Source organism: Lissotriton helveticus, chromosome 3_1, assembly GCF_964261635.1.
Source record: "Lissotriton helveticus chromosome 3_1, aLisHel1.1, whole genome shotgun sequence".
Taxonomy (NCBI): domain Eukaryota; kingdom Metazoa; phylum Chordata; class Amphibia; order Caudata; family Salamandridae; genus Lissotriton; species Lissotriton helveticus.
Genome location: NC_136061.1, coordinates 763,506,393 through 763,794,750, shown reverse-complemented (window position 1 = coordinate 763,794,750; position 288,358 = coordinate 763,506,393). Strand labels below are relative to the sequence as shown.

General features: G+C 46.0%; 3 protein-coding genes and 1 long non-coding RNA gene across 4 annotated transcripts; 1 reads left to right on the top strand and 3 right to left on the bottom strand.

Annotated features, from left to right (window-relative positions):
• Positions 1 to 35,228: 35,228 nt before the first annotated feature.
• On the bottom strand, positions 35,229 to 40,807 carry LOC144824740 (uncharacterized). The gene is made up of 2 exons (XM_078683750.1): positions 39,581 to 40,807; positions 35,229 to 36,081 (listed from the first exon to the last, which is right to left on the bottom strand). Exons 1-2 carry the CDS (start codon positions 40,590 to 40,592, stop codon positions 35,480 to 35,482), a joined length of 1,614 nt encoding a protein of 537 aa, XP_078539876.1. The 5' UTR covers positions 40,593 to 40,807; the 3' UTR covers positions 35,229 to 35,479.
• A 37,358-nt stretch (positions 40,808 to 78,165) lies between these two features.
• Positions 78,166 to 87,160, bottom strand: LOC144822929 (uncharacterized). The gene is made up of 2 exons (XM_078680966.1): positions 83,359 to 87,160; positions 78,166 to 83,308 (listed from the first exon to the last, which is right to left on the bottom strand). The coding sequence occupies exon 2, from the start codon at positions 82,641 to 82,643 to the stop codon at positions 81,639 to 81,641; it is 1,005 nt and encodes a 334-aa protein (XP_078537092.1). The 5' UTR covers positions 82,644 to 83,308; positions 83,359 to 87,160; the 3' UTR covers positions 78,166 to 81,638.
• A 4,299-nt stretch (positions 87,161 to 91,459) lies between these two features.
• Positions 91,460 to 233,286, bottom strand: TMEM41B (transmembrane protein 41B). The gene is made up of 7 exons (XM_078680965.1): positions 233,077 to 233,286; positions 209,605 to 209,722; positions 205,035 to 205,163; positions 183,648 to 183,741; positions 142,237 to 142,341; positions 98,608 to 98,746; positions 91,460 to 93,473 (listed from the first exon to the last, which is right to left on the bottom strand). Exons 1-7 carry the CDS (start codon positions 233,150 to 233,152, stop codon positions 93,304 to 93,306), a joined length of 831 nt encoding a protein of 276 aa, XP_078537091.1. The 5' UTR covers positions 233,153 to 233,286; the 3' UTR covers positions 91,460 to 93,303.
• A 91-nt stretch (positions 233,287 to 233,377) lies between these two features.
• On the top strand, positions 233,378 to 267,806 carry LOC144824739 (uncharacterized). Its single transcript, XR_013609090.1, has 3 exons — positions 233,378 to 233,427; positions 259,935 to 260,115; positions 267,496 to 267,806. It is a non-coding gene; the product is annotated as an uncharacterized LOC144824739 (long non-coding RNA).
• Positions 267,807 to 288,358: the final 20,552 nt, after the last annotated feature.

Here is a 288,358-nt window from a genome sequence, read left to right as displayed (position 1 = left end):
GTGATCGAGAACATCCGAACACCTCCTATCCTTTTAAAGGGCACACTTAGCCCACAGATGTTCACTTGCCAATTCATATCCAAACAGTACACTAACAATGATACCTGAAAGGAGAATGAAAGCAAGGCACTATTCAAAGTAGTCAAACACTCAGCAAACTCTCACCTGACACTTGATATCCCTCATTCAACCACAAAAGCTCTGTGCATCAGCAAATTCTTCATTAACAATAATTAAACGAACTGTAAACTCACTCTATTGTACCACCCACGCACCCAACATTCCCTCTCTGGTCATCCCTAAAGGTACATTAACCCATCAACAACATCTGGATCAACATTATTTAATTTCTAAAAGTAACTCCCTATGTAGTGTTGCTATGAAGTTACCATTGGCCCTAATGGAGGCAAAGAAAATTAGCATCCTTCCCCTATATTGGTGATAAAAGACACCCCTAAAGAAGCAGGTGTTACCATGAGCCTCTCACACCACAAAGCCTCAGTACCATAGTACCTGCTGCTCCAATGATGGGCTATGCTCTTGATCCAATGAAGAAGACTTACTTTCCTCGCTCACCATAAAGTCTTCCTCCCATTTCATTGTCTACACCTCCCTCCATCCACATCATTTTGCCCTGAAAATTGGCCAAAGACTCACCTTGCTCATAACACCCAATCTACACACCAAACGACTGCCCAATTATCTACCTCTCCTTCCTAAGCAAGGTCCTTGAAATAGCTGTAGGCCTACATCTACAAAAGCATGCAAATCAACACTACCCAAGCAGTTTGTAAAAAACCTGGGCATACTCATCGACAATGCATTAACCATGCAAGACAAAGTACAAACGCTGAGCTGAAAAAGCTTTACCATGCTAAAGCTACTAAGAAGACTCTTCTCATGGAGCCCCTTAAACTGCAGAAAGACTATTACCCAGGCACTACTTTCTAGTAAACTAGAATAAGGGAATGCGCTCTATGTGGGCCTACCAGAGTATCTTTTTCCCAACTGCAGGTGATCCAGAACACTGCAATAAAAGCAAATACAGCTCGGCATCTGAATGTCTGAGGGAGCTCCATTGGCTGCCTGTGTGCCAAAGAGCCAAGTTCAAGCTCCTGTGTTATGCACACAGAGCGCTACTCAAGCGTGGCCCCCAAATTTTGCAAGACAAAATTGAATTCTATGCCCCTACTTGAAAACTGAGGTCTTGCTATCACGTGTTGGCCAAATTCAAGCGCATCAAGAAAGTTAGAGCAGGGGGCCGCTCTGTCTCTAATCTGGCAGCTGTTCATTGGAATGAACTTCTCTTAGATCTTCGCATTACGGACGATTATATGTCATTTAGGAAGAAGCTGAAAACTTTTTTGCTCCCTAAGATGTAACAGCTGACACTTGCAGCCTTTTAGCCTAGGTCCCCCTCTTCTCAGATGTCCGGGTATTCTCCACTCTCCTTTCAGGATACAACTTTCTTAGCGCTGTCATATGCCTCGGGATGACTGTCTTGATTAATAAATACAAATACATCCAGTAAACAGGATTCTGCCCATGATGCAACAACTTGATCGTAACCCTACATGTTGTAGACAATGCCTCCGAACGATAAAGTTCACCCATGCCTCCTCATCTTCCTCAACCTTTTTTAAGGCCTCCAGCACAATGGACTATAATGAACTGGGCATCTTTGACACCACCCTTAGTTTGCCTCATTCTGCCAAAAAAAGACAACTATATCAAAATGGATTTATCCAAACTTCTCTTGCTCTTATTCAAATATCTTTCAACTAGAGCTCCCCACCTAGAGCTGCCCATCTCATTGCTGGAAAATGAAAATGCAACCACACCACCCTCGCACCCTGAGACCTACACTGGCCCCTCATCCCAGCTTGCAACAAATTAAAGTCCTTATGAATAATCTATAACAGTCACTAACACAAAAAACGGACTACCTACCCCTGACAAGAAAGTAATTTGTCTTAGGTCTAGTCCTGATGACGGAGCCAAATAAAACCCAAAGGGTTGAACCATGTTAACACAAAGGGCAGGGCCTCCTTGAAGAAACCCAAAAAATAATAAAAAATGTACGGACTTCCACTGAAAGACGTTTCAGTATGATGCCAATAATATAAGGGTTATGCTCACATATTATAGGATCCTGTTTTTCTTTTAATACAGAGGGCACCAGTCTGCCAGCGGTGTATTACAACATTCCAGATGTCAGAGGCTATTCTGCGTTGGGGCTCCTCACACTGCTGGAGTTGCTGGCAATGGTAGTAGCAATGGTGCAGGTTTCATATTACTCTCCAGTTACTGCTGTACGAAGGTCTGGCTTCCACCTGAACAATAAAGGTATGCTTCGGAGGACATATTCTTGTGCATCATAGGAGACTGAAAAGTCACATCACCAAACCAGTAATGGAAATAGCCAATAATATGTAAAGTTATCATACCGTTATTACGCATTGGTTCCACCATGAAAAGCACCTCCACAATGCGATGAAATCAGATAGGATCAAGCACATACACCATCAGGGCCGGAGCTTGGTTAGTAAGACTAGGGGAGGTGTGAGCTTCAGAGTTTCCGACAATCACGCTGGCATACCATGCTGATCATTATATGGAAAGCAGTGCGTGAGGGGGAGCTCAAGGGCCAGTGGAAAGATAAAGGAGTGGTGTTTGTGAGGGGTACTAAAAACACAGCATTTTGAAAAATAACCATGCTTTTTAAGACCTTCCAATCAGAGCCGAGTGTGTGTTTGTCAGAGTGAGTATTTAAAAATCCCAGGTGAAATCGAACAGCTATCCTACCATGCTCAACAGAAAGCTCCTGTACCCAACTCTTGATTAAATCATACATTTATTAGGGGGTGTAACACCCCAAACATCCCCTGAAGCAACGCCCCTGTTCACCATGACAATAATGAAAATAGCACCACTGCAGGGAAAGCACAAATCTCATACCAGCCAGTGGCATTGCCAGGGTGCCATGGGCCCCAATACAAGCAAGAAAAATATTCCCTCTGATACTGTGGTAAAAGAAAGCTATAATTGGGAAGAAATGAGACACTCACACTCTCTGGCCCTGGTGCCACTGTACCTGCTGTACTATTCATAGCTACGTCCCTGATATCAGTAAAAACACAAAACCCCTCCAGCAGGTAAAGCGCTGTCACCATGCACGTAATCCTCTTAGCCTTCAATGATGTCAAGCACAACCACCATGCAAGTAAACCACAACATCCTTCCGCATGCAGAGCACCGCTGCAATGAACGTGATTCACAACTGTTATGACAAACACATTGTCCAAGTAGTATGGCTGAGTGTTCACAATAGTAGAAGGCCTGGGCTATGCCCCCTAAAACAGTGGGTCTTAACCTGGCATTCTAGGAGGGGGATAAGGGGTGTACATTTACTCGGCGTTTGCAACCACTTAGTAACTTAAATAATGTTAGTTAGTTAAGTAATTAATTAAGTACATATACATTAAAAAGCAAAACTGAAAATGCTCGGTAAATGTACAGGACTTTGAAATTGGAGGTTAAAAATTAAGTTGGTATACTATCTTGATTCCTGGGAGCAGCACAATTATAGCAAACAGAACACTTTCGGATGATTGTTGGCCTCAACTGAAGTAGTGGTATGCACGGAAAACAAGACAGCATGCATTAGAGCAAAAAGACATAGCGATATGCAAAATTGAAAACTTTGAAATGCTGGGTAAATGTAAAGTAGTTTGAAATTGAAGTTAGTATCTAGTTTGGATGTTTGTGTACCCAATTAAACTACTAGTATGTACCAGCAAGACAAAGAAAATCGCATAATCCTACAGAAATAAAAAGAAATTAGGAACATTACAGCTTTCCCATTAAAATGTAGATTTGTACTTATATTTTTGTTAGCAAAATGATTAAATAAGAATTTTCAGCATTTATGTATTTGATATATACTTGTTTCTGTATTTTTGTGTTTTGTTTTAAGGTTTAATTCATACAAATTGTTTAGGTGGAGGTCTGCAGCTTTCAGTGGTGATAGTGGGGTCAGCAAAATACAAAATGTCAAGAACTGTTGCCATTAGCCATGACAAGAAAACTGTGAACCTCGTAGACGGGTCTGATGAGGCATGAGGCATTAAGACTTGTAAATGGTTAAGGATTGAGCAAAATGTGGACTCCTGACCCACAAGGAAACAGATGGAATAATGTACTTCTACCATGAACTCTTCACGCTCTGATGAAACACCAGGGAGGTGAAAGCGGTGACAAAATTCAGAAGGGTGCAGCCATTAAAAAAATTTTTTTAGTGGTTAGACAGCACAAAAACTGAACATAAAATGTGCAGCGTCAGCAGCTCTGCAGCAGCCTAGCGGTCCCTATCTGCTGAGTTTGTAGGTTTCCATATTACTGTGAGAGGTTTCTGGTAATAGAAGAAGTTCAAACCTGAGTGCTTAGTGGTTTGTGACTGTCAGACTGGTCAACCACAGGAAATGCTGTGCATTTCACAGAGGAAGAGAGCTTGATAAAAAGGGAAGGGAAGTTGATAGCAATATATTTGCGCGGGCTCTGAGGGATGCAACATAAACACATTTTTCAGTGATAAGCTTGCCTAAAAAGTAACTGCCCAAGCATGATTTATTCGTTTTGTTAAGAGTGGGTGTTTGTGTGTATACGTATCACTGCTTAAAGACCACAAACTCATTAGGGCAGGGACATACAGCCAGATTCATCAAAGTAAAATCGTCCCGCAAAGGGCCAGATTCTGAGAATCTGTCCCTTTGCGAGCGCTATTTTTGCATTTGGGATTCATCATCCCAAATGCAAAAATCGCAATTCTAGAAATCGCTAAATTGCGATTAATTGTGGTCTCAAATTGAGATTCCTTAAATGCAATTCATGAACCTTTTAAAAATTGCGAATTCGCAATCTGGGGCCGCTATTTACCGCGAAGTCTAACTACGTGGTAAATAGCAAAAACTTTGAAAAATGCACTAAAGTGCATTTTTCAAAGTTTCATATTGCTCACACACAAGCCCTAAGGGCATGTGTGTGCGCAACATATGTGAACACATCAATTTCAGGGGTGCAACAGGGTGTCCTTTGGAAACCCCTGCACCCTTGAAATCGCAATCTCAATTTGCGAATCGCTAATTGCGATTAGCAAATTGAGATTGTCTTCCCATTCATTCCTATGGGCATCTAGGCCCATAGGAATGAATGGGGAGAAATTCCTTAATTGCGACTCGCAATTTGCGAGTCGCAATTAAGGAATTAGTAGAAATCGCTATTTTTTTGGTGATTTCTTGATGAATAGCATTTTGCTATTCCTTAATAGCGAATCGGTATTTTTCGCTATTAAGGAATCGCAAATTGCTTTGTTGATGAATCTGGGGGATAGACCAGTGGTGTGAGGGACCAACTTCACACCAATTAATGGAAGTTTTTAGCTACCAAACCAGCGAATGGGGGGGTCAATTTCCTTGCTAAGATTAGGGCTCATGATGCCCTTGCTACACTACGCTATTAGGCAGTCATTTGGGGTACCCCTTTGATACAGGATATCCATATATTCAGATCTTATCGCAGTACTATACTTAAAGATAAATCTACATAATGGGTGTAACTGTTAAAGTGTTACTTTGCTCCAAAATGAACATGGTACAGAAAATATTTATTTGACTCCTGGAAAAGTGTGCCTTTCAATCTGCATCATGTAACATTTGCCCACCAAAAGGTAACTTATACAGGCAAAAAAGCAACTGAGCCCAAGAAGGTGTGAAAACAGAGGTGGGCCACCCCAATGTGTTCAGTGGAAGGGTGCAAGAGTGAATTAGACCTGTTCCATAACAAGCAATTCAACGAGGATGCATTAAGTGCTAATGAAGGAAATAATGAAGAAATCTAAAATGACTCAAACATTATGATGCAAAGTGGATAAAATTAGTTTATTTAAAAATATAAACAACTTATTTTTTCCTTTTTTATGATTTAGTGAGTGTAGGATTTGGGTAAGGAATGGCATTAGGGATAGTAGTAGTGGTTATTTGAAAGCTTAACGTTTACTGTTACACAACGTCGCTCTGTAGTTATTTATCAAATAAGTGTGGCTCTATGCCAATGGATTGTTAAGATTTGTAGCTTGTTTCAATTTAGCTTGCCAATTTTGAAGAGGTTTTTTTGTATACTTTATATTTCATTTGAATTGACAATTATCACCATGACATTTTTTGGAAAAAGTGTACAAATGAAGCTGAATTTGTGAGTAAGTTGTACTCATTAAGCCTTGGTCCAGTAGAAGCCCTCAGTAGCCACATAAGGGCCAAAGCGTAAGTCTGATAAAAGAAAATAAACATTCCTTAACTGGCCAGTCGTGGAACAAGCTGGGCCACCTCTGTGTCCTGAGCTCACTATGCAGCTCCCTAAGGAGAACTATATCAAGGAAACCCAGGTGGAAGCCGGCAGGACCGGCCTTTGGTATAGGCGCCATGGGCCTACGCCTAAGGCGCCGATGCTCATAAGGGCGCAAAGTCCTGTCTGTATACAGGCCACACAGCAGTCACCCTCCCATCTGACTTCAGAAAACGGCCCTCAAATCATCCTTTTTCCAGCTGCTCGAACCTTGCTTGAACACCCTAATCTCCTCACTCACTGCGCTCCTTTTAACACCATCCCTTTTCCCCCTTAGCCCTTTGTCCCATATTTTGCTGGTATGAAAAAGATAGATAAGGAGGTTCAGGTAAAGTGAGGGAGGAGCGGGGAGTCGTGTGCTCACATCAAGCAGGATCCTGCTCCCAGTGAATCACCAGTGACTGACCTGTGCACACCAGGAGCACTCCAAGAAGATCCCAGCAGCAGGGCAGGCAGGAGGGAGCAGTAAAACCACCAGGGAGGTAGGGGAGGTTTTGGGGAGCAGAGAACTCTTCATTCTCAGCCAGCAGTTTGTGTGTTGGGAAAGGGGGAGACTGGGCCCAGCATGAGGTGGCAGCTCTAAAGTGACTCCATGTTCATTGTGGTTATTTATTAAGTTTGGTGTTTTCTCTTTCTAGCCTGGTACTTGCAATATTTTTTCGTTTTGTTTCAATTTTGTTTTGTTTCTAATAAAAAATGCACTGTCAACTCACGCAGGGCTACCCCGTGTCGCACAACAGGTAACATTAGGGTATTTGTTAATCCCTTATTGCGGGGAAAATGTCATCAGAAGTGTGGGGGGACACGCCCCTGTCCTCACACTGTCCTCAATGGGACCAATCTCATTCCACACCTATTATATTCCCCTTTCTCTTCTTGTCTCTACCCATGGGACTTGAGCCAGCCCACACTGGTTTATAGGCACCAGTGTGAGACGCGATGATAAAGCATACCACAAACAGGGATGGCGAGGGTTTAACATAACAACCTACAAGGGTCCTGTGTTGTGTCTCTCAATAGGACTCACTTAAACTGTCCAACAGTGCTCAAACAAACAGGGTTTACAATACCTTTGGTGTAGAAGATTAATCTTGGGAGATAGTACCCTGTGTCCAACTGAAATGTTTTCTCCCCTCCCTGGTTATAAAGCCTCAAGTTCTGTTCTAGGTCTAGGTATAAGTTAAGACAAAAGACAGCCTCCTCGTCTTAATTCTTTGTTTACTGCAACCATAAATTAAATGTGCTTTATCACTTTAGAAACAACTCTAAACAAATCAGGATGGCTAATCCTCAAGGGGGTTATGTCTGCAAGTCTGTGATTCTTGATTTAATTCTTTAAAATCTTCAAATATACAAACACTTTTTCTTTGGTATGTGTGTTCAGCAATTCTAAGAGACACTGTTACATGGATTTAGGCTGGCTTTACAATGGCTGGGATGGTACTTTCTCTGAGCTTGAAAATAGCCCGGAAGCAGCATTTGGAATGCAGCATTTCCAGCTGGAATTTAAGACCTCAAGAGACGTGTTAGAATGGGTCTCCCCCCCCCCTCTCTCTCTCCCCCTCTTTCTCTTCCTTCCCTCCTCGTAACTGAGGGAAAACAAACGAAAAGAGCGCGCATCCACAAATGGACTGTAGATATAGAAAAAGCCGCTAATGTACACTCCACCTATATATATATTTTTGTATGTTTTTTGTATATTCGTGCTGATGCCAATAAAAGTTTTTTAAATAAAAAAAAAAGAATGGGAATGTCACCTGTATGGTAAATCGGTGTGTAACCCTGACATAAGTACTCAAATTGATGTGAAACTTGTATCCTGACTTAATGTCTGACCCTGCAACTACGCTAATCTAACTTGTTTGGAAAGGCAGCATAGACTTGTCATGGTATTGTGAGGTCCAGAACTAGTTCTGTCACCTGGAGGAGAGCATCAACCATGCCCTCATAGCAGGTTGACTACTATCCATGTCTTAGGTAGTCACATAAAGTGGTAGTGGCAACATACTGAGTTTTTTTGATCATTAGTAATAACCAAAAACGCTTTGCGTCACAGTAGACAGTGGTCTATTAAGCCCACTTGTATAAAGACGCACTTTTGTGAGTCCCAGGCCCTCGCGCTGGCATACAACAATGTCCAGTGGATCTGTAGCACATATGTATGTGATAGTAAAACTCAGTGTATGGTGAGAGTCTGAGTACTGGGACCATTGAGATCCATTGTGGATAGCTCTTGGTTTAGCATTGCACATGATGGAGGGTGGCTACAGCTTTCCCAGACAGTGGACGTTTATTGAAGGAAGCAGACCCAGACACTGAAGTGATGGTGAAAGTAGGCAGGACCAACTCCAACTATAAAAATTCAATGAGGTTCTTGTTAGGAAAATGCTGCAGATCAGTACTTCCTGAGCACTGGCATTTAGTAGATTGAGGGGTGGGGGGGGGGGGGTTCAGGACAACAGATTCTGTTGTTGGAGGTAGGAAATTTCTAGGCATGGCCAGCCTTTTATTTGATCCTGATTACTGCTTCAGGAAGCCTGATGATGACCGGGAGCGGAGGTCTCACACTTCATTGTGCCCTTGTTTTGAATACTGCAGCTTGGAGCCAGCATCTATGCTACCTGCTGTGAGAGTCATCACCTAGCACAAAGGCCGAGTCTGAGATACAGCCAGAAAGCGACATTTGAAGGGGAACTCCCCCAAACTGGGTCCAAAGACTTAGATAATGAATCCACATCCCCTGGCTGGTCTGGAAAAAGTGTTTTAAAGTGGGATCCAAACCACCCATTTAGTTCTAGTTCGAAGTTATTCTTGACCGAGGACGGGAGTGCTCCATTGTGTACTTGAAGGACTTCTGTGTGACCAGGGCTGGTGCCTGCACGCCAGCCAGTCTCCCAGTGAGGGACACTTCTTGCTGCAGGCGATGAGAGTCTGCCTAGCTCCTAGGAGCCTTCCTGCTGCTGAGAGAGAGGCACTGCATGAGAAGAGACTGTCTAGTGGTAGAAGCAGAGCATGTTCGTGGCATCAGGAACACCCAGAAGAAGCTGACTGCCAGTGGAAGTAAAAGCACGAGCTACCCATGCTGTGTGGGTCTCAAGGTCTCCTTAAGGGGGTCACATAGTGAACGGTGCCAAGTCATTCAAGTAAGAGGCAACAATGTGTCATCTGGTGCACTGTTGTATGCCTCATAGACTAGTGCTGCCGCTCCGTGAGGTCAAAACTGCTCCAACAAGAAGCATCATCACCGACACAGAAGCCTTTATCCGGCCCAAGAGTCGCAACTGCCCAAAATAAACACCCGCTGAACACCTGACCCAGAAGCTGCAACTGCCACGATTCACTACCTATCTGCAGCCGGCCTGGGAGGCTGCCGCTCCCGATCCCTGACGTTACTGCTACAGGAGCAGGATCACTGGGCATGCCAGGCAGCGCCGTCAGAGCTGCACCTAGCAGGTAAGTGGAACCCAAGGATGAACAAATAGGAAGACTGAGCCGCGGAGAGAGTAGCCTGTCATGTGAACAGTAGACGCTTTGTCTATGTGAACTCTCTGTGGCAAAAGCCACTTAAATGATCTATGCATTAGCAAGTCAAGTAGTCCAAAGGAAGCTACACCTGTGCTTGGTTAATGCGTATGTCCACCAAACATACCGGGGACCACAGACGTAAGAACTGCTAGCGTGGGCGGAGCACCAGTGGGGGTGTAGGGCCTTATTAGGGGTTATAGATGGTCTAGCAACCTTATAAATGTACCTGAATTGTATGGTATCTTGTTTTTCTCTGGGTTTAAGGCATTTTCTTTTAAACTAAAAAGATAAGCACTGGTCTGGACATCACATTATTGGACCTGTTGTTTGACTGTTAAGTTCTGAGCTCTTGCCCTTGAAACTTCCTCGCCGAGAAACTTTGACTGCTCTCCATCACTACCCTGAGTAAAGTGTTAAAGAAGTTGTACTTGGCCCAGTTTGCAAATCCACAGCAGGGTGGACACCAAAACACCAGAGACAAACGACAATACTGTCCCACCATGAGAACTAAGCTGGGCTTGACCACTAAAAATATCTGAAAGATGCTAGCATGACTAAGATTCAACAGAGGGTCAATATTCATGCAAGCCAGAAAGAGGCTAACCCATCCTCCATTCCCCGACCCTGGGAATCCTAGAAAAATGTGTACCTCTTTCAGGTGGCCTTCATTGATTGGTGGCTGGAATAGAGGCCTCTGCGGACTGCTATGCTATGGGGCTTGACAGAATCTTATTGCAGGATCCACCGCCCCTCGCTGAAGCGGCTGACATCCGGTAGATTATTTAGAGCGCCCGTTCTTGAGAACCCGCTGACCTCCGCATGCACCTGCTTCAGACCCACAACACTGCTCCAAAAGATCTGAAGTCACCTGGCCTGCTCAGAGCGGACCTCACTTCAACTGAGACATGAATGAGCCTGTCCCCGCAGCAACAAGACTGCCGAGCGGACCAAGAGAGACGAGATAGTTGTGCCATATCTGCCCTTAACCGAGGTGGGTGTGCGTTTAGGCTTACTTCAATTGTTCTTCTTAGACTGCCGGCTGGGTATGCGGAGCACCACTGCCACCACCTCAGACATGATTTGGGATGGCCCAACCAGCGGTGAGGAAAATGAAAGAACGGGAAACATTTCTCACCAGGGCAGCGAACATTAGCCGCCACTAAGTGGCGCCATTTAATAAGAGAAAGTCCCCGCGTCGCCTTTCTCAACTGAGTCTCACAAAAATTATGACGAGCTGATTCGGTTTGTCTTAGCTCTTCTACGAGATGTTTCAAGTTTATTTTTATTATGCATCAATCAATCAATCAATGACACTTGTAAAGCGCGCTACATACCCGTAGGGTCTCAAGGCGCTGGGGGGGGGGGGGGTGCCGCTACTGCTCGAACAGCCAGGTCTTCAGCTTCCTCCTGAAGGAGAGGTGGTCTTGGGTCAGGCGCAGGTCGGTCGGGAGGGAGTTCCAGGTCTTGGCAGCCAGGTAGGAGAAGGACCTTCCTCCTGTAGTCGCTCTTCGGATGCGGGGGACGGCGGCGAGGGCGTGGTTGGCTGATCGAAGGTGGCGTTTGGGAGCGTAGAAGTTGACTCGGCTGTTGAGGTAGCTCGGGCCTTGGTCGTGTAGGGCTTTGTGTGCGTGGGTGAGGAGGCGGAAGGTGATTCTTTTGCTGACGGGGAGCCAGTGAAGGTCTCTGAGATGTCCGGAGATGTGACTGGTTCGTGGGATGTCGAGGATGAGTCTGGCTGAGGCGTTCTGGATCCGCTGGAGTCTCTTCTGGAGCTTGGCGGTGGTACCGGCGTAGAGGGCGTTGCCGTAGTCCAGTCGGCTGGTGACGAGGGCCTGGGTGACGGTCCTCCTGGTCTCGGTGGGGATCCACCAGAAGATCTTCCGTAGCATGCGTAGGGTGTTGAAGCACGCCGAGGAGACATTGTTGACTTGCCTGGTCATGGAGAGGGAGGCGTCCAGGATGAAGCCCAGGTTGCGTGCATGGTCTGTTGGTTTGGGTGCGGAGCCCAGGGCGGGAGGCCACCAGGAGTCGTCCCAGGCGGAGGGTGAGGGTCCCAGGATGAGGACCTCCGTCTTGTCCGAGTTCAGTTTTAGGCGGCTGGTCGTCATCCACTCGGCTACCTCCTTCATCCCTTCGTGCAGGTTGGCTCTGGCGGCGGCGGGGTTGTTGGTCAGGGAGAGGATCAGCTGGGTGTCGTCGGCGTAGGAGATTATGCTGAGGTTGTGTTTGCGTACGATGGCCGCGAGGGGGCTCATGTAGACGTTGAAGAGGGTGGGGCTCAGAGATGATCCTTGAGGGACGCCGCAGATGACTTCGGAGGCCTCTGACTTGTACGGTGGTAGGTGGACTCTCTGTGTTCTTCCGTCGAGGAAGGAGATGATCCATTCCAGCGCCTTGTCCTGGATTCCGATGTTGCTGAGGCGCCGTACTAGGGTGCGGTGGCAGACCGTGTCGAATGCCGCGGAGAGGTCTAGGAGGATGAGGGCCGCTGTTTCTCCATTGTCCATCAGGGCTCGGATGTCATCGGTGGCGGCGATGAGGGCGGTCTCGGTGCTGTGGTTGGCTCGGAAGCCGGACTGTGAGGGGTCGAGGGATCCGTTCGTCTCGAGGAAGGCGGGCATCTGCTTGTTGACGGTCTTCTCGATGACTTTGGCTGGAAACGGGAGGAGCGAGATGGGGCGGTAGTTCTTGAGGTCGGTGGGGTCCGCTGTTGGTTTCTTGAGTAGAGCGCTGAGTTCGGCGTGTTTCCAGCTCTCAGGGAAGATGGTGGTGTCGAAGGATGTGTTGATGATGTCTCGCAGATGGGGTGCGATGACAGCGTCGGCCTTGTTGAAGACGTGGTGAGGGCAGGGGTCGGTCGGAGATCCGGAGTGGATGGAGTTCATCGTGCGGATGGTGTCTTCGGTGCTGATCGGGGTCCAGGCGTGGAGGGTGGTGGTGGGGGGTGGTTGTTTGGTCCTGGTGTGCGTTGGTTGGTTGTTGAAGCTGTTGTGTATGTCCGCGATCTTGTTGTGGAAGTATGAGGCGAGGGAGTTGCAGAGGTCTTGCGATGGGGTGATGTCGTTGTTTCCTGCGCTGGGGTTGGATAGCTCTTTCACGATGTTGAAGAGTTCCTTGCTGTTGTGTGCGTTGTTGTCCAGCCTGTCCTTGAATGCTGTTTTCTTGGCGGCGCGGATCAGCTGGTGGTGTTTCCGGGTGGCAAGCTTGAAGGAGGTCCTGTTGTCCGGTGTCGGATCCCTTCTCCAGACTTTCTCGAGGGCTCGGCAGTTCTTCTTGGAGCTCTTGAGTTCGTCGGTGAACCAAGGGGCCTTCTTGCTGCCGGGTCTGCTGGGCGGGGTCCTCAGTGGGGCGAGTTCGTCCGCGCAGTTGCTGATCCACTTCGATAGGTAGTCGGCGGCCTGGCTGGGGTTCGCTGAGCTGGCAGGAGGGTGCTGGCTCAGGGAGGTGGCGAGCTGGTCTGCTGTGATCGTGTTCCAGCTTCTGCGGGCGGCCTGTTGTTGGTGGTGGTGGGTCGTCGTTCTCTTGAAGGTGAAGTGGACGCAGCTGTGGTCCGTCCATTGAAGCTCTGTGGCGTGGCTGAAGTCGATGTCTGTGCTGGAGGAGAAGACGGCGTCGAGTGTGTGTCCGGCGAGGTGGGTGGGGGTGGACACCAGTTGCTTGAGTCCCAGGTTGGCGAGGTTGTCGAGCAGGGTGCTGGTGTTGCGGTCGTTGTTGTTCTCCAGATGGAAGTTGAGGTCTCCCAGGAGGATGTAGTCAGCGGAGGGGAGGGCATGCGGGCTGACGAAGTCGGCGATGTCCTCGCTGAATTGTGTGCGTGGTCCAGGGGGTCGGTAGATCAGGGTGCCTCTGAGGGTGGTGTTTGGGTTGGTGTGGATCTGGAAATGCAGGTGTTCGGCGCTGGTCAGGGTGTTATCGGTGCTGGTCGTGAGACGGATGGTGTTCCTGTGGATGATGGCGATGCCTCCTCCCATCTGGTTGGCGTTTCGGTCCCTCCGGACGATCTTGTAGCCCTCTGGGATAGCGATGGCGATGTCGGGAGCTGAGGAGGCGTTCATCCAGGTCTCCGTGAGGAAGGCAACGTCAGGGGCTGTGGTGTCGAGGAGGTTCCAGAGTTCGATGGCGTGTCTGTGGACGGAGCGGGTGTTGAGCAGGATGCACTTGAGGTGGGTACTGCTGGTGTTCGACTTGGCGGGTGCTGGTGTGAGGCTGGTCCGGATGCAGGAGAACTTGCAGGCGTGGCAGCTGAAAGGTCCGTGGGTACGTCGTGGAGTGGCTTGATTGCAATCTGGGAGTCGGTCGGTGTTGAGAGCGGTGAGGGTGGCGGCGGAGTACGTCAGGCGGGTCGGTCGGGCTCCTCGGGGGCCAGGGGTCCTGGCGCTGGTCGCGGTCCGGTCGCGGACGGGCGCAGACGGGCTTACCTTTGGCGCGCCTTCGGCGCACAATCGGCGCACCCGCTGCGCGTGACCGCTGCGCGTTCGCACGGTCGCCATTTAAGGCGAAGTGCGCGGGTGGGCGGAGCAGCTGGGAGGCGGGAGCGGGGAGGGAAACAGAAGAGAAAAAGGGGCGGGGCTGAAGGCGGTGGCGGGAAGCGGGAGCGGGGGGCGGCGAGGTGGGCAAAACACGACGAGAAACGGCAAATACAAAAAACAAGCACAAATTTTAGTACAAACGGGGGAAAAAGACAGTGACACACGATCTGGGGCACAGGAAGAAAAACAAGCACAAATTCAGGAAAAAAACGGGGGAAAACGACAGTGACACACGATCTGGGGCACAGGAAGAAAAACAAGCACAAATTCAGGAAAAAACGGGGGAAAACCAAAGGAGAGCGCTCAGGGCGGCAGCGAGGCCGGCGCTGAGGCAGAGGCAGGCACTGGGGGCACACGCAGCAGCTGGTGGCCGTGCGGCGCGGGGGTGTCCCACAAGTAACTAAAAAAACATTGCACCGTTTTGCGCTGTCAGTAAACGCATTGATACACATGATAAAAGTGCTGTACAGTGCTTACTTACAAATATACAAAAAAGCTGCTAAACCCAATCGATGAGTGCCATTAAAATGTACAGTTTATGTGTCTTATAAAGCGCGTAGCTTCCCGCGGGCTTCCCAGCGCTATGGAGCAGGAGTGAGCTCTTAAGCCGAGCCTCAGCCGGGGAATAGCCAGGTTTTTAGTTTCTTTCTGAAGGCCAGTTCCTCGATGGTTAGTCTTAGATCTACTGGCATCGAATTCCATAGTTTAGGCACCAGGTGCGTAAAAGATCTTCCTCCCCATCTAGATCTCCTGATCCTGGTGGTTTTGGCCAGTAAAAGTTGAGCCATAAAAATGATGCCCTGCAGTACTGCTTGGCTGTGATGATAATGCTGTGACCTGCAAAGTGCATCTATCATATGAAACGACAGTGCCAGACAGCCACAGTGCGGAGAGTGTGTACTTATCAGGAGATAGTTCCTGATGGCTAGGGGCAGGACAGAGTTTCCCATCATTGGCGGGCTTTTTTTTTTTGGAGTTGTTAGAATTGAGTTTTAGGAAGCCGCTTCGCATTGATGTGTCAAGTTCTTCAATGTCCACCTAATGCTGGAGGGGTTTGTACGCTCCTATGATGTTGAGTCCGATTTTTCTGTTACGCCAGTTCGAGGAATTTGACCACACTGCTATTTGACATCTCTTCTATGAGATGTCGTGAACCAGCACCGATCTATTTATTTGATTCCATTTAATTAAGGATGTCCGTAAAAAAACACATCCTAGATTAGTAGTACCTCAGACATCACTGACAAACTAATCAGGAAACCGTTTCACGCAGTCCAGTACATGATTGGACAATATTTCTATGTACTTTTATAGTCTATTCCTAATCGAACCGAATAAAGATATTGTTGATTTATTAGGCAGTATTAATAGTGTAAGAGCGCACACTCCCATCCAATGTTCAAGAATGATTTCAGTGTGTCAGGCAGACACTTCCACCGGTGCTTTGGGCACATGGTGTCAACATGAGTTATTAGTGCAGGTTTTCAACCTCGGAATCTTGGTTGAGGGATCACAGAAATAATGGGGGACACTTGAAATTGTGCAAATCATCCTAATAACTGCAACAGACTTCCGCTTAACCCCACTCCTTCACTAGAGGCATTACAGGGCCCGGTCTAGTGTGACCCGATTTTTAGAACAAAAAACCGGGACGGGCACTTACAAAGAAATGGTACTAAATGTCCTATTAGGTCTCAGGGCATCAAATATATTAATCTGGATTTTTAGCCAAGTAGAATTAACAGTGTTATAATCCTAGTATTTAATGAACATATGCACTCTAGCAGCATAAATGCATTTAGCATTTATTAATGAAAGCAATGAATTGTTTTCTATGTCCATTGCTGCTATACTTGCACAGTCACTTTAAAAGGGGAACCTCCACCCCCAGGCGCTGTCGTGTGATCAAGGCCGTTGATCGGCCGAAACACGTCATGGCGGTGGCGGCATGATGTTTTCTGAATAAAGAATTATCAGCACAAGAGTCAGGTCTGTTCTCGTCCTTTCAAAACATACGAAACGGCGGACAAGTTTTTCTGAATATATATATATATATATATATATATATATATATATATATATATATATATATATATATATATATATATATATATATATATATATATATATATATATATATATATATATATATATATATATATATATATATATGTTCTCACCAAATGCCCTTCAGCTCGGAGAGAGCACACAGAGCAGTCCCTACCATCCGGTCTGCACCTCGAGGCTGCTTGCAGTTTTTTGGATCCATTTCACAAATCCTTATTGCCGACGCGTTTCGAGGCAAACGCCTCTTCTTCATGGGCTACTGCACAGGATCAATGACGGCTCACCAGTGTTGTCTTGATTTTAATCTTTATTTTGTTGACAACTCCGCCCACAGTGGGCGTGGCACACCAGAAAATGCCTGATGGCATGCTGGTACTTGTGGTTCCGATGGTGACCATTTCTTAAAATACCTATAGTAGGCTCATTGTATCTGTGTCTTTTAAGAGCATTGTTCATCCTATAGTAGGTAGGATCAAGAGACTGGAAGCTGTTTGATCCATGGGACTGCACGTCCGATTTTTCTGTTACGCCAGTGTGAGGAATTTGACCACACTGCTATTTGACATCTCTTCTATGAGATGTCGTGAACCAGCACCGATCTATTTATTTGATTCCATTTAATTAAGGCTGTCAGTAAAAAAAAAACACATCCTAGATTAGTAGTACCTCAGACATCACTGACAAACTAATCAGGAAACCGTTTCACGCAGTCCCGTACATGATTGGACAATATTTCTATGTACTTTTATAGTCTATTCCTAATCCAACCGAATAAAGATATTGTTGATTTATTAGGCAGTATTAATAGTGTAAGAGCGCACACTCCCATTCAACCAATGTTCAAGAATGATTTCAGTGTGTCAGGCAGACACTTCCACCGGTGTTTTGGGCACATGGTGTCAACATGAGTTATTAGTGCAGGTTTTTAACCTCGGAATCTTGGTTGAGGGATCACAGAAATAATGGTGGACACTTGACATTGTGCAAATCATCCTAATAACTGCAACAGACTTCCGCTTAACCCCACTCCTTCACTAGAGGCATTACAGGGCCCGGTCTAGTGTGACCCGATTTTTAGAACAAAAAACCGGGACGGGCACTTACAAAGAAATGGTACTAAATGTCCTATTAGGTCTCAGGGCATCAAATATATTAATCTGGATTTTTAGCCATGTAGAATTAACAGTGTTCTAATCCTAGTATTTAATGAACATATGCACTCTATCAGCATAAATGCCTTTAAGCATTTATTAATGAAAGCAATGAATTGTTTTTTATGTCTATTGCTGCTATACTTGCACAGTCACTTTAAAAGGGGAACCTCCACCCCCAGGCGCTGTCGTGTGATCAAGGCCGTTGATCGGCCGAAACACGTCATGGCGGCATGGTGTTTTCTGAATAAAGAATTATCAGCACAAGAGTCAGGTCTGCTCTCGTCCTTTCAAAACATACGAAACGGCGGACACGTTTTTCTGAATATATATATATATATGTATATATCATTCAAAGTTGCTCCATATATATGTGTTCTCACCAAATGCCCTTCAGCTCGGACAATTGGGAACTGTGAGCAAAAAGAGACACAACTCGACCAGGGGGGCATTTGAAAAAGGAAAAACCCCCGAAACGCGTCATGCCCATGGTCTGATGAGAAAATAAAAGGTGGATGTTTCACAAGCCCCGTGTGCTGCCTGTTTCTTTCTGCTGGAGGAGACGTCTTGGGCAATATTCAGCGTGTTGCAAGTGTTTAGCACTCGTGCTGAACCACACGCAAGGTGTGCACCCCCCGCAAGTGTCTAATGGGGGTCGCAAAAAGGAAGACCCTCTGACTACCTCGCATCAAGCCTGTAATGGACAATGCTGTGAATACAGTCCATACTTACATGGAGTTACGCCCCTACTTCATTGGCGTTTCCTTATCCAGGACAGACGGAAGTGCGAGGAAGGGGGAGAGGAGTGTGAAAGTCATCACCTGAACCCTGAACAAACGCCACGGCTCCCACCAGACGACATGGCACACCGGCTGCGGACTGAACAAATAAATTGAGCCGGTAATTGGTATCGCCGCCGGCATGCACATAATACTGCATGCTGGGAAATGCAGTTTACTACCCAAGGCAGAGGCGACTCCATGCCGTGTTTGCCAGGCAACCCACACTACTTTAGAAGGTGGGACGGACAATTGGGAACTGTGAGCAAAAAGAGACACAACTCGACCAGGGGGGCATTTGAAAAAGGAAAAACCCCCGAAACGCGTCATGCCCATGGTCTGATGAGAAAATAAAAGGTGGATGTTTCACAAGCCCCGTGTGCTGCCTGTTTCTTTCTGCTGGAGGAGACGTCTTGGGCAATATTCAGCATGTTGCAAGTGTTTAGCACTCGTGCTGAACCACACGCAAGGTGTGCACCCCCCGCAAGTGTCTAATGGGGGTCGCAAAAAGGAAGACCCTCTGACTACCTCACATCAAGCCTGTAATGGACAATGCTGTGAATACAGTCCATACTTACATGGAGTTACGCCCCTACTTCATTGGCGTTTCCTTATCCAGGACAGACGGAAGTGCGAGGAAGGGGGAGAGGAGTGTGAAAGTCATCACCTGAACCCTGAACAAACGCCACGGCTCCCACCAGACGACATGGCACACCGGCTGCGGACTGAACAAATAAATTGAGCCGGTAATTGGTATCGCCGCCGGCATGCACATAATACTGCATGCTGGGAAATGCAGTTTACTACCCAAGGCAGAGGCGACTCCATGCCGTGTTTGCCAGGCAACCCACACTACTTTAGAAGGTGGGACGGACAATTGGGAACTGTGAGCAAAAAGAGACAACTCGACCAGAGGGGCATTTGAAAAAGGAAAAACCCCCGAAACGCGTCATGCCCATGGTCTGATGAGAAAATAAAAGGTGGATGTTTCACAAGCCCCGTGTGCTGCCTGTTTCTTTCTGCTGGAGGAGACGTCTTGGGCAATATATATATATATATATATATATATCTACACATACATATTATTCATTTAATTTTTTATCACATTCCCTCCCTGTCCTGTGAAGAGCTCCAGCGTCCGGCTGTTGGTGGGCCCGGTGTTGAGCTATGGGCTCTGCACCCCCGATTCACACCTCATTAAATCCTGCAGTGCTGCTTGAATGAGGCAAAGCAGCACAGCTGAAGTGTTTAAAGAAGTGAACTTCTGTCCCTGTTTCTAAGAGGGCCTGTTGAAATGTGAGCCTGCCCAACACTGATTAATGTGCAGGTTCTCCGACCCTCCCTTAAAAACCGGTACGTTTGGGGGCGTGGCCAAGATGGTGGTGGAGTAGCAGCGTTCCCTGTGAGCTCCGCTCGCCGAGGCCGGTATATTAGCATCCAACAGCGATCCTGGGACACTGCACACAGCTGAATCAGCCCTATGCCCACCGGGGCACATACAGATTAAATACAGCGACCTGTGAGTAGCGGCGGGCCATTTCTGCTCTGGAGACACCTTGCACCATCAGCCCGACAGACGAAACGTGTGTTGTGGGTGACTCCCTGGGGCTATGTCGCCTAGCGCGCGGGCAAGGACGCGCAGATACTGGGATAGGAAGTGACGTCCACGAGCGGCCACCCTTCATTTATTGGCTCCCCGGCGCAGGCCACACCTGGCCTGCGGATGTCAGGGGTGCGTGTAGGCAGAACAAGGAGACCCCTCACCGTTACAACTTGGAGCAGGGGGAGGCCGACCTCCGGGCCCTGGTCGTAGAGATCAGTGCTGAGACTACGGTGCGGAGTCCCACACAGAACCGGGCAGGGTGCCCAGAGCAGAGGAGGTTGCGTGGCGTAGTCCGGGTCAAGTAGCGGAGGAGGAGGCCTACCAAACCGAGAACCGATGAGGAGTTACGGCTCAATGTGTGCCCCCCCAAGATGAGCCATGCAGCAGCCGACCTACGACAGCGTTGTGTCCCCGAGAAACGTCGCCCTGATTCCACCCAGCAATGGAACGGCGTAGGGGAGAGACACTGTGCCCGAGTGCGGCGTTAAGGAGGTGAGAGCCGAGGGACCAGCGGGCCTGCTGAGAGAGGCCAGGGTTGGAAATGGGCCCTGCCTAGACCCGAGACTGTAGCCTAGGCCTCACCACAAGGAGCTGAAGGGACCCCCGGGACCCTTTGAAGCACCATCCGGGACCAAACACCAATAAATGCTGTAGACCCCAACCAGTGGCGGGCCGGAATCTATTCCCGAACAATAAAATAGACGCTGCGGCCTGTGAGGGGAGAGCAGATAGGATCCTGGGGCCATCGATTTTATAACGGAAAGAGAGAATGGCCCCAAGTCTCGAGACAGCTCACAAGAAGAGATTTGAGGCCCGGAAGCCGAGTTGAAAGGCTGGTGTGGGCCTATGAAAGTTTTGCTGCCTGCCAGATGAAACGCACTAGCTGGCCCCGGGACTGAGATGCCCCCAAATATACTTGCCCTACAGAAGTGCGTCAGGCAACCCAAGTGCAGAGAAGGCAAAAGCTGGGGCTAAGACAACGCCACACACATATCAGGTAGCCGGTGAACCTGAATGTGAAAGGGGACCCAAACGACCCACCAAGATCCCCCAGGGGGCCTGTGACCTTAGCCGAAACGGGTCTGAACGACTGTGCTGCCGGTGTACGAGCGACGGTGCACTGTAGAGATGACCACACACTGTACAAAGAAGGATCCAATTGTAGTGATGCCCGCACATGGCAGTCACTAGGACCTGCCCGAGGTGGGACGAGGGTGGGCGGAAAGGGAGGAGTCGGGGACCAGGGACGGCAGTTAGCCGTTAGCCCACGACAAGGAAGCACCACAATAAAGAAGGTCTGACCTACAACCCAGTGTCTGCGTGTTCTATGAAGCCAGACACTATAACTGGCGACGAAGGTGACTCGACCCCAGGCGTGAGGACGGCTACCGCAGCAACCCGGAGGCAACTGACCGGCCCGGAGCTCGCCCCACGTGTGGGGGCTGGAGCGCACTGCATAAAAGCACCCACCGGGAGCCCACCCCGGCGGCGGAAAGAGCGAAGCTCGCCCCACGTGTGGGGGCTGGAGCGCGTCGCCCAAAAGTGCCCACCGGGAGCCTACCCCGGCGGCAAAAGGCAAGGAAAGCAGCCCTACCTGCAGCGGTGACTCTGGCAGTGCATCCAGGCTGTAACCGGCAAGCGGTGAGTCTGAGTGGAAGTGCCGAGCAATTGAGTGACTCCGGTGGAAGAAACTAAAAAAAAAACGGCCGAAATCTCGCCGAAAACGAGATTTCCGCGCGGCCATCTTGGAGTCAGGCAGCATTGTCCAATCCCCTGCGAGGGACCATTGGCGGCCATTTTGAAGTTAGGCATAAGACCTGGAACAGTAAACAAGCACTGGCGAGTGCAATAGACCTAATAAACAAGCACTGGTGTGTGCAACAAAGACAGTAAACAAGCACTGGCGAGTGCAACGGAGACCGTAAACAAGCACTGGCAAGTGCAACAACAATAGTAAACAAGCACTGGCGAGTGCAACGAAGATAGCAAACAAGCACTGGCGAGTGCAAGACCTAATAAACAAACACTGGCGAGTGCAACGAAAACAGCTAACAAGCACTGGCAAGTGCAACGAAGAGCGAGAAAGAGCCCGCAAGAGCAGTCAAGAACAACGAAAGTGAACAATGGTTGAACCAACTCCCATGGGGACGTACGGGGCCTCGGTTTGCGCCGCCCAGAGCCTCTAGCTCTTGAATAGGCCGGGGGCATGGGCCTACGATGGTAAGAATGGATGGAGGACTTCACGGACTTTATGAAAGCGTCGAAAGTAACGGACAAAAAAGAGCGACTGCTGGCTCTCAAGAACATAGTTGGGAAAGAAGTTGGTCAAATAATAAAGGAATTGCCCACGGAGTCTGCGGATTCGTATGATAAAGTATGTGAAGCACTCGATCGCAAGTTTGCACACAAGAAGAACGTAGACTATGAGCGGTACACATTCAATCTCGCCAGCCGTCTCAGGCGTGTGACGAATACGCTTATTTGTTCCCCTCGCTCTTGCGTGGCTCTTACTGTGACTTTGATAAGTTCTCCACTGAAGATGCCCTTCGACTGCAAATCATAGAAGGCTGTACCTCAGAGACACAGACGCAAGCTGCTCAAGAAGAGCTACTCGCTGGAAGACATTGAAGAAATGACGAGAGCCTTCGAGCAAGCTGATGAACATGCAAAGAAAATGGAAGCTGGGAGAGGAGAGAAATGAGAACAAGCATTCAGGATGCAATCTCGACCAGCGCATGGACGATCGCCGCCTCAAGGGCGGTCTCACAGATCGAAGAAACACTACTCACAATCATCCAAGAGACACACCAGCAAGAGCCACAACAAGAAACACTCAGACAAACAACTCAAATGCTATAGATGCGGTTACGACTTCCCGCATGCGGACGCCTGCGCAGCACTAGGACACCGATGCCGGAAGTGTGGCCGAGATGATCATTTTGAAAGTATGTGTGGAACAGGGCACAAGAGAGACCAGCGAGGACCACCCCGACAACACCATCACTCAAGCAGTCGTCATCACGTCAGAGCAGTTCAGGATAGACAAGACTCATCCACTGGGTCGTCACAATCCAGCGGCCACTCCTGCCGGACATATCAATCACGACGGTCATCATCCAGGGAGTCCAGATCTGTCTCTCCCGTCCCAAGAGTCCGAAATGAGCACATCTAATATGTGGCGGACTCTGGCCGGCTGAAGGAATATCAGAGGTTAGACATCAGAGTCAGTTCTCATCCTGCCAAGTTCGTGTCTAGTCGACGCTCACGTACGAGTCTATAGATGGATGTCCAAGAAAACACTAACGTGTCTGGGGAAGTTTGCAACTGACCTGTCATACCAAGATCGCACCATACAGGCCTACATCCACGTCATCGAAGGGCCCGAGGCAGACTGCCTCCTAAGTCTGGCCACTGCCGAGTGACTGAGATTGGTTGATGTCTTGTTCAAAGTGGATGACAAACCAATCGTCACCCAACAGTTCCCCAAGCTGTTCCAAGCCATCGGAAAAATGAAGAACTGCCAAATAAGACTGCATATCAATGAACAAACCCCACCGGTGGCCCAGCACCACCGGAAGAACCCTTTTCACCTGCAAGAAGCCGTTGAGAAAGAGCTACACGAACTTCTAGAAGCTGACATCATAGAAAGGACGGATGGACCGACACCATGGGTCTCGCCAGTGGTGGTAGTCCCAAAGAAAGGAGACACCAGCCGAGTCCGTCTATGTGTGGACATGAGAGCCCCCAACACAGCAATAGAGAGGGAGAGACATCCAGGCCCTCACATCAGTGACATGATCATGTCACTCAATGGAGCAAAAGTATTTTCAAAACTAGATCTCAACAAAGGATATCACCAGCTTGAGCTTCACCAGCGGTCAAGATATATCACAACTTTCTCGACGCATCTGGGGCTATTCAGATATAAAAGACTAAGCTTTGGAGTGTCCTCAGCAGCGGAAATATTCCAAGAAGCCATCAGAAGAACAATCCATCACATCCCTCATGTATTAAACTATAGTGACGACATCCTAGTCTACGGAGCAACCACTCACGAACACGACAGAGCACTGGATCAGGTCTGTCATGCCCTAATGGAAGCCAACTTCACACTAAACCAGGCAAAATGTGAGTTTCACAAGCCAACGTTGAAATTTTTTGGTCACATATTCTCTGGAAATGGCATGAAACCAGACCCTGAAAAGGTAGCAGCGCTGAACGACACGCCGAGCCCAGATGACGTTGGTGACGTCTGCTCATTCCTAGGCATGGCCAGCTACTGCTCCCGCTACATACCTGACTACGCCACAATAAGTCACCCACTGAGAACACTTACCAAACAAGGACAGCCATTTCAGTGGTCCACCGAAATGTGTAGAAGCGTTCAGAGAGATCAAGAGAACGGTAGAGTCAGCCAAAAATCTGGCTTAATTCAACCCGAAGAAGAAAACGGAAATAACAGTGGATGCTAGCCCCGTAGGACTAGGAGCCATTCTGGCACAATACGACAGAGAAGAAGACCAACGACACATAGTGGCATACGCCAGCAGGAGTCTAACAGACACATAGAGAGCATACTCCCAGCCGGAATAAGAAAGCCTGGCTGTGGTATGGGCGTGCGAACACTTCCACATATTTATCTTTGGAAAACACTTCACCTTAGTAACAGACCATCAAGCACTAATCACGATTTTTGGAAACCCTCGAGCGAAAATGCCACCAAGGATAGAGCGATGGGGCCTCAGGCTACAAGAGTATACTTATACCATTATACACAAGCCGGGAAAAGCTGCAAATCCTGCAGACTACATGTCCAGACACCCCAACAAATACAGCCAATCAGAGCAATCGATCGCAGACGAATACATTCACTTTGTCGTAGATCAAGCAAAACCCCCAGCCGCCCCGCTGGAGGCCATCTGCGAAGCGACTGAAGCTGATGTCACACTACAAGAAGTAAAACGTCGGATCCAAAGGAACAGTTGGGGACACCCACAAGCCAGTGAACCACATGAGCAAGACATAACAGCATTCAAGCACGTCCATGACGAACTATCAATAGCACCAAATGGACTCATCCTACGAGACACCAGAATTGTAGTCCCACGAGAACTCAGACAAGGAGTCATAAACCTGGCACACGAAGGACATCGGGGCATAGTAGCCACTAAAAGAGCACTGCGCAAAAGAGTCTGGTTCCCAACGCTGGACTTGATGGTCGAAACAACACTAAAAGACTGCCCACAATGCCAACTGGTAAGCCGTCCAGATCCAATTTCTCCGCTACAAATGTCTCCACTACCGGAGGGCGTCTGGCAACAAATCGCCCTCGACTTCTATGGGCCAGTCAAATCAGGCCAATATATTTTGGTCCTCATGGACGAATACTCCAGATTCCCCATCGCACATCTGTGCACGTCCACGAAAACATCCAGCACCATACCAATCCTAGAGGAGGTATTCGCCGCATGGGGCATCCCCCAAGTGGTGAAGTCCGACAACGGGCCCCCATTCAACAGTCATGACTTCGCCGAGTTCGCCCGACACCTCAATTTCAAACACCGGAAGATCACACCACTATGGCCCCAGGCGAATGGAATGATCGAACGTTTCATGACCACAATCAAGAAAGTCATTCAGCAAGCGGAGCTCACCCGAAAGGACATCCAGACAGCACTAAACGAAGTACTAAGGGCCTATTGAAACACGCCCCACTCCACCACAGGCAAATGCCCAGCCACCCTCATGCTGAAGCGACCAGTGCGCACGAGGCTACCAATGATGAACACCGCAGAGAGTGAACGGTATCCCGACTCGGACCACGAAGAGATAGTGGCCACGGACAAAATAAAGAAAGAGAAAATGAAGGACTATGCGGACGAACGACGACATGCCGTCCCCACCAAAATCCGCGAAGGTAACTGGGTACTGGCGCGGCACGAACAACGCCGAAAGACGGACTGCAGATATCACGAGATAAAACTGAAGGTGATACAACAAAAGGGAACAATGATCACGGCGGAAAACGATGGAAAACGCATGACCAGGAATGCGACGTACTTTAAAAGATGCAGTCCTGAGGTCAAAGAACTATTGACGGAACATAAAGCGGAGAGAAGAGAACCAGAGACATTGACCAGTCACAGTCAGGCACTCAGGGGGACCCCTGACGAGCACGAACTGGACAGTCCTGAACCCGAGTCACGCCCCAGACGGGTCATCACAAAACCGTCTCGCCTGATTGAAGAATTGTAAACAGTTGTTTTGTGTGAATATAATGCCGTGTTCCTTTTTTCTTTTTTTCTTTTACAGAGGTGGGAGATGTAGTGATGCCCGCACATGGCAGTCACTAGGACCTGCCCGAGGTGGGACGAGGGTGGGCGGAAAGGGAGGAGTCGGGGACAAGGGACGGCAGTTAGCCGTTAGCCCATGACGAGGAAGCACCACAATAAAGAAGGTCTGACCTACAACCCAGTGTCTGCGTGTTCTATGAAGCCAGACACTACACCAATGATCAAAGATCTCCTGCAGAAACCAGGCACCAAAAAGCCGGACCAGCCAGCGGCCAACAACAGCATAAAGATATGGACTCTCTTAGAGAGCAGCCGAAGGAGCCAATCACCTGCGGCTTTCTGGAGCAGCTGTTTGGGACACTTAGTGAAGATTTCACAGGCCTGAGACAAGATGTCACCTCCGATATCAAGCAGATCAGGGCAGAGGAACAGGAAATTGGTGACCGAGTTGACTCTCTGGAAAGGAACGGCAACCAATGGAAGGAGGAGATTACTGAACAGGCCAGTGAGTTGCTGGAGCTCAGGGACCAGAATGAGGAACTCTACCTCCACCTCGAGAATCACTCTCGGAGATCCAACATACACATTAAAGGTGTACCTCTCATGGCGGATGGGGGCAAGCTGGAGGAAAGGGTGATCCACTTTCGACATGTGGCACCGGCACTCAGAGACAAAGAAGTCATCCTGAATCGCACTCACTGTGCCTGCCGGCTGGCCAGCCAAGGATCGGGGACAACAGCTGGACATCCTCACATGTCTCCACTCTTTCCAGCAGAAGGAGATCATAATGGCCGCCACCAGAGATAAAGCGACCCATGCGTTTGAGGGGCTTCAAGTTGGAATTTACCAAGACCGGTCACCACTCACCCATCAAAGACGTAAAGCCCTGAAACCAGCCACAGCCTATCTACTTGATAAAGGAATCCGATACCGCTGGGGACAACCGTTTAGGCTCTCATTTGTTTGGGACAAAGAAGTGCACTCACTTCGGTCAGTGAAGGAGGCACTGGAGGTGCTTGGGCTCGACTTGGAGGAAGGGGATACCCCAGGGGTGTCTACAGATCACAACAGCACACGCGACTCGCAAAAGCCCGGAAGAAGACGAGGGGCCAGATGTGAGAAACCTTCCAAACTCACAGCTACAGACAGCCAGAAAGAAAGAGAGGCGCTACTCCGACAGATACAGAACCGAGGCGATGCCGGGGACAATCTGATCGCCTGAGTACAGGTTCTACGGCTTTCCTCCACCGCTGCATTGCACAAAATATAGATACGTTCAGGAACGAAGAAACCCAGTCTTGGCAGAGAGGGCTCACTCTTGTCGACGAGATGACCAACCACCGGACACATGGACCCATGCACGGTAGTGCGCTACATGCCAAGCTGATGGCATTCTCTTATTATTTGTTCACTTATTCGTTTTCCACACTTCTCTTCTCTTCTTTTTACTCTTTCTCTAGAGACAGGGCCTACTCTTACCGATGTCTTAGCGGGGGAGGACTTGCAAGAAGTTGGCCAGGGGTCACATGAAAACAGGGAGGGAATTACAGCACACACGGGGGAGGTATTTGGCAGGTACCGGGGGAACGCCCATACCCCAAATGGCTCACTGCTCAAACCCTTCAGTTACTATGTCTTGTCCTCCACATACGGGGGACAAAGGAAGGAAGCCGTGGCGAGAACCACTGCGTCGGGGGGTTGAGAGGAATACATGGAGCGGCATCCCTGTCTGTGCGTCACACCAACACATAAGGCTCGAGATAGGTTGGGTGCGGCGGGGGAGAATCCCTATTCCCACCCGACCCCAGAAGAGGATCCATACACACCACCCTAAATACTCATATGTCCACCATTAAGGTTAAGATCCTGAGCCTCAATGTTCGAGGACTCAATGCACCCTTTAAGCGACGTGCGCTTCTCACAATGCTTAGAGAGGCAGGTTGCAATATCTGCTTATTGCAGGGGACCCACTTGGTGCGTGCTAATTGAAAACGTCTCAGCTCCAAGTGGTAGGATAGACAAGATTTCTCCTCGACCATGGGGAAGAAGGCTGGTGTGGCTATTCTCATAGCTTCACATTTTCCGGGAATTGTAACAGGGGTACACACAGAAATACCGGGCAGGATGTTGGCATTGCGAGTCCTAGTGGATCCCAAACATACACCATAGCCTCCATATACAGCCCTAATGAACACCAGGAGGCTTTCCTCCGAGACAAGCTAATCGTTATTGTGGATTCTCAGGATGAGGACTTAGTGTTAGGGGGGAGACTTTAACATAGTACCGGACACACAGCTAGACAGGTCAATAGCGCAGATGGGTCATTCAGGGTCTCTCAGAACCTATGCTCTAGAGACTTGGGGAGGTGGGGCTGACAGACGCTTGGAGGTTGCACAACCCCACGTCTCGGGAATACACCTTTTTCTCAGTGTGGCACCAAACATATGCACAGATTGACTTGTTCTGGACCTCCCAATGGGTTGAGGGCTACATCCAAGATGTAACGATAAGGGCAGCAGCCTTGTCGGAACACACTCCGATTTCACTGGTGCTATGCTTACTGGGAGGACCACCGTGCCAGAGGTCGTGGAGGCTCAACCATAAATTACTCACATACGATTCTAATAGAGTAGACATACGAGTCGCGATCCGTGATTATCTGGAAATTAATGACGGATCGGTTCTGCTTCCCCAGGTCTGGGACGCCCTGAAGGCGGTCATACAGGGCAGTTTTTTATTTATCGCAGCAGGGCTCAATAAAGATAGGAGGGACAAACTGGAGCTGCTCGAGTCGCAGACCAGGGAGCTAGAGGGGGTTCACCGCTGCACAGGTGGAGTTCAGACTGGATGACAACTTAATAACGCATGAAAGCAACTTAAGGCTCTAGACTGTGACCAAGCGGAATATGCACTCCTGCATACTAAGCAGCGCAACTATAAAGGGGGAAACAAAACTGGGAAACTCCTAGCACACTTGCTGAGGTTCCAGACGAATGCATGCCAAATTGCTGGCATAAAGACCGTGTACATTAGCCGTACCTGAGACATGTCCAGGGCAGGTTTGGGAACACTATCAAAGATGGGTGAGTCGCATATCCTTTTTTTTTTTTTTTTTTTTTATTGAGAGTTCATACCAGTAAATTACAAATTCACAAATACATACATACATACATAGAAATATACCATCAATAAAAAGGATAATAGACACGTTAAATAGCTACAATACCAATGAGTCATTCATTTTACACTCTTGCTGCCCTCCAGGCAGCTACTGGGGCCCAAAGTCGCATACCCATTTCCCTTATCTTTGCTCCCTTTAATTCATATAGTGCTTCCTCAATATTATGGATACCCAACATTCTACACATCCACATTTGAAACGTAGGTGCTTCTATATCCTTCCAAGCTGCACTAATTAAAATCCTAAGGATTGCTACAGAGATAAAAACTAAAGCTTCGGCCTCAGTACACATATTTAGTTTTACATCGCATCCAGTTATTATCAGGGTTGGGGATAGATTAATTTTGACATCAAGCAGCCCCTCTAAAAACCGCTCTATTTCAGTTTTAATGCTTTTTAGTTTTTCGCAGCCATAGAACATGTGTATGATATCAGCTGGGCCATTTCCACATCTGGGACAATTGCTATCTGCCGCTTTCCCCCAAGAGAATAATTTTTCCGGCGTATAGTATAGATTGAATAAAGTTTTATAGTGTTTCGCATATCCAATGCACCAGTAGCGGGATTCAGAGTGAATGGGATATCTTCCCAGCCGGTTGTGATAGGGAGAGGGACTCCCCAGTGGTGCCCGCTCTCCCCCTTGCTTTTCGTGCACTATATGGAGTCATTTGCCAACAGGGTCCGACAACTCCAGACAATCACTGGGATTCAAATGGGTGACAGCGAGCACAAAATATCACTGTATGCGGACGATGTAGTGGTATTCCTCAAACAACAGGCACTCTCCCTTTCCCCCTTATTAGAAGAATTCGCAACATTTAGTGGGGTCGTAGGCTTCAAAATCAACCTACAAAAAACACTGGTTCTCGGCCTTACACTTCCCCGAGCTTAGCAGGAGCAACTGAGGCAGAAATTCCCAGTCACGTGGACACAAGGGGGTGTTTCATATTTAGGACTGTATACATTTCCCACGACGGGAAAGACAGTCAAGGCCAACTATTCAGCCTTGCTGGATGCAACCTAGCGTGAGTTACTTATTTGGAAGAAGCACACCATCTCATGGTTGGGCAGGCTGTCAGTCGTTAAAATGACTCTTCTGCCTCGCATACTTCATGTGATGCAGACGCTACCCCTATGCCATCTACTCTGAATATTGGCGCAATTGCAACACCTAATTGGACACTTTATATGGGAAGGGAAAAGGGCCCGGATGGCACGACATGAAACATTTCTGATTCAGACAGGTGGGGGACTTGGAGTTCCACACTTAGAGAAATATTTTCAAGCAGCGCACCTACGGTATATAAACTAGAGTCTGAAAAGCATTGTTGTTTCATTGATCGCGCAATTGCACGGATGCACATATGGAAGGTCCCCTTGCTTCCTAAACGGCATAGGCCAGCTGGAGCTTATATATCGCCGGTACGGAAGGCGACCTTTGGGGCGAGGGACAGAGTATAGGAGACCAGTGGCCTTTCAAGCCCCATTTCCCAGCAGACCCCTTTCATTGGCAACCCGGACAGCCCACCCAGCGATGGAAGGGAACAGGTATCTGAAATGGCAAGGAGCCAACTGTAAAAGGATAGGTGACTTATTGGATGAGATGGGGATTATGGATTTTCCCGAACTGGTATCAGGTTTCGGAATTCCCCATGACACCTATTGGCAATGTTTAGCAATCGGACACTGGGTAACACTACCTCAGTTGCAACCCCATGCTAGCCGCTCCGTCACAAAATTTGAACTATGGTACATCACAGCACATCAGATAAGCGCCTGCTTTCAGATATCTACTCTTTTTTTAATAAGCCCAAACATAGCGTTAAGACCCCAGTGCAGCGTAGGTGGGAATCGGAGTTGGAACGTGAATTTTCCCTTAAAGAATGGCAGGATAGAATTCACAGGGCCAGAGCCTCTTCCTGTAGCACTGCGGGAAAAGCACATTTTTTAAAGATAGCACACTACTGGTACTATACTCCGGATAGAATTGCAAAATGGAAACCCAGTAGAATCGATTTATGCTGGCGTAACTGTGGGCAGGCGGGCACACTCACCCATATTCCCTGGCAGTGCCAGAAAATACAGGCTTATTGGAACACAGTCCTCCAGGACATCGACTCCATCCATCACACCGAAATACCCAAATTTCCCAGTTACACCCTGCTGGTACTGCCAAATCCCCTTACCTACCCTCGTAAGTCACGTAGGGGAAGAGCCATCACTTTAACATTGGGAGCTGCTAAACAGGTGCTATTGTCTCGTTGGGAACTGAAGAGGTACCGACTAAATTAGACTGGCTGTACAAGGTTTGGGAGAATGTGGGCATGGAACAGAGTACAGCTTGTCTGGCCTGCGCACTACCCAGGTTCGATAAAACATGAGGTACCACTTTCGAATTTCTTTCCTCCGAATTTATGGAACTCACTTGCCCAAGATACCTCAGAGTTCTCCGACTCCCCACCACAAAATCCCAACCAAGCGACCTACCCCAGACATGGGAATAACACCCCTGTGGTTACCAGTTAGCAAGGTGTACTCAGCAACCCTTTTTAGACACCGGAATTCTCAACTTGTCTTCTCTTATATATGCGTTTCTTGCTCCTTTTCCTTAATTATCCCTTGAATAACTCTTCTTTATTGCTCCCCACCGGCCATGGGATGTAGGTGGCGGCTAATGTTAACCTATGCATCTTCAAAATCAATAAAAAGATGTAAACCATAAAATCCGGGACATTTCTTTCTTTTAGATGAGTGTCGGGATGAGTTGCCGGGACAGTCCTTCAAAAACCGAGACAGTCCAGGCAACCCCGGGATGTCTGGTCACCCTACCAGTCTCACATCTACAGCAATCCCCAAACCTTCGCCTTCAACCCGGGCTGCTTACATTCACTACAATATCAAAAGTATGCAAACAGTTTCATTTTTACTAAGGCTGCACATCGAAGCGTTTTTAATCATCGGATGCTTTAGCATCAGAGAATTTGATTTTAATTACCACTTCTGAGAGGCCCAGACAGCCTGAGCCAGCCGGCCGGTACAAGGTTTCTGCAACCCTCCTGGACCCTGCCCCGCACCTTTTATTTTCTTTGAGTCGGGCTGGCATCGAGGTGATATCCTCACCTGAAGGCAGGGATTTCACCTAAGCATGTGGGATGTGCTGTGCAGCTTGGGGTGGGACAGCGAGGGGATACGACGCCAGCAGGTATTCCTTTACAAAAGAAAAGTGTCACCTGCACAGGCGATCCCTTTCCCCGGCTGTGCACATCTTCCCACTCCCTGCGCCAAGAGTCCTGTAGTGTGAGCTTGGGTTTCTTGACTCACCTCTCAAGTGAGGGCCTTCCGGCCCTGGGCAGTTTGGACACGGCTTTTCAAGGACCACTTCAACCGAATTTTTCTCAGGAGCCGTTGTTACTTGTATCCAGTTTGTACTTGAGAATGAGAGACGGCTTCGGGAATCGAACTTGCACACGCGACCTGTGTGTACTGCAGAGGAACTCTTCATGTGCACCGCCACTGTGCGCACAGTACATCTCAGGTTTGCACGCAAGATCAGCTCCTGACTGAACACAGTGAATGGGGGCGCACGAATGAGTGCTGCTCATGGGGTCCTATGGCCCCTTCATTGATTGGAAGTGGTTGTTGGGGTGGAGAGGGGCTATGATTATGCGTAAGCACGGATATAGCGCCTAGTGGGTTTTCACATTGGTGACAGTGCTTGTGCTGGCCATGAAAGTGGCACATTGAGGAAGGGAACATGGAAGCGCCTACAGTTGGTGTCTGGAGTGGCACTGTCGCCAGAAGCAGGCAAAAGTGGCCCAACTTTTTATAGGAAGGCGCTAGCAGCCATGCATAAACCAACTCTTCAATTTAATGCCAGACTAGTCCTTTCTATGATCAATACGTTTTTTATAATTTTTAACAAATCTTGCCACTGAAGGGCCTTACTTGGTTGGAAATTGTTAGGCTCTGGTACCCCATGATGCTAGTGCATCTATGGATGTAGGTGTTTGGTTCGGTTTCTGCACTCCTGGGCTGTAGGGTCACATGGTGAAGTGAGAGCAGAGATCCTGCGTTGAGGATGATGGCTGTGAAGTTGTGACACACCTGGTGTGTCCTAACCATACACCAGCTCATCTTCCCTTTAAACACCAAGGACTCAGTGGCAGAATTCCAAAACACCATGTCCCACATCCTGAGTTGGATGAACTGCAATCATCTGAAGCTTAACCCAGGCAAGACCGAACTGGTCTTGCCTGGACAGAGTGCACTTAGTTGGAACCCCAGCTTTTGGCCTTCTAGCATGGGAGCCCCTCCTTCTAAGTCATCCTCAGTTAAGAGCCTGGGAATCTTTATCAGTGAGGACCTCTCCTTAAAAAAACAGGTAGGAGCAGTTGTGTCATCTAGCTTTTTCCAGCTGAAGAAAATTAAGAAAATTGCCTGCTTGGGAGGGAGGGCGAGGGGTGAGAGAAACTTAGACCAGAATTGTTTTGAGTGTGGAAAAGGCCGCTTTATTAGGAAACAGGTGCACATTACAATTATAAAACCTTGGCAACGCCTTACAAAACTAACTCTCACTAAATAAATAATTAACTACAAACCCCGCCCCCCACCCCCTCCCCTAAAATTCTTTGACCCCTCCCCCACCCAACAATACAGCATAACAACATTACAATAACATTATAACATAACATCATCAATAAACATTACGTCATTAATTCAATCATTACGTCATCATTTAACCCCTTCTTCATCAAAACCCCAATCACATATTGAAAGCCAGGCCCTCTTTAACCATAAACCCTGCCTGACCCTTCACTCCTGCCAATACCCCCAAAACCTGAACGATCAAACAATGACCAGCTTCCCCTGAACCTGTCAATCAAATAATCAATCCAATACTCATCAAACAATCTACCATAAACAGCACCGGGGCAACCAAAAACCCCGCCAGCACCTGTTCCTAGCGACAATACAAAGTACAAGAAAAAACCCCCTGCACACCTATATCCAAGAAAAAACAGCCTTTAACAAATTAGCAATAAGGAGAGAAAAAATTCAAAAAGACAAAAATCCGGGAGAAGAAAAAACCCAAGATGAAAGATAATAATAATAAAAAGGGAGGGAGGGCGGGACAAAAAGCTACAGCCCTCCTAGCCACCAGGTCACCAAACCTAAAATGGTGGCTAGGGGGCGGGAACAGGGAGGTTTATAATTGGGCTGGCCAGTCCTACTAGGCCAGCCCAAATCCAGAACCTTCTGGTGCTTTCCTACGTAGTAACCCCTCGTGACCCTCCCAAACAGCCCGGGGGAGGAGACCTCCCCCCTGCGGTCAGCTCCCTCCCCCAAGCCCCCCTTGGGAGGGAGGGCGAGGGGTGAGAGAAACTTAGACCAGAATTGTTTTGAGTGTGGAAAAGGCCGCTTTATTAGGAAACAGGTGCACATTACAATTATAAAACCTTGGCAACGCCTTACAAAACTAACTCTCACTAAATAAATAATTAACTACAAACCCCGCCCCCCACCCCCTCCCTTAAAATTCTTTGACCCCTCCCCCACCCAACAATACAGCATAACAACATTACAATAACATTATAACATAACATCATCAATAAACATTACGTCATTAATTCAATCATTACGTCATCATTTAACCCCTTCTTCATCAAAACCCCAATCACATATTGAAAGCCAGGCCCTCTTTAACCATAAACCCTGCCTGAGCCTTCACTCCTGCCAATACCCCCCAAAACCTGAACGATCAAACAATGACCAGCTTCCCCTGAACCTGTCAATCAAATAATCAATCCAATACTCATCAAACAATCTACCATAAACAGCACCGGGGCAACCAAAAACCCAGCCACCCAGAAAGGTAGGAGGGGGAGAGAAACTACACCACCTCCCTTTCTGCCCCCCCCCACCGGAAAACGAAAAACAGAAACCGAACCAACCTTAACGGTGCATAGCTAGCGAACGCGCCAAAACCTCGCGTAATTCCAACAAGTATAGGTCCATACCCACTCTGGACAGGTGAACACCATCATCTCTGAAGAATTCCACAGTCTCAAACTTAATTTCCCTATGCGAAATCCTGCTAAAACCAAGACCACGGCAGCAGCGCGAAACCTCTGAGTTCACTTTCTTCCGAGCCCTGTCAACCGCCTTGGGGTTGACCGCTCCTCTCCAAATCCTACGTGGTATTAATTCAGTCCAATAGACATGGCACCCAGCCCAAAGTTCTTTGATAAGGCCCAAATCCTTCTTAATAGCTCGAAGTAACACCAAACCTTTGGTAGCACAAAGATCATTTTCCCCCAGATGGATGACCAGAATATCAGGACACAGCCCACCCACCATATTGTTGTTAAGACAAGGGATTAACTCTCTCCAGAGCATCCCACCTTTCCCCTTCCAAACCACATTGAACATACTAGCGTTAAAACCTAGAAGTTCTCCAAAATAACTCTGTGCTGCCTGGACTCGGGCCCACTTCACGAAGGAATGCCCAACTATCCAGACCGTCACCACCGGAGAACGAGGCCCAGCAACAGAACCTATAAAAGAAAACAGAGTTAGAGCTCCTGGGAAGGAAGATGACGCATGCGCCTCCTCCGCCTGACTTCTCACGTAGCGCTGAAAGCAGTTTGAAGACCAACGCCCCAGCCTCATGATATCCCTTTGAGTCCAACCTCTGTTAAAAGCCTCAGTTGCAGCCCCAATCCGGAAGGAATGTGTCCCATATAAGCTCCCATCTAAACCCAGGTGTTCCAAAGCTTTGCGCATAACCATGCGTAATTGGTATGCTGTAACCAGGGTGCCATCAATATGTTGAAAGACTAGAGCATCATCACCACCCCCGCACAAAGAACGCCAGCGCCGCGCCAGCAGCAAACGGCAAGTAATCCTGGGAGCACGCGCTTGCAACCACACACCCTTTCCCTTCTTAGTCTGATCAGTTTTAGAGCTGGCTAACCAGATGTGCACCCCCTCATCAGAACAGAAAACATCCCGCCAAAATAGGCCGCACTTGCATTTCGAACCCAACAACTCTGAAACCCTAAAAGCTCCAAAAAACATGAAGGCCATTAACATGGAAAATACGCATGACTCAAAGTCATCTGAACAAACCCCAGGGAGAACAGTTATTAATCGAGCCAGGATCTGCCAAGATAAAGGAGCCCTAAGTCTACTGGTGTGCCCCTGTTCTCTGGCCCAACCCTCGAGCATTCTCCTGCCAATCTCCCCTGCCGACGGAGGATAACCCCATAACAACTTGCCCATAAATGCTATCCCCGCTAATTTACCGGCAATAGTCACCTTAGTAAGCCCTTTGTCCATGAGGTCCAAAATGAAATTCACTACATCCTCTGAACGACGCCAAACCTCCTCACGCCTACAGGCGCCAGACTCCAGAAATTCCCTCCAGGCCAGAGAATAAGCAGAACGCGTAGACACAGACAAAGAACCTACCACCAGTTGTAAGACCCGACGTTGCCTACGTGCCACAGATGAATCGGCATCGGTGTCGGTGCTGGGTCTGCCTCCCTCGCCAGTCCACGGAATCTGCCCCACTGTGAACGAGACAGAGCATCCGCAATGTCATTGTCCACCCCAGGAATGTGCAAAGCACGAAAGTGAATGTCGTATTTCAAACAACCCAGCACAAACACTCTCATGAGCTTCAAGACCTGTTCGTCCCAGGCAGACTGTCGGTTAACAATTTCCACCACAGCCATGTTGTCCACACGAAAAAGCACTTTCTTATGTGCCAAGACCTCTCCCCACAGTGTCAAAGCCACCAGCAAAGGAAAAAGCTCTAAAAAGGTAATGCTGCGACCACCATTCAACCACTCATCCGGCCAACGTTCCGCACACCATCTTCCATTCCAGTACAGACCAAAACCATCACTGCCAGCTGCATCCGAAAACATTTGCACATCCCATTGAAAGTCAACGTCCCTGAGCAAAGGAACACCATTAAAGGAAGAAAGAAAAAATCTCCACATTCTCAAATCCTCCTTAACTCCAGCAGACAATCGAACCCTATGGTGAGGCAAATGTTGACCAGCAAGAGCCCTGCCTAATCTACGACAAAAAGGCCTTCCTGCTCTCACGACCCTACAAGCAAAGTTGAGATGGCCTAGTAACACCTGAACATCTTTCACCAACACTTTCCGTTTTGCTAACATATCGTCCAGCAAATCCAGCATCTTCACTTTCTTGTCCTCAGGCAAGCGAGCCCGCATTGCCACCGAATCAAGTTCAATCCCCAAAAAGGACAAGACTGTGTCAGGACCCATAGTTTTCTCGGGAGCCAAAGGAACTCCCAGATCCTCCATGAGCCCTAGGAAAGTGTCCAGAGCAGACTGGCACTCCGCGGAGCCCGGGGACCCGACAAAGAAAAAGTCATCGAGGTAGTGCGTTACCAGTGAGTGACCAGACTGATGAATAAAGTACCATTGTAGAAAAGTACTGAAGCACTCGAAAAGAGAACAAGATATGGAGCAGCCCATCGGCAAAGCCTTGTCCACATACCATTTTCCTGAAAAATGGATACCCAGGAGACACCAGTCTTCCGGATGGACAGGCAGCAGCCGGAAAGCAGACTTTATATCACACTTGGCCATCTCAGCAGCTGCGCCCGCGGTCACAACAAGTGACATGGCGACGTCAACTGAAGAGTAAGAGACCGAAACAGCATCTGGATCAATAAAATCATTGACCGACGACCCTTCCGGCCACGATAAGTGTTGTATAAGCCTGAACTGTCCTGGATCTTTCTTCGGGACCACTCCAATAGGTGATATTATTAAATTAAGGATCGGCCAATCGTGAAAAGGGCCAGCCATCCTCCCTTCCTGCACTTCCTTATTCAACTTGTCTTGTACCACTGTGCCATGCTCAGATGCAGATTTCAGATTAGCAGACCATCTTCTATGTCTAGGACCCGTGTAACCTAACTTGAAACCAAATTCAAAACCATCCAACAATGTTTGTTTCGCAGCTGCATTAACATAGTCATGAAGGGCAAGGCGCAACTTCTCCAACCTAACCGGTGTATGAGCCCTTGGACCCAGAACCCCGATTACCTCTGAATCCCCTACCTCCTGCAGAATGTTGGGACGTCCCCGAACCCCCTGCACCTGACTGAGTCCCCTGATGATCCCCCGCTGGCTTGTTCTCCCAGCATTTAGACAAGGGGTGTCGCTTACCACAACCTGAGCACTCATGCCTGAATTTACAGTATTCCCTAGTACAGAAACCCTTATTAAACTCCCAGCACGTGCCGACTGCAGGCTGTGTGGTTGAGCCACTGCCCACCCCCCCCCTGGTGGGCTTGCCCTGAAAGGGCCGGTATATTATGGGGAGACCACTTGCAGTAAAAATCGTCTTACCTCCCGAAGCCGACCCCATAGTATGTTGCCATAAATCAGTGTCCAGTTCCCCCCACTTAGCCTCTGGATCCCAAGCCATTCTAGCCCTGAACTCCTCATCATATTGAGACCAAGCAAACCCCCCCCCCAGTAAGCTGCGCCTTGCGAATTACATCCATGTATTTAAAAAGGGACACGCTGCGCTCTGGGAATTTCTCACAATATACACTTGCATATATTAGGAAGGCAGCTGTCCAATTCTCAATGGTTAGGGGAACTCTAGGTCGTTTTGCCAACTCAAATTCTTCTTCCTTGGACCCTTCTTTGGACCGTACTTCTCTGTGTAGTAACTTAAGTATTTCCACATATTCACCCTTCCAAATTCTTTCCTTTGTACTCAACATCAAATGTGCCCCCAAAGGCTTTGTGACTCCCATATAGGGCAATTTTTTGATTTTCAACTCTTTACTTGCCACTGGCTCTTTAGCAATACCTGAGGCCTCTGTAGCAGTACTATTGTCAACTTTACCTGCAGTGTCCAGCACTTCATCCGTGCCCACAGCGGTGTCTTTCACATAACGTCCCTTTACCAACCGCCCCTCACCCACCCCCACAGTCTCAGTCCCACCTGTGCCCACAGACACCATACGTGGTTTGGCCTGTGTAGCTATCTTCTCACCTGGCAACAAAGAGACCACTCTCTCCGGCTCCGCCTGTGATGCTGAAACCACTGTGTCACGTCTTGGAGGCGCCCTAGCTGATGGGCCGCGTTCTCGTCTCTCCTTGACTTGCTTTCGCACCACTGGAGCCTGAAAAATACTTTGAACAACATGAGAGGGCACCCCCCTTTCCACGTCCCTCAATTCTCCCTCTTCGGGACTATCGTCATCGTAATCCAGAACCACTGAATCAGGTTCATCTGGAAACATTACACCACGGGTCTTACCGAACCCAGCATCAGCAATATTACATGTTAAACTTTTTGTAGCAATTCCATGAGGGGGAGCAGACTGTACACGCCCGTACCTCCCCTGGCGCTGACTCTGCGGCTCCATAGCCGCCGGTAAGGTCGGACACCTATACCTGCTACTCGGTGGGGCCAGCGGGGTCACGCCGGACCCTCGTGTGCTGGCCGCGGCGGGCTCCCTCGGTGGAACAGAGAGGGCCGCGCTAGGCATTCTCCTTGCTTCCCCTTGGCGAAAGTGGACTGGACCGCGCCCTGCCAAGTCTGGACCTCCGCACCTATCCCTGTCCTGAAAAGAAAAGGTTTGGACTGGTGTGCTAGTGTTCCTACAAACTACATTCAAACCAGGCTCTGTCCCCCTCCAAGTACTATCCACACTCAACATCTGACCCCTCTCCAAAGAACGTCCTCGAACACTAGATCTCAAAGGCACCTCCCTAACCGGAGAGCCACCTACCACCTCTTCATCCTCACTGTAATCTAAATTATCCATCGCTACTGCAGAACAAGAAGGCTGAATAGGAGCTCTAGAACGCCACTCGTGGCCCGCACCATCCTTCCGACAACTCCGCTGCGCGAGACCTGCCGCACCAAAATGCTCCCACCCTGGGGAACCACACATAAAATATGGGCCTCTGGTATCACCAGTCAATAGTGGAACTGCACCCCTGGGCCCTTGTACCACCCCACCACTCACAGGGCCAAAACCCCTACCATGTTCCAACATCGTGCCCTGAGAGCCCACACCCCCCACGTTCAGTGCACCAGGTGTGCAAGGCCCTCCAGTGTTAAATACCACAGAAGAACTAAGAACTGTTGACCCTGTACCAACAGCATATCGTGGGACACTATGGTCAGGATGAAAGGATACGCGGCCCCCCCATTGCTACACTCCTGCCTTCCCTCTGAAGACTGTCATCCGCTCCCAGAAAAGCAGAAGACCCAAAATCCCCTGAACGTGGAGCCTCCTGCCCCAAAGCCACTCCAGAAAGCGAACCTCCTTCGCCCATTTGGGCCCATTCCCCCTCACCCTTAGAACCCCCCCCCAACAGACAGAACATCACCCACTGAAGAACCAGGCGTGGAAAATAATAAGGGGCTACCAACATTACCCCCAACATCCACCATACCAATATCTGCACCCTGCCCAGAAACCACCTGCCCAGAAGAAGTTGCCAGACCCACTGAGCCCCTCCCAACATGAGGTAACACCATGCTCGACTCCCCCTGCTCTCCAGCCTGTCTCACAGAAACCAACTGCCTAGAAGGGGTTAAAAACATTCCAGGTGCCGCCTCATTCAAAAACTGTGACTCCTCGACAACCCACTGAGCGTCACGTGCACCAATTTGAACTCGCTCCTGATCCGCACCTTGCAATATAAACTGAACGGAGCCTCTGCGCGCACCACGCGCAGAAACTACCTCTGCAGACTGAAAGCGCCGCTCGACCAGAGGGTCCGAAGCGGAGCGCTTCTTGCTCCGTCCCCGGCCCCCTCTTCCCCGCCTTCCTGACGATGAAGGGACAGAACCCAACGGTTTATTGAAAGACAGTGCTCCCGCCCGCACCACTGAGGAGGGAAGCAGCGCGCCTCCCGACACCTGCGTCTGCCCCACCATAACGCCAGACATGCCCGGGACTCCCCCCGCCTCCACCGCCACACACACATGAAGAGCCGGAGCAAAAGACGCCTCCCTCCCGCCCTCCACAGAAGCGCCGCGCGATGCCGGAGCTCCCACCTCCCCCGCAGACACACGCGTCAGCTGCTGAGGGGCCGGCTTCCTAGTACGGGACCGGCCCCTATCGCTTACCTGGCTCGGGCGTCTCTTCTTCGGCGACGAGCACGCCAATACCGCAGCGACCACGCCAGCCGAAGCCTGGCGCTGGGGACGCGCCGGCCCACCTCCTGTCACCAAATCCATGCGACCTGCTTCAGCAAGCAGGCGCATCGCCTCGATCACACGGGCATCCTCCATTGCCAAAGATAATAAGATAATAAACCGAACAAAAGGCCTAAGGAAATAACTCACAACAACCAAACCCTGACAAAAAGCTACAGCCCTCCTAGCCACCAGGTCACCAAACCTAAAATGGTGGCTAGGGGGCGGGAACAGGGAGGTTTATAATTGGGCTGGCCAGTCCTACTAGGCCAGCCCAAATCCAGAACCTTCTGGTGCTTTCCTACGTAGTAACCCCTCGTGACCCTCCCAAACAGCCCGGGGGAGGAGACCTCCCTGCGGTCAGCTCCCTCCCCCAAGCCCCCCTTCTTCTCTCCGGCTGCCCTCACACAGATCGTCATCTCCCTGGTCCTGTCCAGATTAGATTTTTCCAACAGTCTCTATTTTGGGCTTCAAACTGGAGAGCTAAAGCGCCTCCAGTTGATTCAGAATCAGGCAGCCAGGCTTCTCTTGAACCTCTCTAAGAGGCAGTCTGTTAGACTCGGCCTGAAACAGCTTCACTGGCTGCCTGTTGAACAGCGTGTAGCTTTCAAAACCAAGTGCATTATATTCAAGTCTCTGCACGACTCTGGCCCTCTATTCATTAGAGACTTATTCAAGAGATACAACCCTTCCCGTAATCTCCGGTCCACCCACAAATCCCTTCTGACTGTCCCGTCCTACAAGAGGAAACGCCTCGGTGGCAGCTGTTTTGACCATCTTGCAGCTGTCTTCTGGAACTCTCTCCCCCTTCAACTAAAACTGAGTGACAATATCCTCAGCTTTAGACACTCTCTGAAAACTTGGCTCTTCTCTCAGGCGCACTGCTGAGCTGCCTCATTTCTACTGTGACCGACGCGCTACGTTCCTTCCTACAGCGCCATGAGGCCCCCGGGCGTACGAGCGCTTAACAAATCCATATTAACATTAACATTAACGAGTGTGATGGAGCTGATGGTCAGGGGCATGTGCTAGGCCCCAGTTCAGCTGAGTGGCTTGGGGCAGTGATGCCACGGGAACCTGGCCCCCTTGTCTGCTGAGTGGGACGGACAGTGGTGCCATGGACGGGTGGTACTTGCAAGTGATGCTGTTGCGAAGCAGATCATGGCCTAATTTCCAGCGAGTGGCCTTGAGGCAGTGGTGCCCAACATATCGTTGCAAGAGATGCTGATGTGAAGCAGAACAAGGCCCCCTTATCTGCTGAGTGCCCCGGCCCGTGGTGCCACGGGTGGCGCTGGGGGCTCCCTGCCTGTGATGTCAATCGAAGCAGATTAGGCCCATTTCTAATATGTCCAGATAAATCTGGATCAGTAGTATGTCTATTGCAGACAGGTTCCTACACGTATTTGTGGATTTTTAGATTATTTACGCGTTTTTCTTTAATTCATCACCAATCTCAATAAAGACCGATAAAACCTGGAGATATTAAACATTCACTGTGCTGAAATTCATTTGTTACACCCTCATAATACACATTATAAGATGCCGCTTGCAAGTAACCAGCAGTTCTTTAAGAATTCCAACCATCTGAAGCCAAGCCCCAGTGCGTTAAGCTGAGTTATCAATCAACCAATCACTGCATTTATAAAGCTCGCTACATACCTGTGAGGGTCTCAAGGCAGGGGGGGGGGGGGCGCCGCTACTGATCGAAGAGCCAGGTCTTGAGGAGTCTTCTGAAGGCCAGCAGGTCCTGTGTCTGTCGTAGGCTGGTGGGGAGAGCGTTCCAGGTCCTGGCGGCGAGGTAGGAGAAGTATCTGCCGCCAGCGGTGGTGGTTTTCCGGATACGGGGTACTGTGGCGAGGTTGGCTGAGCGGAGGTTTCGGGTGGGGGTGTGGAAGCTGAGACGGTTGTTTAGGTATGTGGGTCCGGCGTTGTGTAGGGCTTTGTGTGCGTGGATGAGGAGTTTGAAGGTGAACTTCTTGTTGACGGGGAGCCAGTGCAGGCCTCTCAGGTGGGGTGTGATGTGGCTTCGTCGGGGGATGGCGAGGATCAGTCGTGCCGAGGCGTTTTGGATTCGTTGGAGTCGTCTTAGGAGCTTGGTTGTTGTTCCTGAGTAGAGGGCGTTCCCGTAGTCGAGTCTGCTGGTTATGAGGGCCTGGGTGACGGTTTTCCTTGTGTCGGGAGGGATCCATTTGAAGATCCTGCGGAGTATGCGGAGGGTGTTGAAGCAGGATGCAGAGACGGCGTTGACTTGCCTGGTCATGGAGAGGGTGGAGTCGAGGATGACCCCCAGGTTGCGTGCGTGGTCTGTGGGTTCCAGGGGTGTGTCTACCGATGTGGGCCACCAAGAGTCGTCCCAGGCTGATGGGGTTGGTCCGAGAATGAGGACCTCAGTCTTGTCTGAGTTCAGCTTCAGTCTGCTGTCCCTCATCCAGTCGGCTACGGCCTTAATTCCTCTGTGAAGGTTGGCTTTGGCGGTGTGGGGGTCTTCGGTGAGGGATATGATCAGCTGGGTGTCGTCGGCGTAGGAGATGATGTTGAGGTTATGTTGACGTGGGCGAGCAGTGCCATGTAGATATTAAACAGTGTCGGGCTGAGGGAGGATCCCTGTGGGACGCCGCAGATGATATAGGTGGGTTTCGAGTGGAAGGGAGGGAGGCGGACCCTCTGGATTCTGCCGGAGAGGAAGGATGTGGTCCAGGCCAGGGCCTTCTCTTGAATTCCAGCGTCATGGAGGCGTGCTGATAGGGTGCGGTGGCAGACTGTGTCAAAGGCTGCTGATAGGTCCAGGAGAATGATGGCGGCTGTTTCTCCCTTGTCCATCAGGATCCTGATGTCGTCAGTGGCGGCAATGAGGGTGGTCTCGGTGCTGTGGAAACCGGATTGGGAGGGGTCCAGGATGTTGTTGTCTTTGAGGTAGCGGGTTAACTGTTTGTTGACAATCTTCTCTGTCACTTTTGCCGGGAACGGGAGCAGTGAGATGGGCCGGAAGTTCTTGAGGTCCTTGGGGTCCGCTTTGGGCTTCTTCAGAAGGGCGCTGACCTCGGCGTGCTTCCAGCTTTCCGGGAAAGATGCTGTCTCAAAGGAACTGTTGATTGTTTTTCGTAGGTGGGGCGCGATGGTTGTGCTGGCTTTGTTGAAGACGTGGTGAGGGCAGGGGTCAGATGGGGATCCGGAGTGGATGGAGTTCATGATTTTGATGGTGCCTTCGTCGTTGACGTTGGACCAGGCGGTCAGGCGGCTGGTGCGGGTGGTGGAGCTGTCGTGGATGTCGGTGATCTTGCGGTGAAAGAAGGCGGCCAGGGAGTCGCACAGGTCTTGTGATAGTGGGATGTCGTTGGTGTTGGTGCTGGGGTTGGAGAGTTCTTTCACGATGCTGAAGAGCTCTTTGGTGTTATGTGCGTTGTTGTCTAAGCGGTCCTCTTGGGGGTCCTGATGAGTTGGTGGTGTCTGTGGGTGGCGTTCTTGTGGGATGTGTGGCTGTCTGGTGTTCGGTCGTGAAGCCATTTCTTCTCCAGCTTCCGACATGTGCGCTTGGATATCCGGAGTTCTTCGGTGAACCAGGCGGCTTTCTTGTTGGTGTGGTTGGTTGTGGAGGTCTCGAGAGGGGCGAGGATGTCGGCGCAGTCGTTGATCCACTGTTTGTGGTTGGTCGCGGAGGTGTCTGGCTCGGTGGGGTCGGCGGGTGGTCTCAGGACGAAGGTGGTGGTCAGTTGGTCCTTGGTGATCTTGCCCCAGCAGCGGCGTGGCAGCTGTTGGGTGCGGTGGTGAGTGGTGGGTTTCCTGAAGGTGAAGTGGACGCATCTGTGGTCGGTCCAGAGGGGTTTGGTGGTGTGGTTGAAGGAGACGTGGGGGCTGGTGGAGAAGATGGGGTCCAGCGTGTGTCCGGCGGCGTGGGTGGGTGCCGTCACGAGTTGCTTGAGTCCGAGGTTGTCGAGGTTGTCGATCAGGGCGCTGGAGTTGGTGTCGTTGTTCTCGAGGTGGAAGTTCAAGTCCCCGAGGAGGATGTAGTCCGTGGAGTCGAGGGCGTGGGTGCTGACGAGGTCGGCGATGGTGTCTCTGAACTGTGGTCGAGGTCCGGGAGGTCTGTAGATGAGTGTTCCTCTGAGGGTGGTGTTGGGGTCGGTGTGGATCTGGAAGTGCATGTGCTCGGCGGAGGTGAGGGTGTCGTCGGTGTTGGTCGAGATTCTGATGATGTCTTTGTGGATGATGGCGATTTCCCCTCCTATCCCGTTGGTGCGGTCTCTGCGGGAGATCTTGTAGCCCAGTGGGATAGCTATGGCGATGTCTGGTGCTGAGGTGGCGGTCAGCCAGGTCTCCGTCAGGAAGGCGACGTCGGGGGCGGTAGAGTCTAGGAGGTCCCAGCGTTCGATGGCGTATTTGCGAGCGGAGCGAGTGTTGAGGAGGATGCAGCGGAGGTGGTTGGGTTCTCTGGTTGGTGGTTTGGCGGCTGGATGCTGGTGAATCTGCAGTTCCGGTAGGTGAAGGGTCCTTGGGTGCGCTTCGGGTTGGCTCGGTAGCAGGGGTGGTCTCGTTCGGTGTTGAGTGCGTGGAGGGTGCTGGAGTCGTAGTGCAGTCTGGCGTTGCGAGGGGCGCGGGGTCCAGGGGTTCTGGCGCTGGGCGCGGTCCAGGCGTAGACGGGTGCAGACGGGCTTGCCTTCTGCGCTTCCGCGCGGTGTTCTCCATAAATGGCGAAGTGGGAGGGAGGAGTAGCTGGGAGGTGGGAGCGGGGCGGCCAATGGGTGGGAAACCAGAAGCAAGGGGGCGGGGCCGCAGGGGAGCAGCGGTGGGAAGCGATAATCGGGGGCACAGAAGCGGGGGGAGCAAATACAGGCATAGGGGGAACAATAGGTCTGGAAATGAAACGCACGAAATAATACTGAAGAAAAAAGTCAGAACACAGATCAGGCAGCACAGGGCTCACCAGTGGTGAACTCGCGGCAGCAGGGGTGAGGGGCGGAAAACACAGGAGCACACGAGGAGCCGTGCGGCGTGTGGAGCGACCGGCCCTGCGAGCAGGGTTAAGGGTCACAGCTCACCGCCGCGCGGTGTCCTCCATAAATGGCCAAGTGGGAGGGAGGAGCAGCTGGGAGGTGGGAGCTGGGCGCCCAATGGGTGGGAAACCAGAAGCAAGGGGGTTGGGCCGCAGGGGAGCAACGGCGGGAAGCAAGAATCGGGGGGGCACAGAAGCGGGGGGAGCAAATACAGGCACAGGGGGAACAATAGGGCTGGAAAAGAAACGCACTAAATAATACTGAAGAAAAAAGTCAGAACACAGATCAGGCAGCACAGGGCTCACCAGCGGTGAACTCGCGGCAGCAGCGGTGAGGGGCGTGCGGCGTGTGGAGCGACCGGCCCTGCGAGCAGGGTCAAGGGTCACAGCTCACCGCCGCGCAGTGTCCTAAATAAATGGCCAAGTGGGAGGGAGGAGCAGCTGGGAGGCGGGAGCGGGACAGCCAATGGGCGGGAAACCAGAAGCAAGGGGGCGGGGCCACAGGGGAGCAGCGGCGGGAAGCGAGAATCGGGGGGCACAGAAGCGGGGGAGCAAATACAGGCACAGGGGGAACAATAGGGCTGGAAAAGAAAAGCACTAAATAATACTGAAGAAAAAAGTGAGGGGCGGAAAACACAGGCGCACACGAGGAGCCGTGCAGCGTGTGGAGCGACCGGCCCTGTTCCCAGTGCATGGGGCTAGCTTAGGATAACTACTTTTTCTTAGTTTCATTTCATTATTTGTTTACTATGCAAATTGGCTTGTGTGTGGTCGCTATAGATATGAAACTGATAACAGATTCAGCTTGGTGGAAAGAATTAGTGTGAAAATACAGGTTTTTAGCTCTTCCCGTTATTTCAGGTGGGATAGTGGTCTACGGTCTGTAAGGGTACGGAAAGATCTAACAGCTAATACAAACTAACAAGTACAAAAATCACTTGAAAATCTGAGTTTTATTAAATGCAACTTTATTCTACATATATTACCTTCCTAATGCATATCTATACTTTCCATGTACTTATGTATCTTTATAACTGTTTTTGTGTTGGATTATTTTTATTGATTTTCAGTAAAAAGAAAAAAGTACAATGTCATACCACTGCTCTTGCCACTGCGTGGGGTTAATAAGTGGAGGGAGTCTTGCTGCATTGGATGTCTGGTTCAATTGTTCAGGTATCAGCGCCCTACTGAGGTCTAAAAGCCATACCTGTTTGCTCGGGCCCCTGGGTGACTTCCAAGACATAGCAAGTCGTCACTTGGCCAGACCCAGTGTCAGGTCTAGAAATTTGTTAAGGCCCTTCCGGCGAGCATTGCGTTTCGTGACACCACTCACAAACTGCAGAGCCTGAGGTGTCACCAAGACTCCTGATGCTTCCGTCAGGATCTCAGCTATACCATCCCAATATACTCCTAGTTGAGGGCACGACCAGACCATGTGAGAGAATGTAGCATCTGCAGCCATGCACCTAGGGCATATATCCGAGGAAGTAGGGTACATACCAGCTAGTCTGTGCGGGGTGAGGTAAGTGTAGTTGAGATAGTTAAATTGTGTGTATTTCAGTCTAGCATTACTTGATATACACTTGGAATAACCTATGCACTGCGCCCACTGCTTGTCTGTCATACTAACTGTTAAGGCGGTGTCCCAGTATTTCCGCAGAGGTGTGAGCAGGGCTGTAGGGTCAGGCCTAAGAGAGTTATATAATACAGTGACAGTCTTTCTGCTTCGTCCGTGAGACAGGAGTGTTTGCAATATCTGGGATATAGTAGGTTCAGTACATGTATTACTCCATGCCCGGTGGAGCTATTGCGTTAACGTTGCCAGGAGCAGAAAAGTGCCCGGCGGTACTCCACAGTCACGTATCAGGTGGTCGAACTAGCATAAGTTCGAATCTACGAACAAGTCTAGCCCAACAGTGCACCACACCTCCAACTCCGCACTCCTGAGGCAGGTGTAGGTAATAGGTAACAACTCGAGGGGGAGGTCCGGGGCATATGACGAGGGCTGTCAGGTAGGCAAAACATGCCTCCTCCAGTTTTGTCAAACTACTAGCATAGCAGATTGCCCTGCATCCGCTGTAGTGTTGTTTAGCACTATATAGCCATTCTAGTAGAGCAGGTCTACGAAGTCGCACCGCCCAGGGATCTAGCTCCACAAGGTTACCCCCCGACAGCCATCTCATTGGCCACTGGAGTTGTGCCGCGGCGTAATAATGTTCGGAGTTAGGCGCACCCAGTCCTCCCTCTGAAAGGGGGAGATATAATTTCTGAAGGGCTACCCTGGCCCTGGAGCCACCCCAGATCAGTGATACCAGGAGCGATTCAAGCTCTCTAAAAAAATCTGCGTGGGGGCTTTGATGGGATGGCAATAAAGTGATAGAGAAGTCTGGGGAGCAGTAACATTTTGGCAATAGCCACATGTCCCATAGGAGATAACGGAAGTCCAATCCAGAAAGGGAGCTTTTGCAATTACTTTACCCACATTGCCGCCCATCATATCTATCTGAGAGGGGTAAATTAGAACCCCCAGGTATTTGAAGGAGTCGAAAATCCACGTGAGGGGTGTGGGGGGGGTAGATCCTGTCTCTGCAACACAGAGGGGCTTCATTGGGAAGATCACCGACTTGAACCAATTCACCTTCAGGTTAGCCACAAGGGCATGATCGTCCAGCACCCGTACTAGACCCTGCAAAACCTCCCCTCTGCCTTGTAAATATAGCAATGCATCATCCGCATTAAGGGAGACGATATGCCATCGTGCGGATGCCTCAATACAGAATGTGGCTACGGAGCACACACGTTAAGGGCTCCATGGTGAGTGCGAAAATAATGAGAGATAAACGAGCACTCGTGTGTCGTGCCATGTTCGATAGTGAAAGAAGGGGAGATGATGTGCCCGGTCTTAACTCTGGCCTGCAGGTTCGCATACTGCACCTCTGTCCAGCAGAGAACATTAGGGCAGAAGTTCGTTAGAACTGCCAATATGTACACCCCGCCCAAAGTATTGAACGGCTTTGCAATATCGAGGAAGGCGATCCAACGTGTCACAAACTCACAGCATGCCCACTCCAGTAAATTACAAGCATTTGCAATGCAATAGGTCTCGCATTTACGCAAGTTTGAGCTATTAGCATTGTAAATGACAATGCCTTTTATCTATGTTTTGGTTTTTAAAACCTGCATAAAACGCAGTGTCATTTACAATGCCAATAGCTTAAATTCTCATAAATACGAGACCAATTGCATTGCAAATACACCAGCAGTTGCCACACCTTTTGCCATGGGTGGTGCACCTGCGTATTCCTTGGGGACTATGGTGGCATTCTTGAAAGGAGGGCGAGCCCCTTCCTACCCACACAACTGTTGCTGCCGCCGGTATACCTGGATCCGAGGCTGAGCGCGCTCTCGCCACTCTTCTGAGGGACGGCTCTCAAAACCACAGGCCGCTCTGATTCACGCTCGCCAGGCAGACAGAATACAGAATCCATAGTATCGACATGCCTGTCAGGGCGCAGAGCGCAGTCCTTCCGTGATGGGTTCAATGGCGAGGGGAAAGGAAATACCATTGCTGTTATGGGGGGTTGAAAACATGAATTTGCCCGATCAGATATGCGCCTGCCCGAGGCCACGCAGTGGCCATAAGGAGGGCGGGCCACTAGTCACGGAGGGCTGTCCCGCCCCCGCATGACGCAGTTGTTGCCTCACCTGAGGCAGTCTTCCCTGGTTGGGGGAGACTGGTGAGTGATGCACGTCCGGGACGGCGGGGAGGAGCCGTCTGGAGTACAACAGACCTCTGCCCCGCTGGGGAGGCCTCTTTGCCGCTCCGGACGTCGCAGTTCCATGTTGGGACACTCTTTTCGATCGCTCGTCCCGGTCCTGTGTTCGGCCTCCGTTTGCAGGCTGCGCCGTCCGCCCTCTCCCCCCGCTGTGCTGCTGTGCGTTCATGGCGGGTCGATGTGGTGTATCTTCACCCGACAGGTACGTGTGCCCCTCTCCTGCCTCCCCCCCCCCGCCCCGTTGCAGGTATTACTCCAGGTCGATCGGCGCCCTGTGGTGGATACCACGGGGGGGGTTTGAGATGGCCACCGACGAGAATATCGAGTTTGTTTTAGTGATTGGCGGCCTGCGTTACAGGGGTCTCGGGCGAGGGGTGGTGCAGCCTGCTTCGGGGTCGCGGTAGTGTGCAACGTGGCCTGGCAGACGGAGATCGTTGGATATGATTGCCACGTGGCAGGGCGGGCGGAGGCCATTTGGCTTGTAGTTGTCCACTTAGGGTGTCCGTCGGTTAAAAGGATCTGCCGGCTACTCTCCCGCAGTGGTTGTGTCGTCCTTGTTAGCTGGCTTAGATGGTTGTGCCGAGGAGCGGCTTCGGTATTAATTGATCGATCCTGTTGGGTGCGTGGCGGGGCATTCACAGCCTCTTCCTGTCGTCCCCTTACCTTGAGTGACATGGGCTTAGTGGCCCGGTTTGTCTTGGCCTGGCCGCATTCCTCGTGCATGTTCCTCTGCCTTGGCGATGTGGGCAGTGGGTTTCCGGGTCCATCGTGGAAGGACAGATTAGTTCATTTGGTTAGAGCGTAGTGCTAATAACCCCAAGGTCATGGGTTCGAATCCTATACTGACAAATATTTCGGTGTGCAATAGGGTGCATAAATAATCCCGGCCTTGTGATGGCAGAGACACAAGCGATGCTCTTGAGTTCATTTTCAAAGGGTAGTTGGTTTTCAGGTGCCAATTTTGAGAGTAGTCCTGAGAAATGTCTAGACCCTTACGGGTAATTGTTCGTGCCTTGTGCTTCAGCCGGTAGTGGCGGAGTACGCAGTCTAGTGCTTGTACCTCCCCCCCCCCCCCACCTCAATTTTCCTATTGTGACTCCGCTTGGGAGTTGGGTCGTCTGGTGGTGGGGCAGGGGTTGTGGCTATGGAGGTTCGTGCCCCCCCCCCCCCTCATTGGCTGTGGTTCGTGTTGTGCGGCAGATGCATCCGTGGCCTTGTGCTCGGGTGACTGGGTCTCTTTAGCCCGGCTTGAAGCTTGATGTGCAGTTCTACCACCAGGCCTCGATGCTGGCCTGCTTCTTGCCGCTCGGTACCCGTACGGTCCAGGTTGGAGTATGTGCAGGAGCTTGCTTGTGTTCACGTGCGCATTCGTTGCGCCTCGAGGGTCGCGGTGTGTGAATCGCAGCGCTTTACCAGTGGTGATCAGGTAACACCGTTCCATGCCTTGCTGGCGGCAACACGTGGTGGAGTTTGCGCTATCTATGGACATGCCTGTGAGCATGAGCAGGACCCGGCAGCGGTTGAGCGGCGACCGAGTGCATGTGGGAGCGTTCGGCAGGTGGACCTTTCTCCCAGCTAGGGCTGATCGGGTGCGATCTGCTATATAGGGGGGGGGGGGGAGTGCTGCGAGTTGGTATAGTGTCAGACCCCCCCCCCCCCCTGTTTTGGGGAACTGCTAGGATAATTGCGAGTGACTAGGTTGATGGAGGAATGAATGGGGGTAAATTTTATATGATGTTTTGCCGGGGGTTATGCTCTGCCGGGGTTTTGGTGGTGCATAGCGCTTTACTTTTGTTGATTAGGATGTCTCCCCCGTGAAGATGTAATGGGGCGGGGTGGCCATCTGGTCGCTGGTGTTCCCTACCAACATGTAGGGGCTGTTGTTCACAAGGAGTGATATACCATATTCCGCGGCAGCCTTTACTCATTTACGGCATGTAAAAGATGGCGTTTTTGAAATGCGAGGATTTCGTGTGGTCTTTGCGCTGGTTCAATCGGTTGAAGGTGGATCTTGTCTACACAATTTTTCTATGTATGCCTTATCGAATTGTCGGTCGTTAAATAATATATTGTTTAAGTCTATTTTGAAGCAGAAATTATGTATACATGGCTCAACTCAGCCGCCCTTCTGGGCACGGTACCCGGAGCCGGGGTTCTGGGACGTGCCTTTGGGCAGGGCAACAACGGGAACAGAGAGACGTTTTGCTGGAGTTCCTGGCTGGCCTTGTCTATGGGGGTTTTGGTTCTCGTGCCGCTTACAGCAACACCGCATCTTGGCAATTGTCGGGGTATATATTGGTCAAGGATGTGTTAGCAATTGTCTCGCTCGGGTTTTTACTCAGGCAGTAGGGGGTGTTGGCCACCAGGGGGAACGGTCTCTCGGTGTCAGTTTCTCCGCATACGCCGGAATTTTGTATATCCATGCCATGTTGTCTCATAGAATTTCATTGCATAGCACGGTAGGATACTATTGTCCTTGCCCTCAAGTGGTGTTTTGCAAAGGGCATGTTCAACTTCACGGACTGTCGTACACCTGCTTGTTCAAAAATGTATTAATACTACACAGCAGGTACCTTTACTGTTTTAATACGGGGTTCGCACTCTAGAATATATTTGCTTAAGTTGTAGATTACCCATAAAATCTTTTAGGGTATTTATCGGCAGAAACTGTGGCTAGACTTCTGGACAATTAATGCTATGATTCCCCAAGTTACTGCATTTAGTGTCAATTAAGTTTGCCGAGTAACAATGGTGGCAATATTAAGATGCCACCTCACCGGCATTATGCAGATACACTGGTTCGTGTGACATATTCACACGTGAATATCATAACACACTTCCCTGTTTCAGGGAGACTCTACAAGGCATTCATAAGCGTAGTGTTGGCATCCCCAGTCGCCCTACTGTTTCCTGGTAGCTTCGGTCGGTACATCAGGGCGTCCACGTATATTAGGCGGGCAGTATTTGAGACTGCTATGGGCGCAATAGAAGTCGAGGCATGTGCGAGGTCATCGGGGCGCTTACTACACCTCGCTGTGGATGCCGCTGGTCACATAGGCCGTTACTTTGGCGTACTTCCAATTCTGTCTACTATATTATCCAGCCTCTCTTATTTGCCGATGAAGGGGGTAAGAATACGATTTTGAGTGAGGGGCGACGGAGCGCTGCTGAGGCTTATTGGGAGGGTCTGCTGTGACAGTGCCAACCTTATTACCTGTCACTCCTTTCAAGTCTCCAGGAACTGGCGTGGGTGCACGAGCCTTCAAACGTTATCAATTTAGCAGACGGGTACACTGTCTGCGATGGGGGGTGTGCGAGTGTCATTATATACTTATACATGAAAGCGATCTCTTTTCATCTGATCTCCTGCTTCTAGTTCGAATAATTTAATACTTTCAGTCTCTATGACCTATCCTGTACACGGAATATTTTGTATACCCCCAGCTATCAGATTATTAGTTGAGCCCGTTATTACGAGCCCTCGTGTTAAGGAGCGCACTAAAGCACGGCTCACTGGCATACCATTGATATACTCTTCCAATGTGTACCACATATTGGTTTGTCGATGGCATCATAATTTTCGGCAAATATTGCGCATCTGTAGCAGTGTCAATTTAGAAATGGGTAATATAATCTTGGTTGGTATCCTCATCTTGTGATGTTACACCAGTATTTCCGATTTTAAAGTGTGTTTGAGGTCGTGGAAGTATGATAGGCCCAGCGCTCCTGTATGGAAAGAACATTTTTGGTGACCATCAGTAAACGTGGCGGATTACAGCCCCTGCAAGAGAATTGCACCCGAGTGCTCTGGACGGCTGTGAATTACTTCGGAGCAAATTTGTTTGTCATTCTTTTAGGGGATCTACTTCATCTGGTATGTTTCTTGGCTGTCCAGACTCAGGCTGAGGTTGCTGATCTTACGAATGTGCAGGGTACTGCACCACTAGTGCATAGTTCACACGTACTCTAGTTAATATATACTCACAGGTACAGGGCACCTGGGTTGCCGGCAGATATGAGATGTTTTCGCTATATGTACACAGGCCTGAGTACTTGCTTGAGGGGGGTGTGGTACACCAGAACTTCTGCCAGTGTACTCTGCTTGGTACCAGCCATGTGTACAGGTAACTGTGTGCCCCGGTGCAAGAGAGGTATGGGACATCAGGCAAGCACCAAGTTAGATCTGCAGGATGTGGCTAATGTGTACATACATCGGTGTGCCGGGACTAAGCTTTGTGTGATTCAGACTAAGCGAATATGCTATCCTGCATGAGGTGACCTGTACGTACACGTGATTCGGTATTCATTCCTAGGACAGGTGCGATAATCGGGCAAACAAATGCTACTGCATAGTGTGGACATTATGTACACACAACCGTTTGCTGGCACAGAGGGGCGTGCAGTTAGTTCAGGCCACCAGTGTACACATAATGTATGATATGGCTGTCTCAGGTATGCCTGCTCGTTCCTTGATAGGCCGTAGTTGCGCGCTCAATGTACACGCAGGCATAGGGAATCTCTTGCGCATTTTAAGGCCATTTGGAGCTTTAGTAGTGTAATGCATCTAACCTTTCCCTCTTAATCATGATAGTGCGGCATCCGCCATCACGGAAGGCACTAGGCCACACCAGCGTGGAGGCAGGTGACAAAGGTGTTAATTTTGGTGTAGGGCAGGCAATCCCAGGGAACTACACTCTACAGTATATTGTTTCTTTGGAGGCCTGTTGTGGGGTGTGCGGACCTATCATTTTCCTAAATATCCTACTTTAGCACGGCCTAGATGTAGCTCTATACAGCTTGTGCATTAACATTTGATAGGTATCGAACACATCTTATGGATGAGCCCGAGTGAGAACAGCCTGTGGCTGGTTTTCACGTGTTTTTGGCCAGGAATGTGGGCCACCTCTTCAAGAGGTTCTGGGGCCACAGGTGGTCCCAACCTACCTGCTGGTAGACAGGCCTATCCAGGAGCGAATGGTGTCGCAGGCGCTAGTGCCACCGTGTGTTTCAGGCAAGCCGATTGTTGCTTTGTAGCACTTAGCGGGTGCTTGAGGTTATCAATAAGCGTATGTCACTTCGAGTTATGACATTGGTAGAAGATCACTTCGAGTTATTACACTGGTAGGAGACCACTTGACAAGTTGTTAGAATCTCTCTCACAAGATCTCACTGGGAAGACCCTTCCACACCCGTTACTAGAATGTAAGTATGGGGAGATCTTGTTGGTTAGTGACGTAGGCCTACGCCTCAATTTACGTATGCAGCAGGCGTTTAGGCACGCAAGCCCTTGCCACAGTATACCTGAAAAGTGGGCACATAGAAACTCTCTATTGTATTGTGCAAGAAGTGAAGTGGCAGCTGTTTTGGAAAATCAGAATGTCTACCTGGTACTCCAACCCCCCCCCTTGTTTGTTCGTCTTCTCCCCTAGCTTGCATTGGGACAGCTTCGTGATGCACCTGTGTATTCTTTAGTTCCCTGATGCACCTCCCAAGGTGAGAAGTTGACCGCGGTTTCTTATCTCCAATAAGGGGAGCTCCTTGTTCCAGCTTATTTTCCTATATGCGCGAAGGGTTAGGCACCTTTCATAGATAAGCTATTCTTGAAGTAACATGGTCAAGCGGCCCCTGGTTCCTGGGGGCACGTGCTACCAGCTGCTTACCTTTGCATTCCTGTATTTTAAATGGAAGTGCACCACGCAAGTTACTAAATTAGCTTCGTGCACTGTAATAGCCATCAGGTACTTTGCTTGTATTAGTAGCTCTAGCGTACACTAAATTAAGCTACGTGCACTGTAATAGCCATCAGTACTTTGCTTGTACTAGTAGCGCTAGCGTACACTAAGCACAGTAGTCAGTTGAAGTTGGAGCATTGCACCTCTGCAGAAGTTGTACGTTTCTGGGTGCAGTCTGCGGATGCTTTGCGTAAAGATGAGTGTTGGGTCTCAGTGGCATGCGCTGGTTCTCCTAGGGTATAGATTAGGGTGCTGCACAAATTCTTAGACAGAGGGATAGCTCTCCCCTTCAGTCTCATGTAAATACAGTGCGCACGGCGTAGGATCCACTCAGTCCTATGTCAGCTTGAGTGGCCTTGGCCGGCTAGAAGATTTTGGGCTACTGCCTCGGCCTCTGGGCAGGGATACGTTCTCTGCCCTCCTCCTTCACGCACTTGGGATAGTTTTCACTTGCTGTAGAGGGATTCTGCCCGGGGGTATATGCTGATTAGTTCACAGATGGAACTCCTGGGTTCAGCTTTATCCCTTGGCGGGGGTAACCGATGGTCTTGTCAGCGGGCGTGTCATGTTGCAGCTCTGGATCTTACCGGGGCACTTGGTTTCTGTCCCAGCAATCCCTGGTGGTGGTCTTAAGTCATTCTTACAGACATGCTTTCTACTGGTAGCGTGGCCTAAGCTGCTTCCAGATTAATCCCGAGAGGGCAGGTGATGCCTGCTGTTAATACCTGTTCAATCCGGTATGGGCATATGCAGTTATAGCCCAAGTTATATAGTATAATAGGTATTTATCCCTTCAATGCCCCCTGTGCTCTTTCAAGTATAGCTGCACGAGCGTCATTGTAAGCACACTTTCTCCATGTTATGCGGAGAACGGCGTACAGCAGGAGTTGTAACTTGTTGGGTATAGCCTGCTGACGCGTGTGGTGTAAGGGTGTGGTTGAGTGGCTGGGCATGTGCTGGAACGCCTATTCGATTCGAAGCACCTTCAGTTGCCGGGGCCCCTCCTCATCACTTTGTCAGTCACCTGGTAGTATGACTTCAGGTAATGTCGTGTATTTCTATAGGTTCTGATTCGATCCCCCTATTCCTGACCCTATTCTGGTTAAACTTACTAGCTAGTTAACTAACAGTCAGCCCATGAGGCAAGAAATTCCCCATGATGCAGATACCGTTATCTGACGCAGTCACACTACGGCACAGGAACGTGTTATCTGATTAGGTCATAACGCTTGAGATCTAATTAGACAAGCGATATTCCTCCAGCCCCTGATAAGGCATACGACGTTCTCATAACAAATCAAACCTATGACAACCTGGATAATCCGTGCGGCCATTGTTTTGATTTCACAGAGAACTTTAGTAAAGAATGTGCTAACGAGCAAGTCGTATGACATCTTTATTGACGTACCTATGTCCATCCTTACGTCAATCCCGGCACCTTTAAGGTATAAATATTGCCGACCTTGCCCTATGCAAACACACGCGTGGTGACAAGACGGAGCAGCCATACTTGCCGAAGCCGAGAGCAGAAGCAGACCCCGCAGGCAGCAGCCCCGCCTTCCTGACGCGCTGAGAGACGCGCTGCTATCTCAAGCCGAGAGACCCAGCACCGGCGCTTCTGGGCAGCCCTCGCAGGCAGCCTGGAATATCGAGAGCAGAGAAAGAGATACCATTCCTCATTCATCCTAAATTCCAGGTACAGAACTGAATAACCCCTCCTAGAGAATTCTTTAGTTATTCACTTGGCAAAAACAAACTTAACTTAAACTGTAACTTTCTATTCCCGCCCACGCATTAGACTTAGGTCAGGTACACGGGGTAGGCGTATTTAGAAACACCAGTTGAGTACGTTTAGTCAAATGTATATGTGTATGTAAATATATTTTAATCATTTTAAACATCATATGGCTCAGAAACCATATCAATGTTTTTACAGTATTATTTTATACTATTGCTTCTAATGTATGCACTTTACTTAACAATAAGTATTGCAATAATATCGATCCATTTCTCTTGTACGAGAAAAGAGACTGATCAATAAATAACATCTTTTATTGAACACGCCCGTCTCTTCCTTTTCTCTACATTCTGATGAGACTAAGAATGCACGTACTGACTGAGTAAAATAATTGCCTTGTGCTCACACGACTCTCGAGATTGACTCTTGATTAGGGGAGAGCAAAGTTGTCATGTTCTATGGTTGTCAGAAACTAAATCCCTTCTTGTCTAATCAGGGGAGTTAATCCTTCCTTGAACATTCGAGAAAGTTTCTAGCGAACTCTGAGCTTAGCTGGCAAACCCAAAAATTAAGTCTAGTATCGACAGTAGTAGACCTAGTTAACGTCTGGCCTAGGCCTTTACTGCTGTAGGCACTATTCCAATGCGCAGAGCCTATTGGGAAAATAGGAGCTACACTACATGGCGCCCAACGCGTTTGGAAAGGGCGATAAAACTAACGTAAGACATTTAGAGTAACTCAGTCGTGCTTTCTCACTCAGACCCCTTTTCCTAAATACTCCAAAGACGTCTGGAGTGGGTGAAAGGTTATAATATCCTCCAAAACCTCGCAGGAGGGAACTCCTATGTATGGTTCTTGGTCTAGTCAACGTTGAAGGATAAAACAGTTCCAAAATATTGTGCACCTAATCTTTGTTCCATAAAGAAACCTGATCTGCAAACAAAAGACATAAGCCTCCTGTCGGTAAAATGACAGAGAGTGATGAAGAAAGAGAGGCAATTAGATTAGCTACTGAAATAGCAGCAGCTGATACTACAGCACTCGATGCAGACCCGGATATAATACTCATCCAGGTCGCCAAAAGGAGAGCTATAACTCTAAAACTTATAGAAAATGGACTGACACCTAGAGGTGGCACAGTCATATTCGTAATCGAGGCACACGAATATCGGCAGACAGAGGTATACTATACATGGATAAATTTTCCAGCAGCAAATGCTGTAACAAAGTACTTCCACTATTACAAAGTAGAGGAACCTCCTAATGAGTACACTCCTTTCGAGGAGGTGGAAGTACCACTCAAATTCCAAGAGCATTTGCTCTTATTTGATGGCGCCCTAATACATAACAATCACATTACAAGGCTCGGTCCTTTAGGAAGACCAGGAGCAACGTGGCCGGTCCTAGCCGGATACACACCACATCCAGACATCGATAGGATGCCTGCAGCTGAATTATTAACACAGCTGAAACAATTACTAAAAATTCATAGACAATTAGTTCAGTATGTAATGCGGACTTCAACAATTCAGCCAGCGATTAAACTTCCACAGCTGACCCCTCACCAGGGGAACACAAATAAAATTACACCACAGAACATCCAATCCTGCCTAGGTAAAGTTCCAGCTAAACGGGAACAGATACCATTCTGGTTGGCACAGAAAATTACCCAAATAGAGGCGGTGTTTCCTGACACCACCCCATTAGAAAAACACAGGATTCTGACTATATGTCTCCCAATGGGAATCGCACCACACATTGAGGACTGTGACACTTGGGGTACAGTCTTTGCTTCCATCTACACAAAAACGCACGGTGTTCCATCCATTTCGGTAATACCAGATGTGCTAAAACAAATTCAAGATGAATACGGTCCAGAACCAGCTTTAACTCTTGGTATGAAATTACTAAAAGACTTCAAGCAGGTCTCGGCTATATTACTAGCCAACATAAAGGGTGAAGCAGCAAACGTGGCGATCCGCCAGAGGTTAAAAGAGACAGATATAGCAGACCAACCAGCTGAAATTGCCAGAATCATAGAAAAATCCTATGAAGAACTAGGCAGAGATAGTCTAGGTGGAATACCAGTAAAACCGCAACTGACTACAAGTCCAGAAAAAATATTTTTTAATAATAATTCACCAAAAAAGAACTGGGATGGAAATAAACAATCCAATCCTAAAGAAAAGAAATTCCAGTCCAGAGGAAGGTCTCCTAGGCGAAGAGCGAAATCTCCAAACCCGAGACAAAGGTCACCTCAGAGTGAACCCTCTGGGAATAGATATAACCTTAGAAATAGGGATAATATTAAAAAACCTGATAGATATCAAGACATTGATACACGTCCCTCTCAATCTTTTCAGAATTCCTCGCAGAAATCGGAAAGAAGAGGACGATCAGAAGAGCACGCCAAGTCCAAAGACAAGGAACCTGCTCAACTGAAAAAGAAATCACAATTTCCAAAAAAGAAGGTAGCCAGTATCAAGGTAGTTAACAATGCCGAGAATACTGAGGACACAACTGAAAAACGGAGAATGGGCTCAGACAATGCTAGACAGCGCAGCAGAGGTGAGCATAGCTCGCAAAGTCCTTATGAATCATCTGGAGACAGTGGACACGAATGAATACCTTCAAGTGGAAACTGCAGATACCAGAGTTAGCAAGCCCCACAAAATATACGAGATAACATTACGTATAGAGGGAGATAAGACTAGGAAAATAAGGGGACTATTTTGGGATAACCTATCCAAGGGCTATGACATCCTTCTAGCTGAAAAAGACTGGCCACCAGAGTTTGTCAGGGAGTGCCCTCATGGCGAAGAAGTAATTATGCCTGCCTTCTCGAATCAAATACCGATTCATAAAAAATATACACTTGCTAGAAAGTGGGCAGTGGCCTTAGCACCTGCTTTATATAAAAATCATGTAGGATGGGATGAGGATTCTCCTCCTCACAAAATCCAGTTAAAATCACAACCTACTGCACAAAGGCAGTACCCAGTTAAGCAAGAAGCTAAAAAACAAGTAAATGAAATACTAGACCAGCTAGAATACCAAGGGGTGATTGAAACTTGCACCTCACAAATGAACAATCCTTTATTTCCGGTCTCCAAACCAGACAATTCGTACCGTCTAGTTTTGGATTACCGACACCTTAACACATGTTGCAAAACTTTTGCAGTGCAAAACTCACACAGTGCTGCACTAATGAATAACATAGTGCGCAAAAAATACAAAACAACCTTGGACATCTCCAACGGTTTCTTTTGTCAAAACATAGCACCAGAGAGCAGATATTTAACTGCATTCTCAGTAAAAGGCACTCAAAAACAATTCTGTCGGTTAGCCCAGGGGTACAAGAACAGCCCGGGGGTATTCTCAGCGAGAGTAACAGAATTACTACAACTATATGATGATGAAGCATTATCTTATGTCGATGACATTTACTTAACAGATGATGACTTGGAAACTCACTTGAAAAGAGTGAACACCATAATACTTGGTTTCGCTGCAGAGGGTTACAAATTCAACTTCAAAAAGTCCAGAATTGCCCATCTGACGGTCCTATTCTTAGGATATGAGTTATCAAGTGAAGGCAAAAGCCTGGCAGACAATTTCCTAGAGAAATGTGCCGTAATCCAAGCTCCTAAAACACTAAAAAACCTACAGTCAATTCTAGGCTTCCTAAATTTCGGAAGAACATATATTGCAAATTACGCAGAAAGGGTCAAACCCCTTTATGATCTAATTAAACCAGACTTTAAAAGATCCAGTTGGACTCAAGCACACACAGAAATTTTGAGATCCTTACAAACAGACATGCTAATTAAAACAAAATTAGAAACCCGTGATAATACACGCAACCTTGTGATCCGAGTCATCCCAGGGAGATGCGGATTCACATACCTGACTTCTAATGAAGGAGATAAGGTACCAATTGCATTCAAATCACATTTGTACACAAAAGCTGAACAGAGATTCAACAACAAAGGAAAAATTGTTCAAGCAGTTCAAACCGCAATAGCTAGAGAAAAAGACATAGCTGACGGTAGACATATCACAGTCAGAACAGCAGAATCAGCTTTTGAGGCATTAACAACACCGTGTAATTTACCAACAACAACATTGGATCCAGAATGGTTACAATGGGTAAATTCAATCACAACGGACAAAGTATATTACTTCTTTGATCCGGAACTAGAAGAATTAAAAAATCTAAAATATGAAAAAACGTATCCTCTGCCAATCGACATTCTGCCTCTACGACATTACGCCTGTGTAATCTATACAGACGGACATGCTCAACCCTCCGTTTGGGGAGAACATGCATACAATCCCACATGTGAGATTACAAAAGAAGTGTGGCACGGAGGTAAACTAAGACCTCTATTAACAAAAACACACTCAGTAGAAACTAATTCAGAACTACAAACTGAAATATTAGCTTTGAAAATGGCGCTAGATAATGCGGATCGCGAATTCCCGACACTTATAGTGTCAGATTCATATTTCTGCGTCAAAGCATATAACAAGGATTTGCAGACCTGGATTCAGAACGATTACAAAGATGACACGGATGCACCAATAAAGCAGAGACTGCTCTGGGAACAGGTAGCTCTTTTGAAAAAAGAACTACCAAAGACTCACGTGACACACTCACTGAGTCACCAGCGTGATGGCGTTCACGTTGTAGGGAATTCATTGGCTGAAACAGCCGCAGCGGCAGCCAGTAAACCGGCTCCCGTAGATCGGAAAAAGCGTACATTAAAATACATTGACGGCGAAACATTGCTGGCAGTAAAAACGTCATCAAAAGGCGACTGCTCGGCGTTACCGATCAACTATCCACTCAATTACACATACATCATAGATGCAAACTCCATTCCTTTTGCTCGAATCCCTGGAGTGGGGGATAGAGTGATTCCAAACATGGACAGGAGAAACTTGTTAATCGCAGACGCACACATGGGCGAGGGTCTCAGACACCTTAAATTAAAAGATTCTCTGGAAGAATTACAATCACGGTACTGGTGGCCAGGCATGAGCCTGCACTACACCATGTTTGTAAAAAACTGCCCAAACTGCAACAGAGATCGCAGTGGGGAGAGAAGCAGTTTAATACCTCGTCGTATCAAGGCAGATAACATCATCACTAAAAAGAATGGCTTGCGATTAACATATACAGGCTAGTTCCCACTTATAATGTAGATCCACAGCACTCGGCTGACGTCCGGACTGTTATACAAGATTTGCGAGTCTAAATGGCATATACGCTAAGAGCATGCTACGTTCGACCATTGTTTTCACTCAGGCAATCCAGCCTGGGGGGGAAAGAATGGCCAAATGAGCACAGCCCAGCGGGAATCTTCTCACTTCCTTCCTGAGGGTATGGGATGGTGTAAAGAAAAAACCAAGACAGAAAGCAATCTATAATAGAAAGGATATTAGGTTCGGGAGCTGGGTGGGTCAAACATCTAATAAGTGTCCAACGTAGTCTTAATAACTTGCCAAGAAATTCTCTGAAGGGATTCAGTCCGTACGAATTATTATTCGGAACTAGGATGTTGATCTCTGACCTTGATAGTCAGACTTCAGTGGTAACAGAAAAAAGCTTTGATGTCAAAGACCGTTTGGCTATTTTGCAGGACTTAAACAAAACAAGAAAAGACCTGAGCAACATACAGTTGAAACAACAGCCAACGACCACTGAAGAATCACCACCTGTCCCAGCAAGACCTGTCTGGATTCCAAAAGTCGGGGATCTAGTCAGGGAGAAGATCGCGGTAAAGAAGGAATTTGGGCCTTCTTACAGAAAAGCAGTTCCTGTATTGTCTGTCAACGGGACAAGATCAGTTGTACTACCGCCACTTGCTGGAAAAAAGGAGAACCGAGTTGTATCCATCGACCTGGTAAAACCACAACATGTGGCCGATAACAAACAGTAGGCCAAGTGGACTCCCAATAAGTAGCAGAACACCAAGGTTTGCTACCAGTACAGAGGTCCTATCAAAGAGGCTCATCACATTCGAAACGCCTACGGAAGAACAACAAGGACTATGCAACAATGCAATAGAACTTAGACCTCTGAAAACCCAAATAAAGACATTTAGCAGAGACACACCAATCTATACAGAAGTACCAAGTGAAAATGCAAGAAACAAAAATCCTGAACCAATTGGAACAATTGACAGAACTGCATCCGGTTACTTCATCAACTTCGATGATTCCTCTGAAGGCTTCAGCGAACAAAAGACACAGCCATCATCAAAATCCTTTAAAGACAAAGCGAAGGAACTTTTAAAACAACTGAAAGAAACATATCTAGTTTCTCCATGGATTGAATTTTGGGTGGGTTTTGGTGCATTTATCCTCATACTTTGGCTCATCATGGTATTTACTTTGGGACGCTTCATTGAGGGAAAATATGCTAAAATGGACACAGCAAGTCAGAACATCAACTTGGTCCTCAAACCACACACATCTTCACACGTCAAGAAACGAGAACTTTCTTCAGAACTTTCTTAAGCCAACTTCACAGCAATTCCAATACCTGGTGGGGTAGCCTGGGACAACACTGACTATGAAATTTATGGTCCGGTCGAGATCCTGAAATATCCACACCAAATCAAGATCTCCTTGAGTGATTTTGCAAAACCAAACTCTTTTGCTGATGATTGGGACTTTGAAAGTATAAACAATATGATGTCTGACTTAGTAATGTCTGCTAAATTTACAAAACATGATTATTTGCAGGGTTCTACAAATTATGACAGCATGTACTGCTATAACCATTATGGTAACCATTTCTTGCATAAATCTGCACAACCTAGAAATGTTTTAAATTTTAATCAATGGGAACATTGTGCTACACCTCCAAAAGGGAGCTCTAGAACCGTATATGGCAAATATTCATATTTTTCAGGTTTTAACATAACTAATGCTGAAACATTTTATTACAAATTGTCAAACAAGACAGGGATGAAAACCATGATAACCAACACAAAATTGATATATTCAGATTCTTTCTTTGAAAAAATGAATACTTTTGGATTTGATTATTGGGACAAACATGTTGATTTGAAAAGTGTTTGGGGTACAAAAGAATGGCAAGTACAGGGTTTAGAAGCTTTGTTTAGAGCCTGCATGATCCCAGAACAAATGATATTTTTAAATGACACCGTTCAACAAACCACCTGTCTTGGCTTAGCCAAAATCAAAGATTTAAATAACCTGTCTATTCCAAAGCCAACAATGTTTAGCAATAACTCTGAAACAGATGAAGAAATAGACATAAACCATATACTTAACCAAAACAGAACACATCCTGATTGGAAACAATGGTTGATCTGGCCCACAGATACAAATAACTGTCAAGATAGATTCCTGAATAAAACACAGGGTTTCAAAATGACCAGGCCAGACCCTAGATATCCCCAAAGACATCACCCAGGGATAATAACAACCTACAGTGTGGGCAAATTATGCCTTCAATGGCTACAAACTTCCACACTGCCTGAAATTAAGCAACACCTAACTTTACTTACTGATGGTGCTGACTTGCGTGATTTCATACTGGGACCACGCAAACAGCGTCATAAGCGTTTCATAGCAGCCTCTGTATATGCAGCATACAATGAGGCCTGGAAGGTTACTCAAATTGAGACAGCAGAAAGAATACGGGAAATTGACCGTATTAATTTGGAAAAATCACTTTCTGTAGTGGACAATGGGTTAATGACTCTGTCCTCCAGAATTTTTTCATTGGACAGCATTGTGTCGTCAGCAATCGATATATTATCGCAAGACTTACTGTTATTACAACATGGTCAGTCACAATTGCGTTCTATTGTACAGCTTGGCTGGACGTTACAAAATCTGCGTTCAGGCTATGTGCCTTGGCGTTTAATCAACACAACGTCACTATTCCAAATCTTTAACCTTACTGATAGACAGATCGGTATGGCGCAGAAGGGTGCTGATTATACAATCTTGAGCATTGAAAAACTAGAAAGATTACCGTTGACAATGTCAGAACGACCTGTCAGTGAATGGATAATCCACGGAATCATAAATATTCCAATCTCAACCTTCAGGTTTCAATACTGCCAAAAATATATACAGGCTGGCATGTACGAGAAATTGGGAAAGGGGTACCTTAAAACAACTTGGGACCTGCCCTATTCACATGCATGTGTCAGTAACAAAGGACAGAAAGTGTTTCTTAGTGGCAACAATTGTGCTATGTCACTAAGCGGCACGCTTCTGTGTAACGGTATTAGTTTGCACGGAGCCTGTGAAGGGAATTCATACAACCTTTCATGTCACCAGCAAGGCGCACCTGCAACTGAAATAGAACCATTCTTTCAAAGACTCTATAATGGGAGTTACATTCTTATTGTAGACCGCAGATGCTGTAGTCTTATGCCCGGGACTCCTTATCTCGTCACTACGACGGCGAAGGTCAAGTGCTGTGGACGTTCTTTGTTTCCCAGCTCCTTTCCAGACAGGGAGGCAAGGGCATGGCCCGGTCTGAAAATTACTTCTATTCGAATAGACACTTTAAGCAGAATGAAAACAGTGCTTCTTCAGACGCCTACAAGGCTCACGTCATCTAAAGAAACGTATGATCTACAAGTCGCAAGGACGACTGCAGAGATACATACATTATTATCAACTAATTCTCCCGTACATTTCGCGGAAATTCTGAGCGAAATCTTAAATATTTCTGATACCACTGGGGTCTCAAAGGTATTTAAGACAGTATTTTCGATGGCATTAACACCATTCAAAGCCATACTGGGTATTTTTCCAGACTTCGTCCATTCGATTTTTGGCGGACTTCCCCTGATCCTAGGACTAATTGCAGGAATCCTATTCCTAGTCCTTATTTTTCGTTATGGCAACCCATGTCACAGAACAAAATCTCACGACAATGGAAGATACGATCCTAGCCATTGGATACCGGGACCGGATATCAAAAATCCTGGGACTATCCCGGCTTAGAGACCTAAACATGACTTGGTTTCTATCATTTCGACCAATGTGGCAAAGGTGTGTTTTACCTGTACTAAGGTGTCTGCTATGCGGAGAAGAATGCGTGTTAGACACCTGTCTGACGCTACAATCGGATGCGCCAGTGGATGCAGATACACTGTTGGTTCCTACCAAGGTTCACGCACTGTGCTGCCCTCAAAGGCTGCCAATTCTGATGACGGCATTCCTGGAATCTTCACCACTGCGATTGAAGAGTAGTGAAGTTCGAGATGAAAGCAGCATCGAACAGGTACGACCTTCTGTCAGCAATGCAAATCAAAATGTCAATGGAGACAATCATGCGCATGAATGCATGGTTACCCCTATTTCCGACTTAGAGGAACTTTCCCATGAAGCTGTTGACAGTTTTTTCGAAAGCCTGAATGATATGATGTTCTCTCCGGAACAGAAATAGAGACTTTTGAGTTAACTCGCACACGGCGTTCCCTGAATTCGGCCTTCAACTTTAAAAATAAAGTCACATGAACAATTACAATCCAGTTCACGGACAGCAACTTTTTTCAGCAAGCCCCTAAAATATTTTTCTATATATTTTTTCCCGGGACACTGATTTTCTGCTTAAAGTAAGAGACTATTCCTAGAGAACTAAGATTTCTATTTTAGATACTTTATAGACTTTATAGACTTTAGCTGCCCGCTGGTATGTTCGCAATAGATTTTATGTGATGAAATGGTTTCGACTTTTTTCTGTATAGCCATATTAAGAGCCATTTCATGTGTATTTCTCATATACCAACAAGCAATAATGCATAACAATGCGTGTTTACTTTTGCATTTAATTCATAGCTTAAGTACATACAATATATATGACTGCAATTTTTCAGTATATTTGAAAATTTCGAAATGCATTTTGTGTATTTTGGGGTGGTAAGGTATACACTATACTCTATAGTATGTTGTACTATGTTATACTATGCATAGATTAGTAGATATGACCATAGTTAGCGTGGAGTGGGTGTCGTGTATTTCTATAGGTTCTGATTCGATCCCCCTATTCCTGACCCTATTCTGGTTAAACTTACTAGCTAGTTAACTAACAGTCAGCCCATGAGGCAAGAAATTCCCCATGATGCAGATACCGTTATCTGACGCAGTCACACTACGGCACAGGAACGTGTTATCTGATTAGGTCATAACGCTTGAGATCTAATTAGACAAGCGATATTCCTCCAGCCCCTGATAAGGCATACGACGTTCTCATAACAAATCAAACCTATGACAACCTGGATAATCCGTGCGGCCATTGTTTTGATTTCACAGAGAACTTTAGTAAAGAATGTGCTAACGAGCAAGTCGTATGACATCTTTATTGACGTACCTATGTCCATCCTTACGTCAATCCCGGCACCTTTAAGGTATAAATATTGCCGACCTTGCCCTATGCAAACACACGCGTGGTGACAAGACGGAGCAGCCATACTTGCCGAAGCCGAGAGCAGAAGCAGACCCCGCAGGCAGCAGCCCCGCCTTCCTGACGCGCTGAGAGACGCGCTGCTATCTCAAGCCGAGAGACCCAGCACCGGCGCTTCTGGGCAGCCCTCGCAGGCAGCCTGGAATATCGAGAGCAGAGAAAGAGATACCATTCCTCATTCATCCTAAATTCCAGGTACAGAACTGAATAACCCCTCCTAGAGAATTCTTTAGTTATTCACTTGGCAAAAACAAACTTAACTTAAACTGTAACTTTCTATTCCCGCCCACGCATTAGACTTAGGTCAGGTACACGGGGTAGGCGTATTTAGAAACACCAGTTGAGTACGTTTAGTCAAATGTATATGTGTATGTAAATATATTTTAATCATTTTAAACATCATATGGCTCAGAAACCATATCAATGTTTTTACAGTATTATTTTATACTATTGCTTCTAATGTATGCACTTTACTTAACAATAAGTATTGCAATAATATCGATCCATTTCTCTTGTACGAGAAAAGAGACTGATCAATAAATAACATCTTTTATTGAACACGCCCGTCTCTTCCTTTTCTCTACATTCTGATGAGACTAAGAATGCACGTACTGACTGAGTAAAATAATTGCCTTGTGCTCACACGACTCTCGAGATTGACTCTTGATTAGGGGAGAGCAAAGTTGTCATGTTCTATGGTTGTCAGAAACTAAATCCCTTCTTGTCTAATCAGGGGAGTTAATCCTTCCTTGAACATTCGAGAAAGTTTCTAGCGAACTCTGAGCTTAGCTGGCAAACCCAAAAATTAAGTCTAGTATCGACAGTAGTAGACCTAGTTAACGTCTGGCCTAGGCCTTTACTGCTGTAGGCACTATTCCAATGCGCAGAGCCTATTGGGAAAATAGGAGCTACACTACAGTAACAGGGCTTGGTATACTATGGTATGGTTGCAAAGCATTAAGACCCGGGGTATCTGCAGATTAGGGGCAGAGGGGCCGGGGTTTCTTCAGGCATGTAATCCTCATGTCTGGATCAGGTTGCTCTAGGTGGAACGGGTCCACCGCTCACCTGTCATTTTGTCTTGTTCCTTGGACCGTCAAAATGCTCTGCAGAGCAAGAGTTGCAGGTTTCCCAATAAGGCTAAGGGGTAGGGGGCCGTGTAAGGATTCACTTAGCGGAGGGGCCTGGGTTCCATCAACCACGAGTTGATCTAGGACAAGGTCAAGGGTTACTTTGAGGAGGATGGTGTTCATCTCACGCTGTGGGCCTGGACCTGTTCCTCCTAGACCTTAAAGAAGCATTGATGAGCAAGGTTGCAGGTAATGAGGAGTAGGAATGGTGGGGGGCCCGTGCGGCAGCGGGTACCACCGCACGGGCTGTGGCGGAGTTACTGGGCGATCCGGAAGAAGAGAGGTGCAAACGCTGGACGTCAGCGGGCACATTGGGGTGCCAGAGCATAACCTCAGAGCCTAACCTGTAACCTCATGGGAGGTGCAGGAATTCGTGTCGGCGCCCCAGTAGTCCTTCGGGCGGTTGTGGGCCTGTGCAACCGGGGGTTTGCCTAGTCACGCCCAGCAATGGGCGTGTCAGTATAATTATGGTAATTGTGCAACAGTTGGGTGGTTCGCCACTGTGTTGTTTGGCTCAACAGGCGGGCAGGTGGCGAGAATGCGGCCTGCCCTAGGATCGCCCGTAAGTTAACCCACCGTCATTACATATGTTGTATGTAATAAACCTACATAAACAAAGAAAATCCAACTTTGGGGGGGAAAGGGAAGAGTGATCAAAAGGATGTTGAAGCACTCAGTGTTTGATAAAATACCCCTCACACACCAAAAGGCCCCTTGGTGTCATGCTTCATCATTGGGGTCTTCGCACCCCTCTATCGGGATGCGGCGTGCTGCGACCTACGGATACGCGGGAGCACTTTCAAGTTGGCTATGTGTAGTGTACAGTGTGTGGAGTATGTGAATAAAGTGAGTAGGGAACGTAGTGAAGATTTTAAAAAGTACCTGGCACTTGAGAGAAAAAAGATTTTTATTCCGAACTCTGGCTGGTACTATTAAAAATAAGTGCAGGGCGAGATCAGCCTGTTGTGTTAATGAACAGGATCTCTGGTGTGCTATGTTGTCGACATGTTTCGGAGACTGGCTCCTTCTTCAGGACAGGGGCACAAACTCCCTTCCCTACTCACGTCTTCTTCTACAAAAAAAGTGTGATTTTTACAGAAAAGTGAAATTTTTGTAGGAATAGGCTAAGTGTGCCTACAGCGGTCTGCTACAAGTACAATGACCTGCAGAAAGACAAAAACCAAAAGACTAATGGTTACCCATGTAGCGGGTAGTTGCAAGACGCAGTCGCCTTGAACCACACCATTTGCTTGATAATAAGCTAGTAAAAACGGATTCACACCACATACAACATAAAACACATAAAACTAGGATTTTACTGCCAGTTGTACTCATACTTGTGAAGCCTGGTTGGTGGGCTTCATGAACAGCGTGTAGGGGTGTTGCTCCAATGGCTATCTGTAGTAGAGAATGATGTAGCTGTAATTTTACAATTCAATCTCACTTACTTTGGAGGAAAAAGAGGATCTCTTGTAGGATGTTCTTTTCTAGATGATATACTCACAAGGTCTGGACACTCTGATCGCCGCCTACCCCTCGCGCTACTCCGCTGGTGTGGAGTCATGCGAAGGACATGGGTATTTATACTCTGTTTCGTTAATTGGGCGGAAACGGGAGTGACACCATGTATGGGTGTTCCGCATGTCAGCCATACAGGGCGATCGTATGTTACTGCTGCGTGAGCACAGGATCAGTGTCTGTCTGGTATGGTTAGTTTCCCTTTGTGCGGCTATGTCTTCGCGCATGCGTAGTGCGAGTTCAGGTTGTCTAATCACTCGCGCATGCGCGGTAAGCCCCAAGCGCCAAGCGCACTGGGTTCTTTTATCGGAGGAGCGCGATTACGGTCCACGTGTCTGCTAGATGCACCAGTTATTTGTTGAATGGTGCTGAGTGAGGATAGCGACCTTATACATCCGAAGTGATTAGTAACCCCTTGCTAAGGTTGAGAATAAATGACAGTGGATCATGGCAGGGGAACCTTTTGACAGATGGGAATTACTCTATCAAGTACAGTACTGATGTTTTAGTGGTACTTATGCTGATAGTTGGCTCCAGGGCACATCATCATTAAGCCCAATGATATGGGTGCCCAGACGGAACACCCATCTTTGTTCCTTTTGGAAAAGACCAGCATCAGTGGGCAACTGTTCGATTATTGTCCATTTCAAATCGTTGACGCAGTGCTGCATAGTGAGGAAATGTGTGGCCATTTTCGTCGTACTTTTCTTACATCTCACATTGCTTTTGTGTTCATTCAATCGTGTTTTGACGGCTCGTGTTGTCATTCCCACATATTCAAGATTGCATGGGCACTTGATGAGGTAGATAACGTTTTTAGAGTTACAGTTCGTAAATCTCCGCTGCTCCCATGTCGATCCATTACGGAATGTGAGTTTTTTGCTTTTTTCGGTTAAATGGCAGCTGCTACAATTACCGCATGGGAAATGACCTTGAATCCCTATGGATGGTTGAGGGGATGTTGTTGTAGGTTTCGGTCTGGTGTGTACCAAAATATCTCTGAGGTTGCGTCCTCTGCGGTGGGCAAACATTGGTTTGTCTAGATCCAGATCACCGCTCGTCAGTATTCTCCAATGTTTGTTCACAATCTTGGATACTGCATTGGACATTGTGTTGAAAGTGGTCACACAGATTGGTCTTTTGTTTTGAGTGGGTTCCTTGGTTCGTTCCTCCAGTAATGATTCCCTGTTATTGTTTCTAGCTCTTTTTAGTGCTTTGTTGATGATCCTGTCTGGATACTCTCTTTGTCTGAGTTTGTCTTTAAGGTCGGTCGCCTGTTCCTTGAAAGCAGACACGTCAGTGCAATTTCGCCTGAGCCGTAGGAACTGCCCGTAGGGCAGGTTTTCTCGTAGGTGGCGAGGGTGAAAGCTATCGTACCTTAGTAGGCAGTTCCTGGAAGTAGGTTTAAAATGGGTGGTTGTTACAGCTACATCATTCTCTACTACAGATAGCCATTGGAGCAACACCCCTACACGCTGTTCATGAAGCCCACCAACCAGGCTTCACAAGTATGAGTACAACTGGCAGTAAAATCCTAGTTTTATGTGTTTTATGTTGTATGTGGTGTGAGTCCGTTTTTACTAGCTTATTATCAAGCAAATGGTGTGGTTCAAGGCGACTGCGTCTTGCAACTACCCGCTACATGGGTAACCATTAGTCTTTTGGTTTTTGTCTTTCTGCAGGTCATTGTACTTGTAGCAGACCGCTGTAGGCACACTTAGCCTATTCCTACAAAAATTTCACTTTTCTGTAAAAATCACACTTTTTTTGTAGAAGAAGACGTGAGTAGGGAAGGGAGTTTGTGCCCCTGTCCTGAAGAAGGAGCCAGTCTCCGAAACATGTCGACAACATAGCACACCAGAGATCCTGTTCATTAACACAACAGGTTGATCTCGCCCTGCACTTATTTTTAATAGTACCAGCCAGAGTTCGGAATAAAAATCTTTTTTCTCTCAAGTGCCAGGTACTTTTTAAAATCTTCACTACGTTCCCTACTCACTTTATTCACATACTCCACACACTGTACACTACACATAGCCAACTTGAAAGTGCTCCCGCGTATCCGTAGGTCGCAGCACGCCGCATCCCGATAGAGGGGTGCGAAGACCCCAATGATGAAGCATGACACCAAGGGGCCTTTTGGTGTGTGAGGGGTATTTTATCAAACACTGAGTGCTTCAACATCCTTTTGATCACTCTTCCCTTTCCCCCCCAAAGTTGGATTTTCTTTGTTTATGTAAGTATCAGAGTGGAGCACAAATCCGACGAATAGCTCTACCTCCCTTTTTTTGGTTTAAACTGTATGTAATAAACCTGCAGCAAATTTTTCCCAAACCTAACACTTGTGTCTGTGTTATTTGCGGGTTTGGGCATTTGTGGGGCGGGGGTTCTTGTGGCCCTGATGTGACTATGCGCCTGCCCGAGGCCACGCAGTGGCCATAAGGAGGGCGGGCCACTAGTCACGGAGGGCTGTCCCGCCCCCGCATGACGCAGTTGTTGCCTCACCTGAGGCAGTCTTCCCTGGTTGGGGGAGACTGGTGAGTGATGCACGTCCGGGGCGGCGGGGAGGAGCCGTCTGGAGTACAACAGACCTCTGCCCCGCTGGGGAGGCCTCTTTGCCGCTCCGGACGTCGCAGTTCCATGTTGGGACACTCTTTTCCCGCCCTTCCTCTAACCCAGAGTGTCTGTTTGAGGGGGCTCCGGGGGGAGCTTTTAATGTGTTCCTTTTTTCGTTGCAGGCGGAGTTACTGGGCGATCCGGAAGAAGAGAGGTGCAAACGCTGGACGTCAGCGGGCACATTGGGGTGCCAGAGCATAACCTCAGAGCCTAACCTGTAACCTCATGGGAGGTGCAGAAATTCGTGTCGGCGCCCCAGTAGTCCTTCGGGCGGTTGTGGGCCTGTGCAACCGGGGGTTTGCCTAGTCACGCCCAGCAATGGGCGTGTCAGTATAATTATGGTAATTGTGCAACAGTTGGGTGGTTCGCCACTGTGTTGTTTGGCTCAACAGGCGGGCAGGTGGCGAGAATGCGGCCTGCCCTAGGATCGCCCGTAAGTTAACCCACCGTCATTACATATGTTGTATGTAATAAACCTGCAGCAAATTTTTCCCAAACCTAACACTTGTGTCTTTGTGTTATTTGCGGGTTTGGGCATTTGTGGGGCGGGGGTTCTTGTGGCCCTGATGTGACTATTGCCCTTACCAATGCTTGCAAAGTAAGCAGTAGTAACATTTAACAGCAGCCGCTTTCGTTTAGGATAAATAAACCTGTTCGTCTCTCGGCATGATACGTGTTTACACTGGATTCTTCTCACCAGGCTTCGCGTGCTTTCCATGACCCGACTCTGAACAATAGTAACTTTTTTGGAGAAAACTGCGAGGCGTGGCAGCACTCCATTCACCTAATGTTCGATATTCTCATTAGCTGCATCCCTGACACTCTAACCCCGGAGGGTTCTGCTGGTAGCTTTCTCTGGGTTTTTTTTCTCGCTTTCTTCCGCACATTCCTGTGACGTGGAGCTCGTTTTACAGGCGCGAGAGAGGAGGGGAGGGGAACGGCGGGACAGGACGAGAGAAGTATAACAGACCCGGTGAGGGGGGGCGTCGGGGCACATTGACGGTGCCCCCCCCAGTGATGGAAGCCCTGCGTGTGCCCGGTGAGTGGGGTTGAGAGGGTGTGTGTGTGCGCATTTGTGTGTGTATGTAAGCCCTGCGTGTGCCGGGGGGAGGAGGGAGGGTGAGTGTGTGCGACTGGGAATGTGTGCGCGCATACGTGAGTGTGGCTGTGTGTGCGCCGCCAACTTTCAGACCATCACGCTCTTTAACAGCACTTTCAGTTCACGCTGTTTTAAAGCGTCTTGCAAACTTCCCCCCCTTTGGTGACTGTCCTCACTCGTACCAAGTAAAAAAATAAAAATAATTCCACAGCTTTTGCATGTCGCCACCTTTTACAAGATCTGCCTGCCTAAACACTAACATTACGCTGTGTAAAAACAGATTGCAAATGACTGTTCACACTTGCTGTAAATAACTAAAAAAGCCTTTTACAAGACCGGTCTGCTTAAAGAGCGCGTTAACAGAAAGTGAAAGCGCGCCCACACAGCAAGCAGCCAGCAGCCAAAGCGTGCTCACAAGGACAAATCCGAGGCAGAAAAAGCGCGTGGCCGACTCGTGTCTCACATTCCCAGAAGTCAGTAACATTAGTTTTCGAGCTTGGACAGCATGCTTCGCATGCTTATTCCAGCTCGACCTAAAAAAGCAGACGCAAGTTTAAGCCAGTACTACTCCCCGGTATGAACCCGTTTTAATCGCTATGAACTAGCATCTGCACAGTGTCAAACAACCGATCAGCTAGTATCTTGCCCAGAATCTTATAATCGGCGTTCAGTAACGACAAAGGGCGGTAAGAGCCCATTAATAGCGGGTCTCTACCCGGTTTAGGCAATACCACTAATATTGCTTCTCGCAGCGATGGTGGGAGCCCACCACGATCAAATGCCTCACGATATACACTACACACGCAAGATGCGAGCAGATCTGTGTTCATCGCATAAAACTCTGATGGCCAAATATCCGCCCCAGTGCTTTATTCCTTGCTAACAATTTTATTGTATTGCAAACTCCGCCACGGTTATGGGAGGCTTGAAGGACTCGTATTGGGGCTGGATAATCTGTGGCAAGGTGATACGTGACAGGAATTACAGGATGTCTCGTGTCGTTTTAGGCACAGGGACTTTATAGAAGGAGGCGTAGTAATTGTAAAATGAAACATTGATCTGCTCTTATGTGTTTACCAAGTGCCCTTCTAATGTATATATGGCTGTGATTGGAGGCTGTGTTAAATCAGTATTGAGCAACCATGCCAGTGTTCTACCTGCCTTATCGCCATCGGCATGTTGCCGGGCGAGATGTTATTTGTAGTCTAAGGCGCACAGCTTATCTTGGGTCTCTTTATAGGCCACGGGCACCTTGGCCATCACTGGTGCAACATGCAGGTCAGTGGGGACAAGGAGTTTGCACCACTTTATTTCGGACTCTTGGTACTGAAGTGCATTCAAAAGCGCCATGCGAGAACCATATACTGCTTTGATCATCAGGCCACGGAATATGACCTTGAATGCATCCCATTCTATACCCTCATGTGTGGCTGAGTCTGCATTGGTTTGAAAGTATGTAGTGATGGATTGGGATATAGAGATGCGCAGTGGTGCATCCTGGAGCGCCTCCAAGGGCAAACGCCACATTGGGATATTAGCTCTGTATGTACCCCAGGCCAGGTGTATTTGTAGGGGACTGTGATCTGACAGCATGCGGGCCAAATATTCTGCTTGGGTTACTCTGGAAAGGGCAGACACCGAGCAAATAATGGCGTCAATTCTGGTGTAGAAGTCATGCAATGGCGAGTAATGAGAATAAACACATGCTGTGAGATGCGTACTGCGCCAGGCTTCACGCAAGTGCATGTCTCTGGCCCAGTTCTCAATGTGTGCTGTCAGGCCAATGCATTAAGCCCCTGGAGTGGCAGACGTGATCCAACTAAGTTCAGCTCTTGTACACAATTGTAGTCACCACTCCCCCCCCCCCAGTAAGTCGGAGCCGTTGGGTCACTTAGCAAAGACAGGGTCATAGCTTGTAGAAAATTAGCCTGTACGGAATTCGCTGCGTATAATGAGATGAGTGCAATCGGGGAGCCATATAAAAGTCCCTCTAGGGTCACAAATTGACCTTGTGGGTCTGCCCGGGTGTATATTAATTGCAGTGGAGTCCCGAGTGCCACCCATATCAAAGTGCCCCATGCGTACCCAGAGTATGTGGTCCCTACCGACGTGCCCCTCCAGCATTTGTGCAGAGACGGAAGGGTTTGCGGAGTGAGGTGTGTCTCTTGAAGCAGAGCCACTTAGATCTTGTGTCTACGCAAGTATTGATATCCCTTGTGCCGCTTGGCACAGCCAGCTAATCCCCGGACATTCCTTATATTTATTACTTTGCTTCTAATTCAGCATATCCAATGTACTACGCTAGAGCTCACCCTATTTCTCTCGCAATATATCCTCTACCTCCACTCTGACTCATCTTAAACCTCACTCTACTACTCTCTCCAATGCACTACCCTATTTCTAACCCTATACCTCTATCAATATATCCTCTAACTCCACGCTTTCATTCATCCTAAGCCCCATACTCTTCGCTCCTCTACCCCTCCTTTCATCTCATACCTCTTTTACTATTCAATCTCCCAAACAAGCCCTTCACTCTGACTCTTCCCCCTCCACCTCCCCTTTACTCATCCCAAATTCCTACTACTGCTATGAACCCCCCCCAAAAGAAATTCTAGACCCTTCCTTCTTCTATCCCTCCATTATTCCTTTTCAATACAAAATAACAGACCAAAATCTCCACCACTCAAATTAATTTCATATTTCCCTATATACGAATTCCCTACTTATCCGGTTTGAGTTTAGGAGTAGAGTGCTACCCACCAAAAAACGTTTCAACGCCTCAACAAGCGCTATATAAATGCAAAACCTTCCCTTTTCCATCCCTCCGCTATCCTTTTCGATCCAAATAACAGAACAACATGTCCACCACTCAAATTATTTTAATATTTCCCTAGACTAATTAATCACAAATCCTTTTTTGCTTTTGGGTAGCTAGCTACTTGCCTAAAAGTGCTTCAACACTTCAAATGGGGTAGCAAGTGCTATGTAAATGCAAACCTTTTCCTTCTTCTATCCCTCCACTATCCTTCTCAATCCACATAACAACCTAACATATCCACCGCTCAAATTAATTTCATATTTCACTGTACTAATTCACCACTAAATCTTTATGGGTTCCAGAGTAGCGTGCTACTCACCAAAAAAGCATTTTGACGCCTCACCAGGGTTAGTAAGTGCTTTATAAATGCAATTACATTAGGAACTGCACCAGCTGAAGAGGTGAGGATTGGAACTTTGTGACAGGGATATAAGTACCAAGTTTTTTGTTTGTTGCAGTATGCATAGCCTGGTATTTGACCTGTCTTTTGAAGAACAGAAAATGTAACACTGTATTATCAAAATAAAAATGCTTTATTATTTCTCATACACCCTCTGAATTCCAGCATGATTATTTTGGGGGTGCTGCTGCATAGCACCCCCCCCACCACCCCTACTTCCACTGTCTATACATGAAATCCCCATGCTTTAATGGCTTTACTGCCAATAAATGAATGTTTGTTAGGGTTATAGTTTGTAACAACACTGCAAATGGGCACATTACAAAATCTGAAATTCCTCCTGTTTCTTTGGGGGGTGGACAAGTACATGACACATGTGTCCAGAGTCCCCTTTTTGTGTGAATTATACCTTTGACCAGTCTTGGTTGTTCAGAGAGCAGCATATTGTTCTGGGCTCTTTTGAACCAGTTTCATCAGCATTTCATTACAAAAAAGGGTGTAATTTTAACCATTTACATAATATCGTTGTGTGACAATATAATGCGTTTGAGTGACACTTTATTGCAAGATGAACAAATCACTTATGTCTGTTATTAAATAAATGGTTGACCTTATCCTCTGTTCTCCAATTTAATTATGGTCCAGTATCGAATGCAGAATTTGACAATTTTTTCTCAGCGTGGCCTGAGCATTACCCGATCTTGATGGTCTGCCATTTTAGCCCTGCCCCATTGATTAACAGGTTAGTCACATTAGTTTGCTATTTTAGCCCCTCCGAGGTAAGACCTAGTTGCGCCCCTGACTTGGCTGATAAACCCAAACGTAAACTTCAATTTAAAAAGAAGAAGGTAGCTGGCCTTAAAATAAGAAATGACGCAAATGTTGTCAGTGTGCACTCTAGTTAATCAGTGTCAAAAAATTAAACTTGATTTTTTAATCCGTGTGAGTCCTTGCCAAGGCGCCATGTCCTAAGGCGTCGAATGAACTAGTGAACACAAGAATGCTGCAGGGGCCACCCTTTGTGCTGGCAGGAGCACATTTAAAAAACAATTAAATGGTTATCAACTTGTTATCAATGTCTCAAAAAGATAATACTCTTTGGATAAAGTTTGATGTATTACGTTATATTTTAATTCTCTTGTCCTTCGTTGTCAACATGCTTGAACATGAAACAGATGCTACTGTACCCATACACAGTTCAGCTTTGTCAGGATACCCAATGATTAGTGCTTAGTCCCTCTTTGACAACTGATGTAGCTTATGGCCACAGTGGTCTCTGTTTCAAGAGAGTAAGCTGCATTCATAGGTTACCACAGTCATTGAGCTTTCGTCACCGTTAGTGTGGCACCCCAACTGTTCAGGTGGGCATCTGTGATAAATAGTGTGAATATCACCCATGACTGAGACACGCATGTTCTGCTGAACCTTTAGAAGCCCAAACCACAAACTGAACCCAAGAATTTGAAGTTCTCTGATTTTGAAGACCAGTGATGCAGGAAGGTAACTACCAATAGCTTCAGATGAAAACCAATAACACTCTCTGCTCGGAAGAGACGCAACAGAGCGTCAAGCAGAGCAGAGAGTTTTATCTATTATCCCCTTACGAAGGGCTATACCAGCCCGATATGGATTGGGATGGGATGGGAAACAAATACTTCGGGTTGAGATGAGACAAATTGCTTCTATTTTTGAAAAATATGATATAAACAAGTATGACTACTAATTTGGTGGGATGAAGAATATGGAATACCACCAATGAAAAAGAAACACATTCAATTGAACTTTGATTGATGATTTTTTTTGATCTACATTTATGAACCATATACAACTCTTCGATATAGGGACATAGCCAGTGCTAAATAGGACCCATTGGAGACATGGGTGAATTTATTTATTTAGAGGTTTTATATAGCACTGGCTGGACCCAGGGGTATCAGAGCGCTTTACATTTTTGAGACAAGAAGGTCAGTAAGACATGGGTCATACATAGCATAAATGAGTATAAACAACATACAAGTCTCCGCCAGACATATTTCAAAATGATAAATATGGGAAATAAGAACACCGAAAAGTGGGAGATGTGATAATCAAAAATAACCAGGCATACATTGAAAATTGCAGAGGAGGATAGGGAGGTTGATGGTCAGAATTGGTTTTGTAAGGACGAGAGCAGGAGGGGCAGAAATGAGGGCAGATGGGGGACACGGGAAGGGGGGGTGCAGGGAGGAGTGAAGGTGGTAAACAGGGAGGTGGAAGTGACGAGGAGGAAGGGCGAAGTAAGGCTGAAAAAAAGGGAGGCAGATGTATCTGAGGTCAGACAGAAGTGGCCAGTGGAAGATAGCAGATATGGATTATGGTCCCCAATATTTATTGAGGAGATGTAGTTTGAGTTCTTTTTTGAAGAAAGGGTAGGAAGGGTTGCAACGAAGGTCAGTTGGAAGGGCATTCCAAATGCATGGAGCGTTGCCGGAAAAGGACCGAGACTGGGTGGTTTACTTTTTTTGAAGGGGGGGGGATAAGAAGGAAGGTGTTTGTGCTTCTCAAGTAACGGGAGCAACCGGCTTTTGTGAGTTTGTTAGCGAGGTAGGTCGGTGTATTCTGATGGAGAATTTTGTGTGTAATGCAGGCTGTTTTGTACGTGGATCTACCTTCAATGGGGAGCCATTTAAGGATTTTAAGGGTAGGGGAGATGTGGTCGAATCGCTTGCAGTCAGAGGTAAGCCTAGCTGCAAGGTACAGCACAGATGTAAGCGGTGCGAGGTGGATCTTGGGAATTCCGGTGAGAATGGCATTGCCATAGTCGATGCGAGAAAGAACAAGGGATTGGACTGCTAGTTTGAAATCATCGATAGGGATGAAGCGCTTGATTTTCTTAAGGTGGCGGAGAGTGAAGAGGGCTCCTTTGGCAGATTTATTGATGTGTGTCTTGAGGGTTAGGAGGTCGTCAAGTGAGATACCTAGTGATTTGACTGAGGAGGACAAAGATAAGGAGCAGTTGAGGGCATTAAGGTCAGAGATCCAATTCTGAATAGGGAGCTGGTTGTTTTTAGGGGAAAAAAGAATTATTTCAGTTTTTTTAGGGTTGAGTTTGAGGTGGTTAGTGTGGAACCAGGCTTGAATCTTGATGAGTGTTGTTGAGGTGAAGGATGTCAGCATGGGTTTTAATCTTATAATAGAGTTGGGTGTCATCGGCATAGAGATGGTAGTTGATCCCGGCTTGTTTAAGAAGGAGTATGAGGGGTTCCATGAAAAGGTTAAAGAGAGAGGGAGAGAGGATGGATCCTTGCGGAACTCCTAAGGAGATGGAGGTAGGGTTAGATAGGCAATTTTGGATTTTGATTTGTTGAGAACGGTGTTGTAGGTATGAGACGAACCATTTATGTGTCATACCATTTAGGCCAAATCGATCTCTAAGAACATTGAGTAGAGTAGAGTGGTTAACAGTATCAAACGCTGCAGAGAGATCAAGGAGGATCAGAAGGCTAGATTCACCATTGTCGAGTGAGTGGTGGATGTCATCAACAATGTTTAGCATGGCGGTTTCAGTGCTGCATCCTTTCCTAAAGCCAGATTGCAAGGGGTCTAGTAAGTTAAAGTGTTCAATGTGTCTCTATAGTTGGAGAAGAACACATTTTTCCAGGGCTTTAGAAAGAAGGGGAAGGTTGGAGATGGGACGAAGGTTATTGAGGTCGTTTGGGTCTGCCAAAGGATTTTTGATAATGGGGGTGATTTGGCCTAGTTGCAATGAGTTGGGGACACAACCGGTGGCAAGGGAGCTGTTGATAATAGAGGTCCAGGTAGGGGTGATGATATGTTTGAGGTTTTGGACAAGTTTGGATGGAAGAGGGTCTTTGGTGTGGGAGGAAGGCTTGAGTTTGGAAATGATGTTAAAGACGTCTCTTTCCGTGACTGGCTGGAAGTTAAGCCAAGCGGCATTATTTTTAGTAAGAGAGTTAGGATGATTGGAGTCCTGGAAATTGGGGGGCAAGGAGGGGTAAGGGAGATCAGAGTTATGATGGGCCGTAGAGGGTGTAGGGGGAGTTCTGATGGAGGGTGGGATATTAAGAGAGGTGTTCGGATTGGTGGTAGGGATCGCAGTAGAGAGGAAGTATTGCTCAATTAGTCTAATTTTGTCTGAAAAAAAGAGGGCTATTTCTTCACATCTAGTCTTCGAGGCCAGTGGGACAGGGGGAGCGGAAGCAGTTTGATTGCGCACAATGTTGAATAGTTCTCTTGGCCTATTCTGAGCTCGATCTAGTTGTGATCTGAGGAAGGAAGTTTTTTGTCTAAAGATGTGTTTTTTGGAGGACGATCTAGCAAGTCTGAGGTTGGCCAGGTTAGAAGGAGAGGGGTGCTGTCTCCATAATCTTTCAGTCAGTCTGAGTCTACGTCTTTCAATGTTTAGGTCTGTGTTAAACCATGATTTGGAGGGGATATTTCTTTGTTTTTTGAGTTTGAGTGGTGCTAGAAGGTCAAGGGTAGCAGCGACAGCTCTGTTATATTGTTCGGTTAGTTCGTTCGTGTTGAGGGAAGGAGGGATAGCGAGAGGCTGGGCGTGAAGTTTGGATTCAAGTAAGTCAGGAGGGATATGACTGAGATTTCTGATCAGTTTCATGGGTTTAATAGTTTTGGACGGAGGGGTGGAGGCAGAGTTGTTTATGGAGAACAGGATAAGGTGATGGTCGGACCAGTCAATTGGAATGATGTTAGATAGGAGGGCTAGATCTTTGCTGGTAATGATAGCGTCAAGGGTGGCTCCTTTGGAATGGGTTGGTGACTGACAGATTTGTTTGAGGTCATTAATTTCGAGAAGGTCATACAGGAGGGAGATTGAGGGATCTTTAGTATCATTCCAATGGAGGTTAAAGTCTCCCAGGAAGATGTTTTTAGATTTGGAAATTGAGGATTGCGTAAGAAGGTTAGATAGCTCGCCGATGAATGGGTAGTGATTTCCAGGCGGATTATATATATTGTGAAGGCGGATAGGGGGGGGGGGAATCCTGTATTTTGAGTTCGGCTACAAGGTATTTAAAGGAGGCATATTCTGTGTTATTGATAAGGGATAGCTGTAGTTCGTCTTTGAAGATGATAGCTACACCACCGCCTTTTCGGATGGGTCTATCTTTCCTAATGATGGAGTAGCCCGGGGTGAGAGTAGGTGAATTGCTGAGTAGACAGACTGCTCCACAGCTCTTTACAATTAACAACAATGTGTAGTCTGCCCCATTAACAGGTATGTTATTATGCCCACCCCTGACCTGGAATTTGTCTTTTCTGTTGCTGAAGGACAGGCACCTCTCTGGCACAGAGAGGTGCCTGTCCTTCAGCACTCGAAGTCTAGCTAATTCCGTCTCCTTGCAATCATTTCCAGTGTGGTTGCGTCTCTCTCTGCCCTTCCCAGACAACCTGATAAAAACATTATGCATGAACACACAAAAGCTCACTCTTCTTGTGAGATCTTCTCCTCCTGGTAATAGTGCATAGACAGAGGTCAGTCACCAACGACGCTGTACTATTTTTTGTACACTATGCTTGTTTCCCAACTAGGCCCTTAGAGAGGAGGGACGAACACAGCCGAATCGATGCTGGCTGATGGCCTGTGAGCCAATTCGGTCCATGCTTCCACGAGATGCTCTGGATAAGCTCAATTATGTCAGGAGATGCTTTCCAAGTTTAATTATCTTCCTGCTTTACTTTTCCCTGGGAGCTGTTTTTGCATGAAGATGTTACCCAGTCTGAGCCCAGTGACTGTTTTCACTCCTGTGTGTCATGGAAGTACGTCTCCTTCAAGGCACAGGATGATGGATCTTCGAAGAAGATGACCTCCACCGCTTGACCTCTACCAACTGCATCTCTCGGGCGCCTTGCTCTCTCAGACTCGCTCACTTCCAAACCAATCACAAACTCCCTGTACCCTTAAACATTTCACCCACATCTTTCACTTCAAACTCTTGTCTTCCTCTCCTCTAGCCACATGATGCCTCCCTTATAACCTTTCTGACTGTTTCAACCACCACCTCCTAAGTTGCTTTTGTCAGATGTCCTCCATCAGAGCCACCCCACTCGCCTGTTGTGGGTGTTATTTCTCTTTATTCCACAAGACTCTTGTTATGCTTCTTACAAAGGAAAAATACAATTTAGGAATCAAGTAAAATTATTAAATTTAATAAATAGTTATCGTAACTATAAAATTAAACTTTTATAGGATAGTATATCAACTAAACCTGTAGTTATTTTTTCTGATATTGTAAAGATTATTTGTACATTAACACAATCAATGTTGTGTGTTGTTATAAAAGAAAACCTTGAGAAAATAGAATGATAATTTAAAATTCTCTGCATATTTACATTAAACGGTTTGTAAATACTATATTGAAAGAGAACTGAAGCGTTGATCTAAATTTACATGAGCCCATAAAACTAACAAGCAAAATACGCTATGCAACAAATAGTAAAGGAGACTTGAAATACAGAATTAGCATTAATTTCAGAACTCATTTGTTTTGTATTGCTAATGAACTTAACCTTAGTAAAGAACCATTCACAAATTAAAGGACTACTTGCCAGAATTAACAATTAAAATTATTTCATTTTTAGGTTATGTACAAAATCTTACAAGTAGGCATGTGTTTCTTTGACTGCAAACATGTAGAATGAGATTTACCAATTAGCACCACTCACGTCCCTGATCATTGCAGAAATATAAGTATAGCTATAGTTGAGAGCTATATACCCTACTTTGTTGCCCTCAGTAAGTCAGGCAATTTGCACAGTACACACAGATACTCATTTAACAAAATTATAATTGCTGGATAACAGGAAGCTCAAGGAGGGGAAGTTCACAAATTAACAGTGCATCTCTTTCACACACATATAAATGCAAACGCATGGTTTAACTTGTGCATTTTCGGTTTATCTCCCAGCTATACAGGGCATTTGCCTTCGCACACAGAACTGAAAGGTTTCATTGGGCACACATAGAAAAACATGTACTTACAAGTTACAGACAGTCAATTTGCAGTAGGCAGTTTCTTAGAAACAACAACTTTGCAAAGATAAATTTAAGCAGTAATCGCCTCAGACGCCTGGAAATGGCTTCCTCCAGGTAGCAAGCATGGGGGAAAAAAAAATGTTCTCATTAGTGACCAAGACTTTAGTCAGAGGTTTCTGGCCAATGAAAACACCATAATGTGTATTTCACTGCAGTATTCTACAAACTGTCGCCTCTTCACGTATCAATACAAAACTTCACAATATGGGATCTCAAAAGCTCGAGGAGATCAGGGTTTCAGTCACAATACAACAGTGATGAGGATTTTCTTGTGCTAGCTCACGAAACAGAGCTATTTTTAGGACAGCTTAGGACTACAGTCTAGAACAGCATTCATTGTCTAATGGAAAGAAGGAAAGACAGCTAGCTACACGTGCTTACTTTTAACTGTCGTAATTTAAACCATAATCTATCAACGCTGGAAGGCAAAAAATCTGTAACAAAATCTTCAGGGTTTTTATTGCACAGGTGGTTTTTTTCACCTTTTGTAAGAACTAGGATAAAAACATTGTTGGTGTTTCAAAATATATCATGCAAACGATAGTACCTAAGAAGTCTTCTATGAGGCTTCTGATTTGTAATACCTGATTCTTGCTTAAGCAAAAAATAGATGAGTCAAAGTCGTTTCTATCAACCAAAGAAGTAGCTGACAGAATTTAGAAAAGCCATTTTGGAAAAGCAGCAGAACCCTCAAGCCAGAAAATGTCTGGTGGCTTTCTTCAACCAAATCAGAAGGGCATTTCACAACGTGAAGTCATGTCAGACAACATACGACTGAACACATACCCCAGTAATGCTTCAGTCTTCAGTGCTCTTGGTATGGTATGCATGAAAATGTAACAAGGTCAGGACTAAACATATTTTCATAGAGAAATGTCAGAAACTCATGATCTGTTTTTAACTGTACAGCATTTGGCTCGCTGTTCCACAGTACTGTAAATAAAAGGTGCAGGTATATACAGAAGTCAAATGCAAGTAGTTAAAATACACCAAGTCAGTTCACTAATGTTGCACGAAAAGCTAATTCAACAAAGCACATTAACCAATGCTGAAAAGCGACCATGCTTCGAGTGTTGTCTTCCAGAATTACACACAGTTGAAAGCTAGAACATGCACTAGAAAAGTGCATGTTTTTGTCCAGCACTACCATAAATCTACACACAGGACTCTACTTTTGCTAGCGATAGCCAAGTTTCAATTTTGTTTTATATTTCACCTTTTTAATGCATACTTCATTGCCTCCAGCAGATTTCGCTTTCACCGACATTCCTCCTAGAGCTTGCTCTATGGCCAATCAAGTCCAAAGTAAGTGGTTCAAGCAACCCACATAGCCAAACAAATTAAACTTTGGGTATACAACGTTCTCTACAATAGGAACAACTACATACATTATTAGAGCACCTGGAGACAAAGAGGCAAGTAAAAGTAGAAAGAATAACAGTACAACATAAAAGGAACAAAAAGGAATGACAAAAACGTTATCCTAAAAAAGGCACCAGATCCATTCTAGCCACGCTGTCAAATTACTACTGAGCAGGCATTGACCGCACTTTTAGATGTTCAATGAAAGGTAGATGCAAAGTAATCCACACCTCGTTATAACTGCACAGCAACATAATCGATCTCGCGGTACAGAACTGGAACACCACCCATATAAATATTGGGGGATACATCAATAAAATGAAATGAGACTCACAACCATGAACCAATATAAAAAAACAATGTCACCTGGTGTATAAATGACTTGTAAGGCTTGTGAATTGACCATTTAAAAAGAGCATGGATTAAAGGTCAGGCAACCCAAATCTTGGGACAGTGACACATTTTACAACCAAAGCATGTGCACTTTTTACGTCTGTGAACTCGACGCAGAACAATTTATTCATGTGGGAGTCAGGAGATTCTGGATGCAGTAATGGATACATGTGTCCAAAACACGGCATAATTGAAATTTAGGGATATCATTTAGGAGTTTCATGCTATTGAAAATAATCTTATTTACAACAAGGGGTGGTGATGGACAGAGTCTCTGAATTAAGCAGAGTACTCTCACCCAGTCAAGAGATCAGGGCTAGATCCAACACCGTTTTTTAGCTCATTGCACCATCCCAGTTTCAGAACCTGGCTGTATGCAAATTAGTCTGTCCCTGGCCCAGTGCATCATGGGAACAGGGCAGACCAGACTACAAAAGCCAATTCTTACACTGGGAAGGAAACAAGCTTCCGGGGACCGGTTTCTGGCATTACAGCCGTCTTCGGCCCGGCTTGCTTGAATCCTGATGGTGCAATGAGCAAGGGACTCACATCTGAGTATACCCTTCCACGCTTAGGGTGGACAAAATTATTTACAACAAGGGGTGGTGATGGACAGAGTCTCTGAATAAAGCAGAGTACTCTCACCCAGTCAAGAGATCAGGGCTAGATCCAACACCGTTTTTTAGCTCATTGCACCATCCCAGTTTCAGAACCTGGCTGTATGCAAATTAGTCTGTCCCTGGCCCAGTGCATCATGGGAACAGGGCAGACCAGACTACAAAAGCCAATTCTTACACTGGGAAGGAAACAAGCTTCCGGGGACCGGTTTCTGGCATTACAGCCGTCTTCGGCCCGGCTTGCTTGAATCCTGATGGTGCAATGAGCAAGGGACTCACATCTGAGTATACCCTTCCACGCTTAGGGTGGACAAAATTATTTACAACAAGGGGTGGTGATGGACAGAGTGGAAGGAAATACTCAGACTTGAGTCCCTTGCTCATTGCAGCAGCTTTTGTAGTTTGGTTTGCCCTGTTCCCATCATGCACTGGGACAGGAACAGACTAATTTGCATACAGCCAGGTTCTGAAACTGGGATGGTGCAATGAGCTAAAAAACGGTGTTGGATCTAGCCCTGATCTTTTGACTGGGTGAGAGTATTCTGCTTAATTCAGAGACTCTGTCCCTCACCACCCCTTGCTGTAAATATTTTTGTCCACCCTAGCGTGGAAGGGTATACTCAGACATGAGTCCCTTGCTCATTGCACCATCAGGATTCAAGCAAGCCGGGCCGAAGACGGCTGCAATGCCAGAAACCGGTCCCCGGAAGCTGGTTTCCTTCCCAGTGTAAGAATTGGCTTTTGTAGTTTGGTTTGCCCTGTTCCCATCATGCACTGGGACAGGAACAGACTAATTTGCATACAGCCAGGTTCTGAAACTGGGATGGTGCAATGAGCTAAAAAACGGTGTTGGATCTAGCCCTGATCTTTTGACTGGGTGAGAGTATTCTGCTTAATTCAGAGACTCTGTCCCTCACCACCCCTTGTTGTAAATATTGAAAATAATCTGGCATCAGGTGAAAGCTAAAACAGTTTGACTGGACTTTGCCCCTTTAGTGTTGAAACAAGTTAAACATGAATTATCAGATGCCATCAATTCTTCACAATCCCTTGTGCCCTACATCTATCTTGGTTTTCTTTTTGCAGCAAACAAATTAGCTATTATTAGAAGTTAGCAACAGTTCCCATCTCTAATGTGGGTCTTAGTCCAAAGTGACACATTCACAATTCAGAAGCAGTCGTAGTAAACGAAATTCTGATTTATAAGACCAGGTGGCCACATAGGATTGAAATTAAATCTATGGCACATGCACATTTTCTCATCCTATCCACCATAGCTGCAAGCGATGTGGAGCAAGTGGGCTAAAACACAAGAGTTCTCAGAAAGCCTTCCCTCTACCGCTGTCAAAGAAAAGAGGATACGATTAGAATATGGCATATTTGAAGCGGTCCACCACTGAACGTCACCTTATTTGAAAATGATTGGTACAGTAAATTTAGAAACCACATGCCATTTCTTAGTCACATTTTCAGCCACATGCACAGATTTAATAGGCGCCCACAAAAGCTATACACTAAAAGCTGTACACCAAAAACTAAAATGAGAACTCTATAGAACCTCCTTTCTGAGACCACATGCCTGTAGAACTTACAGAATTAGTTTATTCTGCTTTAAAAAAATAAAAAAGGACCTAGAAGCGTGTTTTCCTAATCAAGACAAAATACATTCAACAATAATAATAATAGTGGCATTTATAGAGTGCAACAGCTACCCCGTACAGAGGTGTCCCGGCGCTAAGTGGAAAATACAGATGAGAATCAGGTCCAACAGATAAGCTAGCCTTGACTAAAGAGCCAGGTCTTCAGGATCTTCCTGAACGCAGGCTCGGATTCAACCAAGCGCATGTGAGAGGGTAAGGAGTTCCAAAGCCTGGCGGTCAATGAAGTTGTCTGATACGAGGGGAAATGTGATGGCGGAACGGCACCCATCTAATTAATCTTGCTGCCGCATTTTGTACCATCTGAAGTCTGTTGATCAGATAGGAAGGTACAAAATGTTTGCATAGTCCAGCTGAGATGTCACAGTAGCATGGACTATGACCCTACGACTTTCCTCTGGCAATAGGTGGAGGAATTTCCTTAAACTTCTTAGCTTCCCGAAGCAAGACAAAGATGTGTGTCGAACTTGGGCCGAAAAGGAAAGGTCCGTATCCCATTTGATGCCAAGGTTCCTTGCTGTATTATCTGGAGTTGGTGGTGAGCCTAACTCTGCTGGCCACCACAGCCCTCAGGATGGGAGAAGGGGAGCCTGTCCAAAGAACAGGATCTCCGTCTTCTCTGCATTTAATTTTAGGTTGTTGTTGTTCATCCAGCTTGCAATGTCCTTCAAGCAACCCTTGTATCTGGCAAATGAATCAACTGAGTGATCCTTGAAAGGAAAACACCAACTGGGTGTCATCCGCATAGGAGACTGCCCTCACTTCCCAGAAAGCAATAAGAGTGAAAAGTGGCACTAGATAGGTGTTAAAGAGCAGAGGGCTTAGGGCAGATCCCTGGGGCACACCACACCACAGGGCTTGGGTTCGGATCGATGCAGTTGGAGAAAGACCCTTGGAGAACAGTCTGTGAGGTAGGACTGTAGCCAAGAGAGTACTGTTCTCAGCAAGCACAGCTGTTTGAGTCTGCCAGTAGAACTGGGTGCACAACTGTGTCGAACGCAGCCGACAAATCTAAAAGGACCAGCATCACTGATGCCCCCGAATCTACAGCCATTCTCACAGATTCCGCCACCTCTATCAATGCGGTCTCAGTGCTGTATCCCAACCAAAAACCGGACTGAGTGTCATGCAGGATGTCATGCGCATCTATGAAATTGGCGAGTTTTCGTTGTACTAGTTTTCCCAGCATTTTGGCAGGTGCTGGCAAGCAGTGTGATCAGGCAGTAGTTACCAAGTTCCGTAGGATAAGCATTTGGTTTTTTTAAACAGGGGTTTTGGGAAAGCATGTTTCCAAATACCTGGAAAAATGTCAGTGGATATCAAGGTGTTCCAAATGTGATTTAATACTGGGTTAATCATGTGAGCCAGAGACCTGAAAAGCTTAGGTGGGCAAGGGTCCACAGTGGAGCCAGACTTGCATCCTAGGATTTCGGACAGGGATTCCTGCAACGTTATAGGGAGAAAGTCTGAAAAGGTGCCAATTGGATTAGGAATTACAGATGGTTGTGGCTCCACCGTCGCCTCTCCAATTGTGAAAGAGCGTACACTTTCTGAATTTTCCCCTAGAAGAAGTCAGATAAGTTTGTGCACAAGGAAGGAGAGGGCAGAATATTTCCCATGATTGCGGTTGGATTGGTAAAGGATCTGACAATCCTGAAAATGTCCTTTCCAGAGTTCTCTGCACTTGCTATACACTTTACGAAGTATTCCCTTCTAGCAGCCAATTTGCAAAGATTCTTTAAGGTTTCCTTACAGGCTAGCTTGGCCTCTGGGCTATAATCTGTCCTCCAAAGCTGCTCAAGCCTCTTACACCTATTTTTTTTTTTTTGCTCAGAGGTCAACAATCTGCTGCTTAAGCTAGGGAGTTTGCAGGTCTCTCTGATGAGATTGGTCCTGTTCCCCTGGAGGGTCTTAGTAAAGAACGTGGCCAGCATATGGTAGCATCACTAAACTAGATTACTTAAGCAGCAGGCATGGCATTGAAATCTCCTGTTATTTTAGGTTTTGTCTGGTAGTGGTGCAACCAAACAAGATCAAGACACTTTCCTTCCTCCTATACTTTAAGAGAGAAAGGATACTTTACTTTAGGACGGAAAGTCTAAATGTCCATTTAACCCCAATACCATTCAGTGCCTGTGTAACTGAACAGGGCTGACCCAATAAAATGTGGCAAGAATGAGATTTTGACACTTGACTAAAGTTTGCAGATCTAAGCAATTTTTTGACAATTGTAATGGTCACAGCTGTTACATCAAACAAATTGATGTAAGTAGACACCATATCAGATGTCATTTAGCATTATGCTTTGTATACGTGAAAGCCTCTATAACAATGAAACTTTCCTCCTGTACACTTGGTTTTGTAGGTTTATTTTCATTCATAAATACAGGTGGTCAGAGTTCAGTCAGTGCAAACTAGCGCCCAAAGTATTTTTAAAGTATCTAAATAGGTTGTCAAGGTGCTAGAACAAGAAAAGGAGCAGCCAAACTAATACTGCCGAGTACATATAAAACCCAGAACAATGTCATAAATCCTTACAACCACGTAATAGGACAGAACAAGAGTTCTTCCAGCAAATGTTTTTTTTAAATTTTCCTTCTTTCTAGCTTTGATCCAACTTTTAGACATTTGAATGCTCACTGGGCCTAGATGCTGTAATGGCTGGATAACTCAGGACAGGCCCGGGATAAACTAAGGGCTCAACTACACAGTCTATTTACACTTGTCTACATGAAGCTTATTTGAGAGGATTATATAATAGCTACTAAATTAATTTCAAAATTTGATAGCCCCAACCAGAATTGCATGAGTTACTGGTTTGATTATTATACTTTGACACTGTATTGGAATTGTTCTATGTATGCTAAATTGATTGAGGAACCTATGAATTTCTATTAAATTATCCCTGAAGTTGTCGAGGCAATTATGCTGGATGAAATAAGTGTTGGCAAGAAGCTCTTAAAGGAAGGAAAATAAAGAGCATTTGCTGGAAGAAATATTACAAGAATTTGCTATGTCCCATTGCGTGCTTGCCAACATTTATCACAATAATTCTCATTGATTATGGTCTTCTTCTTCCACTCATAAAACTACCTCCAAGAATATGGATAACAGTACGATAACCGTTTATATGAGGACTATTCTTAAGGCTTCTTGCTTTGGCTCCTTTCACCTACAAGGACTATATCTGCCAGTCTCTTCCTTACCTATAATATAGCTGCTGAAGAAACAATTTTTTAAAACAAATCATGTACCAGAAATACAAAATCTACAAAGCTATATTCTTTTTGCAATAGTGTCTGGAAACAATATTTTACAACAGTACAACTTGTGACAAATGCTGTCTTTTTACAAGGTCCGGACAAAGCCCCTTGCCTCATAACAGAGGCGTGTGAACTGATGTAGAGTAACTGTAATTTTGTAGGTTCCAAACACCACAGCAGAGACAGACTTAATAACTCGTTTTGAGCAACAAACCCACTGTGACTGAATCATACCAGGAAGCTATATGAACTGAAAAGAAGACATCTGCGCATGTAAAACCCACAATGAAATTATGCAGTTATTTTTAGAGCATGTAGACAAGGTGAAAAATAACTAGCAAGGCAAAGGTACAATGGGAGGAAGCACACATAGGATAAGCACTTGGGCACCATTTTCCTTTTTCTATCTTAAAGCAGTGTTTGTTTATCCTTAGTTTGTGGTAAGTACTGCTATTGACTGAGGAATTATTCTAAAACAAAGTTGAACCACAGACACAGTAAACGCATCCAAGTCACAGTTATTCGTTCGAAGGTCTGGGGTTACGCTTAGAAGAGTTATCCGGACAGGATTACCAGACAAGCAGACTACTAACTCCTTTTAGCACAATAACTTGACATTTCTGCAGAAAATGGTACAGCCTTCCTTCTTTCTTTCAAATATTCACATCTGATGTGTTTTCAATCCTCCATATTTAAATAGCAAACTATATAATAGTTTGACGTCTATGCAACTAAATATAATACTTAATTAAAATATATTTGTCTAATGAATAGGCAGTGAACAGTTCCTTCAAATAAATACAAACATTACCAATTAGCAGGTACAAATTTACAGTATCGTCAGTATCTTTTAAACTGTTGAAGACGGAGAGGATGAAGGGATATCAGAAAACAGAACTGATCCATGGAAATACACAGAAAATGGAGTGCGTTATTCAAATTTCTGCTTCAGTTTCTTCTGGAAGACAGCTGGTAAAACAGAGAGCACCGCTAAAATAACAAGAACAATGACTGAGTTCCACGAAACTGCTTCTCCAGCTGTTGTGAGTTGGTATAGCGTTGTTCCCGCTTTAATTGCTATAAAAGATGGAGGTGCAACACCTACAAGGTGGAAAAAGAAACATCAGCATGTTCATCAAAATATCCTCAAACGTATTAAATAAACGAAAATTACACATCAAACTGGTGAACATTCTTGAACTTGAGTTCTGTGGACCTCCACCTATTCATTACTGGAACCCCGGTCCACCCCCACTGTATCATTTTTGACATACATGAACCCCCAATGAGTCATTACACGAAGCCTGGTTCCCCAGTCGAAACATTGTCGGTGATTTGAACCACAATACACTAAAAATACAGAAACAAGCATCCATCAAACAAACACATAAATGATTAAATATTCACAAACAAATATAAAAAAATTTAAAAATTCATTTTAATGGGAAGGTTGGAGCTTTTCCAAATTCAATTGAGGGCAATCTTGCGCATACCATATTCTGTTCGATACACTTGCACTGCTCCCACTAATCAATCTCAGGATACTAACTTTATTTCTAGCCTTCAATTTCAAATTCCTTCACATTTACAGGAAGTTTTAATTTTTTCAGTTTTGCATTTTACTTCTTTATTTATATACATTTTTTTTATCTATCAATATTATTTAATTTTCTAAGTAGTCACAGACCCAGAGTACGTACCGCGGATCCTAGGGTTCCCGAACCACGGGTTAAGAACCACTGTTCTAGAATATACTGGAATGTGATATCCACAAGAACAAGGAAGCAAATTACCCAGATGAGAATTTCTAGTAGCAACTTCAACTAGAGAATTTCATGCTGTAGCAGTTGGCTATCTAATCTTCCCTCCTACCCCCAATGACTAATATCTCCTTGAATTTCATGCTGATTAAGATCACCATACCAGTGTAACAAAACATCCTGGGAAGTATCAGTAATTTGTCGAGTAGTACATTTTGTACCACCTCTATGTCGCTCACTAGTCAAAACAAACCTTACAGACAGTCAGTAGATCCCTTTCAGGCCTCGAAAAATGTACTCACCCACTCACGATGGCAATTATTTATTTTCAGGGCGAGCCAGTTTTCAGGCCTACTTACCCAGTCTGGTGAGGAAGCCCAAGCCTGAGCAGCTGCACTAATTCATAGCTTCCTTAGTGCAGACTCGTTAAATGTATGTAAGCCACCCACCACACATCTAGCCAAATCTTCAAAAATGTTTAATGCGGATACAAAACAGGTGTTCGGATTGCAGAGCTGACTGACTGCAGAGCCGCGTTGCAATCAACCAATCAGACAGCAGCCCACACTTGTGATTTCAAAGCACCATCTGTCAGTGACTGGTGTGTTTCCAGTCCGTGTTGGCTGCTTTGCACAGGCTGACTTACCATCAGCCAAGGCGGCATATACAGTCTTGAATGTGCATACACTGCCTCTGCCAGCCCCTGCGTACAGTGACTCTATGCCCGCTGCACTTGAAATAATGTAGGTTTGCTAATGCGGCGCCCATGGATTTGAACCTTTTTCCAGAACTCTAGGTGTATCAGAAGATGGCTGAGCCCCCATTCCACCAACTCATTCTCTGAAAATAATGTTGCTTGGCACGCCTGCAGCCCCTCCGCGTGTTGCTCATCGTTGAATCCAGGTAAATTAAAAGTATAATGTAAACATTAATACACTTTAAAACAGCCCTTTCGCGTGCATGTATGAGCTACTGAGTTTACATTAGTGCAGTGTGCCATTCTCTTCAGAGTCAAGTGACATGATGGGTGGTTTATTTTCAGCACCCTGATCTTCTATGCACTAGGCAAAATGAATAGTCAGCAACAGCCCCCGTTCTCTAATAGCTTTTATATTAGATGGCACTTGCACAACCATGTAGCCAGGTCCAGTTGCCACCTCTGAAACAATGGTGCGTCAGTTTCACAATTCAGTTGTGCAATATAATTATACTGTTATCTCAGGAGAGGCCTACTTAGAAACCTGCCCTTTTTGCAGGGCTGCCAGCAGGATGAACGGTGGGCGAGGGGTTGGTGCATGTTCACAACTCTGTGCCCAGAGATAACTGGAAAAGTGAGTATACAGTGTTGTTTAGGGTGCTTGTATACCATCCTTCTCACAAGATCCCATCTCAGAAACACCCATGCACAGGGCTGCGGCATGTGTGTGTTGCTGATTTCACTCTCGAAACCTATTTTACACAAAAAGCACTTGCCCATGGCTAGCGTTTCTGCACCAATAGGCTAACGAGAAAAAAATATTACGCGTTTCTTTACACAGTGAGATGGTGATTAGGAGGGGTCACTGAGGTATTTCACAACTGTACCAACCCCCACTACTTCCCCCCAGAAGAGCATGCTAACAGCAAACTCCTGCAGGTGCTTTGACAGAACTTGTATGGTGGTAATAGCTTCAGCCACCAGAGTCGATGATGGGTATTATGCAAGCAAACAGTTTTAAAAGGTTGGTTTTCAGAACCCAGGAGGATTTTGTCACTGGTATAAAAAGGTATTTCCTTATAAATGGGACGGTAATAATTCCTAGATTTGCCTTATAGAATGCATCCGGGGTAGTGATTTTTGCACAAGATATCACAGTGTGCTGGGAAAACTGGATTGGAACTCTTGCTAATTAAAAAGCTTGAAAACTAGACAGCGGCGTGTAGTGGCACCAAAAAATAAGCTACCCAAGTGCAGAATGTAAACTTTTGTATATTGAAAAGCGCATGTTGGTCACTTCTCTGCCTTTCGGTTTAAATAGTTATTTGTGCATGTTCAATCTTACATCCACTAACTCCTGCTGTAGATCCAGCCTAGAGTGTCCTTCTTATGCTACCTTCAGACGCAGCCTTTGTGTAGACCTATGCTTATCACAGGAGAGAACACTGAAGTTGCCACCAGTCAGGAGCACCTAGATCATCAGTACAACAATAAGTGAAATCTCGACACCTCGTCCTTCCTGAACCCCCAATTAGTGGTCTACATGAGAACAGGCCTGGCCAGAAAGTTTCTCATCTTCAACAACATAACTACAGCCCCTTCCTCATCCATCAAATGGCAAAGCTCAGAAATAATTAATAGGCAGCCCCTGGCTAACAAAGCTCCTGGAATTTCTAAAGTTAGTACCGTCCCCACCCCTTCATTTAACTGTTTGGATCTCCACTTTCCGCTCAGAGAAAAGATGTCTGGTGGAGGCTATCCTCTTCCCCCAACCTGTGCTATGTTAAACCAGGGGCGCAGCAAAAAGTTTTATGGTTCATGGGTCAAGTGCATTTCATGTAGATAGAGCATAGTATTCAAGTCCTGCCTTTTATGATTTTACAGATCAGCGTGGAAACAAATATCATTGCCCATACAAATGAACTAAAGTGCAAGTGGCAACTCTGAAGATATGCACAGGTGCATTCTGTCTGATGAAAGCAGTGTAAGACATATTGGGAAAGTGCACCTTGCCATGCATTAGGTAAGGAACCTCACCTTATTCAGCTGCATTGACATGCACATCTCTAGCCGCAGCTTCTCGGGAAATCTCCCTACCCCAATCCCTGGGCCATCCTGGTCTGACATCCTGCACTCGAGGGTGAGCTAGAGGAGTAATTTCAAAACTTCCGCCAAGCGAGAGCAAACACAAACTCCGCTCCCACCTGGCAGGTGGCTCTAAAAAGGCTCCCGCCAGCTGGGAGCGGACTTCAGATCTGTTTCCCTGCCTGCAGGGAAACAGATCAGCTCCCTGCGTGTAGGAGCAATGCCAGCTCCTGCTGGTGCAGGGAGCCAGCTCGGGCTTTGGGGCTCCCCAGCGGCCCCTATCCAGGATATAGTGAGTGGCCCCTTTGTTGGCCTGGGGGATTGTGTCCCAGAGGCCGAAATCAGCCCAGGGAGGGGGGGGGGGGCTGCGTGGCCTCCTCCCCCATTAAGAAAGTGGTGGGCCCGAGGGGAAGAAGTCCCTGAAGCCAAAGATGGGCAGGGGGGCCACATACCCTCCTCCACTAAAAGATGTGCAATCCTCCGAGCGACAGCGGCTAAATTAATGTATGGTGATTAAATATTACCTTATGTTACAAAAACAAAAAAACTGGAAATTCACTGAAAAAAAACCTAAAGGTTACATGGACGTTATAGTGAGGAAATAGTATTAAAAAACATACAAGTTCTCTGGAAAAAAACAAAGGTTACAGGGATGTTTTAGTTGGGTTCAGATTTTACACACACACAAACACACTGGGATTCAGTACTTCGAGTTCTCTCAACTAACAACTATAAATCGAGCCCTAAGGAAACTAAAGTTTTCACCCTCGCCATGCACTGCTAATTAACCTACATATTACATCACTCATGACTTCTAGGACATCATTGATAATACCACTGCAACATTTTATGCAAAATCATTGATGAGAAAACTGTGCATGGTGAGGGCACGGGTTATTTGCCTTATGGCATGATATTATAAAACTTACAAGAGATATACTCAACAAATTTGCTCAACAAAAATTTCATTTTCTCTTGGATTCATGAGAACTCAAGTATTTTTATTAGGTTACCTTTCTAAATGATTTTTTCAAAATTCTTACATTTATGAACGGGTATTTGATGTAGTAATGCAATCTTATGCTTATACTGAATTATTACCAAATGTAAACACTATTTTTAAAATTTCAAAGCTCCGCTCTCTGCAGTCTACAGCACAAACCACACGATGGGTCATTAGATTGCAGGACCATCGAAAGTCCACTCGTCTTTCCTTATGAATTTTGTGGCTTGCCCACCTCTAGGCGAAATGTAAGTTCACCCCTCTCCCTCGTGGAAACCGGCTCTACTGAAGTATAGGTGGCACGCATAGTTACTACGAGTAGAAGGAGTATGGTTTAAACTTTTGGAACACCATCAATCTTCAATACAATCCTAAGAGAAAATATGGACTTGAAATCAGCGGCGAGCCACTGAGATAAAAGTCCTACATGAAATTCATTCTAACATGAGACTCTCAATAGAGTGATGGATGATGTAAATAAAACACATTTACTAGGCTAGTATGACCGATCCCTCAAAACAAACTAGTATTGTTACCATCCAACTAGTCAACTAAAGTTCAAAGACTCTCTGCTGTGCCTCGAAAATGTCCAGTATCATTTTGTTTGAAAAAATATGCATAATTTGGCCGTAAGGTGCCATCTCCCTTTAATTTGAAACCCGTGGAAATTATTGTATTAAGATGTCTTACCTAGAAAAGTGCCCCAGAAAAACACTTTCAATGGAACATTTATTACAGGCGATGTTATATTGATAAACCAGTTCGGAAGGAAAGGCGTTATCCTCAAAAATATGATGTAGTTAATAAGATGGTCTCTGTGTCTATCAACCTGCAAAAATCAAAAACACAGAAAATTAGCCATACTCTGTTGTACCCATAACATCATCGATTAGTGAATAGGAAGCTTTAACTGTTGGAAATTAATCATAACATGTGGAATTAAAAGAGGGCATGGTTGCGTAGGCAGCAACTAGCAACATTTATTTGGGAAGAAGGCAAGGAAGTACCATCTGCACAAAGTTTTGTTCTGTAGAACTGTTCTTCAATAATATATGTATATAATATACACCGCTCTGTGGAGCATTTATTGTTAATAATAGAATGTGTTTCTGAAATAAATAAAAAAAGTACAAAAAAGGTAAATTATCAGATTCATAAACTCCTTTTTATCCAGAAACAATAATAGGCATTCTGCTGAAGGCTAATAAGTGTACCCTAAAGTTAAACTTCCTCTTACTACGAGTTCATTTCTATAAAATTGAGGGACTCTAAACAGGCTTCCTTGTACAGTGCTTCACTGAAACAAAGCTCAAGCCATTGATGGTGAAGTGGCCACATAACCAATAAGAACTCCTGGAACAAAATGGCTATATACAATACCCTACCTGGAGAGGAACACTTATTAGCTTCTGCATACTTTGAAGCATCAAGGCTTCAACGCCCTCCAAACAAACCTATCTTTTTTCAGTGGATAACATTTACCATGTCATGCTGCATGGCAACAGCACTACTTGGGAATACCACTCAGAACCTTGCAGAGGCCTTCGGGAAAACATAAGAACTACGCAAGTAGCCAGAACAGGCCTTACTCCACAGCATACAACGTATTTACAGACCTCTTACATGTGACTGTCACTTAATTGTTTTCTTATTACTAAACATAACAAGGCCTACCTTCGACCAGACCAGTAATCGATGTCCATACCCAAACAGAACAACGGGTTCAGATTTCATCCATGGACAGCTCGCTGTGTGTGCAAAGCAAGACCTTTGGCTGGGTCCTACAGCTAGGCCTCGCAGTCAGCACCCCACCTTCTAGGGCCCACCGACTATTGCCTTTAGCTGTAGCTAGTTGGCTTTGAATGCTCTAATGCTCTAAGAGATCAGCCGTAATGGCTGGGCATGGCCATCAGCTGTGCGCTAAATCCTTTGATACATGTCATACTGGGACTATTTCTCAAAGAGTGAATAAATGGACCACACCACGTGGAAAGCTCTCACAGATGTCAATGAATTTCAGGGGTTATAGCCTGAGCAATGAAACATCTCCCACCTGTCATGATACTTGGACTGAGAACCTAAGTCAACATGCTAGATCTTCTCTTCCCAGGAACAAAGAATATGACCAAACCAGGAGACTCTCCTTTACCATGAACAGAAGAAGGTCATTGAAGAGAAGCACTTCCTTGATTACGAAGTTTGAACAAAACATGCTGTAAGCATCTCAAATCCAAGCTCTAATACAGGTATTCGAACCCAAGTGATTTCTGGTTAATTAATGCAACCTTGCCCAAAGGTGGGTTTAAAAACAGGGCAATTTTGATATGAGAATCACTTGTGCTCAGACGGATGTGCCAAAGTTGAAAAATTCCAAGCAAAGAACCTCACTTTATGGGAGAAGCCAGTTTTGGTGGTGCGGTCTACGAACAGGACATAGATGAAGTACCTGAGCAGATGCTTGCCAACCAGCCCGATGCACCACATGTCCTCACGTACTACCTACCCCGGGCAGTCTAACGAGGGCCTGCTAGCTGGGAGTCACCTCCCAGCCATTTACGGAGTCTAGTCGCACCTCTCCACAAAGGCAATTCTCCCTTCTGAGAGGTGACACCAAATTCCTGCCCTTCAGCAGGATGTTACAGGTGTGAACCCACCAACCTGAGTGCTAGAGTGGCGCGAGGGACGTGAGACCCATGCAGACGGGGCACGCGTCCAAGCCCCTCCTTTTGATAATGTAACAGAAAGAAGCGGCTTCTGTGTTGAGTCGTGTGAAAACGCGTTGCCGACGTACTTATGCTGCAGACGCTGCAGTCACCATTTATTTATTTATTGTCGGATTTGTAATGTGCATGGCAGCCCCAGCAACGGGGTGTCCCAGCGCCGCCAAAGACATTGAGAGTGAGCTTAGAGGGAAGAAGACACGCCGGGAAGAGCAGGTCTTTATGGCTTTACGAAATTAAAAATTATTCTGGATCCCTCAGATAGAGACTGGGAGCGAATACCATAGTTTCGCTGCAAGACTACGAAAAGAGCGGCCTCCAGCTCTAGCTCTTAAGACTCGAGGAATACAGACCAGGCCTTGATCGGTAGACCTTAAAGTGCGCCACATAGAAAGCTAGCAAATTGGCCAGCCCCAAAGGTGCTTGTTGAGTCAGAATCCTGTGAGACACGCAAAGCATTTTAAACTGGATTAGTTTTTCAACTGGCAGCCAGTGTAGTTTAGGTAAGACGTGGGATAAGGAACAGAATTTCGGGAGTGCCACGAAATGTGCGCCGCTGCATTCTGTATTCTCTGCAGACGCCTTATACTGGACTTATTGGCACCAAGATGAAGAGAATTACCTTAGTCCAGTCTGGATAAGACTGTCGCCTGAACAATGGTTTGACGCACTTTTGAAAGAAAAAAACCCAGGAGAGGTTTTAATCCTCGCAGGAGCCCGTAGCAGATCCCTGCCACAGCTTTCGACTGAGTGTCAAAGGTGAGACCACTGTCAATCCAAACACCAAGGTTCTTTACTGCCTGTTTAGGTGAAGGGGGCAGTTTTAGATGATCCGGCCAGTACTACTCGGACCACATATCCCGGTCCTTTCCAAACAGCAAGACCTCTGACTTACTGGTATTCAACTGCAAGCAGTTTAAAGCCATCCAATCCACAATCTCTAACAAATCCTCCTTAAACTTTTCAAGGCTATGACTACATTTCTTAGAGAAGGCAATCACCAATTGGGTGTCGTCGGCATACAACACCAATGACAACCCTCTGCTTTTAGTCACCGACGCAAGGGGTTGAACATAAATGTTAAAAAGTAGGGGGCTCAGTATTGAGCCCTGTGGCACCCCCTGTTGCAGGGCAAGCTCCTGCGAATGATAAGGTGGCACCAAGACCTGGAAGGATCGCCCCTCCAGGAAGGAACAAAACCAGGTCAAGGCCGAGCCCCTGATTCCGATCTCCTGTAAGCGCTTTAAAAGTATCACGTGGGAGACCATCTACCTCTGTCGACCACAGAATTGGTCAGGAGCACTTGTGTCCTCACAGAAAAACTCTATTGAGTGTAGTAATGCCATTTTTACATTACTTGCACCCATTCCGTGCAGCCTCCCAGTCTGGTCCACAAACTGCAATGCTTCGCCTCGCGGCAACAATGCTGCTGGGGAAACCGCAGATGGCCTCCACACCGTTATAGTGGTCGTGGGAGGGCATGCTAGACTTGGTTGGCAAAGGTTATGACACTCTTTTGAAGGTGAAAAGGCAGTACTGATGAAGGCCAGCCCTCCAAACAAAAGGTGCATCCGATAAATACAGTACCTGATTACTTCAAACATGGTCCATGTGAGAAGTTGGCCTGATATGCAGTGCTCACTATTCTAGTGATCACTATGTATCAGTCCAAACAACCCTTATTGATGATTGGTTGTAAGTCAACTTTATAGACCAGCTATCCTAGTAGCATGGATACGAGCAGTCTAAGGCTAAGACTCTAGAGGGCGTACTAAGCCAGCTGTTTTACCATCACATTACCCCTTGAACACAAAGTGAAAGGACACCACACAAGTTATCAAAAATAAAGTATATTTATTTATAACAGGACTACCCTGGCTCTTTATGAGACAGGGAGCTAAGCAAACAACAAAACTCTTAAAGAATTACTGAAAGTCGCACAATTTACACAAATGCCCGAGGGGCACGAAAAACCATATACACAAGAAGTGGAATGTGAAGTTACTAGCAGGTAAGTAATACTTTTCTAGACTGTAGAAACGCTAGGCCTACAATGCTGAACCCTTGGATTAGAAGCAGGAGGTCTAGGGACGCCGTGTGCAGAGTGGGAACTCTCACGCGTAATGCGGGAACAAGTCTATGGATACTAGCAATTGCAAAGTTACTGTTCTCGGGCGAACCCGACTAGGTGGGTCGAAAACAAGAGTGGATCCGAACACTTAGGGTGTTGGACTATGCTGGAGCACCGGAGTACTCAGTTTACCTAGCCCAGGGGCTGCGGCTGCATAGGGTTCAAGTTGCGTCGGAAACCCTCGTTGAAGATCCAGGAGCCTGAAGAAAGAAGTTGCTGGCAGGCGGCCAGTGAAGAAGTTCGTGGTGATCCAAGCCTGGATCAGGGAAGAAGAAAATCTGTAAGCAGAGGGGACCAAGTTCTGAATCACTAGCCAGTGATTTAGGTGGGCACCAGGATGGCACCGGACGAAGTCACCTCGACCAGGTGAGTGGGCGCTGCTGGGCTCTGCAGTCTCTCGGACCAGGAGGCGTTGTCGGCGACCAGGATGGAGGTGCGAGCTGTCCCACGAAGGTCTCTGCTGTCGACGTCGCTGGACCCAGGATTGGGGCAACAAGTCTTGGCAAATGCAAGCCCACGCGGTGGACTTAAAATGGAGTCTGGAGTGGACCAGGAGGGTCCAGGGTGCTCCTCTTTTGGAGGGGAGCAAGGGCTAGTCTGGAGCAACCAAACCAGCGGTGTTTGTCGTCGTGGAGCGTCGTAAGAGGGCCACTAGCCAACGGGCAAGTGGCCTGGACAACGCGGTGAGCAGCAAAGAGCAGAAGGGCCCCACGCAGATCTCGTGGATGCAGGGGGGCTGAACTTCGGTGCTGGAGCTGCTCAGGGTCGGGGCTTCTCTTACCCCAAAGCACTCAGTCGAGGGTCACTCGGTGGTCGTGCTGGACAAGCGTCGTGCAGTCTTCAAAGATGGCCGGTCCCTCGAGGTCTCGTCACACCCACGGATCACAGCTGGGCTGATGATGCAGGTTGAGGTCAGAGGTGCCAGGGAAGCCGGTTCTCGTCGTGCTGGGCAGTCTTGATCCGGAGGAGAGACTTTACAACAGACCGCGATGCTTGGTTGGTGCCTGCTGCTGCAGGGTGACTACTCCTTAGCCACAAGGGAGAAATCTTGAGAAGAGTCTTGAGGTCCTTTCGTGGAAAGTTGGTTCAGGATTCAAAGATGATCTAATTTGGAAGGGGGCCAGTTCCTACCTTTATCCTGCAAAAAGGGGCTGGCACGCGACTAAGTCCTGCCCTATGGGTGGGACTAGGAGGGGGGTGGTTACACCCCTCTCCTTTGGCGGGCTTTCCCCAGATCAGGGGCTGGAGTGCCCCTGGAACTGGTTCCAGCCGGCCTATGCACAGTGAGCACCGGGGTGCCACTTGCAGTCACCTTCCTCCAAAGCCCTGCCTACCTAGGATACACAAAATCCTGTCTGGGACGGTGCTGGCACCGCCCCTGGCAGGAAACCCTTTGTCCTTGCCTCCTGTGCTGGGAGTACTCCCAGCAGCAGGAGGGCAGACTTGTGTCTCGGTGGCAGCATCCATCTTGTGGAGCTGAGGCTATGTCTGACTTTAACCGGGGTTACAGGTTACATACATGTCGTGTCCCTCTAGAAGGGTGGAATGCTAACCCCGTCGCCAGAATTGGCGAGGGGTTAGTATTCCAATTCGTATGACACCTTACTCGACATTTTTTGATAAAGCGATACCAGAGTTGGCATATAACCGCGAGGATTATAATGCACTTAAGAGTATATGGTATGCGATATCATGGACACGGCTAAGGGATGGATCCCGAAAGCCGCAGACAGGCTCAGCTCATGCCAGAGCACTATCTCACACGATTCCAAGCACTCTGCCTTCAGGATTGTCAAGGCCTGCCATAGGAGTGACTGATAGGAATACATGTGTCCATTTTAGGGTTAGATATAGGTATACTATATTTAAAGCAAAGGGTGATTACACCACCTTGCCCCAGCAGTTGTGTCAGATTTGGATGGCCAGCCAGGGGTGGCATAATACAAGCTGCAGCCCCTGGTAGGCCCTGGGTACACCTATGCCCTGGGCACCTAAGGTACACTGTACAGGGACTGATAAGGTGACTCAGTATCTAATTAGATATGTACCTAAGGTACATGGAATCCATTTTACAGAGAGAGCAGTAGGCCTGGGGTCCTGAATAGCAGGGCCCCAGGTCAACTAAGTCAGAAAACCAGCAAAACACCAGGCAAAAAGTTGGGGGCAACCATAGTCAGGGATCTACCTTCCTACAGTCCACAATTCTTTGTGTGTTAAACCATTGGACCAAATACCACATTAGCCCAAACAACCAGCAAGGCCAGCTCCCAACTGTAATGTAAGCAATGCTAGGCTGACGAACCCTTGCAGTTACACAATCATTAACCCCTAAGCTGCGGCGGCTATTCCGCCGCAGCGCTAAGGGGGAGGTGGGGCCGCGCGGCGCTTCGTACTCATGACGGAACCGCTCCGTCACGGCCCTCAGGTGAGCGGTGCTTGTGACGGAACGGTTCCGTCACGGCCCCGCCCGCTCTTTAGAACGCTCAGCGCCGGCGCGGAATTCGCGCCACGCAGGCGCGGCGAGCAGGCCGTGACGGAACCGCTCCGTCACCAGCACAGCCCACCGAGGCTCTTGACGGAACGGTTCCACACCGAGCATGCAACGGGTTAATCACACAGTTACAGCAGAAATACACAAGGCACCTTTTGGGCATATAAATTGCTTGGTTTGTGGCTGTGCAGTCCCCAGTTTACCATAGAAGGGGATGATGTAAATTACAATCTAGCAAGTATATTCTTGCCTGAGAATAAAGGTGCTTATAGATTAACTAATGCAGAGGTTTTGTTGCAAATGGAAGAGGAAGATCCAGTTATGATGGATACCTGCCTTTCACTTTGCAGCATCGTTACTATCACTAGTATCCTAAATAGTACTCTAAATGGCCTCACTAACAGAGGTCCATCACAGGGTGCACTGGACTACAGAAAACATCATACAACCCCAGAAATACAGAGGGTCAATCCATATGCTCAATAATGAGAACAATGTGCAGGACCGTGGACATAATTGCAGGGACCGTGATAACATAGGCTGCAAACCTAGATGCCTAAAAAGCAGCTGTGCAGGAAATATCAACACACATTGCTGGCATTGAAAAACAGAGTGGAGGTGACAAAAGAGGCAGAAGGAATCACTGAAAAATCAGCCCCCTATTTACTAATGCTGCACCTGTTCAGCAGTCCTCGACAAACATGAAGTTCCGGTGGTCATACAGTCGATATTAACAGACTGCAAGAGAGGTTTTAAAGCCCAAATTACCTTACCATGTAAATCAGCTACCAGCAAAGATGGTAAACATGAATCAGAGATTATTCCCATCTCTGAATCCGGTCTAGATTGTGATCATGGAAAACTGGAGGCAATCTTGGAGAAAGATGCTCAAGATACTTGCAGGGAGCCAACCATCAGCTACATAGTAGCCTAAAAATCACCAAAAATCTACCCCCAAATAAACGAATAAGCGACAGCTATACAAAAGATACAAAAAACCCAAGGGAAGGACCAACTCAAGTATGCCTCCCCTGGGTAAATTAGGAATGACTTTTATATCTCAGCTTGCAGCATAGCCTGAACGGCAGTATCAAGGTATACTGCCTGTATGTTGACACAGGAAATAAAATCTGTGATTACGAACCATAGACAATATACTGGCTTAGGAGACACCAAGTTGCATTGCATTGTTACATTGGCAACCCCATCTGTGAATTATCCCCTGGCTCTGGCAATCCCCAAATAAAATGCTATAAATAGTATCCTTTTCGCCATTTCGTCCTTAAACAGGAAGACGGAACCCCATAACAAACATCAAATCATCACAAACCACTATGAACCAGGGTATCATGGCAAAGACATGAGAAAACACCACAATTCCAGCAAATTATATGTATTTAGCCAATGAACTTCAGCTAAGGGACTCTGAGTTGATAGATAATCTTCAGATATACAAGTGCATGCAATTTTCAATTACACAAGAAAGGAAGACATAAGCATTAACAAGCATTTACAATGCAATGGTTTCGCCTTTGGAAAAGTTAGAGTTATTGGCATTGTATATGCCAAAATTTGTATTTATGTTTTTGTTTCGAAAACAGATAAGTAAATGGCATTGTCATTTACATTGCCATTACCTTTTTTTGCAGTCACTTGGCACTCTCTAGCACTCCGTAGTACTCTTTATGCACTCTGCATTTCATATGCACTCCCTGTGCACTCTGCACTCCCTATGCAGCACTCTGTATGCACTCTGTACTCTATATGCACCCTGCACGCTCCACTTCCTATGCACTCCCTATGCACTCTGCACTTTTTATGCAGCACTCTGTATGCACTGTGCACTTTGTATGCACTCCACACTTCCTATGCACTCTGCACTCCCTATGCACTCTGCACTTATCATGCACTCCCTATGCACTCCCTATGCACTCTGCACTCCCTATGCAGCACTTTGCATAGAGAGTGCAGAGTGCCTAAAGAGTGCAGAGTGCACTCCCTATGCACTCTGCACTGTCTATGCACTCTGCACTCCCTATGCACTCCCTATGCACTCTGCACTTCCTATGCACTCTGCACTCCCTATGCACTCTGTATGCATTCTGCATTACCTATGCACTGTGCACTGTCTATGCACTGTGCACTCTGCACTTCTTATGCACTCTGCACTTCTTATGCACTCTGCACTCCCTATGCACTCTCTGCATTCCTTATGCACTCTGCACTTCCTATGCACTCTGCACTCTCTATACACTCTGCACTCCCTATGTACTCTCTCTGCACTTTGCACTGTCTATGCACTCCCTATGCACTCTGCATTACCTATGCACTCTCTATGCACTTTGCACTCCTTATGCACTCTGCACTCTCTCTGCACTCTTTATACATTCTGCACTTTTTATGCACTCTCTCTCTGCACTCTCTATGCACTCTGCACTCCTTATGCACTCTGCACTGTGTATGCACTCCCTATGCACTCTGCATTCCCTATGCACTCTGCACTTTGTATACATTCCCTATGCACTTTGTATGCACTCTTTATGCACTCTCTCTGGACTCTGCATTCCCTATGTACTCTGCACTGCCTATGCACTTTGCACCCTCTATGCACTCTGCACGCACTCTGCACGCACTCTGCACTCTATGCACTCTGCACTCCCCCTGCTCTATGCACTCCCTACTCTGCACTCCCTTTGTTAAAGTTTGAGCTTTTGATAAATGGTGTTTTGTATCTTCATTGAATTATGTGTAAAACGTTGATGTGTTTTACTTTACACAGAAATCTGGAGTGCATTTATAATGCAATTATTTGCAGAGAGAGGGAAGGGATGAAAGAGGCCAGGAGTAAGAAAGCTCAAAAGGAAGCGAGTGCAGGATAGAGAGGGAGGGCAGGAGGGAAGGAATAGACGCAGGAGAGAGGGAGGGCATATAGGAGTGTGAGGGCATGAGGGAAGGTAGGAAAGTGTGAGAAAGGCAGAAAGGAGAGGGCGGCAGGTAAGAGAGGGAGGGCGGAAAGGAGAAGGAGGGCTAGAGGAGGAGAGAGAGGGAGAGTGGGCAGGAGAGGGTAAAGAAAGCACACGGGCAACAGAGGGTGGGCAGAAGAGGGTAGGGAGAGCACGTGGACAACGGAGGGTGGGCAGGAGATGGAGGGGAGAGCACATGGACAACGAAGGGTGGGCAGGAGAGGGTAAAGAAAGCACACTGGCAACAGGGTGGGCAGAAGAGGGCAGGGAGAGCACAAGGACAACGGAGGGTGGGCAGGGGAGGGTAAAGAAAGCACACTGGCAACAGAGGGTAAGGAGAGCACATGGACAACGGAGGGTGGGCAGGAGATGGAGGGGAGAGCACATGGACAACGAAGGGTGGGCAGGAGAGGGTAAAGAAAGCACACTGGCAACAGGGTGGGCAGAAGAGGGCAGGGAGAGCACAAGGACAACGGAGGGTGGGCAGGGGAGGGTAAAGAAAGCACACTGGCAACAGAGGGTGGGCAGGAGAGGGTAAGGAGAGCACATCGACAACGAAGGGTGGGCAGGAGAGGGTGAGGAGAGCACATGGAAAATGAAGAGTGGGCAGGAGAGGGTAAAGAAAGCACACTGGCAACAGGGTGGGCAGAAGAGGGCAGGGAGAGCACAAGGACAACGGGGGGTGGGCAGGGGAGGGTAAAGAAAGCACACTGGCAACAGAGGGTGGGCAGGAGAGGGTAAGGAGAGCACATGGACAACGAAGGGTGGGCAGGAGAGGGTAAAGAAAGCACACTGGCAACAGAGGGTTGGCATGAGAGGGTAGGGAGAGCACATGGACAACGGAGGGTGGGCAGGAGAGGGTAAAGAAAGCACACGGGCAACAGAGGGTTGGCATGAGAGGGCGGGGAGAGCACACGGAAAATGGAGGGTGGGCAGGAGAGGGTAGGGAGAGCACAGGTCAACAGAGGGTGGGCAGGAGAGGGTATGGAGAGCACATGGACAATGGAGGGTGGGCAGGAGAGGGTAAAGAAAGCACACGGGCAATAGAGGGTGGTCAGGAGAGAGTGGGGAGAGCACACGGACATCGGAGGGTGGGCCGGAGAGGGTAAAAAAAGCACACGTCAACAGAGGGTGGGCAGGAGAGGGTGGGGAGAGCACACGGACATCGGAGGGTGGGCAGGAGAGGGTAAAGAAAGCACACGGGCAATAGAGGGTGGGCAGGAGAGGGTGGGGAGAGCACACGGACATGGGAGGGTGGGCAGGAGAGGGTAAAGAAAGCACACGGGCAATAGAGGGTGGGCAGAGCACACGTCAACAAAGGGTAGGCAGGAGAGGGTATGGAGAGCACATGGACAATGGAGGGTGGGCAGGAGAGGGTAAAGAAAGCACACGGGCAATAGAGGGTGGGCAGAGCACACGTCAACAAAGGGTAGGCAGGAGAGGGTATGGAGAGCACATGGACAATGGAGGGTGGGCAGGAGAGGGTAGGGAGAGCACACTGACAACGAAGGATGGGTAGGAGATGCTGGGTCAAGCAAAATGACAAAGGATGAAAGGCAGGAACAGAATGAGTGAGAAACACAGAGGGGGAGAAGTACACAAGGGAGCCAGCTGGAGGAAACACGCACTCTCATAAAGTGGTGCTTAAATTAAAAGAAAAAAGTACCACCTGAAATAGTGAGCCGTGGATGGACAGCAGTGCGTCCATAACGCTAAAGAAGAAAAAAAAAAAAGAAATAAAGTAGAGGGAGGAAAACCTACCGAAGCTAAGAATTCCAAGCAAGCAAAGGAGAGTGACAATGAACCGAAGTAGAAATGGGCGGGCGCTAAGTCCACTGTAAAGTACCAAAACGTCTGGCAACAGACAGAGGTGAGACATAATAAAAATAAAATGATGTACACAGTGGGCTTTGGATCCAGTCAGAGGAGTATTGGTCACTCACCTCCTGGTACAGGACAGCGAGGGGGGGGGAGGGCGGGAACGGGGCACAGGACAGCGAGGGGGGAGGGCGGGAACGGGGCACAGGACAGCGAGGGGGGGAGGGCGGGAACGGGGCACAGGACAGCGAGGGGGGGGGGGGGGGCGGGAACAGCACACGGTGTTCAATTATTCTCCTGGCGATGTGATTACTGCCAAAAGAGTCCACTTCAACATAAGAAATTCAAGGCATAGTGCATTTAATCAAAAGTTTGCTAATCCTCCTAATAGCACCATGCCCTGCTCCCAATTAGATAAAAGCCATACAGAAGAAACCATTTAAACCTTTGCGTTTTCAGTGGCAATGTAAACCGAGTGCATTCCAGATGATTTCTTGTTAACTGCAGTCAAATAGTAAGCCTAAACTTGCTCTAAATAGTATGGCAACCACGTGCTTGGGCGATACAAGTCTGAATGCAACCCCCTGGGCACCAAAAACAAACAAGCAACGGAGAGTGAAAGGGGAGGGGGGGCGGAACGGACAGCGGGAGGGGGCGGGAACGGGGCACAGGACAGCGAGGGGGGGGGGGAGGGCCACGTCAACCGTGCTGAAGGCCAACGTTCACAACCAGAAAAACACACCCTAGTAAAACCATAGGTTGAAAACCAGTCCGGTCTCAGAGTCCATTTCCGTTTAATGAGGTATGAAAGGAACCCGGTCCTCTCCAGATGTTTTCCGGCAGTACATCAATAACAACCTGGCCAGGGGAGGATGTAAAGCAACACACAAAAAACCCATGACAAGGGAAGCACAAACCACGTCACAGGAACATTTGACCCGGCTTTGGTGACGAAAGAAACGATTATTTTCTAAACTGGTTACAAAGCGGACACGCTCACACCTTCCTGTGCCTAAAACACATATTTAAGGAGGCTAGCAGCCCTTTTAGCAAGTTTAAATCACTTTGCAACAGTAATGGGCAGAATTGTGGGAGACAGCACAGAATCCTACAAGTAACTGGTGCTGACCGTCAAGAAATGTGGTGAGACGACTCGAGCTGGCATAGGGAGTCCAACTTGTGAGGAGTTCTGCTCTGGACACCGTCTGCGGCCGCTCGGAGAACACAGGCGTCCGGGGGCCCTGGCTGGCGAAACCGAAACTGTAGCCGCGGGCGGTGGTGAGCGCTGCTGCCGTGACGCAAGTCACGCAAGGTGGAGGAAAGTAGCGGTTCGGGCCGGTGGGCTCCCCCTATGGTGCCGAAGAAACGCATGCAATTCAGGGCAGATGCTGGTCCCGGCTGAGGAGGCTGCGGCTCGGTGTGTGGGCGCAGAGAGACTCGCATGGAGCCGGTGGGAACCCTGAGCGCGACTACACAGTAAGCGGTAAGGTCGTGTGTGCAACAAGGAGTCCGTAGGCCCCCCATCAAGTTTTTGAACTGCCGGTTGCGTGGGGCATCGGACGCGGCAGGAGTGAGAGCGGTCAGGGTGTCGGGAGCAGCAGGGGTGAGGAGACTTCTGGCGCGTACACCCGTGAACAGCAGGGCTGAGCGGCGCTTACCGGAGTGCGGCACAAGCAGTGCTGGGGGGGCCGCTCTCTTATCCCGGGACCGCCTATGGGCATTGAGATGCGCTGCAGGGCTGAGCGGCGCTTACCGGAGTGCGGCACAAGCAGTGCTGGGGGGGCCGCTCTCTTATCCCGGGACCGCCTATGGGCATTGAGATGCGCTGCCGTTTTTGAATCTCCTCGAGAAGAGGCGTGATTGCGGCGGTATTCAGAGGAGCGTCTTTCCGGGTCCGATTTCGTTTGTCATTATACACTTTACAGACAGAGAAAGACAGGCTCACGGAGAGCGGGAGGGGGACGGCGGGAGGAGGGACACAGAGTAAGGCAGGACAGCAGCAAGCACGGCCCGGCCGGACCAGATTCGGGGGCGTTCCCGGCTTTTGGCTGACGTATCATGACGTCGGCAAAAGCCAAAGATTCTCGGGAACGCCCCCGAATCTGGTCCGGCATTGACGGACAGGCCCCTCGTCCAATGGCTATGCTCCATTTATGGAGCCAGCCAATGAATGACGAGGGCCGACCCAAACCCACACTACAGTTCTCATTAGATTTCTCCTGCGCAAAAGCTGCTTGCGCAGCTTTTTGCAGTCGAAACCTAAAAAGGGCCAGAATTCTATTTGGAGATAATGATGTAGTTTTGGAAATGTTGGTAAACTACACAACGATGCAGCAGTCCCACAAAATCTCAGCCTCTAGAAGGGGCAACCCATACCATACTCTTCATTCCATTGTACTGATCTGGTGTCCTCCATGATGAGCCCCTGAATAGGGGGTACACATTTTTTTTAAAAATCAAATCCCTTCCAGGGCTGGATTGCGTCTCATCGAAAGATTTAATATGTGTGTGATCCTTGAGACCCAAACCTAGTGAAGACATAGAGCAAATTAAGATGCTCTGAACAAATCAGAATTTGGCAGACGCAACTCTGAACCATCCATCTTGATACACTAGGGAACTGGGCAATAACAATCCATAGAGGAAAAGACAAGCCGTATACAACAATCCTGCAAGACTTGAAAAAAGCAAACCAAAACTGTGGAACACACCACATTCAAACTTCCTACAAACAGTTTGAGGCCTAACTACAGGCTATGTAGAATATGGAGATCTATCAAACTCGGAAACCCCAATTTACCACTACTGCGGGAAGGAAGAAACATGACAATCAGGAACACCTAAAGTTTCTACCTGCCGCTAATTCAAATAAAAAAGGACAATTGGTGCTGCTAGCTGCAAAGCTATTTAGGCACCCTGACAGCCACATGAGATATATATATATATATATATATATATATATATATATATATATATATATATATATATTTATTTTAACTAGAAAACTGCCTTGCGGATTGCACAATACTATACTGGAACATTACTGGTCTCAAATCCCAAAAAGACAATAAACATTGGCCTACTTTCACAAAATGTCACTACAGATATGGTGTTCAAGCATCCTAGCAATCAAACTGAGCAAAGGTAGGATTAACCATCCATGTCTTTGCAATTAAACACAAATATCAATAACATACAACACCTAAAGCTAATTAGCAAGACTTGGTTGCTCAATATTTTCCATGTTCACCAGAGAATATAAATTTCAGGATAGCTATGCTAAATGACCTAGAATTATGTCTCACTAGGGTAAAACAGAAACTGTCTAGACTGAAGACGAATAACAAAAGGAAAGATAAAACTAGACTAAGACAAGTCTGCGGCAATTTTAACATCAAACCCTATCCTATGAGCAGAATGAAAGGTTTCTCAATGAGCAGTCAGCATGGGGCATCCCTACTATTTTAACAACTGATCTAATGAGAAAGAAGCCAGGCCATAAACATAATAGTTTGGTGCAGTCAGCGCCTAATTCATACACTTGCTGATCGTTCCCCATCCGATACATCAGATGAGAAACCCTTCAAGTCTGGCAATCATGCAAGTCTATAGACTATATTTTGCTAAGCCTGCAGTCATGGGAACCTTGTCATCAACAGGAGTGTTGAACAAAGAGTCAAAAGTGACCACAACCTGCTAACTTCAAAACTTCTCTAGCCCCATAGTTAAATACGTGCACCCAAAATAGACACATCTAGAGCCCAATAATCTATCCCTTAAGCCAAATCAGAAGAAACTCAGAGGAGAACAAACCCCATGAACAAAGCGGCTACCGGCTACAAGGCTAGCTAAAGCTACAAACAGAAACAACAACAAGGGCTACTAGCTATGGAGGTTACATTAGGTAAACTTGCAATCGGGGCCTAGAGACTTAACAAAGTTTAACTTCAACCGAGTATATCAAAGAAAGTGCTTCTACCACATCAATCAAATGGGTGACACTCATTTAGTGACTTGATGAATACTTAAAGACTATGCACACACTAAAAGGCCCTTCGATCTAGGCACAGTAATCGAAGAACTTCTCAAATATCCAAGACAAGCTTACAAACAGCTGATCAAGTACAAAAAGGAGAAGCTAAAATACAAAGTCTGGGAGGTGCTCAAATTGTCAAATCGAGGGGAAAAATTTGTGGAACTGGTCAGACGGGGTTGCAAGGATCCTCCAATAAATTTGGAGTCTGGAATCAACTTGCCAAATTTGATTAAATATTTTAAGTTAATGTATCACAAAGCACCATATTGCAGGCTAGCAGTGGAGGGCATCTTGGGACAGCATGGCACAAATGACTGCTTCACTGCAGTGTCAGCCAAGATTCTAGCAATAGAGGTTATCCCCAAGTCTATACCAGAGTTCACAAAGAAAGTAGTCTGTAAAGTAATAATTGGTCACAGGCCAATGAAAGCGACAGACAGAACACTTAAAGACTTTTTTGCAATAACATTCTCTGGGTACCTCTTCTAAAGATAGCAAACAATGGCACGTGTAAGTAGGAAGAAGTTCTATCATCCAGGAGATCAGCAACCATAGTACCTATTAACAAAAAAGCCCCTCGATGGGGCGTGGCCAAGCAACATGGCCGACAGGACGTGAGCTCCACCAGCTCCGTCCCACAGACCCACTAATCCTGTTCATTTCTCCTACCTGGGCTGTCCTAGCCTGTGGATTTCTCGTCGGAATCCCTCCGAACTGGATTGCGACCCCTGGCCTCGAGAAGAAACTTGGAGCTCCACCGTGAGGGGAGGTGACGGCACCCCCGGCGTTCGTGACGCCGCCTAAACTACGCGAGCCCACGGTCTGGGCCTGCGGTGGAGGTTCAGCTGCGGGCGCTCCGCCCAGGAGAGACACACAAGGGGTTTTGAGCCGGACGCCTGTATCCCTGCGCCCTGCACTGCGTGTTTGCGGTGCCCCTGCGACTGGCGATCGGTGCCCCCTGGATCCCGGGGGTGCCCGCAGGCTGGACCGAGGAGTTTGCGGTGGCGAGCGACGGAGATCCGGGTAAGCCCTTCTCCTCCCGGTGAACGGCGGACTGACCCTGGAGCGCCGGGGGTCCTGTGCAGCTGTGAGTGCCCGACCCCCGATCTCTCCTGGTACCACGCACTGACCGCGGCGGCTCCTCTCCTGCTGGGGCGCCCGGCCTCCTCTCTCCCTTGGATGGGCATCGTGGGGCCTGCAGCATTGCTTTCACCGGGCCCACGCTGACTGTTGGATTGCTCTCCCTGCTGGGTACCACCGGCTGAGGACGTGGGACGGGGCGCCTTACAAGCGGCGTCGTCACTGTGGACCGACCAGCGCCTGTCTGCCATCTTCCCCTGCAGAGGGGGGCTTTTGGTCTCCGCGTATGGGGGGATCCCTCTCACGACCTATCCTGTGACTTGGTGCTTGCCCGCAGCGCTGTTCCTGTGGCCCTGATACGGGGCTCCATAGAGGTGTGCACATTGGAGGTCGGCTGACACTTACCTGCCCTATTAACAAGTGCCGGACTTTGCCCGCCGCCAGACTCTCACCGCTGCGTGGAAGTGGGGACTCCGCTGCCATTTTACCACCCTCGCTGTGGGGTCGGCTGGTTTGCCTTGGGCGCTCCCCCTCAACTGTTGTTGCTTTGCCGCTGCCTGCTCCTGATTACGACCTCTGCGCATTTAGCTTGTTGGACCTTCAAGGCCCTTTGGCAGGCGCCAACTGCGGACATTATCTACCTCACAAAATGGCGGCTCGTGGCGGCCGCTCTTCGAAGGGCTCCCAACCAAACACTATTACGCAGTATACCACCCCGCGCCTACCGTCGCAGAGGATCACGCGTCAGACGGGGCCTGAGGACGACAGCGAGAACCCTACGGAGCCATCCAGGGCCGAACTCCTGAAGGCCATTCAGGGCTCCCATTCTGCACTGGAACGACAGATAGAGACTGTGTCCATAGATGTAAATCTCCTCAGGACCGATCTTCACAAAGTGGCAGACAAGGTCTCAAATGCAGAGGGGAATATTACGCAATTGCAGGGTGAAGTGGCCTCCCTACAAAAATCTGTTGCACAACTTACATCTACTACCCGCGCACTGGAGAGACGAGCCGAGGACGCGGAAGGGAGAGCCCGCCGGAGCAACATTCGAGTCCTGGGAGTGCCGGAGCGATTGGAGGCGGGGAACCCTGAACGCTTCCTTGAAACTTGGATTCGCACACGCTTGTGCCCATCAGGATTGTCCAACGTATTTGTTGTGGAGCGGGCGCATAGAGCCCTTGTGCCCCCTCCGCGCCCGGGGGAAGCTCCTAGAGCTCTCATAGCGAAGATCCTGAACTATAAGGACCGTGACTGTATTTTGAGAGCTGCGAGGGAGTCGGAGTCCCCCCTCCTGATTGAAAATAGCCGTGTGTCAATGTACCCTGATTATACCCAACAAGTACAGGAGCAGAGGAAATCTTATGTGGGAGTCAAACAAAAACTCCGGGAGATGAAACTTCAATATATGCTTCTGTACCCTGTGGAAAAGTAAATTTTGCCATGTTCTGTGTCCCTACGTGTCATCCATCATATGTTATGTGTGCATGACCAATATGCATATGTTATTCCCCATGTCCGATTCAAGACGCAATTATAGTTGTGTCCACCTCTGGTATGCCAGTTTCCAGTCCTCGTGAATACTACGGATATCAGGCCTATGTAAAGCTATGTTGCCACGTTTCTCAGTGTGCACGTTATTTCATTATAAAGTCCCCGTTTCTAGGCCTCAAAAGGGCCTGGACACTAGATTCAGCTCCTGTCTCCTGAAGCCTCGCTGAGGAGCGATCCAGCCCCCACCTGTATCCTCGACCTTTCACTTACTTCCTGCCTCGCAGTGCCCGGTGCAGCTTGGCTCTGCCTCTGAGTCTGCCAAAAGTATGTTATAGTTCCAGTTATCAGTTCAGTCCTCCTTCTCTGCATTCCTAAGCTGCTGAACTGCATCAATAGTTTCCGTCATTGTCTAGCCTTCACGTCTCCATGTTAAGAGAAATACTGTATTTAATGGTCATTTAATATTCTTCATCACGCACTACATGTAGAAGAATGCCTGCTTCAGTCTTAGAGTCAGTTAGCTTTTCCCCTCATGACTTCTAGTTTATATCAACATGTTCCCTAAACATCAGATACTAGATAGGGTTTAGGTACATGTCGCTCCGACCCTCCAGACTTTAGTCTCTGCTCCTAGCACAGAGTTCATAGCCCCCAGTTTCTCCTCGTAACACGTCATTGCCAGTTTGCGCGCACCACCAGGTTAGAGGTCCCGGCTCCTTAGGTAGCCCCCTCCTATGTTTCCGCCCATTCATGACATATCCTGTTACGTGTGCACCACATGTCTATGTATACGCCCAGTTACACCTACTTTTACTCTTATCTTTCGCGACTGCTACGCGTCACGCCTTCTGCTCCACCCACTGCTACGCCTACTGCAATGTAATGCTATGTGTTTGCGTTATGTATATATGCTCTTGTATTGTTATTAAAAAGCTAGCGCGCTCATCCCAGACCCAGCCCCAGCAGCTGCTGGGCCCTGTTATCCTATTCCTATGCAGGTTGTCCTGTTCCTGTCCTTATGCTGTATTAAACCTGCAAAACCCCTACTACCTCGAATCTTGACTCTTATTTATTGAGCTATCTGTTATGATATATGTCTAGTCAAAAATAGGGTATTATTTATTTATTTACCACATAATGGCGCCCGAATAGGGACTTGCCCTTTCCCCACGCGTCGGTGAAGCCACGCCGACCCCCTGACCCTCTGCAGTCGTGACGGAACTCTTCTGCGCAGTGGCAGATATTTCTGCTCAAGTATCCCTCAGGCCCACGGAGGAGACGGAGGAGGCGGTCCAGCATCCAGACGAGACGGTGGAGGAACGCGGCGAGTCCCGACCAGAGCCCAAGCCAAGAGTCCAAGGTCCGAGGTATCCGGAGGCCCACCCGTAACTAAAGTCCGAAGTTCGTCGTCCGTCGTCGTAAGCAGTCCAGTCCAGTCCGAAGCTTTCCGTTCTTGCTGCCCGGTGAGTACCATTACTGGGGTAGTATCTAGACAGGGTCAGTCTAAATTGACTCCTGGTCCGCGGGTTGGTGGTACCCAAGCCCACAAACGAAGTGTTCACCTAGGTGGATACGGGTCTTGATGCGTCCCTTTATGGGACCGGTATGTTCCGTACTGTTTCAGCAGTGCATCCAGTAACTCTAGTCTGTTCCGTTCTCGAGAAATTCTTGTGTTTCTGTTCTCAGTATTCCAGGTAATATTCTGTCCGAACTGTAATGTTATGATGTTGTTCAATGTATTTTCAATGTCGTGGTATGCCTGAATTGTTCTCCCAATTGTTATTGTTCCTTGTTTATTGTATTGTGTTCCGATTCAAGTTTACAATGTCTCTCTTTTCGAGATTACGTCAGTTAAAAACTAGAAAGGGTTTGTTAGAAGAAGCAGTTCCTGTCCCGCCCAGGGACAGTCCAGGTCATTTTATGTATCAGAAGCATGGCATAAGTGCCATATTGTATCTAGATTTATGGGTAGAGTATACCAAACAGTTAGAAGAAAAGTATAGATGGCCCGTATCGGGTACATGGGATGCCGAGTGCATCATGCGAGTAGAAGAGGCATTATGGAAAAAGAAAGCCAGACAATCACAGAAAGACGCCATCGAGTTATGGCGCAAAGAAGCTCATAAAAGAACCGAAAAAGAAATCAGAAAGTCAGAACTAAGTAGAGAATCCCAAGAACGAGCCCAAGAAAGAGAATTAATCGAGATAGGTGAACGAGTTAGAACTGAGCAATCAGACAGACAGAGGCATGCCCTTAATAAGGGTATGTATCCTCTTCTTGCTGAGGGCTTGCCAAAAGCGACCCCAGAGGCATCCAGTAATTTCCCGCCACCATTAGTTCCGACCAAGCTACGTCACAAACCGACCGCAGCTGATATTTTTATTTCGTCCTATCTGGACGACACAGTCCCCGAATATGCAAATCCTGTTCACGCTCCGCCAGTCCCTGTAAATCAGGTAATTCCTGCTCCTCCAGACACCGGGGTGCCCTTAACAGCCCCCCTGGGTCAGCCCGCCATACAAGTCCAGCCCACGTTACAATTACCGACCCTGCCAGGACGAAAAGCATCAGTTGATGATTCTAGTTTAGGGGCCGCAGGGGGAGGTCTTCCTCAAACTCCGCCGCCATACAAACGTTTATCAGCACTCGAATTACATGCTCAAGCATCACAGCGTACTCCTAAAAGTACTAAGTCTGTTGCAGAAATCAGGCAAACCCTTGGCGAATGTGTCTATGACCCAGTTCCAGGCGAGTTTAATATGGTTTTATATTCCGTACGCGTAAGGAGAGTGACCGAGTATCTAGTCACCCTGCCGAATATGAAAGAAGATCTAGACAGGATATATCGTTTCATCCGTACAGGGGATGACCCACAAAGTATTAGTGATGCCATGTCTCAAAGGAAAGCCGAGATTCAGCGTATGATATTAAAGTTCTTAATTAACTGTCTAATAAGAGAACAAGATTACCCGTCTAAAGATCCGGAAGAAATGAAAACCCTGACAAAGTGGAGTGATAATATAGCCGAAGGAAAGCACAATACCATTGGTGCCATGGAAAGTATGTACAAGAAAATCCGTAGAGAGATAATAAAGATACACGAACAGCGTAAAGCCGCACAAGTAAGCGAGAAAGAAAGTACCTCTGATCCTGAAGAGGAAGACGACGAGAATACTGCCAGAATAGCGTATGTAGGAAAACCTAGATTTCCAGATCGCCATTTACGTCTAGAACCCAAGTCTATTTTCCATCATTCAGCACCAGAACAAGGTTCCCTAGAACAAGTATTTCAAGCTACCGATCACATTCTGAAATCACGAATCGGTTATAGTGAGTTAAGTACTATGCATGAACAGGAAATAGTCCGATCAGCAGTCAGATGGATTACTGATTCTACCACTTTTCCAGACGAAATAGTGGCACAAATGTTCCTGAAAATGCCCCCAGCCGAGCAACGACTGGTGGGTATGTATATGATCCAGCACCTCATTACTCTGTATGAGGGTCAGCACTCTGATCCAGGCCCGTTACATGATATCCTGAATGAATTACTCCAGTATAGATGGAGAGGTCTAGGTACCGATTTAATTAGTGTCATTCTAGAACAGCGCCACAAATATAGAACATTCTTGAACCCGCATTTTGTTCATGTCTCACCCCCAGAAAGTAAATCATTCTACATAGACAGACAGAATCCGTTACGAGAAGTCCACCCAGTCAGAGGAGCGGGTGGCGAAATGCAGCGAGTGTTTGTTTACACTCCGATCACAAAGATGGAACTCCTCGAAATGAAGAAATTAATTCCCTGTCATGACAAAGATCCAGCAGGGTTCCATAGAGAATTAAAAGACATGCTCCGTATGGGAGAATACACTTACCCAGATATCATTAAAATGTTAAAGGTTCTGCTACCCGCAGGGGTGTATGAAAAGCTAAAGGAAAAAGAATGGGAGGTGGGAGAGAAAAAGATAGATTGGGCAGTCCTAGAAGCAGAAGATAAGATACGTGTACCAGGTACTGGTCTTGGAGAGAAATGTAAAGAATTACCAGAATTATTAATTCAAGTTTTACCCAGATTATTAACAACGAGAAAAGAAGACTGGGATGCAATCTCAGCCTGTAAACAGAAACAAGATGAAGATATTAGTGATTTTTATTCTAGGTTTGAAAAATGTTTTAGTATCAACAGTGGTCTTAAGACAAGTAGTGAGTCATACCCTCACCTTTTCGTTACCAAATTAGTCGAGAATTCAAGTCCACCAATTAAAAATCGAGTTTTGAAAGTCGAAAGCACCTGGCAAGCAAATACTCCGTCCCAGATGCTCCAGATGCTCCAGTACCACCAGAATAGAATCAGGGAAGAGCAAGAACACGAGAGAAAACGTATGAAAGACACGAAAATGAAAGTACTAGTTGCACAATCTGTTCCTCAAGATAGTCAGAAGAGGGGTCCGAATCAAGCCAGTCATCCTGCAGCTCCCGTTAAAGGGAACTGCAATTATTGTAAACAGCCAGGTCATTTCATAAATGAGTGTGCAGTTCTGAAACATAATATAGCTACTGGTAAGACTAAAGAAAGACCACGTCCGCCTAGACAAGAGCAAGTTTCACAGACTCCTCAGTCACAGAATGCACAACAGACAGTTACAGCACCGCAGCCTATCGCTGCAACACAGCACGTTACATCGCAGATGTACCAGTATGCACAGTCTGAGTATCCAGAGTACCAGCCATATTCATGAAACAGCCTAGAGAGGGAGGTAGGCTTGCCTCTCATCGAGATACCTGTAGATCAAGAAGGTCCCTATGTTCACAGTCAAGTATTAGGGAAAGACAGAAAGTTTTTGATTGATACAGGGGCAAGTAGGACCACAATTAGTCATGCCGAAGTTCCAGGGGCTCCGCTCTCAGGCTCAAGAAATGTTTCCCTTGGATTTTCAGGAAAGCCTATCGTTAATGAGATTTCAAAGCCAGTCACTCTAGAAGTAGGTCCATTGTCCCGCACTACTGATCTGTTACTTACTAAGTCATGTCCAGAAAACCTATTAGGCATTAAAACACTGAAAGAGTTAGGTGCAGTTATTTGCTGTTCCCCAGAGGGAATACGTCTGTTCCTACGTGACTTTAAGGGTCACTATGTATTACGAGATTTTGATTCCAGACTGTCTAAGGTTCCGCAGCATTTATGGGCGCAAGGTCCAACTGATGTAGGTTACATGCAAATCACACCCCATCGTGTGACCCTGAAACCAGGTGTAGTGTTACCACGAATCAGGCAGTATAGATTGCCACCTGAGGCTGTAGCAGCCTTATCCAAAATTATTGACGAGCTCATGGCTCAAGGAGTAGTTGTAGAAACTGACTCCAATGTATGTAACTCTCCGATCATTCCAGTCATGAAACGTACTGATCCAAATGCACCCCCAGTATATCGATTAGTGATTGATTTACGAGAACTTAATAAATGTATTATTCCTCAGTACCCAGTTGTCCCAGATATCTCTTCCCTATTGACAGCCATTGATTCCGAAGCCACGTTCTTCACTGTCATAGACCTCAAGAATGCATTTTTTAGTGTTCCCATTCATCCAGACAGCCAGTTTCTTTTCGGATTCTGTTTAAATGGAAGGAGCTATATGTTCACACGCGCTCCTCAAGGTTTCACAGAAAGCCCTAGTATTTACAGTCAAGCACTCAAGAGACAACTAGACAACATTCACATGCCAACTGACACTGCCCTGCTCCAGTATGTCGATGATCTACTGATCACAGCCCGTTCTGAACGTGACTGCGAGCGTGCGTCACTGACGGTTCTGTATTTCCTAGCCGAGATGGGGCACAAGGTGTCCCCTTCGAAGCTTCAATTCTGTGTCCAGCAAGTGGTATACTTAGGACACTTGCTGTCCAAGAGGGGTAGGCAGTTGACACCAGACCGTATCCAGTTGATAGCGAGTCTTCCCCAGCCCAAGACCCAGAAGGAGGTACGTGCCTTTATCGGCCTTACTTCTTATTGCAGACAATGGATTCCCCAGTATGCATTTCTAGCCAAGCCACTGATACAGTTAACGACACAGGAGGCAGCCGTATCGACTGTCCTCCCTTGGACATCTGAACATACACTTAGTTTCAACGAGTTAAAGAAAGCTTTATGCCAAGCTCCAGTTCTAGCTACACCGAACTACAGTAAGCCTTTTACACTTTTTGTCACTGAACGCGAAGGTACAGCATTATCTGTTCTCACACAAGATCAAGCAGGACAATACAAGCCCTGTGCTTATTTTTCTAGCACATTAGATCCAGTCGCCCAGGCGTTGCCTGCGTGCCTCAAGTCAGTTGCAGCCACAGCACTAGCTATCAGACAAAGTGATTCCATAGTTTTAGGACACTCCTTGACAGTACAAGTCCCACACTCCGTGGAAGTTCTTTTAAACCGAACACAAACACAGCACTTGACAATTGCACGTTTAACAGGTTATGAATTGACACTGTTTCAGCCACACATAGAAATTAGACGCTGCAACGTCCTGAATCCGGCTACACTGTTACCATCAGTTAGTTCAAATTCTGCCACACACGACTGTGTGGAAGTAGTCAACATTACGACAAAGCCAAGACAAGACCTGACAGACATTCCGTTACCAGATCCTGTCCTGACACTTTATGTGGATGGTTCATGTATGAGAACCAGTACAGGAGAATTAGTCGCCGCGTATGCAGTGACTACTGACACCGAAGTTATTGAAACACACCGTATTGATACTCTGTCCGCTCAAGCAGCAGAGCTAGTTGCTCTGACACAAGCCTGTATACACGCCAAGAACCTGAAAGTTAATGTTTACACAGATTCACGTTACGCATTTGGAGTTGTACACGACTTTGGAGTGCTCTGGCAAGAGAGAGGTTTCATGACTTCTCATGGAACCAAGATTCAGCATGGTCTCCTTATTCAAGCTCTGTTAGATGCCATACACTTACCGACATCTATTGCTATTATGAAATGCAAAGCACATACGAAAGTTACTGACATTATTTCTCAAGGTAATGATCTAGCAGATCGCACAGCCAAGCTTACAGCACAGACTCCAGACATTCCAGTTAACATGACACACACTCCAGATCTGATTACATGCATGACAGTTAAGGACCCTACTCAAGATGTCATAGATATCCAGTTACATGCTACTCCCGATGAAATCAAGAAATGGTCTGAACAAGGAGGGGTCCAGACAGATCAAGGATGGTTAACGAAGGGTAGAGCCACATGGTTTCTCCCCGACTCTATGGTTCAAGTCATCATTAATACCGCACATAGTCCAGCACATTTAGGAGAAAAAGCTATGTTAGACAGTATCCAGAACATTTGGTTTAACAAGCATTTACGAGCTGCAGCCAAGCAGAAAGTCCGTACCTGTATGATATGTTGTCAGTTTAATCCAGGTAAAAGTGTCCCGGTGGAACAAGGTGGTTTCCAGCCTCCTGACCACCCCTTTGAAGTCCTCCAGATGGATTATATTCAGATGGAGCGATGTCGAGGTTTCAAGTATGTCCTTGTAGTTGTATGCGCTTTGTCCAGATGGACAGAAGCATATCCAGTCCCAGATTACACAGCCGCGACCACTGCCAAGCAGTTGGTTCGTGAATTCTTCCCTCGATATGGACTCCCTAGAGTCGTATATTCTGATAACGGTCAGCCATTCTCATCTGAATTGATGAAGCACGTTTCCCTGTTGTTAGGGTACCAGTGGAAGTTTCATTGTGTACGCCATCCTGAAGCAGCCGGTCTAGTCGAGAGACATAATCAGACTCTGAAAATCCGTATTGCAAAAGTGTGTAAAGATAAGGGTGTGGACTGGCTAGTAGCTCTGCCAGTCGCTTTGTTTTATATGCGCATGGTCGCACATTCCAGATCAGGTCTGTCCCCGTATGAGGTCGTATTCGGCCGCCCCCCTAACATGTGGGGTACTCCTAGACCCCAAAGTATTACTGATGTTTCATGTAATATGCTGACAGATTACCTAGCTTCCTTGATGTCTGCCCTCAACTCATGTCGTTCACAGGTTGCTGCCGCATTTCCAGACAATACCGAGGTGGCACCGCATGAAATCGTTCCAGGTTCCATGGTGATGGTCCGGAACTTTGACAGATCAAGTCCGCTGGAGCCTCGATGGAAAGAGCCCCGTCAGGTCCTCCTCACCACCCGTACAGCCGTGAAGTTGGAAGGCCGAAAAGGATGGATACACCTTTCTCACGTTAAACTTTTAAAAGGACTGAAACCCGTCTTTAAAAACATTTTCCAGGATATCAAGACTTGTCAAAACATTGTTCCTAAGGACTGTCCCGCAAATGACATTGATACAACCCCTCCCCTGTTAGAGAAAACTCCGCAGCAGGAGTATAAGCAAAAACTCCGGTCTAGTAAAATAAGTCAGTCAGTTTGATTGTATAAGTCCTCCCCTAGGTGAAACGGTTAGACTGTTTCTGACATGTATAAAATAGACCCCCATAGTGAGAGAGTTAGTAAAAACTCAATTCAATGTATCGTTTTTCTAAGTTTCATATTATTCATCAGCATTATGATTTCCTGCACCAGTTATGCCTTTTTCCTATATTTTCCAGTTCCTCATGTAAATAAGCCTTCTAATGTTACCGTAGAACACACGTTTAGTGATCTGCCTCCTCACGAATATTCATACCGCCTCGCTATGCGCAATAACTCATTTATCCGCATGTTACATTATTCACACCAGACCAGCAATGCCACTAATTGTTGGGTGTGTGGTCGACTCCCCCCTTTCCAGACGTCGAAGGGAGTTCTGCCACTTTTTCCTTATCCGTTCTCACATAATGGTTCGTGTGGAGCATGGTCCACGTTAACGTCATCCTCAACAGATATGTCTTTTCTTAACAGCACATGTTTCCCAGACAAGCAAGGTTTCCCCCACAGAACAGGTTTAGATCTAGAAAATGAAGTGTATAATTTAGGTAACTATTCTTCGAATTTCATGGTCCTGAATGTTCAGTCTGATACTACTCCAGACTCACCTGCTATTTCAGTATTACCAGTCAAAGGCGAATTATGTGTCCGAAATCATGGTTCTGTACACGTAGGACATAGTGATTGTACTACTATTGTCAAGTATAGTGACAGTGGGAAATCTATTTTCAAAGCTTCACGTCATTCTTATTTTGTTTGTGGTCAAACTGCATATGTTCGTCTGCCCCTCGATTGGGAGGGAACCTGTTACATTGCCTTCCTACTGCCACCTGTTTTCCTAGCCCCACCTGACTACCATAGGAATTCCTTCCTAGTACATACTAGACACAAGAGAAACCTCCCGATTGTCGATTATACTGAGACTGCTGCAGAGCAATTCATTGATATTGATAAAGGTGTTTTCCCTTATTTAGGTACAGTTGTAAACAGTAAGCTAATCCGTAGGTTAACAAGAACCCTTGAAGCTGTAGTAGATGAGACTGCCTCCGCTCTAGGTAACTTAACCGAAGAGCAATCCTTTATGAGAATTGTTGTGCTCCAGAATCGTCTCGTCCTTGACGTCATACTGGCCGATAGGGGCGGGGCCTGTAGACTCATCGGATCTAGTTGCTGCATTTTCATTCCAAATAACGCGCCGTCTGTTTATTCAGCTATAACCAGACTTCATAAAATTGCCCATCTGTTACACCAAGATCCAGGCACCTGGACATGGTCCGGTTGGTTCTGGAATATAATTTCCGCCTGGGGATGGAAAGTCCTGTCCTTTCTAGGTATCGCAGTAGCGATCATATTCAGCTGCTGCCTCTGTATACAATGTGGCCCTGCGATTTGCGGCATGTGTGCTACCTCTTGTATTCCTAGTCCCAAGCCCCGTTCTAAATCTCGTTCCAAGACAATTCGAGATGAGCAAATGGTACTGTATGAAATGATAGATGGTATCATGAATATTGATGTTTCCTGATGGAAACGTAGTGACAAGGAGGGAATGTGGAAAAGTAAATTTTGCCATGTTCTGTGTCCCTACGTGTCATCCATCATATGTTATGTGTGCATGACCAATATGCATATGTTATTCCCCATGTCCGATTCAAGACGCAATTATAGTTGTGTCCACCTCTGGTATGCCAGTTTCCAGTCCTCGTGAATACTACGGATATCAGGCCTATGTAAAGCTATGTTGCCACGTTTCTCAGTGTGCACGTTATTTCATTATAAAGTCCCCGTTTCTAGGCCTCAAAAGGGCCTGGACACTAGATTCAGCTCCTGTCTCCTGAAGCCTCGCTGAGGAGCGATCCAGCCCCCACCTGTATCCTCGACCTTTCACTTACTTCCTGCCTCGCAGTGCCCGGTGCAGCTTGGCTCTGCCTCTGAGTCTGCCAAAAGTATGTTATAGTTCCAGTTATCAGTTCAGTCCTCCTTCTCTGCATTCCTAAGCTGCTGAACTGCATCAATAGTTTCCGTCATTGTCTAGCCTTCACGTCTCCATGTTAAGAGAAATACTGTATTTAATGGTCATTTAATATTCTTCATCACGCACTACATGTAGAAGAATGCCTGCTTCAGTCTTAGAGTCAGTTAGCTTTTCCCCTCATGACTTCTAGTTTATATCAACATGTTCCCTAAACATCAGATACTAGATAGGGTTTAGGTACATGTCGCTCCGACCCTCCAGACTTTAGTCTCTGCTCCTAGCACAGAGTTCATAGCCCCCAGTTTCTCCTCGTAACACGTCATTGCCAGTTTGCGCGCACCACCAGGTTAGAGGTCCCGGCTCCTTAGGTAGCCCCCTCCTATGTTTCCGCCCATTCATGACATATCCTGTTACGTGTGCACCACATGTCTATGTATACGCCCAGTTACACCTACTTTTACTCTTATCTTTCGCGACTGCTACGCGTCACGCCTTCTGCTCCACCCACTGCTACGCCTACTGCAATGTAATGCTATGTGTTTGCGTTATGTATATATGCTCTTGTATTGTTATTAAAAAGCTAGCGCGCTCATCCCAGACCCAGCCCCAGCAGCTGCTGGGCCCTGTTATCCTATTCCTATGCAGGTTGTCCTGTTCCTGTCCTTATGCTGTATTAAACCTGCAAAACCCCTACTACCTCGAATCTTGACTCTTATTTATTGAGCTATCTGTTATGATATATGTCTAGTCAAAAATAGGGTATTATTTATTTATTTACCACAACCCGGCCAAACTCAAGGTACTCTCCCAGGGCCGTGCGCACTTCTTTGAATCACCGGCGGAGGTGTGGGAGTGGCTCGAGATCAGAGGAGATGACCTCCCTCCGGGGGAGCGAGGTGGCCCGCGTGACACTTGGGGGACCAGACCACGAAAGAGGCATCGAAGTAGGAGACGACGCCGCTCTGGATCTCGGGGATCTCCTACACCTCGACCTACAGTAGGGGCGGATGGAGCTATCCTTATGGAAACATTACCGGCGGGAGCAAATATGAGTTCGACTGCAGCCCCTGGCCCTGGTGACATCCTGGTACCGGACACCTTGCAGGAACTGTCGCTGGATGCGAACTCTACAGCCCCGGTGGTCCCGGAGACGGCCCTCACTGAGCCAAGGTTGGAGTGAACTGTTGATTGGTGCTGATTGGCCCTGTTTGTATGGATACTCTTGGTGTGGAGTCACCCATATTGTCGCGCTGCTGGGTTCCCCTAGCTTATTCCTGCCTCTAGAGGGGGGTCTTTTCTGAATGATGGATCATGTTTGAACGCTTGCGCCCATATGGCCTATCGTGTATGGGAGATGGGTGGGGCCACTTTGCGCCTTGTGTCACTTCTGGACGATATTGCTGACGGAGGGGTGGAGACTGGCCCAGGTATTGTACTGACATTGCTGGGAGGTAGGGAGGGTGGGGTTGTTTTGTTGTGTGTGAGTGTGTGTTGAATGAGTTGTGTGGGGTGGCTGTGTACGTCCTGGCACTGGCAGGGGAAGGGCGGGGCGGCGTTTCTTGTTGTTGCTATCCTTTTGCTCGTGGGTGGTGGGGGGGAACCGGTTTTTGTGAAAACTCGATGTTTCGGAGTTGTTGGGGGGTGGGTTACAATTTGTGGAGAAAGTATATTTGGCATCACATGCACATTGACACCGATTGGTGGACAGCTTACTGACAAAGCTGCCCCAGCAGATTCTACTATGGTGGGGGTCGAGGGGCGGCAGATTATGTTGTCTCTTTTCTATAGCTCGATTAAGCGTTATCATGGGCCATGGGTTTTACATTTTTAACGTGGAATGTACGTGGCTTGGGTACTTGCACCAAGAGGCACAGAGTCCTCACCTTCCTTAAACGACATGGGGTCTCGATCGCTTGTCTGCAAGAGACCCATCTGGATGAAGACGGCGCACAACGGCTGTCCAGAAAGTGGAGAGGCCAGATTTTTCATTCCTCCTTCTCTACGTATGCTAGGGGGGTCCTTATATGGGTGGCCCCAGGGATTCCTTGTGCGGTTCAATATGTTGAAGCAGATGTGGACGGCAGATACTTGTTGGTGAGACTTAGATTAGATGACAAAGAGCTCCTACTTCTTAATACTTATGCCCCAAACACTGATGAACCTGCTTTCTTTTCGCGAGTCCAAGACCTTGTGGCTTCGGGTTTGGATGCACCCCTCCTTTGGTTTGGGGACTTCAATTGCGTGCTACACCCTGAATTGGATCGACATCCACCCCGGTCGGGCACTAAGCCCCGCATGACGGTCCGTCTACGTGACGTGATGCACAATCTTGGTGCTGTGGACGTGTGGCGGTCCAGCCACCCTGCTCAGAAAATTTACACATGCTACTCCCCAACGCATGGTACCCATAGCAGATTGGACCGCGTTCTTGCGGCCAACCTTACTCCGTCCCTGACCTTGACGGTTACGCATCAAGCCCGATACCTATCAGACCATGCCCCGGTGACATGCGTGGCGCAGTGGCCTGATTGAGCGGCACGTCCGCGCACGTGGAGAATGCCCGCTGACCTCCTCCTGGACCCGGTGGGCAAAGAGCGCGTAGCGGAGTCCCTGTCGGAATACTTGGAGCTCAACTGGGGGGGAGATGATCTGCCCTACTCTACTAAATGGGATGCCTTGAAGGCAGTTGTACGTGGCGCCTGTATGGGCCTCACATATGGGGTCCACAGACAGTTGTTGTCTGACTTGCAGAAGGAGGAGGCTGCGCTTCAACGAGCCCAAGCTGGCTCTAATCTAGAAGGAACGGACCAGCGAACGGAGTCTGCTGCCCTGGTCTCGATCCATGACATACTTACCCGACTTGACAAGTTTACATTGGGCCAATATAGACAACGCCTCCACCGCGAAGGAGACAAGTCTGGCCGCTTATTGGCCTGGATTCTCCGCCGGGAGTTCGCGCCTGAGAAGATAATTGCCTTACGCGACTCGGGTGGGACTGTGGTCCACTCTGAATCCGATATCCTCGAGGTTCTCCGCTGCCATCTGCAAACCGTATATAGGGCTGACCCGTCCATTATGGAAGATGCCTATCGTTCGTACCTTGAGGGGCTGGACCTCCGGACTCTGTCGGAGGCGGCAGTAAAGGACCTGGATGCGCACCTCACTCTGGGCGAGATTCATGCTGCGATAGCTGCCCTCCCCTGTGCGAAGACCCCCGGTGGTGACGGTTACCCAGCTGAATTCTATCGTTCCTTCGGGCACGTTTTAGCTCCCCTTCTGTTGCAGGTTTATAATGAGGCTCTGCATACTGGCACCCTCCCGCTCTCCATGAATCAGGGAGAGGTGTGCATGATTTTGAAACCAGGAGGTGACGGTATCGATCCCGCGGCGTACCGCCCTATAACCCTGATTAACACGGATGCCAAAATCCTCACTAAGATCTTGGCCACTCGCCTTGCCCCATACATGACCCGACTGATCCACTCCGACCAATGCGGATTTATCCCGGGTCGTAACACGGCGATGAACTTGCGCCGCCTGAATCATGTCCTCCATGAAGTTCGGGACAGAGAGGGTCCTTAAGTCTTGGTCTCAGTTGATTTGGCTAAAGCCTTCGACACAGTGCACTGGGGATACTTAATGCAGGTGCTAAAAACTATGGGATTTGGGCCTGGTTTTTGCAATTGGATCAAGATACTCTACGGGGCGCCCAGAGCTAGGGTGAGATTGGGTTCAGCCCGCTCGGAGGAGTGGACATTGGAGAGAGGCACCCGACAGGGTTGCCCCCTGTCCCTTCTCCTGTTTGCCCTTGCAATTGAACCTCTGGCAATAGCCGCTCGCATGGAGCTGCGGCAGTGGGGGATAGTGGTCGGTGAGACCGCTAACATTGTCTCCCTTTACGCAGATGATGCGCTTTTTTATCTGACCTCCCCCTCTGAGGCCCTACCTGTCTTATTGCGACTCCTAGACCGATTCGGTGCAGCCTCTGGGTTACGTGTTAATCTCACCAAATCCCTGGTTTTCCCGCTGACAGGCTGTGTTCCAGACCCGGGCGCAGACTTGCCCTATATGGGTTTCCGCTGTGAACGAGTGGCGTTCAGATACATTGGCATCCAGGTGGCTACGTCAGAGGAGACTCTGCTAGCCTATAATGTCGACAAAGTACTCTCAGCCCTCCACAAGTCTGTTACCTTTTGGAACACGCTTCCCCTTTCTCTAATGGGGCGATTGCCAAAATGGTGATGCTCCCTAGGATCCTCTATACCCTGCAGAACACCCTGTGTCCGTTGCCGCCCGAGTGTTTCGGACCTTGAACTCGCTCCTTACCTCCCTACTCTGGGCGGGTGGACGCAGCAGAGTGGCTTTACGTACGGTGATGCGGAGTTGGGACGAGGGTGGCCTTGAGGCCCCAAGGTTTGACCTGTACTACTACGCGGCACAGCTTCTCCCAGCAGCTTGGTGGTTCGCTGACGCTGAGAATTGGGAACTGGCGTTACTGGCTGGTACGGCTGATGAAAAGGCCCTACAGGAGGCCCTGATGCAGGGTCGAGGCGCTGAGGGCGCTCTACCCTACGTGGTCCGCCACACTGCTGAAATCTGGCAACAGTTCGTTGAAAGAGTGTTAAAGCGGGTGCCGTTTCATAGAGAGCTCCCGCTTTGGATCTTGGCCCAGATACTCCGTTTGGAGGAGAGTATGTCCTTCAGGGAGTGGCGATCTGGCGGATGCGAGACTCTTGCGGACCTCTACCCGGACGATTCTTTTGTGTCCTTTGAACGCACCTTGGAGTCCTTTGCCCTCCACGAGGGACAGTATCTCCACTACGGAGCCCAGGCCAGGATCACGTGGCCCCAATACCCGGAGGCACCTCCGACTACTAACGCCCTAGACATCATTTTATCCTGTGGGAGAGGCAGGCGCTTGATCTCCGTTCTTTACTCGGCCATGCGCCGGGACTCGGCCCCCCCCGCTGGCACCGTCTTGGGCGGCGTGGGAGGCAGATTTGGGAGTAGAACTGGAGCCGGACCAACGGAGACGGATCGGGCTTTTGACCCGCAAAGTCTCCTGCAACGCACGTTTTAAACTTATTCATTTCAATTTTCTCCACCGTACCTATATGACACCTGTCTCCCTGCATCGCATATCGGCGGACAGACGGCATAATTGCCCTAGATGTGGGGCGCAGAGGGCGGGCTTCCTCCACTTAGCGTGGGGCTGTCCCCCGGTCCAAGACTTTTGGCGGAAAGTGGTGGCCCATGTTGCTCGGGCCACACGGATTACAAGTCTTTTAGAGCCCCTCCACTGTCTCTTGGCGCTGGTGCCGAAGCCCAGAAAGAAAAAGTTATCTTATAAATTCCTACAACTCTTGCTGGTCCTGGCGCGGCGACGTGTGGCTATTACATGGATGGGTCAAAGGGCGCCGGAGTTCTCTCTATGGCTGAAAGATGCGAGAGAATGGACCTTGGCGGAAGAGACTCACATGCAGCGCACTCGCAGAGATGGGAAACTACAGGATGATTTACTAGCTTGGAGGATGCTGTGTGTGGAGGGACTACAGGAGGATGATTCTGATGCCACAAGCGCGGAGTTGTTCTCCCCTGCCGATTCGGATTCTGATTGTACTGGGGGGGAGTGACTGTGGGAGATCTGGGTCTTGTGTAGGAGCCCTATATAGCCACTCTACTATTTCTTGTTATATATATGTCTAGACATAACTGTGTCTCCCGTGAGCCTGTGCAGTACTGCACTGCCTGTGCCTCTCCTAACCCTCACATAAATATCCTACTATATTCGGTTCTGTGCTACTGATGCAATTTATGGGGTATTTGTTTGTTGTTCAATTGGTTCATTTTGAAATATGTAAACAACGTAATAAAAATAGCGAATACAATGATAAGTTCATATCTCTCGCGCACAAAGGCGAATTGTATGCTTTGTTCTTACGCCGCCCAGCCCCCGGGATGTGGGTTGTAATTGGCTGTGTATGCTCCCTGCGACATAATGTTACTATTCTCTTATTTTGAGCGGCCCTCTTGTTTATGTACTTTGTGCCTCTACTATGTTTTCGCAATAAAAACATATTTAAAAAAAAAAAAAAAAAAAAGCCCCTCATAATGACCCAGAAAACTATCGCCCAATCTCTTTGCCAGAAGGTTCTGGAATAATGTATGGTAAACTGCTCTTTACCTGTATTCAGAATTAGGCTGAAGATAATAAGATTATATCCCGTCTTCAAGCGGGTATCTGGAAAGGAGTGGGAGCGATAGACCAAGTAATGAGATTATTATACATTGTACACTTTATGTAGCAATAAAAATCACCTCTGTATATGGTCTTGGTAGATATAAAAACTGCTTTTGACTGAACTGAATGCTGCTTTAGGCCGAATTAAAAAAAAAAACAAGGTTTGCCTGAAACGTTCCTGGCTGTCCTCAACAACTATACTGGAAAACACAGCCAAAGTGAGGGATGGTTGAAGAGGGGGATGCATATCTAAATTTGAGATTGAAACTGGCCAGGCACGGTTGTGTACTTTTCCACACTTTATTTAATCTATTTGTAAGCAATGTGAGCAAATGAGACATTGGTGGCAAGCAATTAGCTGGTACCGCACCGTCTGTTAAGAGGGATCAAAACTTATTTCAGCTCATAAAAACTCATTCTTTAAATTGAAAAAATATATATATATATATATATATATATATATATATATATATATATATATAACCATGATCCTGAACTCAAGGAAAAACATTTGATTAATTAGGAATTTGCCACAAAGACTTACTGACTGGGGCAGAACAAATCGTTTCGAGAGAGTTAATTAAGAGCCAGAATACATGCGCTGCCCTTCGCTTTTCCAACAGATATGGCAGAGGATTACTACAGCCTTCCCTCTAAAAGTGATTGCTGGCACATACTTAGGTATTACTGATACATGACCCTGGCTAAGTGTTATAAAAAAGGAGGCAGTCTCATATCGCAATATTTTAATTTTAAAGCCCTAAGCTCACATGAAACATACATACAGACTGTCTAATCCTGAAGCCAAAAAGGAGTTAGACAGGGAATTCTCCCAGTTCTGGCTTATACTAAAAGGCGGACTATTAAGTCCTGCTTGGATCTTTGCAATTGTGAGGCTAGGGGCCAAGAAAACCGTGCTACATTTTACGTTTGTATGTGCCAATTCCTTGCAGGCGAGGAAATAGTTTCTTTGTCCTCGTCCACTCTTTAAAACCTACAATATGGGCGTGGCCAAGATGGCGGAGAGCTAAGACGTGTTTTGTCTTCGCTCCTCTACCCACCGACTTTCAGCCCCAGCCTATGGCCTTAATTAGCACAAGGAACAGCAGTTGGGATTCCTCTTGCACCCAGGATTGTCAGAAGACCTACCGGGTGATTCCCGGGTTCCAGCGACGTTTTCTACGGCTGCTGGGCCCGCCTCGGGCCGCGGCGGTGGTGGACACGCCGATCGACGTGCTGTGCGAAGCGGGATCGCGGCCCTGAACTCCGACTGTGGGAGTGAATTGTCCCGCCTGCGACACCCGCACAGGCTCTGGCGCTTCTTCCGCTCCAGCTTGCGGACCTGTGGGGCAGACCTGGTGAGCCTCAATGACATCTGCGCTCCCCGTGTGAGCTGTGAGGCCGCTGGTGAACGAGACGGTGCCACGGGAGGCCTTCAGAGACACGACGCGGCGGGATGTCTCATCGGAGACCAGACCGTGAGCCCTGCAATCTCCCCGCACCTAGCTGAGCATCTACCACACAGTACCCAAGGACTCTGACCCTCCCCCTCGCCCCCCAGAGTCCTTTTGATCCCTGACTCTCCGGTCCCGCCTGCACCTGGCTCCCGGTCGGCCCATCTACTGCGGAGTGAGAGGTGAACAGACTGCACACGGGGCGCCATCTTGGAGGGCCTCTCATCTCGCTAGCTCTTTCGCGACGTCAACTCATCCCCTGTGGCCCATGCCAGCGGTCTTCCCAGGTGATCCCGTGCTGTTTCCCTGTGGCTCCTGGGGTGGGCTGGATTTAGAGACTGGTGACTCCCTGCTTTGCGCCTTCCTTTGCCCTCATGGGACGCAGCTGCGGCGGACCTTGGCGCCCATCATCCGGGAGTCTCTTTCGCGGTGGGCTCTCAGGGAGGCATGAGCCCGCCCCATCGCAGCATTGTAGCTTCGGGCCCGTCTGGGGAGAACGCGAATAGCCTAGCAGCAGCTGGACACTCTACCTCCTCCTTTAGATTTGGCCCGCACCTTCTCCAAGACAGCGCCTTCGCCTCCCTCCCACTCATGCCCCAGCACGCTGAGCTCCCGCCTGGTCACAACAATGCAGACACCTGGATGGCCCTCAGAAACCCTCCTTGGCTACCCTGGGACATTTTTGTCTCCAGCTAGCGACTACTCCTGCCGGCTCTCTGGGTCCGTGGACTGAGGGGAAGGGCCCCGACCTACTGGCCCAGCTGGACACAAGCTTGGACAGACCAGGTTCCATTCTCCCAGTGGCCGACATAGCTGGAGTGGAGGAGACCCGACCATGACATTAGCCAGGGTAGGAAGGACAAGTCTGCCACCAGGGAAAAGAATGCGCTGAAGGACCTGTTCGCCAAAGCACTGTCGACCCGGATCGCTCGAGCCCAACTTCGCAGATGGAGGCCTTATCGGAGGCCCCGGTGAAGCGGGCCTTTTTGGAATCGCTATTCGCCACTCTGCACGAGGACCTCCAAACTGTAAAGCGCGATCTAACAGCAGAGCTTAAAGAAGTCCGCAAGGATGTGGATGACAAAGGGGAAAGAGTGGCATCTCTAGAAGAGAAGAGCGACTCCTGAGACACCGAAATGGCGGCCTGGCAGCAGGAGGTACTCGGCATTTACGAACAACAAGTGGATGTGCAATCTCATCTGGAGGACTTGGAGAACCGTTCCCGGCGGCATAACATTTCTTGAAAGCACGGGGCGGATATCTGTCTCCTCCAGGAAACACATCTTCTCTCCAAGGATTGTCACAGACTCCAGTCCTGCTCCTTCCAAACCCAATTTCATTACTCTGGACCTGCGAAGAAAGCTGGGGTGGCCATATTGGTTTCGAATAACTTTCAAGGGAGGGTGGCACAAAGGGGGGCTGAAATACAAGGCAGGCTCCTCACCTACCAATTCATTACAGACGGACGCACATTCACAGTAGGGTCCATTTACGCACCCAATGACTGCCAGGAGCGCTTCCTGGGAGAGGGATTGATAGAAACGATGGCCACTCCAGACAGCCATATATTGCTTGGGGGTGATCTCAACTCAGTATTTGATCATGTCCTGGATTGCTCTGCGCAACGCACTAGCCAGGTCGGTGCCCTTTCTCTGAACGGACACGCTAAATTACACGACCTGGGACTCAGACATGTGGCGACACTTCCACCCCGGCACAAGAAACTTCTCCTTCTATATCAACGCACATAAAACCTACGCCAAATTAGATTATTTTTTTGGGCACTAAACCTATCCTAGACATCACGCTCTCAGCTGACATACCAGTAGCGACCCTTTCTGACCATTCCCCCGTGGTAATCACCTTAGCCTTCCGGCAGGCGCACCCCTCGGTTAGACACTGGCGATTCAGGGATACCCTCCTACACCGACCAGTCACGGTCACACAACTACAGCGAGCACTAGATGAATAGTTGCACCACAACGATAACTCAGATACAGCTGTCTCCACTGGGTAGGAAGCCCTCAAGGCGGTGATTAGGGGTGAAGTAATAGCTATATCTACGGCTGAATGTAGAACGCAAGCGGAAGAGGGTGGAATGGACTCTTAAAACACGAGAATCGGGGCAGCTACACCAGCGCACCAGGGCCCCGTGGGCTTGGAGACAATTAACAGCGGCCAGGACGCAACTGGCCGCTCTAGATCATGATAGGGCAGAGTACGCTGTGATGCACTTGCGACATTCCTTATACGTGGGAGGGGATAAGTGTGGACGGCTACATGCGCACAAATTGCGGGAAGTCAGTCAACGAGAGGGGGGACCGGGAAATCAGGGGATGCTCAGGAACACTTTACACAGAAGACGCAGCTATAGCCGAAACATTATGTGAGTTTTACATGCAGCTCTATGACGACAGGTAAATCGTCTGGTCCCGACCGTTACACCGCAGCTTTCTACAAGCAATTATGTGCTACACTGGCCACCTTGCTTAGCCGACTCTTTAACTCCTTTGCCGAGCCCGGAGCAATCCCTGCGTCTATGCTAGAGGCTGCAGTGGTTGTTATCCCAAAGCCTGGGAAAGATAAAACATCCTGTGGATCTTACCGGCCTATTTCACACTTAAACATTGACCTGAAGCTATATACCAGGATCCTAGCCACCCGACTAGGCCCTCATATGCAGAGGCTGGTAGACCGAACCAAGCAGGGTATATACCACAGCGACACCACCAAGCGAGTCACGTACCTGATCGAAAAGGCTTCCCGCATCCCTAGAGAGTACATGCCCTTAACAGTGGATGCTGAGAAAGCTTTTGACCGTGTCCACTGGCCATATCTCGAACAAACACCAATACGCATTCGAGACTAGATGCAGATGCACATCCTGAACTGTTATCGCTCTCCCTCTGCAACTCTCTCAGTGAATGGCCATACCTCTGCGCCATTCCCTATCCGTAGAGGCACTAGACAGGGGTGCCCTATATTGCCCCTGCTTTTTGCTCTATACGTGGAGCCCTTGGCTCAGAGAGTCCGGGATCACCCCCAGATCACTGGTATCCGCTTTGGAGGGGAAACGCATACTAACAGCCTTTATGCGGATGACGTGTTGGCCACTCTCACGAACCCTACGACCTCCCTGGGGAGCTTCTTAGATGAGCTAGAGGCTTTTGGGAGAGCCTCCGGGTTTAAGATCAACTTAGCAAAATCCATGGCACTGAATCGGTCTCTGCCGCCGAATGTCATGGCGGACCTTCAGGCCAGATACCCTCTCCACTGGTCAGACGAGGCGGTTCCCTACCTGGGCATACAGCTGGCCCCGACTCTGCAGGCTATGAGACAAATTAAGTACTCCCTCCTGCAGGCACACGTTCGTGCTGCGCTGCTGAAATGGAAACACTATCCAATATCGTGGCTAGGGCTAATCGTTGCCATTAAATTGACCACTCTCCCCAAGATCCTGTACCTTTTCCAAACCCTGCCACTCCCGCCCCCTACTGGATGGCTACAAAGAGTCCAGTCTGACCTCTCCTCCTTCATCTGGCAGGAACGTAGGCCGAGAATGAAGCAACTGGTAAGCTTCCGCACACCACACGTGAGAGGCCTCGGTGTCCCAGACCTTGCGCTTTATTATAATGCCACGTAACATCGGTACCTGGTCGAGTGGAGTAGATCGGATCCGAGAAGCACTGGCTTTTCCAGGATTGGGCTGTCGCCGGCACGTCTCTAATGAAGGTCCCCTTCTTGCCCAAACCCCATTGCCCACTCAACTTGTACGCTTCTCTTGTAACGCGTTCCATCCTTAAGGTTTGGGACCGGACTAATATACTGCACGCCCTCACCACATTCCCCTCCCCGCTCACCACCCTATTGGACAACCCAGATTTTGGGCCTGGCGTAGGCCCTCGGGCACTCCCGTTGTGGAGAGAGGCGGGTTGTCGCATCTTAGGTCAACTATTCCACAAAGGCGAAATCGTTGCTTTTTCGCAACTCCGAGCCAACCTTAGCTCCCCCTGAATTGGAACGCATGCACTACCTGCAGGTCCGACACGGGGCCATGCATCCCGATAACCGGGCGCAGGCATCGCGGCTCCTTACGCAATATGAACAATGGCTCATTACGCGCCCCTCAGACAAGAAGCTGATCTCAGACCTTTACAAACTGCTCTTGTCCAGATTCACTCACACTTATCACGCCGGTCGGGCACATTGGGAGAGAGACTTGGGGAGGGACCTTACCACCCAGGAATGGGATGGCACATATTACAGGGCATGCCACACAGCTACACATGTAGGCCTGACCGAAACCTTTACTAAACTCGTATACCACTGGTACTACACCCCAGAGAGATTACACCAGGCTGACCTTACACACAGTCCCGATTGCTGGAGGGGCTGTTGACAGAGGGGCTCGTTGGTACACCTCCTAGGCACTGGACACACGTCCTTGACGAGATCGATGAGCACTTAGACACTGAACTCCCCAGGTTCCCTGAATACGTGTTGTTAGGAGTCCCAAACCCGCTAACATACCCTCTGAAATCCAGGAAAGGGAAACAGATAGCCATCACCCTTGGCACAGCAACCCAGAATATACTCATACATTGGAAATCTACCTGGGTTCCCACACACACGGGTGGTACCAGCGTCTGTGGCACGTGCTGGGCATGGAGAAGATCTCTCTCACCCTGGCCGGCAAGGGCTCTTCCTTTAGCGACCTTTGGCAACCCTTTCTGGCCCTATTAGCCCCAGAATTCAGGGAACTATATTGCCCCAAATATCTACGCCTCTTGCACCTTACCACTCCGGACACCCACACATGATGCATCTTAGCCTTTCTAGAATAAGCCACTCAAGGACAACAACTTTTGGGGGAGGGAAGAGTGATTTTATTTTCTTTCTTTGTTCTTTCGTTAGTTTCTTCTCCTTTTTAGGGCTCGCACCCTGCGTTACACGGCGCAGCAGTGCTCGCAAGGGGCGAGATCCCTTTTGTGGAGCGATCCAAAACGGACCCTTGAATCGCACACGCTTGTGTGTGTGCGATTCCTTTCGAGCCACAGTACTGGCGTTTGCAGGCGTATTTTTTCGAAAGACAGCACCAATAGGCCAAAGGCGGTCACGTTGCTCCACCCATGGCCTATTGGTGTCTGTTACCCGCACGCCGTCATCCGTTTTCAATTATCTTGCCCAGACATGGGCGCGAAAATTGAAACCAGATCGCTCGCAGTGGTGCGCCGCGCCGGGCGCATCACTCGTTTAAATCATGCTCCCATCACATTTTGGGGGAGGTGGGGGGGGGGGGGGGGGGAGATAGGTGGGGGAGTCACCGGAAAGTGTTTTTTCAGACGTTCGCAAGTGGGTGGTACATTGTTCACTGACTCCATGGGAATGTTTGCTTACAAGGAGTTTTGCCCATTATCAACCTGGAAATGTGGACAGTGGGATTGCTTCTGACGGGGTGGGGGGTTGTCAAGAAATATCCATCAATAGGACATAGCACCTTTAAAGCGTTATTTCGATATTCAAGTATTCTTTTGCTTCGTATAGTGCCATTGTGACCCATGGAAGCAACTTCATAGCGCTAGGATACATGTATATTACAGTGGGAGATGTTAAAACATATACACTCGCACTACAATATTGACACCCTTTCGTGCGGCGCCCCACTTAGAAAACTTCTGCCGAGGCGGGGGATGCCAGTTGAGGCTTACCTGCGAGGGGACGGGGACGGGTGGGGGACACAGTGCAAACAAGTGTAATGGACATGCCAGAATATAAAATTTACCCCAGGCAAAAACCGAGTACGCAAACATGCATGCATCAGGCATAGCTTTTTTTTCTTTTTTTCCAGATTATATAGCGTGAACAAGACCAGAAGATATTGGAGCACCAGTTACATTGCACAGTGACAAATTCATTTTTGGTAGGCACAGAGAGATGACGTGATTTGCCCAGAATCACAGGATGTGGAGCTGATGCAGAGACTCGTAACTGGTTCCCCAGCTCCAAAGTTGGCAGCTCTGGACATTAAGCCACATCCTCTCCCTTTAAGAAACCAACGTACACTAATGCACTTCATCTCGTGGGCGCCATGAGAAAACAAACAAGCCTTTGTAATGCAATAGGTCTCGCATTATTAAAGTTTGAGCTATTGGTGTTGCATTATTTAGCAATGCAAATAGCTCAAACTTTAATAATGCAAGACCTATTGCATTGCAGATGCTTGTTCTATTTAGGCGGGAGGCGGGAACTTAGTTTTTCGTTGGAGCCCACATACCTTAAAGCATTTCATATTGAATCTGCCGAGCCCTGCGTGGCCCGATGGTATTGCGCCCTTTATTTGTGTTGCTCCATAATAATAATGATAATAAAAAGATTTAAACCTAAAACCTACAAAATAAGGCGCTGCAGGGATGTATTAAAGCTATGCAACCGAAACGACGGGGACACCTTCTGTAAGCTAGTGGTCGCATACACTTTTTGGTTTGGAAACTCACTAGGTCTGGGTCTCCTTAAGGTTCTAACCACGAATCCTTAACTTATTATAAACATGTTGTTTTTATATATTATCACCAGGTTTAATTTAGAGATTTTGGATCTATCTTTTCCAGATCAAATTATCTTGAAATCCTCTTTCATTATCTCTTTTTAAACCCAACTTTAAAATGTCATGTCTCACTTGTACTGCTTGTTTTAGCTGAAACAAATAAACATAACTTGATATTACGAATATGGTTTTGCTGTGGTAACGTTTTGTGCAAGCATAAGCCAGTCACCAGTAGCAAACACTTAGACAATTAGCGCTACAAAACTATTTTTGGAGATATGACAAAAGCACACAAACCAGTGTAACTTTTTAAATTTAGTGTTTAATACAAGCAGATGGCCCTTTTCTAAGTACTGTTTTTGTAGACAAGGAATGAAAGGCAACCAGATAGTATTTTGCGGTGAGCATGCAAGAAAGACACAGGGAGAAGACCACTCTAGCCTCCTTGCTCCAAAGCTGCTTACCCAGAGAAAAAACATAGTGTAGGGTACTTAAGATTTCGATAAGAAACACAAAACATAGGGAGCTTTCGGTTTCTGTGGTCGCTTCTCACTCGTGCAAAATAAACAGAAGTGTAGCAATACTGTGCAGCATGATGCAATGGCGCTTGCAAGGCAAAGCAATGGGTCTGCAGAGACATGACAGTTCATGTGGGAGAAAACCATTACTTTGTTAAATGACTGGAGGCTTAGATTTGAAATGCTCAAGTTCGATTGGGCTATGTAATAAGCAATGTACTTCTAACATGTAATTTGGAAATTAAAAAAACTCCCCAATTACTAAAGCTCTCTTCTCATTTTCAAAGCCAATAAGAATCCCAAACAGTTATAATACTGTTCAACAAATGAAGGAACACTTTCACATTAGCAAATACATCATTACCATAGAATATAAGTTAGAACACACAGGTTAAAGTTTTTTTACTTTTTTTAAATATTACCTGCTGTGACCATTTCATTGCTCTTTCTGTAAAATATTTGTACACGACTGGTCTTCCAACCAAATATGAAAGCATATAACAAAATGAAGCTCCTAGCCCCGAGCACTGCAAATACAAAGGTAACAAGGTTAGAAAAAGCTGAACACATACAAACTGTCACAAATAGACCAGCAGTCTACATTTTCTGAGAAAAAGCTAAATTACATTTAAAAAAAGTGTCATTATTTAAGTAATTGGAAACATGTTTGTTTTTCTCTTTTGCAACACCTACACAATTTATATAAATAGGGATAATCAACTGAAATTACCTTCTTAAACGTCACCCACGTTATCAAATTCAAGTTGCCTTCCTTTCTCACAAGCATCATTGAACCTATGAATCTCGGGTGACACATAATACAGCAGGCTTTCCAGGCCAATTGCACAGCACCACTGACTCATTTGAGAAGCAGCCCTTGCACATTGAGCATTACTGACCTTTGTGATGCAGTAAGAAGGTGCAACAGGCTTGATGACTGGGCCAGTGCCATCTGCTCCAAGTGGTGAGGCTGTGTGCTGTACATGAGCCTCCTCCAGGGACCACCTGTGTTTTAGCATTCCTGTTAAATGCTAAAGCACAGCTAGCTTCTGTATCAGCAATGTCTTACACCCCAAAATCAGGAGTGGTACTTGTATCTTTCCTCCCTGAACACACAAACAAGCCCCACCAAGAGGAATCATCTAGTTTGAAGACTAAGGACTCTCCGTAACCACCATAGCATTGTCTATTAAACTAAGAAGTACAGATTCCTTCTCAACAGAACATAACAGAAGGCCAAATGTGCTGAATTGGCAAGGACTGTTCATTCATGTGTGCCCTCAAGAGAAGTGAACCCAGGAAATGAATACCACAAAACTGTTTTAGATTATCCAGTGAGCAACTGAACAATCTGAAGCATGTCTGCTTTAGTTAAAAGTAACCAAACAGACCATATGAACTTGCAAATGGATAACAATTTGTAACGTTTCGCTCCTTCTGAGCCAGTTTTTGGTAAACTACTGAAGACTTTTATTTGATGGGTAGACTTTCTATTTGGGGGTGTGAATAGACTTAGTCTACTAAGCAATGAGGCCGCTAGTGCCAGGCCGCTTCTACAGCAGCAGCTGCACGCTTTACAAATTCTATTGTATTGTAGGTTTGAAAAATGCATCAGGTTCTGAAGAATTTTAATTGATAGTTCAGATGTTTATGGGTTGGTTTACTTGTGGAAAGAAAGAGAGAAAACCATTGGTTTGAAGGAGGGAGGCAAACATTTAATTCCCAAACCGAGTTGGAGCTGCCAACAGTAGGAAATAAGCAGAGGCAGAACCTATGAGGGTCTCATTTAATAACAGCGTTCTGTAACTTAGGATGTGTGAATTTGGCCTGAGACACAAAGAATGGCTTTCAGACAGTCTCTCGGAAATTACATTCTAAGAGGTGCTTTTGCAGACAATCCTAAGGTATCACCAGAACCATCTTGCACACTAGCACCATCTAAACTTGCTACAACTTCCTCCATACCAGGCCAAGATGGGAAATAGAACAGAGGGACTATTCCCTCTAAACTAGAAGACAAACAAACAAAACGTTAAATTACCCCTATGGCAGTGTTAGGTTGTTGGTTTTGCCCCATGATCGAAATACAATTCATGAGAAGAAAAAAAATCAGGCTACAGAGCTAGTGTGTCTGGGCAAAGAGAAAGGGAGCAAAATGTATTGAGAAACAAATCATCTTGTTTGAGACATCAATTATTTTGCAGAACTAGGTTCCAGTGCCCAAATTTTCTTTGGAGGTGGCTCCAACCAGTTCCCCAGGCAACTCAATTAATTTTTACAACTTTCAATAAATGCACACACAGCGCGTCTCCTTGCACAGGAGGTCACGCAGGCCAGGTCTGTAAAAGCAAACTTTATTCGAGAGCAAGGAATAAGAAGCCATTACAAATCATAAATTTAACAACGCGAGGTATGCCTGAGGTTTTGCACTCTTGTCATTGTGACACAGCATAGTCAATGATGCCTCTAGCTTTCAGTGTAACAAATGTTCTGCAATAACAAAGGCCATATTCAATGCATGTTACTAATGCATGTAAGCAGTTTTAGGTCTCTTCTTTTTAGGAAAAATTAGTAGAGAACAAGCATTGGAAAAGCCAATAGGTCTAACATATGCAAGGCCTATTGTCTTAGTTAATGTCTTTTAGCCATGTTATACTGCATGGCTGAATGTTAGGTAAAAAAAAATGCAATGACAAAGCCCGCATTGGGCATGTCCTAGCACTTATTTGTAGCAGGGGATCCGGGACAAGCAAAGCAGGTAGGATGGAACAAGCCACAAACATTGGGGGAGGTGTGCCAGGGAAATCAGGGGGTCAGAAGCAACACAAGGTAGAAAGAGCAGGGCAAAGAGCAGGGCAAGCAACAATGCAGGAGGGGGCGGGACAAGCAACAACATGCGAGAGGAGGCGAGGCCAACACAGACAGCCAGAAGGGGGCAAGAAACACATTGGACTAAAGGAGGAGGGCGAGAGGGAGCAAGCAACATGTACTCTTATAGAGTGCTTCCATAATAAGAACAAGCATTTACAATGCAACAGTTTCACCCTTGGAGAAGTTAGAGCTATTGGCATTGTAAATGACAAAATTTGTATTTATGTGTTGGTTTTGAAGACTCATAAATAAATGGCATTGTCATTACATTGCCAATAGCTTAATCTCTCGCAAAGGTTAGGTGTTCATCCAATCCTTGGCCTCTCTGCAAAGGCACTGAGCAAAGGTCACGTATACCGGCTGCAGTTGTTCAATGCAAACGCGTGGTTAGGGTGGCTATCTACGCAAACGTTAGTGTGCATGTTTAAGTCATATCCTTAATTAAATAGGCACCGTTCCTTTCATGCTTCTCACTTTTTCCATCCCACTTAAAGCCCTGCGCACCGTAATGAATGACCGAGATGAACTACAGCAAAGGTCCTAGACAGCAGCCTGCTCTCCTGCGGAGAATGTCGTGCGAGGCGAACACTCGTCTGCTGAGAGATGCTGCCACTAGGTAAAGACCCCTTCCCACTCATTATGGTCAAAACCCACCCAACGGTGCGCAACGGCACATAAACTGATAGTTTATGAGCAAATCGATAGTAATTGTTGTGTTAATCGACAAATTTGGCGAAAATCACTTAGGTGCCTAAGTTGGAAGAGGCAGTCAAGTGATTAGCTCCGTATTTCAATAAGCATAGGAGCCGCGCTGGGAGGTGAGAATGCCTAACCAATGCAGAGCTGAGATCCAAAATGGTTTCAGTGCGAGTGCACACTTAGCAACTAATGTTAATTTTGAAGCCAAAGGGTTTGTCTTTGCATACAAGGACACTGGCCTGTGTTGCCTACTGTGTCGCACCACAATCCAGGGTTAATGGAAGCCCACAGAATTATGTTAATCAACTGCTACTGCAACCACTGGACAACTCCGATTTACAGGATAACCACTGAGAATGTAGATAATTCATGCAAATGTCTAAAATCCGGATACCCTGAAAAGCAGCCATGACTTCAGCCTTCCTGTACCAATGCTGGACACCAATTATTTTGCCAAGACACACACGAACACCAACTCGCATCCAGGCTCCTCGCCCCCGAGAGTGCCCCTCATCCTCATCCACCGACCCCCACAAACAGACACCAGCCACGCACGCACGCAGACACACAAATAGAAACCCACACCAACAACTCCTGTCACACATGCGAGTACCCAGGTATACAATTAAACAGCAGCGCCGTGCTCTGCTTTGCCCCTTTTTAGTATCAATGACAAGGATTTGCAGAATGTGGCCCACGATAGCGCGTAAAGTCAGAGGCAATTAAACGGGAATGTAAAAGCAGCGCTTGGGGAGAGGGGTGCGAGCTGTAGTGTGCTACGGGAGTGATGGGCGTATGCTAATGTCGCTCACTCGGCAGCGTCTGATATCCCTGGCCCTGTGGGCCACAGCCTTTGGTTACTTGGCACAGCCTTCTGTAACTACTGGGGCTGTTTGATCGAAGTACAGACACTGGAAGGGATACCAACGTGACACACGGTAGCGAGAAACGACATCCAGTTCTATTTTTTTTTAATACTGGGACTTTCGTTTTTCATTTGTTTGCCAAAAAATAGCACCATAAGTACTAAAATACAAGAAGGGAAGGTGTGTGACCCCACCTGGCATAGAACCGTATGTGTCAGGTTGTCGCTGGTTGTTGAGGTGTAGTTAGGATGTGTTTCATTTCTGACATTCTGTGTGTCTGGACTGTTGAAGAAAACAATGTTTCAGGCTTCGGGAGGTAGACAGAGACAGAGTGACACCACCACCCAGCGCCTCGGCATCCCATGTTACAAGGGAAGAGGGCTCATCGCGATGTGCTCAAAATAATCCGGACACCATCGACTGCTCAGAGTGGCGACAGTCACGTGATCTCCATGATGTCGAACTGTGTAATATTGTTGAATCGGAACTTTAACCCAAGTGATAGAAAAGCTACAATCTCGGTTCCCCCACTTCTACACATTGCGTGATCCTGAGAACATCACGAGCTCAAAAACAAACAAATGCCGATGTGTACATGTTAGGTAAACAATGGGCACTAATGTGCCGGAAAACTTCTTTAAGCTCTAAAAAAAGAAACAATGTCCACTATCAACATAAATGTATTCTATTTCACTTATTTTGGAAAGTTCCTGATTTCTTTATCCCGAAGCTGGTAAGAGAGTACGTGCTGCCTAGTGGAGTAGAGCGGGTTATGCAAACCCTGTAGTTCGAGAGCCTGAGAATCCAGTGTGGCCAACCTCCGCTGGGCCTGGGAGGAGCTGTCTGCCTCTTGAACTTTAAAACGCAAATTGGGAACCGCTGTACCCTTTGCCAGGCTGGCACCGCTCCGTCTAAAAAGTGGATCCTAAGTAGGGGGCATGAGACGGAAAACGCGGGGGGGGTTGCGGGTAGTGTGGGGCTATCCTTGGTGTTGTTCGGGAGTCTCGGGACAGACATGAATCAACCCCCCGCCCCCAACCGAATGCACTACTCGTAGAGCGCAGATACACAGCTGTATTACCCAACACACTTGGGCTCGCAGAGGGCAGCACGTGCCAACAGGGACCGGCAGTCTCTGTCTGCCCCCTCGGTGGCATAGGCTGGGGTGTTTCCTGGTGGATACCTCCCCGTTCCTATACTAAAGGGTCTATGACAGATGAACCAGGGGGCACTCTCTTGTCTATAGAATAGCAAGTATGGCGCCTGCTTATCCAGAAGTGTAAAGAAAAGCGCAACTGGAAACTCGGCTGGTGTTCGACCAAGCAAGATCTGGGTTTCATTGTAGATGTATACATCCGGGGTATGTTTCACAATTCTTATCCGTGGTTGCAGGATCAATAAAGAGCTCGGAGGTGCGCCTGCGGGCGCAAAAGAAGTGGAGGCGGAGAAAGGTAAGAGGAGAAGCGAAGAAATGTAGGGGCACTGAGGCGGGGTCCCAAGGGGCACTGGGGGGTTCCTGTGGGGGCACTGGAGGATGGCAGGAGGGATGCAAGAGGAGAAGAGGATAGAAGGGGGCGCTGGAGATACTAGGGGTGCCAGAGATGCGCACTGCGTGTTCTACAGTGGAAGTGCAATAAGACAGGAGATGACAGCAAGGGCGCAAGAGAGGCGCCGAAGAGACGCAGACGTACTACAGGAGGGCGCAAAAGAGACATACGATGGGCCATGGAGAATATCGGGGCTGTTTATGACCAGTATGGGCTCGGGACAGGCAAACGATAGATCTTAGAGGGACGCAGAGGAGCATGGGAAGCGCAGGAGAGGCGCACATGAGATGCTGCGGAGGGATACGGGAGAGAGACCAGCAGCGGTGCAGGAGAGCCCAGGCGAGACAGGATGGGCCCATGAGAGTATCGAAGGCAGGAGGAGCACTGGTAACCGGAGAAATGAGAAAGGCGCAGAGGGGAAAGAGATGCGCAGGAGGGGAACATGAGACACGCGACGGGGAGGGGCACGTGAGAGACGAGGAGCAGAGGGGTGTCGCAGAAAACGGCCAAGAAGGGTGGAGAAGAGACATACGAGAAGTGGTGCAAGACAGCAGAAGAGACAGACAACCGTGCTCCGGTCAGGATTTGCTCAAGAAGAGCGCAGGTTGTGCAAATGAGAGATTTTGGTGGGGTGCAGAGGGGCGGGAGGTGCACGGATAAGAGGCTCATAAGATCCGCAAGAGAGGCACCGGCCAGTAACACAAGTCAATGAGGGGTGCCGAAGCAGGGTTACATGCACTCTCAATGTGCAGGAAAGCATTGTTGGAAATTAACACTGTCCACTCACCGTCTAAAACAAGCAGTCGCCCGAGATGCAAAAATAAACACGCAGCTACCATTAAAAACAAGTCAGGTCCCGGGCCGGCCAGCCAATCACAGCGCGGCCCGGGGAATGACGTCACAGGGTGTCCCGGGCCGGCAGCCAATGACAGCGCGGCCCAGGACAAAGGGGCGGGACTTAAAAAAAGACCGAGAAACGTCCCCGAATCGCGTTTTCACGGGAAAGCGTGATTGACAGCCTCTGTCTCCCAATGGCTAGCCTCCATTTATGGAGCTAGCCAATGGGAGACAGAGGCAGGACCAAAGCCCATATGTAGGATCATGAGATTTCGCCCTGGGCGGAGCAACTGCTACGCAGTTGCAACGCCAGGACGAAACCTAAAAATAAGTAGTTCCAAAAGTGCAAGCTGTGGAAGGACACTGAGCAAGTAAACAGTTCTTGAGCCATACTCCAGAGGAAGCCCAAACATAAGAGGAAGTCAAGCACTGGCCTTGAGGGCCTATGCCCATAACAACAAGCAACCCTTGCCCTTTCCTACCCCAACACACAAAAGACTTTATGGATGTAAACAAGGCCTGAAGTTTCCAGGCTGTGTGCGTACTGGCACATTGCATAGAGTAGCTCCCTAGTTATAATAAGGTGACTCATTTGGGATAGGAAAAGGGAGTCTGACCAGAGTTTTGATTGACTGTTAGGAAAAACAACGAAGATCTTCAACTGTGTGTGTGTGTGACGAAGGAATGGACAGACGTCCTCTTGATGTCAAAGATTGCAAGTTGAGTTCTCTGCTCCATGAAGTAGATGAACGGAACAATCTGAACACGGGACTACAAGTCATAAGGTTCACTGAATCTATCATAGTGTGTATAAGATAGATAACTGACGTTCCTATGTGACTGCTATATAGCATGCATCCTTTTTGTGAGAGGAAAGGCTGCTCCACTGATGTTTCCAAAATGGCTTTAATGAGGGCGAGACAGTGTACTGCTGTGAGCCAAGACTGGGGTACTATTCATATGTCAATCGAAGTATACACATACCCAGCCAGGCATTGAAAAAAATCTACAACTGGCACGCCTTAGTGAACAGTCTGTGAGCGGACCTCAAGCCCGTTTTATTGTACCCACAGAATTGTGAGATTCATGTAATAATATGGCATTATCTGAAGCTTTAGCTCTACAAATTGTGGATGAAGAAGTATTTTTACACAGTTAACTAACTACTTAACTAATAGTTTTTCTCCATTTAAAATAAAACAGAACCACTAATAACTTCAGCCTTACAACATGTATGCATGTTAAACTACGTAAAACCTACGCTGGAAATAAAGTGATTAACATCATGTTGTACTAAAGGTTAAGTCTAAAAGTGTTCATTCTAACTAGAACGTTTGGTATGAATTAAATTTAACAGCAAAATGTGATAGTTTTACTATATTTACATCCAGGCAGTGAATATTCACAGTCTTAACTCCCCAAAAAAGGGGAGGTCAAGTCCTAGTCTTGCTTTGCTAGGAGCACAAAACTCCATACTGGTGGCCGACAGTGGACTAATTAACACATCAGTATGGCAGGATCACTTTTGTTTCCACTGGAGGGCTAGGGGACTGTTACAACCACTAAAACAAGCATTAGCAAAGATAACAGGTTTCACCTTTGTACCAATTGGCTTTGACAATTATTGGCGATGCTGTACAGTATACCCAAGGGAGGAGAGGCGCTAAGCAGGGGCTGCAGCGTAGTTTTGTAGATGTGCGGAGTCACATGTGCACGTCTACAACATAATATGGGTGTTTTTTTTCTCCTTTTTTTATTGAACAATGGATAACATTAAAAAAGTCAGTAAAAAAAAAAGTAGGTGAGAAGCAACACGGACGGTGCGGGGGAGACTAAAGCAATATAGAGAGTGGAGAAAACAATGTGGACGGGGAGAAACAACGTGGAGCATGGGGGAAGGGGAAGAAAAGCACACAGACGAGAGAGAACAACGTGGAGCGGAAGAAGCACATAAGTGAGAGCAAAATTGGGGGAGAGAAGGGCAAGGGCGAGAGAGAACAGCAAGTGTGCGGGTGGGGTAAACAATAGTACCCTAAAAATGAGCAATGAAAGGACTTAAAGTAGCTATGCTCCAGGGAAGAGATAGATGCACAATGGACAAGGTGAACCATCGCATAAGAATCGAGCAAAAAAAGTGACAAAGCCAACTAATAGCAAACAATGGGCATACCTTAAATCCACTGTAAGCCACCAATAAGTCTTTCGAAACAAGCTGTCTGGTATGCAAAGCCTCAAAAGCTTTGTTGAAGGCTGAGTTAGAGGGTGGCATCTTAGTTATTGTAGACCCTCTTACCCTCAATTTCAAAACATTAGACACAGATTCCTGAATATGGATATTTGTGGCTGTACGAATCCAAAAGCTGGATCTCAGAGTTGAGTAGCTATCTATCCAAACAAACAGACTAATTGGTGTACGAGAACTCTTTTTAATAGGAAGTAGCAGATTGCCACGAATTCTTGTCAAGACTGATGACGTGAAGGGCAGGGGGGACTCCTCTCGGATTGTCAAATGGCATGTTTCCCCCACCTGCAGTATTTTTGGAGCTCTGCATCAGTTCTACTTACAAAAATCCCAGCCATACAATGAATTATTTAAAAGTAAATGTTACTATGAGTAAGAAGTATGCACAGAAAATGAAGGTGGCCAGGTGTGGGAAAATATTGGTGCATGTGCAAAGAAATGCCTTGGATGCCGAGCCCCTCTAGTCGATCAGATTGAAGACTGCACCAGCAACAGGCTTTGGCAACGCCAATAGGTCTCCCCTTTCAGGCCCAATTGGCTAAGCCAATAATTTTTGTGTGCAGAAACAACAAAAAGTTAAATGCCTTTTCCCGAGACAGTGCTGCATCAGCAAAAAAAAAAAAAAGAAAAACCAGAAAAGAAGAGAAAAAAAGGCATGATGAAGTGGCTGCTGTTGCCAGCATCTCCATTGTGTAGCTGCGCACGTTATGACGTATGCAAAGTTAAAGACAAATAATTGTGAGAAAAAAATCTCAAATTTGCTAACAACCCACCAAAAAATCATGAGCAAACAAAATTAGAAGAGCTGATCCAGTGCCTCCACAGCATGTAAAGGTAATATTTTTGAGAAAATGTAGAGGTGGCAACTAAACTTACAATTACAAAAACTAACAAAGGAAACTCTTAACAAAAGCGTATTTGCAAAACTATCCCTGCTAAAGTGTGAGCATTGTTCTAAAACACCTGAAATGCTAAGCTGGATGAGGATGCACCATGACATGATCCTAGCACTTCCAACAACACAGAGGTTATTATGTGCTCACAGGAGGAATGCTAGGAGTGACTGGAAAGGTTATTAAAGTACCTTATCTTGTTTTGCAGACAACAACATTTGGCAACATATTCTATATATTTTCTAGAACCATGGACTTTAACAAGCCTTTGTTCAGGGGCACTGGGATACGCGATTCTAAGGCTGCTGAGTATTCCACGTAATATGGATTTGTAGCACTTACCACAAAATATATTTTCTGGTGCATAATTTTACGATTTTATTTGTTGATTGATTTATTCAAGAGTTGCATTGATAATAATGAGGCAAATACAAGGACAGTGCCAATTTGTGTATAGTTGACAAAGTAATGAAGTACTACTGTGACCAAATGTGCTGCATTCGTGCATGTAATTTACCTATTTGTGCCCCATAATTTAGTCAAACGTCGCTGCATAATATGGTGCTCACTAGCTCCACTATGAGAAGTCATACAGTAAGAGAAAGCATATGTTCCAACTTGTGCTCTCTTGGGAAGACAGCGATGTTGGATACCTTTGCATACAGAGTATGCTACACTGTATCCCAGCATCGTCATATACTTCACAAGTGAAATAAACGACATGATAATTTAGAATAGTTGTTGGTAACGAGCGGCCGGTCATAGGCACTTCACCAACATCAAGAAGTCTCTGGCTTCATTTATTCTACAGACACATTAATGCTGGAGACATGAAAAACATTAAAAACCTACATGATCTCTGCCTGTGAAAACACAGCAAGTCACTGCCAAATGTAGGAAAATTGTAAAGCATGAACGGTCCGAAATTGGATAAACTTGCATTTATACATTAAACGTGACCCAACTTGGATGCAGTGGTGCACACCTCACTCATATGAAATGCTTCAGAGAAGTAAATCAAACTTGGTTGAGATTAAAGCCAAGCACACGGTTACTGCTGTAGAAATTGCTTACCTCACTAACTGAGTGGATTATACTCAAACACAAACTGGAACACTGACAAAGGGAACGTCAAAACAAGAGCTAGAGCAGTAAAAGTAAAAGTAAACTCAAAGAACATCGAAAAATGACAAAAGGATACAATTCGAACTAGGCCACGTTTTGTAAATGACAGAGTACTGGAGGGCATTAATAATAATAACAATACTATACACATATTTGGCCCACGTGAAGGTGCAGAGTCTTGTAAAATGGAAGAATTTCCGGATAAATGACTGCCTATCAGCTACCCGACAACAGAAATGTATCTTTTTTTATTTTTATATATTTTTATCAATGACATGAAGGCAAAGTTACAGTAAATAGGAAAAGAAACTCAACATATAAAAAAAAGAAACAAATACAGTGAATATAATATAAATAATCCTGTATACACATAAGAGAAACAGAAAGAACAAGAGCAAAAGGGCATAATATCAGATAAGAAATGTATAACTGCAATTTAGCAAATAAACAGTTTCATTAGCATCTTCCTAGACAAATTTTCCCTATATTTTTTTCACTTTACATAGTGCTCTTAAGCCCCTGAATTTAGCTAATGCACATTCCATTTTATATGTATCTATTATTATTGCCCACCACTCCGCCCTCGAAGGTGGATCTTGTGTGATCCATACACTGGCCACTGCGAGCCTAGCGCAAGCCAGTATAATGCTGATAAGCTTTCTTAAGCAAGGGTCGCAGTGCTATGGGTCCAACAATATATCTGCGGCAGTGAATGAAATGAATCTGTTCAATTTGTGTGACACGGTCCTTTCCAGACCTCTCCAAAATGTTGATAATAATGGGCAAGAATAAAACATATTTGCGAGATCCGCAGCAAATAGATCGGATTTAGGGCATCTAGTCCTATCATTACTTGAATTGTTTGATGCCCATTTCGAAATACGTGCAGGAGCATAATAGAGAAAACAGATGGTCTTATATGACTGCAATCTTAAGCTAGATGAGTGGACGGATTTACAAACGGTATCCAATGCGGAAGAAATATCATCAGAAGTGATATTAGCCTCCAATTTCTGGCTCCAGCGTAAGGCTAGTTTCCTGCAGTCACCGTCTGTCTGAGATTTGAAACTTCTATATGCTGAGCTGATCAATGATTTATTCTTAGCGTCATGGATACACACCCAGATGCACGAATCCGATAATGTATTGATATTGAGACTGCGAATCAAATAGTCTTCAATCTGATAGTACTTAAAACGCATGCTCTCCGTAGCTTTATAAAGCATACTAAGTCTCTCAAATGTTAAAAGCCCATTATTATCATATAGATCCCCAAGATTTTTAATACCCAATTGTGCCCATGATCTCCCCCCACCATCGTGAAAAATTCCTGGTAGGGCTGGATAGTCCCAGAGAGGGAGTCTGGGATGGTATAACGGCATTTGGAATTTACTAACAATAGCTCTCCTTAGAAAAACAATCTCTCTTGCAGTCTTAAATTTGACCTGTTTAAAGTAATTCGGATCAAATGTACGATATAAAAACATTTTAGATTCAGTTCCTAGCATAAATGCATAGTAAGAAAATGGATCTCTATAGGGGAGTATTATACTACGAATGCGACCTATAAACGTCGACCAAAAATATGCTTTGAAGTCAGGGAAGTCCAAACCCCCTTTATCATAAGATAATTTGAGTAAATCAATTGCGCGGCATGCTTTTTTATAGCCCCAGATAAAGCTACTTAGTATGCCATCTAGGCGTTAAAGATTATTAATGCGAAATGGAATTGATCGAAATAAATAGATACATTTGGGAAGGATCTTCATTTTAATCAAGTTAATCTTGCCGATTAAACTCAGTGGAACTTTGTGCCATTTTTAGGTCTCGCACTTGGCAACGCATGTCGCCAGCGAGACCTATTGTGGTTCTGTTGCCTTCCAAGTGGTACAGACCGGAGCACAAGCAGACTCCGGTCTGTGAACGCACTTCACAGAAGCAGTGAACAGCGTGTACGCGCGTTAATTATAGTTGAGCACGCGCACCACGTCTTCCGGAGAGGAGCACTCAACTATAATTAACACGCGCACAAGCTGTTCACTGTTTTTTTGTCTTTTCGTGACACGCTTGTTATGTAAGGATCTGCAATGTATGGCAACTTTAGCTGCGAATTCTGTTGTTCGGCTATTAGGCTGCACTTTTGACATAGAGCCAAGATTCGCCCAGAGTTACCAGTGCGCTCCAAAAGTATTAAAGAAACTTATATCGACGTTTTAGGTTTCATTGTTTCCGTTGCTGCCATAAGGCCCCACTCGGTCAGCCGGTTTTAACTTTTTTTACGGTGGTTTGCATGCTCAGATTTTGAACTTACGTTTACGTTGTTAAAAACGAAACTGTAAGTTAACCACTTCAGCGCTAATGACAAGGGTAACTCGTCATGGACTTTCCATTGATTTCAATGGAAAGTCAATGGGCATGATCGGCATGCCTTAGCGTCCAAGTGGTTAAAGGGTACAAGGTGCTGTAGGCTAAAACGCAGGTATGACCGAGTTAACCCGCAATGCCCGCATCTGCCAATGCTGCGACAGCTCACATACGGTCGAGTCTTGGATATTAAGCACGATGCGAGAACTGGTTTACAATATGTTGTGCTCATGTAGAAAGTCTACACCTCCTTTCACAATGTTCACATTTTATTGCCTTGTAACTGAATTGACAGACATTACATATTTTTACTTGCTTACGATTCCCCCTCTTCACTTATACTGTCAATTTGGTAAGCGCTATTGAAAGACAACTGGTTAAACTTGAGGTACTCCAAGATTAATTGTCCCTCAAATGTACACTGGCATTATTAGCATGATTTCAGGACAGATTCAGCATTCCCCTCAGGTTTCCTCTGTTGGGTAGTGGCCATTTACAATACCAACAACTTTAAACTTTGTTACTGCGAGACCTATTGCATTGCAAATGCTTGTTTTAGAGCAGTAGCTGTATCTTTTAACAATGTTTCATAATTCAATGTAGCTCTCTCTTCTGGACAGGCAGAACATTTTATACCAAGATAAGTAGCCATTTTACAAACTCCCTGGATTTGATTCTTTGGTTTATAATTCATAATAATTTGCGTTTTATTAGTGTTTAATTTGTATCCAGAGACTAAACCAAACGACCTGGCCTCCGTAATAATCCCGATTATGGCTTCCTCAACATTTGTCGAGTAAACCGCAATATTGTCCGCGTATACTGTCATTTTAAGGATACTTGGACCAGATGAGAATGGTATTATACGCGAGTTATTTTGTATTGCAACTAAAAATGGTTCGATGGATAAAGCAAATAGCGGTGACAGTGGACACCCTTGACGGGTGCCGCGCAAAATAGAAAATGTGTCCGACTGCATACCTGCATAGAACATTTTTGCCCTTGAGTTATCATACAGAGCCTTTATCATTTTCAAAAATGAGCCTTTAATACCGAATCTGTCTAACACGGCCCAGAGATATTCCCACCCCTCTCGGTCAAATGCTTTCTGAGCATCAAGTAGTATCATTCTGAGTGGGGTGGAGTTTACTCTGGCAACATCAAAAGCCGTAAACGCCATGTTAATATGGGTCGTAGTGTCCCTAGCGGGTACAAAACCATGTTGTTGTGGAGATACCAGGGCAGAAATTATTGGGGCAAGCCGGTTAGCAATTATTTTGGCAAATATCTTTGCATCGGTATTTATTAAAGAAATTGGTCGGTAAGACCCGCATTCATCTGTTTTTTTATCCTTCTTAAGAAAAAAAGATAATTTGCGTGATGTTCCAAGAGTCAGGAGCTTTCCCCTCTTGTCCAATATATCCCGACTACTTGACTGAGTGTAGGAACTAGTTCTGCAGTACATAGTTTGTAAAGCTCAACCGGGATTGAGTCCTCCCCATACGATTTGCCAGAAGGTAGAGCAGCAATTGCGGCTTTAATTTCTTCTTGAGTAACTTCCCTGCTTAGTGTGTCTTCTTGATTAATATCAATATAGTTCACTTCATTATTCTGCAGATACCTAAAAATATTATCCAGACCCGGACGATTTTCAGGGGAGTATAATTCCTTATAAAAGCTAGCAAACTGTTCTAATATTTTAGAGGGGTTATTATGCGTCTCATTGTTAGGGCCTTTAATGGTCTGAATTATTGTTTTAGCTTTATTCTCTGCTACCTTATAAGCCAATATCTTCCCCAATGTTTCCCCTCCTTCATATTGGGAGAGGCGATATTTATTCAATTTTACGAGGCTTTTTTCTCTCAGTGTCTGTTTTAAGTCCGATTTAAGGCCAATTAGAGTATAGGTTAATTCTTCACAATTGAAGCCTTGTAACAATGCTGTTGCCAGTTGGTTTTCAACAGATAATATTTTCGCTACGGTGTTATCAGTATCCTTTTTATTTTGCAAATTCTGCCTAAATATGTATTGCTGAGTAAAGCCCCTAATGCTAGCTTTGCAGCAATCCCAAACCATATTATGCGAGGTTGAGCCAGTATGAATTACCAAGAAATCTGTTATGTGGGCCTTAAGTTTTGATATGAAGTCTATATTAAGCAATAGATGTCGTGGAAACGAAAAGTGACGGGGGTTAAGTTTCTTCGTTTGTATTTTAAAAGAGCGGACGATAGGGTTGTGATCGGATGTAACCCGCGGGCATATCTCCATAGTGCATGTTTCCAGAATGTCATCAGATGCCCATGCCATATCAATGCGGGAACATAATTTATGTGCCGGGGAGTAATACGTATAACCAGCAACTTCAGGATGTAGTGCCCTCCAGACGTCCTTAATATTATGGATACGCCCAATTTCGAAGATAGCTGCCCTAGTTTTGCGCATCCTCCTAAATGCCCCCGTCTAGTAGTGTCAATATTATAATCCATAATACAATTAAAATCCCCAAATATAAGATGCTCCCCTCCCATCCAAGAAGTTCAATATTTATCTTATCCATAAAAGAAGGATCATCTATGTTTGAGCCATAGACCACACAAAATGTGTATTTCCTATTTACTATAATTAATTGGGCAATAGCCCACCTCCCATATTTGTCTGTCAGAGTTTTAATTATCTCGGCCTTGAATAGTTTATTCTGTAAAATAGCAACTCCCCCAATTGACATGTTTGGATTGGAGCTTACGACAATATTATATCCTAATTACTGAAGTACATTTCGGTCTTTATGGCAAATATGTGTCTCAGACAATAAAACTATATGTGGGTTATACATCCTTAGTTCCTCAAATACTAAACGTTGTTTATTCTTACTATTCAGCCCGGCTACATTCCAGGCCAGACACTTTATTTTATCCACAAAGATATCTTTCGCACCTCTGCATGTCCTATTCCCTTCAAGCATAATAAAGCACAGAAACAAAACATTACTCCACTAAATATCTTTTTCAAAACTCGCCTCATGTCAATTGTTCTACTAGCTTTACCTCTAACCCCTCCTCCCACCCCTCCCCACATCTGCCCTTCCACCCTCACCCTCACCCTCCCTCCGATTCTTCTTAGAGGAGAATTCCTCTCTCTGGCCAGCTGCCGTTGGTTTGGGCAGCCCTAAAAGTTACAGCAGGTCCGAACCCTCTCTCCCAAAACAAACAAAAAAAACAACAACAAAAAAACCAAGCCAAACAGACACCTCCTGGTCCTAAAGCGACTTCGCGAAGCCCTATTAGGGATATCTAAAAGAGGAGGAAAATGATCCCTTACCACACAATTTATAAGTCTATTAACAATATCTTTTGGAACTCTTAAGCAAACTAAATCGCGCTAAATCACCTTATATAGCTTTGGGGGGTTTTTTGTTTTGGTTTTTCCCCCCTCTTTTCTCCTTTTTTCCCTTCCTTCCCCCTCGTTCTTTTTTTTTTTTTAATTAACTACTCTTCTCTTCACAGAGTTGCTGTAGTTACTACTCTGTTGATTTCTCAGTATACTCTCTCCGCCACTTTTAAACCATTTTTTTCGGCTTCAGTTTAATCGGAGAACCAAAATGTATGACCATTCTTAAGCACTTTTAGGCGAGCTGGTTCTTGTAGAAAGGCTTGACCCCCCCACAGCCTTAATTGGATCTATAAACTGTCGTAATTTGCAGCACCTGTCCATTGTACTTTTACTCAGATCTGATCTAACAAAAAAGGTTAAGGACTCTATGGTGACTGGTCGATTAGGACGTGCTTTCAATGAGACCGCCTGTCTTAACAGAAAATTACCCATGTAAATCAAAAAGGGCCTAGGACACTGGCTGTCTTTGTTGCGCTGGACTAGCGGCAATCTGTGAACCCTTTGTAATTGCGAGTCCCAATCCCAGTCTGATAAGTCCGGAAATGCCTTTTGGAAAAGCTGAATCATATATGCTCGCGGATCTCCCCCCTCAGCGCCTTCTGGTATGCCAAATACCCGTAGATTTTGTGTCCATTGACGGTTTTCCAAATCCTCAATTCTGTTTTGCAGACTTGCTATCTGACTCATGTTTAGTCACACAAGTCTGTGTGCGTTTGGAGAGTTCCTCCGTATCAACAACCCTTTGTTGTAGCTCTGTGACCTCTTGTGTGAGACCCCCCATCTTATATTCTAAAGTCTGCTGCATTTTATCGTTATCTGTACGCATCTGCATATAATGTTGTTGAGATTCAGTTCTCTGTTCATTGAGCAGTTGTACGATCAGATTAAGTGATACGTCTTCTTTAGTATCCCCAATATTACTTGTACACTGCGATTGAGTTATTATTGGATTCGCGCTTGTGATCACACTATCGATATCGTCAGTCACATTATCTGTCACTGTATTAAGTTCTGGTGTGGTCTGAAAGCAGCTTTGATCCGGTGTATTTGGGACGCACACATCCGATATATTAACACTCTTAGGCTGGATTTCTTTAAATATACCTTGCCCTGGGCTGTTCCCTGACAGCCGTTGTACCATCTGACTTTACACTGCCAGAAGCCTGCACCCATTTTCGTAAAGGGTTGTTGTCTGCCATCGTTTTTGTTTTTATCCCACTTTGCGCATGTATTGGGGGTTTGTTTATATTTTTTCCTTTAGCTTTTTTAGTGGTAAAGCCCTTAGTAGTATTATATGTTTTACCGGGTATGGCTTCATCCGTAATCTTCAAAATCTTCGTTAAATTCAAGGTCAGTTTGTGAGTCGTTTTGAGGATCATCCCCTACGATAGCTCTGTCTATAGCCATGCAGAGTTCATCTCCCAGCGTATGCTTCATATTTGCAGTAGGATTATTTTGGAGAAGTTGTGGGTTATTAATGCATGTAGATGTAGATGTATTTGCAGTTGTTGCATCCAGGCATATAACCACATCACCCCCACATACAGTTTCACATAGACCAGGACAAATTTTAGTTGCGGAAGATGTTGAGGTTGAATTTGTTACAACCATACACGGTGCATTCATCATGACTGCCTCTGTGTCTAAAACTATCTCTGATTCTTTCCCAACAGCATGTGTCGCTGTTTTAGACAATTCCCCAGTTGTTACCGCTATCTTTTTAGCAGGGGTTTGAGTTAAATTTTTAGTTTGTAATAAACCAGGGGTAGTACTGTGGGTCGAATCTTATGGGGTTACATTGTAGTGTAGTTCCTATTATCCCAATAGGCTCTGAGCATTGGAATAATACCTCCAATAGTATAGACCTAGACCAGACGTTAACTAGGTCTTCTACTGTCGATATTAGACTTAAAGTTTTGGGTTTGCCAGCTAGCTCAGAGTTCACTAGAAACTTTCTCGAATAGACAAGGAGGAGTTGAACCTCCCTGGATAGACAAGAAGGGATTTAGTTTCTGACAACCATAGAACATGACAACTTTGCTCTCCCCTAATCAAGAGTGTATCTCTAGAGTTGTGTGAAAACAAAAGACAACTTATTTTACTCAGTCAGTACGTGCATTCTTAGTTTCACCAGATTGTAGAGAAAAGGAAGAGACGGGCGTGTTCAATAAAAGATGTTATTTATTGATCAGTCTCTTTTCTCGTACAAGAGAAATGAATCGATATTATTGCAATACTTATGGTTAAGTAAAGTGCATACAATAAAAGCAGAAGTATAAAATAATACTGTAAAAACATTGATATGGTTTCTAAGCCATACGTTATTTAAAATGGACAGAATAGATACATACATATAAACATTTGACTAATCGTACTCAACTGGTGCTTCTAACCACGCCTACCCCGGTGTACCGGACCTAAGCCTAATACGTGGGCGGGGATAGAAAGTAGTAGTTTAAGTTAAGTTTGTTTTGCCAAGTGACTGATTCAAGAATTCTTTGCAAGGGGTTATTCAGTTCCGTACCTTGAATCTAGGATGATTGAGGGATGGTATCTGTCATCTTTGGTCTCGATATTCCAGGCTGCCTGCGAGGGCTGCTCGGAAACGCCGGAGCTGGATTTCTCGGCAGGAGAAAGGCAGCGTCTCGTTCTCAGCGCGTCAGGAAGGCGGGGCAGCTAGTGGGCTTCGCTCTCTGCTGGGCTTCGGGAAGTCTCGCTGCTCCGATCTCGTCACCACCGCGTGTTTGCTTAAGGCAATATCGGTAATATTTATACCTGTAAGGTGCCGAGATTGACGTACGGATGGACATAGATACGTCAATAAGGATGTCATACGAGCTGGTCGTTAGCGCATTCTTTTACTGAAGTTCTCGGTGAAATCAACACAATGGCCGCAGAGTTTTTCCCAGGTTGTCATAGGTTTGATTTGTTTTGAGAACTCCGTATGCCTTATCAGGGGCTGGAGGAATATTGCTTGCCTAATTAGATGGCAAGCGTTATGACCTAATCAGATAACGCGCTCCTGTGCCGTGGTCTGGCGTAATCAGATAACGGTTTCTGCATCATGGGATGGCTGCTAGTTAACTCGTTAACCAGAATAGGGTCAGGAATAGGGGGATCGATACAGAACCTATAGGAATACATCACACCCACTCCACGCTAACTATGGCCATATTTACGAATCTAGGCATAGTAAAACATACTGTAGAGTATCGTGTATACCTTACCACCCCAAAATACACATAATGCATTTTGAAATTATGTAACATACGGGAAAAAAATAGTCATATGTACTATATGCACTCAAGCAGTAGAATAATGCTAAAATAATCACGCATATGTATACATTATTAGTAATTGAATATTAGAATTACACATGAAATGGCTCTTAATACAGAAGAAAAGTTCGAGACCACTTCATCACAGTTCAAAAATATTTATAAACATACCAGCGGGCAGCTAATGTCTATGAAGTTTCTAAAAATAGAAATTAGTTCTCTAAGAATAGTTCTTACTTTAAGCAGAAGAAAAGTGTCCCGTAAATTTTAACAAAAATATTTTGGGGCTGCTAAAAAATTGCTGTCCGTGAACTGGAGGAAAAGTCGATCTTGCTACTTTATTATTAAAGTTGAAGGCCAAATTCAAGGTGTCGGGAACGCCGTGTGCTAGCTTGTTCAAGAGTCATTATTTCTGCTCTGGTGAGAACATCATATCGTTGAGACTGCTGAAAAAGCTGTCAACAGCTTCCTGTGAGAGTTCCACTAACTCGGAAAAGGATGTAACCATGCATTCATGTGCATGATTGTCTCCATTGACGTTTTGATTAGTATTGCTGACAGAAGGTTGTACCTGATCGATGCTGCTTTCATCTTGATCTTCACTACCCCTTAATCGTAGTGGTGAAGTTTCCACGAATGCCGTCATCAGGATTGGCAGCCGTTGAGGGCAGCACAATGCATGAGCCTTTACCGGACCCAACAGTGTTTCTGCATCCATTGGCGCATCCGATTGTAGCATCAGACAGGTGTCCAACACGCATTCTTCTCCGCACAGCATGCACCTTAATACAGGTAAAACACATCTTTGCCATATCGGCCGAAATGAAAGAAACCAAGTCATGTTCAGGTCTCTAAGCCGGGTTAGTTCCAGGATTTTTGATATCCGGTCCCGGTATCCAATGGCTCGGATTGTTTCTTCCCTTGTCGCAGGTGTTTTGTCTGTGACATGGTTTGCCATAACGAAATATAAGGACTAAGAATAGGATTCCTGCAATTAGTCCCAAAATGAGGGGAACTCCTCCAAAAATCGAATGGACGAAGTCTGGAAAAATACCCAGTATGGCTTTGAATGGTGTTAATGCCATCGAAAATACTGTCTTAAATACATTTGAGACTCCACTGGTATCAGAAATATTTAAGATTTCATTCAGGATTTCTGCGAAATGTATGGGGGAATTAGTTGATAACAATGAGTGAATCTCTGCAGTCGTCCTTGCGACTAGGAGATCATACGTTTCTTTTGATGACGTGAGCCTGGTCGGCGTCTGAAGAAGCACTGTTTTCATTCTGCTTAAAGTATCAACTCGAATAGAAGTAATTTTCAAGTTAGGCCATGCCCTTGCCTCCCTGTCTGGAAATGAGCTGGGGAACAATAAGCGTCCACAGCACATGACCTTCGCAGTCGTACTAACGAGATAAGGAACCCCGGGCAGTAGACTACAACATCTGCGATCCACAATTAGAATGTAACTCCCGTTATAGAGTCTTTTAAAGAATGGTTCTATCTCTGTTGCAGGTGTGCCTAGCTGGTGACATGAAAGGTTATTTGAGTTCCCTTCACAGGCTCCATGCAAACTAATTCCATTACACAGAAGTGTACCGCTTAGTGACATCGCACAATTATTGCCACTAAGAAACACTTTCTGTCCTTTATTACTGACACATGCATGTGAATAGGGCAAGTTCCATGTTGACTTAATGTACCCTTTTCCCAATTTTTCGTACATGCCAGCCCGTATATATTTTTGGCAGTATTGAAACCTGAAAGTAGATATCGGAATATTAATTATCCCATGTATTATCCATTCAATGACAGGTCGTTCTGACATTGTCAATGGTAATCTCTCGAGTTTCTCAATGCTCAGGATTGTATAATCAGCACCCTTCTGTGCCATACTGATCTGTTTATCAGTAAGGTTAAAGATATGGAATAGTGACGTTGTGTTGATTAAACGCCAAGGCACATAGCCTGAACGCAGATTTTGTAACGTCCAGCCAAGCTGTACAATAGAACACAATTGAGACTGACCGTGTTGTAACAACAGTAAGTCTTGCGAAATTATGTCGATTGCTGATGACACAATGCTGTCCAATGAAAAGATTCTGGAGGACAGAGTCATTAACCCATTGTCCACTACAGAAAGCGATTTTTCCAAATTAATACGGTCAATTTCCCGTATACTTTCTGCTGTCTCAATTGGAGTTATCTTCCAGGCCTCGTTGTAAGCTGCATATATAGAGGCTGCTATGAAGCGTTTTTGACGCTGTTTGCGTGGTCCCATAATGAAATCACGCAAGTCAGCACCATCAGTAAGTAAAGTTAGGTGTTGCTTAATTTCTGTCAGTGTGGAAGTTTTTAGCCATTGAAGGCAGAGTTTGCCCACACTGTAGGTGGTGATTATCCCTGGGTGTTGTCTTTGGGAGTATCTAGGGTCTGGCCTGGTCAATTTGAACCCCTGTGTTTTGTTCAGGAATCGGTCTTGACAGTTATTAGTATCTGTGGGCCAGATCAACCATTGTTTCCAATCAGGATTTGTTCTGTTTTGGTTTAATACATAGTTTACGTCTATTTCTTCATCTGCAGAGTTATTGCTGTTCATTGTTGGTTTTGGAATAGACGGTTTATTTAAGTCTTTGATTTTGGCTAATCCAAGACAGGTAGTTTGTTGAATAGTTTCATTCAAGAATATAATTTGTTCTGGGATCATGCAGGCTCTAAACAATGATTCTATACCTTGTACTTGCCATTCTTTTGTACCCCAAACACTTTTCACTTCAACATTTTTGTCCCAATAATCAAAACCAAATGTATTCATTTGTTCAAAAAATGAGTCCGAATATATCAATTTCGTGTTTGTAAGCATGGTTTTTGTTCTTGTCTTATTTGACAATTTGAAATAAAATGTTTCAGCATTACTTGTGTTGAACCCTGAAAAGTATGAATATTTGTCATAAAAGGTTCTTGAGCTTCCTTTTGGAGGGGTTGCACAATGTTCCCATTGATTATAATTTAAAACATTTCTAGGTTGTGCTGATTTATGTAAAAAATGGTTACCATAGTGGTTGTAGCAGTACATACTATCATAATTAGACGAACCCTGCAAATAATCATGTTTGGTAAATTTAGCAGACATCACTAGATCAGACATCATGTAATTAATACTTTCAAAGTCCCAATCATCAGCAAATGAGTTTGGTTTTACAAAATCACTCAACAAGATCTTGATTTGGTGTGGATATTTGAGGATCTCTACCGGACCATAAATTTCATAGTCAGTATTGTCCCATGCTACCCCACCCGGTATAGGATTGGCTGTGAAATTGACTGAAGAAAGTTCTCTTTTCTTGACGTGTGAAGACGTGTGTGGCTTGAGGATCAAGTTGATTTTCTGGCTTGCTGTGTCCATTTTAGCATATTTTCCCTCAATGAAGCGTCCCAAACATAGTATCATGATGAGCCAAAGTATCAGGATAAATACACCAAAGGACACCCAAAATTCAATCCATGGAGAAATCAGATAGGTTTCTTTCAGCTGTTTCCATATTTCCTTAGCTTTATCTTTAAACGTTTTTGTTGATGGCTGTGTCTTTGATTCACTTAGATTTTCAGAAGAATGTTCAAAGTTGATGAAGTAGCCGGATGCCGTTCTGTCTATTGTTCCAATTGCTTCAGGATTACTGTTTCTTGCAGCTTCAGCATATTCATTTGTTACTTCATTGTAGGTTGGTGTGTCTCTACTAAATGTTTTTATTTGGGTTTTCAGAGGTGTGAGTTCCATTGCATTGTTGCATAGTCCTTGTTGTTGTTCTGTAGGCGTTTCGAATGTGATTAGCCTTTTAGTTAGCACCTCTGTACTTGTAGCAAACCTCGGTGTTCTACTACTTATCGGGAGTCCACTTGGCCTACTGTTCGTTATCGGCCACATGATTGTGGTTTTACCAGGTCGATGGATACAACTCGGTTCTCCTTTTTACCAGCAAGCGGCGGTAGTACAACTGATCTTGTCCCGTTGATGGACAAGACAGGAACTGCTTTTCTGTAAGAAGGCCCAAATTCCTTCTTTACCGCGATCTTTTCTCTGACTAGATCCCCGATTTTTGGAATCCAGACAGGTCTTGCTGGGACAGGTGGTGGTTCTTCAGTGGTTGTTGGCTGCTGTTTCAACTTTATGTTGCTCAGGTCTTTTCTTGTTTCGTTTAAGTCCTGTAAAATAGCCAAACGATCTTTGATATCAAAGCTTTTTTCTTTTACCACTGAAGTCTGACTGTCAAGATCTCAGACTAGCATCCTAGTTCCAAACAGTAATTCGTACGGACTGAATCCCCTCAGAGAATTTCTTGGCAAGTTGTTTAGACTACGTTGGACACTTATTAGATGTTTGAACCACCCAGCTCCCGAACCTAATACCTTTGCTGTTATAGATTGCTTTATGTCACGGTTTTTTCTTTACACCGTCCCGTATCCCTCAGGAAGGAAGTGAGAAGAATCCCGCTTCGCTATGCTCATTTGGCCGTGCTTTCCCACATGCTTGAGGGCTAAAGTGAAAACATTGGTCAAACGTAGCATGCTCCTAGCGTATATGCCATTTAGACTCGCAAATCTTTGTATAACAGTCCCGACGTCAGCCGAGTGCTGGGGTCTACATTTATAAGTGGAAACTAGTCTTTATTTGTTAATGGGACGCATTATTTACACTTGTTTCACTGATTATTGTTTAGCCCTTATTGAGTGAAACGCCATGGTATTACCCCGTTCCTCTCGCCGCTGCGATCTCTGTTGCAGCCCGGGCATTTTTTTACAAAGATGTGATGATGCAGGCTCATGCCTGGCCACCAGTACACTGATTGTAGTTCTTCCAGAGAATCTTTTAGTTTGAGGTGTCTGAGACCCTCGCCCATATGTGCGTCTGCTATTAACAAAGTTCTCCTGTCCTTGTTTGGAATTACTCTATCCCCCACTCCAGGGATTCGAGCAAAAGGAACGGAGTTCGCATCGATTATGTATGTATATTTGAGTGGGTAACTGATCGGTAACGCTGAGCAGTCGCCTTTTGATGACGTTTTCACCGCCAGCATTGTTTCACCGTCAATGTATTTTACTGCACGCTTTATTCTAGCTACGGAAGCCGATTCAGTTGCTACCGCTGTAGCTTTCTCAGCCAATGAATTCCCTGCAACGTGAACGCCATCACGCTGATGACTCAGTGAGTGTATCACGTGAGTCTTTGGTAGTTCTTTTTTTAACAGAACTATTTGTTCCCAACGCAGTTTTTGTTTTATTGTTGCACCTGTGTCATCTTTGTAACCGTTTTGAATCCATTTCTGTAAATCGCTGTTATATGATTTGACGCAGTAATACGAATCGGACACTATGAGTGTCGGGAATTCGCGATCTGCATTATCTAGCGCCATTTTCAATGCTATTATTTCAGTCTGTTGTTCTGAATTAGTTTCTACTGAGTGTGTTTTTGTTAATAGAGGTCTTAGTATACCTCCGCGCCACACTTCTTTTGTAATCTCACATGTGGGGTTGTATGCTTGTTCCCCTCAAACGGATGGTTGAGCATGTCCGTGTATAGATTACACAAGCGTACTGTCGTAATGGCAGAATGTCGATTGGCAGAGGGAATATTCTTTCATATTCTAGATATTTTAGTTCCTCTAGTTCTGGATCAAAGTAGTATTTTACTTTGTCCATTGTAATGGAATTCACCCATTGTATCCATTCCGGATTCAATGCTGTTGTTGGTAAATTACACGGGGTTGTTAATGCCTCAAAGGCTGATTCTGCTGTTCTGACTGTGATGTGTCTACCGTCAGCTTTATCTTTTTCTCTAGCTATTGCGGTTTGAACTGCATGAACAATGTTTTCTTTAATGCTGAATTTCTTTTCAGCTTCTGTGTGCAAGTGTGATTTGAATGCAATTGGTACCTTTTCTCCCTCATTAGAGGTCAGGTATGTGAATCCGCATCTTCCTGGGATGACTCGAATCACAAGGTTGCGTGTGTTATCACGTGTTTCTAATTTTGTTTTAATTAACATATCTGTTTGTAAGGATCTCAGAATTTCTGTGTGTTTTTGAGTCCAATTTGATTTTTTTAAATCTGGTTTTATTAGATCATAAAGGGGTTTGACCCTTTCTGCGTAATTTGCAATGTATGTTCTTCCGAAATTTAGGAAGTCTAGAATTGACTGTAGGTTTTTTAGTGTTCTAGGTGCTTGGAGTACGGCACATTTCTCTAGGAAATTGTCGGCCAGGCTTTTGCCTTCACTTGATAATTCATATCCTAAGAACAGGACTGTTAGATGGGCAATTCTAGATTTTTTAAAGTTGAATTTGTAACCCTCTGCTGCGAACCCAAGTATTATGGTGTTCACTCTCTTCAAGTGAGTATCAAAGTCATCATCTGTTAGGTATATGTCGTCAACATACGAAAATGCTTCGTCATCATATGTTTGTAGTAACTCTGTTACCCTCGCTGAGAATACTCCTGGGCTGTTCTTGTACCCCTGGGATAACCGACAGAATTCTTTTTGAGCGCCATTTATTGAGAACGCTGATAAGTATCTGCTCTCTGGTGCTATATTTTGACAAAAGAATCCATTAGAGATGTCTAATGTTGTTTTATATTTTTTGCGCACTATGTTATTCATTAGTGCAGCACTATGCGAGTTTTGCACTGCAAAAGTTTTGCAACATGAGTTAAGGTGTCTGTAATCCCAAACTAGACGATATAAATTGTCTGGTTTGGAGACAGGAAACAAAGGGTTGTTCATTTGTGAGGTGCAAGTTTCAATCACCCCCTGGTATTCTAGTTGATCTAGAATTTCTTTTACCTGTTTTTTAGCTTCTGGCTTGATTGGATACTGCCTTTGTGCAGTAGGTTGTGATTTTAACTGGATTTTGTGAGGAGGAGAGTCCTCATCCCATCCTACATGATTTTTATATAAAGCAGGAGCTTGAGCTACTGCCCACTTTCTTGCAAGTGTATATTTTTTATGAATTGGAATATGATTTGAGAAGGCAGGCATAATTATTTCTTCGCCATGTGGGCACTCCCTGACGAACTCTGGTGGCCAATCATTTTCAGCTAGAAGGATGTCATAGCCCTTGGAGAGATTATCCTAAAAAAGGCCCCTTATTTTTCTAGTCTTATCCCCTTCTATACGTAAAGTTATTTCATATATTTTATGAGGTTTGCTAACTCTGGTGTCTGCAGTTTCCACCTGAATGTATTCATTTGTGTCCACTATCTCCAGATGATTCATAAGGACTTTGCGTGCTATGCTCACTTCTGCTGCGCTGTCTAGCATTGTCTGAGCCCACTCTCCGTTTTTCAGCTGTGTCCTCAGTATTCTCGGCATTGTTGAATACTTTAATACTGGCTACCTTCTTTTTTGGAAACTGTAATTTTTTATTTGGATGAGCAGGTTCCTTGTCTTTGGACTTGACGTGCCCTTCCCTGGGTTCCGATCGTCCTCTTCTTTCCGATTTCTGCGAGGAAGTCTGAAAAGATTGAGAGGGACGTGTATCAAAATCTTGATATCTATCAGGTTTCTTTATGTTATCCCTATTTCTAAGGTTGTATTTTTTCACAGAGGGCTCCCTTTGGGGAGACTTGGGTCCTTGGTCCGGAGATCTTTCTCTCCGCCGAGGAGACCTTCCTCTGGACTGGAATCTCTTTTCTTTTGGATTGGATTGTTTGTTTCCATCCCAGTTCTTTTTTTGACTGTTTAGATTATTTTTAATAAATATTTTTTCAGGACTTTCAATTAGTTGGGGCTTTACTGGTATTCCACCCAAACTATCTCTACCTAGTTCTTCATAGGATTTTTCTATAATTCTGGCAATTTCAGCTGGTTGGTCTGCTATATCTGTCTCTTTTAGCCTCTGGCGGATCGCCACATTCGCTGCTTCTCCTTTTATGTTGGCTAGTAATAGTGCCGAGACCTGCTTGAAGTCTTTTAGTAATTTCATACCAAGAGTTAAAGCGGGTTCTGGACCGTATTCGTCTTGAATTTGTTTTAGCACATCTGGTATTACTGACATGGATGGAACTCCATGTGTTTTTGTGTAAATGGAAGCAAAGACTGTACCCCAAGTGTCACAGTCCTCCACGTGTGGTGCGATTCCCATTGGAAGACAGATAGTCAGAATCCTGTGTTTATCCACAGGGGTGGTGTCTGGAAACACCGCCTCTATTTGGGTGATTTTTTGTGCTAACCAGAATGGTATTTGTTCCCGTTTAGCTGGTACTTTACCTAGGCAGGACTGTATGTTCTGTGGTGTAATTTTATTTGTGTTCCCCTGATGAGGGGTCAGCTGTGGGATTTTAACTACAGGTTGGATGGTTGAAGTCCGCATTACATATTGGACTAGTTGTCTATATATTTTAATTAATTGTTTTAGTTGTACTAAAACATCTGCTGCAGCCATTCTTTCGATGTCTGGATGTGGTGTGTATCCGGCTAGGACCGGCCACGTTGCTCCTGGTCTACCTAGTGGACCGAGCCTGGTGATGTGATTATTATGTTTTAGGGCGCCATTAAACAAGAGCAGATGCTCTTGGAATTTGAGTGGTACTTCCACTTCCTCGAAAGGAGTGTAGGTATCCGGAGGTTCCTCTATTTTATAACAGTGGAACTCCTTTGTTACAGCATTTGCTGCTGGAAAGTTTATCCATGAATAGAATACCTCTGTCTGCCGATATTCGTGTGCCTCAATTACGAATATGACTGTACCACCTCTTGGTGTCAGTCCATTGTCTATAAGTTTTAACGTTATAGATCTTCTTATGTTGACCGGGATGAGTATTATATCCGGGTCTGCTTCTTGCATAGTATTATCAGCTGCTATTACTTCAGCTGCTACTCTAGCTCTCTCTCTTTCATCATCACTGTCAGGCATTTTACTGTCAGGATGGTTATTCTGTTTGTTTGCAGATCAGGTTTCTTGTGGAAACAAAGATGAGATGCACAATATTTTGGAACAGTGTATCCTTCAACGTTGATTGAACCAAGAACCATACATAGGAGTTCCCTCCTGCGAGGTTTGGCGGATTTTACCTCTCACCCACTCCAGACGTCTTTGGAGTATTATGGGGAAAAAGGGGTCTGAGTGAAAAAGCACGAGTGAGTTACTCTAAAGTCTTGCGTTAGTTTTATCGCCTATCCAAACACGTTGGGCGCCATGTAGTGTAGTTCCTATTATCCCAATAGGCTCTGCGCATTGGAATAATACCTCCAATAGTATAGACCTAGACCAGACGTTAACTAGGTCTTCTACTGTCGATATTAGACTTAAAGTTTTGGGTTTGCCAGCTAGCTCAGAGTTCACTAGAAACTTTCTCGAATAGACAAGGAGGAGTTGAACCTCCCTGGATAGACAAGAAGGGATTTAGTTTCTGACAACCATAGAACATGACAACTTTGCTCTCCCCTAATCAAGAGTGTATCTCTAGAGTCGTGTGAAACCAAAAGACAACTTATTTTACTCAGTCAGTACGTGCATTCTTAGTTTCACCAGATTGTAGAGAAAAGGAAGAGACGGGCGTGTTCAATAAAAGATGTTATTTATTGATCAGTCTCTTTTCTCGTACAAGAGAAATGAATCGATATTATTGCAATACTTATGGTTAAGTAAAGTGCATACAATAAAAGCAGAAGTATAAAATAATACTGTAAAAACATTGATATGGTTTCTAAGCCATACGTTATTTAAAATGGACAGAATAGATACATACATATAAACATTTGACTAATCGTACTCAACTGGTGCTTCTAACCACGCCTACCCCGGTGTACCTGACCTAAGCCTAATACGTGGGCGGGGATAGAAAGTAGTAGTTTAAGTTAAGTTTGTTTTGCCAAGTGACTGATTCAAGAATTCTCTGCAAGGGGTTATTCAGTTCCGTACCTTGAATCTAGGATGATTGAGGGATGGTATCTCTCATCTTTGGTCTCGATATTCCAGGCTGCCTGCGAGGGCTGCTCGGAAACGCCGGAGCTGGATTTCTCGGCAGGAGAAAGGCAGCGTCTCGTTCTCAGCGCGTCAGGAAGGCGGGGCAGCTAGTGGGCTTCGCTCTCTGCTGGGCTTCGGGAAGTCTCGCTGCTCCGATCTCGTCACCACCGCGTGTGTTTGCTTAAGGCAATATCGGTAATATTTATACCTGTAAGGTGCCGAGATTGACGTAAGGATGGACATAGATACGTCAATAAGGATGTCATACGAGCTGGTCGTTAGCGCATTCTTTTACTGAAGTTCTCGGTGAAATCAAAATAATGGCCGCAGGGTTTTTCCCAGGTTGTCATAGGTTTGATTTGTTTTGAGAACTCCGTATGCCTTATCAGGGGCTGGAGGAATATTGCTTGCCTAATTAGATGGCAAGCGTTATGACCTAATCAGATAACGCGCTCCTGTGCCGTGGTCTGGCGTAATCAGATAACGGTTTCTGCATCATGGGATGGCTGCTAGTTAACTCGTTAACCAGAATAGGGTCAGGAATAGGGGGATCGATACAGAACCTATAGGAATACATCACAACATCGCTCCCCTGTGTTGGAGTTGAGTGCCCAGTATTGCGGTTGGAAGACATTTGTATACTCATATTGCCATTTTTATTGCCTGGGTCAGTGATTGTTCTAGAAAGCACAAGCGCTGAGGGTTTGATCAAAGGAAAGCATGGCATTTCACCTACAATTGATTCATTACCACAACCATTAGACTCCTCAGTTGCAGCATTTTTAACTGACCTCGTTGATCTAGCTGGGTTCTTGGGTGCCATCGCAGTGATTTTAGTGTGTGATATCCTTGGCAATGTGGCTAGCTCTGTATTCGTCTCTACAGGGCAAGTGACTGGATATATTACAGTAGAAGCCAGCAGAGACGGTCCCAGGTGTCCAATGAGCTTTGCAAAAGAGGGGTATTTTGTACATAGTAGTAGCCATACGCGAGCGCCTTTCAGTCGCAGCATCCAGAATTTTTTTCCCCCAGCTCCTCTAGTCTCACTTTTTTATTCAGTCAGTAATATATCACTTTTGTGCAATTTATCCAAGACCCGGAGTCAGATACGGATCCGAGTGCCCCACAGCGTAATAAGTTGTCCCAAACGCGATCTGACCATTGCCGATCAAACCACGTGGCCCAGAGAGAGAGATGCCCAGAAAGAAATGCCTCTATTAATTTGTACCGCAACATTGTTGCACTGGCGTAGCTTCAAAGTATCAGTTTCCAGTCTCTGACACCGGTTCAGGTGCCGGTTCCTTTGATCTTGGTTTATACAATCCGGCATAGGCTCCTGCCTCCTCTCATAAAAAAAAAAAACCTTTTTTTTTTTTTTTTTTACTCACTTGTCTTTTACATTGTTTCGCACATCTCAACAATGTATCTTGGCCACGGCGCCTGTACTGCGACCTCAGACACCTCCGACACCTCGCACCTCGTAGATTTAGAGTTAGTGCAGAGTTTTGAAGTCTCTCCGCTCCGCATTCCCCGCGTTCCCCACTCCGTCAACTCCGCCAATTCCCTGCTCCGCGTTCCACTCTGGGGTCCGCGGCCGGTTGTTCCTCACTCTTACGGATGACCTGCGCCTTCTGCCTTCCACCCTCTCCCTCCGAGCTTCAGGGCCGCGGGTAGTTTGTGGATAGCTGTGGATGATGGCGGTGGCGGCAGCGGTATCGGCCCACGCCCTCCCAGCTTTTCACAGTGGGGACACTGCCAAGACCCCCAAGTCGAGTCAGGTAGGTTTCTTTGTTTTCCTTTTTTGCTCTCAGTGTATTAGGATGTCAGCTTCCTCCTCGTTCCATACTCCGTACACCGTACTACGTGCACTTTCGGGAGAGAGGGACCCTGCTGCAACTCACGGCTGCTTCAGTCCGCCATCTTGCCTCCTCCCCAAAAGGTGAGCCACAACAGAAATGTATCGGCACATTACTTTATCAAAATGTTTGCAGCACAGATTGCTTCGATGTTCCAGATATGTTTTTACGAGATAAACTAATAAATATCCACCAACAGCGTTGTTAAAAACAAATGGCCATAAAGAAATGCAATATGACAGAAGCATATGGACTCATTAACCTATCCGTTTTCCACTACTATCAGCTTTCATTCTCAGTAGGTAGTAGGCGCTGGTTATATGATTTGAGGCACAAAAGTAACAAAGTGAAGTGGCTGGCTTAGCTCCTTCAATGACTCCACTTTGAGCAATCTCAAATATTTCAACACTACAAGATACCTGGAAAGCAGTGGTTCAAACGGAGAAGCTACATTCCAAAACATTGGTTACATGTACATCCTTCCTAGGAGGAAATCCAATATTAAAGTTAAATAGAAAAACTATTACAAAGCGAGTGAAAAACGATAGGTATTCATAAGATTAAAGATCTATTAAGCAAAATTGTTAATTTAGCAACCAATGTAACCCAAAATTAGCCAGGAGCTAGATAAACCATTAAATGTAATGGGGTAACCCTCTAACCCTCAGAACCCGGGCGGGTAATTAAACAAACAATGCTTTCCCGACAGAACCATCATGGTCTGTTTAAAGGAGCTAGATAAAAGCAATGAACAAAAATCTGATATTATTATCAAAGGCCGCATGCTAATATATATTAAGTGTATGTAAGAAAGAAATTGGGACACTTTGCTTCCTAGGGTCTATTAAAAACGTAAGGCAATCTATCTAGAAGCATCCAGAAGAGATGACCTTGTCTGGGAAATAAATCCACAAAAGTACAGGAAGAAAAATAGAAAAGCCTGGCAGGTTACATGCAATTTACTCATTCCCAGTACATAATCAAAAGTTGCAATGCAACATAGAATCTATTTGACAACCAAAAGGGATTTACAATGATTGGTGATGGGACTACAAAGAAACAAACAGTTCCTTTCATGCATACCAGGCTGATGAAGGGTAACAAAGGAATGCCGATCACCCATCTGGATGACAACTAAAATAGCACAAGCTCGCTCGAACCAGTGGTACCAAGCAGAATAATAACATAACTAAGTACTATGGGATAATAAACATTTCTAGCTTTCTCGGGTGGAGCAGCATTTCAAAGAATTGTTGGGAAATAGAAATGCTCAGAAATGTAACCTATTCCAAGTGGTCTGTAATCCTGTTTAACTCGACTATTCAGAATAAGACCACAGCAAACCAAAAATATAGCAGTCTACATTACAACGTTCAAAAAGTAGTAACTAACATATGATTTGAACCAACTGTATACATCGTGTGATTATGCTTTAGAGACTCTGCAACACAAAGCCTCTTTTGCATAATGTGTAACATAGTTGGTTGTGTGGTAGAGACTTTTTGGTATAATGTTATGGTGTATAAAATGGGATAACGACACACACAGAACCCCCTCCTAACACACCAAATGCCATGGGCCATGTCATATAGATGGGGAAATTGTACTATACTGGATTTGCACCATTTTTAGGTCTCGCTCTAGAGACCTATTGTCGCCAAGTTGTCTCTCAAGGGAGACAGAGCGGTGCACGAGCCTACCAGGGTCTGTGGACGCGCTTAAGCAGGCCGGCCGACACACACAAGCGCAGACACACACACGCAGACGCGCGCGCACAGACACACACGCGCAGACACACACGTGCAGACACACGCGTGCAGACGCAGACACAGACACACACACACACACACACACACACACACACACACACGGCAAGCCCCACTTACCACATCAGCGGCCTCAGCCGCCACTCCTGACTTCTGCTGCCACCGGTCCTCTGGATCATCCACTCCGTGGGCGCAAAGACGGAAGTCCCGCCCCACGACAGCTGTGAACGTGCACATCCAGAAACCGGAAGTTCGGTAGCGTGCACGCTCACGGCTTGTTTGCGGGCAGCCGATATGGCGGTGAACGCAACCACCAATCCCTCACAGCTGTTGCCGCTTGGTAAGAAATTACCCTTTTGTTTGCGAGGGTAAGGAACTTTGCAATGATGCGGAGTTTTGTGTGTAAACCATGCATAGTATTTATTCTCTCTTGTACCGCAAACTGCGCCTTGAAGCTAGCTAAAAGTGTGGTAGACCATACTCAGTTAATGAACATGTTGCATACAGATGCTCCTTCTTTATCGTGCACGCTGGTCCTCTAAACAACGCACGTTAAAAGACTAACACTCCTGTTCACTAAGTTGTTGATGTTAGAATGGTCAAAAATGTTAATCATAGTACACTAAAGCCTTTGCAAGTGCCACAAACCTTGCCTGGTATGTATTCATTTGTAGCATTATATAGCACTTAATACCCATATGAGGGATGCTGAAGTGCTTCCCTGCCTACATAAGGTAGACTCGCTATGTAGGGTGTGTGGTTGACAGGGTGCTGTATTTGTTATGATACTATATACATACTGAGGGGCACGAGGTGCCCATACTTTTCAAATGTAAGAACAATAGTTCGCCTTCTTTTTGTGAAAATACACCATCCGGTACGGTTGATTCCGACAGTGAAATGTCTAAGCTAAAAGTGTAAGGCAGATAGTATCCTTGTGCTGTGAAAATGAAGGCGGGGCAGACAGCTAAACTACCTGAAAAAAATGCAAATGTGCGCAAGTGGTCAATCTGTAAAATAAAGGGTGCTTGGAAGGTGGTATTTGCTTTAATTGATGGAATCACTTTAAGCTTCCCGATGACACTGATGTACTCTTTTTGAGTGGTATTGCAAGCGAGTTATCAGCTTAGCATTGTTGTGTGCAGTTAGTTGGGATCTGCAGTGGTAGCCTACAATAGGGTTAGCTTGCGATATGAGGCGGATCTCAACTGATCTTCTAATTCTGTTCAGTTGGTGATTGTTGCTGCAGAGGGATACAGTACTGGAGGATCAATATGACTTGTATTGGCCTTCCATGTTTGTGTAAAAACATACTGAATAATATGTAGGAGTTGAGAAGAACGAGAATTAAGTTTTATTATTGTTTGATATAGGGAAAAGCTATATTATTGGTTTTACAATAGTGTGGTCTGTAGTAGGATTTTACAATGCACGTTCCATTTTGTGTCTCAGCGCATGGGCTCATTCTGTGTTGCGCATCATGCTACACTGTATATAGTTATGATATACTTTTGCTGCTGGTTTAATATACTTTTGCCTCTGCACAGATGATCCAGAATTAAATTTCCTAAACTAATGCAGTCCTACTGAGTTGTAAATAGCTAGACTTATGAGGGTGGTTGGTTTCCGACTAACCAAGCCTCAAATGACATGATTCAGCCACTCCCCCTTTGAGGTGATTCTTATGTCTGACTAGCCAGAAATACTGTTCTTCATGTCACCGGTCCCACAATTGTCTGAACGTAAACTAGCCCTGCCAGCATTTCAGAGGTATCTGTCATATGAGTGCTACTTATTCAGCCACTGTTGTTGTCCTTTTTACTGATGATCCTCTACTATGATTGCCTATTGTTTAGTACGTTCAACCAGTCATTTATATATATATATATATATATATATATATATATATATATATACACATCCAGATTAACACCACTGAGAACGCTGCTCTTTGATTTTGTTTTTGGATTTTACTTTTTGCAATGGTGGGTGTCTAAACACAGTTTTGCCTTCAGCTTTTGAGGGACAATCATTATTGTGCCTATTTTTAAGTCTCGCTTGAGACCTATTGCTGTGGAGTTGGCTCTCAAGGGAGACAGACCTTGGCACGCGCGTCGATTTCACATCGTGGGCGCGCGTGCACAGCCTCCCTGAGCCGTGCACATCTCTTGCTCCACATTCACAGCTGAAGCCTCTCACACTCACGGAAGCGCACACAGCCACACTCACGGAAACGCGCACACACACACAGCCACACTCACGGAAGCGCGCGCACACACAGCCACACTCACGGAAGCACACACACACACACACACAGCCACACTCATGGAAGCACACACACAGCCACACTCACGGAAGCACACACACAGCCACACACACAGCCACACTCACAGAAGCACACACACACACAGCCACACTCACAGAAGCACACACACACAGCGCCACACTCACGGAAGCATACACACACAGCGCCACACTCACGGAAGCACACACACACAGCGCCACACTCACGGAAGCACACACACACAGCGCCACACTCACGGAAGCACATACACACAGAAGCACACACAAGCACACACACACACACAAGCACACACAAGCACACCTCTCACCTGCTTCCGACTGCTGACCATCATTTCTGGAGCGCCGGGTCCTCGGCTCCCGTTGGGTGGGCAGGGGCGACGCGGCCAGGGACAGGCTAACAACTTCCAGCCTGATAACTTCCTACTACGGTAGTTGCGGTGCACGGGCGGGGCAGGGCGGCGGCTGCGCATGATTCGTAGCCCCTGCCCTTTGGCCACCTCCCGCAGCAACGCGCGTTCGCCTCGCACGTGGTAAACTCCCAGACATAAAAGAAAGACTCTGTTACAGTGCTGTTATAACCTGCGCGGTCTAAGACAACATAAGTCGGCGGACATCTTGTAGTGTTCGCTTATCGTTGAAAAACGAGGTAATTATTCAAACACGTTCGATAAGATGGGCTTATTTGGTTGTTCTACTAAAATATGGCCTTATTATATATTACTGTGGACGTTCCCTACAACGTAAAAACAATTAAAAACATGTTTTTATATTTACTCACTGTGTTATAATGTGCGTTTTAATCACGTAGTCGTTGACTAAAAAACGCGGATACATTTTTATAGTATTATAAAATGGTTCCATTGGTTTCGCAGGCTAGAACTCTACAATGGCGCATTGGTGAAACGGCCGCTCGGGTCCAGTGCTTTTGCTTCCGCTGTGGGTGTCCGTCTTCTATGCCCATGCCGGCTGCTGTGGGTGTCCGTCTTCCCTGTCCACGCCGGTCCCACCGCACAGACCCCGTCTCCCGCTCCACAACGCTCTCGGCTTGTGACAGCCCCGGGCTCACAGGAGGCACTCTCCCCCAGCAACCGACCGTTCCCTGCCGTGCCCGCTCCGTAGGCCTCAGCCATGAAGATCGAGGAGGTGAAGAGCACCACGAAGACCCAGCGCATCGCTGCGCACAGCCACGTGAAGGGGCTGGGGCTGGACTCGGATAGCGGCCTGGCCAAGCCTGCCGCCGCGGGGCTGGTGGGGCAGGAGACCGCTCGAGAGGTGAGGGGAGATGTGGAGCCTCGGGAGGGGGAGAGGCAGTGCAAAAAGATGGGGTTCACCTGCAGGCTGGTTTGAGGGGCACCCGGGATGTCACTGGCATTCCTAGCCCTGAAGCTGAATGAGGGCCCCTGGAGGGTGGGGACCCCATGCACGAAAAGACTGTAGGGACAGGCGTCACGCCCCCAGAGAGAGGTCCGAGCTGTTTCCCTGCTGAATGAGCTGCACTCATGCTTTTTGTGTGGTTCCTGCATCTCAGCTTATCCTCACTGGGAGGACGTTACTCCGACCAACTTGATGCCATTAAGAAATTTGTATTGGTACACCCTCCTTAAAACATGCATCAGCCTTCCAAACATGAGCCATTTCCTATTTACTTCACTGTTTAATATTATGGTCTTTGACACTTGCACAGTGCATACCTGGCAATAGTACAGCATCGTGGCTCTCTTAACTCTTTGGAGCAAATACAGACAGAACTGTGTTTTTGGTTGGAGTACTGTGTTCTTGTACCGCTGGGCAGCTCAGTGAGATCAATGTTCATTGCTGAAATATATGATAATCCGTCAAAAGTTTGAATCCAGACATGGCCTACTCAGCCTTCCATCCTTCCGATGTTAGTAAATTGAGTACTGTTAAATTGGGTTTTACTAGCGCCTGTTATCTACAATACTTACAACTATTTAAACTATTATTATTATAATTTTTTGTATGGTCTGTATGGGAAGATTTAGACGAGGCATGTGAATACAGGACTTGCAGGGAAGGTTACTTTTAGTAGGTGCAGTGTTGCATAGCAGTATGTGAGCGAAATAAAGGGTGCTTCATGCAGAAATTGTTCCGTTTACCTGTTGGCGGTGCTGGAGCATGATCGGTGCTCAATGAACTGCCTGCATGCATTATGTGACCTTCCTCCCTCCTGCATCTCAGCATATCCCCACTTAGAGGATGTTACTCCAATCAAATGCCTTTCAGAAATCTGTATTGGTACGCCCTCATTAAAAGATGCATTAGCCTTCCAAACATAAGCCATGTGTCTTCTTAATCCTCGCCGAGCCCAGCCTCCCTGCTCGAGTCCCACTCCCTGCCCTCTCTGTGAGGAGCCCGCCAAGAAAACCTTTCTCCATCCCACCTGTGGAGTTTGATTCTCCCCACCCCATTGTTGTCCCTCACTGCACGCTCTCATCAACGAAAAAAATAATTATCTATTTTAAGGTGACACTTAATATTGCGGGTGGCTGCTGGGTCGACAGATCGCCCTGCTGCCTGCGGCGTTTGCTAAATAAATACCCTTTCTTCCTGGTGAATCCGGATTCCTTCTCACCCGTCTCCTGATGGGGTTTATGCACTTCTATCATTTATACAGTTAATCTGCCCACAAGATTTGGCCAGACCTTTCCCTCGCTGGCCAGATAAGAATCAGTCTCTCTGGGGGCTAATGGCCGTCAGGAGTGCAGCTTAACGGCGGACTCTTTCCTACCCCAACAAACTTTCTGAAGTTATGGTGACACCCTGGCAGGAGACTGACTCTATTCTAGCCATGCTAGCACTTTTTATTCAGCATCAACTTGTAGTCACAACATTCTCCAACAGCGCAGTCAGTTTTCTGGGGGTAGCTCTGCTGGTACCTAAACACAGCACTATTCAGCATTTGGCGCTAAAGACGTTCCAACTCAATAGCTGCATCCATAAATAGGTAAGCACAATTATCTGTGCACATAGCCTTTCACTCGAATGGATACAATATATAATTAGTTCGCACACGAAAGAATGAGTAAATGAAACCTTTATATCGAAGGCAGTGAGGCGATTTGCCTGTTCCTGCTAAAGAACATAAGTCATGGTGGTAAGAGGTGGTGGGGGCACAGAATGGCTGTTGGGACACGTTGGCAGTGAAGTAGGCAGTCTCAGCAAAGAGGCCAAAGACCGTACTTCTGACAATCTGCGCTGCTCCCGATGCTTCCTGGCTTAGTTTGGTGCAGTGAGCTCGCAAAACAGAGGTGACACGTTTAACAGCGTAACCCAAAAGTGACCAACTTAACACTGCAGCCTAGAGGCGGAAGACTCGACACCTAAACACGGGAGTGAGTCTGGTAACACCGGTTCAACCCTGTGACTTAGCAGGATACGTCAGTTTCCACTAGAACTCAGAGTAGTGCTTAGAAGTCATTTATTTGGCATTACTTTACAGAAAAGATGAATTTGACCAAATGCAGTTCCCACTTCTGTTTAGAAAGGGGCGTGGGTACCAGTTGCGCTAGTGGGATTCAATAACATGACGGTTTAGCCCTTTTGATTGTGCAGTGTGTGATGCTCAAACACTGGGCTGTGTAATGTGTAGATAACTTGTATCTTCCCATCTAGTTCGTCTTTTCACTTTTCTGATATCTGGTTTCTTACTTTCGCTGTAAAACACAAGCACACACGCTCTCTTCTGTCAGACTTTATTTCACCGATCTCTACTCGATTATACCACCACTCTCTTGTGCCGCCATTTCGCTGTCTCCATTCTCGCCTAGTTCTTTCTCTAATTCCAGTCCAAGCCCCTAACTTTTACTCGTTTCTCCTTATGGCTTTTATCTCTCCCACCGTCCACAGCCCCACCCTTTCCTCCCTCTTTCTCTTTTATCTCCTTTTTCGTCTTCACACCTCTTAGATCCTTTATTCTCTTCTGTCATAGCTCCCCTCTCTTTCACCCTCCTTTTCATTTCTCTACACCCCTTTCTCATTTTTGGCACCCTCACACACACTGCACCCTCACACACACTGCACCCTTGCACACACACTGCACCCTCACACACACACTGCACCCTCACACACACACTGCACCCTCACACACACTGCCCACACTGCACCCTCACACACTGCACCTTCACACACTGCACACTCATACACACTGCATACACTGCACCCTCACACACACACTGCACCCTCACACACTGCACCATCACACACACTGCACCCTCACACACACTGCACCCTCACACACACACACTGCACCCTCACACACACACACACTGCACCCTCACACACACACACTGCACCCTCACACACTGCACCTTGACACTCACACACTGCACCCTCACACTGCATACACTGCACCCTCACACACTGCACTATCACAAACACTGCACCCGCACACACACTGCACCCGCACACACACTGCACCCGCACACACACACAGCACTCACACACTGCACCCTCACACACACTGCATACACTGCACCCTCACACACACTGCACCCTCACACACACTGCACCCTCACACACACTGCACCCTCACACACTGCGCACCCTCACACACTGCGCACCCTCACACACTGCGCACCCTCACACACCCTGCGCACCCTCACACACACTGCGCACCCTCACACACACTGCGCACCCTCACTGCGCACCCTCACACACACTGCGCACCCTCACACACACTGCGCACCCTCACACACACTGCGCACCCTCACACACACTGCGCACCCTCACACACACTGCGCACCCTCACACACACTGCGCACCCTCACACACACTGTGCACCCTGCGCACCCTCACACACCCTGCGCACCCTCACACACCCTGCGCACCCTCAAACACCCTGCGCACCCTCACACACCCTGCGCACCCTCACACACTCTGCAATGGAACATACACTCCAAATACCACTCAGTGCCACATAACACTCTATATATCTGTCGCCCTCCCTCTATCTATCGCCCTCACTCTATCTATCTATCGAATCACCATAGCATCACTCAGCGCCACCACAGCATCACTCAGGGGCACCACAATATCACTATGCGCTACCACAGCATCACTGAACGCCACAGCATCACTCGTCGCCACCACAGCTTCAATCTGTGCAACCATTCAACAACAACTGGTTCAAATATGTTCTCTCAATGTTTCAAGCTTTATTAGAAATGTCACAAAAAGATGGTAATATTTCACTTCTGTTCTTGGACTTTCGTCACAATAAAATACAATGAACATAATCTTCACAAAAGTTATTTACAAAAGCATTTGCCATTATAAATTACAATAACTTTTATTTAAGTATTAATTATTAAAAAAAATAAGCCATTTTTATTTGTAACATCAATACATCTAAGTCACGTAAATACAACACATATTGCATTACAAATGCTATAGGTGTCACATTTGCGAAAGTTAAAACTATTGGCATTGTAAATGACGAAGCTATTAATTTTGCTATTTTCAAAACCAACACATAAATAAAAAAAATTACATTTACAATACCAATAGCTCAAACTTTCCTGATGCGAGACCTATTGCATTGCAAATGCTTGTTTAGTTTGCACCTTAGTGGGGAGGTTTAATTTCGTTGACTTTTCTGTGGCCTGGTCACAAAAATGATAAGATATATTTCACTCTTTTTTCCTTCTAAAGTGTCAGTAACATATTATTACCTATTTAAGCGCAAAGAGCATACTAATGAAGATGTTTATCCCATTAAACGTTAATTCATGTAAAATAAAACATTTAAACATCTAAAACAGAAAAACAAGTTCTACAAAACCTCAAAATTTAAGAATCCACCGGATCTACTTACCAAGCAGACTAGAAACAAAGCCAAAGGGAATGGATAAAGGAAACCTGAGAGGATACTGAGAAATATGGAGCCAGGAATAGCAAACGTTTGCAAGCTATGTACCAGACAGTTAAGGATTATGACTTTTTGTACACAATTGACAGACCAATCACTCATTTAATTTGTCGCATGTAGCTCTTGAGCACAATTTTTTTTTAAACAATGCTCCGGATTCAATGGTTTCCTGTAAACAACCATACTAAATGGGTTAACATACCCCATATCAAAATTATGTGAATATTATGCGAACATTATGCGAACATTTGAGGGGTAAATCGAAGCCAGTGATTTATGTGCAAAATATCAGCTTTTTATTCATTAAAGCACTGCTACCTCAGCATTTGCAAACCTCCATCAATGTTTTGCTTAGCAGGTGGAAACAAAAATCAGATACATGAATAATCGAGAGAAGCATGCTAAATCCAGTCTTTAACTTTTCTCAAACTTGCTGAATAAGCTGTAGTCCTGCATGTGGGTAAAACAGCAGCTTGGAGGGGAAGGGCGGTGATATGGACCGGGGTGAAGCAAATGGGGAAGTGAGGTCAATGGGCAGTAAAAAAAGACAAAAGGAAAGGTTGACAAAACTGCAGAAAAGACGATAAAATATGCAATAACTAATGAGGTGGTAACAAGTGCACTGATGGCATGTAAGATACTAGATTATTTTGCAACTATATTCCCATTCATGGGGGGATAAGCAGCCTTGAGAAGAACTTCCCTTAAACAGTCTGGGAGCAACTAAATCTTGGAGCAAGGTGACATGAAGAAATATGAAGCAAGATTAATGGCACATAATATATGCATGTCTCCACTTTTAATTTGATCCCTTTTCGAGTTATGATTCAGGTAAAAGGAGCGTGAACATTTGAAAAATCCAATGAATTTACTATTAAGTATTATTTAACATCAGAATGGGCTCCAAATCCCATCCAAGCCCCATTAAAAGAAAGCCACAATCTAGTCGTTCGAACTAAACTGCTGTTTTTACCATCTTTAATCATGGTGTTAGGAAAACAATGTAGCCTGCATGTACCAAAAGTGCCTTAGGGTCCCTAGCAACATGCAAGCAACATCAACATCCCTTCACAATACTGGTAGGCTTGTTCCCACTCCTTGAATCACCTCTTATAACGGCAGCTCGTGTGAGGTTTAGTTCCATCATGCATTCAAATATATCTAACGCAGTTACAACAGGCATTGACAAAGCTTGTAGGACTTCCCTCTTTGGTCTACTGCCTTGGCCAATGATTTTTGCTGAGGCTCGCAGCACCAAAAAGTAACAAAAGGCTACAATGATGTGAATGTGTGCGTCAAAGCACTGCTGGTGGCTGCATCCTTCCTTATATGTGCACATGGACATGTTGCCGCAAACACACCTACAAAATGTTGAGAACGTCATTTTATTATTTTTATCTACTAATCAGAGATGGGGTAACGCCACTTGGTGCAGTAAAAAAAACTATTTAAGGGCAAAAGCACTTTTCAAAACTGAGTAGTCTGCTGCCAGGTCCTCCCAAAAAACAGTATTTTATTTCAAGGGTCATAATGGGGTGGGGGTGAGTAGTTAGGAGGTACACAAAGGTGAGGGTGTGGGCTGACCAAAGGATGTGCTTGAGGCCAGGGGTGGTGGGGCAGGGAGTTATAAGAAGCATAAATAATCAAACAAGCTTTGGCTATGCCAATAGGTCTTGTATTTGTGAGAGTTAGAGCTATTGGTCTTGTAAATGGCAATGTCTCTTATTAGGTTTTTGATTTGCAGTGTAGTGGATATGTGTGGTATGTAGTGGAAATGTGTGTTCTGTATTGGAATCGTTAGTTTTGGAATTGTGTGGTGTGGCGGAGATTTGTGCAGTGGAATTATGTGGGATGTTGGGCGAGCTGTAGAGAATAGATGGGAAGGAGGATAGATATGGATAGTTTGTGCACGAATTGGTGAATTATGTTGAGATAGAGGAGCAGAAAGTCTGTGTGAAAGAACAAAAAAGGGTAGAGTATGCAATCGACATAAACAGAGGGTTTGTGTACGTGACACTTTAAGAAGAGGAATAGAGTGTATGTTTTAGTGTTGGTAACTTTTAAAACTTACATGAATGAAAGTGTGTTTGTACATTATAGTTTAACTAGTTGAGAGAGGTGGGAAGAGTGTGTGAGAGAGCGGTGAGATAGTTTGTGAGAGAGAGGGACGGTTTGATTCTCGTAAAGAAATTGTATTACATTCAAAGTTAGTTAGTGTGGCAGAGGGCAAATGTTTCCTGCTTGTTTATAATTAAAAGTGAGTAAAAAAAAAAAAAAAGAAGAAAGTGGGTGTTGTGCAATAAAGTTCGCGAAATATTTTTAGTGTAATTGAGAGAGGGGTGATAGATAATTGTGTGGATTGGTGATAGTGAGTATAGGAGATATTATTGAAATAGAGGGTTAGTGTTTGGGTGAATGTGAGATATAGAAGGAGAGGGAAGAACATTATCTTGGATACTACAACATCTACTTTTTTTTTTTTTTAACATGGAAGCATTGACACCAATAGGTACATGATGGCACTGCATTGAGAAGTACTTATTTAAAGTGTTAGTTTTGTACAGCTGGTAGTCTGAACTCACATATATGGAAGTGCTTTCATATGCGACAATGAAGAAAAAAAGAATTTTAGTGAAATGATTTGCTTGATAACACAATTTAAGCCAGGAAATTATGTGTCCAGGTTTTCTGGCTTCACTTCGTACTAATCAGCCAAAACATGGGCATCAATGTGTCTTAAGTGCATTAGTGTGTATGACTAAAACAGCCAGGAACTCTGAAAGGCTCCACTCAAATCCGGCTAGACAGTTTCCCAGTACAGCTGACGTTGAAAAACAAGCCATTGTTGAAATGTGGGCATTGGACGGCAAGATTGCCTATGAAGATAGAAAGGAGTCATTGCAGGTAGGGTCTGCACTGCCCATGAACCACTCACAATGAACTACAATGCAGGGCTACACAGCCCGAGATAGCACAGGTCAGAGTGCCTGTTGAAAGGTATGTAGTGCACGGCCCGTAAAGTAAACACGATGAAGTACAAAGCAGGATGACACTGCCGAGGACAGCTGAAGAGAATCAGTGCCTGGACTCTTTGTGAATCAATCACAATAAAGTATGAAGCAGGATGCCACTGTCTGGGACAGCAGCAAGACAGGTTGCCTTGCTGAAATGTAAGTGCTGCACTGCCCACAAACCATTTTAAGTGACAACAGCCACAGTGAAATAAAGAAGTTTGCTGCAGCAATCCTGAAACTTTTCAAGGAGTTGCCATGGTGTGACAAACTTGGGAGTTGACAGCGTCAGTCTGTAATTGTATGTAGCGTTTAGACATTATGAAAAGGAGTGGTTGAAAGGGAAGCAAGCAAAGGACTGGTTTAAAATGATAACTGTGTTACATGCCATTTGTAATACTGCTTTAGACACTACTACTGTAGTACAGAACATCTCTGTAGACATTCATATATAATTACTGTTATGACAAAGGGTGTGGCTTAAATAAACATTGTGTTAAATAATGTTAGCGATGCAATTGTTTTAAGATTTCTGAGTAAAAGAGATGATGGTAGTCGAGAAAGCCGGATGCAAAAGAGTTTTGTGATCATTTGTTTGCGACATGAATGGCAATGACCTCAATTTTGCATAAGACAGATGAATATCTAATTTGTAAGGAACACTGATTAATTGAAGATGTATACTATCCACTTGCACTTACCGGAAACTAGTCCCGCGTCAGCTGCTTCACACCGCCCAGAGCTAGAAATAGAAGAAGCAGCAAACAAAGGACTATAGTGGGTGACACTGGTGGAGAAACAGAAGGGGCCACAAACATTAAAAAAACAAGGGTGTAAAAGCGAACGGTGCAGTGGTGTCCACGCAACAAAACAAATAGATAAAGCACATTGCTCGTGAAACGGGAGCAGCACTGAGTGAAAATATGATAAAGTCTCTTCAAACTTAATAAAAATAGAAGCTGGCAAACCGCGCCCTGCAGAGCAATAGAAAGATGCAGCCGCCATACTTAAAGATGAACCGCGACGTGCCGCGCTGAACATTCTAACAAGAAGACTTCAGAAGGACGACAGCCAGAGTTGCAACCAAAGCAATTTTTTAAAATTTTTTTAAATTTATTTATTTATTTTTTAAAGAGTGTGCCAAAACTAAACATATGGCAGATAGTGGAAGAATCCATGTTGCAGTGGTAGTCTCCAGGGCAGGAACAAAACAGACAAACGGTGGGGCAAATGTAAACATTCAACAGCAGCAAAGGAATTTTGAAAGCCAGAGAAAACAACCAATGAGAAGCGCAGGGCGTGGTCAAAGCCCATAGAGTGAACACAGCATGTCTCGAAAACAGATCATGCGTGCTGCCTAGGCTTGACCTAAACAAGCATTGGCATAGCCAATAGGTCTTGCTTTTGGGACCTTATAAGTATTTAGTAATGCAGCACATTATCCTTGGTGCAACAACATCAACTGGTGCATGGCTAAACACTTATAAGGTACAAGGCTTATTAAGAATCTTTTTTTGCAGTTTTGGGTAATTGACAAGAGCCATTCCCTGAATAGTTAATTCATAGAGGAGATAAATGAATGCAGAACAAATGTGTAAAAAAGTGTAAACGATTTCTAATGTACAAACACTACTAAAGTCTTACCAACTTGGGCTAAATAAAGCACATATTTGGAGAAAAAGAGGGCATATTATTTAGTGCAAAACAATTACCTAGGCATAATATAATTAGTATGTCCAACAACTTTAGTGACTTAAGGAGCCTCAATCAGCAATACAAAGCATTACACACATATATCGAGCAGGCATGGTACATGCCATCATTTTCACAGAAATGTACTTCAAACAACTTTTGAAAGACAGCATCAATTTTTTTATCTAAAGTGACACAAACATCGGACATGTTTAGCTAAATCAGAGTTTGTGAATAAGATGGCCGCTTCAGTACAATGGCACTACAAGTACCTAACCTGATAATGCTGGCATTAGTTATACACCTATCACTAAAAGCATCAGCATTGAATCCTGCTATTACTACATGATTGGGTATTTCTCGAAAGCTCAAACCTTATTAAAGACGTCAGTAGGTACAATGACAACCTTTAAGTTCTTTAAGAACATAATTCTAATTAATTTAGGATTAACAGCAGTTGATAATTTCAAAGCATAACTAGGACACGACATCCTAGCAGTAATTTAGGGGACCAATGAATTCATAGCAGCAGATGGTTGTGAAAGAATCAGTATGGCGTTCCCAAGTATTCAATGTAATCCAATTTTACTCCAGGAAGGGCACCCCATGCATTTACATTAGAGGTGAAAATATTATTCATTTTCATCGATGCAAGCCGTGCCCCGTCCACCAAATGGCAGTGAAAACACAAATGTCTACTTCCACTTGATACCAGCAGGACTTTATGATCGAACTAAGGGGGTGATATATCCGCAAAATTGGATTGAGACCCTCCCAACCTGTGCGGCATAGTACACCATTATTGACCCATAGCTTCGTCAACAGTCTCAGAGGAAGCAAATGTTGACCTCATGCTACAGACACCCACTTCTCCAGGGGTGATCTTGGTTTGCCGATACTCCAGGCCTAGTAAGTACACCTTTTGAACCCGCAATTCACTCCCATACAGCACCTGGTGCCTCTGCTGACCAGGGCCGTTTCTAGGTGTTTTGCCACCCTAGGCGAGAATTGAAAAATGCCGCCCCATCTCTTTTACTACCATCACTCTCTCCCCCTGTCATCCAGGTGTTAGGAAATAGAGGCCTGCTTTGGTGCCTCTTTATCTAGTCTGGGCTGTCAAATCCATATTAAAGTATGTCATATGTATCAATTGTTGCGGCTATGTAAGTGTTATTGCCCTGTTCTGAGGGTATTAACTCAGTTATGCTATCATGGGCTTGAGTTGAGAGAACAGTAGGGCTTCTGGCCTCTACCACCTCCAATCACACCCAACACAGGCAGAGACACAGACCCACAATCCCGGAATGCTTTACCCTCTCCGTTCATGTTGAACTAAGAATGCATCCAGCAAAGAACTGCAGCTACTTCGGGCCATCTTGCCACTCTGATTGGTTGCATCCCTTGTCGGCTGTACGTCTAGTTGGCGACTGGTTGCACATCAGTGTAGTCCGTTGCTTTGCATCATCATTATTTCCAAGCAGTGCAGTCACTCATGTGTCAAGTATTTTGAAATACACTTTTCTTTCGCTTGAGAGCCGGAAGCGTCAGATGTCCGCATCTGCAGAGATAGCGCTGTGAATCCCTGACACGAGTGTGCTGCGCGAGAGGCACGGAGAAGTGCACGCCAGCATTAGCACCCCTCATTACCAGACATACGTTTTAGTTTTTAGATGTGGTGCTTGGCCTCCAAAATCCTATGAGCACTATTGGTGGTGTTTTCATTTGCAGGACATGAATCCAAGAAAAGAAACACTTCTTCAGATCAGGAGACACATTCAAGACACGTATTGCAACAACGAAATGCAAATTGTATGGCAAGTTTAATGCTATGTGTCGATGGCACCACTAGCTGTTTAAAGCATCTGTACTGGTGCATACTAGTTGCTATTTTCCCAGTCCTACAAATGATCAATCTTAAATTGTTTGGTAATTCACTCTGCATAAACAATACCTTTAAATATTGTCATGTGGGCCTGCAAAATCGCCCTTGAATCTGTGGTGTACTATGGTCGAAGATTAAATGTGTGATTCATGGGATCGGTTTGGTTTTAGTTGGAGACCAGATACTGTATGAGGTTCCCAGTTTTGTGGACTTATTTCTATATTTCTAACTGTCTCCATGAATATCTATGCTTTTCTAATTTTATCCAAATGTATTTGTGTTCAATATTTATCCGCATTTATATATACGAAATATGTAAACTTCTGCTAAAACACTTGCAGGGTTTTGAATTATGTTACAGGGTTATGCAACACCGCATTACGTTTCTTATAACTATTTTGTATTTAATTTAACTTCTTCAGTGGTACAACCTGAGTGTATCCATTCACTGCAAATATTGGTGCTCACCCGAAAGCTGCTTGATTAATAACGCTGTTAAACGAAGGCACTACCCCCAATTTACCATCCCAAAATATAGCGTTCAGGAAACACCAATTGATTACAGAGCCTGCAGTGGGATTACCAACACTTTGGATTAGCGCTGCTGGTTTGGTGCTGTAACACCCAGCAGCATTCCGGGAGCAGCGAGGTTACACAAATGGACGCTCAACGCCCACTCAGTTATCTTAATTTGTCATTAAAAGACTGCAGTCAACACACAGAAGACGAGGCTGCGGCCACTAGCCCACTCACTGCACATCATTCAAGCGCCAACTCCCGTCAGGGAGAGCCCCGTAGCTGAGGCGACACAGACCAAATAATCATTTGTTTCATTTTATTTTTCCTATACAATGTTTGTGTGCTTTTGTCTTATTTTCAGAAAATCAGCAAGCGTTTAACTTCTTTTCTTTCTCAAATATTTATACATATCTTTGATGAAAAAAGTATTACCATTACATTATAAGGGGAGAGTCCACTTACCTTTTCTCTCTCTGAACTCTATTTCCAGGTGAAACTTTATTCTAAAGAGTAGAGCACAAGTAAAAGGGGTTTATTTACTTAACAAACGTTCATGCAAGCATATTTTTTGCCGCCCTCCCCCTTTTGACGCCCTAGGCAGCTGCCTAGTCTTGCCTAATGGCAGAAACGGCCCTGCTGCTGACACATCAACAAAGATGACAGCCGGACTGAACAACAAGCGGACATGGGGGATGCCAGCCAATCCCTGGCCGCAGTGTGGTGTCGGCAGCGCACACCTTGTGGTTCTTCCTCCTATGAAGAGCATCTGGGTGTAAATTCTACAAGTGCAACAGCTGAGCCTTGGAGCGCGGCAAGAGCATGACCGGAGATTCTTGGTTGCTCGGTGCGCTGTAGCCCTAATCATGTCCACACAGTCTGCAGTACCAAGACCTGGGTTCTCGCTATTTAAAATCAAAGTTCATGGCAGCGACACGTATACTAGTATTTTACACTGCTGCTCCTGCCAACCATGGAAATCTCCATAGGCACATTACTTCCAATTAAGATACACGTACCAACTGTAGAGACAGCGATACAAATGGCCAATGTACAGAATTAGTACAACCACTATGCAATTTATTTCACGACTCACAGCTGAGTGTATTATTAGACGAGTACCTTTTTAAATGAAAAGCGTGTTTCAAAATGAGTGAAACACAATTACCCTGTGCTACAAAGCCCCACCACGAACACCCAAAACACTTCTATAGTAATCTCGAATACATGATTATAAAAGGTTCCATTCCTTATTACTAGTGGTGTGATTCGCGGGTGGGCAATCTTGCCCCGCCCCCGCTTTGGGTAGCGGACAAGGGTAGGAAACTTGCCCTACTTCAAAAGAGTGCTGTGGCGCCTGTGGCATGTTTTGTACTTACAACCCTTCTAATATGAGGAATTTCTAGAACAGGAAATCAACATACCAATAACGCGACTCCCTAAACCAAGCACCCAGCTGGGACAATCTGCGTCGGTGGCACAAGGTGGAGGCTAACCGAATGGAGGTGGAGTAGCTGCCCGAGGAGTATGCACAGAAAGGGACGCGCTCATGACGAAAAACTTGAACGGAGTGGCTCTGGGCAATTGATCTCACTACCGAAGCTGCTGCAGGGTGGAGTTAAATGCAAAATAAAATTGAGGTGGTGAGAAGAGCCTACTTATTAGCACCGACCCAGTACACTGTGTTTACTGACATCTCCTTGCTGCATCGGACAAGCCACCAACGTACAGGCACACACTAACTACTTTAATGTCAGCTGCGCGCATGAGGCCGCGAAAGTCCGATGAGACATCTCGTAGCGAGTGGCAGCCAATGCATAACTAACAATGTATGAATCTAAGTGATTTGTTGTAAGTATTTGAGTGCAAGCTTGCTCGATCACAGGGGTTAGGATACTAATGCGTGAAAGTTGAAGGTTGAGGTTCAAGCCAAACAAGCATTGGCCGCGCGGCCGCGCAAGTGAAAGTCATCGTGATCGCGGGCTAATGGCGGCTGCGCGCATGCAGCCGCGAAAGTGAAAGCCATCGCGATCGCGGGCTGATGGCGGCTGCGCGTGTAACCGCAAGCTAGTGGCCAGCGTGTGGTAGCACTTTGAAAAGCTACTCACTAAATGTCTCGCCAAAGGAGCGCATGCACTGGCTCAGGCGAGACCTAAAAAGCCAGAGTGGGGGTAGAAATATATAGGGCATGGGAGGAGAGAGAATCATGGAGCATGTAGGTATTAGAGGCAGGTGCTTGAGGAGCAGGCTATACAGCGCACAAAGAAAACAGTGCAAACAGGACATATGCAGTTATATGGAATGTATATAGGAAAAGAAACAAGCATTTACAATGCAATGGTTTTGCCTTTGTTAAAGTTAGAGCTATTGGCATTGCTCTTGACATTATTTTTATTTATGTGTTTTTTTAAAACATAAATAAATGGCATTGTCATTTACAATGCAACTAGCTTTATCTCTCGCAAATGACACACACAAACACCCACAGAGAGCCCCCCACACACACACAGAGCCCCCCCACACACACACACACAGAGCCCCCCACACACACACCCACACAGAGCCCCCCACACACACAGCCACACAAAGCCCCCCCACACACACACACCCACACGGAGCCCTCCACACACACCCACACAGAGCCCCCCCACACACTGCGACCCCCCCACACACTGCAAGCCCTACACACTGCGACCCCCATTTCAATAGATGTGTGATGCTTACCTGGTACTAAATTGGTCCATGCATGGCTGAAAGGTTGAAATGGTGTAGGAGGCAAGGGGACAAATGTGAGCATGGAGAGAAAGGAGTATAAGTTTGAGATTAGTGACTGGGTGAAAATAAAATCAGGAAGGACACAGGGTGGTCTTTCCAAATTAGATGGTCTATTTCAGGTAGAAAATGTCAGTAGGTTCTTTGTGTTCTTGAGGGGGGGATAGGTCCAACCGGCACCATAATCGGACGTTTATTGTTTATACCCATTCACAACAGGTAACTAGGCAGGATGGTCGTCTCAGAGCCCAATCAGCAGTGAAGCAACAAGGTCCCTAAACCTCCGTAGAAGCATGTGAAACACTGAGGGGCCCTCCTCACCACACACAGGGTTGAATCTGCACTCTGCACTCTGCACTCTGCACTCTGCACTCTGCACTCTGCACTCTGCACTCTGCACTCTGCACGCCTTAAAATCCACTCTCGGTTCCTTTGTTTGCCTGATGTTCGTTACGAAATTTTATTAAAAGGTGAGCAGGAAGTTTCAAAGTGCGACAGCATAAACATTTTTTTTAACTATCAGCTTACGATTCCTACCTTATTTGGAAGTTTATCTACTTGAAATATTCCCTTTGTTCTGTAGTAAGCAGACCTTTTTATTCCTCGTGTTAATACGCATGCAATGTTTGTCAATGCCCAGCGGGTCAGGCAGTGTTCAGTAGCACAATATTGCTGCCTCGTGGCCTTTCGCTGCCGCGGGAAGTGCACAATTAGGCGATGCTGTGATCCCGGGTGCACTTTTCTGGTCGGAAAGTGGAAAGTTAGTGGTTTCACAGTGGGGGTCGGTGCCCTATAATAGGTAACACATGGGAAGCTCTAAATAAATAACTTCATCTAATGAGGCTGTCATTAAATAAAAAAAAGTAGCATGCTCGCCGCTGGGACATTTATCACCGCACAAATTAGTCTGTTTTCGCCTCATTAAAATAAAGAGAAACCAGCGTGAATTCGGTATACTTTACTCCCATGAAATAAAACACATCCAGCAAAGGACCTAACTCTAAAACGGATATTCACATATATGTACATCATTTCAGTCCTTTTTAATGTCCACAACGCTAAAACGTATAAAATAAACAAGCTTATAGTAACAATGAAAATGCTGCATCGGAAGGCGGGTGCCGGCTCCATGCCGGGACAGATTCGGGGGCGTTCCCGGCTTTTGGCTGACGTCGCGTGACGTCGGCAAAAGCCAAAGAATCTCGGGAACGCCCCCGAATCTGGTCCGGCATTGACGGACAGGCCCCTCGTCCAATGGCTAGCCTCCATTTATGGAGCTAGCCAATCGGAGGAGGGGGCGTATCCCGACCCACACACACAACTCAAGAGGTTTTTTTGGCACATGCGCAAAGCGCATGGCCAGTCAAAACCTAAAAAGTAGTTCAGTGAATGTAAGCAATGAAAGGATGAGGAAACAAGTCAACTAATCAAAGGGATGATAAAGAATCTATTCACCACAGGAGGGAAAACACAAGAAGGGGAAGGCCAGCCATCATATAAGAAGTAAATGAGTGACAAGAAAACCAACCAATGGTGAGCAATGAGCTTAACAAATCCCACTGAGTTTTTGGTATGGTCCACAAGAAGTCTTGGGCAAAGAAACAACTAAACCTGTGTGTAGGCTAGACCTAAAAACACATGCTGTATAGAAACAACTAAATGAAGATAATTATGTATAATAAAGGATCAAGAGCTTCCATTTAGGCCAAACAAAAACATATCTTGTATTTAAAAGGAGTTCTACATAGAGGTGGATTCTGACTTACTGATGCCTATCACATATTCACTGAAACAAGTTGGACCGGTTCTGCCTATTGTAGTCTTTCGTGAGAAGCAACTGCATTGGTGGGTATCCCATGGAGAAGGATTGTGCTCCTGGTACTGTTCACAAGAGAGACAAACTGGAATTGGTAGAGGAGCCATCCACATTATAGGAGCCATACACATTATATATCCAAACTAGTATGCATTGCTACCAGATTTTCTTGACCAATCAGTTTGGAAACAAGCATAAGAAAGATTAGCCCTCAAATCCTGTTTTTTGCATTAGTTTTAGAGTAATTCATTCCATATACATTTTTCTGTGGAGGCAAAATTATACACGGAGAGCCATCCAACGTTGAGGCCTTCACCAAGGGACTGATCTCAAGATCACATGAATATCAGTTTCTCTAACTCAGAGTCCAAGTGTACATTCTTCAAGTTTAAAATTAACTGCACTAAGCAAAACGATTCTGAGAACCCAACACGTATCCCAGTAGCATGATGGCACTTCAATGTGCTTGTTGGCAACAGATAGACAGCATAGCTATCAGAAGTAGAACACACTTGTGCTAAATTAGGAACAGAAAAGGCTGGATAGCAAATCGAGCATCTCAGAACAGCATGGTACTGTGAAACTTGACCTTCTTATGAATCCATATTGAACCCCAAGTAAGCAATCCAACCAAATCATAAGGACTCAATTGCCACCTTCACCAATTCTGGGGAGACAGGATTTGAACACTAGTAGCGTAATGTAACACTTGTAATGCTCTCTCCACAACTGAATTACAATCTGGGATGAACTGTACTGTTCTGTAGCTAGGAGTCCGACTTCCGAGACCATCTGATTTTTGCAGAAACACAGAAAAAAAACACAATTTTCACTTTAGTCAGGAGACCCAATACATACATAAATCCTTGGAGAATATTCAATTTTAACACTCTTCGAGATCTTAAAACATTACCATCTATTATTCATGTCACAACTGGACATATGCCCAAGACTGTCATTAATTGGGGAACTAACAATCTGATTTGAATATCAATTTCACTCTTTCATACACATAAAAGAATGCCACTTCAGATGAAACCACCTTGATTGTTGTGCACTTCCCCCTTCTGGTCCCACTCACCTCACATAGAAAGTGGGTCAAGCAGTGTGAAAAAATAACGAATTGTGATTTTTCCTGATATACTGACAATCAAACACTGGACCAAATCTACAGTGAGCTACAGATCACTACAAGCAAGATCTTGAATGGAAGCGTTAATCATCCTGCTGTCAATGTAACAAACAGCCCAAACTCCAAGTTTTTCTAGCTATGAGAATACTGAAAACTCTAGGTGCTGCTCTAGTCAAAGGATAGTATTCTCAATTAGTATTCACCCCATTAGAAACCTCAGGATAGTTGTGAATAGCTTGTACACAGACATGCAAAATAGTATATTTCAGAATAAGAGCACTTAGGAAGGAGGCCACTACAGAAACCTCAGAGCATGTCTCTATTCTATGATCTCCAGAATGACAACATCTGAATCAAAGTATATCATATAGTAAAGGGATGCTGTCTTTTTGACAGGGGAAAGGTTTGAAAACGTTAATGACTGTTTAGGACCTTTAAATCAAAACACTTTCATTTGACCTCAAAGCAATGGCTGGATTTCACCTTTGAGGTAAATCTTCAAGGGGTGAAAACTCCTTCACTTAGGAGTGGTAATGTGCCCAAATAAAAGATGTACTGGATATTCGGAGGTGAATAAGTTGCTCCCACTCTTTCCGCTTCAAATGTTTACATTAGTGCACTATGAAGGATACTTTTTAGCAACAAGGGGTTTGCGACTTGTTCGGTTGCATATTTATATGCAGGGTACACTCCTGTAATTTAGTGTAAGATCTGAGATTTAAAAAAAGCAGTTTGCATTATTTTTAAGTCTTGGTTTTTAGCTTTGGGCATTAAATGAATGTCTCTTGGTCATGTATGGTGATGCCCAGAATACAGTCGGGCACAAATCCAAACTTAGATTCATAATTCTCGACCTTTAAATTTGTTTGTTAGTGCAACTGCGCCAAAAATGACCTTTTATTCCACTACCCATAGGGACGGGTAAATAACAAAACAAGCTGCAAACCAATGGTTTCAGGTGTTTAACCTTTGTTTGCACAACATGTTCCACGCATAGACTTTACCCTCATCCTTCTAAACGTTCTGGTGTGCGGGAAGAGAAAGTAAACCATGTTTTCAGTCCAGTCTGATCAACTAATATCTGTATTCTAGCATTTATATCTTAATACTTTTTTGTTACAATATGAACAGATGAACATGTGGCCTTCTCACAAATATCAGATATGGGCTTTTTACCTAAAAAATGCCATAGAAGCCTTTTCTTATATGCAGATTTTGGGCATGGCACAACATGAAGAGGGTGACTGGTGTACATCAAACAACCCCGATTTCAGATTTGATGAATTTAAAGAATAAGTAAAATATATTGAACAACACAGTCTCTGTTCATACCAGATAAGTGACCGTTTAGAAAGGTCAATGCCTTATTGTACACTTGCGAGCTCCTGAATGTTCAGATTTTTTTTTCTTGCTGTACTCAGTTTGGGAGGTGCATAGGACTACAATAATAAATATAAAAATGTGGCCTAGTGGCAAAAATGTTGACTTTGGAAACTGTAGAACCTGGTGAATGCTAACCTGGGTACTTGAAAATATTGTGCCATTATGAGAAATTTAGAATTTCTCTGAGCTACATGTTCTAAATGTGTGTAATGTAAAAATATGTGGATTATATAAGCATGGGTGATGTAGGACAATAAAACTGTGGCTTCCAATAATGTGTCACCATCTCTCCTACCCTCATCACATCTTTGGTGAGAGGTTTATACTAGATTAAACACCTAAAATAAGGATTAGGTTACTTACCCAGTAAGCATCTGTTCTTGGCATGTAGAGCTGTAGATTCACATGCTTTGCATACTCCTGCCATCTAGTGTTGGGTTTGGACGTTTGAAAGTTACTTTTCTTCTAAGAAGTCTTTCCAGTCACGAGGTAAGGGGACTCCTCCTTTTGGTGATAGTGCGCATGGGCATCAACTCCATTGTTCCCGCAAGAGGGTGAGAATGGAGTGAGTGTAGTAAAGAGATGTCAAAGCCTAGATAATTTAAGTAATGAGAACTGCAACAACCACCGGTGTCCGGGGAGGGTGCATGTGAGTCTACAGCTCTACATGCCAAGAACAGATGCTTACTGGGTAAGTAACCTAATCCGTTCAAGGCATGTGTGCTGTAGATACACATGCTTTGCATAGACTATACAGCAGTATTCTCCCAAAGCGGTTGCTAACCAGTAGATGTCGCAGTTGTCTGAAAAAGTGTCTTTAGCACTGCTTGCCCTACATTGGCTTGTTGGCGTGCTAATACACCCACACAGTAGTGTTTGGTAAATGTGTGTGGTGTAGACCATGTTGCTGCTTTACAGATGTCTGCTATAGGAATGTTACCTAAAAAGGCCATAGATGCCCCTATTATGCGAGTGGAATTCCCTCTAGGGTGCATAGATCAAGTTCTTTTAGCTTTTGCATAGCAAGTTTGAATGCATTTAACAATTAATCTTGAAATGCCAAATTTAAAGCTGGAATTGACCTTGTGAGGTGGTGCAAATGCAACAAACAGTTGCATTGTTTTACGAAAATCTTTTGTCCTTTCGATATATTCCAATAACGCTCCTCTGACATCAAGTGTGTGAAGAGCTTGTTCTGCTACTGAAGCAGGTTGAGGAATGCACACAGGTAACTCAACCGATTGGTTAAGATGGAAAGCAGAAACTACTTTGGGAAGGAATCTGGGATTGGTGCAAAGAACTACCCTATCTTTATGAAGTTGAAAGAAGAGTTCTTCTAAGGTTAATGCCTGTAGCTCACCAACACTCCTTAATGAAGTGATTGCAATGAGGAAGTCGAACTTCCATGAAAGAAACTGTAAAGGACAATTGTGTAACTGTTCAAAGGATGGACCCATAAGTCTTGAAGGTACAACGTTAAGATTCCACACTGGTATAGGAGAGATTCTTGGTGGTATTACTCTCTTTAAGCCCTTTATAAAGGCTTTAATGACAGGAACTTTGAACAAAGATAAATGCTGTCTGTTCTGCAAATACGCAGCTACTGCTGCAGGGTGCAATCGAATAGATGTGCAAGCTGGTCCAAAAGATAACAAATAATATTTTGAACAGAAGCATCTAGGAGGCATACACTATTTGTAGTTACAATAGACAACAAATTGTTAACACCTTGCTGCATAACAAGCTTTGGTAGTAGGCTTTATTGCTTCTTTCAGAATAGTGATACAGTCAGGTGGCAAATTTAAATATCCAACCTCGATGACTTCAGGAGTAAAATCACGAAGTTAAGCTGCGTGGGATTTGAAGCTCGATTGCTCCATGGTTCTGAGTGAGAAGACTGGAGGTGAGATGTAGCTTTTGATGTGGAACTACTGTCAGCTCTAACATGGTGGTGTACCATGGTCAACGGGACCATGTGGGAGCTCCCAAAATCAGTGTAAGTAATGTTTGCCTGAGTTTCCGAACCAGAAACGGAAGGAGTGGGAGAGGCAGAAAAGCATAGGCAAAAAGCCCTGACCAATTCATCCATAGGGCATTGCCTTTGGAGAGAGGGTGTGGGAACCTGGAGGCGAAGTTTGGGCATTGTGTGTTGTCTACTGCGGCGAATAGATCTGTTTGTCGGTATCCCCATTGCTAAAAGTATGGAAAGAACTTGGGGATGAAGTTCTCACTCGTGTATTTGTTGCCTTCTCCTGCTGAGGAGATGTTTGTGCTTGTTGTCCCAGACACCCTTAATTAGCGAATGGTGGAGATGTGCACCCCAACCTGTGAGAGATGTGTCTGCTGTTAGCACGATCTGCGGAACAGGGACAATGAAGGGCTGCCCTTTTGATAAATTTTGTGGGCTCCACCACTGCAGAGAGCGATGGGTGTGGCTGTCTACCAACACTAGATCTGTTAATTGACCCTGTGACTGATTCCACTGACGTTCTAAACATTCTTGAAGCAGACGCATGCGTAGTCTTGCATGAGGCACTAAAAGACTGGCCAACTTCAGGATCAAACAGGTGTTCTTTGTCAAAATGGGTGTTTAAAATAGACTGCTGAACCTCAGGTTTAAACCCCGAAATCCTAAGCCATTCATGGCTTCTAAGGAGAATGCTGGTATTGATCACCCTAGCCACAGTGTCAGCAGCATCTAGAGCACATCTGGTTGAAGAGTTAGAAAGGTTTCCCTTCTCGAACTCCCCTCTTGAACTAACTCTTGTGGCTTGGCTTTCTGTTCATCCGGGAGATATTGGAGTAGTTCTCCATCTCATCCCAGTGTGCCCTGTCATACCTAGCTAGTAGGCTCTGTGTGTTTGAGTTGCGCAAGTGGTTAGCGGCTTGAGCAGCCACTCGTTTCCCTGAGGCATCTATAAGCTTAGATTCCTTGTCTGGGGGAGATGGATCACCAGAGGTTTGCGAATTAGCTCCTTTGCAAGCATTGGACACCGCTAGGGAGTCGAGAGGTAACTGTCCTTTGATAAACACAGGATTAGATGGAGAAGGTTTATTTTTTTTGTTATCAACTCTGGGAGTTAAAAACGTGCTCGCACCGGGTATTTGAAGAGGTCACCTGAATGACTGATCATGCCCTTTAGCATAGGGAGTGTTTGAATTGACCAGTGTGTGGACCCAAGCGTTTCAAATAAAAAGTCTTCTTCTAATGACTCTTTATGAAAGGTCATCCCATGATATTCTGCTGCTCTAGCAATAAGTTCTTGATAAGCCACATTATTGTCTGATGGTGATCGCTTTGCTGGGTAAAGGTCTGGGTCAGTGTCAAATGGAGGGTCAATGGTGTAATCATTCCATGGGTCTACAGGCACAGGAGTGTCTTCTTCATCAATATCATCCTCTTGAGGCTGTGTATGTGGAGATCCCGGAGGTGTTATGTGTAAAGGAACTAGAATTGTTAAATACGGAGAAGATGTTGGAGGGGATTGTGGGACAGGATAGGATAAGCAGGGCTAGTAGCCATGTCCTTTTTCTTCTTCAGAGGGAGTTTATAAGCAGGGTCCTCAGAAGAAAGTTTGCGTTTGGATGGTGTTTTAGCAGAAATAGGTCCTGTGTCAGGATGGACAGAAATCTTCTTTTGTTTAGGATCCAATTTAGGTTTAAGAAGGTCTAAAATTGGTTTGGGAGGCTCGGAGAGGCTGTCCTTCGATTTCGGATCCGTAATAGATCTGCTTTTGGGAGCGGAAGGTTTTGGCCCCGAAGCATGTTTTTGTTTTGGAGTGGAGGGTTTCACTCCGAACCAGATTTGTCCTTTGAATCAGAGGGTTTAAGCTCTGAACCAGATTTGTCCTTTGAACCAGAGGATTTCCGATCTGAAGATGATTTCTGCCGACACGGTCCTGAGCCGGAAGGCGTGACGCTTTGATTCGGTGCAGAGCCAGGAGGCATAGCGCCGGAAACATGGTCTTGTCGACGAACTTGGCCAGAAAGCAGAGGTGGCGCCGTAGCCTTATGCTTTTTGGAAACGGTTTCGGGGGCAAGGGGTCTTTGGTACTCACATTACCCTATCCCGGAGGTACGTCTTCGGACTCCAAATAGATCTCGAGTTCAGAATCAGACTCTGGAACGGAGAAGGCCTCTTCTTCTGCCGCCAACACTTCGAGCTCTTCCTGCTCGGATTCTTCACTAAAGATATCCGGAGTGTGTTAAATGCTTTGGTGTTGTATTGCTCGTCAGCGAGCCCGACGATCGCATAGAGTGTCCTTGGACTGAAACAATTTACAGGCATCGCAGTCTTCCTCCTTGTGCTCCAAAGAGAGGCACAAGTTACAAACTTGATGTAGGTCAGTGCGAGGGTACTTGGCGCAGCACCGTGAACAGAATTGAAATGGAGTTCGTTCCATCGGCGGAAGGGTGGACTGATGAAGCTAGGCCAGAGAGCCACCCCGATGTTTCTGACCGAAGACAGAGGGTGGAGTTAATGCCCATGCGCACTATCACAGAAAGGAGGAGTCACCTTACCTTGTGACTAGAAAGACTTCTTCGAAGAAAAACTTCAAACATCCAGACCCAACACTAGATGGCAGGAGTAAGCAAAGCAGCGCGGATGCCTCAAACATAATATTACGGCTACCCCAACCACAACAAATAGGTCCTGCTGCCCAAATGACAAGATGCTTGCAGTATATGTTGGAGGCTTTCTAGGCAGAAGAAGCAACTTGCAAGCATGAAAAGCTATACTTTGGTGTGCAGCCAATGCCTACGTTAGAAAATGAATATTGCATATAAAACTACTGTGAAACAAAATGAAGGCTCTGCAGCAAAATCATTCTGGGATGTAAAAGATGAAAAAATGTGAAACGTTGGCAAAATAAAAAATAAAAAAATGTAAACACTTGCAAAAATAGATATATACTATTGACAGTGATAATAAGAGAATGGAGAAGTCAGCTGCTTATTACGATAGTGTTAACTGAAGAGGAATCTCTTAATATGGCATGCGAGAATGGTATGCGAAAATTAGGGTCAGATGTCCAAAGAATTGGTTAAAAAAAAAGTTATTGTAAACAGTGCACTGATTTTTGGTGAATCGATTCGAATTTTGTGAGCCAGTCTACTTACAACAGTTCGGTTTGCAAAATCACCCTGTAGACTGAATAGTAATTCAGCCTAGCTCATCAATATTTATGAGTTAGGCTGCAAATTGTAACTCACTCCGACTGGATGCCAACACAAGCATGGTAGTATGCTGGACTCAGCAGACCACCATGCTTGTCATTGCATATAAAGTACTTTTTTTATGTTTGAATTTTTTTTAAAGCCCATTTTCAATAAAGGAAACAGGTTTTCATTTCAGGAGGGGGAAAAATATTTCTTTTAAAAAAACAAAAACTTTAACTTTGGCAGTAGTCCCCGGACCATTTCCCACTCTCAAATGTGTTTCTTTATGTCCATAAAGGGGAAGGGCTCCTTTAGGAAGCCCTTCCACTTTGCAAATAAGTTACTACCTAATTTAAGGAACCGGTAACCTATCAAGGGTTTGCAACCAAAACTGTAGTCACAACCAATTGATTGGGGTGGCGTGGTGAGCAAAATAACTATCGATTAAACCCAGATCTGTGACTGTGGTGAATGTTTTGCCAATGTGCAACATTCCGTCCATCACCTTGTGTGTTTTGCTGTTCACCCTATGTGGGAAGGGTATGCCCAGACGTGGGTCCCGTTCTCACTGCGCCACTGGAGTCAAGCTATCCTGGCTGAAGACGGCTGATAGCCAGAAACCGGTCCTAGGATGCTTGATTCTGGTCCAGTGAAGACATGACTTGGCAGTTCAGTCTGGACTGTTCCCATGAGGCACATGGTCAAGACTGATTTGCATATTGCCATGTCTGAACTGGGGTGGCGTGGTGAGCAAAATAACGATGGGTGTCTGGGGGTGAATGTTTTGCCAATGTGCAACATTCCGTCCATCACCTTGTGTGTTTTGCACATAGCATCGAGAATCACAATTTGGAAGGGCGCACTAAACTAGCCCCTTCCAAATTGAGATTCAGAGTGCATTTCGAACCCATTTTGTGATTTGATAAGTAGATACTCAATTGCAAAATATGTTCTTTACATTTAATAAAGCCATTCAGCGGTTATAAACCCTGTGACTTAGCAAATCATAGGCTTTGCGACCACTAATTGTTTCTGCACATCTGGCCTTTAGAAAAGTCAATCAAATACTGGAGTGAAGAGCCTGCATGGACAGTGTGTCATTATTTGTATGGCAACAGGGTTACGTACTTACAATGTATTATGTGTTTTGTATAGCAAACAACTCACACCAGATGCTATCCTGCGATGAAGCAGGAGTTGTGTGGGCTAGGTGAAGAGTCAGGTCTTCAGTTTCTTGCAGTATTAATGAACTGAAGAGAAAGCTTTGATGTGCAGGGGCCGTCGATACAGACTTTAGGAGTGGGTAGGAGACGGCATGACTGCGGGATCGGGTTTTGCAGACATGTGGAGTGTGTGCAAGTAGGAGTCAGGCTGAGCAGAGGCATTTGGTAGATTTGTGGAAGTTTATGTAGTTGTTGAGGTACGTAGGTCCATTGTGGTGTAAGGCTTCGTATGTGTGTGAAACTAGTTTGAAGACTGCTCAGAATGTGAGTTGGGTGCCAGTGGACCTTTTTCAGGTTCAGAAAGATGCAAGTGCAGGGCTGAAGGTGGAGGGTGAGCATGGCCGCTGAGTTTTAAATGCTCTTCTGGTCAGTTGTGCGTGGATTACAGCATAGAGTGTGTTGATGTAGTCCAGCTTGCTGGTAATGAGAGCTTGGATGACAGTTCTGCAAGTGTTGGTGGGGAGCCATTTGAAGATCTTTTTGAGCACCTTGAGTGTCTGGAAGCAGAAATGGAGAATGCATTCACTTGGACATTCATGATGAGTTGGTGGTGATTCTGTGGGTGCAGATGATGCTGGGGAGTGGGGTCATGTAGCCATTGAACAGAGTGAGGCTAAAAGACTAAACATATTTTAAATCAGGCTTTCCTTTTGCTGAAAAGCAAAACTATATTACTAGAAGCATGGAATCCTTGACACATTTTTCATTGAACAACAAATATGGTTTACGTCCACAAAAAAGGATACAAGACATATGTCGTAAAATAGGCTACCATCACTTCTACATAATGTGTGTCCTTATATTTGGAAAGGACTTTTCCTAAGGCTTTGGCATCATCCATGTCTCTTGGAACCTTTATAGTCTCCTTTTCGTCACTGAAAAATAAAATGGCAAACAGTTAAATGAAAAATATAGTTCTATACTCTTGCATTAAGCCCAATATATAGCTTTCAAACACAAAAGTTGAGCTAGACATTGATTGGTATAGACCTGTGAAAAGAATGATAATTAAAAAAAAAAAATTAAAAAAGAGAATAGAGTACATGAGGAGATTGTGAAGTATCTCAGAAATTCTTCATTTTCCATACCTAGTTACTAATTGGATTCCAATTACTGAGATACTCATAACATATGATAATGTTATGCAGCAGAAATTCAGAAAAAAGATAAGCCCTATTAAGCAATACCAAGGTGTTGTTTTTATTTTTTTTCATCAATTGTCCTCCAGCTACCTTGGATGGCTGGCATTTGTACTTTAATACAGCACAAGCTAAAGCAAGACTGTGCAACCATTAAAAGTTCTAAATGCAGAAATTAGAACTGTTGAATAAAAACTCAGTATAGTGGGTCGGTCACATTTTTTTAATGGTAACAGTTACGCTCTAAGGCAGACACACGGCACTAAGTTGGTGCTGAATAAAAAAAAAACACTATGAAGTGTAACTACAGCGTGAGGAAAACACCGCTCCCTTTGGATCAGGTCCTTTATCTCAGAACGTACCCAGTCGGTCCGTCTGGGTTCCTTTACAGCCCCTAAAAATATCTCCTTCTGTGGGGTTCCCCAAGGATCTTCCTTGTCCCCTTTATTATTTAATTTGTATATGCGGCCTCTTTTGCTCTCCCTACAACAGTTTAATGTTGATGTGTACAATTATGCAGATGATCTGCAGTTGGTCTTTGTTTTAAACGCAGACAACGCGGCTGAGGATTTTCGAGCAACCATGTCTTTTATTCAAAGGTGGATGTCGCTAAACCACCTTAAGCTAAATCCGGGAAAAACTGAGCTCATTCTACCTGGGAAGAGCGAGATCAGTTGGAACCCTTGTTTTTGGCCATCGGACATGGGCTCGCCTCCTAAAAAATCTCGTACAACTAAAAGTTTAGGAGTGACTCTCAGTGAGGATCTTTCCTTGGAAAGTCAAATTGGAACAGTGGTTTCCACGGGATTTTTCCAATTGAGGAAGATCAAGAAGATAGCACATCTCCTCACAGGTATGGCTTTAATTCAAACAGTCAGTGCTCTTGTCCTTTCTCACATCGATTTTTCAAATGGCCTCTATTTGGGGGCTCCTATCGGCCAGTTGAAAAGATTGCAATATCTGCAAAATCAAGCAGCGAGACTCATTTGTAAAGTCCCGAAGTGGGAATCGATTAGACATGGACTGGAGACTTTGCACTGGCTGCCTGTGGAGCAGAGAGCAATGTTTAAGGTAGGCTGCATTGTATTTAAGGCCTTGGAGGGTAAGGGCCCTATCTTCCTTAGACAATTACTGCGTAAATACCAACCCCCCGCAGTCTGAGATCTGCCCAGCATAACCTACTTGAGGTCCCCCGTTTTAAAAGGAAACGTCAGGGAGGCAGCAGTTTCCAATTTTTAGCGGCCTCATTGTGGAACTCTCTCCCCCTGACTTTGCGACACAGTAGGGACCTCCTTACCTTTAGGAAGACATTTAAAACTTTCCTTTTTTCTCAGGTTTACTGTAAGTAGTGATTTGTGTCTTTTTATGCACTGTTATGTTTGATTCTTTCCAGCGCCAAGAAGCCTTCGGGCGTATGCGCGCTTAACAAATAAAAAATAACATAACATAACATATCATCAGACCCAAAATTGTGCACAAAATGTTCAATCAGGCAAGCAACAGCCTTTTAGTTTTTCAACCACGTCACACCATATTCATCCACCTTCAGTAAACTTGCTGAACAAAACACATTAACATATGCAAGAAGTTAATGAAAGAATGGAGTTCAAATAGTTCATTGCAAACATTTTAAAATTAGATGAACACATCTGTTCAACAGATAGCACTCCCCTTAAAGTTCTTTTTATCTTCTGAGCTAGATCCACTTACATGGATGCCAGCAACATTCAAACTTTAAAGCAGAGTTACAGATTCCTTTAGAACCAAATAGTGGTTCTGCTCTCACTTCACACTCACCGGTACAGAATAACATCTGAAGGAAAGTAGCAATAAGTGTAGTGAAAGTACAAATATGCTTTGAAAACATGCAGTTTATATTTTATAAACTTCATCAATTCTCTAAAAAAAGAAATAGGCAGTAAGAAACAATGTTCCCCTAAAATTGCCCCAATACAAGTCAAATCTGCAAACAACTTCTATTTTCAATAAAAGCGAAACTTCAAATGACAATTCGTGTATCAACGGACTACAAAATCTTTCACAACCAAGTGCATTATCAGTGCTACATTTGCTTACCATTCTTAACCACCACTGATGTCACATTGGCTCTTAATTTTCTGCATGTCCAGCAGAAAAAACCCACACAGTTGGTGGTGGTCCAGGTTTCCTGTAGACCGATCACCCCATGTCTTCTAATAAAGTATATCCAATTCTCATCTTTGATTTTAGCTGCAAGCCTTGCAATATTCCAGCTAATAAAATTAAGCACCTCTGATTTAAACTCAAATGGGCCTGCATCAGGGCAGCTAGATGATTCTTGGGTAACATGACTTGGTAGATCATAGACTTCAAGTCAATCACAAAAATCAAGAGAACTCAAAGGGGCATACTCAACTGAAAAGGGTTAAAAAGTGATATCATTTGTCCTTTGCCAGGGTGCAGATGCCCTAGGCCTATAAGAAAAGTCCCAAGGGGAAGGCTAATATGGAGGTGAAAGTGCTGTTATTGGACCATTTTATAGATCCAATTACTCTGCCTGCAATTGTGGGCCTGTTAAAAGTTATTATCATGCAATCCCCACAAATAATCCAATCCAATCCAATTCACCCTTCATACTAGATTGATCCATCCTCCAACATGTGCCCCAAGGAAGAATGCAGTCACAACCAATGAGTGACTTTATTCTTTAATTGGATGCAACTTTCTGAAGTGGATGGCTTGATCAGAGGCACATTACCCAAAGTATGGCGTAGCCTCAGGAAGTAAGTTAATGAGGTCATTATTTAAAGTTGGAGATGGTCCAATTTGAGCTAACAAAGTCCCTTGCTAGTAGGTCCTGAGACATGCGCTGCGAGGAATTTTTTCTAGACTCAAACTCACATGGCCCATGGGTGATAGACACCTTTTGTGCCCTCATTATGTCGAACAAGAGATCAATCCTTCTGAACAGGGGATGGCTGTGACAGGGGTCTCTGCATGATATCTCCATCAGTAGTACATGCTCTCATAAATTTGAAAGTCCCATATTTAGCAGTAGGGGGTGCAGGAGAGGTTTTTACTGCTGGACAGGGCGCAACCGCAAGAGCCATAGCAGATGGCGTAGACAATTTTAGGTTTATTAATTCAGATGCAATGGTGGTCAAATGTGCATATCAACTGCAATTTTACATCCAAAGCACCAATAAGTCCTCCGTAAATGGTATCTACCAAGTTCTCCGTTTTTTCATAGTCACTGGTTTCAGAATCCCTCACCATCTTTTTTGGGGGTTACCATTAGGAGCCTCGATTAGCTACACACTTTTACGCTCTTCCTTTTCCCTGTTGTGCATTACCCACTAAGGATACAACCTGTATTTCAGGTTCCAGGGGAACAGAGGCAACTCAAGACCTAGATGTAGAGGAGCCAAGAGAAGGGCTGGGTGAGCCTAGGTCCATCAAGTTTACAGGTCCAGGGCCCGGGCCAGGTGGCACTGGTGATTGTTCGAGTGTCACAGGGGGAAGGGAGGAAAGAGAACGGCAGCGTTCTGCCAGCTCAACCTCTTTACTGAGCACTCCCACTGCTCGCTGCAGGTATCCTTCCAGGGAAGAATTAATAAGGGTGTTTGGAAGTACTGGCAAGCGGCTTGCATTTTCCCATTGTGAGTAAATACAGTTCTTAGGAGAGGATGGGAGAAGGAAATAAAAGTACTACCAATATCTGCTGAGCAGAAGACAGTTGGATGGCCCAGCCCAACCTCCTCCAGGTGATGACGGGCCCACTCTTGGCCCAGTCTTTCCTGGGCACGCGCCTGTGCATGCCCAGTGTAGCGGGAATGAGAAAACATTAAATAGTGCAATGTGCCCTTCCTCCAAGTTCTGGCTGCTGGGGGGGATGTAGTCCCACCGAGCAGCAGTGAACACACAAAGTCTGTCGCAATCGCCACTGTGGGAATGAGTAAGCGCTAAATAGTGCAATGTGCCACATCCATCCTGCAAGGCTGGTTCCTGGGGGATGTAGTCCCACCCCAGCAGTGGTGAACAAACATATTCTGATGAAAACGTCCCAAATCATACAAGAACAAAGTGGATCTCTGTACGAGCAAAATACTATTTTGTAGTGCTTTGCATACAACAATGTCATACATGAGAATGTGGCAATCACACAGGAGTGATCAACAGTATATTTCGACATACTTACACTTCAAGCTGAGGAAAGTGTTTGTACACTAGGAACATAACAAAAGCAGCAGCAAGGAAAATAGATGTTAATATAAGCAGGGAGGTCCTCGCTGAGCCGCCTTCGGAGTGTGCCTTCCCTGAAATAGAACATTAATCCATAAATAAATACAATGCAGGATGCATTTCAGCCATATTTTGAAATGTTGCCATATAACACACCAAGACATTGTTTTTAAGTACAGCATTCACACCTTACACAACACACCAGCAGGAAATGGTGTGCTTGCCTAATAGTTACACAAGCAGGTTACTACATCTTCTGCAGGGCGAGGCCCGAATTAGAAACGGAAAAAAACAAATTACCAAGATGCATTATACTTCCACTCTGTTTATTATAGGATTCACCCTCTACATGATCACAGATTTCAGAATGGAGCCCTTAAAATACAGAACATGCAGACAAGCCTCATTCCTTCAAGTTGCCTGATTTGAGGGTCACTGATTAATTGGGAAGCACATTTTTCTCCTATTTCACCCTTAGACAGCGGTCAGACCACTCACTCTAACCTAAGTCATAAAAAGCATTTGCAATGCAATAGGTCTCGCATTTATGCGAGTTTAAGCTATTGACATTGTAAATGACAATGTTTTATTTAAGGTTCAAAAACCAAAATATAAATAAAAAACATTTTCATTTACAATGCAATAGCTCAAACTCGCGTAAATGTGAGACCTATTGCATTGCAAATACTTGTTTATTTTGAGTGAATGACCAGAGGGGCGTCCAAAGGGTGGGTGGGGTGGATATGAGAACCTCAGGTTTCTAGCAGGACAGGAAGTGGGGCAGAGGAGGTCATATTTTGTGAGGCTCACCAAAGACTCCTTAATCCTAGTGCAACTGATGGAAGCAGGGGGAGGGAGGGGGTTAAAGGGCCGGCCATATATACAACATACAACTATTGATAGGTAACAGTAAATAACTGGAATCTTTTTTAACTCTGAGTTTTGAGAGAAGCCATGGACAACTCTAGCTTCGCAGTCGCCAATTTTAAAATTACTCAAAAACTCTCAATAGTTAAAAAAAAAAAAGTCACTGCTACTCGTCTACAATGGTACATATTTACACCAATTAATGTTAGAGGAGTAAGTACAACAACTACAATTTTTAGCTATAAGTGTAACTAATTTTTTTGTTTATTTAGTCGAAGGTGTTATTAAGTGCAAGTTAACGGACAGGTATCAGAGCTCTCGACAAAGAACCAGTTTATATGAGCATGATGAATTTGGTCAATAATATAACAGAATTAAAAATAGATAAAGAAGAAAATCAGATCCAGAAAAAGAAAAGCCAGCCAAGGATTTTTTAATGAACAATGCACTAACACAAAGGTATAAAGACAGTTTCTGCATCTACGCATTCCATTTACTTGGCCAAATACCTCTGCCGTGTTCAGGTCCTTCACCTTTAAACCACCTTTAAGCAGCTTCTGAAAAAGCAATCTTATCTACCAAAACAATTAAATGTCCGGCCCTGAATACCCTTTCTGGACTAACATATCCCGGACACCACCTCAAGCAAGTCGTATTTCCTATGCGCTCTACGCCACGTAATTCACAACACGCCAGCTCAGATTTAAATCCTGGTGGGATGTAACACTCCCTCATTGACTACCTCAGTTTGGACTTATTTTGCTGAAACAAATAAAACCCTGTCATGAACTGTGTGGCCACCACCATTATTTAATGGTTTCCCCTCTATCTTGTAATTAATTAGCAACAGTGACCTGAATAAATGAGTAACGTATCAAACACTTCAATAAATCTTTAGACTTAGGTGCTCTATAAAAGCTGAGAAGATTTAATATATTTTATTGACAGCGTGAGTTCAATGCGAGGACATAAAAAAAAATTATCCTTTGGTTCGGATGTTTAAGTGCAATCAAAATAAGGGACTCAGGAATAGTTGTTTAAGAGGCGATTTCAGTACTAAGTCTTGTTGACCCACACCCTGCCAATCTGGATGGGGAACGTCTGCATTATAGCCAGGATCAGAAAAGGCTTCTCCGATAGGCATGTGCATTTTTATTTTCGGCAAAGTCTCTAGAACAAGCACTACCTATTACCATTATGTTACCAGTCTACCTAGAGACCTCCCCATTGACAAAGTAGCACCATGCCCAATACAACATACGCACTCTTCAAACAGTCAACCCACCAGGAGCTGAATGTTACTGGCAGCAATCTCTCCTTATAAATACTACATTTGTACTGATAAGTGCTGGTGCACTTCTTTTTAATTTAAAGGGGGGCCCTGCCTGTAACTGGAAACATTCAAGACGGTGCAAGGAAGAACATTATATCATAGTGCCTGGCGGATAACTCAATGTAGTGGCGCTACAGTGACCCACCTGCTGATGTTGTGGACGACCCAGTACTCGTGGCCCTCCATGCGGAAGACTCTGTTGGAGAACAGGTTGTAGCCCCCACCGCCGAGGTGGTAGCTCGCTAGGCTGACAGGCTGCTCCTCGGGCTGTAGCTGCAGGTACTCGGGCTGCATGGCGAGCAGCTGCTTGAGGGGCAGCAGGGCCAGCTCGCAGTTGCAGGTGGTGAGCGTGCTCAAGTGCCCTGAACCAACGGAGACAGAAGTCTTTGCTTAGGTCAAGCAGAAGGCCGTAAAATATGTGCTCCTGGGCAGATGGAATGTGGTAACCTCCACCATTGCCAGAGCTTTCACTCCACTTCCGAAATCTACTCGACAACAATAGATCTCGCAGAGCGATCATCGCATGCACTGCAACGCTAGGCGAGACCTAAAAAAGGCAGGTCTGAACGCTCAATAAAGACAAGAGAACTCGAAAAATTGAATGTTAAAAGTAAAGGAAAACACGAGGTTTTCTGCACTGGCGACATATGGTTTCACGGTCTTAGTGAATTCTTATGCATTAGCAATCTGGCATGGTAGATGCCAAGGTGCTTTTGTCATCAGAATACAATAGTTTGTGCAATGGATGGGGCGGTGCTTAGTTTTTCATAACCAAAGTACTCTGTATCTGACAAAAAGGCACCAAAACCCTTAGGTATCAGTTTCTAGTAGTTCAGGGCAGAAAGTATTGAAAACACAAAAAACCCTCACAGTCCCCCCCCCCCCCCCCCCCCCCCCCCAAAAAAGAAGGAGTATAGAGCCAAGAAACATGTAGAAGGCGCAGGGTGACACCTCAGAAAGGGATCACCTTTCCGGCAAATAGTTTTGAGCCTTCTCATAGTCATTGTGTGCCACATCTATTACCTATAGATGAAAGTAGCCTCGAAAGACGCAACATGAGAGAAAGATGTGACGGGAGAGAAGATAAAAATGGTCAGTTTCCTTTATGCATGGCGCATGATCCTCCTGGAAGGTAGAAACTTCTGGTTCTGAAGGAGTGTTAATGCTGGGGCTCTGAAAGTATGGCCTGGCTTTAAAAGGAATATCTATTCAGATGGCATATGTCTAGGCCTCACCCTCTTGTGAGTATATGCCTCACGGTACACTACAAATACACAACGTTTTGAAGAAACATGCATTTAGCCATGTTTAAGAAGCATAAACAACAAGGAAACCGATCCAGGAACATTCTTTTTACTTATAATTCTGACTACCACAGTGTAATCCACTCGCCTGATCTGAAGCTTAAAATCGTGTAGATTTCCGGAATGGCTGCTGTCATGCTTAGTAGCAATTGAATCCCTAGGAGACGTGTTCAGTAGGAGAGCAATTCTAACGTGCTAACTGACCTATAGACTACTCCTAGTGGTCGCCCTCATTATTCCCCCCCCCCCCCCTATTTTATATAGCACAAACTCACCCTGAAGGTATAGGAGCGCTTTACAGGAACACCAGTTACACACAATCACACTTTTTTGGGGCTTGGAGAGATTAAGTGTGTTGCCCAGAATCCCAGGATCTTAAACAGACAGACGCCTACACTCAAACCTGGCGGATAAAATGCCTGCCAAATGAATTTCGAATAAATGTATTCATAACTGAATTCCTCTCACACATTAGCTCAAAGTATCGGACTGATGTAGACTTTTAGGTCTGAAGCATTAAAGGCACAACGCAAATAGCTATTTATTCTATTTTTATTTAGAAAGTTTTATAAAGGGCAAACATGACCCTTGCGGGTATCAGAGCGCTGTACATACGGCGAAAGCATGCATAAATTTCATACAATACAATTCAGTAAAGTGAAATCACACGGAGTACACAGTCAAGATTAGGGCCCTGGTAATGGGCCAAATTAGAGCCATTTCTTTTAAGGCGAAAAATCTTTCCAGTGGCACTTAGAAAAACAAGTAAAAGGGCACTCGGCATCGAAGACATGAATAGAACTTTATACAATACAGGTCCGTGGCGTGACAACACAAGGAGTACACGGTCAAGATCAGGTACCTGGTAGTGGGCCACACTAGATCAATTTCTTCTAGGGTGCAAAATAAAACCTGTAACATCTAGCAAAACAGGCAAAAGTGAATTTGACTCAACATAGTACATTAATTAACAACCCTGATTGATGAGGGCCCTCGGGAAAGATAACTATTAACAACCAAACCTAACAAGCACTGGCGTTGCCAATAGGTTTCGCATTTGGAAAGTTGGAGCTATTGGTTTTGTAAATGACATTTTATATTTATATATTGTTATTGACAATGCCAATAACGATATATAAATATAAAATGTCATTTACAAAACCAATAGCTCCAACTTTCCAAATGTGAAACCTATTGGCAACGCCAGTGCTTGTCCTGACAAGTGCCCGACTTATCTTCCAGCGTAATTTTGCTTTTCCTACAAGTGAAGTTATAAAAACATAGTCGGACTCTTGCAGGACCCTCCCGTACCCCGTCTGCCCCCCGAGGTGCAACCTGACAAGCATTTAAGTTTACCGTCCTCCTCCCACCATTTCCTTAGCATGCCTTATTCTCAAAGACTCGCAAGCCTGTTTACTAGGTCTGCCAGTCTGCCATGCACTCTCTTCTGCGCCATCTCTCGGTACACACCTCGGCAAGCTTGTTTGTGTCTGCCCGCCTATGATCGGACAGGTAGGAGCTAGTATGAGCGCCCAACATGTTCTATATCACAGAGGAGACGGCGGTGCAGGCGCTTCGATAAAAGCACAGGAATATGTGATCTTACAACGAATTCCGTTGCAACGCATGCCTTTACCACGCATGCGTTACAACGGAATGCTTTTTCTTCGCATAGGCTTTTCCTCTAATCCTTCGTGGTGACGTCGTACGTCGTTAAGAGGAAACGGAAGATTCTTTCCGTTTCCTCTTAAAGGACCCCGTTTTCCTACACAACTCGACTTTTTTTGAGGTGAGTTTATTTTTTGGGGGGGGTGGGGGGGGAGACCCCACCAAGCCTCTTTTTTTTTTTTGTTACCCTTTACCACACATACCTTTACTACGTACCTCGTAGTAATGGTATGCTTGGTAAAGGCTTTCGTGGTAACCACGCATGCGTTGTAATGCATGCGTGGTTAACGTTTCCGTGGAAACGGCCGCGTTGTAGTGGCTGTTTCCCAAGCACAGCAACCACACATTGTTTAACTTCCGCGGGGCAACAGCAAGCACCCTCCCAATTGGCTGTCTCAATTGCATCACGTCCAACTGTACTGCATAACTATTGGCACGAGCCACAGCAGGCTTTATTTTATTTATTTATTTATTTTGTGTGTATTAATTTGTCGGAGGGATTTTAAAATATGCCGGTATGGTGTTGGGTGAACGAACCGTGGTGCCAAAGGTTACCTTACTATTCAGGTGTTAACAACTTTAAGCATGGGCAGAGGTTTCTCACTAAACTAAGTAAATACTACAAAATGCCTATGTTTTCAAGAAGATCTGTTAGACTCCATTCGTGTTTAAAAACGCTATGACTCCGATAGATAGAGGTAGGTGACAAAAAAAAAATGCAGGCCACCGTCAGAGACCCGTGCTGGTGTAAACAGCCCAGGAACACGTCAGCAGGCTTGTGTGTATGCTAATGCGATACTACTGACTGTTTGTTTGGGTGTTCGGAGGGGAAATGAACAGCTCAGAACCACACCGAGTGGAAACGAAAACTCGCAGGCTGTCACACAGCTCTGCACTGAAAGACCCAAGTGACCCTATTCTGGCAGATTTGTTATTCTTTTATACCGATGTTGTTAGCAAGGGCCCCCTTAGACTATCTGTGTTATGCCAGCTGCGTGGGCTCTACAATCTTTCAGCGTAAAGCAGTCTGTTTCAAAGCAAACATAAGACATTTTACTTAACTTCTGGCACACAACTCTGGCTTGCATGGCTTCTTTGTTTGTCTTACACTGAATGCTACAAATGTTTTTCTTCAGCTGGCCTCGCAATGCTGCCAAATGGCCGGAGGGAAGCCGGATGGGGGCGGGAGAGCCTGGTGGGGGGGTGGGGGCGGTAATGCAAGCGAGGGGAGGAGAAGCGTGGCAGGCGGATTAGGGAGATGTCAGCTGGCCTCGCAATGCTGAGGATTCATCATTTGCTTTAAAAGATGTAAAACAAAACATAGTATGTTTGTTGTTTTAAAACAGTCCTTAATCAAGTTCATTATTTTTGATGCAGACAAAAAAAAATGCTGACAAACTAATACAGCTATTTGTTCAGTTTTTAACTATAATTTTGGGTAAGGTGCAGGTTTACTGCACGCCATTTATATATGGAAAAGGTTGGTTTTAGGTTTGATTTCCCTTTTCACGAATCTCTGAATATTTTGTCCGCCACGCTGTAAAATACCGATATGGCTCTTACAGACAGGAAATGGTTCGGTTACTCTAGTCCACTTTTTCTTTCAAACGCACTGCTGTTTTGTTTTGACCATTCTACTTATCTGCGTCACGAGTCAATGCAAGTGTCTCACTTCCCGGAGATGATCTTATTCTGTGAGATAAAAACTACAACTCGCCTCTCGGGCAAACCCTCTGTGTGTATATGTTAGAGCTCCTACTTGTAGGAGGAGTTAATTGTCAAATCAAACTGCACTAGCACCGATGTTCTGCGCACGTACTTACAAGAAAACACAATAGAATAATATATTGGGTGTGGAGAAAAAAGCGAAGAGTAAAACTTTATTTTTTTAGAAACAAATAGAAATTTGGTGACGGTCCCTTCAGCATCAGCTGCTGCCTGTGCCTGTGGACCTTGAAATGAATGGCGGCGATCATTTGTTAGACATGTAAGTTACTACCCTGTTTACAGCGAGAGTCGATAGGGGCTTTGTGAGTTCTAACTTTTCACTTAATCTATATTTTTGTATACATCCTCGCCTTCCCTTTTCTGGTTATACGATGTTCACGGAATACCGTTTTTGACCGACTCAATTGTGATGCATTTGATAAAACACTCAACAGCCGCTTCTAAAGCGGCAGTGGCGATGTTTTTTTAAAAAGTTTTGTGTACATAGTTTGGAGGAATAGGAATACGCACTGCTGACGAAACCATGTTCATGTGGAAGCCACAAATGGGGTTAGTGGAAGGTGGTAGAAAGGTGCGGAGTCACGAAGGGTAGAGTGAGCCATGAGAATTATTCAGTACCGGCCTAAACATTTATTTACAATTGCAACTAATGAATAACAATTATGTCTTGTAGCTTACATGTATATGTAACAATGGGTACATACCTCACTCACCTACGTGTAACTAGTGGCCTACAGCTAAAATATGGCTCGCTGTAACAAAAGCATTAATAACCAGCTACCTTACATAAAATAGAAAACTGTGACCCATATACAACAGATACATCTACCTCCAACCATTTACCGATGCAACCCTGTGACCGAAGATTACGCGGCAAGAGGCGAAAGTCCAGAGCCTGGTGGGGGGGGGGGGGCGGGAATGCAAGCGAGGGGAGGAGAAGTGCGGCAGGCGGATTAGGGAGATGTCAGCTGGCCTCGCAATGCTGCCAAATGGCCGGAGGGAAGCCGGATGGGGGCGGGAGAGCCTGGTGGGGGGGGGGCGGGAATGCAAGCGAGGGGAGGAGAAGTGTGGCAGGCGGATTAGGGAGATGCGCGTGCTTGTGTGGTCACGTGACCCGCTGTGACTCACATGCACTGTGAAGAAACCACAGTGGTTTCACTAGTCGATTGAGCACTTGAATTTTCGCCTATTACATTCGCAAGCGAATGATAATAGGCGAAACCTAAAAATAAATGGAGAACAATAAGGTTCTGTCAGCAAGGGGACATGTAAAAAGAACAAGATGATGCCATTAATGGGCACTCAGGTAAAGCGATTTTACCTGTTTCTTAGAATAAGCCATGGAGGGATTGACACTCAAATCCGAAGGAAGAGCGTTCCAAATTCTGGGTGCCAGAGTACCCAGAAGCACGTTTGTACGCACTTTTCTTCTTGAATTTGGGTTGTTTCAAGAGAAGTGTGGCCCTGCTTCTTGAGTTCCGATTAGAGCCAGAAAGAACGAGCTTGTTCGCTAGATAAGCCGGAGTGTTGTAATACAAGGCTTTATGCGTGAGTCAAGCTATATTGAAGCGAATCCTCGCTTCAATAGACAACCAGTTAAGCTGTACAAGGTCAGGTATAATATGATCATGTTTTTTGGATCCTGTGATGAACCTGGCAGACGCGTTGAGAGTGGCTCTGAGAGGGGCCAAGCTCGCTTTAGGAAGCCCTGCAATGGTCACAAAACCATATTCAAGACGGGAGATCACCAGGGATTGTACTGCAGGTTGTAAGTCTTCGGTCAGTAGGAAAGGTTTGATTTTCTTGAGGGTGTTGAGATTAAATCTGGCACCCTAATAGTGGCACTGATGTGCGCTTGCATGTTAAGTAGTTTGTGTAAGGTAATGCCTAGTGATTTAGCAGAATCAATATTGTGCCACTAAAACCTTCACAAAATAGTACATCCCATCACTTGAATTTATACTTTTTAGTGCACCATTAAGTAAAAGTACACTTTGCAAGAAACCTGATTTTCAAAACACACCCTCCACAAAAAAAAAAAAAAAAAAAACAGTGCGGTGGCCGGAAAGAAAATGGCAGTTGCCAGGCTCGCCACAAATTCACATTATGTATTTAAAGGACCACGAAGGTTGGTGAAACAACAAAGCAGAGGGGTGGGGTGAAACAATGGGGAGTGGGCAGGAAGCCAAGGAGGTGCACAAAACTTGCCTTTTGTAATGCAGAGCAGCCTGGTCGCAAATGGCAGCGGTCTGAGCCTCCCAAAAAAGTTACATTAAAACATTTATTTCAAAAACCAAAACGATCTGTCTATGGAATATTAACTGGGCAAGATGTAATTTGTGACCCTCATTGGCTGCAGTGCAGGGATGGAAGCCTACAAGGCACAGCAGAAATCCATTCTTGCATTTGTTTCCACATAAAGCTGCTGGCACGATTCTGAAAGAAAAGCCCCTTTACAAATCAGATAGTCTGCTTTAAGGTGTTGGTATCTGAACAATTGTTTGCAACCGCAATTGTATTCACAAACCATGGGTATGTCCACTTCCGAGATCAAAATAACAGGGGGGGAGAAGAGAGGAGTATCTCTTTCGTAAAAAATTAAATTAAATTAAAAAAAGGCATTTGGGATTCCCTGACTTGGCAATCACAAAATACTTTTACACCAGGCCCACTGCGAGTTAATTAAATGGATCACTGCGTGACTTTGGAAAGGTCATCGGAGAGGTAGGGCAGCATGCACTATATGTAGTATGTGCTAACAAAATCTTAACTCGGATTTGGCAGTGCCAGCTTGAATCAATTCGAAGAAAACCCCAGATGAAGCATGCTTATCAGTCACATAATGAAACCCACAAGCACTAGGGCTGTTCCACTCTAAAGCGAAATCAGAGAGGGGCTGTCCTAAATTTCGAATGATAACGGTAATACACGTAAATAAATTCCTTATCCGCTGACAGATGGCGGTCTTGAAACTGAACTGAGTACATCGAGGTGTCATACTTTATTATGCCAATATTAAGACCAGAATGGGCTACAAAAGGAAACAAAACATCATGGCAATAGTCAGTGTTGCCTATTACTTCAGCATAGATAAAAGCATCTCTATATTACCCCTATTAGAATTTTGAAAGTATGAAAACACCAATGATAATTTCAAAAACAAAACAGTGTACTACAATCGATTGATTCTACACGAATAAACATTTAAAAGGCAGTTATGTTTCCACAAGATTTCCTGCAATGCAGCTTTCAGGGAGATAAAGAACACAATGAGTAACTTCACAGTGACTAAGCCATAAAGAAATGTGGTAATTAAATGTCATTTTTGCGTAATATCTATTTCCAACAGGCCAACGCATCAAAAGATTGATGACAGCGTCAAGACGGTTCCAAAGATCAACCAGCGTAACAGAAAAAAGATACTAAGTGTTCTTTCAAGTGACAAGTTTCTATACTAATTTTATGTCAAGACAGGAGGGTAGCGTTGTGCATTAACTTTCATTTCCCACTTCTGAGCAGCACCACTAAAAGCTCATGGAACCCTACAACATCACAATCAACAAAAAATCTTCTTGTCCTAGTTTCTATACTAATTCACCACTAATCCTTTATGGGTTCCAGAGTAGTGTGCTACTCGCCAAAAAAGAGCCTCAACACCCCATCAGGGGTATGAAGCGCTATATAAATGCTAACCTCTTTCTCTCTTCTATCCAACTCGCCGAAAAAGCGCTTTGAGCCTCATCAGGGGTAGAAAGCGCTATATAAATGCAATTACAATACAATAAATCAGTTTATTAAAAATGTACTCCGATAACACAAGCCGTACGTTTACAGGCCCAACGTCTGGAATCAAAGCAGTGTTCCGATGTGGCAGCTGAAGGGACAAAAAGCAACAACAGGCCCAACGTCTGGAATCAAAGCAGTGTTCCGATGTGGCAGCTGAAGGGACAAAAAGCAACAACAAAAAAAACGTATCTACTTAAGGTGTGCAAAGCACTTCTACAGAGATTAAATACAATTTTACAGATGAAAAAACTTGGTATAGAACACAAAAAAAGTTTAAGGTTATGAAAGGGAGATTTTTGGTCATAAAACAACTTCTAGAATAGCATCTATATTGATTTAGATCTCGAACGCATCACAAGTCACCTTCAAAGGAGTCTGCACTTCACTCATGAGAGTTCACGCCACTAAAAACTTGAACCACCAGCTAAATTTACAAAAGTGGGCTGCAAAAAAAAAAAAAATCTAGCACTTCAACTTTAATTCTTATGTTCGAAATCCCAGTTTCTAGGGAGTCACACGTAATCAACTCAGTAACCTTGAAAAGCTAAGTCAGTGGGAGATTTTTAGGAGTGCTGTAACCTCACAAAATTAACATCATACAGCGCAACGACAGGTCACCACGGTTTTTGTTGTGCACTATCGCTGCACTCCCCCAAGGGCCTGTTTGCCTCTGTGCACACCTCCATAATAGATCGCAAGCTCAGAATTAAAGGGATTTCCCTAGATGCATGGGTCAATGATCCTATGTAAAATGAGGGAAGACCCTCGCAACAAAGGGCTGGTACCACATTTACGCCAGAGCTATTAGTACTGCAGAAGGGGGCGCACGATTGTCTGGGGCCCCTTCTGTAATCCCATAGTGATCAGGGGGCGCACACACCTGTTGCATCCCAAGGTTCTATGTTTTAAATGGCACCACATGTGTAGTCGCAGGCACCTTGAGAGAGAGACAGAAGCTGAGGACCAGGTGACAATTAATGCAGAGCTCCCTCTTTGTGCTCCACATGACCTATTTGCAGAGTGTCGCAGTACCCAGACTGCGATCAGATGGAATTGCTGATTGAGACAGCCTTATTTGATATTTTCTTAGGGCGAAATTAGCCTTAACCAGAAAGGAGCAGGCTAATTGGATAGGTTGGCTGGGGCTGGATGAGGCCTGATCAGAGTGCCATGGCTTAACCAGGGCTGCAGTGTTAAAGGGGAACCTCACGGAAAGAAGAGCCAAGGAAGCATGCAAAAGAATCCTGGTAGCCCAATGAGATAGTTGGTATACGTACCCTTAAGTAATGGTGAACCTGTTCAATACGGCATGAGCTCCTGGGTTTTGTTTGAGGAGGCTGCGGGTACTTACCTGCTATAATTGTCCTCAGATTACATTTTCTGAGTGAATATGGCTGACAAACAGAAACAGAAGGAAGATTTTTTGAGCCCAAAAGAGGAGTGCATGGCATGAGCAGGAATATATAATCAACGGAGTCTGGTGAGGAAAAAAGCTCACACACAATGAAAGCACTCTCTGCTGCATTCCAATAATGTAATTCCCAAATAGCAGAAAAAAGAGTTACTAAAAAAGCAGTTAAGGCTGTAGAAAGCCAGATGGAGGACTTGGCCAACTCAATGAAGGCAGAGTAGAGGGAACAGAAGACTGCAAAGAAGAGGCTCCAAAACTGGGGGAAACTTCAAATCGATGCAGTGAAGGTCCTGGATGTCAAGATAGACCGTCTCGATAATTTTTGACGAGGAAAGCAGCTGAGAGTACCCGGAGTCTCATCATGAATCCAGGCTGACACTTTGAGAAAACCTTGATGTACAGCATAATGCAACTTGGTTGGGAAGGAGATCGAGAACTCCTTCTGTTAGTGGCGCAAATGTATACACAAACCCACAATACTTGGAGAAACAATATCATCACTGTGGGAACAGAGATGGTGAACTTGGAAAATGTGAACTTGCACAAAGAATTATCAGCCACTATCAAAAAATGCACAGTGATGATGGAGAAGGACCAGCTCCTCTTATTTTCCAAGCTAAGCCTAGAGATGATTTCATGCCCTTTCATGCAAGAGGGCTATTCTGGGGGTGAACAGAAACCTGGAGGGGAAGGGTATTGTGGCTTTGACAGGTACCTGGCGAAGCTTAAGGTGGAACATGGGGGGGGGCAAACTATGTGCTATCCCAGCAGACTGATTCACCAAAGAGTTTCTGAGAAAGTTTGTCATTGGCTGTCATGGTGTGTAGTCGAAAATGTCCCCTTAATGGGTGTGTACCCGGCTGCTTATAAAACTGGTATCTCAACGTTTTACCATGACCCTAGTGTTATTCTATCGTAGCGTGTCTACAGAGGGATAGGCCTATCTCCAGTAATGCAAGGTCCAGAAACTGTTCTGCGACCTGGAGAGAAGCACATAGCACTGGACTACTATTACTGTCCTATGTACATCACATAAAGCGGTGCCGACAGGGTACCATATTTTGTCAATCTTATGGTTATAAAGGTGCGGACTGCTGACCCCTCAATGTAAAGTTCTGCTATTGTGTGAAACCCAAAACCTTGCATTGACATTCCTTGTGCATGTCGACTGAGTGTATGTGTATTAAGTGGGTATCACATGTTTGCTAGTAAGATTCAGTGTGTGTGGTATAAGCCATAGTACTGGGACCAGTGGGATCCATTCTGAATGCCTTTGGGTTAGCATGGCACAAGATGGGGAGGGCAGCTTCCCCAGACAGTGAAGCAGATTGCCTGCATTCTTGTGGATGGAAGATGGGAGGGCGAGGTACCAAACTGAGGGAGGATGGAGACAGGGCTCCCATAGAAATTAAATGAGGACCTTGATTGGAAAGGACTGCTGATTTGGTAGGTACCAGAGGAGAGAGGCGGTACTAGAGTTTCTGTTGTCCAAGGTGAGGACGTTTCTAGGTGTCTCCATGCCAGGCAGTTTTGCAGAGGGTAAGGGACAACACCTGAAGTCAGCACAACTGCTAGAGAAGCAGGTGATCTGTCTGCCTATCTCCTAGACACCTGCCTCCCTGCTTCAGGGGAAGGAAGAAGAGTGCAAAGGCTATTAAAGAGGAGAAAATGTTCAGTAGGAGTTTTCCTGGCATGAGCAACACCCAGAGACTGCTGACTGCACTTAGAAGCGAAGACATGACCAAAGCATGTCCTGTACATTCTCCAGTAGCAGCCCCTAGTCGACCGGGTACATAAATCAAGCCAAGTAGTCATTCTGTGCAGTCAAATACCCATGTGATGCCTGAAGTCTTGGTCCTATAGCAGCCAACCCTCAGGAGGATCCTTAGGAGAAACTGCAATTGCTGCTGAAGCAGATCACAGCTCAGGGGCCACAAAGGCCTAAAGGAGCAACCCTTCATGTGAACCAGGCCAGAGGCCACAACTACCTATAACAATCCTGCAGGCTGCGTAGGCCAGGACAGACACCTGCTGAGCTCCTTCCCTGGCGCCACTTCAGTGCCAAGTTAAATTGATTGCAACAGGGTGAGCAGATAACGGAGCATTTCACAAAAGGCTAAACTAAACATGCAGATTTCTGCAGCAGAAATAGTGACTGTTGCATAAGCAATCCCGTTAATTTGGGTACGTTTATTAAACTGAACTACCCCGAATGACTAATGGCCTAGTGAATGGCACATGTGCCTGTAAGTACATTAGAATGTAAGATCTAGACACGAAAACCACTCTCAAAACGACACACAGCTGGTGTGCCGCTTCACTAGACATCCTTCTCTGATTATGACATTGCAGCTGAGCCCTATTGAATACTGTCCTATTAGATTCTGCTGTTATAATAAAAGGCTTTACTTCTGCCAAAATATGTATATGGTTTGACAAAGCATTTATTGTGGTTGTTGTTTGACAGTTGAGTTCTGAGATCTTGCCCCCCGACCCAAACACTACCACCCAGACAAAATAGTTGACCACTGAAAGCTGCTACCCCAAGAGTCAATTGTAGAAAGGGTGTTTATGGATCAGTTTAGAGCCATAGCAGAAAAACCCCAGGACACAAGTTGCAAATGACCTCAACCACCAGAGTTGGGGCCCAGTAGCCCCCACACTGAACAACAGCTCCTAGTCCTTTACTCATCATAACCGTTATGTACAAAGTAAAACCAGTATGAGAAGTCTGGCAACAAATACAAAAACTGAAGTTTCCATGAACATGGTCTTGGCTTAACACTTTAATAAAGAGTTAGGTTATCAAACATCTGTTGGGGACATGCTGCTGGGCATTCTCTTAAGAACTGTTTGGACACAGTTACATAAATCAGAAAATGGAATGTGAGGGGCAAAAGATAACCCTCTGTTAACATTACAATAAGCAAAAATGCTAGTAGGAAAAGCAGAGCATTGGGCGAATCTTAAATGTAGACCTCCAAGAATGTCATAGCAAGTCCAAAACAAAGTTAAAACAACACAAGCATTCAACTTGTGCGCCCATTTAGCTGTAGCAAAAAAAACTAAGAAAGCAAGACTAGTTATAAGGATAAGATGTTCAAAGGTTTTTAACTGAACATTTGTTTTCAGAAACCCAAGAACGCATGGTAGAGTTCATCCTGTTAATGCTCTTATTGCCAGGCATTAGCCTCTAGATGGGTGCAAACATAATTTAGCCATTACAGGGTGCTTAAAAGTATTCAGATCTCAAAATTCTTACTAGGCATTATAGGAAAGTCATTTAAGGTGTTGTCCCTCGGAAGTAGTTTAGGTTAAAGGCAAAAACCCTCTAACTTAACTTGCCAACATCAGGAACAACACAAACGCCTGGAGTGCAGTTTGTAGCAAAAATACATTTTTTTTTATCTAAACAGATCCCTATCTTCACAATTAGTAAAGCCTGTCTTTGACATTTTCTGAGCAAATCAAAGTACACGTTACACAATTTGGACGACAGACCTAATGCTGCCCTGATGAAATTGTATTTCTATTGCATAAACTGGAATCCAGACTGAAGAGAACAAGGAAATGGGTGATGTTGACAGAGGAGTGCCAATTCATTTTCTCTGCATTTTATGACTTTTTTGTAGGAGTGGAAAGTATGAGCCTGTAATCAGCTTATTGGTGCTGCAGAATTACCCTACAAGCCTCCCCAAAAACATCAAGGATCAATACTGAAGAAAAAAATGCAAATCAAAGTGATATAAGTCCAGAGTGCATTCCTAGCATCCAATGTTATAAGATATTTCAAGGTCTAGCTAAACTGGAAAAACAAGACCTGGTAAAAAAAACATCCAGATTCAAATAGAAAAACAAATCTTCATAACATTAGCAGTAACTAGTTACCAGTGCACTTTGGCAGCAAAATGTAAAGTAATGTTTATAATAGAGAAAGGCTTTAAACCTCAAATAATATCAGTTATATATTGAAATAACGACTACGGACAAACCTCTTACTGCCAAAATAGAAAGGAATATATTTATGGCTTGTAAATTGAACATCAGTTGACTAAGTAACATCCTAACACAGATACAGCATATTGTATCACTGGATTAAAAAATACAATTAAAAACACAACTATGTACCAGCAAGTCAGTGATACTGTTAGAAATTGCTACTTTCTTTGAAAGATCCACTCATCAACAGCCTCTAAATCAGAAGCTTTAATGGATGAGCAGAAATTAAACCTTCTTCAAAGATGCATTGCCCCGTGTACACCAATTAGAACTATGTGCTACCTTGCTCCAGTTCAGGAAAAACAATGTCCATTGTAGTTGCTGGAAGAATGCAAAAACGTATCCTATCTGGGCCATACTGACTCTTAAAGAGAGCTGCATAGGCTTTACTGAATCCATAGTTAGGACTTTCTAAATAATCTAGCTTCAATGCTATTTGCTTGGACAGATACGTTTCCCAATTAACTGTGCTCCGTAGTTTCATTATGCAAACATGTAGTACTCCAACACTAAGCTTCTAGTCAATCTAACCAGTTTCAGAAGTCCTTCAATCTTGGATACATCTCTAAACATGTTGTACTCTCTCGATGCACAGTGATGAGCAAAAGAAAGTACCCCCTTTTAGGATTCTATGCTTTTACATTCCAATATATCACTTTTATCTAGAACTCACTAAGTTGCAACAACAAACCCAACTAACCTCGTTTGAAAACACAATATTCACCTTGTGATTATTTACTAAACAAAAACACTCTAAAATATTAAATGAACCCATTCAAAAGCTTCTTGTGAATAAGTCAGTGCTTCCATATCACTCAAGAAGGTAAATGGAATCTGGTGCTGCTAAACCAAGGCTCTTCAATCGTTTCTATAGTGAGAGCACTTCTAAACAACGAAAATATTCCTGAGCTACGAATGACTTTGATCATGGTTACAGTAGTGACAACAACGGATACGACCACAATAGTGAACTCACCTTGCAGGGTCATAGTAGCAGCCATCCAGGTGTATATCACAAATTAAACTATATACTTACCTATATATACACACTATCTTTCACTATGTTGTGGTGACACATTTTCTGAATACCTGGATATCTTACGATATAACACCGATCACCCCAAAGTATACTAACAGCTATAAATTACCCAAACACACACGAATTATCAGCCAAAGAGTAGCTTTAAATTTATATATGTTTTGGATTTACATTAATATTTTCCACAAACATCAGCATACCACTCTCTCAAATTACACAACTTTCTGTCAAATATACCCTTTCATTTTATGTAAAAACACTACATGGACAATACTGTGTTTTCCACACACTGTATGACTGACAGAGTATGGCTGCAAAAATCACATGACTTTCATCTTCATAACTTTGTAAATAGAGGACGGAGATAGGTGATCATATTTCAAGTCAAGCAGGATATCACAGTGTGCCGTCTGAAAATGTATACTGCTGCCTTCTTCACTGTCACAAGGCCCTCTGCATTATGTAATGTGCTGGGTTGCACCTCAGGGAGCTAATTTCAGGGTACTGGCGAGGTACTAGTATCTCCCGAGCTAACCGTTGGAGACCACTGAGCTAAACAAATTCATGTGATAACCTGATCAACAGGGAGTGATTCTACTTGTATATCAAAATCAGAAACACACAGGTTTGTAACAAAATAACATAGCTAGGTCAAATTACATCTGTGACAGTCTCAGAAAAATAATTTCTCTGGAAAGGTTATACAGTCATTTATAAATAATATGAAGTGTCTCATTCCTCATCGAGAAAGATGACTTGCAAACAGAAAATGTTCAAGATAGTTGCCAATCTACCCAGCAGTAGGCGTCTAGAAAAATGTGCTTGATGATCAGACATTATGATTATCTAAGAGATCACAAAGGACCCCAAAGTTACATCCAGGTATCTAAAGGCCTCTGCCAATAAAGGAATTATTAAGACTTCATGATGCTACCATTAGGAAAAGGTTAACCACGTTCGGTTTTTGGGGAAGTGTAGCAAAGGAAATAAACGTATTTCTAAAACCAACAATGCTGCACGATTTGGGTTTGAAGAACGGCACTTGAATGAGCAACAAGACTTCTGGAACAAAGTTCTTTCACCGGTAAGAAAAAAGCAGAATTGACTGGATATAATGCACAGCTGCTTTATTTGGAGGTAACAAAGATCGTGTATAACCACATGGAAGAGGTGTGGCACAGTAGCCAGGGCGACTGACGCTGGGGATCACGGTTCGATCCCCGGCTCCGGCGGCAGGGGCCTGCCCAGCACCATGTGACTCTGGGCAATAGCTTGCTTAATCTTCCCGACGGCCCCCAGCGCCTTGACACCTTCGGGTAATTGTTCGTGCTTTACAAATACTGGACATACATACCTCATATCAACAGCTGAGCATGGTGGGGGTGGAATAACTAGGTGGCCCTGTTTTTCGCCCATAGAACCTAGATATCTCACAGTCATTGAATCCACTATGACCAACATGACCAAAGGACAGCTGTGTAAATAAACAAATGTGCTCAAATACCACTGAGGACAGCCTTTTTTTGGGGGGGTGGGAGGGGCGAACCAGAATTTATCCCAGATGATGCGAGAGACTGATACATTCTTACAAGGAGCACTTACCTAAAGTTATTGTAGCTAGATACGGATTCATGGCATGCAATAAGGATACCGTATCAAAAGGTACACTAACCTTTTCAACTAAGGATACTGAATGTTAAATTATTTTTTTGTGTAACACAAAGATGACAAAGGGAATTTTGAGTTTGTCATGTGAGGTAAGGTTTACATATTAATAGGACTTGGCAAGGCCTAAATCAAATTCAGGTACATACTGATATGTAAAACCGTAGAATCTTAAGGTGTACTTTATTTTTCACATTTTTCTAAATCCCTTTGAATGTTCCAAACTTTTCAAACAAAATTAATTGTCTTGCTACATTTCTAAAAACACAGTGTAACAAAATATGTTACTACTTAGATTATTACAACAGAATATTCTAAAGGGGAAAAGTAGTTAACAACAGAGTAGGTCAAGCACAAAAAAGGTTTATTGCTAGCATTCCTTCCATGACCGTTTGTGTGTGTTTGATGCACCGCCCTGAGTGGCATGGGTATGCCCAGTCCAGTGGCTCAATGTACCACTGGAACCAAGCTATGTCTAACTGACGAGCTCACAATCAGGCTTCATATTAACCAGGCTTGTGTTTTGGTTCAGGGAGGACCGGCTGGCCTGCTCCAATTGGAGCAGGGACAAGACTTATTCGTATACAGCTGGGTAAAAATTGCCATGGCATGGAAGGCAAAAGACCGATGGATTTAAACGCTACCCTAAACGATTGCCAGTGATTAGACAAATTGCAAGCACTCCTCCCAATACCCAATCACATTTTGTGTGTTTGATGTACCACCATAAGTGTCAAGTGTATGCCCCCACTTTGGTCCTGTAATCACTATGCAACTGGAATCAAGCTACACCCAACTAATGAGCCCCAATCAGGGTGAAATTGGTCTTGGGTTGCTTGTGTTCTGTTTTGCATATGGCTGGGTCAAACTGGGGTGCATGGTGGGCAAAAGAATGATGGGTTGGAAGTTGGAACTCTATCCCAAGCATTTGCCAGTGGTCAGACTTATTGCAAGCATTCCTCAAACCACCTTTAGAGTGTTTGATTTAACAAAAGAGAAGAATCACAATAAAATTGTGGCGTCAACTATTAAAAAATGTAGTCTGTATTTTTGCACTGTTTTACAATGGGAGAGCGCCATTAATCCACTTTATAATATTTCTCCGCAAAAATAGAGATAGCTTGGTGCAATGCAGAGAATGGGGTGATGAAAGTCTGGGTAGAAAGGGGGTTGATGTCGAGTTGTTCATTACAAACAGGGTGCTTTTAAAGAAAGCGGTTGATGGTGGTTTCACCTTGGGTGGAGAGAAAATTCAAATCAGTAACATTAGAAGGAAGAAAAGTCAGAAGGCAGTGGAGACACGTGGTGGCCAGGAGACAAGTTGTTGTACCAGATATGTGTAAGGCAATTGACAGATATGAACACCTTTTAGAGTGCTTTGCATACATAGCCCTGTTGTGCATCACAAGCAATTTAGCCTGGTGCTAGAAGGTGTATATGTGGCAGATTCGGAATGAGAAGTTAAATGCATGCAGTTTTTTTAGCTGAAGTCACTCTCTGGATCTGAATAGAAGGGTGCAAGAAAACGCTACTATAACCGTCTAGTTTTCAGATGAAGAGGACTTTACAACAGTTTTCACAAAAATGAGGGTGAGGTGGGGCAGATTTAGAGTTGGTTGAGCAGGGCTCTAACAGTTGCTTTAGTAATGAGGAAGTGTCACATTTCAATAAGTCATCCCCAATACTACAGGCTTATGGAATGATGAGAGGGGATTAAGGTGTAGTGGATGACAGGTAATAGGATCCTCTTTTTTCAACAGGCTAAGGAAGGGTATGTGTAAGTGGAGCAAGAATGTTTGGATTCGATTATCCAAATGATGAGGTCTGGGAAACCAAACGAGATGATACGCCCAATCAACATGGTGAATAGGGAGGAAAGGGAGCAATGCTACTACTCAAGACAACCTGGGAGTTGCAGAATCAGGAGAAATCTTTGTCAGAGGTCAGACCAGGCTGACAGAAAGCGAAGTGATACACAATCGAGTGCAAACAAAAGATCTATAAATACGAACGGTGGACAAGAGGTTGTAGTGTGCTCAGATTGTGACTTTCATACTAGACAAGCCTGTGGCCTGCATCTTGGAGAAACAAAATATAAACAATAGTACCTGTAGGAGAACCACTGAGGGCAAAGCCAAAACACAAGCTGGGCTATTTCATGTTCCTTATGCCACACACTAAACTTTTCTCAAATCCTCACCTTTCCCATCTGCCAAAAGCATTAAAGGGCGTTCTCGTCAGCATCTACTGCAGTCTTTTTACAGAGAGAGAGGGGGTGGGTTATCCAATGGACTGAAAACGTCACTTTTGACTGCTGTGAAAATGTTCAGAGAGGAAAAGTATGCTGGTGATATTTTAAATTGAGTGAGAGGAAGTGGGTGTATCGCAGGGCACAAGTCGAGGATACACGCAAGTACACTGCTTCCACTCACTATTTTCGCAGGGTGGACGCAGTCCCCTCTGCCAAGAAGTTGGTCCCCAAAGAAATATGCTGAACTTGTCCCGTTGTAATTTTCAAACATTGGAACACGTTCAGCAGCGCCTGCACATTGTCTGCTTTCAATGCCCAACAGCAACGTGCAGGCAGCGAGGGAGCTTTTTTACACCTCCAGCTGGACCGAAGTTAAGGGGCCACCAGGCCTCCTTTTGTTTGAATATCCTGACTGGAGGCGGCCTGGAACTTCACACTTAATTGTCAATGCCATGGAGGGGAAACAAAGGCACACAGCTTGTTATCTCTTCACAGGTACTTAAGAGAGGCTCATGTTTGCCTTTGTTCAGTCCCTGTATATAAAAGATGTATGCATGCATGCACTGTAAGAATGTCAGATGTGTAGGTGTGCCCCAGTTTTTATACAAATAATTTTAATCACACCATTTTATTTCTTCTATAACGCTATGCAACCCAATGCAGGGTGTCAGAGCTCTTGATGTAACACACATTATAGATTGATTTACACATGTACATGATTTATTGTCAATGTACAAGAGGAGTTACATGAGACAGTAAGGGTTACAAGGTGTAGGAGTCACATGTCCTTCATAACTCACTGTGGTATTTTTGGATTACAATTTATGAACTGCAGGTAACAAAAGGATCTCTGTGTTAAAAGCACTAACCCGCTTTACTACCAACATAAAATTAAAATCTGTCATCAGCGTGTTAGATGATGTACTTTGCAGGAGACACAGTTACCTTCTCCACTACTTTAATTCAAATCTGGGACTTATAAAACACAGATCTCTCAAGCAAGTGCATTAACCACCAGAGTTAACTCATCATTATTACTAATCCCGAGATGTACTGGGCACCTTCACAGCAGATACCTTAAACCAATCAATTATTTAAAAATGCAGGACTTTGCAACCAATTAAGCATAACCGATCTACTATAATGCTTCTCCTTGTTGCCAATTTCTTTGGGGCAGTGATTAACAAAATAAATGTATTAGTTGAGGCCCAGATTTTGCGTCAGGTTTGCGCTTCTTTTTTGGCACAAGCCCAATGTTAAATCTCATAAAACGCGCTTAAATGTACTCATGATATACCTGATAAACATGTCTGAGGTCTTAATATCTGATGTCACTTTTTGCGATGTCACTTTCAGTGAGGTCACTTCCTGTAATGTGACGGGCAATGTCACGTGCCATGACATCACGTGCTGTGATTGCACGCTTCATGATTAACTTGCATACTGATTAACCTAGTTAGTCTCCCCACTTCTTTTTTTTAGGACTTGTGCCCTGGTGCATCGGTTCGAAAAGGAATCTAAAAGGTCTGTAGAATTGATAAAGGGTGTCTTAAATACTACTCCCCTCTTTTACAGCTGCAGCAAAAGATGAAGGGAGAGTAGATTGTTTGAAAAATGTGAGATTAAGTAGATGAGCATGAGAAGCCAGCAGGCAGTTTGGTAGTCTGTCGTCGCAGGGGATCGTCTCTGGAGTAACAAAAGGATCGTCTGACTTGAGAAAGGGGTCTGATTTGGGAGTGTGACAGAGAACGTTTAAGCCAAGATAGTAACGGCATCATATGGTCGAAGAAGAGAACATGGGTATTTCTTGTATTTTGAAGGGATTAGGGTGGTATGTAAAATTAAAAGGTTTTGGCAAAGTCAAGGTTAAAGACGAAGCAACGTTTTTAGAAGGCACCCAGATGAGGCATGAGCATTTTGCGCAATGTGCAGAGACGTCTGCACCTCTGAAATATCATTCTTAGATCGTGTGGGATGAGGTGGCAGGTGAGATTAAAGGTACAGTGGAAAAGCTGGAATAGTAGGGAAGGGTGACAAAGCTGGGGAGTTCAAGAGAACGAAAGAGCCAAGGAAGATGTTCCCAGTGCCTCGCGAAGGCATCCGGACAATCCGGCGTGAATTTGCGTTTCAAAGACACGAGAGGATGGGGGTCGGAGATTTGTTTAACAGTTGGGTAATCTCCACGTTGGTTTGTACGGTAGAGGAGAGGGATAACATAGTGTCCTTATATCATTTCTCTGGGGAAGGTTTGAGAGAGCGGTCACTAGTGCTCATTGTCTCCCTCTCCAGTCGGGTATCTAATTGTATTGGTTTTTAAACGAAAGAGCTCCCACCTCGCACCAGTCACCAGTCACATCACCCAACAGACTTGAGTCACCTTTAATCAGGTCCTCGGAGTCCTGGTGCCGCGTCTCCCCTCTCCGGTCCGTTTCCTGTACTTGAGTTCCAGCCATCTCCTCTTCGCTGCTGCGGGATCACCGTGGTCCAAGGGCAGCTAGAGAGGCTCCCTACGTCCACACAGTCTGGAGCCGGTGCTGTCAGGCACTTCCGGCCTCACTTCCTATTCCCACCCCAGCTCCTCCCCCTCATGATGACACCACCCCTCCAGCGTACAACTAGACCCACGACGTCCATGCGCGCTGCGCGCTGCGTGCGCCGAAGCCCTGACCTGACGTCACAGAGAAGGAAACGCAAGAGCATCAGGAGGCCACCCACGGGTTGGAGATAGGTTCGGGTGTGATTGAATAGCTTAACACTATCCATGAAGTTTGATTCATGTGCTGTAGAGGAAATGCGCGTCGCTATACCTTACAAAAACGTAGTCTGGTTCAGTGATTTAAAAAAAAAGCCTTTGAACTTTCTTACACTTGAAAGTCTCCGTTCTAGGTCAAAAAGGAAGGTCTGAAGTCATCTGATGACTTCAGCTGGGCTATTGTTGCAATTATGGACATAGCTGCCAAGGTTTCAGATTGCGGTGAGTGACATTTTCATCATTTCAGTGTAATTATGAGTGACATTTCAACGACTATGAGTGACACTTTCTTGCAAGAAAAATCAAGCAATGAAGACTAGGGAAGCACATAAATACATGCAATTGCATCCATTTGAGCAACAAGAAACTCTTAAGAAGAACTTAAAACCGCTGAAAAGCACCAGAAATGGAAGGGCACTGCATGGAGACAGCCTGCTGTTATAAGTTAAAGAGGGCAGGCTGGCACTCCAACTCTTCAGAATATGATCTAATTCATCTGATCATTCATGACGGTGCATCAGACCATACTTCCTTTAAGCCAGCCTGGGCCCCCTTGCTCCTACCCTGGCATTGGCAGTCAATATTAATGCCATGAAAATACATTACAGCACTTTGAACTCCAGGCTGCTCTCTGACAATGGAGTCACCACTCCAAGGTGATGTTAAAGGCCCCAACTACACTGAAATTATGAGAATGTTACACAGCAGTCTGAGACCATGGTAACTATCAACACGGTCTGATCTCTGTCTAATTAGAGTCAGACTAAGTCAGCAGACTTACTCGAGCCCCCCAGCGCTGCATAAGACACCGGGCATTAAGCATCAGAGCGTCAGTGTCGACGATGTTAAAACACACTGATCCACACCGTCTCTAAGTTATATTATGGGTCACAGCCAGGCAACCTCAGGCTGGCTGTTTTCAAAAACTCCGAAGTTGTTTCCTGTTTTATAGCTCATGGCTCCGGCAGTCCGTCAGACACAGAGGCCCGGCGTAACTGCACCAGATCACACAAGCTGTAGGTACAGTGCTGCCAGCAGTTACTTGCTCGCCTCTGCTAAACTTTAGTGACGGGCGCAAATGCATTAATTAACAAGCAGCAACTGATACTAAAAGTCGTCGACACTCGCAAGACACTTCTTAGCAGCGAGGCAAGACGAGGGGAGCAATTTGGTGAGGCCGGAGCGAATTTACTCAACCTTACAATAAAATATATTAAGAAGTTAACTTGAAATGTGACTTTAAATGGGGAAATCACATTCAAACTCATTTTAGTAGCACGCCTTCTTACTACGAATTGGGCACATAACCATAATTTGAAGAACTATTTGTTGTGCTTTTTTATTTTATGTACATATCGTAATCTGCAGTAAAATAACACAAAACTTTATAAAGAGAATAGTAAATCTGATGGCAGTCAGATTGCTGGCTTACCTGACTGGAAAGTGGCGTTCAAACGGCTAATGACACTGTCTGTGGGTCCTCCTATTGTTTAGGTCAGTGTAGTGTACCTGGCAGGCCGTGTCCTCTCTAGACTTCTCCCCAGGGCTCGACTCTGTACATGCAGGCCCGACAGGTGCAACGTTTCACTGCCTCCCGCACCCTCCAGGGCCTCCTGGGACTATCTGGGTCTCTGCCGCCTCGGAGTTTCTTGAGTCCGGCTGCTGACCACAGCTAGTGACAAGGCTTTGGTTTCCCTCAAATGAGCGAAGAGGCCGAGGGCGATGACTAGCACGATCCAAAGCCCCCTGCGACCGGGATGCATATCGATGAGTGAAAATTTCACACCATTTCCTCCTCCCGAGCTTGCATATAGCCGAACGCCGCAGGCAGGGGGTTTTATTACGGCGCTGCGCACCGCTGTACAAAGTGAAAGGCAGACTTATGGCATTTGCTGCTTATGAACAAATGACTAGTTTAGTAAAATATTCGAATAAGCACACACACACTCCTGTGGATGGTTCTTACTTTGACTCTTTTGTAGGCAGGAACTCTCATGTGTAAGCGAACTGCGAGTCACCGTGGCAGTTCAGGTTTAGGGCCGGCTGTCCTTAAGTCTGCTGTTCAGTTATCCAATCAGTGACAGAGGTTGTCCTCGGCGGCCACCGCAACTGCCGGTACGTGAAGCGCCTGAGCCGTGATGAATAAGTGGATTCTCCGTGGAACAGCATGCAATAGCGGCCCAAGCAGTGCTGCAGGAGCTAAAATTGCGGCGCGCCAGCACACCAGTAGCCAGTCAAAGCTGCTTCCTCCCAAATCAAACTCCCCGCCTTCTCAAGCCGGATGTGACATCCCGCCCTCCCTTCGGCGCCAGACTAATGGATGTATCAGACAGTCAGACTGGCCTGGGCACTACCGCGACCGTCGCGGGAATCAAAATGTAACATTGTTGCGCAGCGAGATTAACAGCAGCATCAACGCTACTAGAAAGACCCGAGCCTGCAGCAGGAACAATTCGGCACCCCAGGTAGGGGCGAGCGCGTTGCCAGCTGCCACACTTTCACTTCATCACGATATAGTTTAGGCAGTGCTAGGGAGGCAGAGGTGTTATGCAAATGCGTGACAATGGATTTCAGTGCGGTGATGCGGATCACCACTCTGAAATGCGTTAGTGTCACACGTGATGCGTGATACTTGACAGGACTGTATGGAGTGGTCATCCTAAACCACCCTAAAGTATGTTTATAGGGTGAAATATTTAATCTGATGACTCTACAGCAGTGGTCGAAGTGGGAAAAATCGGCTGTGCTTTTTTTTAATTTAAGGAAAACTGTTCCCCTAATTTCTCTGAAAAGCTAACTGGACCAGGACGGTTAATTCCGAGAGCTGCAGTGCTTCAGCTGAAGTATAAAGCAGGGACTCGCCTGTGCTGTGAAACCATAGGAGAATAACAGACATGTAAACAATCCTTGCCATGGTGCTTGCTTGCCTTAACACCTTGACCGCGGCGCCGAAGCCGCGCCCTGTGCTGGACATTCCAGAACAGGGCGCGGTCGTGACGGAACCGTTCCGTCATCAGCACAGCTCAGCCGTGACTGATGACGGAACGTTCCGTCACCAGCATGGAAGGGGTTAAAGAAGTGTAAATGTGCGCAAACGGTTCAATCTGCACATATAAAGGGAGATTGGAAGCCGGTATTGGCTTTAATTTATAGAATCACGTGACACTTCATGAAGGTACAGATGTATTCTTTTTGAATGGTATTGATGCCAGCGGGAGAGGTATCGGAGCTGTTCTCAGGCAAAAAAATGAAATAGGTGTGGAGGTCACCATTGCTTTTGCTTTGCGCTCATTAACTCCTACGGAGGAAAGGTACTCAATTATAGAGTGCGAAGCACTAGCATATGTATGGGGGTCTGGAACACTTCCGCCAGTACATTTGGGGAGAAAGTTATTCTGCGCATTGACCACATACCCCTCACCAGAGAACTTACTACAAAAGGGTTGTATGCTGCATCACCTAGACTTGCACGCATGTCAGTAAGGTTGTTGGACTTCAATTATGATGTACGGTATTTGCCTGGAGTTAAGAATGTGGTTGCAGATTTTCTCCGTCGTTACCCCTCCCAGACTGTGGTGATGTTGAATGAAAGGAAGAAGAATTCAGTGTAGCCAGAATTTCCAAGCATTTCCAGAGAGATGTGGTTAAAAGCATCTGAACAGGATGACATTTTACAAGATGTAAGCAAACTTATTCTTGATGGTTGGCCTAGCAAGAAAACTGTTAGAAAAGATTTAAGGACAACCTGGGAACTTAGACACAAGTTGTCAGTGGAGAGCGGAAGGTGGTCTCTCCTGAAGTGCTGAGAGACAGAAAAATGAAAATTTGCCATGAGGGACACCTTAGCATAAATAAAACCAAACACCGAGGTAAATATTGGTACTGGTGGCCAGGATGTGATTTAGAAATTGAAAGGAAAGTAAGAAATTGTGTGCAGTGTGAAAACTCTAACAAGTCACTCTTAAGCCCCCTTTGCAGCCTTTTTCATGTCCAGGTATGCCCTGGGAATGGGTTGGGATTGACATTATGGGTCTCATATTGTAGAGGTGGGCCTCAGCAAATTGTAATTGCGCCGATTTTTAATTAGTTTTCACTTGTGGTGTAACTGGCATTTGATTCCTGACTCGTAAGGGATCCCCGTTACCCTCCCGCTGTAAACGCCGACCCAGTAGCAGAGTTATTGACTACCTGGGGACCGCGTTTTAGGCGCCGCCATCTTGGGTGAGGGAAACAGCAAACGAGCAGACTAGTGCTCGGAACATCCCGCCCTCGCAGCTACAAAAGGAAGTAGGAATTCACAAGCACAGACTGATTGAGTGCTTTGTGGTGTCCTGAGGCGGAAAGCCGGGACTGTGGAAATTTGCATGTACTTGTGGAACTATTTGCTTGCACATTCACCCACATTACATCGTTTTTAAAAAATTGTAATTGCGCCGATTTTTAATTAGTTTTCACTTGTGGTGTAACTGGCATTTGATTCCTGACTCGTAAGGGATCCCCGTTACCCTCCCGCTGTAAACGCCGACCCAGTAGCAGAGTTATTGACTACCTGGGGACCGCGTTTTAGGCGCCGCCATCTTGGGTGAGGGAAACAGCAAACGAGCAGACTAGTGCTCGGAACATCCCGCCCTCGCAGCTACAAAAGGAAGTAGGAATTCACAAGCACAGACTGATTGAGTGCTTTGTGGTGTCCTGAGGCGGAAAGCCGGGACTGTGGAAATTTGCATGTACTTGTGGAACTATTTGCTTGCACATTCACCCACATTACATCGTTTTTAAAAAATTGTAATTGCGCCGATTTTTAATTAGTTTTCACTTGTGGTGTAACTGGCATTTGATTCCTGACTCGTAAGGGATCCCCGTTACCCTCCCGCTGTAAACGCCGACCCAGTAGCAGAGTTATTGACTACCTGGGGACCGCGTTTTAGGCGCCGCCATCTTGGGTGAGGGAAACAGCAAACGAGCAGACTAGTGCTCGGAACATCCCGCCCTCGCAGCTACAAAAGGAAGTAGGAATTCACAAGCACAGACTGATTGAGTGCTTTGTGGTGTCCTGAGGCGGAAAGCCGGGACTGTGGAAATTTGCATGTACTTGTGGAACTATTTGCTTGCACATTCACCCACATTACATCGTTTTTAAAAAATTGTAATTGCGCCGATTTTTAATTAGTTTTCACTTGTGGTGTAACTGGCATTTGATTCCTGACTCGTAAGGGATCCCCGTTACCCTCCCGCTGTAAACGCCGACCCAGTAGCAGAGTTATTGACTACCTGGGGACCGCGTTTTAGGCGCCGCCATCTTGGGTGAGGGAAACAGCAAACGAGCAGACTAGTGCTCGGAACATCCCGCCCTCGCAGCTACAAAATGGGACCACCCTCCAAGGAGCGCAGCGGATGGGCGCAGCGGGCGCGCCCAAGGCGCGCCGAAGGTAAGCCAAAGGTAGGCCCGTCTGTGCCCGTCCGTGCACAGACCGGGCATAGGGCTGGAAACGCTGTCAGCACTAGACCCTTCATTACCTACAGCAGTCAGGAGCTATTGGCTATCGGTAGATCTGCTACGACCTGCTGCTGTAAACTTGACATGGCGACACTAAATGGCACAATAAATTGCTGTCAATGCCATATAGTGTTCTACCCGAAGCAGATTGCTGCTTATGCAAATAATAATGCTGTTCTAAAAGGGGCACTGATCAATGCTAGATCCCTATCTAAACACGCACTTGACATATATGATACCATTGTAGAAGAAAATCTTGATTGCCTGTTCGTCACTGAGACGTGGCTAAAATCATGGTCTACGCCAGACATAGTGCAAGCACTCCCCCTGGGATATCAGATCCAAAGAATAGACAGGGAGGAGATTCGGGGGGGTGGAATAGCAATAATATATAGAGATTCCTTCAACTGCACCACAACGAAACTTCAAGAGCTTAAGGACGCGGAAGGGATGTGCTTTTTACTTAAACTCACAGACTCTTTTACCTTTGCTGGTGCTCTAATCTATCGCCCCCCAGGCCCCTGCAAAAGCTTTCTAGAAAGCATAGGAGAGGCACTGAGCCCCCTGGCGACGCGCTTCTCCAATTTCACTGTATTAGGGGATATCAATATCCATCTTGACTCACCTATGGATACCTCAGCAATTGCCTTTAGGGACACCATGGACGTATTGGGCCTTACTATATGCGTCACACAGCCCACACATGAGGCGGGGCACACGATTGACTGCATATCAACTAACCTGCAAGACATTCAAATCAAATCCCATAAAATCCTAACCTGGACAGATCATACATTAATTCCATTTGTACTACCATTTAAAATGCCTAGAAATAATAAACTGGCAGGGAAAACTGTACACAGCAGTCAATTAGAATGGAAAGACGCCATGAAACATCCAGAACTGCTTAACTTAGCAAAAGAACACGAACCTTCATGGTCAGGACATCCTGAAGCTGATAATGACAACTTCAGGAAATGGATGTCAGACTTGAAAGCAACAGCAGCCCCGACCAACCGTAAACCTAGACCAACGGCTAAAAAACAATCAGCACCATGGTTTAACCCCATGTTAAAAATAAAACAAGGAGAGGTGCGTAGAGCCGAACGCAGATGGAGAACTAACTACTGCGTTGAAGACAGGAATAACTACAAATCCACCAGATGCGCATATCATGCTCTGATTAAACAAGCCAAAACCAACTTTTACACCTCGGAAGTAGAAAATGCCAGAAACAAACAAAAAACTATTTTTAAAATTGTCAATAGTTTTAATAAACCCAAAATATTAGAACAAGAAATCCCGCCTTCGGAACAACTATGCAATACCATCGCAGACTACTTTGAAAACAAGGTATTAGCACTCACCAAGGATTTCATCACCTCTGAAGTTAGGGTAAATGAGGAAAACGTGGAAAGGGACAGACTGGAAACTTTCCTTCCCATTAGCTTGGACGAGACCCATAAGGCTATCTTAGCGGCCAAGTCAGGTTCCCCGTTTGACCCATGTCCTCCCGCACTGCTACATATGATGGTGGAGGTCGCTAACCCTGTGATTAACAGCATTGTGAACTCCTCTCTGACCACAGCAACAGTCCCAGCTGAATGGAAGCTAGCGGCAGTCAAACCATTGCAAAAAAAGCCACTCCCTGACCCTACCACCTTATCCAACTTAAGACCAATATCCCTTCTCCCTATGCTGTGTAAAATCACTGAAGCCTGTGTAAACAAACAGATCACCAAATTCCTGGAAGGAAATGAAGCCTGGCATCCCAATCAATCGGGTTTCAGGGCTCAACACTCCACGGAAACTGCCCTCCTGCTCACCTCAGATACCATCCGCATGGCCCTGGACCAGGGTAAGAAGGCCGTCCTGATTTTATTAGACCTGTCGGCGGCCTTCGACACTGTGTCACACGCCATTCTGATTAACAGACTTGAAACCTCTGGCATTTCTGGCACAGTGTTGGAATGGATCAAAAACTTCCTGAGTGACAGGAGACAAGTAGTTACTCTTGGAGAATTTCGCTCCAAGGAAAAATTGATAAAGATGGGTGTTCCACAGGGCTCAAGCCTCAGCCCAACACTGTTTAATGTCTACACCGCCCCTTTAATCAAACTAATATCGTCATTTGGAATTGATGTAGTCGCCTATGCCGACGATACTCAATTGATATTGGTTTTGGACAAAGACACACAGGAATGGGAAGAAAAACTTAAAAGCTGCCTCACGGCAACCTTTGATTGGATGAAAGTCAATCATCTAAAATGCAACACAGGCAAGACAGAAATCGTGCCAATGGGCCCAAATAACAACTTCACGCCCAAAACCTGGTGGCCAGAAAAGGCAGAAATCCCACCGAACACAACTCAATCGGCACGAAACCTAGGGATTACATTTGACAGCAATCTCTCTTTCAAGCAGCAAGCCTTGAAAGTGGCAGGTAACTGCTTTGCCATTATTAAAGGACTCAGGAAGTTTTTCGACCTCCTTCCTCTAGAGGCTAGGAAGACGGTAACAGTCGCTTTGGTGACGTCGCGGATAGACTATTGTAATAGTCTATATGCAGGTACTACAAAAACCACCACACATAAACTTCAAATGGTGCAGAATGCCGCAGCTAGGTTAGTCCTTAAATGGCCGAAGAAATCTTCTGCATCATCTGCACTAAATACTCTACATTGGCTCCCAATTAACAAGAGAGTCCTATTCAAAATACTGATTATCACCTTTAGAGCCACCCATGCTCTGGGACCAAAATACCTACAGCAGAGATTCGCCAGATACCATCCCTCCCGCAATCTCCGTTCATCTAGCTCCAATCTCCTGTCAGTACCTAGGTTCAGGCTCAGCACGAGAGGTGGCAAATCCCTACCAGTACTCGGAGCAAAAGCGTGGAACACTCTCCCCCCTGCCCTTCGTGCCCTAGACAAGGAAAAAGACTTCAGGAAGGGACTGAAAACCTGGATTTTCAAGCTACAGGACTCCTGCGTTAGAGCACTAGTGTAACAGTTGGGTGAGTTTCCATCCACTCCCTACCTGTTTCCTTCATCTCCGAATCAGTATCTGGCGCCTTGATGCTCCTTGGAGTGACTGCTGCGCGGTACAAATGCTATGTTACATTACATTACATTACATTACATTACCAGTGCTAGGGGTTCGCCCTTCTCTGCACACAAGTCCTCAGACCAGTAAATAGAAGTTGGCACAGAAACTGAAATGTCAAAGAGATAGTTTTACCTCATGAGGTGGAACTATATTCATACAACACCCTTCGGTATAGTATGAAGTAGCACAAGGAGTAGAAGAACCATGGGTCTTTTATACCCACACAGGGGCTCAAAAGAAGGAGGTACAAGCATGCATAGGAGAGTTACATACATAAATGGTCATACAGAAATGCACAGTCAACAAAGAAGGAGGAGCCAACAGTTGCTGAGTTTAGAAGAAACATCCTGACAGTAACAGACCAAAAAGGTGCATGGGCAGCTACAACCTTCTCTGCGCATGTGCAGAGTAGCAGAGGCTAAGTATAGCCAGTTCTTTGAGCAAGGCACAAGGACAAACGACAGAGAAGAAGGAAAGAGCACATGGCAGACAAAATGGCTGCTGGAAACAAGATGGTTTCAGCTAAATGCTAACATAGATCTCTACCAAATTCCCACAGACGACCCTTTTAGCATTAGCTGAAGACATTCACCTTCTAGAGGAGTCTAAATAAACGTCATGTACATCGATTTTCATCAATTGATCGATTTCTCTGTCTAATATGTGCTGGGCATTCATTTGTGCAACATTACGTTTAGCAGGTGTACAGGCAGTAATACAGATGGAGCAAAGCATTGAACCACATTGTATACATAGGTAGCATGTCAGCAGAATTGCAAATAATATACATAGAACTGTCAACAGTTTCCAGCCCCAGGTAAAAACCAGTGTCCAAAACCAACTGGCAAAAGTCCATGTGCCAGTATCAGGGTGGATCTCAGCAGCAATTTTGTGAAGCTTGGAGATCGCATCAAAAACTGAAGGTATGTACACACAGCAGCTACTTCCGATGATGCGACATGCACCACCTCGATCAGCTAAGACTACATCTAGGATCATACGGTTTTGGAGCGCCACAATCCTTTCAATTTGCAGTTCCTCTGTGACGTTTCCAAGTGCCATAGCTGTCTGGTTGGTTACAGCATCCACAACGCGAGTCAAACGTCTGATTTTCCTGCTGTTCAAGGCAGCACCAACAAAGAGGTCAGCCCTGCTGTAGTGCAGCGTCAGTTTGATCCACCTCATCATTACTTATTGTTCTCTTGTATCTGTTCTTAGAAATGTCATCAAACAATCCATAGTACTTGTGATATGATGCACATGCCAAAAACACAGGAGGTAACAAAAAGGACACATAACAGACTCCTGACCATCCCACAGATTAAGTATGTATTATGTGAAGACGTAAAGCTACTGTTGTTACTACCCCCAATGGTTAAAACCGGAGTACATTCCCTTCTTCCTACTGGAATTTTCCCAACACTGCTCACACACAAATCTGCTTGGGCTCTAGTGACTGGTATAACGAATGGTCCGTTACCCTTGGTAGTTCGAGCATTTGGGTAAACATAATGTGTAGAAGCATTTTCTGGTCGGTACTCCTCCCACTCCCATTTAGTCCCTTTAGCTTGTGGATCACTTTCTTCATCAGGGTAACACGCTTTATTGAGATAGTAGTTTATTCTCTCCACAGCCATATCAGTAATATTAGCCTCTTGAGAAGCCAATAGAAGTGCAAACCAAGCTTGACAAGAGCCATTGTGGGAAAAGGGAAGAGGAATGAAAGGTGTTCCTCCCTTTTTCTGATGGGTTGGCATCATTCCACACACCCAACAGTCAGTAATGTTCGTAGCATTGTGCGTGTGGTGCAACATCTGGATGAACGTGTTGTTCAGATAACATTGTCTATGCTTCTGCTAATGATAAGGGAAGAGTAAAATAGTGGTGTTCAATGGGTGCTGGAGTAGTGGCAGTCAGAACTTGTCGAGCAGGAGCCACTTCCTCTACAACCCAAGTTATCACTGCCATAGAGGCCACAGTGACAATAAATCCAGCAATGCACATTATCTTTTTATCACAGATCCTTGCAGTAGTTGATTTTTCCTCCACAGCCATATTCATTTCGTTGTCAAAGTAACAAAAAAAATTGTTGGAGCTCTAAAGTCCTGGGCAGCCGTTGGTTTCTTCACTGAGGGTTAAGATGGTGTCACTAACCCAAAAGTTCCCCCCCCCTCTTCAGCTCAGTCTCTCACTAACCCAGGATGGTTGCTCAACCAGTCTTTTTCAACAACGAAGTTTCTTTCCGGGGCCGCAGTTGGTATTGGTATCGGGATACACAAGGAATCGTATGGTCCGGAAAGACTTCTGCAGGTTCTTCAGGTGATATGCCTTGGCCTTTCTCCGTATCCAGGATGTCTCGATGGTCGATCAGGGCAGAAGGTTCCACCAGGGTAGATGGCACCTTCTTGCAGTGAGTAGAATGCACCCAGTTCCTCCTGTTCGTCACTTGAACCGCAGTTCTCGTTGCGAGGAGTACTTGCTCTGGGCCGCGCCACCTAGGCTCCAAGCTGCTCAACCTCTGGAAGGATTACATGGTCCCCGAGCCGGAGTCCATGGCTCTCACCTGCAAACCTGTCAGGAAGAGCTTCTCGAACCTGTTGATGAGTAGAAATCAAACTGTCAGTCAACTGTGATAGGTAGTCACTCATCAAAACACATGGTACATTATGTATGGGGCGTGGCTTAGGAATTCCCCAAATATTCATAGGCCTTCCAAACACCACTTCATATGGTGTAAGACCAGATTGTGAGTGTGGCACTGATCTAATGCACAACAATGCCAAGGGTAGTGCATCAGGCCATTTCAAGGATGTGGAAGCCTGGATTTTTGCTAGCTTCAGCTTGAGAGGGTGCCGCTCGCAGGCGTAGACTCTGGGTGTGTTTTGTCTTGCCTAAGTACCAGGGATCTTTTAAAGCAGAACCGGAACCTTTGCCGACATTTGGGCAGTCTATTTGCCGACCAGCACCAGGCGCGGGACTGCGAGGACCAGCTGGCCTTGCGCCTCATCATTGGACGCAGCTGGGGACTCTTCCCACACCCTCCTCCCTTCAGCATATAACGCCTCGCGGCCCCCGCTCCGCGGGAGCCGCTCGCAGGCGTAGACTCTTGGTGTGTTTTGTCTTGCCTAAGTACCAGGGATCTTTAAACGCAGAACCGGAACCTTTGCCGACATTTGGGCAGTGTATTTGCCGACCAGCACCAGGCGCGGGACTGCGAGGACCAGCTGGCCTTGCGCTTCATCATTGGACGCAGCTGGGGACTCTTCCCGTACCTTCCTTCCATCTATTTAGAGACGCCCATATCCGCGGTACGCGGGACGCGCGCGGACGGGCGCCGGACGAAGCCAGGGCAAAGGGCGGGCCGTCTGAGGTCGTTCGAGGCCGGGCTTGGCCCCCCCTTTTGATTTTTTGATATCTGGTACTGTGTAGTGTTTTTCCATCTGACATTGAAGGGTTAGATTCCCTTTTCTTTATTTGAAATTAATTTGTGTTTATTTTTTCCTGTTGGTGTATGTGCTATTTGTTAATATATCAAAATGACACTACGCTCAGGGAGGGGCAAAAAAGTTACTCATACTACTAATGCTGGGGTGTTCACTGGGACTCTTGACCATTTTATTAAACGGGCAACTGGGATCTTGGAAAAAGAAATAGCGCTTACGGAGAAACGCCTGTCTATAGACCTTTTAACAGGGAAACGTTCATCTTTAGGCATGATTGGGTCAGCGGCGACTCCCGAACATTGTAGAGTAACACATACCTTGGTCGCCCCGAGTCCAAGCTCTTGTTCATTGCTGGTGGGGCCTGATGATTTGTTGGCTTATTCCATCTTAAACCCAACCTCAACCAGCATTGTTTCGAGTGGCTCAAGTTGTAGAGCTTCTAAATCCCCATCACGAAAAATACCCTCTCCAAAAGTTCAAAGCCAGGTGTTAGGAGCAAGTGAAAATCCAATAGTTATATTGCAAACACCTAAAAGGAAAAGAGGGGGTGCTCATCGGAAGGGTGGTCGTGCAAAAATATCAAAAACACAAAATTTGAACCAGGATCCACTCATTGTAGTCCAGTCTCCTAGTCTGACTAAGGTATCCCCTGATGCTATCCAATCACCTACTCAATGTAGTACAAATGGGGGATTTTTAAGTAAAATGGAAAAACTTGTCAAATCATTGATGTTACCCCTACTGGAAAGAACAAAAGTAATTAATTCAAAATTTGACCAACTAGAAAAGTTAGTAACTGCGAACACACGTATGCTGGATGTGCTGGCAAAAGGCACAGAGAGCCAAAGTGTTAAAGCTCCTGCTTTCGCAGCCCCAGGGCTTAGAAATTCTACTAAGGCAGTTCAACCAGCCAACACTGTAAGTTCTGCAAACCCAACCCCTCAATCATGTGTAGGGAAAAACCCCATAGTTAGCACTGGAGATAGGGGTGCAGGGGCGGGTATAGTGGTTAGCTCGCAGTCTACACCGCATGCAAGACCAGTAGGAAGACAGCCAAAGGGGCATGCATCATTGGGCAATGAAGATCCTACAAAACGGCTGCTTTGCGTAAACCTTCCCCCCGAATCTGTACCGTATACGATCATACTAACGGGTGTTCCGGGGATTAGGTTTGAGCAATTAGAATCACAAAGGGAGCTGAAAAAGAAAGTTACTTTTTGGCTTAATAAAAATAGAACTCTTCCCCTCTTCTAATACAGAGATTTTAAACGTTAGAAGGGTGAGTTGGGTGGGCCGTAGTACCAAGGATCTTGAGGGTGACTGTGTCATCGTGAACTTTAGAGACCCATGGGTAGTCGATTATATTCGCCGTGAACCAAGGTTTGCTAGAATGGGAGATATTCAATCGATAGACCTAGACTATTTTTATCCCCATGTGAGCAGTGGTCTACCTCGCCCATTAGACAGCCAATGTAGGGGGAGACCTTATGGGGAGAATCAACCTGTTTGGGCAGCGCAGTATCTCCCATTGAGAAATCGGTTTGAGTCACTCATAGGGTTGGAGGGGGTGGATTGACTCCCGAACGGTTCTAGTGGGAATATTATGTCTAAGGAAATTGGTAGGGCATCCTCTGGTAGCTCAACTAGGTTGGCGAGGGACCACACAGCAGAAGGATCAGTAGTGGCTGGAATGGAGGCTGATAGTGATATGAATTCAAGTGTCATCGCTTTGATGGATGATGGTCAGGGTTGGGAAAATGATATCCAATTGGAAGTAAGGACTACACAATGTGTAGAAAACATACACCCAGTACCATTAAGTAAACAATCTGATGGGTGTGCTTTCCGCTTAATTTCATGGAATATAGCAGGTCTTTCACGTAGGAAACAGGATGAGGCATGGTCAAAATATATAGAAAGTTTTGCCATCATCTGTCTCCAAGAAACCTGGAGCAGAAATAATCAAGGCTTGGATGGATATCAATCTTTTAATGTGCATGCTGAACCTTCACAGGCAGGAAGGGCAAAGGGTGGATTAATGACTGCTATTTCTGTAAAATACAATACCGTGAAAACTCTTAAATTAGTGGACTCTCCTTGGTACCAACTGCTTTTGATTGTAGATTTGTTCCCAGTTCCTTTGCTTCTGATCAACTGGTAATATAACATCTTTGATCCCCATACCACATCTGTTATTGACAAATTACAGGATGAGATAATCAAAATGACTAATAGCTCACCCTCCTTGTTTATTATGTGGGTAGGAGATTTCAATTTTTCCTTATGCAAATTTAGTGGGTCTAGGGCCTGTGGTTTGGTTGATATTAATGAGCAACCACTGGCGCATTTTAAGCACTCATTACAAGGAGAAGCACTGAACGATATCATTATGATAAATGATCTTTGTATTTTGGACATGCCATCCTCTCTTTCCTTGCCAACTCCAACTTTTCAAGGGACGGGGGGTCAAATGAGTGTAATCGATTTTGCAATAGTTTCTAGCAGGTATACTCATTTTGTTGAGAGAACAAAGAAGGGTACGCAGTTCCCTAGGGGGGAAGGGGGAACGGGAGAGGAAGGTATGTTCTAAGAGACCAAGCTAAATCAAGGGTACCCAGAGAGCGATCAAAGAGTAACCAAGGGAGAAAGGGAGGGGTCCTCCCTTTCGGGACCTAAAACCCCCACACACCCTGCAAGCTAGGTGTCATGCTTCATCATATGGGTTTTTGCTCCTCGTCAAGCTGGCGGTGCAATGCCTGACGGGCACTGAGATGGGGCTCTTTGCTTGCTCTCTGGGTACCCTTGATTTAGCTTGGTCTCTCAGAACATACCTTCCTCTCCCGTTCCCCTTCCCCCTAGGGAACTGCGTACCCCTCTTTGTTCTCACTACTTCGGGCACGTACGCTGGACCCTCTTGAATAGCCTGCCTTGTCCCTCTTCTTTGTTAAAATACTCATTTTGTTGTCAAATTTAAGATAGAAGTAAACCCCGCAAGTGCCCATAATCCCCTTGTTTTGAAGTTGTGCCCTGTGATTGAGAGGAATCAGTCCTTCCGAACAACCAATGAAATATAGCCCAAATCAGGGTGTAATTTTAAAATGGGATAGAGTTGATGCGAGGAGGTTGGAGGAAAAGATTTTTGAAGCAAATAGTCTAGAGATAGATATTTGTTTAACGCCCACCTTCGAGTCTGAAATGATAATTCAGAACTTCAAAGCTCTTTGTGGAAGTGTGGCAACGCACCTTCTTAGACCGGTAGGCAAGGGAGAATCAAGGGAGCATAAATGGTTTGATGCTGAATGTTCTGCAGCACAAACATCATTAAAAAAGGCATTGCACCAAGTCCCCCGGGATAAGGAGCTGGTCAAAAGCGTAAGGAAGACATACAAGGATACAATTGTGGGCGGAAACTAGAATTACAAAAGAAAGCATGGGATGACCTTGAAAAAGCCTCAGATTTGAGAGATAGTAGGCTGTTCTGGGAGGTAATAAATCGTCCCTTCCTAAATAGTCAGGAAAAAGGTAACATGGTTACTCATATAACGGGGGAAACCTGGGAAGTCCATTATGCTAAAATTTTTAATCCAAAAAACGTTTGTCTGGTAACTAATAGTGAGGGGCATATTGATTCTTACCCTGAAACAGCTCTAACACTTAAGGCCAGAGGTAGGTAATTTTATTTTTCCGATTCTTAAATACCGACTCATACCGAATCAGTATTTCAGAATCGGAAAATGGTATGTAGATAAAAAATCGGTAAAATTTACCGATTCGGAACGACTCGGTATCTGAGTTCGGTATTTACCAATTCGGTCCGATTCGGTAAATTCCGAGTCGGTAAAAACCATTCATTCCTATAGGCCTCCTGAATTTACCGATTCGGAATTTACCGAATCGGTATAAATACCGAGTCGGAAGTATGTAAATCGACATGTGAGCCTGCCAACCAATCAGGGACACCCTACACACCCCACAACCAAGGCCCAGAGAATCCAACCAATCAGAATGAAGCACCCCTCCCCAGTACCTGGGAGTGGCCACATCCATGCAGGTGCACACCAACTGAACAAACAATTGAGCTGAGGTGAGAGGAGCTGAGCATCCAGAGCCAAGCACTGCAACAGAATGGAGTCTCAGGAAGGGCAAAAGGAAGGTGGGGAGCGCAAAATAAAGATAAAGTTCAGTCCAGAAGAGCTACAGGTGGCTGTTGAAGAAATAGTAAGTCACTACCACCAAATATTCGGGAAGCAGTCTCTGCATGTTGCAGAGTGTGTGAAGAGGAACATATGGCTTGGCATACAGGGCAAAGTCAATGCCATTGGTGTGACCCACCGGGATATCGAGGACATTAAAAAGCGATGGTATGACCTGCGCATCATAACCAAAAAGAAGATTGCTGTGCAAAAAAAGGATGCTGGTTTGACAGGAGGGGGCAGGAGCAAAGCACCAAAATTGACAGAGATGGAGGAGCTTGTTGAAACCACCATGGAGCCAGAATGCATCCATGGGAATGGAGACCTGGACAATACAGCAAGAGCAACAAAGAAACAAGGAAAGATGCATGTACCCCAATCCACAACCAATACCCTGAACCCTTACCCCAATGTAGAATCATTGCACTGCAGAACAGATCATACTTTGGGCCAGCAATGCATCATGGTAGACGTAGTCCTGAGTACATACATGCAATGCATACACCACAAAACTCAGCAAGGCATGCCACACACATCACCAAACACACAATGTACACTGTGCAAAGGTGTGTAAACAATTTACTTAAGAACTACACACAGGTGAACAACAACATTGACCCTAGGTCAATTTGATTCCACAGGAGAGTCCTCACGCACTCCAGCACCAGCAAGGGAGGAGAGGGCACCAGCAACTAAGAGAAGGGAAAAAGAGAAAGAAGGCACAGGTCACAGTGCTGTGGAAGGAGGCAACACCACCACCCAGGAAGCCTCATCACCAGAGCGAGCCTCAACACCTGTCCCGCTATCACCTCTGTTATTTGGATCTCCTGAATTGTCAAGCACACCGCTTACACCCAAAGCTAAGTCCAGGTCGTCCATGCAGGGAAGGGCAAGTAGGCCTGATGTGCCCCCTCAGAGGATCCTGCAAACCTCTGATTCGGAGGATGAGGATGTTGTACAGCAAACAATAGCACCTGTGGCTGACAAGGCTACACCACAGATTCCAGCAGGCTCTCCGCGCTCCAGTGTCCTAGGCAGGAGGGCACGTGAGGGTGGCAATGGGCAGGAAGGTGGGAGCGTATTCTGTGGCCTGGAGGCCACAATGGTCAAGGTACAGCGCGTGCAGGCCAATGCACTGTTGGCCGTGCATAGGCAGGTGCGCTGCATGAACAATAAAATGACCAACATGGACAAGGGAATAGGCCACATAGCATGCAGTTTGGATGCAATTTCAAAGGGGATAACAGACATCTCCACCTACATGGGTGTACTGTCTGATAAGTTGGACAGGGATCACATACAGCGGCGCAGGGAGTGGCAATATATGCGGCCAGGGAGTGGCAATATATGCGGCAGCAGTCAAAGTCAATTAACAGATTTGCTACAGCTACTTCACTACTTTGCCGACGCTCAATATCCATGCAGGATGCAATTGTGCACTGCTGCACTGACTTGACACGGGGCATGGGAAGAGTGACCTCTGCGATGGAGCAGATGCTGACCACTAACACAGGCAATGCTGGTGACACGGGTATGGTGGAGACAGAGGGGTCAACCAGCAGGAGTGTCTCTAGCACACCTGTACCAGAGGTGCGCAGGAGCGTCAGACGCAGCAATGCTGAGTCAGGCCCCAGCCGAGATACTGAAACACAGTCATAACAATCGTGTAATGTAGTGCGAGGGCGTAAGCACTGAACAGTGCCGAAGATCCACAGGACTGCACACAGTGACGGCAACTGAGCACAAGCAGTCATGGACATGGACATTGATGGGCAATGACTTTTCCTATGTAATGATGATGTAGTGAATATTAAACTACACTCGTCAGACACTATACCTGTCTATGTGTCATACCTTACCTAGAAATATCGACGTGTAATTTCTGTCCGTCTCAATCTTCCATCTGTTGCTGCTGGTCCTGTTGCTTGGGGGTCTGCATGTTCTTGGTCATCATCAATGTCCTCGTGATGTGTCACCTCCACCTCTGTGCCTTCTTTGGTGGCAAGATTGTGCAACAAGGCACAGGTTACTATTATCTTGCAACACAGGATGGGGGTGTACTGTCGTGCACCTCCACTCTTGTGGAGGCAACGGAACCTGCTCTTGAGGAGTCCAAATGTTCGCTCCACTACGTTGCGAGTTGACCTGTGTGCCACATTGTAACGCCTTTCGCCTCTGTTAGTTGGGTTGAGGTACGGTGTGAGCACAAAGGAACGCAGGGCAAATGCACTATCGGCTAGGAGGGAATGAGAGGTCCATGAGTTACATACACATGACACATACATCTGCCATTCATTTCAGGGTGTGTTACACTTATTTACCTAGCAGATATCCATCTCCAAAATCTCCAGCAACAAGCCGTGTGTATATTCCGTTGTTCTGGAATATGTAGAAGTCATGCGTGCTCCCAGGAAATTTGGCCACTATGTCTGTCAATCAATCAATCAATCACAGCATTTGTATAGCGCACTACTCACCCGGAGGGTCTCAAGGCGCTAGGGGAGAGGGGGTCCCCTACTGCTCGAACAGCCAGGTCTTGAGCTGCTTCCTGAAGGCGAGGTGATCCTGGGTCAGGCGTATGTGGATCGGGAGGGAGTTCCAGGTCTTGGCGGCGAGGTAGGAGAAGGACCTTCCCCCTGTGGTGGCTCTTCGGATGCGGGGGACGGCGGCGAGAGCGTGGCTGGTCGATCGAAGCTGGCGTTTGGGAGCGTAGAAGTTGAGGCGGCTGTTGAGGTATCCTGGGCCTTGGTTGTGCAGGGCTTTGTGTGCGTGGGTGAGGAGACGGAAGGTGATTCGCTTGTTGACCGGGAGCCAGTGCAGGTCTCTCAGGTGTCCGGAGATGTGGCTGCGGCGGGGGATGTCCAGGATGAGTCGTGCTGAGGCGTTCTGGATCCGCTGGAGTCTCTTCTGGAGTTTGGCGGTGGTTCCGGCATAGAAGCGTTGCCGTAGTCCAGGCGGCTGGTGACGAGGGCCTGGGTGACCGTCTTCCTGGTCTCGGTGGGGATCCACCGGAAGATCTTGCGTAGCATGCGTAGGATATTGAAGCACGATGAGGAGACGGCGTTGACTTGTCTGGTCATGGTGAGGGAGGAGTCCAGGATGATGTTGCCAGCATTGCATATCACCTGCACATTGATGGAGTGCGTTGACTTACGATTTCTGTAGATGTGTTCAGTGGCTGCAGGTGGGCATAGTGGAATGTGTGTGCCATCTATGCAGCCTATCACATGCGGGAAGTGTGCCAGTCCATAGAAGTCAGTTTTTGTTTTAGCAAGTTCCGCAGGTGTGTCAGGGAACCGGATGTAATGTTCCATTCTCTGCGTCGTGGCATCCAGGAACTCCCTGAAAAAACGGGACAGACAGCTCTGGGACACACCACCTACTGCAGCAATCACACTATGGTAGCTCCCAGAGGCAAGCAGGTGTATGCTACAAAGCACCTGCACATGGGGTGGGATGGCGTGGGCCCTGGGTGTTGGGTGCTCCAGGTATGAGTGGAGGTCCCTATTTAAGTCCATGATGGTTCTGGGGTGTAGCCTGTACCTCTGAAGTATCTCAGGATCAGTCAATTGGAACAGGGTGATCCTCTGCCTGTACACCTGCTCCTCCCTTCTCCATACCCTCTCACCTGCAGCCTGTAGCCTTTGCCGCCTCACAATCACATAGAATGCCGCCATTCTTGCAAAACTGTTGCATTTTGGGACCTTTTATATAGCATGCACCTGGTTACCACCTGCTTTCAGTCCATGGTAAATACCGACTCTTAAATACCGAATTTCATTGAATTCGGTATTTTTGGCCTTTCCTACATCTCGATGGGCATTATTTACGAATTCTTATTTACCGATTCGGTAAATAAGAACTCGGTAAATAAGGAATCGGGAAATACCGATTCGGAAGATATGGACTCGGTAAATACCGATTCGGTATTTTACCGATTCATATTTGCTGATTCGGTACATTTTTGACACCTACATCTCCTTTTCCAAATACCAGTCGGTAACGGCCGATTTTACCGATTTTCGGCCGTTACCGACCGGTATTTGCCTACCTACATCTGGCCCCTTGTCTCTCACTTTCTCTCTCTGAAGTTGAGGAGGATCTAAGGAAAGGTAGCTCGCTAAAAGCCCCAGGTCCAGATGCAGTGCCATTGGATCTTTTTAAATATAATACCGATGTGTGGGCACCATTATTACTTAATGTTTTTAGGGCGATTGTGGTCGGGCGCATTCCCTTATCATGGAAAGAGGCGGTAGTTGTACCAATTTTTAAAAAGGGTGATAAATGTGACCCGTGCTGCTACAGGCCAATTTCATTAATAGATGCTTCTTGTAAGCTGATGGGCAGGGTCGTACTAGCTCGTTTGGAGACATGGGCAGATTCCTCTGGTATTATTGTGGACTCACAGTATGGGTTCAGGAGAGGCAAGGGGACGACAGAGCAGTGTCTTAACCTTGCCCTAATTATGGGTAAGTACATGAAGGCCAGGGGTGTTTCTATTCACCTGGCCTTCATGGACTTATCCAGTGCCTTTGACACGGTATGTAGGGATAAGCTATGACGGATAATGGAGGCCATGGGGTTTGAGGAACCTTTGGTTACCTTACTCCGTAGATTACATGTTGCTATCACTGTGACTATTAGATATGGCCCGGGGGGGAGAGAAGACAAAACCCATCCCATCAACTGAAGGTGTACGCCAATGCTGCATTTTGGCCCCTTTTTTGTTTTTAGTTTATACAAATGGTTTAGAAAGGTTCCTGTTGGAGAACTGCTCAGATTTTCCTAAAGTAAATGGTAAACAGATTCCTTTGTTATCCTATGCTGATGACACTGTATTAATGACCCTAACTGCTAACAGTATGCAAACCTGCCTGAACGCATTTAATAACTTTATGCAGGACTTAGATCTTAGGGTCAATTTTACAAAGTCTTTTGTTATGGTATGTGGCCCTAGAGGGTCAAAAACCCGTAGGTTCGCAGTAGATAACCGGATTATGGAAAAAGTAGAAAATTTTAACTATTTGGGAAACCTATTTAATAAAAACTTGAGCTGGAATCCATTAATAACGGCTCGTGTACAAAAGACCACACGATCCATAGAGGCCCTTTTTCGAGCAAATTGGGTCAAAAACCAATTGCCGAATTAAAGACCCTGTACAAAGCTAAATGTTTACCTGTCGCTACCTATGGGGCGGTGGTGTGGAGGACACATAAATGTACCCAGTTACAAGTTATGGAAAACAAGTTCTTTAAGCGTCTCTTATCAATTCCAACTTGTTCTTCAAATACCTTTGTCATACAGAGATGGGCATAGAATTTGTGAGCGATATTATTCATGTCTCTCCATTACTTCTATGGGGGAAAATCTGGCTATCTGAAGATTTGCCGCTCTCAAAAGAAATTCTGAGGGATTGCATAAAGCTAGATTATGCCATGCAGATCCCATGGTTATCATACATGAAGGAAACTTTCTATAAAATTGGTCAGGGTCATATCTATGAAAATCCAGAATCTATTCAGCAGGACACAAAGATTATAATTAAAAACGCTTACCGTAACACTTTGGGTCTGTTAAAAAATAATGAACAAGTTCCATATCAAATGGGTAAATTGCAGCACCAATTTTATTTATCATTTACTGTACATACTCAATGGCGTTTTTATTTGACGAGATTTCGATTAAATATTTTGCACTTTCTTTTTGCTTTTCCGAAACAAGGGGGTTGGTGTGAGAGGCTACCACCTTGTCCGTGTGATAACAAAGCTCAACAATGCACTTTACATCTTGTTCTTTTTTGCACCCTGTATAAAGATCCAAGAAATCGGTTTATCAAACCTATTTTATTGGATATTCGACCCTGCAACTATAAAGAAGGATATGAGTACCTAAAATCGTTGCCTACCGCTGCTACGTGTAGTGCCATGCTTAATTTTATCAGACTGGCACTTACATCAGAAAACGATATTGACAATTTTGGTTGATTTAGCGGGACTACTGTGTAATTACTTGATGAAAATATTCAGGGCAATGTAAACTTGTAAGCATGCAGGGTTGAATTGGTCCATATCTGATACTCAGGATTTAAATAGCATAATGCACTTTATTGTTATATGTTTGGCTCTTTTTATTTCCTTTTCGATGTATTGTAATTTTCTTTGGGTAATGTGTTGAAAATGTGGTCGAGAAAATGTATTATTTGGAAGTAACCTGAATCTGTAGATCCGTAAAATTGCGTTTTAAAAAAAAAGTATACTTTTATGATTCCTTTTGATGAATCGAAATACATTTTTATGATGATGATGAGTATCATTGTATCATTCCACTAGTCCTGCTGATTGTGGATGGAAGGCAGCATGAAACTTCTGCTTAATCCCTAATCCTTTCAGGACATATTCAACAACTTGCCCAATAAAATGGGGTCTGTTATCACTCCATAAAAGTTTGCAAACACCGAATCTGGGGAAGATTTCTTTCAGAAGCACCTTTGCTGCAGTAAGAGCAGTATTATCTTTCGCAGGGTACGCCTCTATCCTCTTACTGAAGGCACATACCACTACTAAGATATATTTCAGATTGTTACAGTGTTCAAGCTTGATGTAATCCATTTGCAAAACTTCAAAAGGAGCAGTTGGTGTAGAAAACCCTCCTGTAGGAGTTTGTGTCCCTTTACCAGGATTGTACTGGAGAAAAATCAAGCAGGACTGCACTGTCTTTTTAGCTGTGCCGGCAATTTCTGGATGCTCCCAAACTTTCGCAAGCAATTTCATTATCGAGGAAGCTCCAACATCTGCCGGCCCATGCGCCATATGAATCTTAGGTTGTAAATAGGCTGTGGACAGTTTCCACCTAGTCATGTCTTTATTTCGCCAACAGCCCTCAACATCCGATGTTCCCTCTTTAGACCATTCCTCAAGTTCTTCAGCAGAAGCAGATCTCTGCATGTCTAGCACTTCCTGCCTAACATCATGCCAACGTTCAGCCTGTGACTTCACTACGTACATAGATGTGGTGCTTCGCTGCATTGCAGTTTCACGGGCTGTGTGATCTGCAAAGGTATTGCCTTGTCCTATTTTATCGGTCACTTTCTTGTGTGCGCTGCATTTAACAATTGCTATTTTCTTCGGGTATGTCAAGGCAGTCAGAAGATTATGTACCAATTCTCCATGCGTTATTTGCATCCAGTGGGATGTAAGAAAGCCTCTTTCCTTCCAGAGTAACCCAAAATCATGAGCCACTCCGAAAGCATAGCGGCTTTCTGTATAAATGTTCACAGACATGTCAGTACTAAGTTCACATGCTCGTGTCAAAGCTATTCGCTCAGCTGCCTAGACTGACTCCTGTGAAATACGAGCTGTCTCAACTACCGTCTGAAGTGTTGTAATTACATATGCAGCTGATGTCATGCCATCTGGTAATTTCAAACAGGACCCATCAACCCACAGTTCCCATCAACATTTGAAAAGGGGCGTATCTTGCTAATCGACACAACCCTTTGTCTGTTCCTCAGTAAGTAATATACAATCATTAGGCTCTTGTGACTGAGACTGAGTCGCTGGGTATGGCAATAAAGTAGCAGGATTCAGGGCTGAACATCTTTTCAAAGTGATATGAGGGGCCTTTGGAGTCAATCAATCCCGCTTAGTACCTCGCTAATTAATTCGGACTCCAATCCTTTGCTTAACCTCCTTTTTCCTTTTCTGGGCTTCATTACTTCACTGTTTTACATCCTTGAAGAACCAGGTATTTACATTTTGAGAATCTGCTATAAGACACCAGATGCAATGACAATCGCTTGTTCTGGCATATTTTTGCAGAGGGAAATTCGGAAAATGCAAATACTCTTAGTTATCATATCCAGCCGGAGGTATTGGTTGAACACTTCTCCACATTATACACCAGGAATGAGGATACTAGCTGTATAGACAACTGTGGAGCTGATCAGAATACTCCTAACATCCTTTCTGCCATCCATACAACTGGCACTGCATTGGTTTTTAGCTTGGATGACACCTTATCAGCAAATAACAGACTCAAGGCAGGAAAAACCCCTGGCTCTGACCAGATACCAGGCAATTTATATAATTCCGAACCCATGATATGGGCTCCGTACATAAATCTCTTGTCAAATTGTATATCGGCTGGTGGGGCTATTCCGACAACTTCGAGGGGAGCTGAGATAATCACAATACACAAAAAAGGAGACGCTTGCATGCTCTCCAACTATAGACCCATCAGCCTGATTGACAATCTGCAAAAGATCTTTGCAAGGCAAGTTCTCGATAAACTCCAAACCTGGATAGATGATAAGGCGATATTGTCCCCATATCAGGCAGGTTTTTGTTCTAAAATAAGTACATGCGACCAGGCCTTTAGATTCACCCTATTAACATGGAAATATGTGTTGCTAAAAAACCAAAAACTTTATGTAGCATTTGTTGACCTGAGAGCCGCATTCGACCTGGTACAGGGCAAATTGTTATGGAGAACTATGCTTGACTTAGCCGCCCCAATTGATCTGGTAATCTTGATAGCTAGACTTCATGAGGACAATTACACCCTGGTCAGATGGAAAAAAAATGGTGAACTAACCAATAGGATACCTATACAGCACGGGGTGCGCCAGGGGTGCGTGCTTGCTCACACATTATTTTCTCTGTTTATTAATGATGTGGCTACCAGATTACTGGACTGCAGGAATGACTCCCCCGTTATGAATGGCACGAAAGTACCAATCCTGCTCTTTGCAGATGATTCTTTACTTATTTCAACAACACCAATGGGCCTACAAATTCTAGGGGACACATTTTTAGAATCCTGCAGGGTTAGGAGCCTGGAACTTAACGTTGCCATAACAAAATGCATGGTGTTCTGGAAAGCAAAGGGGAAATCATGTGAAGTCAGGATTGCATGCAAACCCCTTGAGAGGGTGAAAAGCTTTCATTACCTTGGGATGAGATTAAGTGACTCACTTGGCTGGGAACAACAAATAGATAAGAGTTATATTACCTTATGCCATAAGTCGGAATCAATACTAAGATACCAAAGACAGTCACACATTTGATCACTGACCCCAGCATTAGAGCTTTATCATGCTAAAGCTCAGAGTGGTACCTTGTATGGAGCAGAGATATGGGGCCATATCAACACTAACAAATTGACGATCTGTGAAAACATCTTTGTTAGATCACCTATCTCGGTACCCATCACTGATCCCACTGTTCTTCAATCTAGTGATGAAAAGAATAGGGGATATGGCATCACTGACACCCTTAACGCACTGGCTACATATGTGGACAACACCACAGCTTTGAGATTATTGTAATTCCCTGAGGGAGGATCTGAAGATCAGTGGTGCCAAAACTTCTGTGGTTCAAACATATCGCAAGCTGGTGTAAATCACTGAATATGTTGGAACTATGGGAACACCCAGAGAGGGCAAGCAAAGGGGATCTACCTAGATTGAAAGCTAGGTACTGGGGTTTGTGGGAGAGCGCTACATTACTAGACCAGCAAATGGCCACTTAACAACACCATTTTTAAGTGTCAAGCTATGCCCCAGATTCGAACCCTTTCTGGATCAAATCACACCCCCACTTGCTAAAAGCTTATATGCTAGATTCAGGCCTGGCAATCTACTGTCAAGGTCCCCCAATAACCAGGCTGCGAGGTTACTACCAGAACTAAGCCCTGACTGTGCTAGAGTACAAGAGACTGAAGACTGTATACTCTTTTTTTGTAGCCAACACCAACTGATCAGCAATAGGTGGATACGACCGATCTGCTTAAGCCTTAGAGTCAGGCAATAACAGGTTGCCTACAGAATTCTAAAAACAGATACATCCAGGCCAATAGTTTTTGCAGTTTGTCACTTCTCATTCTTTTTCTGGATTAACCATCAGAAGTTTTTAACCTAGGCTGCAATGGCTGTTATCATCAGAATTGAATTTTCACGATTGTGGAAATGTTGGAAATATTGGCTACTGTAACAAATGCACTGTGTTTTGTATATAAGATTATATTTTAATATATTTTTAAGTGGCATCGCTTTTAATCGGAAGTTTATTTAACTAAAAGCTCGTCTGATTTAACGTTTGTACTCCTGTTTTTTTTACAGTTAATTTTTATGTGTAATCTAAGAACTCAATTTTTTTTGTTTGACTGTAAAATTATGGATATTTTTGTATACTTTGATGGTTTAAAGCAAAACAACCAAATAAAGTTAATGACGGCATTTCTAGAATATATCCATTCCGGGATGAGGCTCCGCCCGCAATACGGATGAGCACCATCGACATCTGAAGGCCACCAGCCGGATGGCAGGACGGGTACTTCCGGATTCTTAGAGGTTAAATTCTTCCGTTAATTCGGAAAAGTTGCTGATGCCGACTGACATGGATGTGGATACTCCCGAACTAATAGGTAAGGTCCCACAACCAGGGGGTTCCGCAGTTTCATTTTATAGAAGGGATGAGGATATGTAATTAATTTCTATTCTTGTCTCCATTGGACACAGATCACATTTTCGATTATTATGCCTGTTCCTTTTTTTAATTGGGTAGGTTAATGTCTCTCTCCGCCATATTTTGGTGTGCTGATTAATTTTAGCTCTCATACAATTTGATAACAAATGATGCGTTTCAATGGGATTGATACACGCAGGCTTTTTTAATGCCGTTCTAGCTTTTCAGAACAATACTGACCCTTCATTTGAAGTGTACATACTACTGTGACTTCCTTAACCTCGAGCACACAGGTGAAAGGGATGAGTCCGATTATTTGTGCCTCACATTTTACTAGCCTAAGACACAGGGTTACCGTCGAGTTCGGTTCTGAATACTTTCTAATTGTGATGCATTTTGTAACAGTTTGCCTTCTGAACATGCATCAAACTAGGACCCCACAAGGGCTTTATCAATACGACCCCACCACCTATTTCTACTTCCTAGGAGTTGGAAGCCGGAGTCCCTGTCCTGCAATACTGTCACCAAGTGCGAGACCCGAGGCTCCCCACTCAACGTTAGGCCAAGTAAGGACACCGTTTGAGATAGCCTTGCTCACCCCCTTAGTAGCTTGGCAAGAGCAGCCAGGCCTATCACCAAGGTACGAGTGGTCTGTATGTGCAACCACGTCCACAGCAACCCCCCGGTAACACCACAAATGAACTCCACATGAGTTTGATAAAAAACGAGTATAAACTTTATACAAAAGGATATACGATCAGACCACACGATACATAAGCCAACATAGAATAAAGGGTAATATTCGTTCCGGCTGGCTGGTAGGTTCAAATCCCAACCTCCGCTTTCTAAATGCTATGCTGGTCGTAATGCTAGAATCACACGCGTTGCAATGGGCAAACAATAGTGCACTGTGTAACGATAATATCCTGTGCTGGACAAAGGAGATATAATACTATGCGTAACAATACACCCCGGTATCTGCAATGGGAGAAATAATGCAACGCGTACCGCTACATTTATGTACTGCACAATAAAGGAATAATGCAATGCGTCACACCCCAATCATGTACTTGGCAAGGGAAAAATAATGCAATGCGGGCCGCTACAATCATGTACTTCGTTATGCAATATTAATGTCAGGCGTCCTAAGACAGTCTGGCAGTTCGTTAGCAGCAATATTGGCAATGTGTTTTGCGACAATCAGCCTCTTCGATAACAGTTGCCCCCACATGGTTCAACGATGACACAGAGTACAGCTTATTACTCTGGCCCCTGTACTGCCACTCCTTTTGTCACTACGGGTTCCACTCTGAGCCGAAACAAAGGCTCACTTCGTCAGCAGGATATCCAGGCACTCTTCACCAACGCCTTCGGCCGCACCTCGACACGCTCACAGTGTCCGAGCCTCACTTCTCCTCCGGTGCTCTCTTCCCCAATGCCTTCGATGAAGCCCGACACGCACCCTGCGCGTCTGAGACTCACTCCACGTCCGGTTAACACGTTGGTCAGGCGCTCCTCACCAATGCTTCTATTGTACCACCACACGCACTCTGCGTGTCCGAGACTCACTCCACCTTCGGTGCACACTCCAACCAGACACTCCTCACCAGCGCCTGCGGTGCACCACAACATGCATCCTGCGCATCCGAGTCTCCCTCCAGCTTCGGTGCACACGCTGACCAGGCACTTTTCACTAACACCTGCGGTGCACCACAACACGCACCAAGCGCGTCCGAGACTCACTTCAGCTGCGGTGCACACGTTGACTAGGCGCTCTTCATTAACACCTCCCGTGCACCACGACACACACCAAGCGCGTCTGAGTCTCACTTCTCCGTGTGTCCAAGATCACAGGGCACACCTTCCGAGGGTCTCAAGCTGCCACAACACATGCCCACAGCGTCACTTGAAACGTATCCGGAAACTTTTATGTTTTTGTGTTTCCAAACAGGGAGCCAGCTCACCTCGGGCCCTTGGGGTTACAAGACACAGCACAAAGCACAGTCTTCATCAAGCAGGGGGACCCAGCGCCCCCAAGCACAGTCCCAACAGCCTCTTCCTTGGTTAGAACAGCAAACTGCAGACCAGCCCCAGATCACGAAGCAAGGATTGGTCTTTCCCCAGCAGTCTCTTCAGTTTCTCCTTACTTAGCAGAGGTTCCTCTTGACTACGAAATGGGTCCAAGCCTTTTCAGTTTCAATCCATTTCTGTTTCATTCTAACGTTCAGGGGTTTCAGCTCTCCTAGTTATACCCCTTAATGTCTTTGAAGTTTGTTGTGCTCAGGGGTCCCTGGCCGCTCCCTAAATCAATTCTGGGTGTCTCCCTCCCAGTGTCACCTTTCTCCCTTTGATACTGGAGGTCTGGATCCTTAATCACTCAGCAGGAGATGGGTCAATTGGTTTATAGCGCCAGCCCAGGCCTTTTCACCTCCCGGGCTTCTTCTCCCCCCTACTCTCCAGATGCAGGGCAGCCTGGTGCCATCTCAACCCCTCCCTGGGTCAAGACCTCTCCCAGCTCCTCTCACCTCTCAGATCTAGACAGTCAATCCACATTCAGCAGAGACACACAGAAATGCTTAACACACAAAACTCAGCCACTTTCTAAAAGAGTGGTTTCTGAACACACAGAGACAAAACCACTTTCACAGAAAAATGTGTTATGACACTGTGAGTTCATACATACTAAACTTCACCTCTCCATTATAAACTTATAGGAAAGTAGGCTAACAAAACACACTACCAGCCTCCCCCATTTTGTCCAATGGCCTTGTCATAAATATTTCTCAGTACCAAATGAATAATCAAGAATTACAGACATTACAAAAAGGATCATCATATGTTCCTACATATCATTCCAACCTACTGGAGACAAAAGTTTGTGTATACAAATTCCTCAGATCATTAAGGCTAAGACACTTTTTCACTAACGTGATAGAACCTACGGTAACCACAACACAAAATCAAGAGAACACCCTAATGGGTTTAAGATCCAAAAGCAAGTTTATAGCTCCAGTGAGCCATAAAGTATTGGACGCGTTTGAAAAAGTCATACTAACGGAAATTGAAGAAATATTCAAAAAACCAAGACCAAAACACTCCAACATGTCGTTAAAGGAAAAACAGATCCTAAGAAAACTAGCAAACAACCAGCAAATTACGATAAGACAAGCCGACAAAGGCGGAGCATTGGTGATAATGGACACAAGTTACTACAAAGAAAATGTACAGAAACATGTTCAAGATTCTAACATGTACACGCGCATCATATCAGACCCTACAAAAGAATTCATCAAAATCCTCACTAACATAATACAGAACGCTGTGGACCAAGGCACTATAGGCCTCAAAGAGAAAGAATACCTCACAAAAAATAATCCAGCAACTCCCTATATATATATGATCCCCAAGATCCACAAACATGAAACATTACCACCACTAAGACCCATTGTATCCACAGTTGGATCCATTCATGAGCCAGTTGGAAAATACTTGGATAAACACTTTCAAAATATGGTACAAAATAGCTCAACCTATATTAAGGACACCACACACTTCTTGAATATTTTGGAATCAGAAAAAAACAATTTTACCACAGACATGATTATGGCAAGTATAGACGTGAAATCACTATACACATCCATACCGCATGATTCAGGCTTATCAGCCGTGGAAAGTTTTCTTGTACATGAGAACAAACCAGAAGATCTCAAAATACTACTAATGGAGTTATTACACTTCACGCTGTACCACAGTTATTTTGAATGGGAGAACTACTTTTATATACAAATGTCAGGTACTTCCATGGGCAATTGTGCCGCGCCTACTTATGCCAACATGTTCATGCACCGTTACGAACTAGACCACATACTGAACAAAGAAGAATGGGCCAACAATCTAATCCTCTACAAGAGGTATATTGACGATATCTTTGTATTATGGAAAGGGAGCAAAGAAAACCTGATCAAAGAACTGAACCTATTAAACCAAATTGATGAAAGAATCCAATTCACCTTCACCATCGACAAAGAGTCCTTATCATTCCTGGATGTACAACTAACTAACAAAAACGGCACTATCACAACATCCATATTCACCAAAAAAACGGATAGAAACAACTTACTCCACTTCAAAAGCTTTCACCAAACTCCACTCAAACATCATTTACCGTTCTCACAATTACTAAGGATCAAAAGAATAGCATCTACGAAGGAATTGTACCAAAAACATAGAGAAGACATGTTGGAAAAATTCAGAAAACGAGGATACCCCCAAGCCATCTTGGATTCTGCCTCCCAGAGAGCTGAAACATTACAAAGAGAACACCTATTAAAACCCAAAGAAAAGATTGATGAAAGCAGATCTGTGTTCGTATCAAAATATTCTACAAACAGCCCTATGATCAAAAAATCAATCAAAACACACTGGTCTATGCTTGCACTGGAAGATGACTTCAACAATCTATTCAGACACCAACCAATCTTTGCGTACGAAAGAACCAAGAATTTGAAAGAATTGGTAAAGGAAATGAAAACAACAGAACATGGCATTTACAAAGGAACTCAACCATGCCATAATTGCGGTAACTGTTCAGCAATTATAAAAGGAAATATCCTAAACCACCCAACAAAAGGTTCGTCCATAAAATTGAAAGTATCTGGAACATGCGACACCTCAAATGTAATCTACTTATTAAGATGCCCTTGTGGACTTTCATACGTAGGCAAAACACAAAGGAAAATAAAGACCAGAATAGTAGAACATAAAAGCAACATCCGATTAAAAAACGACAAATCTACCATAGCAGTACACTTTAATGAGGCAAGACACAATGTAAGCCAACTCAAATTCTGCATACTCGAAAAAGTGGCAACTCTGCCGGGCCGAGACAACAACAGCTACTTACTGCGCAGAGAAACCTTCTGGATAGACTACTTATGCACCCTCCAGCCGAAAGGGCTCAACGAAAGATTGGATTTTCACTGTTATCTCTAATCCATAACTTGGGTAATTTTCGAGACATTTTGCATTTCAGCTCGAACTACAGACTGAAACAGTCATTGGACAATGGTAACATGATTTTTTTACGTACGTTCTGCCATGTACATACAACACGGTTATTTACTTGCAAATATCATTCTTTGTATGAATATTATTTGTAAATAGTCACACTCCCACGCGTGCTCTCACACGCACTCGAGTTCCCACATAGCGACACAGTCCGCTTTTTTGTTTACACACGCTGTTTCCTTAGTTACACAGTCCTTCTTTTTTGTTTACCCCCGCAAACACACGCTGTTTTTACAGCGCCGTCTACCACCATAGAGAACGTAGCACGTCACTTGTCGACGCATGGTAACCTTGGGAACACCCAATGCCTGTCACATAAACCATAGAGCGCTCCCGTACAGAGCGCTGCACGCCGAGACTAGCGAGGGAAACTCCACGTTCCCAATACCCCGGTAAGACGCTATGGACACATTTTTTAATACGGACACGAGACATTCGTGTCACATCACACACTGACACCAAGATCTTATTTTCCTCATTACAGCTAAACATTCCGAATGAACAATTCCATGTATTAAGGTCAGTACCCAGTCATTGGGTCTTCGGTATGTTTTTGAGCACTTCTCTGTAAATAGCACCATTAATGTTTTTTTCAAACTCCATTAGCTTCACTATAATGTGTGGGACACCACTATTGTACTGCGTTGTTATAAGAACGTGTTTCTATCTAGGGACCATTCTTTTTCTGAATACTGATTGTGACTTATGATCATTGTTTCTAGAGTTTATGAAGTCCCCTGAGGAAGGGCGTTTTCGCTTGAAATGCATTGGGCAACTACAATAATGTGAAAAAAATGTTTGTGAGACATGGAATATGTTGAACAGTCATGAATATAATGACACATCTCTAACAAAAAGAAAAATAAATGAATTATTCTACATGATAAAATTTGCATGAAAATTTATGAAAGTTTGAAAAGGAGTGCATGGACGGAATGCATCTTGTGTTCACAGGATACATAGTCTAATAACAGAATGGCCTTTCACCAGTGAAAACGAAATGGAGTGTTTTTCACTGTCAGGACATAGCACACACCTCAGTATATGTCCTACCTTTTACCTACACTGCACCCTGCCCAGGGGTTACCCAGGACCTACCACAGGGGTGCCCAATGTGTATGTAAAAGGGAAAGTAAGGCCTGACAAGTGGTTGCACTTGTTAGGACAACATGCTAACTTAGCAAATTGTGCGCAGGCCCTACACTGCAGGCCTGAGTTCCCTTCTCCGCGCACCTTTGCATTACTCGCCTGGCACACACAGTGCACATCACTAGGGACTTTACTAGTAAGGCAAACATACCACTCATGGCCAACCAATTACCATTACACTTTACCCAGGGAACACTTGTACTTTGACACTGAGCAGCAATGGCAAAGTACCCAAAGCGTCTAAATTGGCAACTCTATGTCAGGACAACGGTCTAGGGGGAAGGCAAAAAGTTTAGGGAACTTTAGCCAAAAAGGCCAAGTCCTACACTAGGCAGGTAATATATGATGCATGACAAACCCCTTATGACCAGACTTTACTATTATTATTACGTTTATAAACAACGCGCTCCTATCTTGCCAGATTTTAAAACCAGCATTGCTACTTGGCAAGAAAGAACATGACTTACTTACTGGGGCTTTTTTTTTGATTACTCGATTGCATCACTACAAAGGTGTTACTGGTTAATGGCAACTTATTAGCTGACAATTTACTTATTGTAAATTCTTCTGTCTTCCTTTGTCCTATGGTTCCCGTTTTTTTGTACCATGATGATGGATGAATTTCCAATTCAACACGTATGTATCTCATCTACTTCTTCTTTTGAGATGTTCATAATCTTGATTCTGATGTTTGGATCATTGGTATGTCACTGGTGGCTCTTTCTTCTTTCCGTTGGAAACTCGTGCCTTGCTGTTATGCATAACGTATAATGTTTATTGTTTCTAACAATTACATTGACTGCTGCTTTGATTGGGAATTTCTTAATAACGTGCTAATCCCATATCTTATCCTATCAACTAATTTTTTTTATGGTCATGATTGACGTATTATGACCCTCTAAAATGCCTCTATTTCTTACTCTGACGTATATTTTTCCTTTCCTCATTCTTTCTCACAATTCCTATTCTTTCATCTCTAACCTCTTCCTAAACATGTGGCTTTTTTCTTATCCCTTACTCTTTCTGGCCATTGTCTCTCTTTTACTTACTTGACTTCTCTTTTGTTCCCTTTGGCTCTTTGTATCTGCTTTCGCCTGTGGATTTTTGCTTCCATTTTTTTTAGGTTTTTTTCCCTTCGTTTTTTCTTGTTTTCTGTTGACATCGCTTTGGTTTGCTACTGATTCTTCTTCTTCAGGACAATGTCTTGGGTGTTTCTTATGATGCTTAGTGTATTTTATACCCTTTTGGGTTGTCTCTTTGTTGTAAGGAAACACAACTAATACCACGGGAATGGGATATGTTTTGTTTTATTTTATTTTCACTTTATTTCATTTCATTTAATTTAGTTTTGCTTGATTTTGTATTTTGATGTGGTTGCTCACCTCAGCCTTGAGAAAGCCCCGTCTTACGGGCCACATGGGGTGAAACACATGTTGGCTGTGCCACACAAAAGTGGCTATACCGTAATCTTTTTTGCTTTCAAATAAACTGTGGACAAACCAAGTGAAAACACGAGTTTCCAACTTCATGTCTCACTCTGAACTAAACTAGATCTTGTATAAAATCTATCAATGAACTTCTACAGAACAATTACTTGTCCAGGGGCATTCTTTTCTCGTTACTGAATTAAAGGGCAAGGGGAAATCCCATTTCCATGGACAAGATGTACCCGTATTATTTGCATTGAAAAACATGTCTGGCAAAAAACTGGGTCCATTACCCTTCCTAGAATTTTGCCAGGAGGAGGAGTGGCTGCTCCACTCTAAAGTGCACATAACTGTTTGGCCGGGCCGACCATAACAGTTATGCGCACTTTGCATTATAGCCTTTGTGCAGAACATGCCTAGGCCCCCATTCCCCGTCTGAGCGCCAAACCACGGCGCTCAGGCCAATCCCCTGATTGGGTAGGCAAGTCAGGATCCTGGGTGCTTCCTGGTTCTTGCTTCCCTGGAGCAACATGTGGCAATGGTGAGTGGACTGAGAGGTGCCGGCTGAGTGGCCGGCCTGAAGGTAAGTGTTTTATTTTTTATTATTTTAATTTACACCCCTTCCCCTCCTGCTCCCCCTGCCCTGCCACCCCTGGTAAATGGCAGCCACCTCTCTAATGCTCTTTGGGAACGTCTGATAAAGAAAAATAAGTGTCCCTCCCCCCCCTGCCCTGCCACCCCTGGTAAATGGCAGCCACCTCTCTAATGCTCTTTGGGAACGTCTGATAAAGAAAAATAAGTGTCCCTCCCCCCCCTGCCCTGCCACCCCCGGTAAATGGCAGCCAACCCTCTCTTGCTTTTTGGGAACGTCTGATAAAGAAAAATAAGTGCCGGTGAGCCCACCAGTCTCAAAAAAGGGAGGACCACCGGCAACTACCGGCTTAAATTAAGCACTCGCACCACTATTCACCCAACATAACCAGGACTAAAATGCAAGCGCTCCTAAGAAATAAGTAAGGAAAATACCGTAATTGTACAGTTACTGAAAGAACAGCCATCATTCAGGCAGTCTAAAAGTCTGAAGCTGTTTAAGAATTCACAGCCATGAGCGTGCCAACTAATGTATCAAGGTATGGAGGCATGGTATGGAGGTAGAACACGTCTTGACCATTGAAAGAAAGTGAACCTGTGAATGTGTTACAATTTAATATGGTCCGCATATCCAAGTAGATGCATACATTCCATGGAATAAAATGCTTTAGCCTCAGGCTGCCTCATTTTCTTGCAGTCAATTTTTCTCCTACTTTCTTTGTAAGTATTCGTTCTTCCGGAGTGCGCCAATTCCTTGCACATCGGGCTCTGGCATCGTGTCGTTGTCTTGGGGCGCTTCCATGTGACTGTTCAGCAAGGCCCTGGATGTCTTTTGCATCAGCCGGTTTCTCACTGTGTGTTGTTTGTCCTCAAATTAAAAGCGCAAATGAAAAAGCCCACATGCATGGGGTGCGCTCCTGTCTCCGATAGTCCTTTTATTCCTTGCATTTCGCCAACGTAGTTGAGAAGAGACAAGTAGGACAGGGTAAGTGTGGCACCGCTTAAGCCTGCTTGTTCCTATTTGCGTGCGGCTGAAAAGATGCTATCTCTCTCCCAGAAATAATGAACTCTGGTGATTACATTTGTTGCTAGATTTGTATTGAGTTTATATGTGGAGGAAACCCTGTGGGTGTGATCCAGATGCCTGCCCCAGGAGCACTGCCAGTGCGCAATAAAGCACCCTGTAGCTGAATGTCTAGAGTTGGCATGTCTTAGGGTGTAGACCAACTACAGTCCTTTCACACAGGCATAATCCATTTAATTTATCAGACAATCTTAACATTCCTTAGGCAGCCCAGTATATCTGCAATAATGTGGCTGTGAGGCCGCACACCAGTGCACCCCTGAAGCCAATTAAAAGTCACACAGAGCAGCAGGGGCAGGATCCCCAGCATTATCCCCGCTTGTTTAAGGTTTATGCTTCCAGCCCTATCAAGAGGCTGGCAGAAGGGTGGAGGTGGGACTTCCCCTTTCCAATCTTGCTGCTCTGTCTGGCTCCTTGTTGGGAATCATGGCTTGCTGGTTCCAATGCCCATTCTTCAATTCCTGCTCGGCTGCTGTCATGGAGTCTCTGAGTTGCCAGCTAAGCGAACAAAGTAAGGAAAACCATGTAATTTCTCTAATGTGTAGGAAATTGGGTTATTAGTTGTATGGCCAGCACAAGTAATTCCACAATTTCTCCTTACAGTGAACCAAGCACCCCATAGTAACACTTGACTTACTCAGGGTAGTGAACATTAGCGGCTGCTCGTACTGTGAAAGTGTGGGGCGGGGCAGGGGGAACACAAAAAAGATAGAATTATAGATACATAAAATATCACTTACCTGCTCTGATTGCCACCGGCTCCCAGCTGACAATTCCATTCCTGCTCTCATGCTGGGAATACTATTCCCAGCATAAGAGCTGGGCTGCGACTGGTCTGAGTGAAATGGTTCTGCGCTCAGACAGATACTGGGAGCCTGTTTTTGGCCTCTTTAACCGATTGTGCAACGCAGCTCAGGTTGGGGAAAGGCTAAGTGCGCATAATGGTTTGGCCAGCCCTCTGGGGCCAGACAAACTCTCATGCACACTTAGAAGTGCCAACCACTCCCACCTCCTCTCTAGTGCTGCTGCATCACTATGGATGTCCCTGTCTCTCCCTCAACTTGGCTGGCAGGACAAAAAATAAAATTACAAAAATGTTTTATTATCATTTTATTTATGTCCTTTGCCTCTGCTGGCTATCAGCAGGGGTGGGGGTGACGCTCCTCCGCCATAATGGCGTAGCCGCCCCTGGTTAGGGAAATAGAGCAGTCTAAGGTCTACTCAGGGGAGGTGATGAGGGCTAGTAATCATCATTCAGGGTTTCAATTCTTTATTGAATTTTTCCATTATACGAGTGGTACATTAAAAAAATACACAGTCAAAACGCCAAGCAGGGCAAGGAAACCAACAAGGTATAATGCAAACCCATAATCCATCTGTAGACCAGCCCACCATGGAGCACCCACACAAATTGAAGAAAAAACCAAGAACAGCTGCATATAAACCTCCAAGAACAGGCACAGGGAATGGTCAAGTAGGCTACAAATACTACTAAACAACTTATTTATTTATTTTCGCGATTTCTAGAGCGCCTGGTGACCCGTAGGCATCCCCGCGCTATGAGCCTGACGATATCCAGAGGGGAGGGGGGAGGGAGTGAATTAATTGGGAAACAGGAATGTTTTAAGTTTCCTACGGAACACTATGTGGGAGGGTTCCAGACGTAGGCTGAGGGGGAGAAGGTTCCAGGCTGTGGAGGCTTTGACCGAGAAGCGGCGACCGCCGGAACGAGCCTTCTTGAATTTAGGCACCGTAGCAAGATGTTCGGCGTCGGAGCGAAGGGATCTAGAGGCTTTGTATGGGGTAACCATATGTTTAAGCGCGTCCGGGCCAGCTCCATTCATGAGCTTGTGGGTGGTACATAGAGCCTTAAACTCAACTCTCTGGCGAACAGGGAGCCAGTGTAGGGCTTTCAGGGCGGGCTTAGCCGACAGTCTAGTGGAAAGGTTCATAATGAGCCTGGCTGCCGCATTCTGGGTACGTTGGAGTTTGGCCAAGGTGTACTCAGGGGCCCCCAGATAAATGGCATTGCTGTAGTCGAGCCGTGCCAAGACAAGGCCCTGGACAAGTAGTTTCCTGGAGGGGAGGGGGAGAAGAGGCAGGATCTTGCGAACAGACCGTAGTAGACCGAAGCAGGTGCCTGCTGTCTTGGTTGCCTGTATTTTCATGGTGAGGTCCGGTTCTAACCAAACTCCTAGAGTCTTGATTTCATTTTTAGGAGAGGGGATTTCACCGAAGGTGTCGGGCCAGGACGTAGGCGGCAAGGTCGTCCGTTTATTGCCTAGGAGCATAATCTCGGTCTTTGCGCCGTTCAGCTTCAAGGCCGAGTCACACATCCAGGTATGAATGTCCTGGAGACAGTGAAGCAAACTGTCCGGATGATTATCCAGGTGGGACAGGGATACAACAAGTTGGGTGTCGTCCGCGTAGTTGATTATTTTTATGCCATATGGGGCCACTACGTCTTCCAGGGGCGCCATATAGACATTAAAAAGGGTAGGGCTGAGCGACGAACCCTGGGGAACTCCGTTTTTCAATGGAAGAGGATCTGACCGGGAGTTACCGTCCCACACCTGAAAGAATCGATGGGAGAGGAAGGATTCGATCCATGCTCGCGCCGTACCCACAATTCCAGCCTTGGCCAGGCGATGTAACAGGACACGGTGATCCACCGTATCGAAAGCGGCGCTAAGATCCAGGAGGATCACTGCCACTGATCCCCCTGAGTCCAGGATACACCTTGCCTCCTCGATGACAGCGAGGAGTGCAGTGTCTGTGCCATGGCCGGGTCGAAACCCAGTTTGGGATTGGCGCAGGATGTTATGGGTTTCGAGAAATTGGGATAGCTGTAAGTTGACTAGTTTTTCAGCCATCTTACTGATGCAGGGGAGCAATGAGATCGGTCTGTAATTGGACATGTCGTCCGGGTTTAGTTGGGGCTTTTTCAGCAAAGCCTTCACGACTGCGTTCTTCCAGTTGGGGGGGACCGTTCCATTAGCTAGGGAAGAGTTGATCAGGTCCCTGATGATGGGGGCTATGGTGGAGGACACCTTTTTTAGAAATCTGACCGGGGCTGGGTCCAGGGGGGAGCCACTTTTCATTTTATCAAGCGTGGCCGTCACCTCGAGGAGGGAAACTGCTCTGAAAGTTTTCAGCTGTGGGCCATTATTATCATCCGCTGTGGCCAGGATGTGAGGGCTGATGGTAGGAAGAGAGTCCAGTATCCGTAGAGTCTTAGAGTCAAAGTATTTTGCTAGATCCTTGCTTCTGTCTGTATTGGGGGAGTGAGGGGGAGGTGCTGTAGGGATGTTTAATAACTCTTTGACAATCTGGTAGGATTCTTTGGCTGAGTTGGTCGAGGTTTTTATTCTGTTGTCGTAGAATAGTGATTTCGCAGATTTCAAGGCAGTCTTGTATTGTCTAACCGCGTTGCGATAAGTATCCTTGTTGCTGTGGAGCCAATCTTTTCTCCAAGCTCTCTCAGCCTGTTTGCACACTTTGCGCAGGACTCTAAGATCAGAATTGTACCAGGGGGCATGGCTCTTGGTTTTGTTTTTCACCTCTCGGTTTTTGATGGGGATAAGACTATCAAGGGAGGAGGAAATCCAGTCGCTGAACTGGGTGTCCGCCATGGTGGAGTCGACTGCAAGAGTGGGGGTAGAAGCGTCGAGCGCCAAGGCCCAGTTGTCAATCAAAAGTCTGGCCCAGGATCTATCCTTGATGAGGGTTGGAAGGTTGTGGGGTTTCTTAAAGGCCCCCGGGAGATGGGTCAAGACCAGGAAGTGGTCTGTCCACGGGAGGGGGATGGAATTGGTGAACAGGAGGGAAGGAATGTTCGAGAATACAGGGTCAAGTAGGTGACCTTTCACATGCGTGGCTCCTGAGTTAATCAAGGAGAAGCCAAGGGCGCCAAGTTCAGAGATTAAATCGGACGACCCGGTGTCTGTTGGGTCATCGAAATGAATGTTGAGGTCGCCTGTAATCAGGAAGTTGGAAGTTTGGTAGGCCAGGGAGGAGACGGATTCCAGGAACGTGGCGGAAAAAGGTCCGAAATGACCAGGGGGTCTGTAAACCAGAAGGCCTGATAGGGAGTAGGTCGGCGAGAGCGTCAGTGTAAACAGACAGCTCTCCGACTCCTTACTCTGGATCTCTGTCAAGCGGCAGGTGAAGTAGTCTCGGTGGATGATGGCTATCCCACCACCTCGACCTACAGGGCGGGGTTGGGACATGATGAGAAAGCCCGGGGGGAGGGCAGCGACTATGTCGGCGTTAGAATGGCAAGTGATCCAGGTTTCGGTGAGGAATAGTATATCAAGGTCGTGGTCGACAATTAAGTGGTTAATGAGTAGGGCGTGTTTGGGGAGCGATCTACAATTAAGTGTGGCTAATTTGAGGCCCAGGAGAGGGACGGCCAGCCTGGGAAGGAGTAGGTTTCCAGGTTTGCAGATGTTACAGCCGACGAAGGGGACATTTGGGTCATGAGTGTCATGACAGTTGTTGTTTTTCGAGGGTCTGAGGCTAAGGAGATCTCGCCGAGAGTAGAGTCGCCTAATGGCGGTGGGATCCGGCATGGGGGCTGGCCCTAGGCCCGGTCGTGCGCGGACGGGCGCAGACGGGCTTGCCTTTGGCGCGCCTTCGGCGCGCCGCCGGCGCGCCCGCTGCGCCCGCCCGCTGCGCGGACGTGTAGAGCGGATGTTTTTATCCATTGGTGAATGCGGAGGGTGGGAGGGACGATGGACTGCACCGTCTCCCTTCCCTTCCCAAGATGGCGGCTCCGGTGGGTGGGGGGGAGTGCCCAGCGTCACGCACAGCTGAGCTGCGCTGTCCGGTTTGAATGCTGCCTGGAGGGAAGTAATCTCACCCCAGGTAAGAACCAGCGTAAAAACGGGCTAATTAAGATATATACAATTTTTAAAAGATTCAGTTCTTAAATGCTGAAGGCAGCGTTTGTGCTAACAAATAGTACCTGTGTAATTCTTCTCAGTCAAAAAACAACACAGAATAGGACAGCGGCGCAAGAGAGCGCTAAGAGCCCCGGCTTCCGCCTCAGGGCGAGTGATCAACACGATATGACAAGCAATACCGGTTTGTAAGTAGGGAGTTCCTTAAGTACTATGGGAGGGCGGGAGGGACGATGGACTGCACCGTCTCCCTTCCCTTCCCAAGATGGCGGCTCCGGTGGGTGGGGGGGAGTGCCCAGCGTCACGCACAGCTGAGCTGCGCTGTCCGGTTTGAATGCTGCCTGGAGGGAAGTAATCTCACCCCAGGTAAGAACCAGCGTAAAAACGGGCTAATTAAGATATATACAATTTTTAAAAGATTCAGTTCTTAAATGCTGAAGGCAGCGTTTGTGCGGGGGAAAACGAAGAATACAACCATCGAGAGGGGTAAGAAAAAAGGAAATACACTACCGCAATGGGGGAAAGGAAGGGATGGGAACACCTGTACTGGAGGCAATATAATTAGATGGCCTCCTGTCCCAGCGCCTTCCAAGTCACAGTGACCTCTCCCTACAGGAAGAAAACCAAGGAACTCCCAATAATGAAAGCAAACAACAATAAGGTTCAAAGTCTGGGGGAATGCAGGAAGAAGATGCCAGGGAACGGAACAAAGGGGTCTGTATGGAACATGAAGCAGGAAAAGGTACACAGTAGACATCTCAAGTGTATAGGTGTGTTTGGCTCTTCAATGTTTAAGAAAAGAGCCTCACACCTCTACAAATATTTGCAAATATTGTCATTTAGCATATAAAATAGGCACTGAAAGCATGGGGAAATTAGAGTTGATTTACAGTGTCACAGAATTGTCAATTTAGCCACCTGTATGGCTGTGGAGAGCCATTTAATAACCTGTTGAATTACAGAAGGGAGGTCAGAAGTATCATGCAAGAGCACTAGTTGGGCAGTCAAAGGCCTGTCTACTTCGAAATCTTTCCTCATTTGGCCCCAAACCTGAGACAAGAAGGCTCTCAGCCGGTCACATTCCCATAAAATTGGGACTAAATTGTAGCTTGTTAAGCCACATCTCCAACACCATCAATCCATACTAAGGGGTCAATTGTGTTGCTGTTCAGCAGGGCTCTAAATCGTATTCGGGTTTGCCGAATCATATTCGGAAGGCTTGTTTCTAACCGATTTGGAATCTGAATGGCATTCGGAAAGTCCGAGTCATTTGGAGCCAATCGTGTGTGCCTATGGGCCACGTTTCAAACGACTCAGAAGCTTTCTGAACGAGTGATTACGATGACAGATTCAGACAGCCCTTCCAAATCGGTTGTTCCAACTCGAATCGGATGTTGGAAGCTGACTTTGGGGGACCATAGTAGGCCCCCTTTCACCCTGGGCCTTCTAAATCAGGCCCATAGGGGTACCCAACACATTTGCGGAACTCTACTACACAGTGTACAGGTCTTGCCTGACAGCCACAGATACAGATGTACAAAATTTCCTGTCCACACTAACGTTACCGCAACTCACGGTTGGTCAGCAAGAAGAAGTAGGTGCTCCTTTGTTGCCGGAGGAAATAAAAGACAGTATATACTCTCTGTTGAACGGCAAAACGCCGGGCCCGGATGGACTGCCGGCTGAATTCTACAAGGCATATTCAGATATTTTGGTACCAAGGCTGGTACGGGTATACGCGGCGACGCTGGAATACTCAACGCTTACCCCACACAAAATGAGGCAACACTGGTTTCTCTTTTGAAGCCAGATAGGAACCCTAACCTTCTGGGATCTTATCGCCCACTGGCCCTGTTAAACACTGACTATAAAATTCTTGCCTCGGTCCTGGCTAAACGGATTACCACATTTGTACCAACTCTGGTACATGCCGACCAAAATGGATTTGTATCTACCAGGAGCACCTCCCTAAATATTCGGCAATTATTCTGAATCCAGAGATATGCCACGAACCACTGGCCCAGATCTGGCTGTCTAGTGCTAGACCTGGAGAAGGCTTTTGATTCGCTGGAGTGGCCTTATCTTGCAGCGGTCTTACGTAAATATGAGCTGGGGGATGACTATCTACAGGTAGTACAACTGCTGTACCAACGACCCACTGTACGGGCTCGCACGGGAAAGCTCCTGTCAGATGAAATCAGGGTGAGATGAGGGACCAGACAGGGCTGCCCCTTGTCTCCATTGATTTTCTCCCTGGCTATGGAACCGTTAGCGGCTCTCCTTTGAGAGGGTGGCGCGGAGTGGGGCATCCCCTTATGTGATGGACTACATACGTGTCCCTGTATGCGGATGACCTGTTGTTGTATATACGAGATCTTCATGCTGTGCCACCGGAGATATCAGCACTGTTCAGTAGGTTCGAGGCGGTATCGGGCCTCAGGGTAAACTGGGCTAAATCAGGTGCTTACTCTTTCTGTGCAGATGTTGCTGAGGCCAATATCATCTTTAACGGAACTACACTTAATTGGTATCCGACTACATTTAGATACCTAGGAATATATATTTACAGATCCCCGACAGATATACTGGAGGGTAATCTGTTTCGCGCTGTCTCCTCGATCAGAGCACAGATGCAATTCTGGAAGTCCTTGCCAATGTGATGGGCCGCGTCACCTCAACCAAAATGATAGTATTATCCAGGTTATTATACTACTTTGCCAATCTACCGGTGTATATACCGGTGAAGCTCTTCAAGGAATTAGAGGGGATGCTTCGTAGCTTGATCTGGAATGTGGGGGGACCTAGGATAGCACTGCAGAAACTATATGCACCCCGGAAAGTGGCGGCTTAGCAGTTCCGCACCTGGAATTATATTATTTAGCAGCACAATTACAGTGGGTCGCGAAGTGGCTCAGCGGCAAAAGCCTAGCAGACACGGCAGATGGGGGCGCAGTTTAGACGCAGGCTCAGATCTGTGGATTGTTTCACCCACTACGAAAAAACCCTCGCCCTACACAAATACATGTCGAGTTAGCTCACAGATGTTTCAGGAGAAGCCTTCACCTTACAAAAGACACACTCCCATATGCCCCGGTATTACCGCTTCTTGGGACACCCTGAGGCAGAGACCCTATAATAGACATGACATTGACGCCTTGGGCTGCAGCGGGTGTGGAGACACTTGGAGACTTGTACGCGGATGGCACCTTACTCCCTTTTGCGACACTGACGGCAGACACTGGACTACCTGCGGGCCAGTTTCTTTTACACACAGCCCTTATACGAACGCTCACACAATAGTGGGGGGTTATGTCCAACGAGCCGCCGACACATCAATTAAAGCAATATCTGCACGTGATGGGGGAGGGTTCACTTGTGATACATTGGTTGGTACAGGCCCTGCTCACCCATGTACTGAAGCCATTACAGAGACTCCGCACATACTGGACAGAGGACAGAGGCCGTCCCTGGATGGATAGAGAGTGTGAACGTGTTCTAGCTAGCGCCACGCACATACCGCAAAACTCACGATTCAAACTCTTACAAACTTACATATTACATAGAGCATACCTCTCACCAGACAAAATTAATAAATATTTTAATGTTAACACTTCCAAGTGCCCGAGGTGTCCTTTCCTGGGCGCTGATCTATTGCACATGTTGTGGTCCTCTCCCCTGCTTTCACCCTGCTGGCGCGCGATTTTGGACGCACTCACCGGCTGCATGAACATTGAGACACCCTCCACGTGGAAAGTCTGCATCCTAGGATTTTACAAGAGAACCAAAGCCAATAAGGCTGGCTCCAGGTTTCGGGATCTGGGCCTCATAAAAGCAAGCACCTCATAACTAAGAGGTGGAAACACAAGGATCCACCAGAGGCGTCACACTGGGCGAAGTTGCTTAAGTTCTGGGCAAGGGCAGAGAGCACCACCCTTCACAGGGAAGAAACTGCAGGGTTGCGAAAATATCCAATTGCGCTGATCTGGGACGACATGCTAGGGAACTTCACACGATCTAATGCCATACTGCAGACACCCCCGGTGCAACCAACAGGAATTGACACCTGAAAAGCCACCTGGCTGCCGACACTGGGGTCTCTTCGCATGCCACCCCAAGTGCACTTACGGGGCTAGGCAAATACCACTCATTCCCCGAGAAACACAATGCGGGGACAGCCCCTGCAGTGCATTACCTCTACAACCACACACTCACACAGAAAGTTAAAGTAGCAGCTCATGCACTATGCCTGTACACCAGCCTAGTCGCGGGTTCATCAGGAAGATACTCCAGACATTTGGAACATATGCCCTTGGTTAACTGATGTCTCTCTTTTTATGTTTTGAATCACAGTTTATGGTAGTTGGATGAGGTTGAATTGTCGTTATATAAAATAATATCTAATGCATGGACTTGAAGCTGAAATGTATATTGAGCCACTTACCAGTGACGCGTAGCATAATGCAAGCTTAGTGTTGGGTCTCAGTGTGAAATATACATGACTGTACGCATTGATGTCCTAACGAATCACCCTCACTGCCATAGAAAGGTGCCCTGAATACTTTTGTTTTGGTCCTTCACTGGAGATGGCAGAATGTACGGGCCGTAGGAACCCAGAGAGACTTGTCTACAAAAATGTAACCAGTATATCCTAGATATGGCTGTCACCGATGTAACCTGTAAGAACTGTTTTTGATCACTATGCACTGAGTTACAGAACAGGTGACATCGAAGACATGTAGCCATGTGCAGATGCTTGTGGACCAATGTATCGGAAAAAATAAAATGCAATAAAGATATTTAAAAATAAATAAATAAATGGGGCTACCCAAGGGAACCCCCTTTCAGATCATGCAGAGTGTGGCAGGCACCACCGGGTGCCCGCCACAAGGTGCACGATTTTCCCCAGCTACCCCTTTCTTCAATGGGAGGCTGTGTATTCGTTCGGAACACAGGCTCCCATTGAAGTCAATGGGATTCTGACTGAATTGCACCCGGAAGCATCCGGATGCATCGTAATCGGTCGGTCGACTTCCCGGATCCGAGTCGGTCGGAAAACAATCTTAGACCGATTCATTCAGCATGCCTTTCGAAAGGCATCGTAATTGACCCCTAAGACAGGAATTGTATATTCTTGCTGGGGACCAGTGAAGGATCCTAAAAAAGCTATATGTAAGGTGCGCTTCCCGTAATCCGTTATTATAGGCCTCCAGTGGAGTATTCCTTTATCATCCAAGAATTGCAATTTAAGACAAGTTTCCCACCAGGCATGCAGTGCTGATATATTGATTAATGGGTGAGCTAGGGATATCAATATGTACCTTCCCCAGGACATATGATAAGGTGTGGGACAAATGATTGTACCTCCATAGTTGGGAGGATGGAATCACACATTCCCGTCTCAAGTCCGGAAACAATTTGATGGAGCCATTAGCGACAAGGCTTCAAAGTGATCCGAGTGGACCAGTGAATTTCCTCCCCACCAACCGTGATGGCCGTATTGTGTCAAAGTGGAGCTTGAGAGTGAACATTGCTTGGGACTTGCACCAACCTATGAGCTCTATGCCACACACACTGGAAGGTATGAATGATCTGGGTGAGGAAACGAGTAATCAAAGGCCTTGAAGTGTAATGAATGGCACATTCCCCAGAGCTTCAGCAACACCCATGAGGGTATGGACCTGGAAGTAGGCAACCAGTACACAGAATGGGCCGTTTGTTGGACCAACCAATATCCCTCCAGGTGGGTGAGACGTAAGCCGCCCTTCTCTTATGAGGAGTGGAGCAAAGCCCCCATTATTCTCAGTCTATCCAGACCCCAAATGAATCAGAAGATGGGGTGCTGGATGCTCCTCAGGCAGGAGATCAATATAACGAGAGGCAGCATTCCAAAGATGTAGTTAAATTTGGGGAGGACATTCATCTTTATGATCTGAACCCTACCCCACAGGGACAGGTTCAGGGCAGACCCCCTTTAAAAATTGCATTCCATACCATCCACAAAGTGCTGCACATTGTCCAGAACCATGTCTTCCAGACCCCGATTAATATGCACCCGAGGTATCTTAAACAAGACTATAGCCAATTGAATGATAGGCTAGCCGGAGAGGCTCTTGTGATGGACAGCATTAAGGGCAGGGCCGCCGCACTTTGACACGTTTATCTTAAAGCCAGAAAACTGGGTAAGAGTCCAGTTGAGAAATCAGAGTGTCTGCTGAGAGGTTTGATAATGTCCAGATAATGTCATTCTTGTAACAAAAGCCTTAATCTCACCCGCTGTTGTGTGAATACCCTTAATGTTGTCATTAGATTGAACTGCAATCGCCAGAGTCTCCAAAGCCAATGGAAACAAGGGACACCCCTGTCTGGTGCAGCAGTGGATGTCAAAATACAGGGAGGAGAAACCCCCACAGATGACAGATGCAGTGGGTTAATAGTGCATGCCTCTGGTTAGTGTGAAAAAGTCATCACCTATCCCCATCTTCTCCATGATCTGAAAAAGGTAACCCTATCGACACGGTCAAAAGCCTTTTCGGCATCCAAGGAGAGGAGGACCTTCTCTTGCACCTCATCCATCACCTGCCAAATAATATGCAAGAGAGTATGCAAATGATTGCCAGAGGAGCATCCGGTGACAAAGCCCACCTGAGAGTCGTGAATAAGAGTTGTGATTCGAATGCGTCACCAAAACCTTTGCCATAATCTTAATGTCCGCATTTATCAAAGAAATCGAGTGACAGCTAGAGCATTCCAGGGGGTCATTCCTCCATTTCGGGAGCATTGAGATTCGAGCCCTGAGGAACTCAGCAGAGAAGTGCTCATTGCTCGTTGTCCTAATAAACTGAAACTAAGATGGGGATGGTCTGGGCTTTGTCAAATAAAAATTGTCCTAACCAGTAGCATTCCTGGTGGCATGGCATCGACCAGCAAGGCAATTTTCTCCGCTGTGATAGCTCACTCCAGATACGCAGATTGGGTGGGCATCAGCTTTGGTAGTTGCAGGGTGTTAAAAAAAGGTGAATTCTCTGTCTGAGGCTCAGGGGCATTCCGGCCCTGTTTTGCATTAATAATATTTGTGAAATTCTGCCACTCTGCTGTTATATAGGTGAAGAGGTGAGCCTCCGGGTCTCAAATGGGAGGGATTGTCCTAGAATAATCGTGTTGGCTGAATTGGTAAACCAACAGCCTAACCGCCTTTTCACCCCTTTCGTAATGTCTCTGTCATATGCAGAACCGGGGGACCTTTTTGCCTGATTGTTTGCTGTTGCCTCCACTGTCCTTTGCCTCCGTGTCTGCCCCTGGGGTGTGAGAGACCTCGCCGGACCCGCTTCGCGGGTCCCGCAGCGCCGCACACCGAGTGTGTGCCATCTGGGACAGGAGTTTTGACTTTGGGGCCTCTGGAGCTGCCGGCAGGGCTGCGAGCGTGGAAGCAGGGACTCAACTTACCAGGAGTCCCTGCGTGCCCTATTTCCAACACCTGGGCTGCTCTCCCTGCTGGCCCCGCCCCCCCGCCACGGAGTGAAAAGCGGGCGTGGAGCCTGCTTTTACGGGACCTTTTTGCCTGATTGTTTGCTGTTGCCTCCACTGTCCTTTGCCTCCGTGTCTGCCCCTGGGGTGTGAGAGACCTCGCCGGACCCGCTTCGCGGGTCCCGCAGCGCCGCACACCGAGTGTGTGCCATCTGGGACAGGAGTTTTGACTTTGGGGCCTCTGGAGCTGCCGGCAGGGCTGCGAGCGTGGAAGCAGGGACTCAACTTACCAGGAGTCCCTGCGTGCCCTATTTCCAACACCTGGGCTGCTCTCCCTGCTGGCCCCGCCCCCCCGCCACGGAGTGAAAAGCGGGCGTGGAGCCTGCTTTTATGGGACCTTTTTGCCTGATTGTTTGCTGTTGCCTCCACTGTCCTTTGCCTCCGTGTCTGCCCCTGGGGTGTGAGAGACCTCGCCGGACCCGCTTCGCGGGTCCCGCAGCGCCGCTCACCGAGTGTGTGCCATCTGGGACAGGAGTTTTGACTTTGGGGCCTCTGGAGCTGCGAGCGTGGAAGCAGGGACTCAACTTACCAGGAGTCCCTGCGTACCCTATTTCCAACACCTGGGCTGCTCTCCCTGCTGGCCCCGCCCCCCGCCACGGAGTGAAAAGCGGGCGTGGAGCCTGCTTTTACGGGACCTTTTTGCCTGATTGTTTGCTGTTGCCTCCACTGTCCTTTGCCTCCGTGTCTGCCCCTGGGGTGTGAGAGACCTCGCCGGACCCGCTTCGCGGGTCCCGCAGCGCCGCACACCGAGTGTGTGCCATCTGGGACAGGAGTTTTGACTTTGGGGCCTCTGGAGCTGCCGGCAGGGCTGCGAGCGTGGAAGCAGGGACTCAACTTACCAGGAGTCCCTGCGTGCCCTATTTCCAACACCTGGGCTGCTCTCCCTGCTGGCCCCGCCCCCCCGCCACGGAGTGAAAAGCGGGCGTGGAGCCTGCTTTTATGGGACCTTTTTGCCTGATTGTTTGCTGTTGCCTCCACTGTCCTTTGCCTCCGTGTCTGCCCCTGGGGTGTGAGAGACCTCGCCGGACCCGCTTCGCGGGTCCCGCAGCGCCGCTCACCGAGTGTGTGCCATCTGGGACAGGAGTTTTGACTTTGGGGCCTCTGGAGCTGCCGGCAGGGCTGCGAGCGTGGAAGCAGGGACTCAACTTACCAGGAGTCCCTGCGTGCCCTATTTCCAACACCTGGGCTGCTCTCCCTGCTGGCCCCGCCCCCCCGCCACGGAGTGAAAAGCGGGCGTGGAGCCTGCTTTTACGGGACCTTTTTGCCTGATTGTTTGCTGTTGCCTCCACTGTCCTTTGCCTCCGTGTCTGCCCCTGGGGTGTGAGAGACCTCGCCGGACCCGCTTCGCGGGTCCCGCAGCGCCGCACACCGAGTGTGTGCCATCTGGGACAGGAGTTTTGACTTTGGGGCCTCTGGAGCTGCCGGCAGGGCTGCGAGCGTGGAAGCAGGGACTCAACTTACCAGGAGTCCCTGCGTGCCCTATTTCCAACACCTGGGCTGCTCTCCCTGCTGGCCCCGCCCCCCCGCCACGGAGTGAAAAGCGGGCGTGGAGCCTGCTTTTATGGGACCTTTTTGCCTGATTGTTTGCTGTTGCATCCACTGTCCTTTGCCTCCGTGTCTGCCCCTGGGGTGTGAGAGACCTCGCCGGACCCGCTTCGCGGGTCCCGCAGCGCCGCTCACCGAGTGTGTGCCATCTGGGACAGGAGTTTTGACTTTGGGGCCTCTGGAGCTGCGAGCGTGGAAGCAGGGACTCAACTTACCAGGAGTCCCTGCGTACCCTATTTCCAACACCTGGGCTGCTCTCCCTGCTGGCCCCGCCCCCCGCCACGGAGTGAAAAGCGGGCGTGGAGCCTGCTTTTACGGGACCTTTTTGCCTGATTGTTTGCTGTTGCCTCCACTGTCCTTTGCCTCCGTGTCTGCCCCTGGGGTGTGAGAGACCTCGCCGGACCCGCTTCGTGGGTCCCGCAGCGCCGCACACCCAGTGTGTGCCATCTGGGACAGGAGTTTTGACTTTGGGGCCCCTGGAGCTGCCGGCAGGGCTGCGAGCGTGGAAGCAGGGACTCCACTTACCAGGAGTCCCTGCGTGCCCTATTTCCAACACCTGGGCTGCTCTCCCTGCTGGCCCCGCCCACCCGCCCATAATCTCTCCCCCTTATTTTAAAAGGAGCTATACGTGCCGCTGCGCGGGAGCGCGACCGGGAGAAGCCCGGGACAAGGGCGGGACCGTCTGTGGCCGTCCGGGGACGGAGGAGGACGGGACGGGACACCCCTCTTTCACCTTCAATAGCTACCCAGGCTGCTGGGAAGGTAGGACTCTTCCACTCTGACCTCCATATGTGACAAATCGTCTTCTGCCGGGGGTAGCAGTAAAGGTACACTAGAGGGCTACTTCACAAGAACTTCTACGGAGTTGGACAAGGATTTAGAGATGGCTGAGCGCAGGTCTGAGCGACGTCGCTCCAACGAAATAATGAAAACTAGACCCCTGTTGGAACTGATGTCTGATTCCACTCTGCAGGACTCTGCCTCTGTCCCCTCTAGTGAGGACCCTCTGTCCTTGGACAAATTTCCTTTACTTCTAAGAGATATTTCTCCGAACCCAGTTGTTGTAAATACCACACCCAAACCCGTTGCGGCGCCCCAAAGTATTTCCAACCCAGGTCCAAATGTACCTAACACGCCTTCTCTTTCAGCCAGGGAGCTACTTAAAAAGAAGGGCAAGCTGCCCAATGTCCCTAAAGTTCATGGTCCCCCTCCAGCCAAACGGAGAAGAGGGGGGGGGGGGCACCCCAGAGAAGCAAGCTTAGTCATCTAGAGTTTGGCAAATCACTAAAATCTAATGCATCAGTTGTATCCAAGATTAAGGCCAAAGATAGCCCTGTGGTAGTTTCACCGGCCCCTGTGGTGCTGGTATCACCGACCATAGAGGTTCTAGATACACCAGAATTAAAGTCTGTTACTGATCTAGTATGTGAAACGAGGTCACCCCTTCCCCCCTTAGAGAAAGATATAATGGCCAATATACCATGTGAATCAATCGAGCACCTCCTTAGGTCCTTTATGCACCCAATATTGGACATTTTGAAGAGGGTGGAACAAAGGCTGGGGAACCTTGAGTCCTCCTTGTTTGCTGATAATGTAGAGGTAGAGCCCCTACTGATTAATGGAAAGCCAGCCCCTCCATCAAAGGTTTTAGTTCAGGCTCGAACCGCCCCAGTCCAGCCCCCGGCTGTCTCCAGGGGTCCTGCTAAGGGCACCACTGGAGTTAACAATCTCCCAGATTCTACTCACTTGGGAGTATCAGCTACCCAGCAAGTCGCCCAGCAGGTCCCTTTGGTGACAGCAGTAAAGTCAGCTGTATTGGCGGTTAGAGAACCTGTGAAGGGAGGGGATAGTTTGACATCCCCTAACCGACGTGCGGGACGGGGCAGGTCGAGTCGACCTACTAAAGATATAATGCAGGGCCCTAATGTTGAGTTGCCCCCCGATTCTGTGCCCTTTGTGGTCGTGCTTACTGGCGTCCCTACTCTAGAGGACGGTAAAAGGGAGGGATATTCCCAACTAAAAAACAAAACACTGCACTGGCTTGGACTAAATAGACCACTCCCATACTATGTCAATGGAGAGATCGTTCACGTCAGGCGCATCTCTTGGTTAGGTAGTAGGGAAAAAAACTTAAAGGGAGACCTTATAGTTATAAACTTTAGAGATCCTGAGGCAGTCAGATTTATACTGAACGGGTCTTCGGGGAACTCGAGTAGTGCTATAGTTCCACACGATTTAACCTTCTTCTATCCAAGATCCCTTGTGTGCCCCCCCTTCTTCCCAGGAGGCTTAGCTGATACACAACACAATATGTATATGCCATCCATTAACAGTTACATAGGACAGGCCATTAGACCTTTGCCCATTAGGAAAGACCTTGGGTGGAATACAGTGCCTGCTAGAAACTATGGTATGCCACCAGGGAGGTTGGAACAAGCGTATGGGGACAGGAGAATGGACCATCTGATTCCTTTCACCCCGCTAGAAACATCCAACAGATTTAATATCTTTTCCTGTTTCGATGGGTGCGATTGACAGCTGGGGGAATCTGTTGACAGTCCATCGGGTACGTTCATCCCCAGACTAAACCCGTTATCAGAAATAGTACATGAGTGGCCCTTATCTGCCTTACATACCGACCCCAAATCTGTTCTCCCTTCTGTTGATTGTTGTACACTTGCTGAGGGATCCGAACGGGGGTTATCTGTTGGTTTAAACGATGACAAAGCCATTCCTGGTGATTTACTTCCTCCAGTCTCGCCTGCAAGCTTTTTACCTCCTTGCTCTGACGCCAGCCTCACTCTTTGTACACCTTACCCTGCCACACCTGGCCCGGCAGGTGTGGGGAAGGAGGTATCCAATTTGTGTTTGCCAAAGTTACGGATATGTTCTTGGAACATTGCAGGTCTCGAATCAAAGTTAGACTTGCCGGATTGGGGGTCCTTTATTGACCTCTCTGACATTTGGACATTTCAGGAAACCTGGGCCCTTAGGCCAATTTTTCGTGCTGGGTTTTTGAATTACTCTAGACCTGCTATGAAGGGTGCAGGGGGTAGACCAGTGGGTGGCCTAGCTATCTGGGTGCGCCAACATGCGGGTGTAACGGTGGAGGAGTTCCCACTGGTTAATCCCGACATGTTGGCCATACGGGTAACCTCGTCCTCTGGACTAAATGTGGTGATTGTAAATATATATATGCGGGGTGTCCAAGGGGGAAAATGCTCTCCTGTTGCTCTGGTGTTGGACGGATTCCTAAGCTCACTACCGGTGAACACAAACAGGGTGGTACTGGGGGATTTCAATACCTGTTTTGAACCCATGGGGTTGGACGATGGTCTGCTTACCGAGGATGAGGATTCCCTGTGGGGTATCCCGGGTCTGGAGTTACAACCCATCAAGAAATGGTCTCAATCAGCCATATTTTTAAAGGGTCTTTGTTTGAACCAGGGAATGCGTGCAGTCAATGGGCGTTTGAAGTTCGATAGGATGGGGGCAATGACTTTTGATAATGGGAGATCCGGCTCTCGCATTGACTATATCCTGGCGAACGTGGAAATGTGGCCCAGTTTGCTGGATATGGTGGTTGTTAATAGAGCTGAAAGTGACCATAACCCATTGGTTCTATCAATCGAAGAAGGTGCCTTTGCAGTGCCCACGGCGGCAGAGGCGTCCCTGCCGCAGGTTTCAATAACCAACAATGGAAGAAGGGTTAGTTGGCCCAAAATAGCCCTGGATGAGGAGGTCCTGTTAAGGATTAGAACCATGCTGAGGGATACATTGACCCAAATCAGCAGGCTTAGCCAGGAGTCGGCCCTTCTGGATAATATTACTTTACTACACAGGGATTTTTTTTAAAATCTCAAAACCTTCTTCATCAAACCTACGGGCCCCAGTAGGAATAAGCAAAAGCCCCTAACCTGGTATGATAGCGCCTGTAGGGAATCACAAAAGACGCTACACGCGGCTCTAAGGTCAAGAGACCAGTCCTTAATCCGCTGCTGCAGGGCCACCTACAAAGTTGTGCAGGCCACTGCTAAGAAGAATTGGGATGAGACCCGCTGGAAGGAATTGCTGGAGGCCTGCCAGAGTAATAATATGATCAAATTCTGGCGGCAGCTCAAATGGGGCAATTGACCACAAGATAGATCCCCCTCAAATAGTGTTGAGCCAAGGGAATGGGTTGAGTACTACGGGAACCAATTCAAAGAGAATGTTTCCAGCCCCACCAATTTGATACACATCACCACCAATGAAGCCTTGGTTTTCACGCCTACCGAAGTGAGGGCGGTGTTAAGGGTTATTCCGGGAGGCAAAGCGCCAGGTCCCGACTGCATACCAGCTGACATGTTTAAGCAGGAAGAGGACCTCTGGGTCCCATATATTGTTTTCTTGGCGAATGCATTGGCAAGGGGTGCGAAAGTCCCCGATTCATGGCTTGGGGCGGAGATCCTCCCCATTCATAAGAAGGGGGACCGCTCAGTAACGGCCAACTATCGACCCATAAGCCTCATCGATGCAGTACAAAAGATTGTGGCCCGCCTTCTTTTGGGTAGGATCCAGATTTGGATTTCTGATCATGATGTTTTAAGCCCTCTTCAGGCGGGTTTTCGGCAACATATGGGGACCCTAGAGCAAGTCTTTAGATTTATGCTATTATATTGGAAGGTGGTCCTTCTTGGGGGAGGCCTGCTGTTTGCGGCATTTGTGGACCTCAGGTCAGCTTTCGACCTTGTACCCAGGACTAAGCTATGGGAAGTTCTGCTGGATCTTGGCATGCCCAAAGAGCTGGTGGTGTTGCTGATTAATTTGCATTCAAATACTTACGCCAAAGTAAGATGGGGTGGCCCAGGGGAAGTTACTGATAGCTTCAAAGTTGCTAAGGGGGTCAGACAAGGGTGTGTGTTGGCCCTGACC

What these genes read in the sequence shown, in the direction of transcription:
- LOC144822929 (XM_078680966.1), bottom strand. Translation starts at nt 82,643, where the DNA reads ATGAAACTGATCAGAAATCTCAGTCATATCCCTCCTGACTTACTTGAA.
- TMEM41B (XM_078680965.1), bottom strand. Translation starts at nt 233,152, where the DNA reads ATGGCTGGAACTCAAGTACAGGAAACGGACCGGAGAGGGGAGACGCGG. An exon ending in TATTTTACGACATATGTCTT is followed by an intron (nt 183,742 to 205,034) that starts GTATCCTTTTTT and finishes TCTGGTACATAG; the next exon opens with CTTGCAAACGTTTGCTATTC. An exon ending in CAATGAAATGGTCACAGCAG is followed by an intron (nt 98,747 to 142,236) that starts GTAATATTTAAA and finishes TGATTTTTGCAG; the next exon opens with GTTGATAGACACAGAGACCA.
- LOC144824740 (XM_078683750.1), bottom strand. Translation starts at nt 40,592, where the DNA reads ATGTTGGAACATGGTAGGGGTTTTGGCCCTGTGAGTGGTGGGGTGGTA. An exon ending in AGTGGTCTCTTTGTTGCCAG is followed by an intron (nt 36,082 to 39,580) that starts GTGAGAAGATAG and finishes TTTCTTTTATAG; the next exon opens with GTTCTGTTGCTGGGCCTCGT.